Here is a 284,233-nt window from a genome sequence, read left to right on the forward strand (position 1 = left end):
CTGTGAGAATTCTATACCATCCAAGAAAGGCTAGCATAGTAGCCGATGCTTTGAGTCGGCGAGGAGCTTCTATAGCTAGGATGATGGTTCAAGAATGGAAGTTATTGGAGCAATTAAGTGTTTTCTCCATTTTAGCCCGAGATGATTGTTTAGTGATGAGTTGTGCCTATATGAGAATACAACCTGAGTTATTTGATTTACTCAAGAATCAGTAATCAAAAGATGAGAAGTTGGCACAGATTTTAGCAGATATCGAGAAATTTTCTCCTTTGAGATATACTCTATGGAGTGATGGTATACTCCTATTTCAAGGATGTATTTGTATACCCGATGAGAGAAATCTTAAGCAAGAGATTTTGAATGAAGAAAGATATAGCCAAGAAAATATTTCATAGGGTTTAGTATGCCAGCAAGATAAAGTGAAACATCAGAAACTTGTAGGTTTATTAGTTCCATTGCCTATTCCAGAACGGAAATGTGATAATGTTACTATGGATTTTGTGATGGGTTTTACCCAGGATGGCAAGAGGCTATGATGTTATATGGGTGATTGTGGATCAATCGACCAAATCAGCCCATTTTCTACCTATTAAGAAGACTTATCCATTGAATAAGTTTGCAAGAATTTATATTAAGGAGATCATGAAGTGACACGGTGCTCCATTCAGCATTATATCAGATCGAGATCCTCATTTCACTTCTCATTTTTTGGGAGCTTTGCATGAGCCATTGGGATCTCAGTTGAAGTTTATTCAATATTTCATCTATAGACAGTCAGTCAAAGAGGGCTATCAGGACTCTTGAAGACATGTTGAGAGCTTGTGTTCTAGATTTCCAAGGTAGTTGGGATGAGCATCTACCTCTGGTAGAGTTTGCCTACAATAATAGTTTCCATTCAAGTATTGGAATGTCACCGTATGAGGCTTTGTATGGGCGACCATGTCGATCGCCGATATGTTGGAAAGAGATTGGTGATAGGGCTTTATTAGGTCCTGAAATTGTTGAGCAGACGACATAAAAGATTCGAGTTATAAAAGCAAGAATGAAAATAGCCTAAGACAGACAGAAGAGCTATGCAGATAAGTGACGACAAGACCTCGAGTTTTGAGGTAGGTGACCATGTTTGGTTGAAGGTCGTGCCTATTAAAGGAGTTCGCAGATTTGGCGTAACAAGGAAGCTTAGTCCCCGTTACATTGGTCCGTTTGAGATTTTGAGACGGATAGGGACTTTGGCATATGAGTTAGTTTTGCCATCTCAGTTGTCCTACATGTTTCATGTTTCGATGTTGAGAAAGTATATGCCAGATCCTCAGCATGTGATTGATTTTCAGAATCTTGAAGTCAAAGAAGATGTGTCTTATGAAGAGATGCTTACCAGTATTCTAGAGCGAAAAGAAAAGATTTTGAGGAACCGATCAATTCTTCTTGTTAAGGTTAATTGGAAGCGACACATGTCAGAAGAGGTAATGTGAGAATTAGAAGAAGAAATGAGGCGTCTTTACCCCTCGCTGTTGAGTAACCAGGTATGAATTTGGAGGACCAAATTCTTTTAAGGAGGGGAGAAATTGTAATGACCCATTAGAGGGCCCAGTATTTATTCAAAAATTATTTAATTAATTATTGAAGTATTGATTAAGAGATATTGCCAATTAATTATTTAATGTGGCAATTTAGAGATTTTGAAGGAAAAGAATAATATTTATTTCTTTTTAATGTTGGAGTTAAAGGAATTTGCCAAGGTGGCAATTTAGATTTTTAATTGAGAGAATAGAATTTAAATGCAAGGGCATGAAGGTAATTTTGGAGTTTTATTATTATTTGAGAGTTTTAATAATAATTTTTGTATTATTATTAATTAAGTGAGATTATGTATTTAAAGGAGAATGAGAATCCATGTATGAGATGGATTTGGATTGAGAGTCTCCTAGTTAGATTTGGAGAAGGAATCCAAGTTGTAGAAGAAATGTGATCTAGGAATTTATGTCTATATATAGAGCCCATTAGTTTAGCTTTTCTTCATGCCATGTGAAGAACAAAAAGGCCAAGAGATAGCAGAGGCTTGCTAGAATCTTCAGGATCGCTCCAGGGTTCGATCAGAGAGTTCTATCAGGCAAGTATTCTTCCTGTAATCCCTTCCATTACAGGTTCATATCAGTTTTTCAAATTATTCCAGTTCTTCATTGAGTTCTCAGATTTTACATCAATAAGCAGAGACGTATATATATATATATGCGTATAACGGTGAAGTTATGAATAAGTTCTATTAATCCTTATCCATTTTGGATTTCAAGTTCTATTAATCCTTATCCATTTTGGATTGCAAGTTCTATAAATCCTTATCTATTTTGGATTGCAAGTTCTATTAATCCTCATCCATTTTGGATTGTAAGTTCCATTAATCCTTACCCATTTTGGATTACAAGTTCTATAAATCCTTATCCATTTTGGATTGCAAGTTCCATTAATCCTTATCCATTTTGGATTGCAAGTTTCATTAATCCTTATCCATTTTGGATTGCAAGTTCATTAATCCTTATCCATTTTGGATTGCAAGTTCTATTAATCCTCATCCATTTTGGATTGCAAGTTCTATTAATCCTCATCCATTTTGGATTGTAAGTTCCATTAATCCTTACCCATTTTGGATTACAAGTTCTATAAATCCTTATCCATTTTGGATTGCAAGTTCCATTAATCCTTATCCATTTTGGATTGCAAGTTTCATTAATCCTTATCCATTTTGGATTGCAAGTTCTATTAATCCTCATCCATTTTGGATTGCAAGTTCTATTAATCCTCATCCATTTTGGATTGCAAGTTCTATTAATCCCTATCCATTTTGGATTGCAAGTTCTATTAATCCTCATCCATTTTGGATTGTAAGTTCCATTAATCCTTATCCATTTTGGATTACAAGTTCTATAAATCTTTATCCATTTTGGATTGCAAGTTCCATTAATCCTTATCCATTTTGGATTACAAGTTCTATAAATTCTTATCCATTTTGGATTGCAAGTTCAATTAATTCTTATCCATTTTGGATTGCAAGTTCCATTAATCCTTATCCATTTTGGATTGCAAGTTCTATTACTCTAAGTTCTAATATCCGGATACCTTGTATCGTATCCGGATGTATCTAAAGTTCTTCAAGTATGATATCCGGATGGTTTGTTTATACATCTGGAAAGGTCAAGATAATATCTGGATTTCTCGCCTGATATCTGGATGCCTCCCTCAAAAGTTGAATTTTTCATTCGAATAGTCCCTAGTTATATCCGAACGCATCAGTGAGATATCCAAATGACCAGAATCATATTCGGATGTCCTAGTTCATATCCAAATACATCCCAGCATATCCGAATAGTTTTTCCTTTGAATGTCAGTGTATCCGGATGAGCCTTATTCATATCCAAATGTTCTTTCATCATATATGGATATCCTTCATGATATTCGGATGACTTTTCCAGAAATCCAATTTAGCTTCCAGTGAGTCCTAATTCAAGTTTAATTCAATTAATGTATTCAATACCTTCCAACATTGAATTCATAAGCCAGAACATGACAAGTTAATCATACCCATACCATAAATCATAGTTCATAGAATCTTTGTATTCTAATATATAGATGAAGATCATATCATGTTCAGCATTATTTTATTTTGACATGATCAGCATTATTTTGTGAGATTATGTGCATACATTTTGGTATGAGCATTGAGCATGACTTTATATGGAGCACTACATATCGTGTGCCAGCATTTATGTGAGCATTGCATTGCATTATGCGCGCTAGGCGGCTTGTCCGCGGGGATCCCATCAGTTTCAGTTTCAGCTCAGTTTATGAGTTGCTCGCCTAGTGGCAACCAGGGGGCTAGGGGCCTTGCCCACAGTATGTGCTTACAGTTTTTATGTATGCAGGTTTCAGATCAGACAGGTATGTATTATCAGATTATGTGGGCCTATGAGCCAAAGTTGCATACCTGCATTTAATTTACAGTTTATGTGCATTACATTTTTATGAATGCAATTCAGATAGTGAATATACAGTACAAGTTCAGTAAGTTATTTATCAGTATCGATATTCTTCGATTCAGCTTCAGTATTCTTTCCAGCTTATTACTTGCTGAGCTTTTGTAGCTCACCTTGTACTCTTCACCCCTCCAGGTTCTAGCAGGGGAGTATCAGATGTGGGGCCTAGCAGCAGTGATTTATAGTGTGTGTACGTGGAGCCGCTCAAGATAAAAGATGTCTGGGAGTCTGTTGAGTTCTATAGAGTTTTCCTAGATTAGAACTATTTTATATTTCAGTTGAGGGATTGTCCCTTAGATAGAGTTTGTGCTTTTCAGTTTGTATTGACTCGGAGTTTTTATTCTAGTTGATTAAGATGTTTAGTCATGGTATCAGATTTCAGTTTATCAGTTAGTTTATCTTATTTTCCCCGTAGCACCTCTTCTCGGGCAGTTCTAGGAGAGGGGGTGTTACACCTGGCCATAGAGTTCCTAACTTGGACAATTAGTAACTCGCAAAGGCCGACACATCGTCTTTCTCCTTGTTCGGTATAAGATACCGAAAGACAAGATTGGTGGGTCTCGTATCACTTTGTATAAAATACAAAAGGAAGACGAGTGGGTGCTCGTTATAGGATCGAGTTCACTGAAAGGGCTTATTAATATTGAATCACATGGGTTTTATCTCACGGGTTAATGATTTAATATTAACTACGGATTTGCATTAGTCCTTAGACCTGAGATGACATGGATATCTGTGTGTTAGTGGATTAGGATATCTGCGATATTATATGGTTATCCTAATCAGGGATAGACGTACGTATCTATGTGCCTAATTCAATGACACATGAGGTATGTGTGCATCAGACATGAAATTTATCACCTCGAGATATACGAGGAGGATATCCTATGCGATCTAGTGGTCACTTGACGATAAATCCTTGGCCGAGGTAATATGACGACAGAATTTGGATTCTGTAAAGGTTGTGTCATATTAGTCAAGTGTGATTGTTGGATTTGGTTATATGACGAGATCGAAAGATTTGACTTGCTGACTGTGATCTCATATCTCGTCGGGATATAACATGATAGAGGGATTGTATTGCAGGGCACCGTAGTGTAAGGTTCACATTCCCGCTTCACATTAAATTGGGTAATCATGACATATTGCTAGATGTCACTCATATTTTACGATAATTAATAATTGATTACGTGGTCAATTTAATTGTGAACCCGGAAAGTCCCACCCAATAGAAATTGTTTTAAAAGAAAAAAAGGGCAAATTTAGTAATTATGGAATTACTAAATTATAAGTGCAATTATTTAAGAAATAAGAATAATTAAATAAGTAATATGATTATTTATTTAATTATTAATTTTGGATTGGGCTTTTTGCTAGCACCTAAAGCCTGGCCCAATAGCACTTAGGGTTTTAGGGTTTCTTGTCTATAAATATAACATTAAACCCAGAATCTGTTTTAATCAATTAGTTGAATCAAAACGGAAATTTTAGAGAAAATTTTTAAGTCCCTTTTTCTCTCAAGTCTATTGAAGTCTTGACGATTTCGGGTGGACAGACTCGGCATCTCACACGTGGGAGATATCAAGCGGGTTATTGGCTATGAAATTAGATTTCGTTTCGAGGTAATTTTTTGTTTTATGTCTTCGATTTAATCGTAAGATTTGAAAAACGTGATACCAATAAAATCATATTTTATTTTTCGCTGCGTATGATCAGATCATGTTTTCTAACAGTGGTATTAAAGCCATCGTTTTTCCAAACTTATGGTTTTAATTTATTTGTTTGTCGGACATTATTTTGTGTTTTGAATTAAAAATAAATTTATGTATATGAGATATACGTATGTATATGTTGCTGGAAGAACAAAATAAAGATTATTTTATTTAAATTATGTATGTTAGTATTTACGTTGTTTGCTGGGTCAAAACTATATATGTATGTATATATGATATATATATATATAAATATTTGCAGCAAATAAAAAGAAAGAAAAAGGAAGGCCGACGGTCGGCCATGGAAAGAGGGCCGCCGATGGCGGCGACAGAGGCACCGCTGGGTGGTGCCATCACCGCCACCTGAAGCAGCAAGGGAGGCGTCGCTGAGCGATGCCAGATGCAGTGATCGATGTCGCCAGCGACGCCCACGGTCAAGGGCCGCGCTGCTGGGCAGCGCGGCCGCAGTCCCGGTCATTGCTGGCGACAGTGGCCGCTGGGCGGTCACCAGAAAGGGAAGCCACCACCTGGGGCGATGGCGTGCGGGTGCGCAGCGCGAGCATAGCCCACGGCCGCCTAGGGCATAACGCGGGCTGGGCCCGCTTCCCTTTTGCTGGGCCGTGGGCCTGACCCGCGAGCACGGCCTTGGCCGCCTTCATGGGTCGTGCCAAGGGCCCGGCCACATGGCCTGTATGGCCACGTGCCTTGCGCAGGCGGCCACACGTGTGCGCCCATGGTGGGCGTTGCAGCGCGCGGCCACGGTTGCACGCGTGCGTGCGGCCTACCCCTCTTCCCTTTTTCCATTTTTTGTTTTTTAATTTATTTTAAATATTTTCCAGCAAATTAAATTTCAAAAAAAAAAAATTGTTTTCAAAGCACTTAAGGTATAAATTTTATACACATGTCCGACAATCATATAAATTTTATGCTTTTAATTGTTAAATAGCATGTTGTGAATGTCTTGTCGCATATCGATATTGGTCATGGACTTAGGACACTACATATATGATTTATGTGTTGTGTAGATGTATGGATTGTTTTATTTGATGGCCTGTGTGCCGAGATTTTCCGTTTTTGGATAACAGTTGTAAAATTAATTGTTTAATTTTATTTTCGCTTTTATTCCATTGTAAAAGTAGTTTATAGTAAATGTAGAAGTGAGGATTCAATCAATGGAGGCACGACGTGGAATAGAGTCGTCAAAGGTGAAACAATAGAAGAAACGAAGACCCTATGTAAACGGGTTATGCTTGTAATAGTTATAAGCAGTTTTCTTTTTATGCACCCACGTATGCACCCCTTAAGAGTTAAGGCAATTTAATCGGGGCTCTCCATCACGGTAGAGATTAGGGCATTTTGATTCGTATGTTGACCGGCTATGGATACATAGGGGTTGCACACTGATTAAAATGTTTTTAATTTCTATTTATCATTTGATGAGACAGGGATGCACAAATATTGAGACCCAAGAACCTATATTCAACTGTGAGGGGATCGATATTCAACTGTGCAGACTTGTCAGCGTGATGGTATAATTTAACCATGTTCAATTGCCAAGAAATTAAAGAGAATGTCCAAGAGGTAAGGGTTGTTTCCATTGATTAAATTTGAATTCTATTGGTTAGATGAAGGAGTTATTGTCAAGAGGGAGTGAAGGAGATTAGTGTGAGAAAAAGAGGATTGGTTGGGCGATTGAAAGAAGAAGAGAACGGGTGAACCATATTGTGCCTACCAATTGTTCGAAGAAATTCCTAAAGCAACTCCCTAGACCAAACATCCCTCAATTAGCCATGTCTCCGAAACAAAAATGCCCTAAGGTTGTAGGAGAAAGCTCTAGGGCCTCAAAGAGACAGAAAGGAAAAGAACCCACTGTCACCCCCACCATTGATTTGAATCCTCCATATTCAAATGTTAGGTTCATTAGCCCCACTACTGAAAAAAATTATAGTGAGGGATATGCAAAAAGACCAGTGCTTTGTGAGAGGGGAATCATGTTGGAACGTTTTGAAGAGCCCCCGTGTGATTTGTTGTCATTGATAGCCAAGGGATGGCAGTCTTGGGTTAAGTTTCAACACAAAGCCATCGTCCCCCTAGTCAAAGAGTTTTACTCAAATGTAACCAGTGATAGAGATGACTCGGGAAATAGGTGCTTAATTACTGAAGTAAGAAAGGTAAAAATAGAATTAAGACCCTCTGATGTTGCTGAAACCTTCCAAATCCCAAGAGAGGCATCACCGAGGGACCTTGAGGAGGCAAGTGTGGACTTAGGGAAAGAGAACCTAGCTAGGTTTTTGACAGAAAAATATGATGTTGTATGGCTAGGGCCTACCCTCCCAAAGAAGAATCTATCCCCTAAATGCATCACATTACATAGACTTCTTTGCTCCCATTTCATGCCCCACGCATTCATTGGCAGTGTCTCGGTTAAGCAAGCCACATTTTTGGGGAAGATGATCCTAAGAGTATACATAGACTTGGCCAAGCATGCACATGGAGGTGGAGGACTACCCTTTGGAGGGCTAATTACTTACTTTGTGTTGAAGAATGGGGTAAAGGAGAAGGCAACATTTGAAGTTATTAAACTAATGGATAGGATCAGCCCAGCATCTACACGAAGAAGTAGTGGGCAGTTGAAGAGGCTAGAGGCAACAACACCTGAGAAAGGAGAAGAATCAGGTAGGCAGGTTAAAGAGCAAGGAGAACCATCTCAAGAACCACCACTGCAAGAGGCCTAGACAGAGAGACAAGAGGGAGATCATTCACTCAGGGATTTGTTTGAACTAGTTAAGGGGATGCAAGAAAGGCAAGAGAGGCATGAGACCTCAGTAGAACAATCACTGAAGAACTTGCAAGAGAGACACGAGGCTATTTTTTAGGAAATGAAGCTGAGGCATAGAGCTATTTATTCAGGAATAATGAAAATGTACAATCATTACCAAGAGTTGGACGAGAAGGTGGATCCGCTACTAAAACCATCACATGAAGAATCACCTCAATCATCAGGAAATGATGATGAACCCACTGACTTGGACGATGCTGGAAACTGTTTATAGAAGACCGTTGACTTGATCAAAGGTGCATGAGAGAAACCTCTGGCGATAGAGGCTCAACCTCAGCCAGAGCATGCTGCCCCTCCACATTCTGATATTCCATCCACATCCATTGATCCTCCTCCTGCTGAGCCCTTATCAAAGACTCATTTTGGTGACTCCACTAAGGAGAACTCCACTTTTGATGATGCCACTGATGGCACCGAGTAGTCATAGGATTTGATTCTTCATGCTTAACTTCTGTACCTATGAACTACAAAGATTAATTACATTTTACTCTTTCAATGAAAGTTACTTTGCTTACTCGATGCTTCAGATTATTATGCTTGATGCTTTAGATTCACAACTGGTTATTTAAATGATAATCTTTTGTTTGAAAATAGAACTGTATGAGATTTAGAACCAGGACCAAGACTACTTAGGATGCTTTATTTTTGCTCATTTGTTTGGATGGCATATAAAAAATGGTGAATTGGTTAGCAAATTGCCCAAATTCTCAATTTAAGTGGAGATTTGTTACCCAAGTAAGTGTTAGAGCTTCATAACTGTTTATTCTGAGTGAAATGTCACCTACTCATAAAATAAAATGCTTCATTGATTCTCTCATCTTTCAATAGCTTCAAAACAACACTTTGCCTTGAGTGTCTTTAATGATAACAGGTAAACTTAACTGACTCTAAGCTTGGAACCAATTGAATGGATAACACTATTTTATGGAACATCATAGATGGATCATTTTCTTGTCACTTGAGCCAATTGACCTATTTCTTTTCGATCAATTTCCATTTATAGCCCACTGGAGCTTTACATGACCATTTGCATTATTGGCTCCATCCAAACCATTGCCATGAAAAAATTTCTTATCCATTAGTCAGGTCCCGGGAATTATTTTGTAAAAGCTTAGTTTGTTTTTCCATGACAAACTCAAAAAAAAAAAAAAATTTCGTCTGGGAATCTGACTTTAAAAGACCACTTTGCCATTTAAGATAAATGGTTGTCTCTAGGTCTGGGACATTAAAAACACCCCCGAAGCCATTGAGGGTGAAGCAATGGAAGCTTGGTCATTATCAGTTGAAATAACAGTTAGATTTAAGTTCAAATTCGACCATCTGAGTTTAGATATCTTGATATGATTTCAGCTATTGATCCATAAATGCATCACATGTATATATTTATTTCTAGTATCAAAAAAAAAAGAAAAGAAAAGAAAGAGTTCAAAGTTATTTATTTGTTCTTAGCTAAGTTGGAAAATTCCCAAGACCTAAACACCCCCTTTGATTTCCATCATTCCCTTTGCTATCCCACTTCACCATTTGGCCCCATTATCTCCCAGTAAGATCCCCCTTGATTCTATGATTCATGTGATTCCAGGATATAATTTTAGAGCAAGGAAACTTGGTCAATTTTAGATGTTGTTCATTGAGACACTATTCTGATCATGAAGCTATGTCAAGTCCCCTCCATCCTTAATTGTATTCTTGATAATTGATGATACCTTTTTGAACTTGCATTACATCTACTCCAAATTGAGGTACATCCTTTGAGAGCAACTTTGAGTGATCATCTTATTGAAGAGAGACATGTCCAGTGAGGTTTGCAATCAAAGCTTAGAGAATTGAATGTGATATGCTGATTGATTTAACCACATTTCTCTTAAAAATATGCCCTGGACAAAAGTTCAAATAATAAATATTCTTTGAATGTCCAAAGTTCCTATGCTATTGATCATACATTTTTGCTTCACATGCGAGATTTAATCTATCAATGAGTTCGTGAATGATGAAGTTTTTCTTGCATTTGATTTGATTGCTAAGGGACTAGCAATGTTTAAGTTGGGGGGTGTGATTGATGCTCAAAAATGCCAAAAATTTGTTATATTTTTATTACCTCTCAATTCATTTAATCAACTAAAAATATCAAAGATTGCTTGTTGCAACCCAAAGGAAGAAAAAGAGATCAAGGGTTGAATTAATTCTTCAAAGGCATGATTAAAAGAGGAAAAGAAGAATAAGCCAAGAAATGAAGGTGTTCTGATAAAGTCAAACCCATTCGAATGAAGGCTAAGTAATTCGAATGAGTTTTCAGAAGATATTCAAAGATGGAGCAATTCGGATGGAAGCCAGTCAAGATCATTCGAATGAATCATTCAAACATTTGAATATGCAGACCATCAGGAATGTATTCGGATGAGATTGGCCCAATTCGAATAAGAAGCAGCAAATCAGGGAGTCAAGGTAAATCGTCTATATTTGAATGTCTCCTAAGTCATTCGAATGAGCTAAGAATGAGAAGATATTCGGATGAGCATATCGTATGGAAACAATGAAGTCATATCCGAATGAAGACTAAGTCATTCGAATGTAATTGAAGAAGAAAGAAGAGATATTCGAATGAAGGCTGAGTAATTCGAATAAGAAGAAGCAACTCAAGAACTCAAGGTGATTCGTATTTACCAAAGAGCATTCGGATGAAAATAATAGCATTCGAATACTTCCCAAGTCATTCAAATGTTAAGAAGAAGTCAAGAGAAAAACTAGAAATTCATTCGAATGAGAGTATTGTTGCATTCGAATGACAGAAGAAATCACTGTGCAATGAATAGTAAAGTATGAAATTCATTCGAATGAGATTTGCATTCATTCGAATGATCCAAGCAGCCAAGGAAAATCAAGCGTACATTTGAATATCCCTGCTCGCACATTCGAATGAAGATCCGAAATCTCTCTAACATGCACAAATGAACACGGTGGCTCTAAGGTAAAATCAACAAACTTTTTGAACAACTTTACACCAAGTGGTCCCATCTTCCATACGCGACAAGCTTAAAAAGGAACTGACATTCTTTGGAATAGTGGTGGTGTAAAGCACAAAATACTTAGAAAAATACAAAAAAGAATAGGATCATTGGAAAGTTGGGAGTCTTTATCATTCTTTTTGTTTTGTTCTTTTAGTTTCAATTCTTGTCTGTATTTTTGCACTTCAGTTATTGTTTTTTGTACTCCTAGTTCTGAGCTTTGCTCTAGATACATTACAAGTCCATTTATTTACTTTTCAAGTTGTAGTTCATTTCAATAATCAATACAACAGTAGTTTATCTAGTTCTTATTGTCTGTTCCAGTTTATTTTCTCTGTAATCTCGTAATCATCCGTTGAGATTAGTTTTAGTCGTGCACTTCCCATGAAGATGTGTGGCTAATTCAATCCTTGGGTTAAGGCAAGGACGATGTGTAACACCTGGTGTAATCGGTGTTAAGAAAATAGCAAAGGAAGTAAGAAAACTTCCAAAAATGCCCTTGAGAAGGTGATAGATCCTTGAGATTGAGAATGCCCATGAGAAGGGTATTTTGGTAATTTGGATAGAGAAATCCATTAAAGGGTATTTTGATAAATTAAAAATAATTCCTATGTGGAATTAAGTGTGTAAGTGAATAAAATCCCAATTTGGTATTTATGTGGAGATATATGGGATTAATAAATTCACAAAGGGTATTTTGAGAATTTTGGAATTTATTTCCATAGAGAAAATTAATTATGGAAAATAGGGAAAATGGAAAATATGAAATTATTTGAGGAGAATAATTATATTTTCCCTAAGTTGGTGAATTAATGTTGTAATGCCACATGGAGAGATGAGATTAAACTTGGAAGCCAAGATTAGTGTCTTGTTGTGACACTTGGCATTTTGTGGTTCAAGTATAATTGGGTGAATTAATTAAATGCAAAAGAAATGTTAAATGGTCTTTCAAGCATTTAAAGAGAGGCATGATTATATGGATTAAAGAAAATCCAAAAGAAAATGGTAAATGGTCACCATTAATGCCTTGGAAAATATGGAGATTTTATTAAATGAGAAAGAAATTAATTATGTCTCTCAAGTGTGATGGTTATGAAAATAGTCCCATTAATTTAAATGGGAAAGAAATGAGAAATTGGGAGATGGTGGCTAGGGACACATGGCATGATCTTGTGAATCAAGAATAGGCATTTAAAATAAATTTAAATTGGTGAATAAATGGTCTTTCAAGTGTTAAATGCAAGCCATGATGTTGTTGCCTAAAAAGAAAATGCAAAATAAATGGAAATTAGTCACTCATTTATGAGTGAAAATGGGAGGATTTATTTAAATGAGAAATAAATGGAAATTTCAAGAATCCAAGGGATGAGATGAATTCTTGAGAAAGAGAATTAACCCAAGGGTGGAGATTTAAAGAGAGTGAATGGCATGGATTGCCAACATATTTAAGAGTGTGTTTTCTCCAAGAGAGAAATCTTGTTCATTTGAAATGGAGGGTTGAGATTTAGTTTTCCCCTAAGCACATGGATTGTGCTTTTTGTAAGTGGCTAGGATGCATTCTTGAAATATGGGGGAACTAGTATAAAATGGCAAGAAGGGAAGTCTTGATTTCCTTTGGCCATTTGGAGAATGAAATGAAGAATGAAGGAAAGAAAGGGAGATAAGAAAGTCTCCCATGGAAGAAAAATTGAGGAAGAAGAGAATAAATCAAGGTAAGTATATTTCTTCTTCTCTTTAATTAGTGTTCTAGTATGTAAAGGAAATAAATTTCTTTTGGAATGCCATTTTAGATGGGAGAAAATGAAGATGGAAGCTCTCTTGAAATGGAGATTTAATATTCAAGAATGAGGTAAGGGATGGCCCCAAGTGGTGGAGGCCTTGCATTGCATTGTAAGTAGGTTGCATAAATTTTTATGTATCTTTTGCATGCTTTATTTGTTCATGAGACCTATGGCCATGGGGGTTGAGAAAGAAGTGGTGGGTTGATGCCTCAAACCATGTTGGGTTGTGAGGATGGAATAACCTAACCATGCTTGCATGCATTTAAATTACATAGACTTGTTATGCTTGTATTTACTTTGCATATGCACCCTTACTGAGCTTTTGAGCTCATGAGGTTTTATCCTCCCCTTGTAGGTTATTCTTATGTTAAAGAAGAAGAGGGAAAGTGCAAGCTTGTGGTTGGAAACTCTTGGTGTATTTTTCCTTTGTTTGATGTAATTTATGGCTTAAAGAAGCCTAGGCTTGTGGTATTTAATTTGTGGCATTATGGCTTAGGGAAGCCTATTTGTTGTTGTTGATCATGTGTGGTATTTGTATATGAATGTTGTTATGTGAGCAACAATAGGTTGTGTAAGGCTCATGTGTGAAATGGAAGGAAATTTTGATGTATGTTGTGTAATAATCAAAGAGGTGGAGTAAGCCTTAATTATGGAGAAATAGAGGCAAAAATGGAGGGAATGTGAAGCATATTATTAATTTTTATTTCTGGAAAAATTGGGTTAGGAGGCCCAAGAAAAAAATATATATATATTTCTAGAAGCAGCAGTGAGCAGGCAGCAGCCTGCGCACGGGCTGGGCTGCGTGGGCGGCCACGCACGCGCAGGCAAGGCCGCACGCGCGGGCGGGCGCACGCAGGCGGCAGCGGCCGTGCGCGCACAAGGGTAGGGGGCCGCGCCCGCGCACGTAAGCAGGCGCGCGGCAGGCGTGGCCAACGCCTAGCGGGGCCCCGGGCGTGCCAGCGAGCCCCACCGGCCAAATTTTTTTAAAATTTTGGAATTTTGGGAAATTAAGGGCCATTTCTTAATTGATTTTGAGCCCCGGATGAATTTTCAAAATAAAGGGATTTTTCGAACATTTTTGGAGAAATTGCCGAAATTTTGAAAAATTGAAAATTTGAGTTTTTCCTCCAAATTTGGTAATCAATCAATGGATTGATTTAAATGGTGATTTTATGGAGTCCGGTAAAAATTCTTGAATGGGAAAACAATTAAAAATAATTGTGAAAACGGCGATTGGGCATCTGAATGAGATTTTCTTTATAGCCAATGCGGTGTGGCTAAAGCCCAATTCAGCTAGTGAATCCTGGGATTCAGCGAAGGGAAGGATGAGCCTAGTTCCCACCTAGGGCGTTTTGTCTTGAAACATGGTCCACCATTCGCCAAAGGCTGGGCAGGTGGACAGTTCGGGTGATTATTCACGAGTAACACCTGTAAGTGGGAGCGGGCCGTTACACGATGCCTAAAACCACTAATGAACCAAGATAGCAGAACTTCAGATGTTCAAGTAATAGAAGCAAAAATAGTTTGAGAAATGTTCTTAATGAAAATATCAGGCTTGGATTGGTTCGTATGCCTAACTTAGAGTTTCCATGCCATGTATGGGAATTGCTTGACCTGGAAACGTTCTCATACCCAAGCCCCAAGTAATTATTTTGTTAAAACGTTATTTATACACTGATTTATAATAACTGCTTAACATAGAGTCTCCATGCCATGTATGGAGATTGCTTGAACAAAGAGTTATCATCATCTCAGTAGTATATTTAATGATTAAGATCCAAGCTATTTGAACTTTTAGTTACATCAAAGGAAGTTATATGGTGAATCAATTTGGTTTGGCACCAGATTTGTCTTGACCCAAGACCTCTCTATACCCAAATTACAGTTATATTGCACTTAGTTTGATCTAATCTCATTGTCTTATTAATCAAGAGAACTAGTGTGGTTATCTCCTTCCATGAGTAATCTCTTTGTGAATCGACCCGATTTTGTCCGAAAAAATATATAAACTTTCTGCTACAATCACGCTCGTGCACTGGCGAGTCTAAACGCCTCACCCTTTCTGTAAACATAAATAGCTGCTAAATAATTTGAGTTAATCCAAAAAGAATACAAAAAGTGACAAATGCAAGGTGAGTGATGCAGTAATACACGTGCCTCTCATAGCACTCCAACTTAGATCTACCTTTCTTCTCCCCATTAGTACACCATATACCTAGGGGCTATGCAGTGCTCTTCCCATTTCTCACGGCACGAGACGTGGCCTTTCCCACCAAAGAACTTCTAGTGGTGTGTCCCAACTTTGTATCCACTAATTATTCACCACCCATCATGTCCCTCCTTGGCATCTTCATGCACCAAAAATCCACAACTCTTTAGGAATAGGGACATAACTTACCTTCGCCACACCAAACATCGTAAAAATTGTGACCCACCATTACATACTCATCTCTCATAGAGTGAGACTGCCTTAGAGGGTATCAATCCTTTCAGGCTCCAACTGTTATCATCACAATGATCTTCCCCTGCCCATGGGGTTCATCAACCATAGCACAATGCTAAACTTAAGACAATACTAATAGGGAAGTTGCTCTTTGCAAACTGGTTCCACAAGTCTCTAATCCAATCTCCATCTCTGATCTCTCGACCTTTATCCCCTATATTGTGGCAACATCGCAAAAGTGTTAGCATCGGTGGTTCTTTTAGCCACACTGAGAACAAATTGCATCTAATCCAAATTCAGCACATCTAGGCTCCGAGGGTAGCCCTTCCAATTATGCACTGCTCGATCACCAAAATAGTAAACTCCTCTTGAGACCACTTACCCTAACCTTCACTCATTTATGTCGCTTACAATTGCATAAACCATCTACACTATCATGGAGCCATCCCTAATCCGGGTGCTAACCAATGCATATTGGATCTCCACATGTTAGCCTCTCCAAACTTGGGTAGCTTTCTCATCCTTATGACCACTAACTTAAGGGTACTCTAAGCTAAGTAGGTGATCCTTACCTTTTATTGTGCCTCCAATGTGCTCCCTCACACCATCTTAGTCGACCCATAGGTCCTTATACCCTAATCCCTTCAAGGCAATGGTGTCCATTCAAACTCCTTCCAGAACTCAACATAATTTAGCCCCCAACCAACAGACCTCTATGTGAGCTTCTCTCACCATCTTCCCATGTTGCTTCTCAACTCGCTTAATATTCTAACGTACATCCCTAGTAAATTTCCATAGGGCAACAATGCAAATAATGAGGTACTCTTTCCTTGGCCTCAATTTGATGGCCTCTTTACAAGCACTTGTTTACTATATAACCACTTATTTATACTTATCACTTTAATTTAACTTCTCGATTTCAGACTACTAAACATAATCCTAACTCTACCTAACATTCCTATGTGTATAGAGACTCCTCTCGTCCCAACCTTTGCTCTGATACCACATGTAACATCCCGCATCGAGCGATAGGAAGGACTGGAACAACTTACCCTGATGGGCCTACACGAACTTCCTAGGGGGTCACCCATCCTTGAGCTTCCCCAGCTCAAGCACGCTTAATCCAGGAGTTCCTTGCCTATATTCAGCCCAAAAAGTATCCACCGGGGGTTGTTTCCTTCCTTACTTCCTCGATATATACTACCCTTCTCTGGACTCTTGAGGTATTACATTTAAACCTCGTAATTCACTACTAGTATATCTTGTAAATTTGTATACGAAAATAAGAAATTAAATGGAGAAGAGAGAGGAAAATTGAATTTTCATATTTTAAAAAAATGTAATGGTCTTGTGGTCAACAAGTATTTTATATTTAAGATTGTTGTATCGAGTCTGTATCATTTCTAAAAAGTTAGGAATAGGTTTGGGTATTTGTATTTTTCATCAAATAATCAGGTTAGATATCAATTTCAAAATAGTTAATTCAAACAAAATTCAGACCTAATAATTCCAACTCCAACTCGAGTTATTTCCAACCTCAATATATCTACATTGAGCACTACTATATAGATTGAATTATTTATCAATAGATCTTAATAATTTTCCTATACCCATCTAAAAATGACTATTTGTTAAACAAATTTTTTTCTCAAAAATTCCTAAACCTAATTTGAATTACTTTTCATATAAAGTTATTAAAATAACTGTTATAACGGGTTAAGAATTGAACATAATTTTTCTCAATAGACTAACAATATATTGTCGGTAAAATAAACTCGTTGTCCAAAAAAATACCCAAGAAGTGGGTGAATTAGGTTTTTTAAAAATTGATAATTTTAGCTCTTTTGAAAACTCTTAAATTTGTGATCTTAATATGTGGTGATTACAATAGAATTGATAACAGTAAAATCACACAGCCACACAGAACAAGAGAAATTTATAGAGATTCAGCTCTAAAGAACCTAATCCTTTCTCTCAAGACTTAGCTTGAGACTCTCAAGACTTAACTTGAGTTCCACTAGGGAGAATCAACACTAGCTTTTAATTGGAGCTAGAACCAACATACAATCCCTTGCCTAAGCAAGAACCACTAGCACACTACTAACAAATAGAATCCCCTCAAACAACAGATGAGTAAAAATAATAAACTTACAACCAGAGACAATTATAAACAAGTCACCAATAGTTGAGAATTCCACTAGCTAGCATACATCCAACACTTCAAACCTTCTCACTCTTGTTTAAATGCTCTATCAAGTTTGTTCTACCTTGAACCTCCATACTTACCTTATATATATATATCTTCCAAACACACTAGCCATTAAAAAAAAGGTTAATATGAAATTTGAAATTCAAAAAATGTTTAGGTTTTCTCAAACAATAAGAAAACATGTTTCACCTTTAATTCAAAATAAATTTACTTTTCGCATGAGAAATCAAGATTTGAAAATTCAAATATAAGGTTTTGAAACATAAATGATTAAAACAAGAAAATATGTCTAAAAGCAATTCTCATTTAATTCAAAATAAATTTACTTTTGTATGACTAAGAGAAAACATGTCTAAAACTAATTCTCTTTAATTCAAAATAAATTTAATTTTTGTATGAAAAAGAGAAAATATGTCTAAAAGTAATTCTTCTTTAATTCAAAATAAATATACTTTTTTGCATAAGTAAGAATTACATTTATCAAGAAATGAAAATTCAAACATAAAGTTTTGAGACATAAATGATCAAAACAAGGAAACGTGTCTAAAGACAATCCACCTTTAATTCAAAATTAAATTTACTCTTTATACTCACTTTTAATTCAAAATAAATTTATTTTTTGTATGAGAAAGAAATACATTTATATCATAAAAATATTTTTGTTATTAACAAAATCATATTTACTTGCTCTTGAGTTTAACAATCTCCCCCTTTTTGATAATGACAAAAATTTCATGTTTTACCATATATAAACATAACTCCCCCTAAGGATATGCTCCCCTTGATTTTATGCATAAAAAAAAATTTGATAAAATAGTTAACTAATAAAATATTTTCTATAAAAAAAACATATTAAACTTATCAAATATAAGATAATTATATTCATTTTGCATAAGACAGAAAAATATGGGAGTACAAAAGATCAAGACAAAAAATAAAACATGAGGTCCTTTCTTCCCCTTTTTGTCATAATCAAACATTTAGCGGCGGTTTTTTTGCATTTTGCGGCGGTTCACGTAATTTAGCGGCGATTTTGAAAATCGCAGCTAAATCAAGCGTCGTGAAGCATTTAGCCGCAGTTTTCAGCAACTGTTGGAATAACCACCATTAAATGCTATTTTTTGCGGCAGTTTTAAAATATTTAGCGATGGTTTCGAAACCGCCGCAAAAAAATTGCAAAATATTGATTTTTCAAAAAAATTCAAAATATTTGAATTTCGTAAAAAATTCAAAAATTTTGAATTTTAGTGGCGGTTTTAAAACCGCTGCTATTTTTTGCACCAGTGTGGTAAAGCAAGGCTGGGTGCCCCGCCGCTCGCGTGCGCTGGCCCGCACGCTCGCGCCTAGCCCCCATCGCGCGCGCCAAGTGGCCATGCTGGAAATTTAATTTCCAGCCTTTCTTTTTCCTTGATTCGAACCCGCAACCTCTCGTACGCACGCGCGCGCGCGAGACCAATTGATCTGTGAAGCCTCCTTAGTTATTATTCACACATATAATTTATATACTAAATCAATCCCATTTTCCAAAATTATATTCTATATTTTTTAAAATAAATTGAAAAACATAAATTGATGGATTATTTTTTAAAAGGATAATAGAATAAATTTAAAATAAATTGATTAGATTAAATTAAATAAATTAATTGATTAAAAATAAAATAAAGATTTTATATATTCTTAAAATTATTAAAATTTTGCTGCATGTTTTTTTTATTTTTTTAAATTAAAATTTTTAATTATTTTATTTAATTATTTAATTATTTTTTATTTTTAAATAAAAATTTAAATTTTATTTATTTATTTATTATTTTTAAATTATTTAATTATTTTTATTTTTTAAATAAAAATTTTAATTTTTATATAATTATTTAATATTTTTAAATATTTGCGACGATTTTTCAAAACTGTCGCAAATATTAATTAAATTTTATTTAATTATTTAATTTTATTTTAATTTAGCGACGATTTTTCAAAAACTACTGCAAAATTCAATTTTATTTTTTAATTAATTATTTATTTTTTAAATTTAGCGACGATTTTTTGAAAACTGTCGTAAAATAAAATTTTTAATGAATTTTGCGGCGATTTTTTAAAATCGTCACTAAATGTTAAAGAAACCGCCGCAAAAAAATCATCGCGAAAAATCAATTTTTTTATAGTGTATACTCATGAGTCAGTCCTCAACTCGAGTAATCCACCCTCAAATTGCCTATACTTTGGTCGACTGAAGATGTATAGCGAAGTAGCCAAAATAAACTTAAGATAGCTAAACGCATAGATGATAATAAACTTGAAGAACCATATTATTCAGAAAGTTTCAACATTCCTAATAATTTTGTAAAATTGATTCTCTCCTAAGGGTTTTGTAAAAATATCATCCAATTGATCATTTGTGCTTACATATTCTAATTCAATGTCTCCCTTTTTTACATGTTCTCTAATAAAATGATGTCTAATTTCAATGTGCTCTGTCCTAAAGTGAAAAATGGCATTTTTAGTTAATTGAATTGCACTAGTATTGTCACACCTAATGGGAATATGATTGAACTTAATTCCATAATCTTCCATTTGATGCTTTATCTAAAGGATTCGAGCACAACAACTCTCAGTCGCTATATATTCAGCTTCAGCTGTTGAGAGTGCAATTGATATTTGTTTTTTACTAAATCAAGAAATAAGTGAGTTTCCTAAGAATTGGCAAGTCCCACTTGTGCTTTTTCTATCAATCCTACTTCCAGCAAAATCAGCATTTGAATACCCAATTAATTCAAAAGAATATCCTTTTGGATACCAAAGTCCTAGATCTTTTGTTCCTAAAAGATATTTAAAGATTCTTTTTATAGCTGTTAAGTGTGATTCCTTAGGATTAGCTTGAAATCTAGCACATAAACATACACTTAACATTATATCGGGTCTACTAGTTGTTAAATAAAGTAAAGATCCTATCATTCCTCTATATTTCTTTTAATCAACATCCTTCCTATTATCATCCTTGTCTAGCTTAGTTGAAGTACTCATGGGAGTTGGACTTACTTTATTTAATTCAAGCTCAAATTTCTTAAGAAGACCATTAATATATTTGGATTGATTTATAAATATTCCATCTTCTAATTATTTTATTTGAAAACCTAGAAAATAATTTAATTCTCCCATCATACTCATTTCAAATTATTTTTGCATACACTTAGCAAAATCTTTACACAATTTTTCATTTGTGGCTCCAAAAATTATATCATCTACATATATTTGAATTATGAGCATTTCATTTTCTTCATTTTTTATGAATAAAGTTTTATCTATTTTTCCTCTTGAGTAATTATTATCTAGAAGAAACTTACTTAATCTTTTATACCAAACTCTAGGAGCTTGCTTTAATCCATATAAAGCTTTTGACAACCTATAAACATAGTTTGTATATTTGTCATTTTCAAAACCTGGAAGTTGTTCAACATATACTTCTTCATTTAAGTATCCATTTAAAAAATCACTTTTAACATCCATTTGGAAGAGTTTAAAATCTTTATAGTAAGCAAAAGCCAAAAGCATTCTAATAGCTTCAAATCTAGCCACAGGGGCAAATGTTTCATCAAAATCGATTCCTCCTTGTTAATTATACCCTTGAGCAACAAGCCTTGCTTTAATTCTTATTACTATTCCAGTTTCATCCATTTTATTTCTATACACCTATTTTGTTCCAATAACGGGGTAATTTTTAGGTCTAGGAACTAATGACCAAACTTTTTTTCTCTCAAATTGACTTAATTCTTCTTGCATGGCCATCATCCAATTTTCATCATTTTCAGCCTCTTCAAACTTCTTTGGTTCCAATTGAGACACAGATGCTAAATGTTCACATATATTTCTAATCAATGACCTTGTTCTAACTCTTGCATTTGGATTGCCTAAGATTTGATTCTTAGGGTGATTTTGGACAAATTTCCATTCTTTAGGAAGATTACTTAAATCATTTTAAGGGTTTTGAGTTTCTAATGAATTATTTAGTTGAGGTAAAATTTGATTATTATTTTGAGAAACATCATAATCATCTAAATATACTCTAGGTAGAGAAGGTGAAGAGTCATTAAAGACAACGTGCACTAATTCTTCTATAGTTTGAGTTTGTTTATTAAAAATTCTATAGGATTTACTAAACCATGAATATCCCATAAATATTGCTTCATCAGATTTATGATCAAATTTTCCTAGGGCATCTTTGTTATTATTTAATAGAAAACATTTACATCCAAATACATGAAAATGACCGACTTTAGGCTTTCTATTCCTAAGGAATTCATATGGTGTTTTCTTTAAAATTGGTCTTATAAGAGCTCTATTTAAGATATAACAAGCAATGTTTATAGGTTCTGCCCAAAAATATTTTGGTAAATTACTATCACATAGCATGGTCCTAGCCATATCTTCTAGAGTTCTATTCTTATTTTCTACTACCCCATTTTGTTGAGGTGTTCTAGGAGTTGAGAAATTATGATTAATGCCATTTATGTTACAAAAGAGTTCATATCCTGATTATCAAATTCTTTACCTTTATCACTTCTAATACTAATTACTTTGAGATTACTTTTGTTTTGAATTTTTCTACAAAATTCTGAAAAGTAATCATATGTTTCATCTTTTGAGGCTAAGAACATAACCAATGTATATCTAGAGTAATTATCAACAATGACATCATACATCTTTCCTCCCAAGCTAAGTGTCCTAGTTGGGCCAAATAGATCCATGTGAAGTAATTCAAGAGGTTTAGTTGTTGAAATTATATCCATAGATTTAAATGAAATTCTTATTTGTTTACTTTGTTGACATGTATCACACATTTTATCTTTTTCAAACTTTATTTTAGGCAAACCTTCTACTAGATCAAGTCTTACTAATTTTGAGAGTAGATCCATATAACATCCCGCATCGAGCGATAGGAAGGATTGGAACAACTTATCCTGATGGGCCTACACGAACTTCCCAGGGGGTCACCCATCCCTGGATTACCCCAGGTCAAGCACGCTTAACTTGGGAGTTCTTTGCCAACATTCAGCCTAAAAGGTATCCAGCTGGTGTTGTTTCCTTCCTTACTTATTCTCGATATATACTATTCTCCTCTAGGCTCTCGGGGTATTACATTCTCCCCCCCTTGAGCACATAACGTCCTCGTCATGCGACCTTACAACCAGTCCCAGATCTCCCCCCTTGCATGGCCGATGTGGGATTCGCCTAAGGTGTCTACACGCACCCCCCCATAGGGGCCTAGACACACACCCCTCGGGACTAAGCCTCCTCGCTGAGGTTTGCCCCACCACCGCGCTCAGAGGCTCGGGGGTCGGCTCTGATACCACCTGTAATGCCCCGCTCCCACTTACGGGTGTTACTCGTGAACAATTACCCAAATTGTCCACCTCGCCCAGTCTTTGGTGAAGGGCGGACCATGTTTCAAGAAGAAACGCCCTAGGTGGGAACTAGGCTCGTCCTTCCCTTCCCTTAAACCCCAGGATTCCCTAGCAGAATTGGGCTTCAACCACACCGCATTTGGTTGAAAAGAAAACTCATTAAGACGCCTAACCGCCATTTTCTCAATTATTTTCAATTCTTTTCCCATTCAAGAATTTTTACTAGGCTCCATAAAATCACCCTTCAAATCAATCCATTGATTGATTACCAAATTTGGAGGAAAAACTCAAATTTTTAATTTTCCAAAATTTCGGCATTTTCTCAAAAAATGCCCGAAAAATCCATTTATTTTGAAAATTCCTCCGGGGCCCAAAATCAATTTAGAAATGCCCCTTAATTTCTCAAAATTCCAAATTTTTAAAAAAAATTGGGAAGGGAAGGACGAGCCTAGTTCCCACCTAGGGCTTTTCTTCTTGAAACATGGTCCGCCCTTCACCAAAGACCGGGCGAGGTGGACAATTTGGGTAATTGTTCACGAGTAACACTTGTAAGTGGGAGCGGGGCGTTACAGTTTGGTATCAGAGCCGACCCCCGAGCCTCTGAGCGCGGTGGTGGGGCAAACCTCAGCGAGGAGGCTGAGTCCCGAGGGGGGTGTGTGTAGGCCCCTATGGGGGGTGCGTGTAGGCACCTTAGGCGAATCCCACATCGGCCATGCAAGGGGGGAGATCAGGGACTGGTTGTAAGGTCACATGACGAGGACGTCATGTGCTCAAGGGGGGGAGAATGTAATACCTCGAGAGCCCAGAGGAGAATAGTATATATCGAGGATAAGTAAGGAAGGAAACAACACCAGCTGGATACCTTTTGGGCTGAATGTTGGCAAAGAACTCCCAAGTTAAGCGTGCTTGACCTGGGGTAATCCAGGGATGGGTGACCCCCTGGGAAGTTCGTGCAGGCCCATCAGGGGAAGTTGTTCCGGTCCTTCCTATCGCTCGATGCGGGATGTTACAAGTGGTATCAGAGCCAACCCCCGAGCCTCTGAGTGCGCGATGGTGGGGCAAACCTCAGTAAGGAGGCTGAGTCCCGAGAGGGGTGTGTGTAGGCCCATATGGGGGGTGGGTGTAGGAATCTTAGGCGAATCCCACATCGGCCATGCAATGGGGGAGATGGAGAATGTAATACCCCGAGAGCCCAGAAAAGTTAGTATATATCGAGGATAGTGTAAGAAAGGAAACAACACCAGTTGGATACCTTTTGGACTGAATGTTGGCAAAGAACTCCCAAGTTAAGCGTGTTTAACCTGGGGTAATCCAGGGATGGGTGACCCCCCTGGGAAGTTCGTGTAGGCCCATCAAGGTAAGTTGTTCCAGTCCTTCTTATCGCTCGATCGGGTCGTTACAGAGGCTGCGCGCGGCATGCGCAGCCAGCGCCCCGCGCGGGCCCCGAGTGTGCCAGCAGGCCCCGCCGGCCAAATTTTTTTAAAAATTTGGAATTTTGGGAAATTAAGGGGCATTTCTAAATTGATTTTGGGCTCCGGAGGAATTTTCAAAATAAATGGATTTTTCGAGCATTTTTGGAGAAAATGTCAAAATTTTGGAAAATTGAAATTTTGAGTTTTTCCTCCAAATTTGGTAATCAATCAATGGATTGATTTGAAGGGTGATTTTATGGAGCCCGGTAAAAATTCTTGAATGGGAAAAGAATTGAAAATAATTGAGAAAATGGCGGTTGGGCGTCTTAATGAGTTTTCTTTTCAACCGAATGTGGTGTGGTTGAAGCCCAATTCTACTAGGGAATCCTGGGGTTTAAGGGAAGGGAAGGACGAGCCTAGTTCCCACCTAGGGTGTTTCTTCTTGAAACATGGTCCGCCCTTCACCAAAGACCGGGCGAGGTGGACAATTTGGGTAATTGTTCACGAGTAACACCCGTAAGTGGGAGCGGGGCGTTACAATCCATACTAGCATGGCCTAGTTTCTTATGCCAAATCCAACAATCTTCATTAATTACAGATAAACATCTTACATTATTTGCTAAGAGGTCATCTAAATCAACTATATATATATATATATTTTCATGCCTTTGACCAACAAATATGATATTGGACTCATGTTTAACTACGCATTTAGACGATTCAAATACTACAATCCTTTATCACATAGTTGACTTATGCTAAGTAAGTTATGCTTCAATCCATCAACAAGTAACACATTTCAATGATAGTGGAATGAGCATTACATATTTTTCCAGTACCAATTATTTTATCTTTGGCGTTATCCCCAAAAGTTACAAAGCCTCCATCCTTTGGTTTGAGTTCAAGGAAATTGTTAGGATCTACAGTCATATGCCTTGAGTATCCACTATCCAAGAACCATTTTGCACTCCATTGAGACTTTGATTTTTCCTACAAACATTTCAATCACTTGTTTTTGGTACCCAAACTTCCTTGGGTCTGACTTGATTAGAAAATTCCGGAAGCATATTTTTAGGCACCCATACTTTTTTAACTAATTTTCTTTATATGGGCATGGGTAGGCTTTATGCCATTTTTCATAACAAGAAAAACATGTACCAAAGAATAATGATTTTTCTTTGGATTTTTTGTCAAAACGTATTTCTATAGATCTTTTGGTTAGGATTATAAAAAATATTTTTCTTTGTTTTATTATCTTTATTTTGTTTATTTTTGACAAAATTTATTCTCTTTTACTTGATTTTTCAAACTTTCATTTTCTTTTTCGAGACTTTCATTTTCTTTTTCAAGACTTTCATTTTTTAATATTAGAGAAACACTTTCTATTTCAACGTTTTCGATTTTTATTTTCATAGCATCATTTTCTTTTCTTAAAGAAGTCATTTCATTTTTTAAAGTAGAATTTTTTGTAAAAACTTTTTCAAGTTTATCAAAAACATCATAAAATGCATCAAGAGGTTGTTCATATGTTAAATCTAAAGAAGAAGAGTTTGGTTTTACCTCATCCTCAAGAGCCATGAGAACTACACTTGCAATCTTATCTTGAGCCTCATCATCTTGCTCACTTTTTTCACTGTTGGCCAGGTTTCTTGCACTCATAGCAAATAATCGACTTTTTCTTTTGAGACTCCTCCATTTTCTTTTGAGGCTTCTTTTTGAGAAACTTCTTCATCAACATGTTGTATCTTCTTGTGATGAGGGCAAGCTCATCATCCTCATCACTATCATCTCTTTCATCTTTCTCTTCAATGGACTTCAACGCAATAGTTCTTTTCTTTTTTATGTTGTTGTCCTCTTCTTCCTCTTCTTTAAGCTCCATCTCATAGGTAATGAGAGATCCCATTAGCTCATCAAGGGCAAGAGTCTGTAGATTCTTTAACTCTTGAATGGTAGTGTGTAACAACCCGAAGATAAGGTGTTGATATCAATGAATAACACAGTATTATTTTATGACTTGTGGGTAGAATTATTCATTAAATTGGGTTTTGGTAAGGTGTGAGTGTGCATGTAAGTGTTTTGGAAGGTTTAGGATGAGTGGTTAAGTGTTAGAAGGGTTTATGAAGAGGCATCCGAATGTGTGGGGCTTTGGGAGGCTCGATATTCAAATAGGGGAAGCATCATTCGAATGAGAGCAACCCCATTCAAATGGGGTATGAGTCATTCGAATGCCCCATTCGAATGGGGGGCGATCCATTTGAATGGCCTGTTTTGCGGGGGGGTGCTTCTTCATTGTAACCCAATTTCGACTATGTTCTAGCTTGAATATTTCAAAACGTAACACATAAAAGTTGTATATCTTTCTCTTGTAGTTCTATAACATCTTGAATCACCTCAATCAGAGTTTGTATGAGAGACTTATGCCCAAAATACGAAAGGGTGTCAAAGCTATCCAGAATCCATTTGAGCCTTCACATTCGAATGAGTTGCCTTTACATTCGAATGAGTCAGGCGAAAATTGCAACATTCATCCGAATAAGGGCACTGTTGCATTTGAATATTCCTCTTTTTTCTTCAACTTTTCATTCAACTATTCAAAATTCATTCGAATGCTTTGCTGTGGCATTCGAATGTCTTCTCCATTTTATTAATTCTTCTATCAAAAGCCTTAAAACCCATTCGAATGTGCCCAGATCATCCGAATGACTTTCACAAAGCAACCTATATATGTATATATCATCCGAATGCCTTAAATTATATTTGAATGCCTCCCTCAGTGATTCAAAAAAAAATATATATATATATATATCACCCGATACCTCATTAGCTCTGGAAACGAGTAGAAAATTCTAGAACTCGAATATCAAAAAAATATAATAAATATATAGAGAATTTGGGAAATAATTAGATGGATAAAGATGACTTAGGAAGAAAATATAAAAGAGAAATTTGTGAGGAAAATCTCATTGAAACAGAGCACTCTTTTTCTCTTTCTCGTAAACTCTTTGTTCTTCTTCAAACCCTCATTCTTCTTCTTACAGCAAGCTAGATTCTTTCAACCAAGGAGTTCCTAGTGGTTGATAGTTGAAATAAAAGAAAGTTCTATCTTCCTTCCTATTTTCTTTTGGATTTTATTGTGTTATGGGTTGGTTATGGGTCTTCAAAGCATGATTGGGGTTAGGGTATTTAAGCTTGAGGGAAAGTTTCTAACAGCCATATGGGGCTTGTTTCTCCCCAAAAATCCTAAGGAATGGAGTTTTAAGTGGAATTTTGCATGGGAGACTTGTTTCTTCTCCATGCCCTGACTAGCATACCTCGCTGTGATCTTGAAGCTTAAGTAAGAAATCCATATTTCAGTGTTATTGCCTAACTATGTTGAACATGTTTATAAACTGAAAATAACTTTAAATTACTCATATACGTACTGTCATGGCATGTCTTGAAAGAATTGTAATTGTGCATCATGAGCATGTCTCGGCTTGACCTCCTGCATAGCATCTCATGAGTGTGCACGAGCATCAGTTCTTATTTCTAGCACACGTGCAATTTGTATGTGGCCACTTTATGTGTTGCATATGCATTAGAAAAGGCATGGACAGAGATTATTATGCGCGCTGCGGTTGTGTACCGCCGGGATATATCCCCCAAAACCAGTATGTATTAGCCTGAATGGGGTTACGCTATTGCGGTGACGACTGAGGGGTGCACACAGTTGGTGATGACCATGGGTGAGATTATATATATATATATATACATATTTGTGGCTATAGCCTAGTATATGAGATAGGACTTATGGTCCACATGATATCATAGTTTCTCTGGTTATCGGACTCAACTACAGGTTAGTATGTATTATGATGCATTTTATATTGTTATGTGAGGCCATTGGCCAACTATGTGCAGATCGACTTTTATGTGTGTTATGCATGACATTATCATTATGGGTGTGTGTGTAACTCCTAAGTTATAACCTATTATTTTCGTTAATATGCATGTTCACCACACCTGTATCCTATTATTATTTGCCATGCTCTTCCTTCTTATTTCTTATGCTTGCTGAGCTTTGTAGCTCACATTGTAGTCTTCTCCATTTCAGGTAAAGGTAAAGAGGTGGCAGGTGGGGAGTCAAGCAAGAAGGATGGGTAGACATGTGCGCGTGCAGGTCCCCTCTTGATCTAAATGGTCTTGGGAAGCGATGTTTGTAGATGTGTAGACTTTATTTTGTGTGTAATGTAACTTAAAGAAAAGTTGTGCCTGTAACCCTTGGAAGTATTTATTTTGGGTTTGAGTTTGATAGATGTCAGGTGTATATATGCTTGTGGCTAAGTGTTGTTTTGTCTATGTTCCCTAGCAGCCGCTCTTCTAGGTTGCCTTGGAATGGGATAGCTTAGGGGAGGGGGTGTTACAAAGTTGGTATCAAAGCAGTCGAGAGAAGACCCCGCGCACATAGGATGTCGGGTAGAGTTAGGGGTTTGTTAGTCTTTGATATGCGCTTTTTGTGAAACTTGAAAATTGTGAATTGGATTCTAATTCTAGTATGTGTTCAAGGATATGAGTGCTCACCGAGGACGATCACGGACTCGAGGACGTGGACGAGCTGCAGCTATTCCTGATGCAGCATCTGAGGCCGTGCCTGAAGCTTCAGAAGGGTTTAATAGTGATTTACGTCAGGGAATGGCTGCGATGCATGGCATTTTAGCAGGGATTTTGCAAGCTATTAACCGGTTGGCAGATAATCAACCCAGACAGGAGCACAAAGAAGTGGAAGAACTTGTGGTAAATCTTGGAGTGTAAGGAGAAGGAAGTAGTGACGGGGGTCAGCTATTGAAGAACTTCATGGCGCTTCGACCACCAGAATTTATTAGAGGGATGGATGTAATGGTGGTGGAAAACTGGATGCTTTCCATAGAAAAACACCTTCACTCTATGGGTTGTACAGACGCCCAAAAGGTGCAGTTGGGCACATTCCTCCTTATGGATGATGCAAAGAAATGGTGAGAGACAGTCTGTTTGTCTGTTAGAGGTATGGGCCTAGAGATCCCACCTGGGCAAAATTTCAAAATGCATTTAATGAAGCTTATTGCCCAGCATGGTATAAAGAGCAAAAAGTGTATGAATTTATAGAGTTGGTGCAAGGCAGCAAGACAATGGCCTAGTATGAAGCTGAGTTTATAGCCTTAGCCAGGTATGCCCCTTATTTGATTTCTACAGAGGAGAATAAGGCTTCTAAGTTCCAGCGAGGGTTGCACCCCGAGATCCGACATGTATATGGTGGTGTGAGAGTTATAGATTACCCCACAGTGGTGCAAAGAGCTTATGCTATTGAGCGTGACCGTGGGGAGTGGAGAGCAGCCCATGCCTTATTCAGAGGATCCAAAGTTTCCCAAGGGTCTACTAGTAACAAGAAGAGGAGAGAGGAAGCTGGTTCGAGCAGTGAGACTATGAGGTTTCTATCATGTACTCATTGTGGGAAGAAACACTGGGGGCCTTGTCTCTTCGGGCAGTTGGTTTGCTATCTATGTGGCCAGGAAAGGCATGTACGCAGGGATTGTCCACGTAGCTTGGAGGTCTCATCTACCCTCGAGGTGACTTGTTATAGATGTGGGCAGCAGGGGCACATGGCGAATACTTGTTCTAGAGCAATGCCAGGCTGAGGCCAGAGATCAGGAGGGCTGAGTCAGAGGGGTAGTCATAAGCCAGCAGCCTCCAGAGCTTCAGGAGTAGGCCCACAAGGATCTTCACCAGCTACTCAACATTCCGTTGCTATGGAGTGTCCTTAGGTACAGGGCTGAGTGTTTGCTCTCATAGTAGCTGAGGCGAAGAAGGGGACCAGTACCATCCAAGGTATTCTTTCATTATATAATCATGATGTGCGTGCTCTTTTTGACACAGGATCCTCGCATTCATTTATTGCATTACACGCTACGAGTCATGTACCTCATCCATGGATTGTATTTCCTTTCCATTTGATTGTGTCCACCCTGGGAGGTAATCAGTTATGGGGTAGAGAAGTACTTTTTGACTGTGAAATTAAAGTTCATAATAGGAAATTACCAAGAGACTTAGTGATTTTGGATCTTAGAGACTTCGACCTTATACCGGGAATGGATTGGTTGTCAAATCATTATGCTAAGGTTGATTGCCGTCAAAAGATCATTCATTTTGAGACTCCCTTACAACCTACCCTTGTGTATAGAGGCATTCATCCCATGTTAGTGACTCTCATGATTTCAGTGATGAAGGTTGAGAAGTTGATGCGTCAGGGTTGTGAAGCTTATTTGGCATTTGTGACGACCGAAGGCGGGATCAGTACACCACTGATAGAGGTACCGGTTGTATGTGATTTTCTTGATGTATTTTCGGATGAGCTTCCAGGGTTACCACCTTGTAGGGAGGTAGAGTTTTCGGTGGAATTGATGCCAAGTACCCAACCTATTTCCAAGACTCCGTATCGGATGGCGCCTAATGAACTGAAAGAATTGAAGGTCCAATTGCAGGAATTGATGGAGAAGGAATTTATCCACCCTAGTACCTCACCATGGGGTGCCCCAGTCATATTTGTGAGGAAGAAAGATAGATCTTTGAGACTGTGTATAGATTATCGCCAGTTGAATCAGGTAATAGTGACAAATAAATATCCCCTCCCCAGAGTTGATGATTTTCTTGACCAGTTACGTGAAGCAAGGGTTTTCTCCAAGATTGATTTGAGATCGAGGTATCACTAGGTAAGAGTCAAGGATGAGGACATTCAGAAGACAACATTTCAGACCTGCTATGGTCATAATGAATTTGTTGTGATGCCATTCGAATTGACAAATGCCCATGTGGTGTTTATGGACTTGATGAATCGGGTATTTCAGGAGTACCTAGATCGGTTCATGATTGTTTTTATAGATGACATTTTGGTGTATTGTCCCAGTCCTGAGGATCATGCTGTATATCTCTCTATGGTGCTGCAGAAGCTCAGAGAGGAACAGTTATTTGCAAAGTTTAGAAAATATGAATTTTGTCTCCATTAGATAGGGTTCCTGGGTCATATCGTTTCAGGAGATGGCATAGTAGTGGATCCTCAGAAGATTAGAGCTATTGTGGATTGGCCCAGGCCTACTACAGTGACTGAAATTCGGAGCTTCTTGGGATTAGCCAGCTATTATAGGAGGTTCATCAAGGGTTTTGCTAGGTTGTCTTCTCCTATAACGAAGTTAACTCGTAAGGATGCCCGATTTGACTAGGTTGAGGATATGTTGAAGGCATGTGTGCTTGACTTCTATGGTAACTGGGATGACCACTTACCATTGATTGAGTTTGCATATAATAATAATCATCATTCCAATATCAGTATGGCACCTTACGAGGCACTCTATGGGCAACCTTGTCAGTCTCCATTATGTTAGGAGGAAATGGGGGATAAGGCTATTCTCAGACCAGAGATAGTAGAGCAAACAAACGAGAAGATTCGAACTATTAGGGCCAAAATGAAAGCTGCTCAAGACAGGAAAAAAAGCTATGCAGGTGATCGGAGGCGAGCTTTGGAATTTTCTATTGGTGATCATATATTTTTTAAGGTTATGCAAGTACGAGGAATTCGGAGGTTTGGAGTTTTAGGGAAGCTTGGTCCATGCTACGTGGGTCCATTTGAGATTTTGGAGAGTGTTGGAGCCTTAGCGTACCAGCTAGCTTTGCCTCCCCAGTTAGCCAGTGTGCACAATATATTCCACGTCTCCATGTTACGCAAATATGTTCCCGACACTCAACATGTGATTGACTTCCAACCTCTTGAGCTAAGAGAAGATTTAACATATGAATAATTTCCAAGTTGCATCCTCGATCGCAAGGAGAAGGTGTTAAGGAATCGGGTCATTCCCTATGTGAAAGTGCTATAGCAACGACATGACTTTGAAGATGCAACTTGGGAGCTAGAGGATGAAATGCGACGCCTTTATCCCTATTTATTTGAGCAAACAGGTATGTCTAGTTTGGTTTTAAAGATGAAAGGAACTTCGTAATATCTTGGGTTTCCCAGTATGTTGAATAGGGTAAAGTTAACTCTTAAATAGCTTGAATCCAATGGCATTTTGTACTCATTGACAGGAACAGAACCCATATGACAGATTATGATAGGAACAGGGAAAGCAGTGTTATCCAAAATCGGTAAGTGAACTTATATGTTCAGCAAGATTACATTTTTTTAGTGGATCCTATGAGAGTAGGAAGACAACAAGATAATATGTATGTATACCCTTTACCTTTTCAAATTACCAAACCTAAATTTGGAGGACCAAATTCCTTAAGGGGGGGAGGATTTGTAACGACCCGAAGATGGGGTGTTGATATTAATGAATAACACGGTATTATTTTATGACTTGTGGATAGAATTATCCGTTAAATTGGGTTTTGGTAAGGTATGAGTGTGCATGTAAGTGTTTTGGAAGGTTTAGGATGAGTGGTTAAGAGTTAGGAGGGTTTATGAAGAGGCATCCGAATGTGTGGGGCTTTGGGAAGCTAGATATTCAAATGGAGGAAGCATCATTCAAATGAGAGCAACTCCATTCGAATGGGGTGTGAGTCATTCGAATGGGGGGTGATCCATTCGAATGACCTATTTTGCTGGGGGGTGCTTCTTTATTGTAACCCAATTTCGACTATGTTCCAGCTTGAATATTTCAAAATGTAAAACATAAAATTGTATATCTTTCTCTTTTCGTTCTATATCATCTTGAATCACCTCAATCACAGTTCGTATGAGAGAGTTATGTCCAAAATACGAAAGTGTGTCAAAGCTATCAAGAATCCATTTGAGCCTTCACATTCGAATAAGTCATGTGAAATTAAAAAATTCATCTGAATGAGGGCATTATTGCATTCGAATATCCCTATTTTTTCTTCAACTATTCAAAATTCATTCGAATGCTTTGCTGTGGCATTCGAATGTCTTCTCCATTTTATTAATTCTTCTACCAAAAGCCTCAAAACCCATTCGAATGTGCCCAGATCATCCAAATGACTTTCACATAGCAACCTATATATGTATATATCATCCGAACGCCTTAAATTATATTTGAATGCCTCCCTCAGTGATTCAAAAATATATATATATATCACCCAATACCTCATTAGCTCTGGAAACGTGTAGAAAATTCTAGAACTGAAATATCAAAAAAATATAATAAATATATAGAGAATTTGGGAAATAATTAGATGGATAAAGATGACTTAGGAAGAAAATATAAAAGAGAAATTTGTGAGAAAAATCTCACTAGAATAGAGCACTCTTTTTCTCTTTCTCATAAGCTCTCTGTTCTTCTTCAAACCCTCATTCTTCTTCTCACATCAAGTTAGATTCTTTCAACCAAGGAGTTCCTAGTGTTTGATAGGTGAAATAAAAGGAAAGTTATCTCTTCCTTCCTCTTTTCTCTTGGATTTTATTGTGTTATGGGTTGGTTACTTGTCTTGAAAGCATGACAGGGGTTAGGGTATTTAAGCTTGAGGGAAAGTTTCTAACAGCCATGTGGGGCTTGTTTCTCCCCAAAAATCCTAAGGAATGGAGTTTTAAGGGGAATTTTGCATGGGAGACTTGTTTCTTCTCCATGCCCTGACTAGCATACCTCGCTATGATCTTGAAGCTTAAGTAAGAAATCCATATTTCAGTGTTATTGGTTGATTGTGTTAAACATGTTTGTAAACTAAAAATAACTTTAAATTGCTCATATACGTACTATCATGGCATGTCCTGAAAGAATGGTAATTGTGCATCATGAGCATGTCTTGGCTTGACCTCCTGTATAGCATCTCATGAGTGTGCACGAGCATCAGTTCTTATTTCTAGCACACGTGCAATTTGTATGTTGCCATTTTATGTGTTGCATGTGCGTTGGAAAAGGCATGGACAAAGATGATTACGCGCGCTGCGGTTGTGTACTATTGGGATATATCCCCCAAAACTAGTAAGCATTAGCCTAACTGGGGTTACGCTCCTGCGATGATGACTGAGGGGCGCGCCCAGTGGTAACGACCATGGGTGAGATAGGACCTATGGTCCACATGATATCACAGTTTCTCTGGTTGCCGGACTCAGCTACAAGTTGGTATCTATTATGATGCATTTTATATTGTTATGTGAAGCCATTGGCCAGCTATGTGCTGATCAACTTTTATGTGTGCTATGCATGACATTATCATTACGGGTACTGTGTGTGTAACTCCTGAGTTATAACCTATCATTTTCGTCGATATGCATGTTCACCACACCTGTATCCTATTATTATCTACTATGCTCTTCCTTCTTATTTCTTATGCTTGCTGAGCTTTGTAGCTCACATTGTAGTCTCCTCCATTCCAAATAAATGTAAAGAGGTGGCAGGTAGGGAGTCAAGCAAGAAGGATGGGTAGACATGTGCGCGTGCGGGTGCCCTCTTGATCTAAATGGTCTTGAAAAACGATGTTGGTAGATGTGTAGAATTTATTTTGCATGTAATGTAACTTAAAGAAAAGTTGTGCCTGTAACCCTTGGAAGTATTTATTTTGGGTTTGAGTTTGATAGATGTCAGGTGTATGTATGCTTGTGGCAAAGTGTTGTTTTGTCTATGTTCCCTAGCAGCCGCTCTTCCAGGTTGTCTTGGAATGGGATAGCTTAGGGGAGGGGGTGTTACAAAGTTGGTATCAGAGCAGTTGAGAGAAGGCCCTGTGCACGTAGGATGTCGGGTAGAGTTAGGGGTTTGTTAGTCTTTGATATGCGCTTTTTGTGAAACTTGAAAATTGTGAATTGGATTCTAATTCTAGTATGTGTTCAGGTTTTGGAACTACTTCCCATTCTTCTATTTTGGTAGGCATTTCTATATCTTTAGTTATGGATTTCCATGCATCACAATCATTAGCTTGAACATAAATTTTCATTCTAGCTTTCCAATAGGTATAGTTTGTGCCATGAAACAAAGGAGGTCTATTTGTGGACTAACCTTCGGTTGTACCATTACCAATAATGGCTACCATAGTAAAATATAAAAGATAAAGATCACAAGAAAGAGTAATAGAAAACTAGAGTAGATTATATACCTGCTCTGATACCAATTGTTGCCTAGAAAAATACCTAAGAGGGGGGTGAATTGGGTTTTTCAAAAATTAATAATTTTATCTCTTTTTAAAACTCTTAAATTTGTGATCTTAATATGTGGTGATTGCAGTAGGATTGATAATAGTAAAATCATACAACCACACAGAACAAGAGAAATTTATAGAGGTTGGCCTCTAAAAAGCCTAATCTTTTCTCTCAAGATTTAGCTTGAGGTTCCACTAGGGAGAATCAAGACTAGTTTTTAATTGGAGCTAGAACTAATATACAATCCCTTGCCTAAGCAAGAACCACTAGCACACTAGTAGTAAATACAATCCCCTCACACAACAAGTGAGTAAAAATAACAAAGTTAACACGAGAGACAATTACAAACAAGTCACCAACGGTTAAGAATTCCACCAGTTAGCATACTTCGAACCTTCCCACTCTTGTTTGAATGCTCTATCAAGTTTTTTCTATCTTGAGCCTCCATACTTACCCTATATATATATATATATCTTCCAAACACATTAGCCATTAAGAAAAAGGTTAATATGAAATTTGAAATTCAAAAAATATTTAGGCCTTCTAAAACAATAAGAAAATATGTCTCACCTTTAATTCAAAATAAATTTACTTTTTATATGAGAAATCAAGATTTGAAAATTCAAATATAAGCTTTTAAGACATAAATGATTAAAACAAGAAAATATGTCTAAAAACAATTATCCTTTAATTCAAAATAAATTTACTTTTTGTATGAGTAAGAGAAAACATGTCTAAAAATAATTCTCCTTTAATTCAAAATAAATTTATTTTTTGCATGAGTAAGAGAAAACATGTCTAAACCAATTTACTTTAATTCAAAATAAATTTATTTTTTGTATGAGAAACAGAAAACATGTCTAAAAGTAATTCTTCTTTAATTCAAAATAAATATACTTTTTGCATAAGTAAGAAATGCATTTATCAAAAAATAAAAATTCAAACATAAACTTTTGAGACATAAATGATTAAAACAATAAAACATGTCTAAAGATAATCCACCTTTAATTCAAAATTAAATTTACTCTTTGTACCCACTTTTAATTCAAAATAAATTTATTTTTTGTATGAGAAATAAATACATTTATGTCATAAAAATATTTTTGTTATCATCAAAATCGTATTTACTTACCCTTGAGCTTAACAAAACTAATATATGAAAAATATTTTTAGTCTTCCATCCTACAATCCTCTATTTGCAATTTTACATATATAATACATGCGTGGGAGATGGTATATATGTAATATTGTTGTAGCATATCCTCTAGCTAAGAGGGAGTTCTCCCAGAAAAGGAATCAATCCTAGGAGAGGAATTTCTCTTGACGGAGCTCTCTTAGGAGAATAAGTTCTCCTCGAGAGCCTCACAAAATAATATCCCCAACCTAGCTCCATAGGAGAAATATCTTACATGCAATATGCCTAGTCAACCCAATTTCCTAGAGAAAAACATGGGAGACCATTTTCCCATACAATTGTGCCCCATATTGTCCTGTACAATGTAGCCTGCATGGAAGAGGCTCTTTTTCGAGTGCATGGGTAGGAGAGGTAGGGGGTGTTCTCACAAAGGCATTTTTTGAGCTTAACCCCTAGGATATCACAATGCGCAATCAAGACAACACTGCGTCTTACGCTTAAAAGAGTATCGAGTCCCCCGAGCATGAGTATCGCATGTCCCAATAATGGCTAAAGGCTATAAATACACCTATACCCCTCACATGCAGGGACTTTTTCCAACTCCAAGACCTTTTTTCCTTTCTGGGACTTTTGGCTTTCATAGCCTAACTTTTCACATTCCAGACACCCCTCTCAACTCCAGTTCTCCTAGAGAAATCCTTGAACACCTTTTAACCTACTTCTGCCCTGTAGACTACTCCCTCATTAGACAACCTTGCTTTGTGTCAGGCCTTGCTAGCCCTTCACTAAACTTTCTTGAAACTAACAAATTTTAATTGTTGTATTCCAACCACAATTTGGTACAGTCTTTGGCAAATGTGCAAAAGGCCTAACAAAATTGGTAAGAATAGGGGTTGCTTGTGTTAGACCATTATTATAACATAAGCCCCACGACTAGAGCATGTCTTCCCAAACAACTTATTGTGACTTTTGCTAGAGAACACCCTTACACACGTTCTCTGAGATAACCCTTAATTAGCCACACAACTAGTCCTCACAAACAAATATTTGGGGAGCTGGGGGTCAGCTCGTTGGTTTTCTTAGACAACTCCACTTGAACAAGCCCCCCTATTATCCAGCCAAAGAAGACATCCCAAAACACAGTGGTGTCTTTCGAACCATTTTTTGCTTAAGTCCTAACAAGACCTGCCAAAAAAAAAATGTTGTGAAATGTCTCTCTCATGGAATACCAAGAACTTAAAAAGAGTTCTAATGAATAAAAAAGAGCCACATTGAGAGGTTAAGAGTTCTTGAGGACATTTCAGGTTTTCTGCAAGACCCTTTTTGCATTATTAAGTTGTTACCATCTGTAAGATACTTGGCTTCAAGGGGAAAAATATCTTACTCACCCTTAAGGTAATCATGTATGCTACCCTAAATCCATCAAGGTCTACCTCCTCATGTGATTTCCTTTGAAGAAGAATGCATGAGAAGGTGAAGGTAAGTAGGAAAGGTTGTTACCTAAGATGAAAGTTGTTAACTAAGATGAAACAATTGCTCAGGTTGCCTCACAAAGCCCTCAAAGGTCTCAAGTAAGAAAGATCATCAAAGAGATCCTTGAGTGAGAATAAATTCTTTGCTAGCAACCACGCCCATTATAGAAAAATGCCTTTTGCTATAATCTATCAAGGTAACTACTCTCTCTAAAATTTGAACCCCACAGAGTGTGCAAGTAGAGATGCTTGAGGGGTGTAGGTCCTCAAGCGAAAAAGAAAGAAGTAAAAAAGAGAATTCCTTCAATATAAATTCTACTTAGCCTAAAGTAAAGGTTTAGAAATTCGATACAATCACTAAAGTAAAGTTTAAAGTATTCGTGCCCCTCTCAAACTCCCTTACAGAAATAATTTCTAGGGGAACCTATAATACCCTTGATGAGTCATGATAAAATTATCAATTAAGGGAATATTGGTATATGGAAATTTACATAATTTCCCTTGAATTAAAGAGAAGGCACATAATATATAGGATGCCTTAGGAGGGGCAAAACGGTAATTTGGAGTCCCGTCCCATAAAAGGGTAAATTATTTTTGGAGAAATTATTTATATTGGAGAATGGATTTTGGGAGAATTTAATTGTTAAATGCATGGATAATTAGAAATTAAAATGGAAGCCAAGTAGGTTAGATTAATGACACTTGGCAAAATCTCATGGAATGGGATTTAATTAAATTTGAGAATAAGAAATTGTTTGATTAAGTGTAATTGGTGACACTTGGCATGATCTTGTGAAGCAAGAGTGGGATTTAAATAAATTCAAAAAGAAAAGGAAATTAGTCTCTCAAACATTAAATGAGAGTCATTATAGAGAGAATAAAAGAAATTCCATATTAAATGGAAATTAATCATGCATTTATGTGGGAAAATGGTGGATTAAATTAAATGCCAAAGAAAAGGGAATTATGTCTTTCAAGAGCCATTTAAATTTAATCAAAAAGAAAGGATAATAGTCTCCATTAATTGCTTGAAAAGTCATGGAATTTAAATTAAATGAAAAATGGAGAAAATAGTCAATCTTGAAATTAGTCATTATTTATTAATTTTGAAAAATTGGAGAATTATGGGAAATGTAACCTTGATCCAATGGTGGTGATTGAGTCTTGAAATTTGAATAAATCCAATGGTTGGGATTTAAGCCTACCAATGGCATGGATTGCCACATGGGTAGGATAATTTCAAGAAAAGAGATAAGGGAGGGTGAGGATTTAACCTCCAAAGAAAAATCAAGGGATGAGATTTAAAGAGACTAGGTCTCTTGGATTGTGTTTCTCTAGAGACTAGATATGAGTTCTCTTAAAATCAAAGGCTAAGATTGAGTTTAGGAGAAGCACAAGGATTGTGCTTGTATTTAAGGGTTGAGATTGAGTCTCTTGAATTAAACAAAAACCAATGGCTAAGATGTAATCTTGAGTTTTGGCATGGATTGAGTAAGAAATCTCTATAAATAGGGAGTTGAGATTTTAGTTCAAGGTTTTCCCACATGTGAAGAGAAAGAAAGTAAGAAGAAGACTAGGAGAAGGAAGAAGAAAGGCAAGCAAGAGGTAAGCCTTAGTTTAAATATCTTTAAGTGAGTAAGAAAGTCTTCATTCTCCTTTCATTCTTTAGTCTTCAAGATCTCTAATGCTTTAAGAATATTTTTCTCAAGGTGGTTGAAAGCCAAAGAGGGAGTCTTGGCAAGTGATGATTTGAAGCTTCAAGGATAAAGAGGTAAGGGATAACCCCAAGTGGTGTGGTTTGCTTGCATTTGTACATGTTTTGAATGAGTTGCATGTAATGGTCTTATTGCATGTTTTGTGTTATATTGGACCTATGGCCATAAGGCGGACTAGTGATGGGTTGGTTGGTGCCTTAACCTAAGTGGTTATGAGGGCATGGAGGACTACCCATAATATGTATTGCATTTGCATTATATGTTTATATTCTCATGTTACATTTACATTTGCATAGCACCCTTACTAAGCATTGGCTCGTAAAGTCCTTTGACCTCTATGTAGGTGGAGAATCATCTAAAGGAAAGGGAGTGTTGGAAGGTTGAAGGTAATGAAGCAAGAAGAATGTGTGTTGTTGTATGGTTTTGTGTATGGATGATGTATTTATATAGTTAAATATGTATGAATGTTTAATGTGGATGAATAGTGGCAAACTTGAATGTTTTGGAAGCCATTTAAAGTGTAAAAGCATTCTGGAAATTTTGAGTTTAAAAAGAAAAAAAATATTTTTTTTATTAAAAAAGGGTTGAGGCAATATGCTGGCGCCAGGGGCGCGCGCCTAGGCGCGCCTGGGCACAGCCGCGGGCAGCATGCGTGTGCGCGCGTGGGGCTCGCGCGCTGGGTGCAGCTGGCTGCTGCTGCCCGCCCCCCTTGCTGCTGTTGATGTTTTGTATTATTTTATTTTATTTTTTCTATTTATTTAATTATTTCTGATATTCTGGGAAATTCTGAAATAAAGTATGTTTAAATAATTAAATAAATGAGTATTTAAGCCTCCAAATTAATTATTAAATTAATATAAATTTTGAGGCAATTGTGGAAAAATTTCTATATTTTGGGAAAATAAATAATGAAGTATTTTCCTTAAATTTTGAAAAATGGATGAGGATGCTTGAGGTTTGAATTTCAAAAATTAATTTCCTAAGGGTTGGAAATTTGTGGTATTTTGAAATAATTAAAGGGAAAAATCAATGGAGATTTGATAAGGAAAATTTTATTAAATTTTTTCAAAGAAATATTAATCCAAATATTTTCTAAAGGAAATGAAAGTGAGATAAATGGGTTAATAGTTGGGGCAAAGAAAAATAATTTTCTTATAATTAAGGCCTTGTGCCATAATTTATATGAAGCAAGTGAGTTAATTTATTTTTTTCGATCCTGGGAAGTCATCCTTAGCTCTTTATTAAAGAGCTTGAGAAGGGGTGACACTTTGCGAGGTTTCGGGTTTTATTTTCACGGGGTCATTTCGATAATTCCCGGATCCTTGAGTGGAGCGAAGGGAGGGCAAAGCCTAGTTCCCACCTAGGTCATTTCTCATTGAAACGTAGCCGTCTCTTCATCTTTGCCCTAGCGTATGAATAGTAAGCTGACTATTTGTGAGTAACACCCGTAGGTGGGAGCGGGGCGTTACAGAACCACAAGGTTTATTCATTTCCCTCTTCTTGACAAATTATGAGGGGCAACCTGAGTGTTTTATGAAAATTCCATATATGCCCAGCTTATTCAAGAAAGGAATATTGCTCCTGAAGGAATCAACTAGAATATTTGGTTCACTGAGGCAAACTCAATCAGTTTATTCTCTACTATTAGGGACAAACTTAAAAGGAAGAAAAAAAAAGTTATGGACCAACAAAGACAAGCCTTCATGCTCAATCACTATAATTTAAGAAGGTAAGAGGCACCTAAAAACATACTTCTCCTATTATTAAAACTCACATATTACCACGGACATAGGTGAAATGAATCCAAATGGCATTAACAAAAGCATTTACAGATTATCCTCTTCAAAAAACACTTATCTATATGGTATTTTCTAAGAAGCATCTATTCATGAGACATCTTCTTGAATGGATAATCTTCTTAAAAGGCATATAGTTATGGTTCGTCTTCTTGTGAAGCATTTAAGATTTTTTCACTCAGATAGTATCCATTATCTTACTGCAAATGTAGGTAAGATACACCAAACCAAGTTAACAAAAACATTTATTTTTAGATTATCTTATTGCAGGTGTAGGCAAAACCCAAATCGCACAACCAAAACTCTTGTTGTAGGCACATGCGAGATGTGCCAAATTGCGTAAACAAAATTCTAGTGTTCGATGTAATACTCGAGATTTTTTAAACTCAAATATTTGAGGAAACAAGACATTTTAAAGGATTATGGGAGTCTTGAGGCAAAAGCACAGTTTCTGAACTAGGGACAAAAACCATAATTATTAAAGTTCAGGTTAAAGTGTAATTTACCAAAAACTTTGAGAAATGGTGCAAGAGGTCATAACATCAAGGATGCCTAGGAAATATAGAGGGAGACTAAGGACTTAGGAGAAAGGGGTTTAGGGGTGAAAGTGTAAATACTCATAAACCCTGGGTCAAAGCATAATCCTTGAAAATTGATAACTAGATCATTAAAGTAACCAAATGGGATAAATGGGAGTTTGGGGAAAATGATGACTCACAAATCCCAAGGGTGTAGGTGGCGAGACACTTGGAAACCTTGGATGAATGGGAACGCATCCCGATGTGACATGTGGTGATACATGACTCACCAAAGAACTCTATAAATATATGCACTAGGGAGAAGACTTTGTGGGTGAAATCAATGGGGAAAGGTAAGAAGAAATAGGGAAAGATTCTGCAGAAGAAAGGGGGAGAGTTCGAGAAAGAAACGAAGATAAAATGGGTTCGTCAGATTTTTTGGGTTCACTGTAAAACACATTAAAAATTTGCGAGGTAAGTTTGATTTATTTTCATATTCCCATAAAGGGGTGAAAGAGGAACACGTGGAAAAAAATAGAGGTCAAGACGGAGTTAAAATGCGCGAGATATCACAGTTTTAAGAAACTGGTTGCAGGTTCATAACGTCGAAGCCAGAGAAGACGGTCGGCCCGTGCAGTACACGTGGCAGCAAGGCCTACACGTAAAGGCATGTGACCATCCCTTCTAGCGACACGTATGGGCACATCAAGGCTCATCTTTACCTGCAACAAAAAGAAAAATTTTAAAAAATTAAATTTGCTACATTACTATGCAAAAATATTGAGTATATTTCTTATAGAACTTATGATATTTGCAATGAAACCCAAACCCGAAGTGTGAACAACACTAGTAACAGGTAAACAACCAAAGGTGAATGATTTCCTGCATCCTTGTGCCTCATGTTGAACATTTATTAACTAATTGTGGTTGGTTGTGGCCATACTTACATGATTCTTTGTGAAAACATGTCCTACTTTTCCTTTCAACATAACATATGTGGTTTCTAGCAAGTTAGTTGCCATCCTGAGTGATCTTGTGGGATAACATGCTTGTACAATGGGGCTTTGTGTTGAAACATGATGTGCGCGGGGATGATTTCAACATCTTGGCATGGCTTCCACGAATGAGGAGACTGCATATTCTTCATTTCTCATGCATTCGTGTATCTTCTTTGTCTAAAATCACCTCACTTTAATGTAACAATCTAACGAGTGTTTCATACCCTTGGAACATTCAACGTTCTTGGTATATCTAGTGTGCCAGGACTTCAAGTGCAAAAGGGAACAAGGGTCAAGAGGTGGAAAAGATGTAGCTCTATTTTTTCTTTGAAATTGTTGTATATGTTTATAATCCCGATTGTTGTATTGTAAATAGCAATTAGGATACCTCATGTTATATGATGTTAGCTGATGGTTGTACCTTGTGCACTTGCAAAGTCAATACGGCCCGTAGGTTGGTTTTGACATTTTAACGGGTTAGATTACCCTAAACAAATTTTGAAATCCTACCTTAATGTTTCAGGTTCGATCCTATGCTTTAGTTGTCCAGGATTTCCCTAACGCCTTTTAAACTTTATAGTACTTAAATTGGTAAAATTGTATGTAAAGAACGGGGGGTTACAGTTGGTATCAGGGCTAGAATTTATGAGTTAGGATTTGATTCAGGCTAAGCTTGAGGATATTTCCAAGTTAGATTCATGATTTTGATTTGATGAGCTAACTTTGTAGATGCTTGGTCTATGACAGGGATGGATCAAAATATAATAGAAAACCAACGCTAACATGCCATCATGGGATGGTGGACTACGTTGCTAGAAGGACGATACATGCACCCATGGGACACGTTAGGGGATTTTTTGGATCTAGCTACCCCTGTTTTACAACGACTTTCACCCTATGGGATGGTTCCCTATCTCGTTGATCTTTAGATATTGTATTTGAATTCTTTATTGACTCCTAAATGGTAGGATACTAGGAATGATCTTCGCATTATAGGACCCTACGATGATTTTATAACTTTTACTACTCACCTACGTGAGACTGAAGCCTATCTGAATCATGAGGAGGCACCCATAGAAGAAAATGCAAATCTTGAAGATGAACTTGGGGGTATAGTTGAGCTAGGGCTGGAAGAAGGATCCGAGGAACGTGACCTTACACCCCCACCAAGATCCGACACCGAAGAGGAATAATTTTGATCTTTTGAAAAATTGGGATGTGTGTAGAATATGTATGTGTGTAAAAAGGAAGGTAAGATAGTGGGGATGTACAAACATGTAATAAATAGGCTGCTATAAAGTATATACTAAAAGATGAAGGTGAAATAGTAGAAGGAGAAAGGATGTTTACCTAGTACCTTGAAATCCCATGGTCATAGAAGACAAAAACAGTAAAAGAGATGCTTATTTAATGGTACTAATCTTTAAGTTCCTTAGTGACAGGATAGGCCACACGTTGTTTGAGGTACCCCAATAAGGACGATTAGACATGTTGAGTAAGTAGGGATGAGATGGAGACAAATAAGTGTTTAATTATTCAGAACCCTTTGCTACAATTTTGAGTGATTCATTGGATTTCTGGAAGTTCATTAGAAATTACTCCATTCTAAAAGGTTTGGGATTTTTGGAAACTTGAAACTTGAGAATATTTTTATTTGTGGTTCAACAAATGGTGGTTATAGGTATTCGAGGAATTCAGAAGATTTTCAGACGATTAGTTCTTGGGAGAGGGTCTCCATTTTCTAACCATTTGGGAATCTTCAAGTTTGAGGAAACTTATTAAATTGAGGACGTTTTGTAATATTAAGGCTACCAAGAATAATAAAGGCCTAAGAGATTACTTTACTCTGGGATTTAGAAAATTAATAAAATTTTCGGAACCTTTGGAGACTATGGGATGTTGAGAAAAATATTAATTATCTGATATGTTACCAATGTTTGGGTTTTAAATCCTTATTAACAAATGTTTTGCAAAGTTTGATAGACTTGAAGTCTTAAAAATCTTAGAAGATATCAAATGTCTAGGAAGACAAATTTTGTAGTGAGAAACTTTGGAGTCTAAGGAATAATTTTGATTTTACAAGAATAAGGATTGTATATGCATACATAAGATGTTTATATGCACATATATACTCCTATGAATAAATGAGCATGCAATAGTGATATGAAATGACTATGGGATATATGAGATATTGCTCACCCTGGGGATTCTTTGGTGACGGGACATGTTAGGTGGCTACCTATGAATCATAGAGGATTGTCAAACAAAATTTGATAAGGGCTTGACATAAGTGAGCATTTGAGGAGAATAGGCCATGAAATGAAATAATCATATACATGTGGTTCTTAGAATTTCTTTAACAATTGTTTTGCAAGAGTTTGATGAATTTGAAAGTCTCAAGGATTAAATTAGTAGGTGGGATGCTATGGTGATGTTACTAATTTTTTATTGTTTTTAGGCCATGTAATTTTTGAGAGAATTTAAAATTGAGAGATTCATCTCGTAGATCCTCTCTTATTGAATTCTTGTTGTATTTTCCTAGCAAGTGTCTAGAGCTACTTTGATAGTAAGAGATTATAATTTCTAGTCTTACGGACTAAAAGGTCTACTTGCAATCAAGTAAGAGGATTTAGTGAAGTTTTTGAAATTTTTAGTGAGGAGCTAAGGTAGTGGATTAGGCCGATTTGGTTGAACACTTAAAAATTGATTTGTGTCTTCTTTGTTTATTATTTCATTACATTTATCCTATCAAGCAATTTATCAATCAATATTTTTAGCACTAAATCCTCATTGAGGCAAACAAAAATTCAAATTAAGCTAAAGCTCTTAAGCAACCAATTCACCCCCCTTCTTGGGTTGTGATGTCATTACTAGTCATTCTATCAGCATTAAATGACTCAATTGAGTATCAGCTTGTTAAGCTCAAATATCTCTTTGTTACTGTTTAATCAAGTGATAAAAAATGTTTTCAATTATTCAAGTCAGCAATTGAGCGAATCATTTACCTAATCGATTAGAGATAAAATGCTAAAATATTAAATTGATTAAAAGTTTTTTTTCCAATTGACTATTGGATTGGCCATAGGGTGTCAAGTATCTAGATTATTATAGCAATCGACTGAAGAATATACCAAATTGAGTATCTTGATTCATTCAATCGAGTAAACTTAATACCACAGTCAAATACTTAATAAGAACAAAGAGCAAGTTTATGTATCTCTTTCTCCAATCAACTAATAGGAATTTTACACTCAAGTGATAACATATCCAATCGAATACCAAAAATTATTCAATTGATTGTTCTTTTGAAAGCATATTTGCTAATTGATTGTAAGCTATCTAGTGTTTGAATAGTGTTATCTATTCAATCAAGTATGTATTATAACTTAAATCGAGTGAATTAGCTTGAACAAAGAGTTGGTCTCTGTAGTCTAAAAAGAAATCGACTAAGTATTTGTGTAATCGAGTGAACCTTGTGCTCAATTGATTGTGTATTTAGTCTACTCAACATATGCCGAATTCAATTGAGTATTATTATTTTTCACTCAAGTATTTGTGTGAAAAAACTAAAAAATATAATTGTTACATAGAGCGACCAAAGAGGACAGTTTTGCCCATTTAAATTTCTTTCTTTACTTTATTGGATCTAATTGGCTTCTCTTTTAATATAAAGAAAAATATGCTTATATGTTGTGCAAAATAATTTTTCTTTGAATATATGCATATTTTGTTCAACAAAATAGTCAAATCAAAGAAATTATTGAGACGTGCAGGTAACAAGTATTCTACTTCTAGAACTCACAGTTTTTATATAAGGAAAAGTGTTGCAAGAGATAAAGTTGTTGTTGTCAAGCCACTCTAAGTTGCTAATGAATGGGAAAATGATACTTGAATATATGGCTCTTTTGTCAATATTCTCATTTCTCCACAAGTCATCAATACCTAGTTATGCTTCATGAATACCATTTCATCAAAAGAGAAGAGCATTATAACTCTCATTATTTTCACTTCTCTTATATTAATACTCGAGAGCTTTCTTTCATATCATTTTGAGGGATATCTAGTTGTGAGCTTTTCATGTAAATCCTATTACAAGTAGTGATTGTCAAAGGTTCTCCTTCATCCCTTAAAAATGTATGTGTAATATCCTAGTAATTCGGGAACAATTAACGATTATTAATTTGATCGGGAACAGGTAATAATTATTAATTTAATTGGGAGCTGCTGATAATTATTAATTTACATTGGGAGCGGTTGGTAATTAATAATTCTTGTATTTATGGTGACTATTGATTATTTGTGAGTTTAAAGAAAATATTAAATTATTTGGAATTTGGGAAAGAGACAATTAATTATTAAAAATCTTAGGGGTATTTATGGAAGTAAAGAAAGATTAAAATAAAATGATTTGGGTAAATTTTTGAAAATTTGGGGTGTAAGTGGAATAAGTGAAAATGGAAGTTCGGGTGTGTGTAATTAATGGGTATTATGGGTGCTAAAATGTGATTTGTGGAAGTGACCATGAGTCATTTTAAATTTAATAAGGTGTGTATATTATAATGAAGGAGCTGCTAGATGGGATGGCATGTGCGTGGGAGGGGTCATGCCAGGTAGTGGGTTCGATTCACTGGGGGTTCCGTGCGTTGGGGGAAGAAGGAGATTATTTTGGGTAGCAAGGGGCAGCCAAAATAGCACCATTTCGAGGCGTCAGTGCAAGCCAATTGTGCAACCACGTGGTGCGCGCTGGTGCGCCCATGCTGCTGCTCCCATGCCCTCTATTTTACACGATTTTTAAGGCTAAATTGGCCATGCGTTCTGGCCGATTTTTCGTGGGTATTAGATGGTTATTTTAAGCTTCAAATAAAGCTAAATTGGGAGCAAAACAAAGAGCATTCGGGAGAAGGAAGAGGCGCGAAGAAGGGAGAAAATAGAGGAGAAACTTAGAAAAATTCATTTTACTCCATGCAATTGAAGATCTGAAGAGTGAGGTAGGTTAATCAGCTTATATTAAACATGTTCTACAAATTAAATCTTATTTTTAGGCTATATTTTGGCTTATTTTAGTGTTATTATTATTTTACAGTGCGTGGGCATTTAGGGCAAAAAATCTGCGAAATAAGGTAAGCCCTCTTTACTTTCTAATTTTTAGTGACCTCTTATACTCGTAATAGTCTCGATTTTATACCGATTTAAATGGATTATTGGAGATACGCGTATAGGCCTTGTATCGAAGCTTAGTGTGATTAATAAAATTTATTAATTTGTGCAGTAATAGAACAATGAGGTGGGAATCTGCTATTAAAAGGCAAGCTCTAAACCCCCTCTATAAACCCTACAACTTTCGTGTAAGTTCTCGTTGTTTCTTGTACTTTACCCCCTCCCTTACTCCAATTCGGCGCCTAGCATTATTTATTGAGTTATTATTCATTTGGTATAATTTAAATTAAATCCGAGACTTTTAGAATTTTAGTTGTTGAAAGCCTACGGGGGTTTGTACAGCCCCCATTTCTTTCGAAATAATGCTGAACCCAACTTGGGGACTAGATTCCTAGAGGTACGGGTTTGATTATGGATTTCTTGGGTGTGAGTCGACTAGGGCTATCGAGCATTGGGGCAGGGGTCGGCTATGTGGTGACGTTGGAGTAGACTATTATACGGCCCTAAAGTGGACCATCGGGCAGACACTCCTAGTTACTGACTGTTAACCGGTGCCGGACACTACTGACTACCTCTACCATTATGTGATTTACTGCATGATTTGATATGTTGTATTATTGATCATGGTTTGATATGCACATGGGTACAGGATGCATGTTGGGGTATTCATTTATTGAGTATGCTTGGACACGGACATTCTAGCATGGTTAGATTGCATCTGGCACGGGCATATGCATCGCGTGTGGTTTACTATGTGGGCGGAGCATGGCCTGATGCCTGGATGTATGGGCGTCAGTGTATCACGTTGTTGCTCACTATGCCATTGCATTTTTATGCGCATTGCATGATTACCAACAGTTCACAGGTCTCAAACGAGAGGATCGTTCCAAAAGAGCCTACGGCTCGGTTATTCTACAGCTCGGGTGTCGGGAGCACTAACGCGAGCACTCGGGTAACGGGGGCACCAACCCAGAACGGCGCGCACAAGTTTGTTGGAGGTATATGTTGCCATTTAGGGGCAGTGACAGGTTGGTATGGGACTTGGGTGTCGTGTGTCTTATGTGGGCCCTAAGGACTAATATGTGCTTTTATTTACGCTTTTATATTGTGTTGGGTGTCTCATGGCATGTGTGTGCTTGGGGCTTGGTATTCAGGGGAGAGTTTACTGGATATGTTCAGCCTGCAGCCTTTCTTTCTTTATGCTTGCTGAGTCTCTCGACTCACTTTACTTTCTATCATTCCAGGTAGTGGCAGCGTGGGTCAAGGGCAAGGGAGTCAGCATCTAGCGGCATAGTCAGTATGGTGTACAGGCAGTTCTCGTCATTTCCCCTGTCAGCCCTAGTTAACTCTGATGTTTGAGAGGGATTGACTCTCTTATTTTTTACTGTGCCAAGTCATTCCTCGTGTCTCATGTATGTTGGCACAGAAGTCTATATTCATTTAATTATCATGTGACCGTTGTGCTAGCGGAGTACCCATAGTGCATGCATGTGTATAGCTTAGCTTCCGCTGTTTCAATTCTTGTGTATGCATGCCAAAGTAGTTTTTGTCTTGTGTTTCTTTCTTTTTCCTTTCATAGGCGCTCCTGTTCGGGTAGTCCAGGTGGTTGGGATATCCAGGCGGCGGTGCTTACAGTATGTATAGTTGTTGTTTTGTCCTTCATCACTTTCCTCTTGTCGTGTCACCGCCTGTCGTCGCCTTTCCTAACCACTAAAGCCCGTCACTATTGCCTCTTATTGCTAAAGCCTTTGTTGCCAACTTCAAAGACGAAGAGACCTGCCACTGAAGCTCGTCGCCATGCATCTCTTGCCTCTCTCACCATTGCATAGCCTCTTACGCATATCTTGCTGCTTTGGCCTTTGCTTCGCCTCTCGTTGTCGACTGTTGCATCCTCTACTCTCGCTGCTAACCAAGCTTGAGCATGGTGGCGAGCCCGATCTCAAGCCAAGCCCAAGCTAAGATCGAGCTCAGTGAATAAGAATTGAGCTTGAGCTAGAGCTAAGATTTCAAGCTTGACTCGAGATGAGCTCATCGAAGCTCAGCCTAATTACAGCCCTACTTCCCCTTATTCTTGTTGGTGATTTTCATTATTATTCCTCCATTGGTTGCTGCTCCTCAGCCTTAAAGAACTTCTTTCTTGGTTGCATTGTCTTAGACCTTTTTTGGCTCTTGGGTCACCTTGGGCCATCAAGAATAAACCTATCCAATTTTCCTTCCTAAACAAGTTGTTCAATTTGATTTCAGAGGTCACAACAATGTTTTGTTGAGTGACCCAAACACTGGTGAAATTTACAATAGGCAATCAGGTTCTCACCCAACACTTTGATGGAAGGAGGGAAATTAATTAATTCAGTGTTCCCCATAATGAAAAAAAAAAAGAAAAAAGTAATACGAGAGTTTGAGGGAATATATGAACTTCTGAAACTCTGTCTTGGTGGAATTATGGATTTCTTAGGCCTTATCTCTTGCCTACCGGCTTTTCCCCAATGGACTTTTCCTTTTTCTCTTCTCTTTGCCATCGAGCACACCAAAGAGTGTCAAGGATCTCCGTTTGTATAATGAACTGGTTGGTGCAGGTAAAAAGTTCAACCAATGACATTAGTTGCTCAACATAAACTAGACTCAAGTAAAGAAATCACTTGATTGTGACATTACAACAACATATCCAGCATTTATCCCACTATGCGAGGTCGGTTACATAAATTTTAAATTTTTATGTGGGTTATGCCCCAACAAATAGTTTGTCTAAAATTCATATTTGGATTCAACTAAGTTTTACGTTTGCTGTTGGCTACCTAACGCAACCCTCCTCCATCCGAACTTGAAACCAACAGTGAATAACATCCTCTAGCGAAGTAATGATAAAATAAAATTTTAACATCATCTTCATATGGAAAAGTTTCATGATATGGTAGTGAATGAAGATAATTAATATAGTTGCAACATTAAACTTGTAAAATAAAATGAAATTTCTAAATAAAATTTCCATCAATCCAAAATTTATACAATAAAGTTCAACATTAAGTAAATAATAAAAAATAATTTCTAATATTATGTAATTGTTTTTGAATTAATATCAATAAAATAAAACAACAAAAATTTAAATATATATCACTTGTTCCTTTTCTTTGCTAGAGCTTAAACTACCTTGACACTAAAATAAAAATTAAAACAAATTTGTATGTAAAGATGAATGACAAAATGTTATGTTTTCATATATTTAATTATCACTGCATGCTATAAAAGAATTTCACTAAATTATGTCACATTATACAATCATGCGTGAGAGTAATTCTCTTTATCACTTACGATAAATAATTAAATCTACAGTTATTACCAATTCAATTAAAACAAGATTACCATGCATGAACTTGTCACCACATGTAATTATCAACAAAAATAACATAAATGAAAAATATGACAAAATCGTCACAGAGATAATGCATGCATCAATGGTCCCAACATGGCAATAAGTGTAACACCCAAAGACTTTCATTGAATACTGAAAATAAATTCTATTTTTAATTAATTGATTTACAAGACAAGAAATAATTAAATAAAACTCGAGATAAAATGTAACTATTGCTGGTAATAGCAGACTTAAAAAAAATAATAATTTGATTTAGTGAATCATGTACAAATTTAATCTAAGCTGGGAGACAATTAAATTTAACTGAAGTGACCCTCAGGAAGTGGACCATAAGGTTAAAACATTAATGAGGCAATTGGATACCACTTTACAGAATGAAAGCAAACAAATAATAGTAATGTCCCTTTTTTCCACTTGACAGTTCCACCCCAAAGAATATTTAACACCTAAATCCCCATAAGATTTTCAGAGAACATTGAAGAAAGGATGGCTTTGATACGCAAGAGATGGGAGCACAATGCACCATACTGAGCCGAAACAAATTAATATCTACTTGCTCTTTCAATCTTCAGGCACTTCGAAGCTCCTTCCAGATGAGGGGGGAAAGACTAGGATTCATCTTTCTTCGTTGTCACATTCAGAACCCGTCATGTTCAAAGTCATCATCATAGTCATATCCTCCTAAATTTTCATGGTACGAATTGTCGTCATGTGCTTGCTCAATGTCCCCTTCATCCTCGCCGTATTCATCTTCGGGTGCCCCCCATTCACTATCTCTTCTATCATCATGCTTTGACTCAGTACCCTTTTTGGTAATGTGTGGCAGCTCATCATCATCAGAATGTGATGATTCAGTTCTACTTTTCTTGGCTTTTTTTGGAACCTCCTGCTAAGAATTGCATTTAAAGCTCCTTACTACATATCCAGACTATTGATTAATTCAATGCATTATTAGCATGACGCATTTCTATGAATGTAAATGTTAAGGCAAGAGCATAGTGAGAATTTAAAAAAAAAAAGACAAATCTTGAATTATACAGGGAACACACCTTGGTTCTGTCATTTTCTCTTCCATAAAATAAAGAAAACAAAAACAAAGAAAGAAAAAAATAGAGCATTTCATATTAAATATGAAAAGCAAACCAAGAATGATGATAAACATACAGAATCATCAAAAAGTTTCTCCAGTGCATCAAAGTTGATTTTTGAACTGAGTCTCTGCAGAGAACACAGAATCAGTGAATTAGAATCCAGAACAGGAAAGTTATACACATGATCGAAAGAATTCTAGCTGTGAAAATAATTATGACCAAAATTATGCCAAAATGAAAGTTTAATGATAACATCATTCTCAGAATAACACATCCCCAGGTATGCCGTAAAGACTTGGGAGAAGCTTTCGAAGCAAACGTCATCTATTAAAAAATGGGAGCCATTGAAAAAGGACAGTTCAGTCATCAGTCTTCCGCTACAATACTATTCATATTTCTTATTAGGATTATCCACATATATTTAGATACCTTTTTTAGACTAAAAGTGATAATATAAAAGATAAAGTTGCTCCTCTCCATTCTCTCTCTCTCTCAACCTTTAAAATGACTTGGTGGTCAATAATTTAAAATGTACTTATAGAAAGAGGGAGATCTTTCCACGGGAGAATGGATGGACAATGAGCTAAATTATTAAGAAGAATTCGTAGGATGCATGGATAACTATAATAGTCACAAGATCATGCTGAATATCAAAGCTAGGCAAACAATTCAACAATACAAGCCAAACAAAAACCCAAGTAACTTTTTATTTTACAAATTTTCTAGGGTTGGGAATCTCTCATTTATTTTACAAACTCATATGTCAGTTCTAGTTGTGTCTGCATCAATTAAACAAATATCAGGCAATCTACACGTTCAAGACAGCAAGTGAAATATCTAATTACTATATAAGATCAGTGGGAACATATGTAGTCCTTCCATCTCTAACTTTTTATTTGACTTTTGAGTCCAAAACTTTCAATCTTTATCAATAGTAATTCATAGATATTAGAAATTTGTTACCATACTTATTTCCTACAGGTAGAAAGTAAAATATCATTTCTTAGGTGTCATTGATAACCATTTAATTTTTAGTTTTGGATTTCAAAATTTTGAAGATAAGAACAGAAATAACATTTGACTGCCTGTTTAGATTTCCATGAAATCAAAATTTTGGAATTTTTTTTTTTTTTTGGGGGGGGGGGGGGGGGGGAGAACGTGCAAATTTGGGGTGTTATTTTGTCACTGTTTTGTGTGTTCTAGGTCATGCCTATGAATAAAGCAGTACGTTCTCCAAAAGATCAGGCCACAACCCCATTTTTTCCCTTTCCCAATGCCCTATTTCTTCACAATATTCAGTGCTTTATTTCACCTTAATGCAGCAAAAATAAGCAGCGCCTTTCTTTCCAGTATTGAACACTTTCATGTTTCTTCATCGTCACATGTAGCACCGACAATTCGCCAAACTTAAATCTCCGGGTTCAGAACCATACATAAATCTAGATTTGCTGAAACCAGATGCTTCTTCTTCCTCACCTTCTGGCCATTTGGCAAGGCTATTTTTAAGGAGAGCTTTAAGTTGTCTTTGACTTATAGCCCTTCAAAGCTTTAAGTTATAAAACTGCTTTATGCTAATGAAGTGTTTGGATAAAATGTGCTTTAAGCTATTAGTTATAAAGTTATGAATTTGGTAAAAGAAAAGTTTATAAGTTGTGAAAAGTTAAAAAATGACTAAAAAGTACAAAACCCTATTTGTGCAAACAAATTCATCAAAAAACAATTATAATGAAAGAACATAATCAATTATATTTCATAATTATACTTAGTAACAAAAAAATAGGACACATCATTTTTTAAATCTAGGCTTAATTATAAATTTTTGTCTAATTAATAGATTTTTATATATCCAACAATATATTTATATGAATACAAATGTAAATATAATTAAAGGGCAGCCTGATGCACAAAGCTCCCGCCAATGCGGGGTCCCAAGAAAGGGTCAGACCACATTGGGTCTATTGTATGCAGCCTTACCATGCATTTCTTATAAATAAAAAAAGAAACCTTCCATCGACAATTAAATCATCCAGTCATCAGCAGAACGTCAATCAGTTCTAAATCTAGAACCCGAATAGAGAAAGAATGGCAAGGAGACAACAAAGTGAGAAAGGAGATAGCAATTCCAACAAACAGGGCCGAGCGACTTACAACTAGCGAACAAGGAACGACGACAATGGTGAGGAAGGCAAAGGGTCACCGATTGAAATTCTCATATTTGTTAAGAGGGTATATTTGTCCTTTCATTGGTGAACATTAGCTTTTTATGCATAACTTTTAAGCTTCAAAAAAAAGTTTTTCCCCCCATAACTTTTTACAAATGTCAGCATAAAGGCTTTTAAGCTAGCCAGCATTTTGACTATTTAAGCCTAGCCAAATAGGATAACCTTTTTAAAAAAAGTATGTTCATAGATTTAAAATTGGTGTCGACCAGCTTTTAAGCCTAGCCAAGAAGATAGGTTATGTTGTAGGGATTGTAAGGTGATACTGAGAGAGTGTTTGACTACTCAACATAGACTTCTAGTACTTAACGTCCAAGTAAGAAATTGAAAGAGAAAAAATCACATAAAACAAAATCTAAGAATCAGGTGGTGGGATTTAAAAGGGGAGAAATAACTAATTTTCAAAGAAAAATTAAGAGGTAGAAGGGAATGGAATGGAGAAGGACAGACAAACCAAATGTGGAAAGAAATGGCTAATACCCTGAGAAACACGGCAAAGGTAGTCCTTAGAGAGGTAAATGGTAAAGCCCTTAACCTTAAGGAGTCTTGGTGGTGGAATGAAGAGATACAATTGAAAATTAAAAATAAAAAAACTTGCTATAAGGCTGTATATCAATGCAATAATGAAGAAAACTAAAAAAATTATAAAGAAGCAAAAAAGGCAACAAAAAGAGCTGTTAGTGAAGCAAGGTCAAAAGCATATGAGAATCTATATAAATAACTTGATACAAAAGATGGAGAAAGGGATATATATAAATTAACTAAAGCAAGAGATAGAAAAACACGGGATTTAAATCAAGTGAAATGCATAAAAGATGAAAATCAAAATGTATTAGTGAATGTGGGAGCAATTAAGGAGAGATGGAATGAGTATTTCACAAAATTATTCAATGATGGTGGCGACACAAGAGTTAGGTTGGGACATTTTAGTAACTCCGAAGGGAACGTGAGCTATAGATTTTATCGACGCATAAATTCAAATGAAATAAGGCAAACTTTAAAAAAGATGAAAAATCATAAGACGGTGGGACCAGATAATATACCAATAGAAGCATGGAAATGCATGGGAGAAGAGGGTATCTCCTGGCTAACGCAATTATTTAACGCGATCCTTAAATCAAAAAAGATGCCAAATGAGTAGAGGAAGAGTACTTTGGTTCCTATATACAAGAACAAAGGAGATGTTCAAAACTGTGAAAATTACAAAGAAATTAAGTTAATGAGCCATACCATGAAACTCTGGCAGAGAGTAATAGAGCAGAGGCTCAGAAAAGAAACAAAGGTATCGGAAAATCAGTTTGGTTTCATGCCTGATAGGTCAACAATGGAAGCTATATACCTACTGAGGCGCCTAATGGAAAGGTATCGGGATCGTCAGAAGGACCTACATATGGTGTTTATAGATCTAGAAAAGGCCTATGATAGGGTCCCTAGAGAAGTATTATGGAGGGTTTTAGAGAAGAAATGAGTCAGAATAGCCTATATACAAGCATTTAAGGACATGTATCATGGTGCAAAGACAAAGGTCAGAACATGCAAAGGGGATACTAAACCGTTTACAACTACAATAGGACTGCATCAAGGTTCTGCACTAAGTCCATACTTATTTGGTCTAATAATAGATGAATTCACTAAAGATATTTAGACAAAGGTGCCATGGTGTATGCTATTTGCAGACGACATAATGTTGGTGGATGAAACAAAAGGAGGAGTGAACACTAAACTTGAATTGTGGAGAAACAATTTAGAATCTAAGGGATTTAAATTAAGTAGAAAAAAAACATAATATATGAAATGTAAATTTAGTAAGAATGCAAGAGTGGATGATGTTATAATAAAATTAGAAGACCAAATCTTACAAAGAAAATACCATTTTCGATATTTGGGATCAGTGATCCAAAAAGATAGAGAAATTCACGAAGATGTCACACATAAAATTAAGGCAGGTTGGCTAAAATGGAGAAATGCATCGGGGGTGTTATGTGATGGTAAAATCCCATTAAAACTGAAAGAAAAATTCTATAGGACAGCTATAAGACCAGTCTTGCTGTATGGCTCAGAATGTTGAGCAATCAAATACCAACATGAGTAAAAGACGAGTGTAGCGGAGATGAGAATGTTAAGATGGATGTGAGCCCATACAAAAAAAGATAAAATTAAAAATGAAGTTATTCGTAATAAGGTAGGAGTAGATCAATCGAGGAGAAGATGAGAAAGCCTAGACTAAGATGGTTTGGTCATGTGAGAAGGAGACCAAGAGACGCTCATGTGAGGAGAGTTGATGAAATGAAACAATTAGTCAAAAAAAGAGGTAAGAGGCAAACCCAAAAAAACTTTGGGAGAGACATTAAAGTTTGATATGGTGTGTGGATCTAAATGAAGATATGACAAAAGATAGAAATACATGAAAGTCTAGAATTCATGTAGCCGACCCCATATAGTGGGATAAAGGCTGGATATGTTATTGTTGTTGTTGTAAACAACTTCAAAACCTTCTTGCTCTTCTTCTCCACCATCAAACCTTTCTTTGAACAGAAACCACCTGTGAACAAGAATAAAAACACAAAGGAAAAAAATTGGCTGGGTCTAGATTTTCCAGCTGAAACAACATTTATGTTTTCGCCAGCAAACTCAAACCGACCTTCCATTCTTTAAAACTGACAGCCCAGTAGATTTATTGATTAAAAAGGGAAAACAAAGGTTAAAAGTCAAAATTTTTCTTGGTTAAACATTAATACCAACGAATTATAACATAGATTTAATTACCACATAAAATAAAGAATATTCAATTTTAATTTTCAGATATTTAGCCGCATCGGAGGGGGGGGGGGAGACAACAATATCAAACAATAAGTTCAGTTTCATTTGCTCAACACAAAAAATTAAAAATTAAAAAAAAAAAATTAACACATTACAGGGAACGTTTTCAAACGAGCCCGTATTATGTTAGTATAGACAACATATCAAGCCTCTATCTTGATATATGGGATTAGCTGTGAGGTCTTTATAATTCATATCATACTTGAGGCTTCATTTGTTTGGGGGAAAGTGTTTTCATAAGGGAAAATAGTTTTCAAAGAAAACAATTTCCTGTAAAGAATTTTCATGAAATGTATTTCCTATCGTTTCACTATAACATGAGGATTTGGGTGCTTGTCGTGATTGAATAGAGAGAGAGAGAGCAACCAACAATCATGGCAACTCAGGGAGCAACGCAGATGGTGACCCAAACGACAACGACAACAACAACGCAGATGAACAGCAAAGACAAATACAAAAGGAGGCTGATTTAGGAGCTTCAGGGCAAGGGAAGTCAAGAAAGGTGCTTTAGGACAATGGAAAATGATTTCCCTTCTAGCATATGGGAAGTCATTTTCACCAATTTGTGTGTTGTTTTAAGTTCGGTTTTTTGTTGATTTTTTGTGTTTTCCTGCTCCAAAACACGAGAATAGGGAAAACACAAAAAACACTTCCCCCAAGACAAACGTAGCCTAAGTGTAAAGCCCTTATTATTATCATGTACCAATAAAACATATACTTATATAATGATTTCTCTAGGTCCACGTTCTATCTTATCTTTGCTAAAGACTAGCACAATCAGGAAGTCAAATTCATAACAGGAAATACACCAATAGACCAACACAAAGATGTCCTAAAAGCTGTTAAATAAGCAAGTGCACATTGTGACCATAAAGCAAAAGACAAACACCCTGTAAAAGTCATGGGAATACCGAGTATGGCCATTGGTCGCATCCAAACTTCAGATTCATTTGATTTTCATACTCAAAAGACGAGGATACAACAATTTTTTAACTAATTATTTCATTTATTTAATGCAAAACTGTATCTACATATTGCAAGATGAATGATGCATAGAATGAGAGTTCTAAACATGGCTCAATAGAAGATTTCTTGATTAACATATTTACTATAGCCATATCTAATTAACTACAACTACATGTATATCAGATAGCATTGAAGGTATCAAGTGTTTGTTAGGAAACTTCATCAAATTTGGAAGAGTCCATGTAATATGGTTTAAAGTAGTTATAAATCTATCTGATAATCCTGAAATACAGTCAACACCAAGTCTATGATATTAAGCCATCACGATTATGTTAATATCACTTTTATACTATCAATATTTACTTAGTGATATTTTATTTTTTCTGTCCGTGTTTTTTCCCAACTTGGGTTTTCCACATAAATTTATGTGTTTGTGTGTTTGGTTGTTGGTTTGGTTATTGCTTTGTTCGATCCATACTTTTATAACAAAGTGGTATCAGAGTCGTTGGATCAAACTAATCAACCATTGTGATTGTAGTCATTGGATTTGGAGAAAAAAATTATTACCAGCAATAGCAGCAGCTTCATCATCTTCCCTCTTCAGCAAAGGGTTTCAAGCAAGCAGCAAGCTGCCACCACCACTGGCTGACATTGTTACAGGCCTCCGACGCCATTACCTCCGTTGATCGCCACACATCCACCATCAACGCTGATGTGATTTTAGTTGAAGCATCAAACGGTGTAGTGTGGTCTAGCGGATTGGACAACCACGTGCGGCAACAGTAGGCTGCCATGTGGCACCGGCAGGATGGTCACATGCAGCAACCATCCGCTCTGTCCATGAAACACCCGATTACCTTTCTGTTGGAATAAGAGATCATATTGCACGATCTAATCTAAGCCGCTCATCCAACCTTTATGAGGCTTCATCCCAGCCGTTAAAAACTGCTATTTATCTCTCTTCACGGGATATAGAGTGTCAAACGAGTGAAAAAGAAAAAAGAGGGAGAAAAGGAGAGGTTGTCGTCTTCGGGCTAGGGTTTTGGGGGTTCCTTCGTTTGCTCTGTATAGTTTTCTTCTTTGTTCTTTGGTTCTATAGGATTAGCCTCTAATCTGCATTTGTAATTATTGGGGCATTTTGATAGAGAACCATTGATGTATAGAGTGTTTGTGAGTGTTTGAAGGTATAATCTCCATTCTTCATTCATAATGCAGTGAGCTCTTCTCACCGGAGCTCAACGTGGACGTAACCCTATTTTGGGGTTAACCACGGTAAAACCTTAGCCTCTCTTTTTATTCTGTTTTTGGTTTACGATTTATATTTTCTGTGTATATGTTTGTGTAAACTTCCAGCCATGACAGTATGTTTTCTGTGATTGAACTTGTTCTGATTTTTCCCTAGAGTTTTACTTATTTGTTTGTAACAGTGGTATCAGAGCGCAGTTGTTAAGATCGTCTCTTAGGGTTGCGAAGTTCAATCTGAAATTTTTATTCAAATTTAGGGTTTTGTCTGTCTGTGAGGTCTAGGGTTTTCTTAGAGCCCTTGTCAGTGTGTGTTTGTTGTGCGGGTCTCAGTCAGTGTCTAGAGCCCCTTAGGTTACCTTCGTGTAAGGCGAAGATGGCATCTACTCGATTTGAAATTGGAACATTTGATGGCAAAGGCGATTTCAGAAGCTGAAAAATGAAAATGAGAGTGTTTATCTCTCATCATAAAGTGCTAATAGCACTTGAACCAGATGATCGAAAATGGTCCGCAGATCAACTTGCAAGGACCAATGAGATCAGAAAGGAGGCTTTCAATCTGATATTCCTCCATTTGGGTGACAATGTAATCCGAAAGGTAGACGATATGACTAACCCTCTTGACCTTTGGAATAAACTTGATTCTCTGTTTTCTGTTATGATTGTACCTAATTTAGTTTATTTGAAAGGCATGTTGTTTAATTTTAAGAAAAATACCTCTAAATCTATGGATGAAAACATAGATAAATTTACTAGGCTTGCTCTGTTATTAAGAAGTACTATCAAGCACTAGGTGACACTAGTGAAGCTATGATTCTATTGAATTCCTTACTTGATGACTATGATGTTATTAAGCATGCTTTAAGATATACCGGTATTGTACCCAGTTTGGATCTTGTAATTTCTGGCATTAAGGCTAAGGAATTGGAATTAAGCACATATAAAAAAATCGGGAAATAACCTGTTTGTAAAGGGTAAAAATGAGAAAAGACATACTATAGGAAACACCGATCAATTTGGTGGGGGTCAGGGCGAAAGGGTAAAAAGAAAGAAAATAAGGGAAAATATAAATGGAAATATTATCACTGTGGAAAGGAGGGGCATATTAAAAAGTATTGCTATGATTTTATCAAAAAACAAAAATAAGGGGAAAATTTGACCACAATTGTTAATAATTCAAATTGTTTGGCTGAAGTGCTTACTGTTTCTGATTTCTCTATTGATAATGAATGGATTATAAACTCTGGTTGCTCATTTCATATGTGTCCTAACATTGATTGGTTTCAAAATTTTAACAATAGAGAAACTGAAACTGTTTACATAGGTAACAACCAGTGTTCTAAAACGCGTTAGGCGCTAGTCGAACGCAAGACTGAGACCTAGGTGGACTGTTGTCGTTTGTTTTGTTTTTTTTTTTTTTTTTTTAATTTTTGATGTAATTTCATGTTATTTTTAGATAAATCAAAGTTAAAAATAAATGAAACTTATATAAACAGATTAGATGGACTGGTTCGCAAAGAAATTTATATATATATATGTTTATATATATATAAACAATAAACAATATATTTATATATATATATATAAACGGTGCCAAGGTGTTGTTTTGTGTTTTGGCCGCCTAGACCCGATTAATCGGGCCCGGTGCCTAGGATGCCTATTTGCATGTATTCGATGCGGCAAGGGTCCGCCTAACGCCTAGGCATAGGTAACAACCACTCTTATAGTGTTAAAGGCATAGGTAACATATCACTTAAATTGTATGATAACAAAACAAGAACCCTCACTAATGTAAGATATGTACCTGGTTTAAAAAGAAACTTGATCTCACTTGGTACCTTAGATGAGCAAGGTTTTTCTTATAGAGCAAAAAATGGTTCTATGCATGTACTTAAAGGAAATGATTTAATCCTAATTGGTGCTAAGAAAAATGGCTTATCTGTTTTGAATGGTTGTTATTTTCCTTCTATTAACATGCATTCTGCCTACATTGCTAATATTGATAAGACAGAACTATGGCACTTGAGACTTAGTCATATGAGCTTGAAAGGTCTTCAGGCACTCTCAAACTAAGGCAACCTTGTATCAGTGCCTGTTAGGTCCCTTGATTTCTATGAGCCATGTGTTCTGGGCAAGCAACACAGTCTGAGCTTCCATAAAAGAACTCACCTGGCGAAGACATGCCTAGAATACCTACATGGAGACATGTGGGGGCCTTCTCAAGTTCCTACTCACGGTGGTAACAGGTATTTTCTATCTATTATAGATGATTTTACTAGGAAGGTCTTGGTATTTCTATTAAAAACTAAATATCAAACATTAGCAGTGAACTAAAACACGGCCTAAGCGGCCGTTGGCCGCCACGATTATGGCCAAATCAGCCACCTTAGCCACCGGCCCGGCTAATCGGTACCGAGTGGCGCCTAGCCAGCCAAGGCGAACACCTAGCCACGTGAACTGCCTAGCCAATTATGGCCTAATCGATTGCCTGGGCCACGTGAATTGATTTAGTATAAATCTATTAGGGTTTTTGTTTCCCCTTACCCGTTACCCCTTCTCTCTCGCGCGCACCGCCACCGACAATCTATTGCAAAGTCGTCGTCGCCTCTCTCGTGCTCGCACGCCCCACCGTCTCTTGCAATTGCAGAGTCACCTCCAGTTCTTGCAGTTGCAGAGTTGCCTCGTGCTTGCGCACCGCCACCAATTTCCCCTTCTCTCTCTTGCTCGCACACCAGTTGCAGCGTTGCTACTGCTTCTTGTTACGTGTTGCCTCTTTTTGTTTTCTTTTTGTTTTTTTGTTATTTAATTTAGGATTTATGTTAATATTTGATTATTTGTTATTCACTTATTTGAATATTTATTAATTATTATTATTAATGTTTTAAAAAATTTAATATTTGTAACTTGCAAGCAAGCTATGGTTAGATAGTTAGATTCTTCAAGTATGATTTATGTTGCATTATTGTTACTTTTGTCTTATTGAAGTTTGAACCTAGAACTAATCTACAACAATTGTTTTCTCATACTTAATTCTATATTTCACTTGTTATTCCATTATTGTTGTGTTATTGATTTATGTTGCATTGTTGATGCTTTTCAACTTTGATTTAATTGAAAATAACATTAAATTACATCACAAAGTTAAAAAAAAAAAAAAAATAGCAATTTTCCTAAGCCCCAGCCTGGCGCCTGACTAGCGCCTAGCGCCTTTTAGAACACTGGACTTTAGAGAAGTTTAAAACTTAGAAAACCATAGTGGAAAACCAAGCAGACAGAAAAATTAAAATCTTAACAGACAATGGTCTAAGAGTTTTTTAGTATAAAATTTGATAAATTTTGCAATACCCAGAGAATACTTAGGCATGGAACAGTTAGGAATACACCCCATCAAAATGGGGTAGTTAAAAGAATGAATCGAACCCTACTTGTAAAAGTTAGGTGCCTTTTTTTTACCTCCAATATGCCTAAGTCCTTCTGGGGTGAGGCTCTCTCAATTGCTGCCCACCTAGTAAATAGAAGCCCTACAACTGCTTTAAATCTTAAATGCCTTGAAGAAAAATGGACCGGTAGGAAATTAAATCTAAATTACCTAAGAGTGTTTGGCTGTGAAGCTTATGCTCACAAGTTTGAAGGGAAATTAGAACCTAGGTCCACAAAGTGTGTTTGTTAGTTACCAAGAAGGGACCAAAGGCTATAGACTATGGGAAAGACAATCTAGTGAAGTAAAAATTCTTATCAGTACAGATGTCATATTCAATGAAGCCATTTTCCTTTGTAAATCTCTAAATACAGAAAAAACCAACACTCAAAAAAATCCAAATGATTGTCATTTTAGGAGGCTCTCAAGTTGAGGTGGAGCAACCTGTAGGAAACAACAACCTGCTAGTTGCTCCAGCCACATTAGAACCTGACCAAGGAGGAGTTCCCTTGCCTATGTCCAATGAGAATCACACCTCTAATCATGATGATGATCAAGAGGAACAAAAAGATGACCCTAAGATTGAGGTGAAGCATCATGACTCATCTCAAAACCTCAATGACTATCAATTAGCCCATGACAAAAGCAGGAGGGTTATTAAACCTCCTACAAGGTATACCTATTCAGATTTGATTTGTTGTGCTTTAGTTGCAGGGATAGAATTAAGGAGTGGTGAGCCATCCACATATGACGAGGCTGTCAACTCCAAGGAATGCAACAAGTGGCAGCAAGCCATGGATGAGGAAATAACCTCACTTAAGACAAATGGCCCCTGGGGATTGGTTCCTCGACCTCAAAAGCAAAAACTAATCAAGTACAAATGGTTGTACAAACTAAAAAAAGGTATGCCTCTCACTGACCCAATTAGATATAAAACTAGACCAGTGGCTAAGGGGTTTACACAAAGGGAGGAAATAGACTATAATGAAATTTTCTCACTTGTAGTTAAATTTAAAACAATCCACATGATGTTGTTGTTCAATTTGATTTAGAACTAAAACAATTAGATGTTAAAACAACATTCTTACATGGTAACCTAGAAGAGAAGATTTATATGGTTCAACCAACTGGATATATTGACCCTGTTAAGCCTGAGCATGTTTGTTTGTTGAAAAAAATCTTTGTACAGCTTAAAGCAATCCCCAAGACAATGGTATAAAAAAATTTTACAGCTTTGTTCTAGGGATTGGGTTTATTAAAAGCCAATATGATCACTGCTTTTATTTCATGCTCTCGAATGTCCCTGTTTACCTATTGTTATATGTAGATGATATCCTGTTAATTAGCAAGTCTAAGTCAAAGATCAATGAATTAAAAACAATGCTAAATACAAACTTTGATATGAAAAACTTAGAATCTGCTAAGAAAATTGTAGGAATGATAATAGAAAGGGATATAGCCGACCCCACATAGTGTGATAAAGGCTAGACATGTTTTAATAGAAAATGATAGAAGTAAACTCACCTTAAAAATTCATCAGCATAACTATCTAGTGAAAGTTGTTCACAAATTTGGCATGCATAATTGTAAGCTTGAAAGTGTTCTATTAGTTGGACATTTTGTTCTAACTGAATCTCAAAGCCCTACATCTAACTCAAAAATTGTTAAAATGGAAAATATTCCATATGCTAATGCAATTAGAACCATTATGTATGCAATAATTAGTACCAGGCCTGACCTTGCATATGCAATTTCCTCTCTTACTATATTCATGTCAAACCCTGGGAAACCACATTGAGATGCACTAAAATATTTGCTAAGATATATAAATGGTTCTGTAAATATTGGTTTGAGTTACAAGAAGAGATATGATACACTTGATCTTGTGAGGTTCGTAGACTCTAATTTTGCAGGAGAAAGAGACACAAGGAAGTCTACCACTACTATGTTTTTCACCTTGGGTGGAAACTGCATGTAATACCCCAAGAGCCCAGAGAATGGTAGTATAAATCGAGGATAAGTACAGAAGAAAACAACACCAGCTGAATACCTTTTGGGTTGAATTTAGGCAAAGAACTCTCGGATTAAGCGTGTTTGAGCTAGAGAAGCTCAAGGATGGATGACCCCTGGGAAGTTCGGGTAGGCCTATCAAAGTAATTTGTTTTGGTCATTCCTATCGCTCGATGCAGGATGTTACAGGTGGTATCAGAGCTGACCCTTGGAGAAGGAGGTCTGATGAGGGCGAGGAGTGGCCGGGGCGCGAGGGCCTGAACAAAGAGCAACTCCTGGCAGGCTTCTAGGATGGCAGCCTCCAAAGGGGAGAAGATCTGGGACCAGTTGTAAGGTCGCATGACGAGGACGCTATGTGCTTAAGGGGGGGAGAGAATGTAATACCCTAAGAGCCCAAAGAAGGGTAATATATATCGAGGATGAGTAAGGAAGGAAATAACACCAGCTGTATATCTTTTTGGGCAGAATGTAAGCAAAGAACTCCTGGGTTAAGTGTGCTTGAGCTAGGAAAGCTCAAGAATAGGTAACCCCTGAGAAGTTTGCGTAGGCCTATTAGGGTAAGTTGTTTAGGTCCTTCCTATCGCTCGATGCAGGATGTTACACTGCATCAGCTGGAAATCACAGTTACAGCCTCTGGTTGCACTGTCCTCCACTGAGGTGGAATACATAGCTGTGACTGATGCCTTCAAAGAGGCCGTATGGCTTCAAAGCCTTCTAAAGGAGACCCACTTGCTTCAAAGCAAAATAGTGGTATTCTCAAACAGCCAAAGTGCCATTCACCTGTCCAAGAATTCGGTCTACCATGAACAAACAAAACATGTGGATGTCAGGTATCATTATGTAAGAGATTTGGTAGGTAATGGCACTATGAACATTCTGAAGGTGCCTACAGAAAGTAACCCAGCAGATATGGGTAGAAAGGTGCTAACTGTAACCAAGTTCAAGCATTGCTTGGACTTGCTGCATGTAGGAGTTGGCTGATTAAACAACCAACAAGAGCTGTGAAGGTGAGAATTGAAGCATGCTGCATTTTTATGAGAATGAGAGTTCACCTGGGGTTTGATGCTTCAAGGTGGAGATTAATGTGATTTTAGTTGAAGCATTAAACGGTGTAGTGTGGTCTAACGGATTGGACGGCCACGAGCGGCAACCGCAAGCTACCATGTGGCACTTGCAGGATGGTCACACACGACAACCATCCGCTCTGTCCATGAGGAGCCCGATTACCTTTCTGTTGGAAAAAGAGATCGTGTTGCACTATCTGATCTCAGCCGCTCATCCAACCTTTATGAGGTTCCATCCCAACTATCAAAAATTGCTATTTATCTCTCTCCTCGGGACATGGAGCGTCAGACGAGTGAAAAAGAAGAAAGAGGGAGAAAATGAGAGGTTATCGTCTTCGAGCTAGGGTTTTAGGGATTCCTTAGTTTGCTCTGTATAGTTTTTTTATTTGTTCTCTGGTTCTATAGGACTAGCCTCTAATCTGTATTTGTGATTATTGGAGCATTTTGATAGAGAACCATTGATGTGCAGAGAGTGTTTGTGAGTGTTTGAGGGTGTAATCTCCGTTCTTCATTCATAGTGCAGTGAGCACTTCTCACCGGAGCTCAACGTGGACGTAGCCCTATTTTGGGGTGAACTACAGTAAAACCTTGGCCTCTGCTTTTATTCTATTTTTGGTTTACGATTTATATTTTCTATGTGTATGCTTGTGTAAGCTTCCAACCATGACGATATGTTTTCTGTGATTGAACTTGTTCTGGTTTTTCCCTAGAGTTTTACTTATCTGTTTGTAACAAACACCATGCGACCATCCTTGCTACATCGCGACCCTCCTGCCACCGTCAGACCATTCGACCTTCTACAACGCGATTAGCCACCGTCGATCACCGCCACACGCCGCCATCGCCACCATCAACGAAAGCTGCCTATGCTACTGATCCTCCTATTCACGACGGCTCTTCGTGACTACCACTTGCCTCCACTGACAACATGGTCCGCCCACTGAATCTTAGCCTTTGTTCGGTCGTTTTCGAATTTGCCAGTGATGACCCATTCTTCTCTGCCTTGCCTCCTCACTTCACATCAGTTGTCGTTGCTGCCGCCTCTTGACACCACTGTTGCTAACTTTGATGGCCCACGCAAGCTCTGCCACTGTCGTCGTTGTCCAACCACCCCTGTGCGACCACCCCTATTAGATCGTGGTCACTAACGACCTCCCCTTTCATTGCGACAGCTACCTCTGCCACTAGCATCCGTTGTTGCCGTCCACCATTGCTGCCCTTGGCCGTTTGCTTTTACCATCGGCGAGCCTCCATGCCTCTATCAACGCAATTGCCATTAACAAAGGCAACCTCAGCTTGTTGCCCAGACAAGAGAGCAACCTAGATCTCAACTGGATCTAGTTTTGACCCAATTGCCCATAGCCAAATCTAACCCAACAGCCCTCACCCAGATCCGTTAGATTTGTCAGTTTTATTTGAGATCTGACTTTTTCTCAAATTTTGTCCATATTTGGTATTTTTATCCGTTTTTCAGTTGGGTTTCCTATTGCTAATTATTTTATATTGTTTGGGCATATTTAATAGCTTCGTTAAAGTACGATATTCCCTTATCGCATTGGAATATTAGATTCTCACCATGAGAGGTTAAGATATGTGCAATTTCAGCGCAGATGGACTTAAACGATGCAATTCTAGACATTGATAAAATGTCAAAATCATGGAATACTTAAGAAAAAGAGCATAAGGATCGTAAGGTTTTATCTCAAATATATATGCATTTATCGAATCAAATTTTGCAGGATGTTTTGAAAGCAACAATCGTTGCCTCTCTATGATTGAAATTTGAATAGTTGTGTATGACAAAGAGCCCAACGAGTGAGTTGCATCTAAAGGTATGACTATTGAAAGTCATTTAATTGCCTTTAAGGAAATTGTATCTGATTTGGAATTTATAACGGTTAAATATGATGATGAAGATTTGACTTTTATTTTATTACGTTCTCTACTGGCCTCGTATTCAACATTAGACATAATACTTTACAATTGTGACACTCTCACCCTAGAAGAAGTCTATAATTATTTATTTTTGAAAGGAAAAATTGATAAGTAAATATTCGAAAATTCTGAGAATAAAGAAAAGAGTTTGTTGATTAGAGGGAGAACACAAAATAGAAATTCTGGTGGCAAAGGGAAGAGTAGATCCAAGTCTAGGAATAAAGAAAAGATTTATAATTTATTGCAAGAGAAATGACACATTAAGGAGTGTTATAAGCTGCATAATAGACTTAAGAAACAAGAAGCTGAGCAAGAGGGGAAACAACCTGAAACACCAGGGAAACCAATGTTATTGAGGAAAACAGTAGTAACGGGGAACTTTTGGTGGTATCTAATGAGATGATTAAGCCTAGTGAAGATTGGATCCTGGACACAGTATAAACGTTTCATATGTCTCATAATAGGGATTGGTTTACGATATATAAAATTGTGAATTCTGGTGATGTATTGATGGGAAATAATTCTTCTTGTAAAATTGTTAGCATTGGAACAGTTAAAATTAAGATGTTTGATGGTGTTGTTCGAACTTTAACTAATGTCAAACATATTCTTGGTCTTAAATGAAATCCGATTTCATTGAGTACTATTGATTTGAATGGGTACAAGTTCATTGGTGAAGGTAGAATTATCAAGATCAGTAAAGGTGCTCGATTGTAATTGAAGATTTGGAGAATAATTTTCTCTCTCTATTATTTGACTAAAAAACTAACAAATATATAAAAGTAGAACCTTCCAAAAATAGCTAAGGAAACTATACATTTTAGGGAAATATACAACTTAGAATCTACTAAATACATTTTAGGAAGTTACTAAATACAAAAAACAAAATCTATACAAATTAGGAAGATACTAAATGGACAACTAATCACTAATCCCATAAGATCAGCTAATCCGAATCTTTAACTTAGGAAACCATTGGATAGTTGGAATTCTACACTCCCCCTCAAGCTAGGTTATGTATGTCAAGCATACCCAACTTGGATTTCAAATTCCAAAATGTATGTCTCGGGAGAGCTTTTGTTAGAATATCAGCAATTTAAAACATAGTTGGAGTATAAACCAATTTGACAATTCCTCCTTCCACCTTCTCCTTTATGAAATGTCGATCTAATTCTATGTGCTTGGTTCGGTCATGGTGGACTAGATTCTTAGCAATGCTAATAGTGGCCTTTTTTTTCACAAAATAACCTCATAGAAGTGTTGGATTGCATCTTCAATTCCCCAAGTAACCTCATAATCCATATACCTTCACAAATTCCATGGGACATGGCACAAAGTTTTGCTTATGCACTGCTCCTAGCAACCACCCTTTGCTTTTTACTCCTCCGTGATTTTCCCAAACATAGGAACAATACCATGTGGTTGATCGACGATTTGTTACAGACCTGGCCTAATCTGCATCAGTATACACTGCTATATCTCTATTTTCAGTTTTCTTTAAGTAAAGGCCCTCTCCTAGATTCCTTTTGAGATAGTATAGGATACGACAAACAACCTTAAGATAAATTTTTGTGGGATTGTTCATGTTTCTGCTTACCATACCCACTACAAATCCAATATCAAGTTGGGTGTGGGAAAGATAGATAAGTTTTCCCGTAAGCCGATGATATCTTCCTTTGTCTATTAGGGTGTCTCCCTCCTTTTCAACAAATCTATTTGCTACATCCATCGAAGTATTAGCTGGTTTGCATCCAATCATACCTGTCTCTTTTAATAAGTCTAGGACATACTTCCGTTGAGAAACAGAGATTCCCCTTTTTAAGTGAGCTACTTCCATCCCAAGGAAGTATTTGAGGAATCCCAAGTACTTCACTTCAAACTCATCGGCTAGGAGCCTCTTTGCATTATTAATTTCCTCACTATAGTCTCCTATGATGATTATATCATCCACATACACAATGATGATAGCCCTCTTTCCCTCCTTTGACAATTTCACAAATAAGGTATGATCAGATTGATATTGAAGAAAGTCATACCTTTTTAGAACTTTGGTGAGCCGATCAAACCATGCTCTTGAAGACTGCTTGAGCCCATATAGGGATTTTCTAAGTTTGCGAACTTTCCCACTATTACCTTGATTATCAAACCCTGGAGGAATTTCCATATGCACATCCTCTTCCAAGTCACCATTTAAGAAGGCATTCTTGATGTCAAGTTGATGAAGTGGCCAATCCAAGTTAGCTACCAAAGTCAAAAGGAATCGAATTGAATTCAATTTGGCTACGGGAGCAAATGTCTCCTCATGATCTATGTCATAGGATTGGGTGAATCCTTTGGCAACTAGGCGGGCTTTGAACTTGTTTAAGCTCCCATCTACATTATATTTCATCGTAAAAATCCACTTGCACCCAACTAACTGTTTTCCTTTGGGAAGATCAGTGATTACCCATGTTCCATTTTTTTCAAAAGCCGTAATCTCATCTAACACAGCTAACTTCCACTCAGGTTCCTTGAGAGCTTCATGGATACTCTTTGAAATCTGTGCATTGTCCAGTTGAGTAGAAAAAGCACAAAAATTGGGTGTCAACTTTTCATAGGAGACAAATTTAGCAATTGGATATTAGGTACATGTCCTAATTCCTTTCCTTAGGGCTATAGGAACATCTAGATCATTAGGAGGTTCACATAAATGGGTGTTAGGTTCAAATTCAAAAGTGTCGGGAGCAAAAAAGGTCTTACCTATATTAATTTCACGAACCTCGGGAGTAGGAGTTGAGTCCTAGTCAGTGTATGCCTTGAGTACACAAACAGCTCCTTAGGATTAGTTGGTTGAGGTTGAGGGACTGTAGAGATTGATTGAGTAGGTTGAAGAACCAAAAAATGATATTCTTCTAAAGAATGATGCTTCCCATAAATATCATTTTTGGTATAAAAAGGTTGATTCTCAAAGAAAGTAACATCCATGGTGCTGTAAAATTTTCTTGTGGCCGGAGAGTAGCATCTATAACCCCTTTGATTTAAGGGCTTTGGGATCATTTGTAACCAAGGAAGACCCATTTAAGCGATTTGGGATCAAGTTTGCTGCATTGAGGCTAACTGTTATGAACTAATGCAGTACAACCAAAAATTTTCAGAGGAATGAAGGAGAATATTCTGGTTAAAGGGAAGGCTGCATGAAGGGTTTGGTAGGGAGTCTTGAAGTTCAAAATTCGAGAAGGCATTTAGTTTATAAGATAGGTAGCAATAAGGATTGCCTCACCCCAAAAATGTTTAGGAACATTGGATGCAAACATAAGAGATTGAGTAACTTTCAATAGATGTCTCTTTTTTTTTTCGACAACTCCATTTTGTTGTGGGGTGTCAACAAAATATGTTTGGTGAACAATACCATGTTTAGATAAAAAGGTATTAAGGCTAGAATGGAAATATTCTCCTCCAGTATCAGTTTTGAGGACTTGAATTGTTGCATGAAATTGAGTAATAATCATGATGTGAAAGAATTCAAAGATTGTCCCTACTTCTGATTTTTCTTTCATTAGAAACACCCAAGAGAGTCTAATATGGTCATCAATGAAAGTGACAAACCATTTAGAACCAGTGATATTAGAAACTCTAGAGGGTCCCCATATATCACTATGTATCATGCAAAAAGGGTGAGAAGACTTGTAAGGATAGGGTATGAGGCACAAGTGTGTTTGGAGAGTTGACAAACCTCACAGTGAAAAATTTCAGCTTTCACATTGAATAATGATGGAAATAATTTTCTGAGATACACAAAATTTGAATGTCCTAATTGATAATACCACAACATGGCTGGACTAAGAGTATTAAGGCTGGAGTTTAGGGCAATACATGGTCTTTGAACTGTTTCTGACTAGCTGACATCTTCAACTTGAAGTAGGTAGAGTCCTCCACACAACCTAGCACTGCCAATCTTCTTCTCCGAGCCTGACTCCTGAAATTCACACAAGTTGGGAGAAAATTTAGTGATGCATCTTCTCTCTTTTGTAAGTTTGCTCACTGAAAGAAGGTTACAATTGAGATTAGGGACATAAAGGACTGATTCAAGGTTAATATCTCCAGAAACCAAAACAGAACCTGTGCCTTTCACTTGAGAGATAGATCCATCAGTTATACGAATTGTATAATTACCATGACAAGGGCTGTAACGGTTAAACAAGGATATATCTCCTGTCATATGGTTCGTTGCCCCAGAGTCAACTATCCAAGACTTTGGATTTTCTCGTTCGACACTTAGAGCATGTAAGAAGTTACCTTTAAAGGCTAGAGAACCAGATCCCATGGAGGTAAGCAGTATTTTGGAGAGTTTGCTGCAACATTTTTTGAAGGGCTTCAAGTTGTTCCTTGCTGAACAGGTTAGCCTCAAAAGAAGTTTGAGATTCAACAACATTCCAACGACCTTCTCTTTCTCAGGCTGGCTTCCAGTTAGCTGGTTTGCCATATAGTTTCCAGCATGTATCCTTCGTATGCCCAACCTTCCTACAGTGTTCACACACTGGTTTATTCCTTTGTTGCTTTTCTCGATTGGGATAAGTTCCTTCGACTGCTAGAGCAGAAATTTTAGTAGAAGGAAAAGAATGCTGAGATCCTAGCGTCACTTTCTTCCAACTTTCTTCCCGACGAACTTCTAAGAAGGCTTCCCTAACATTTGGAAGAGGTTTGATACTTAGGGTTCTTCCTCTCACATCATCTAGATCCTTGTTGAGTCCAAGGAGAAATTGGTAGACCTCTTTTTCAACAATCTTCTTGTATTGTTGGCCATCTTCCAGGCACTTCCAAACTTTTTCTTCAAGAATATCCAACTGCTACCATTGACGAGTCAAGGCATTGAAATAGCCTGTTACGAACATATCTCGTTGCCTTACTCGTGCAGCACATTTTTTATTCCAAATATTTCCAAAGTGTTGTCAACATTGGAATGAGTCTCCTTAACTGCATCCCATATTTATTTTGCAGTTTTGTAATACACAAAGTTCTCACCTGTGTCATTTGTCATGGAATTTATCAGTCATGACATGACCAAACTATTCTCTACCTTCCAGATCTTGTAGGTAGGATCAATGTCTTGTGGTTGAACAGAAAGTCCAGTGAGATAATTCTCCTTACCTCTTCCACAAACGAACAACATGACGGATCGTGACCATTGGATGAAATTCTGGCCGTTCAATTTGTGTCCAGTAATCTGAAGAATGGACCTTTAGGAATGCTAGAAATTGGAGCAGTCGTTCCTCTAGAACCCAACGTCACCTCAGACAACGAGATCTCGCCTCCACTTGCCATGATGGCTTACTCGAGAAACAATCAATGGATCAGACTCAACTGCTCTGATACCATGAAGATTTGGAGAATAATTTTCTCTCTATTATTTGACTGAAAAACTTACAAATATATAAAAGTAGGACCTTCCAAAAACAGCCAAGGAAACTATACATTTTAGGGAACTAAACAACTTATAATCTAACTTAACACATTTTAGGAAGTTACTAAATACAAAAAACAGAATCTACACAAATTAGGAAGGTACTAGATGGACAACTAATCACCAAGATCAACTAATCAGAATCTTTGATTTAGGAAACTCTCAGATAGCTAGAATTCTACAGTAATGAAAGACACAAAACAATAAGGTCGATTATATGTTCTGCAAGGCTCTACTATTACAAGTGATGCTTCTGTTTCTACCTCTTCATTATTTAATACTGTTTTAGCACTATGCAGCACAGGTTGCTGACTTCGTGAAAATTTTATCCTTAATAATAGTTTTGGAATTGCATTAATTTTTTAAGTAAGTCTGATGCGGTCACCAATCAAGACCAGGCACAAAGCTGACCCGACCATGCCGGAACAATATTTTAATACTTCTTAAATTTTTAAAATTCTACTTAATTTAGGATTTTATTTCATGTTTCTACTTGATTTAGGATTTTCCTTCATGTTTGAATAGGATTTATTTATATTAGGATTCTAGTTGGATTTTGTTTTCCAAATATTAGATGGATTTAGATTAGCCAAATACTATAAATATGCCTAGGATCTAGAGTTTGTAATCAAGTTTTAATCAATCAAATTTCAGCAACCTATTTGAGTTTTCTTAGCAAAACAATCTTGTTTTTGCGTCTTCTTGAAAGCCAAACTTCGGCCATTGAAGTTTGCTCTTTCAAGGGTTTATTTTGGTGTGTTTTTTCACACACGCGCTACACGCTGCGTCAGGTGGTATTAGAGCAATTAATCAACCAATCAGATGGCCAATCTTGAAGGTAACGGTAGCAACCAGCCTCGTGATGGTGATCAGGGGTTGTCCGCAGTTTGGAGAGTAATCGAAGAACAGCGGGAAGTAATTCGTACTATTCAGCAGCGATTGGAGCAACTTAGCAACCAATTGAGCACCTTACTACGAGTTAATAATGACAGGAACCTGAATAATGGGGTGAATCAAGCCGGAGCGGGAAGACCACACATTAATCATGTCCTTGTTAATCCTAGAAGACCAGTGATTGAAGATAGCGATGAAGATGATGATTTTGGTCGAGCAATAGCTAACCCTAGTGGTAGAGGGGTTAGGAGGAATGCGCATCAGCACAACCATTGGGGCAACAATGAGTATAAACTAAAAGTTGATATTCCTACCTTTAGCGGAGATCTTGATATTGAGGGGTTCCTGGATTGGATCACTGAGGTTGACCGTTATTTCGAATACATGGAAATCCCAGATGAACGACAAGTAAAATTAGTGGCTTACAGGTTGAAGGGCGGTGCATCTGTTTGGTGGGAGCGATTAAGAGAAACGAGATTGAGGGAAGGCTGACAGCCAGTTCAGACATGGAGACGAATGAAGCAGCTGTTAAGGGGTAGGTTTTTACCCCCTGACTATGAACAATATATGTTTGAAGCTTATTAAAAATGTGCACAGGAAATAAAGAGTGTGAATGAATATACCTTTGAGTTTTTGCGATTGGCAGAGAGAAACCAATTGTCAAAAAGTGACAATCAACAAGCAACTCATTACTTGAATGGATTGAAGCCTGCTATTTGTGATAAAATTGGGGTTCAGATGGTTTTGAGTGTGCAAGAAGCAAGAAACTTAGCTTTAAAGGCTAAGTTAATGTTGAGTGAGAGAGCTCGTAATGACAACTATCGTCGGTATAGTGGGAATGAAAATAAACAAGCAGCTTTTGATAAAGGCAAGTCAGTTTAGGGAGCACAACCCTCCAATCCACCCCTTACAGTCAACCCTAATAAGGCTACCAACGGGGGGAAACATTCGAGGTACTACTTCTAATCTTCCAAAATCCCCTAATCCTTATGCAAAGCCTATTCTTTTAAAATGTTTCGAGTGCAATGAGGTTGGGCATCGATCTAGTGATTGTCCAAGGAGGAAAACAGTTAACATTGTAGAAAAGGAAGAGGAAGATGTTGCTGAAGAGGAAGTATATTGCGGGCCTGATGGGGAGGATGACGAAGAAGATTATGGACATGAGCAATATACCTGTGTAGTGAGGAAGTTAAAGATATCTCAAAAGAATGAAGATACTACTCAACGGCATAAGCTTTTTCGCACGAGATGTGCGGTGAAAGGAAAAATCTTTGAGTTGATTATTGATAGTGGAAGTCGGGAGAACATCATAGGAAGAGACGTGGTGGCAAAGATGCAGTTAACTCCTGAAAAACATCCAAGCCCTTACATGATTGGATGGATCAAAGAAGTTGGTGGCATACATGTGGATGAACGTTGCAGGGTGTCTTTCTCTATTGGTAAGTACTCCGACGAAATCTATTGTGATATTGTTGATATAGATGCTTGCCATATTTTATTTGGGAGGCCTTGGCAATTTGATGTGGATGCTAAGCACTCGGGTAGGAAGAACACATATCAGCTTGAGAAAAAAGGTGTGCGTTATACTTTGTTACCCATAGTGGAAAAGAATCAAACCAAAGCTTCTAAAGTGGAGGGGCGAAATTTTCTTACCATTACACATAAACACACTGAGTTTGTGAGGGAATGTAAAGATACTCGAGAGGTTTACTTATTGGTTATCAAGGGAGAGAGTGTGAGTGAGCCACTGAAGGTGAATCAAATTCCAGTGGAGGTGCAGGGATTGTTGGAGGAATTTCATGATGTGGTTTCTGAGGAGCTACCTAATGAGCTACCTCCTATGAGAGATATTCAACACCACATTGACTTGGTTCCTGGTGCTAGTTTACCTAACCTACCACACTACAGGATGAGTCCTAGGGAGAATGAGATTTTGCGTGGACTGGTAGAGGAATTGTTGAGAAAAGGGCACATTCAGACTAGCATGAGTCCATGTGCAGTGCCAGCATTATTGACACCAAAGAAAGATGGGAGTTGGAGGATGTGTGTTGACAGTAGAGCCATCAACAAAATTACTATTGGGTATAAATTTCCAATTCCTAGGCTCGACGACATGCTTGATCAACTTGATGGGGTTGTGATTTTTACCAAAATTGATCTTAGAAGTGGTTATCATCAAATTAGAATTCGACCTGGAGATGAGTGGAAGACAGCTTTCAAGACGAGACATGGGTTGTTTGAGTGGTTAGTCATGCCCTTTGGACTAACCAATGCACCAAGCACTTTCATGAGACTAATGAACCAAGTATTACTCCCTTTCATTGGTAAATTCGTTGTGGTGTATTTTGATGATATTTTGATATACAATAAGTCTATTAATGAGTATGAGGGGCATATTCGGGAGGTGTTGAGTGTGTTGAGAGAAAATAAACTTTATGCTAATTTGAAGAAGTGTACTTTTATGAGTGAGAGCTTGTTGTTCTTGGGCTTTGTTATAAGCAAAGAGGGTGTAAAGGTAGATGAGGAAAAAGTGCGAGCTATTAGAGAGTGGTCAACCCCTAAAAATGTCAGTGATGTGCGAAGTTTCCATGGGTTAACAACTTTCTATAGGCGGTTTATCAAACACTTTAGTAGTATTGTGGCTCCAATTACTGAGTGTTTAAAGAAAGGAAAGTTCCATTGGGGTGAAGAACAAGAGCAAAGTTTCACCTTGATAAAAGAGAAATTATGTACCGCTCTTATCTTAGCTTTGCCAAGCTTTGACAAATTGTTTGAGGTTGAGTGTGATGCAAGTGGAGTGGGTATAGGTGCTGTGTTGTCCCAAGAGAAGAGACCAATTGCATTTTTCAATGAGAAGTTGTGTGAAACCAGAAGAAAGTGGTCTACTTATGATAAGGAGTTTTATGCAGTAATGAGGGCTCTTAAGATATGGGAACATTACTTGATTGCCAAAGAATTTGTTCTTTACACGGATCACCAAGCTCTTAAGTACTTGGGTAGCCAAAGGCAATTGAAGAGTGATATGCATACTAGATGGTCTGCTTTTATTAATAAATTTCCATATAAAATTGTGCATAAATCAGGACAGCATAATCGAGTGGCAGACGCTTTGAGTAGGCGTGTGGATTTAATCAAGACTCTTAGTGTTGAGATTGTTGGATTTGAGTGCTTGAAAGAATTATATGCGACAAACGAGGATTTCAAACATGTGTGGGAACAATGCATGTCTCAGCAACCATCAGGAGATTTCTATGTGCATGATGGATTTCTCATGAAGGGAAATCAGTTGTGCATCCCTTGCTCATCTCTTTGTGAGAAAATTATTCGAGATTTGCATGGTGGTGGCTTAGCAGGGCATCTTGGCAGAGACAAAACTATTGAAGCTGTTATGGGAAGGTATTATTGGCCAAGAGCAAGGAGAGATGTTTATATTATTGTGGCGAGGTGTTATATATGTCAAACAGCTAAGGGGCACTCTTCTAACGCCGGTCTCTACATGTCATTGCCTGTTCCCAATGCTATTTGGGAAGATTTGCCTATGGACTTCGTGTTGGGTCTACCGCGAACCCAACGAGGTATGGATTCTATTTTTGTAGTGGTTGACAGGTTTTCCAAGATGGCGCACTTTCTCCCATGCAAGAAGACGGCAGATGCAGTAGCTATAGCCAAACTGTTTTTCAAGGAGATTGTTAGACTACATGGAGTCCCTAAAACTATTACTTCGGATCGTGATACAAGGTTTTTGAGTCACTTCTAGATTACCTTGTGGAGAATGTTCGATTCATCTTTGAATTTCAGCAACACAGCACATCCCCAGACTGATGGACAGACAGAGGTGGTGAATCGTACCTTAGGAAATCTGATTCGAAGTGTTTGCAAAGACAAGCCAAGACAATGGGACTTAGTCATAGCTCAAGCGGAATTTGCCTACAACAACGCCGTGCATAGCTCAACGGGAAGATCACAATTCTCTATCGTATACATGAAAGTTCCTAATCATGCATTGGATTTGGTAAAATTGCCAAAGGTACCAGGTTTCAGTGTTGCAGCTAGTGACTTAGCCGAACACGTTCAAGCAGTTCAGGAAGATGTCAAGCAAAAGTTGCACAAGGCGAATAAGAAGTACAAGGCAGCAGCTAACAAGCATAGGAAGCACAAGGTATTTGCGGTTGGAAATGAAGTCATGATAATCTTGAAGAAGGAACGGATTCCTACAGGACAACAGAACAAGCTCAAGCCAAAGAAGTATGGTCCTTACAAGATTACGAAGAAGATCAATGATAATGCTTATGTTGTGGATTTGCCAAATCATATGGGTATTTCCAAAACATTCAATGTTGCTGATCTTTCTTTGTGTTTGCCAGACGTTGAGTTGTCATACCCAAATCATAATTCGAGGACAAATTCTTCTCAAGTGAAGGTGAATGATGCGATCACCAATCAAGACCCGGCACAAAACCAACCCGACCATGCCGGAACAATATTTTAATACTTCTTAAGTTTTTAAAATTCTACTTAATTTAGGATTTTATTTCATACTTCTACTTGATTTAGAATTCTACTTCATGTTTGATTAGGATTTACTTCTATTAGGATTCTAGTTGGATTTTATTTTCCAAATATTAGATGGATTTGGATTAGCCAAATACTATAAATATGCCTAGGATCTAGAGTTTGTAATCAAGTTTTAATCAATCAAATTTCAGCAACCTATTTGGGTTTTCTTAGCAAAACAATCTTGTTTTTGCGTCTTTTTGAAAGCCAAGATTCGACCATTTAAGTTTGCTCTTTCAAGGGTTTATTTTGGTGTGTTTTTTCACACACACGCTACATGCTGCGTCAAAGTCCTAAGTCCTCCTCAACTATTTATAGAATTAATGTACCTTCTTAGTTAACATTTGGCGGGTGGCTTCCGCAGCAGTTTGAGCAGGACCCAAATTCCTGGCTTCTGTAGCTCGTTTCTGTTGCCGCTCCTACAAAACAAGATGCGTAGGAAATAGATTAAACAGCAGGTAACAGCCAAGTCCAAAAAGACAAATGATATGTCTGAACAAGAAGGGCAAACACAGTTGATAAGTTAGCGTAGGAGGAACTTAACAAACAGTAAGAATCTAAAGACTTTAATGTCAGGCACATGCTAAATATAGTTAAAGAGTAACAACTACCAGAGTCAAAATATAAAAAGGTATTAAAAAGTCGAATAAGCCATAATAAACACTGTATTATGATCAGCCAAAAATATCCAAATGATAATCGTAAAACCTACTTCAAAACCATAATAAACAACCAAATAGGCCAGGCTTCTGTAGAACAGCCACTTAAAATATTGGAAATACTGTTACATAAACAAATAGGACAAACAAGAGGAACATAAACAGTGAACATGATAATCTCCAGGTATTACTCAACAAAAAAAAAAAAAAATATGATAATCTCCAGGTATTTTAAACAGGCTGAGGTTCAATAACTCCATATAAAGTCTAGTGCGTGAAATTGGAGTTGCTTTTGAGAAGACATTCATACCAGATGAAAGACATTTCCATGGTCTTTACATGAGTCACGCATAAACATGCAGCATTGTGCCTGAGGATATGAAAAAAGAATGGTGTTGTTTTGAGGTGACAGACTAGCTTAAGTTCACTTTGATAACGATTGTTTATGTGTAGGGGTGAAAGTCAACCAACAGTAGACTGAATGGATCAACAGTTAGAAGGATTGAAGAGATAGAGCCACCAGAGGGGACAGTCAATTGTTGGATTGACCATTGAAGTAGCAGCACTCAAGTAAAAGGTTGACATTCAGCTTAAATTTGGGGGATTATATTGTTGCATTTTGGAGAATTTTTTAATTTAAAACTATTTACAAAAAAATTACAAAATAAAACTTAAAACTAAAATTATTCTCACTAAAACTCTCCCCACTTCACTCATTCCACGTTGAAAAACACAAGCATGGTTTTTTGGGGGAAAAGAAAAAAAGGGCATAACCACATTGCAGTTAATCCTTTGTATGCATGGGGGGAAAAAAAAAAAAAGAACATAAATTGCATTGGCAGTTTATGTTTTGCCTTCCAAAGCATAAATTGTATTTGCATTTAGACCATTCTTTGAAAAATACACGTGTTCTGTATTTCTTTCTTTCACTCTTTTCCAGATAAAAGTCACTGAGTTAGGTGATTGAGATTTTTAGTGTGGGAATAAATTCTGTGAGTTTTATTTTGTAGAAGTTTCTTGGTGATAGTTTTAAATTTTAAAAAAGAAAAGCTCAAATTTTTAGATATGTTAACTCATTCGACTTGTTTGTAGCAACAATCAAGTAGTGGACATTAACACTAAAGGATTACAACAAGCAGCCTTCATTTTTTACTAGGTTTCACAAGATGTTCATAAATTCATAACTTGTACCGTTTTGGTCGAGAATTGTCGAAGTTGGAATTAAGGATCCACAAGTTTGTGAGAATTCTGTAGCATTTTGGAAAAATGATGCCTTAACATGGTGAGTTGAAGCAAGTTGTTATGTGTTGAATGTTAGAGAAAACAAATGCTCATAGTGCTGATAGCTTCACTGTATTGCTATAAGATAGCTGCTATGTTATGTTAATGTGTTATGTTACGTTCTGTTATGTCTTCTGTTACGATGATGTATTTGTTCAGTAGTTAGTTAGATGGTTATTCTGTTTTTTTGATCAGTAAGGTAAAAGTGTATTGATCAAAATGAACTGTACAAAAAACACTGGGCATACCCAAGCAAAACCAAAAAGCGAGTAAACTTGCCGAAAGGCCAAACTCACATAGTGAGTTAAAACATAAGGATATAAAGAGAAAATTACTCTGTATACATATGTTTTAACCTTACTAACAGTGAAATCAATGGAAGGAGATTGACCCTCAAAAACATGACGATTTCTGGCAGACCATAGAAAATAAACGGTGCTTGCAAGCCCAAGCTTCTTTGCTTTACATTGCCAAGACGAGCCTCCTAAATAGTGCCTGCTCCATTTTCAAGCTCTGCCTAATGTTGGCAGCCTTCTAGAGATGCCAAGCCATGATCTAATATGATCCCAAACAGCTGCACTAACTCGGCAATGGAAAAATAAGTGCCTATGAGATTCCTCATGAGACCCACCTAGGCCACAATTGCGCTCAATATCAGTGAAGAGAATTCTGTCCCTCGTAAGCAATTTACCTTGAGCACACATCCACAAAATAAAAGCATGCTTTGGAGTAATGAGGGAATTCCAAATAGCAGTTGCCCAGACCTTCTTTACACCTTTCAGCTTAAAGAAATCATAAACCTTGGCAGTGCTAAAAACTGCCTCATTGGCCCACAAAGTAAGTAACCTGATTGCTGCCTCCTCAGATCCTTGAGAGTTACACAGGATATCTCTAATACACAGGATCCTTTTCAAAATTGGGGAATCATCTTTCTTGGCCTGCTTTCTCCAGATTGAATCAGAGCGCAAATAAACATCATGAATCCATTGGATCCAAGGAGACTCCTTTCTGCAGTGAATGTTCCACATAAGCTTATAGATAAGGGCATAATTCCACCCTTTTAGATCCTTGAATCCCAGGCCACCTTCCATCTTCGATAAACGGATGTTTTTCCAAGATATATGTGGCTGCTTTGAGCTCCACAGAAATTGTCTACAAAGCCGATAAATATTATCTATAACAGCAGCTGGGATTGGCAGCACCGACAACCAGAAACACTCTATTCCCTGCAACACAGCACGAATAAGTTCTGCCTTGCCAGCATAAGACAAGGTAGCCTGAGGACCAAGAATTAATAGAAGCAGCAATTTTATCTGTGGGGGCCAAATAATGTATAACTTTCAATTTCTCAGCTGCCAGTGGAATACCGAGATACCGAATGGGCATTTGCCCTTGCGGGAAAGAGGATAGGCCTTGAATGATATCCAGATCCTGGTCTTAAATTCCAGCAGAGAACATCATTGATTTGTCTATATTAATAGCAGTGTTCAAAAACGCACTAGGCGCTAGTCAGGTGGCAGGCTGGCGCCTAGCGCCTAGGGCGCCTAGGCGACGACTAGATCAACAGCAAGCTTGCTGCTGCAGCAAGGAGCAACCAGCAAGTTGCTGCAGCAAGCAGCTACAGCATGCAGCAAGGAGCAGCAAGCAGTAACGCAACAGACGAGATCGATGAGATCGGAGGAAGATGGATACATACCAGAGGAAGATGAGATCGGTGACGAGAGATGACAGCCAACAGATGTGATCGACAGCGACGAGAGAGAACGGCCAACAGACGAGATCGATGGCGGTGACGAACGACCAAGAGACGAGATCGGCAGCGAGAGAGAGAGAGAGACGACCCACGATGAACGACCAGAGACAGAAAGGGAAGGGGGTAATAGGTTTGCCCAGGACGTGCACGACCTAGGCGACCCTGGCCGCGTGCGACCCAGGCGGTTTGGCACCACCTGGGCGGCCTAGGCGCCGCCATGGCCCTATTAATCGGGCCTGGCGACTAGGGGTGCCGAGCAGCCCTTAATTGCCGCTGCCAGTGTCCACCTAACACCTAGGCGGCGCCTAGGCCGAATTTTCGAACATTGATTAATAGAGAGACTCGACACTGCACCAAAGCTAGCTAAACACTCCATAGCAATCTAAACTGAGGGAACATCCCCTCTAGCAAAGATCATAAGATCATCCGCAAAAGCAAGATGTGTGATCTTTGAACTCGCAGACTTCGGGTGGAAATTATAATCCAAATCCGTAGTAGCTATACTCAAGGCCCTCGAAAAATATTCCAAACATAAGACAAATAGGAAAGGAGATAAGGGATCACCTTGGCGCAACCCTCTTTTCCCTTGGAAGAAACCACACAGCCCACCGTTAATAGCAATCGAATATGATGGGGTGGAAACACACAGCATAATCCAGCGAATGAAGGAGGCCGAAAATCCCAGCCCCTCAAGCACTTGCTGAAGAAAGTTCCACGAAATGGAATCATATGCTTTCTTCAAGTCCACTTTGGCCAGCCATCTAGGAGACACTCTCTTCCTGTTATACTCTCAATAACTCTTGGGCAAACTGAATATTATCCACAATGCTCCTGCCCTTGACAAAAGCTGACTGCGCATGGTCAATGATGGAAGGCAAAACTGAGGCCATACGAGCTGCTAAAATCTTAGCTATCACCTTATAGGTAACATTGCAACATGCAATGGGCCTAAAATCATGAACTAAGAATGAATGTGCAGATTTCAGAATTAAAGTAAGGGCAGTGTGATTCATCTGCTTCAAGATAGCGTTTGATTGAAAGAACTCCTCAATAGCCTCACAAAAAAGATCCCCCACAACAGGCCACGCACTCTGGTAAAAACCAGCCGAGAACCCATCTGGTCCGGGCGCTTTGTCCACACCAATATCAAAGAGGGCCTCTCTAATTTCCTGTCTCAAAATGGCCCTCGCCATATGTTGGCTCTGATCATATGGAATCTGCTTCCCTGCTAGCAGCACCGAGAAATCAATAGTTTGCGTGGCAGCATCAGACCCAAGAAGCCCTTGATAAAAAGCAATAAACTCATCTGCAACCTGCTGCTGAGATACAGTATGGCTACCATCAGCCTTAGAGATGGCAGCTATAAAATTCCTCTTCCCATTTCTTTTGACAAGGTCATGAAAGAACTTAGAGCAGGTGTAGCTCTTAAGAGTATATGCCGTCTTGGCCAGCTGAGAATAGAAGCTTCTTTCAGCTTCCGCCAAACGTCTAGCATCCAATCTTAACCTGGCCACATTTTGCTGGAGATCAGAATTTGCAGGACTGTCATGAAGCTCCATCAGAGCTGATGATAGATCTGATTCAGCCCTTTTAGCCCTCTCTGAATTATGTGAATAACACAATCTGTTAAGCCTCTTCAAGTGCCCCTTGAGAGCCTTCAAATTTCTACAATGACTAAACTGTCTAGAGCCTCGGATTGAAGGGTCCCAGATCTCCCCCACCATATTCAAGAAGTTATCATGCTGTGACCTTAAATTCAAAAAACGAAATGGCTTCCTGAAATGATGCTGCAAAGCGTCTATGGAAACAATCATTGGAGAACGATCAGACAGGCATCCCGGTGGGAGGAAATTAGCAAACCCATAGGGATACCAGAGCAGCCAATCTTGATTAATAAGAACCCGATCAATCTTGCTCCACACCGTATTGTTCGTCCATGTAAAAAAGCATCCAACCGATTGTAAATCTGTTAGGCCCAAATCTTCGCAACATTCAGCAAACTCACGAAACTCATATGGGGAAATATCAGACCCATTACATCGTTCACCATTCTTAAGGACAGAATTGAAGTCCCCAAGCAACGCTCTCGGCCCCAGCCTGTGAGCAACAGAATCCCTAATGGATTGCCAAAGAGGCCTTCTTCCTACAATGGAATTAAAACCATAGATAAAAGAAACATGGAAAGAAATCATGGAGGACTTACAAAAGATCGAATAGTGAATGACTTGGGCCGAGCAGTCAAGAACATCCACTCTAACCTTTGAAGGATTCCACAGGATGAGAATCCTTCCAGCTGGGTGCGTGTGGAAATTATTAAACTCCTCCCAATCCCAAAACTTGGTGCGCATAATCCATCCAAGCTTCTCTTGATTAATCTTGGTTTCCAAAATATCGAACACATCTATGGAGTGCTTCCTCATGAGGTGTCTGACCCCATTGTGTTTTAGGGGTAACATAAAGCCCCTAATATTCCAGCAAGCGCAAATCATGATGATAACCGAAGGGCATTGCCCTTCTTATTATCACTAATCTTCATCTTGGCCCCATTCGGTTTCTCTGCAAGGATGACTATATCCCTCTGACCCTTTGCCTCATAATGAACTTCAGATGCCTTCTCACTTATCTGTGGTTGATGCTCCACCTCCTGGACTGATTGCTGGGTCTCTTTCCTCTTCTTCTTCTTGTCTTTTTCATATGGGGCCTCCCTCGCATACTGCAGGCAAACCTCACCTTTTTTATCCTTTACCTTCTGAGCCAACATAGACGATGAAGGATTTGACACAGGATCTTTCTCCTGGGCTACTGAAGGACACCCTTTGGTTGGTCCAAGTGATGAGCCTCACCCCCATCCTTCCCCTTGGGATGGGTCTCCCGAACAGCAGGCAAAGAATCTGGACCCTTTGGAATAGCAGTTGCATTATGAACCGGAGGACCCTCTGAATGCTCCAAATGATGCTTCTTAATACCATCGTCCCTCTTGAGATTAGCTTCCGGACCAACACGCAAGGCTGTGGGATCCTTCAACTGCTCTCCCAGGGGCTTTGCTAACGCACGCGCCTTTGGGTCAAAAGTGCCATCCACATGATGAGAATTATCTCCACCATCCCTAGCCTTGGAGCCTTCATGCTTCTCTGCCGTAGGATCTGGGCCCAGTGACATCTGACTTTTGGACTTGCACCCAGTTGTGGAATGACCAAAAGCTTTACATTCCAAGCAAAATTTCGATTCAAACTCATAAGCTACCTGTTGTTCTCTGACCTATCTAGATGGAATTTCGATCTTCACTTTTTTAATTAGGTCCTTGGATGCATCTACTTCCACCAGAATGCGGGCGTAAGCGACCCGTTCCATAGTAGCAGTGAGTTGATCGGTCGATATTGGTCTTCCAATTTTGGATGCGATTTTCATTAAGGCATTCCTATGCCAACAATCAAGAGGGAGCCTCGGGAATTTAATCCACACTGGCATCCATAAATCCCCAAAATCATCAAAACTAGAAACATGCATGTTGAAACCGAGACTATAATCTCTCAAGAATCACTCAAGAACCTTACCGAATTCAAACAATATTGAAGACTACAAGTAGATAATGAAAAACAGAATTAAAAGTAGAGAAAACCAAACCAAATTGCAGCACACAAGATATACCCTGGTTCATGCCATTTACATGGCACTACATCCAGCAATCCAAGAAGTAATCAATCCACTAGAAACGAATGAGAAACCAGTACAAGAATACCCCTCTTTCACCCCACCTTGCCTCTCGAATACAATACTCTAACGAAGACAACAAGAACTATAACTGCACAGCTCTTACTCTCGCCTCTCACTGTATCCGAACACAAGGAATGAAAGATATGAATGTTTTGATGATCTTGGCTAACCTCCGCACTCTTCTATTTATAGACTAGAGGGGCGGAACTGTCAAAGGGAAAATAACTAACTCATAAAAGTCAAATCTACCCTTAATAAAGCAATTAGTTACATTTATGTCCTATTAACAAACTGCAGCCAAATCATCTTTATTTCTTCCTGATTTCTTCATAAAATCCAGCATTCAATTACTTTAGGCAAAACAGTAACAATGCAGGTATCACTTTAAGCATCAAGGGCCTTCCAAAAGCAGCATAAGGACCTCTCCTGAGAACCTGGACACAATCATGCTCACTTGAAAATCGGAAGATGAGCCAGCCACTAGGGTGGGAAAAGAATCTAAACCGAATGTTCCAGGAGTTACACAACTGCATCACGGCTGACTTACCCGAGAATTTTCCAGCGAAATAACCCACAAAACTAAAGCCCCAAGCTTTCCCAACATTGTACACATCCTAGGCCCCAAGAGAGATCACCTCCCCCTAGATGTCAAATGATTCTAGGGCCATCCCATTCTCCAAATTTTTGTTTTTCTTGAAAAGGCCCACCCATGGTGCAGCCTTGGCTTTATCATCATTCTCAGCTTTTTTGGAAGACTTTGGCTGCTCCTACACATCCCTAGATGCAGAATCTAAAATCTCCAGAGGAGAGGAACTCACATGGTGAATATCCTACCCTTCACTCGGAGGATGTGGGACCGATTTCAATGGCGCCTTCGACTTTTCCTCAACTTGCACAGAAACCTGGCCCTTTGGAATTTCCTGGCCATTAGGAAGAGGGATAGGGCTCAGGATAACCTGCTGGTTCGACTTCTCCTCCACTGGTTCAGAACTTTGTCCTTCAGATCTAATTTTGTCGCAGACGGGGGTCGAATCTTTAATCGGTAAGACATCTAAGGGTTTAACCCCAAATGCTTTAAAAACCTCCTCAACTGAAGGTCCCACTGGCTTTACAACTCCATTAATCTTCTTTCCACCCATCACAGAGTGGATGGGTAGCAACAAAAATCCCAATCAAGGCTGAAATAAATGAAGAGCCCTACTGATGGCCGACAGCACCTTCACAGGTCCGACAGAAATGGCCCTCAGCTCCAGAAAGGTTCACAAACTCAATCGGGTCCCTGAATCAATGCCTCAGTCCATAGACAGGGACCTCAGCCGCGAAGGCCCACACCGCACTAAGCTCCAAGAACGAATAGCAAACACCGATTATCCACTGTTCGCTGAAATCTGCGATTGAAATTTCAAAATCCGCAAGCGGGAAATTTAAAATTCAAAAAACACGGACCCAGCTTCAGCACGATTCACCTCACTAGCCCCCTTAGTCTTCATCCCACGCCTCCTCCAGAAAGTTTCCCCCCTTGGAGTTGAGAGCTTCTCTCTCTACACATGGGATGCTGGTTATTCTGTTGTTAGTAGAAGAGGCAGTTGTTCAAATGTAAGAGGACAGGCTCATATAAATAACTGAGTTGTCCTATTATTCATTAATCAATTAATCGAGGCATTATCCAGAAACTTTCTCTCGCATTTGTTGTCTCTTTTCTTTTCTAAAACCCTAATTACATCGGATCAGAGCCACGACCAACGCCCATGGCTTCTAACCGTGATTACACTGCTCCTTCTTCTTCTTTACCTCAATCAAATTGTTCCTCCGATTCACAAATTAACTTTCCATCAGTCGCAAAATCGTTGAATTTCATTCCAATTAAACTTGACACCAGCAACTATATGTTCTGGAAAGCACAAATCTTAGCTACCATTCGGGCATTTGACTTGATTCAATTCATAAACAAGTCTTTACCTCCTAAATATATTTCAAATTCAAACACAGACGATTCTGATCCTAGTTCGTCAATTCTAAATCCAGCATATATGATGTGGATTCGTCCCGATCAACTTCTTCCCGACAGGTTGTTTTCGACAATGGATAGAGAAGTATTTGCTCATGTCATACATAGTGAATCTTCTCAGATGAGGTATGGTCTTCTCTAGAAACCTTATACTTGCAACAGGCGATTGCAAAATCTTTTCAATTGAAACAGCAGTTTCGGTCAGTTAAGAAACATTCTCTTTCTTTCAATGATTACATTTTGACAATTAAAACCATTGCTCATGCTCTAGTTGTCATTGGAGAACATAACCCCTAGGTGACAAGGATCTATTGTTAGCTATTTTAAACAACCTTGATCATGATTATAAAACTATAGTGAGCCTAATTACATATTAGATGGATGAACTCACTAAACACATTCAGACAAAGGTGCCATGATGTATGCTATTTGTAGATGCCCGTATGAAGAATTTGGAATCCCAACTATAACATACCAACTCAGTCATGACCGAATGCCAAAATCGGATCGACCAGCTGGAGTTAGGAGCTACTCGGAGCCATGAAGCTATCATAGCATTGGATCGTCGAGTGGAGAGCACAATAGATGGATTGGAGCAGAGGCTGGAAGGGTCTATCGAGAGGGTGTGAGATGAACTGGGTACCCAAATGCAATTGTTCATGGTTATGTTTGCTCGCCAAAACCTGGTAAGGATGTCTCCCAATTTTCCACTTAGAGAGCGTGCAGAACCAATCATGCAAAGGAATAGGACTAACAAGGGACGAGGAACTTCGAAGATTGAGGTGGACCTGGAGGAGGAGTCGGCTGGATTGATGGATAGGGGTCGGGAAGGTCTTGTAAATCACCAGCACCTGGGACTTCCAATGCCTCGGATGGAGATTCCCACCTCCGAGGGAGTCAATCCTCGATGGTGGCTGAGGAAATGTGAGAGAATGTTTGGGTGGTATGGTGTTCTTGAGGGGCAATAAGTACCCCTGGCTACAGCCTATTTCAATGAGGTGGTTGACGCCTGGTACCAAGGAAGCCTTAGATAGGGGAGGATTTACACTTGGGAGGAATTCTCTGAGAAGGTGTGTGAAAGGTTTGGGGAAAGGAGAATAGTGGACATTGTAGAGGAATTTAACAAACTGAGGCAAACCGGTAGTGTAGAAAGCTACCAAAAATGCTTTGAGGAGTTGAGATCTCTCATGATCCAACATAATTCTCACCTCTCAAATACCTACTTCGTGTTGAGTTATCTAAGTGGCCTTAATGACGAGCTCAGACCAATGGTAAAGGTGTTGACACCTCAGTCAGTGGAGCAAGTCTCAAAGAATGCCAAGCTGCAAGAGTTAGTGGTGGAAGCCTTAATGAGGAAGCAAAGGCACCAGACGAAAGGAGTGGTAGTAGGCTCATCTAATGCTGTGAGAAGACATCCCAATCGGGATCAAATAAAAGGAAGTAATGGGGTGAGAGGGGTGATAGGCCCTAACCCAGCTCCTTTGGGAGAGCAACTGCAGGAGCAGAGAAGACTGGCAGGATTGTGCTTTCAATGTGGAAAGAAGTACCATATGGGGCATCAGTGTAAGAGGCAGATACTACTACTGGAAGGGAATAAGGAGCCTAACCAAGAGGTAACAGAAGAAGAAGATGAGGAATGGGCCGAGGACGACAATGGGGAAATATCAATTCATGCCTTGAAGGGCGTAACCAACAACAAAATAATAAAGGTAGAGGGGCAGCTTAAAGGAAAAGGCCTAATGGTCTTAATTGACAGTGGGAGTACCCACAGCTTTCTAGAAGAAGGCATGGCCAAGAGGCTAAAATGTCAACTCATGGGTACCCCACCCTGATGAGGAGTCAATTTTTCTAAGTTTTAATTAATTATATCCCTATTTTTTTATCTTATATTAATGTTTAATTTGAATAATTATGCACATTATGTACTATTGTCAGGATTATATGAAGAAATTGACATTTGCCAAGTAATTGAAGATGTTAAAGAGTCAATCGGATGACCAACGTTACTACTCAAAATCTAATGCAATTGGGTCAACTATTAAATAGAGTCCAACCAAAGAAGGCCCAAGCATTTTAATTCCAAAAAAGGTCCAAGCATTTTAATTCCAAGGAAGGCCCAAATCCAACATAAAGAAGACCCAAAACCCAACTTGTAAAAATCTATTTTTTTATTTTTATATTTTTAAATATTTATTTTATGAGTGCTTCTTTAGGTGTGTCTTTTAACTAAAATCCATTTAACTTTAGGAGTGTATTTTAGCTAAAATCCATTTAACTTTAGGTGTGTGAGTGCCCATTAAATATAATTATGTCTAGTTGAATAATTGAAATTATGTGATTTGTATTGCATCTTGTGGGCTATAAATAGCTCACTTGGTTGCACTTGTAAGGATGATTATTATTCTTGAATCAAAACTTAATTATTTTCTTAGAGTTTCTCTTTGAGAATTGCTCTTGTTCTCTCTTCTTTTTTTTCTCTTGTATTCTCCTGTAATCTTACTTCTTTTCGTTCTTCTCTTGAATTCTCATGTTATTTATTATTACTTTATTATCCACCGCCTAAATGGCCGGTTAATTTCTGTTGTTTTAATTCTTGTCATTTAAATTATATCATTTAAATTACGCCATTTAAATTCCTGTCAATTAACTTTCCAATGAAAATGAGTAGCTAAATCCAATCTTGGGTTAAGGTAAGGACAGTATCCAACGCCAATAATTCCCAAAGAAAGCTGCACTTTACATGAGTGACATTAATTTAAATTTCAGTATAAGTGTGTATTAACTTAGAGCTTTCATGCCACGTATGGGAGTTACTAGAAATGGAAACGCTATCATACTCAAACCCGGATGATTAATTTAGTTATTTTGTGTATTAATTGCAATCGGATTTATGGTAGTTGCTTAAACTAAAATCTCGCATATCATGTATGGAATTGCTTAAACTAGAACTATCATCAACTCTAATTGCATTTATTAGCATACCCTCATATCTGAAATTAAATTAATATTGCTAATCTTTTCTGCTAAAAATTGGGAATTAACGGGTTGGTGCTGAAATTGTCTTAACTCAAGTGTTATTCAATTCTATATTCTCACATTTAGTGTTTATTTTAATTTCTGCTTTGTTTTATTTCCTAGCATCCGCTATCTGAAAATCCACAAAAAAATCGTGTCACCAATTCATCCAGATGTGTGTGTGCATGACATTCTTTTTCTTTTGCCATAAATAAATCTCTCAGTGGACGACTTGGACTTATCCAAAAAACAAATTAAATTTGGTCTACAACTGCACTCGAACATTGGCGAGTATAAACCTCTCACCAAAAAAAAAAAATAAAAAATCTAATATAAATTTTGTTGTATTTTAATTGCAGGGTGAGAATGCAACCACACCCTTGAGTGTGACTATGACTAATGGCCAACGGGTGTTGAGTACCTCGGCTTGCAATGGGTTCTGCTGGGAGATGCAGGGTGAAAAATTTGAGGCAGACCTAAGATTGTTACAATTGGGGGGATGTGACGTAGGTTGTTACAATCATCGAAAGGCTGCCTAAGTCAGAAGGAAAGGATTGTATAATGGTTATGGCAAACCGGTTCACAAAATTTACTCATTTCATAGGATTGGCCCATTCGTATATTGCTCAAGAAGTGGCTCGAATCTTCATAGATCAGGTGGCAGCTCTGCATGGGATTCCCAAGACAATTACCTTCGATCGAGACAAGATTTTTACAAGCACCCTATGGAAGGAGCTTATGAAGGCATTGGGCACTAAGTTGAATATGTCGCCAACCCATCATCCCCAAACAGATGGTAATACTGAGCGAGTAAACCAAGGCTTAAAAAGTTATTTGAGGTGTATTTGCATCTTGCAGCCCAAGAGCTGGCATAGATGGCTATCCCTAGCCCAGTTGTCGTACAACTCCAACCACCACTCTTCCTTAAAAATGTCTCCTTTTGAAGCTCTCTTTGGATACAAGCCTTCTTTATTACCGGCTACAAGAGGACAGTCCACTACAACCTCAGTAGAGTACTTGCAGTAGAGAAGGGTGGCATTGCAACAACTCAAACAAGAATTGGCTACAGCACAAAATACGATGAAGCAGGCTGCAGATAAGAAAAGAAGTGACAGGGAATTTAAAGCAAGGGAAAAGGTATACCTAAGATTGAGGAAATCCCACCTGAAGGCTATTACTCAAAGACCGGTCTCAAAGCTTGCTCCTAAGTATTATGGTATGTTCCTCATATTGGAGAGGGTATGGAAGGTGGCTTACCGACTACAGCTTCCTAAGGGAAGCCAAATCCACCCAGTTTTCCATGTCTCCCTATTAAAGGAAATAGTAGGATCTGAGCAAGTGAACCCTGCAATGCCCACCATGCCCAAAGAGAAGGATAGTATGGACGAACAGGAGGCAATTTTGGATAGGCGAGTAATTCACAACCAAGGGGTTCCACTCATCCAAGTACTGGTGAAGTGGCAGGATGGGGCAATAGGGAGCAACACTTGGGAGTACCTGCCTAATTTACTCAAATGATTCCCTAGAGCTGCCAGCCTCCTCAACATTTCTTAAGGACAAGAAAGGTGTAAGGGAGGGGGAATTGTCACGGAAAGAAGACCTGGAACTGATAACCCAAGTAGCTATAAGTATTAGTTTGTTTTTTTCTCATTAGTGTAATTTGCTTACTACTGTAATTTTGCTGTTTACTGCTACTCCACTAGAGATGTTAGTTAGCTAGGCTGGCAAATTCCCCACGTGGAGAGGGGTAGAATAGGACAAAAAGGCGGTTATAACCGCATGGAGAAAGGATCTGTTGTGGTAGCCTCCCACCGATCGGTTGTATAAATATTCCCAAGCTTGCTGGGAAGATGATCATTGAATGGAATATCTAAACCAATTCTTCCTCCTAACGCTCTAATTTCTCTCTTCATTCTCTCACTCTCTTCTCTCTCCTTCTCTCCCTCCCTCCCTCCCTATGTTTTGTTCTGTTTGGTAGAAATCATCTCCTAATCCATACCGGGCTAGGAGAGTTCTAAATTCACGGACGTGCCGTGACAGTCTGATTCTGAAAAAACAACTAAAGAGGATTGAACAGAAGACCAAATTGCAGTAGGATAACCAAATCTTGAGAGTTAATAGAGTTCCCCTTTGACCTTAGCATTGCCAATCATCTTCCCCGATGATATGTCCTTAAAAAACACAAGAGGATTAAGAGAATGTTAGTGTACAGCCACCATCTTCTGTCAATTTGCTTACAAACAACAAATTACATGTTAAATCAGGGACATAAATAACTGATTTCAACACTAATGCAGCTATGTAAGCAGTTCCTTTACCCTTGGCTCGAGAGATAGTACCATCAGCCATAAACACATCAACCCCTGAATTTTGGTGAACCTGTCATATGGTCTGTTGTTCCCGTGTCTATGATCCAAACATTTGGAGAAAGCTTTTGAGATAGTAGAGAGTAGCTTATGTTACCCTGCTTTGCTATAGATGCCACAGGGGTTATACTTTATGTATTTTCTGGTTTCTGCACTTTGGTTTGGTTAAGAAATTGCTGCAAAGCCTCTAGTTGATCAGCAGTTAGGGAGACACCAGTTGGACCTCCTTTTTCAACCTCTACCATCTATGCGGATTGCCCCCCTCTCCTCTAATTTCTTGGCTTCACACCTGCTGGCTTTCCATGAATTTTCCAGCAAGTGTCCTTAGTATGGTAAGGTTTGTTATAGTGATCACACCACTACCTATCCTTCTGGGATTCACCTTTAGTTGCAGTAAGTTTCATTCGAGAAGTGATGCGGTCACCAATCAAGATTCAGCCCAAGGTCGACCCAACCAAACCGGAATAGTATTACCAAAATAGTAGTGTCATAATGTTATTTTAATATTTCTTAAGTTTTAGAATTCTACCTGATTTAGGATTCTACTTTATATTTTTACTTGATTTAGGATTCTATTTCATGTTTCTACTTGATTTAGGATTCTACTTCATATTTGATTAGGGTTTTATTTTTATTAGGATTCTAGTTGACTTTTATTTAGGATTTATTTCTATTAGAATTCTAGTTGGATTTTGTTTACAAATATTAGATGGATTTGGATTAGCCAAATACTATAAATATGCCTAAGATCTAGAGTTTGTAATCAAGTTTTAATCAATCAAATTTCAGCAACCTATTTGGTTTTTCTTAGCAAAACAGTCTTGTTTTTGCATCTTCTTGAAAGCCAAGCTTCGGCCATTGAAGTTTTCTCTTTCAAGGGTTTATTTTTGTGTGTTTTTTTTCACACACGCGCTACACGCTGCGTCAATAAGTGTTTTAAGGCTGAATGTTGGGTATTTACCTCAGTACTGAGAATCCAAATGCTGATAACATAACCCTTCTTCAGCTCCCTTCACGCCTCACTTCAGCAAAGACTTCTCGCAATGATGGAAATGGTTTTGTCCCAAGCAATCTGCCCCTTACCTCATCTAATTTGGGATTTAGACCATGAAGGAAATCGAACACTCACTCTTTCTCCACCATCTTGTTAAACTTTCTGCCATACTCTGAACATTCCCACTCGATCTCATAAAAGAGATCCATCTCCTGCCATAGTGCTGTTAGGACATTAAAGTATTCTATAACTGAGTTGGTACCTTGCCTTGTGTGAATATTGGACTGGATTTGGAAGCTTTGGGCAGTGTTCTCTAAGTCGGAGTAAATCTCCAGAACAGCTTGCCAAATCTCGCTAGCTGAATTGTAGAACAAATAAGTCCGCCCAATTTTTGGCTCCATGGAGTTAATTAACCATGCCATGACAGTGGCATTTTTGACCTCCCACACACCAGAATTTGCTGCATCAGGGCTTGGCTTTGGGATATCTCCTGTCAGGTAACCTTCTCTTCCCTTTCCTCGAATGACCAGCAACACGGATTATGAGAGTCAGACATGAATTAGAAGTCAAACTTTTGGAAGCCACAAGCATCGAGCTCTGAAACCATGGAAGAATGGTATAGAATGATGAAAAACATTCAACCGCGAATGTATTCATTGAATGTTGGAAAATATATACAAAAAAACTCCCTAAAAATTCTCCAAGAAATTCTCCTATCTCCCTCCTATTTTCTGGGAAAAGATTATACACTAATCTCCTACTTTATAGGAGTGGAAATTTACAACATTCAAAAGACTAATTTATAGATTAAACTTATCTCGAATTAGGTTAATCTCATGGCTGGATTTATCCTTGTCGTCTTTAAGATAAATACCAGCTGCTAGGCTTTTATCTTCTTCTTTGAGAATTATCTCCTTCCAACACTATCAATTCAGCTCCTTCCTCCTCTTCAATGCCTCTGAATTCTTCTTCTTCCAGTCATCATGCCTGCTAGCCTTCACAACCTCCACAAACTCGTGTTCCTAAACACAAGCTTCCTCTCAAGCCATCTATACATCCTGTGATTACTCGATCAAAGTCTCAACCTCCTATCATTACTTCTCCTCATATTTTATTGGCTACCCTGGAACCTAGGTCAATGCATAAGGCCCTTTTGGATCCCCACTGGACTAATGCTATGCAAGAGGAATACACTGCATTACAGTCCAATGGCACATGGGATTTGGTTCCATTATCTGCTGATGTGAATCTGATTGGGTGTAAGTGGGTGCTTCGTGTCTAAGTACCGATCTGATGGCTCAATTCTTAAGTATAAAGCTCGTTTGGTAGCTAGGGGCTTCTTACAAACACCCAGCATAGACTATGGAGAAACTTTTAGTCCAGTTGTAATGGCTCCCACAACTAGGGTTCTTTTCTTTTTGGCCGTTAAGTTTGGATGGGACATACAACAACTGGACATTAATAATGCTTTGCTAAATGGAGAATTGACAAAAGATGTTTATATGGCTCAGCTTGATGGCTTTATTGATTCTCGATTTCCTTCCTTTGTGTGCAAATTGGAAAAGTCTCTATGGACTCAAACAAGCTCCAAGAGCTTGGTATACTAAACTTCGCATGGCTTTACAAAGTTGGGGTTTTGTGCATCCAGTTTCTGATGCATCTTTGTTTATTAAACGCACCTCTCCGGCTGTCTTATTTCTTTTGATGTATGTTGATGATATCCTTGTCACGAGGTCTAATGCTTTTGCTCTTAAGGCTTGTATACATGATTTGGACACTCATTTCACTCTCAAAACCTTAGGTTCAGTTAATTATTTCCTAGGTTTTGAGACATAGAGATACTACTGGTATGTACTGTCATAATCCTAGGGTTTAGCCTATGATTAGATTGGAAATCGGATGAATCCGATTTAATTGGGTTAAGAACAGAAGGAATTAGGGGGGGAAATTGAATGGAAATGGGGGAGAATTTAGAGAGGAATGGGGGAGAGATGCAGAGAAAAGTGAGAGGGGGATTGGAGAGAAATCTAGAGAGACAAAATAGAGAATTCTTTCAATATCAACTCATGCATTTCCATCCAGCCCACTACTACGTTCTACTGCAAAACTACCAGCAACATCCTGAAAATGCAGCAATGGCGAATTGTAAACTTGCCTTTGACATTCAAACCAAAGCTGTCCGTGTGCATTAGAATTAGGAATTGCTGCAACTTCCATCCAAGCCAATGGTTCCTCAGTGGCTGCAATATGGCCTCCATCAAGTCCACCTTCCCTAGCATGATTTACAGCTTGCTCAATGACTAAATCCTCAGCTTTATCATCCAATCCTTCAGTCCATGCACTAGCCACAGGGGTTAACGCGTTGGCCTTGGCTTCCTCGGTCACTTCTTAAAATGCTGCCCCAGTTTCCTCTTCTAGCCTTTCAATAGGTGCATTCTAAGGTATTGCTTCTTCTAATTTCTCAATCGCAGCAGGAGGATTTTTCTCCAATTCCAAAAACTTCTTGATGCCTCTTGTTATCTCTATCATACAACTAGCTGCAGCATTCAACTCTAGTTTTGATCTTACATGAGTAGCATTTGGAACATCCTCATCAGGAACTCCTTGCCTCAATGAACTGGTGTGTTCCTTTAATTCTCCTTTTGCCCACACACCTTGTACCAAACCTTCAAAATTACTGTTGTTGCTGCCAATGCTGTCATTACAGTCGCCTCCCTTGTCAATTTCACCTAAACTAGTAGACTTCTTCCACTCCACATTGGAGGTAGGCAGTAGATCAGCTTTCTATCATCTTAACTTCTCCTTTGGCTGCTCGATTCCAAGGAATTCCTCTTTATTAAAATTTCCGTAATAATCATCGAAGTATTCAAAGGGAAAGTTGTAATGGTACTTCTTAATCAGTATCATTGCAAACTCCTGTAGCTTTCTTGCAGAACGTACAGTCAAATTCCTTGCTTGTATCATGTACCCCATTACTTGCTCCCTTGTCCCGTTGGTTGATCTCATTTTCAAACTTCTTTTCCCATGTTTGAGGCTTATGGTTAACTAAAAATGCAGCATTTTGCGGCCGCCATTGAAGCTTCGATTGTCTCATGTGCGCACTATTCCCCGTGGTCGACTTCTCACGAACAGGACACTTTTAAGACCAAGGAGGAGTTCTATACATTCTTCTGTTTTGCCTGTTATAACAATTCCTATACTCGCCTCATGCAAGTCAATAGCCGAGGCACCCTCTCTTCTTTGCCTTTCCACTTCGAACCAATTTGACCGAAATTCACAACCGAAATCTACCTCTTGCTTCCCCTTACTCACCGCCTAGAGCACCAACAATCAATGAGCAGGATAAGTTGGAAGAATCTGTTTCTCAAACGGAATCCACCTCTGATTTTTTTTTTTTTTTCTATATTTCTGTTTCACAGCTTCCCCCTCTTGGTACTGCTTACTGTTTCGTAATTGGCTACTCCGAACTCGCCTCCTATATTGATCGACTCCAATGCAATTGCTACAATTTTTCGAATTCAGGCCGAAAATCGCCTTGCTGAATCGCACCCACTGTCTAGTTCACTGGCAATCATTTGTCTCGCTTTCACTTTCAATTTAGACCACCTTACTCGCAGCTTCCAAAGTCACCAGAGCTTTGACAGTGAATCCGCTTCTATAAACGCCAATTGCAACTGTGTTCAACTTTAGCTTTTCCTCCACAATTTAAAGCGAGACTCCTGTTTTGAGAATTATCACGTTGGAAAGCAATAGCCTAGAATCAGTCCAAACTCACCTGTCTAGATCTCCGCCGAGTTCCTCCTTCCAAACTCCATCAAATCTGCTTCGTTCTCAAAACTTAATCCGAAATCAGATCCGAAGGACAGTTCGCCCATTCCGAATACACTAATCAGTTCCAAGTCCCTCTTTCTTCCAGTCGATTCGGAACTCACTGTATCACCTTAAACATCCCAATCTAGACCTTAAACATAGGAGCTGAATTCCCTGCCTGAAACTTAAATCAAAGCTCAACCAAGAAACAGCTACTGCCCAGATTTGCCTCACCTCACCTCAAACCCTTCTAGCCTAATCACTAAGCATAATTTTACAACGACCGCAACACCAAATCCATCCTATCTTTCTATCATTAATCTCTGCCCGCAATGGGTATGACCACAACACCACGCCTAGTCCAAAAAACAACTACCCAATCAACGTCCGTTTGGGTTGGAATCTCTGACTAGCCAAAGCGGCAAGACCAGCAACGCACCTGATTGATAGATTCACTGCCTCGTCCATAGTTCTAAAAGGCGAGAGGCGCAGCGATGCGCAAGGGGTCCTGGAGCCTGAGGCACACGAGGCGAGGTGCGCCATTGCGAAGTGAGGCGCGCCTTTTAGAAAAAAAAAAAAACTCAAAATCTTATAAAATCATAAAAAAACTATCAAATTATCAATAATAACACATGCATATCATTAATGATTCATTATCTTCAAATTCTAAACTAACATCATCAAAGTTGATTCATTCATCATGCAAATTTTAAACTAGAAACATCATCAAAATTCAAACTTAAAGTCTCAAATTCAAACAAGCATCAATCATCATGCAAAGTTTTAAACAAACATATAAACACTATAAGTCCACAATCAAGAAAATGTTTTCATTTTGAAAAATGATATTTTTCTAAGTCTAGAAGATTAGCGCATTATAAGGAGATATAAAAAAATGTTTTCATTTTGAAAAACTATCTCTCGGTATTTTGATAACTAATATTCATTGTTGTTAAAATGATTTTAATAAATTTTTCAAGAAATAGTAAGTATGTATTTTGAGGGTGGTAAAATCACTAAATCTCGAGTTTGTACTAAAACCAAAATTCTATTTTCTTATTATTATGGATTTTGATTTTTTAGATATTTTTATTGAATTCAAATGGAGGGTATTTTCTTATTTACATTTTTGTATTAAAGTAAATGAAAGGTAAAATATAAATAAAAGAAAATGTGGATATTTACTTAAAACCTAAGTTTCAAGCTGTAAATATGTTGTAATGTATACATGCTGGAACCGAGAAGAGGGGAGGAATTGGGCTGCCCAGGTTTTAATTAAAACATAAGTTTCATTAAGTTTCATGAGGCACACCTAGGCTCACCTCGGCAACTCACCGTGCAAGGCGAGGGCCTCGCTGAAATCGCCTCGCCTCGACCTAGGCGAGGCGCTGAACTGGCGCCTTAAGGAGCCTTGCGCCTAAGCGGGCCTTTAACAACTATGGCCTCGTCCACGTCGTCAACTACAACGGAGCTCCCGCAACCTATCTTTTGCTTCCGTCGCAAGTGCCTGGGCCGTCCGCTTTAACCTCCATCGGACTCACCACCATTTGAAATGTCTGCTGCAATCATGGATGCTTGGTGGTTCGTTTAACTCTCCGACAAACTGTCGCTCCTCATGAATGTCATTCCTTCGCGTCACCCCACCGTCCACTACTAACGAGCAATGGTTGTCTGCTTCTCTAGCTTGCTCGCTGGTCACAAGACCACCAGCTCTAGGTCGGAATCACCTTCAGATCTACTTTGCTCAATCAATCCTACTAAGAATCGTTGGAATCGATTACCAAAATCGCACAACCAACAGCCGAAGAGCGACTACTCTGATACCAATTTATCATTCTAGTCCTAAGCTAAACCCTAGGACTATGACGTGTACCTCCCTTAGTCCAAATACACATATGATTTGTTAAGGAAGGTCGGGATGCAAGATTGCAAGCCTTGTGAAACACCAATGAATTTGGGTGTTGCATTGCTGATGAAGGAGATAGTTTCTCAGATCCATCTCTCTATAGAATGATTATAGGTTCTCTTCAATATCTAACCTGTACACCCTTACATTGTTTTTGTGGTAAACAAATTGAGCCAGCTTGCATATGCCCCTAAAGCACAACATTGGATAGCTCGTATGCGCTTACTTCAGTATTTGAAGGGTACTATTGGTCTAGGGTTGAAGTTTACACCTACAGCCACTAATTGAGTCTAATGGTCTTTACCAATGCAAACTATGCAAGATGCAAAGTAACAAGAAGGTCTACCAGTGACATATGTGTTTTTCTTGATTCAAATTTGTTGATTTGAAGTTCTAAAAAGCAATCAGTAGTAGCCCAATTTGTGAGAGAAGCAGAGTATAGGTTGTGGCTCAAGGTGTTACAGAAATCAGGTGGCTCAAGTCTTTGTTCACTAAGTTGGGTTACTCTTTATCTCATGTTCTAGTTTTGTTGTGTGACAATCTTGTAGCTAAGAGTATAGTAGAGAATCTCGTTTTCCATTCTCGTACAAAGGATATTGAAATAGACGTTCACTTTGTTAGAGAGAAGGTAGAGAACGGAGAAGTTGAGATTCAGTATCTCCCTACACTACATCAAATGCTAACATCTTTACTAAAGGGCCACCAAGGGATAGTTTCTCTTTTCTATGTGACAAGCTTGGACTCAAGTTTTCTCCTATTTCTCCTATTCATCCTCATCTGACAGCACCCTCAGATTTAGATAAGACTAAGCTACCAAGTTCTACCAGTACAAGGGGGTCCAAACTAAGGGGGAATGTTAGAGAAAACAAATGCTCATAGTGCTGATATGTTCGTTGTATTGCTAAACGATAGCTACTATTTTATGTTAATGTGTTATGTTACGTTTCGTTATGTGTTCTGTTATGATGATATATTTGTTCAGTAGTTAGTTAGATGGTTATTCTATTGTTAGTAGAAGAGGCGGTTGTTCAGTTGTAAGAGGGCAGACTCGTATAAATAACTGAACTGTCCTATTATTTATTAATCAGTTGATCGAGGCATTATTCAGAAACTCTCTCTTGCATTTACTCTTTGTTTTCTTTCCTGAAACCCTAATTACATTGAAGAAGGAAAAGTGACCCCAAAATAGGAGTAGGTGGCTGAAAAAGGCATGGCCAGTTAGCAAGTTGCTTCACTAACTTGTCAATCACCTTGATTTGCTTACAAAATAGGCCCTATAGGCACTTGCTCCAAAACAACTTACTTGTAGATTGAGGAGCTCTATGGTATAAGGTGAGAAAGTGAGAGAAGTGCTAGAAAAAAGAAAGCAGAAGTGAGGGATACCAAGGAAGGGAGAACATGGAGAACGTGTTCCTAGAAGACTTGAAGAGTTGAGGCTTTGAGTGAGGTAAGTACATTATTATGGCAACATTATGCATACATGACTTTATGGCAACCTGAGGAAGGCCATCCTGCGTAAAATTTTTCACTTGTAGTTTTGCAAGGATTTATATTGTCCATGTGACTTTTAAAAGTTAACCAGCATCATAAATGTTGCATCACAGCCTTAACTTGGTCAAGATAAGGTGTACTTAATGATGATTAATGGCTCACTTTAATGAAAGTACTAAACACAAAGTACTGAATAAGTTACAAAGTGCACCAAATACAAGCCATGGAAGGGTATTCAAGATTTGTGCCACAAGACAATCCAAGGGCTGTGGTAGGCAACACATCCCAGGTAAGGCATTTAGGACGGGAATGCTCTGGGACACAAAAGAACCTTACCACCCCACTAAGGCCAGTTCCCAAAAACAACATTTAGGTGTAAAGAAAATGTAAACCAAGTCAAGCAGTCTATTAGAATAAGAAAATTTTGAAGTACAAATGCAAAACTAGTAAAGCTTCGCACCAGCATCAAGAAGCCTGTAACAAAATAACAAGAAGTTATAATAATGCCGTGAAACCTGAGTGAAATTACCTTTCTAGATTTTGCCACAGCTGCAGCTGCAGCTGCGGCAAGCTCCTGAGCAGCTTGCATTTCCTCTGGACAGTTGTGAAAATTTGCCTCATAAGCTTTCTTGGCAGCTGCTGCAGCTGCTTCCTTAGCAGCTTGCTCCTGTTCACAGTCAAGAGAAAAAAAATAGTTCTTGCACACATTACATTCAGTCCAAATAGTCTACACCCACCAAACACAATAGGCATAACAATATATTGATAACAACTAAAAGGACTCATGACAGATGCCAGCCAGATTTAAGGGTTTCAGTGCAACATAAGGAAATTAATAACTATTTCATTATTGCTGTTGTCTACTGTAAATTAGCAATAAGGCTTCTTATGGAAGCTTACTCATTATGAGTCAAAAAAATACCCTCTAAAATGGTTAATAAATAATACAACGTCACTTGTATTCACACTATGACAATAGTCAATAATCAATTGCAATACACAATTAGATCACCTCCAGGTACTCCTCGTTCAGTTTTGTCCATATCATCTCTTTGTATTGTTTCTCCTGCTCGTTGAGAAGGTAGCTATCAACCTACAACAACCAAACAACAAACTACTAATGAACAAAGAACCACTATGTGCACCTGGCTGAAAGCACACAATGCGACATTAAAGCAGTCATCTTCATCTAGGAAATCATCATATAAATTGAAAATTACATGATCAGAGAATACAAAATAGGAGCAGTGTGAAAACTATATTTTTTCAATTTCATAATCAGATTATGTGCAAAGATTTCAACAGTTCATAGCACCCTTAAATTGATTGTATATACGACTTGGGTACAAGTATCAGATATTGGTATGTATCTAGAGGTCAGACTTGTCAATTTTATGAATTTCAGGATACGCAATATGCATCCGAACATAAGACATGATACAGGAATGCAAACATAGAGAACAATAAATCTCGCTAACCTACCCCTACACTTATTAGTTCTATAACTAAAAATTAAGGTTATGGATTAATTAGGATTCATTAATTGTTAACTATTATGTGTATTTTTAAAAATTGAATTCATTTTACATTTGAAATTTAAATTGTAGTGGATTAATATTTTTTTAATTATAAAAGTTACATATATTCTCTTCTAAATCACAAAAAGAAATTTTTTTTTTTTCCTGTTAAGTTTCATTGTCTTTGAAAGCCCAAATGAAAGTCCACTCTGTCTGCAATAAGAAAGATGATTTATTAGTTATCTATAACTTATTTCTTTCTAATGTTCATGACATTAGAGATGAGTTAAGTGTTTCAAGAATGGGACCAGAGGTGGTAGTTGCTTAAAGCTGAGAAGCTTGCCAAGAAGATCTTGTTGTCAGAGGTAATCACCAGGAAGCATCACCAAACATGTTCGTTGAAGGCCAAGAACTTGTTCAGAGCAAGGTAGCTGCGATCAGAGCCAACACAGGGCACAAACTAGGTAAGTACAGTTCTCACGTCACAGCCCAGATCTGGCTTGTACAAACCCACATCTTGGTTTGCAAAAACTGAGATCTGGGTTTTTCTTTTGAGATAAGTCGAGTGGAGCGAGGTTTGCTGATTGGAGAGATGCTGGCTCTGACGCATATTCTGTACCAGCACCAGTGTCTTCCCATGTTGACACTGGTACAATGCCTAATAGTTGAAGTCGATGTAACATAGCCCAATAGGACAACTAGCAGGCACAACATCTAATCACCGCCAACACATTAAAAAAAAAAAAAACTTTTAAGAAAAATTATTTTAAAGGATTTGAATTCATACCTCATTATCATCAATATCAGAAAAATTTTCCTGTTCATCATCAGCAATATTACTCATGCCATCAACTCCATTGAATTTATCACAAGTATCCTCATTAATAGCTACGTTATCAGTAGCAGGGCCTGAAACCATTCATTATGAGTTACAAAATTTAAGCATTTCATTGCCTTGAGGGTATATGTGATACTTCTTCCACAGACAAGAGAAAAGAGCTCACCTTTGCTAGCAGACCTGGAAAAAGGCTCCTCTTTGTTTCCATTCTCTGGTGTATCCAAGTCCTTCTCAACAAACAAAGAGATAATTAGATAGATGTAAAAAATTAAATAGAACAATATAGCAACACAAATTAATAAATAAACCTAGTTAACAGGTGCAATAAAGCAGCACAAAGCTAGAAAAGAGAGAGAGAGAGAGAGAGAGAGAGAGAGAGAGAGAGATACAAATAAAAAGATTGAATAATTTAGTAAATTCACAATAAGTTTTGGTAAATATTAAAGAATATTAAAGAGAAAGCCACAGGGAAAAAAAATTATGTTTTTGGTAAATAATAGAAAACAAAAAAAACTAGGCCTAATTACAGTACCCACAAAACATTTACTTTTCCCAATCTATGAATGGAATAAAAATCATATTCTCAACATTTTTATTTAATTAAATCATCTGTTGGACTAATGCTATATTTCCAATATACAATACACTATCATTATCATCATCAACTGTGCGAAATGAGAAAAAGAGGCAAGCTAGGGTTTTAGGTAGAGAGAAAACGAGGCACGTCTAATTGAAACAAAATTCAAAAATGAACAACCTAAACAGAATCTAGCGGAAAAGTTGTTTATATAGGCACAGCATAACCGCCTTACATAGATATAAAAATAACAAACAGCAACATATAACTAACAGTTAACAGTAATAAAACATAACACGTGACACTATAAGATATAAACAAAAGCAGCATAAAATCACGTGATATGTTCTTCCACAATCCCCCACAAATTAGACTCCCTTCTTCTTGAGTTTTCCTTGACTGATCCATTAGTGATTGCCGTTTGAGTAGGTGACTTCTGCAAACAAATCTTCACGTAGCCATTGAAATCTTCCTTTAGGTAAACTCTTAGTAAAAAAAATCAGCAAGCTGACTAGCTTTAGGAACGTAGTGAACCTCTACTTCTCCCTTCTCCACTTTTTCTAGCACAAAATGGACATCCAATTCAATATGGTTTGTGTGAGAATGAAACACTGAATTCTCTGACTTACTCTTGGCAGCAATGTTATCAGTCCATACTATAGGTGTGCTCACTTTTATAGCCCAACTCCGTAAAGAGAGAGTTTAACAATAGTAATTCAGTCACCCTAACGCAGCATGTGAAAAAACACACCAAAATAAACCCCTGAAAGAGCAAACTTCAATGGCCGAAACTTGGCTTTCAAGAAGACGCAAAAACAAGACCGTTTTACTAAGAAAATCCAAATAGGTTGCTGAAATTTGATTAAGAAAAACTTGATTACAAACTCTAGATCCTAGCCATATTTATAGTATTTGGCTAATCCAAATCCATTTAATATTTATAAACAAAATCCAACTAGAATTCTAATAGAAATAAATCATAAATAAAAGTCAACTAGAATCCTAATAAAAATAAACCCTAATCAAACATGAAGTAGAATCCTAAATCAAGTCGAAATATGAAATTGAATCCTAAATCAAGTAGAAATATAAAGTAGAATCCTAAATCAAGTAGAATTCTAAAACTTAAGAAATATTAAAATAACATTATGGCACTACTATTTTGCTGATACTGTTCTGATTTGGTTAGATCGACCTTGGGCCGAATCTTAATTGGTGACTGCATCATTCACCTTCACTTGAGAAAAATTCGACCTCGAATTTTGATCCTGTTTGGACAAATCCACATCCGATAAGTACAAAGAGAGATTAGCCACATTGAATGTTTGGAAATACCCATATGATTAGGCAAATCCACAACATAAGCATTATCATTTATCTTCTTTATAATCTTGTAAGGATCATACTTCTTTGTAGAGGAGTTCATGGTGTGGTTTGGGCGATTTAGGGTATTTTCAATATGCCAAACCGCACGGTTTGGTTTAGTCCGCGAAAACCGCACCAGACTGTACCGCAATTTGCGGTGCGGTCTGGTGCGGTTTCCACAATCTGATGCAATATTGATCAAAATATAGCAACAACCACATATATAAACCAAACCCATACCTGAAACTCAAAACTCAATAGTAAAGAAGAGAACTTACAGTGATAATGAGCGAGAGCGGGTGCGAGAAAGAGACAGGGGCGTTGGGCAGCCTGCACAATAGCGACCGCCAGCCACCGAGCGAGATGCAATGAGTTAGTGACCATTGGCTACATCGTTGTGGATGGCGATAGTAGGGGGCGGTGGAGCTTGCAGCAATGGGAGGTAGTGGCAGTGATCGAAGAAAGGCTATGGGAGCAGAGAGTAAGAAAGAGAGAAATGAGAAATGGGGGTCACTTGTGCAAGGCAGAGAAAGTGAGAGAGAGAATGGTGGGACGCAGAGGCGGTGGGAGCAGAGAGAGAGAAATGGGGGCGTCATTTTCAAAGAGAGAGAGAGAGAAAATGGTGGGGTTGCGTGAGTCTGTCAATTCAAAATGTGGCATTGGCATTGGCATCAACATTTATTTAATGCAAAGGACATGTTTAATGGCATTGGCACCTGTGCATGCAGCTTTAATTAATGCAAAGTAGATGTTTTAATGGCATTGGCAGCCGCGCATAATACCTTTAATTAATGCAAAGGATGATTTTTTATTAATTTAATAATAATTTATATAATTATAATTTTATTATTTCCAAAGAGTCGGGCGGTTTGGTTTGAAACCGAACCGCTGAAGGCCCAAACCATGTAAACCGCGATTTGGGTATATTGCAAACCATTTCCGACCGCTTTGATGAAAAAACCGACCGGTTCAGTGCGGTCTGGTTCGGTCCGGCCGGTTTTCGCGGTGTGTTGGTTTTTTTGCACACCCTTACTTCTTTGACTTGAGCTTGTTCTGTTGTCCTGTTGGAATCCGTTCCTTCTTCAAGAATATTATGACTTCATCTCTAATCTCAAATACCTTGTGTTTTCTATACTTGTCAGCTATCGCCTTGTACTTCTTATTTGTGCAACCTTTGCTTGACACCTTCCTGAGCTGCTTGAACTTTTCTGTTAAAGGAACATGAGCAAAGACATTCCTCCCCTTCTTAGCCATATCTGCATTGGCATGGGTCCAACAATTGGTATGTTTGTTGCCCTCTACCTCCATTGTATTATTACTGTTAGATTGAGGATGTTGAACATTCCATCTTGAGCGCTTCTCTAATTTGGTAGATCTTATCACAAGTCTTTCTCCTCTCATTAGCTTTCTTGATTTTAACTCCTCAACGGCTTCTGAATTCATTCGTAGATTTTTCTTGCCAAGAGAAGCATTCTTTTGCAAATGTTTCGAATAAAAGCTTATTCCATGACTACCAACAGTCTCTCCATCACTTAAAATATTAATGCTTGAATCCTCTTTTGGTCCAAGCACTTGATCAGCTATAGCAGTAGTTGAGTTAACTAGCCTAGGAGATCCATCCAACACCCCTATCCACAAAGAGACCCATGTGACCATCTTGCTTTTGCAATTGCGAAGGTGAATATGTTCTTATTGCCTTAGATTCAACCATGCCAGAGCTTAAATAAACTGTAGAAGAATTTGCTACCATAACATCCATCTCCTTTACAGTCACAAGTCGATCAGAAGAAACGCCTCCATCATTAGGTTGCAAAGCAATGCCTGAGCTCTCGAGACTGGAAAATACCCCAGTATGAGTCAATAACCTTGGAGTTTCTATCATGTTAGCAGCATAAATCAGACCTGAATTTGTAGACGTTGACGTTGCTGGGACAACATAATCTTCGAAATCAAGCTCCAAACTCATCGAAAAGCCATTCTTTAGTTTATACTCATCGTTTCCCCAATGGTTGTGTTGTTGCGCATTCCTCCTAACCCCTCTACCACTAGGGTTGGCTATCATACGACCAAGATCATCCTCATCGTCGCTATCATCCATCATTGGTCTTCTAGGATTAATGAGAACAGGATTAATGGTTGGTCTTCCCAGTTTATCATAGCCGGCTTGATTCATGCCATTAGTCCGGTTCCGATTATCCTTAACTCGTTGTAAAATGCCCAATTGGTTGCGGATTCGCTCCAATTGCTGCTCCATTGTACGAGTTATTTCTCGTTGTTCTTCGATTGCTCTCCAAATCGTGGGCAGCCCCCGATCACCGTCACGAGGCTGGTTGCTACCGTTACCTTCAAAATTGGCCATCTGATTGGTTAATGAACCGCTCTGATACCACTTGACGCAACGTGTAGCGCGCGTGTGAAAAAACACACCAAAATAAACCCTTGAAAGGGCAAACTTCAATGGCCGAAGCTTGGCTTTCAAGAAGACGCAAAAACAAGATTGTTTTTCTAAGAAAACCCAAATAGATTGCTAAAATTTGATTAAGAAAAACTTGATTACAAACTCCAGATCCTAGCCATATTTATAGTATTTGGCTAATTCAAATCCATCTAATATTTGTAAACAAAATCTAACTAGAATTCTAATAGAAATAAATCCTAAATAAAAGTCAACTAATCCTAATAAAAATAAACCCTAATCAAACATGAAGTAGAATCCTAAATCAAGTAAAAACATGAAATAAAATCCTAAATCAAGTAGAAATATAAAGTAGAATCCTAAATCAAGTAGAATTCTAAAGCTTAAGAAGTATTAAAAAAACATTATGGCACTACTATTTTGGTGATACTGTTCCGGTTTGGTTGGGTCGGCCTTGGGCCGAGTCTTGATTAGTGACCGCATCACACCCCTTGAGCGATGGCTCGATATTCAACTTCCCCTACTGATCAAGCAACAACATCTTGCTTCCGAGAACTCCACACAATCAAGTTATTTCAAGAACACAAACCCCACTTGTGAAGCATCTAGTGATTCGACAACCAGCATGGTCAGAGTCTGTATAAACCACCAGAGGAAGGTTAGTAGATGCTGGAGCAAACAATAAGCCCAATTCGATAGTACCTTTAAGATATCTAAGGAGTCTCTTACAGGGCAACCAGTGTTGCTGAAAATTTTCTTTGGTCTCCCTCTTTCGCTACAAATTTCCTTTCATTTTATCCACTAGCCTCGAAGGAGCTTATATTGGCTTTCTACTACCATGCCCAAATGATCTTACTCTTGCATGTTCAATAGGCGCCACTCTTTTAAGTATTATTTTTGTCTCCTTATTTTTTAAAATCATATATTATGTCTATGCTTATTTTACTTTTCCATATTCAGTTGAATGCTTCTTAGCAGCTAGCTAACCCTATCATGATGCTATAACAACCAGAGAGATCTTACTGTACTTGAAGTTGGCAATCCCTAAAATATGGTAATATTTCCTTTCACTTCAAGACAAGAACATTATTACTCAATCTGATCCAAGAAACAGTGTTTCAGAATAAGCGCCCCTTTCAGTCAATAGAATCTGTATATATAATTATATATATATATGTATGTATGTATGTATGCATACTAAAAGTGGCATCAAGATTACTCAACTATACTCTGGGAGGTCCAAAACTTCATCCAGAGATGTGAAAAAATCAGGAGATGGGTGAGAGACTGCAAGTCGTCCATAAGCAGGCAGCAATAGACATAGATCAGCCTCCTCCTAATCAGATCTTAAAGCATGAGATTCTTACCATTAACTGATACCCACATAACAAATATATAACTAGAAAGAGTCTCAAAGACACTATTTCCAGAATGCCTAACCCAGCAAGAGAAACTAAAGCTTTGTAACAAGATTTCAGCTCAAGAAAGTCCAAATTTTTATTTTATGCATAGTTCTGAAAGGCGCGAGGCGCAGCGAGGCGCAAAAGGTCCTGGAGCCTGAGGCGCGAGGCGCACGAGGCGAGGCGCGCCTTTGCGAAGCGAGGCGCACCTTTTAGGAAAAAAACTCAAAATCTTGTAAAATCATAAACAATTATCAAATTATCAATAATAACACATTCATATCATTCATGATTCATTATCTTCAAATTCTATAAACTAACAACATCAAAGTTAATTCATTCATCATGCAAATTCTAAACTAGAAACATCATCAAAGTTCAAACTTAAAGTCTTAAACTTTACCAAGTAGTAAGTACCAATTATAATGCAAAGTTTTAAACAAACACATAAACATTACAAGTCCACAATCAATATAAAAAAGTTTTTTAATCAATCATCATCAAGGAGATCATCAACATCAAGGTCAATATCTTCATCATCCCCTTCAATCACCCCTTCATCTTCTTCTTCATCTCTCAATTCTTCTCCCTCTTCCAAGTCTTCATCATCTTCGGTCCCTGCCTCACTTTCCTCCTCTTCAATCTCTTGAGTTACTCGCCGCTTTGAAGTCGAAGCCGAAGTTGATCCCAATTGTGATCGAGTTTGTTTAGTTCTAAATTGATAACTAGGCTCTCCAACTCCTGCAGCCGCAGCAACATTACTCCATGTCAACCCATCCCCAATGTCATCTGGAAAAATAGTTTCATCATCTTTATCATTCTCCTCATCAAGTTTTCCAGTCAACCATTCATTGCTTTCATCAATGTCGGTCAATATGATAGGGTCAATGGTATCACGCATTTGATATCGACGCCTCAATGCTCTATTGTATTTCACAAACACCAAGTCGTTTAAACGAAGTTGATCAAGCCTGTTTCTCCGTTTAGTATGAAGCTGCAACAATTTATGCAAAAACATACTAAGAATAAGTTACATGAAACAAACCAACTACTAATAAAAATTGTAAGTGTATATGTACAATGCACTTACATTTTCAAACACACTCCAATTACGTTCACACCCAGATGAACTACAAGTCAAGCTAAGAATTTTAATTGCAAATTTTTGCAACGTAGGTGTTGACATTCCATATGAAGCCCACCATTCAGCTGTCCAATAAAATTCATGGGTTAGTTATTATCTATTATCTAGAATGATTATATATATAATGTAATATATATATATATGTACCTGGTGATTTCTCAGCTCTCTTTCTAATAGCCATATAGTTTCCAAAGAACCCATCTGCATTGTTATACATCGAGAGCTCAGCATCAATTTGGTCTTGAACCTTTATATCTGGATTTAACTTTCTAATGCATTCATATAAGCCATTCATGATCTCTGTATCTATATGTTCAGCCTTGTAGAAATATTCTGGGTTCAAGTACCAACCAGCTGCGTGCAAGGGGCGATGAAGCTGAACATCCCATCGATTATCAATAATCTGAAAAATGGGTGCATACTTCTTTTCATCCCCATTAAAAGAGTTAGCAATCGCTTCTTTGGCCCTATCCATGGCCTCATATATGTATCCCATAGCAGGCTTCTTCTCACCATCCACTAAGCGCAATACACGCACCAATGGACCAGCCACCTTTAAAGCAAATACAACATTGTTCCAAAATGAAGGCATCAAAATCACTTCTACAACCTTTTTAGCCCCCGCTTCTTTTACCCACTTGCTTGTCATCCACTCCTCGGAGGTAAACATCCTTCTAAGGTTGCTTTTCAGACTATGCATCCTGCCCAAAGTGATAAAGGCAGTTGCAAACCGTGTTTTTGCAGGCCTCAACAACTCTTTCTTGTCAGTAAACCTTCTAAGCATGTTTACTAGACCCGAACGAGTATAGATATAGCTATTCACCATAACAGCTCTCTCAAATGTCTTCTTCATATTAGGCAACTTGAAAATATCTTCCAACATTAAATCCAAACAGTGCGCTGCACATGGTGTCCAAAACAACGTAGGATATTTTGCCTCCAAAAATCTTCCTGTTATTATTTAGAGTGAAATTAACAAGATATTAGTAAATAATAAATATCTAATGAATATTCAAATTGTTCTATTTATAAACATAATACAAATTACAAAAATGAATTTCATACCTGCTAAAACATTGTTTGAAGCACTATCGGTGACCACTTGCACCACATTTCTTACTCCAATCTTTTCCACACATTTACTTAATAATTGAAACATCTTTTCCCCAGTCTTTGAATAGCTAGAACCATCAACAGACTCCAAGAACATACTTCCTTTAGGAGAATTGACTAAAAAGTTAATCAATGTCCTTTCCCTCTTGTCTTTCCAGCCATCTGACAAAATGGAACATCCATATTTGGCCCACGCCTCTTCATGATCTTTCATCATTTCACGAGTGGCTTCCACCTCTTGTTTGAGAAGAGGAACCCTGACTTCATGGTAACTAGGCGGCTTCACACCCGGACCATACTGACCAACTGCTTCTATAAATACTTTAAAACTGTCATATGTCACTGCATTGAATGGAATGCCTGCATCATACATCCATCGTGCAAAGCTTCTACAAACTCGAGCTCTTAACTCTTTTTTTGCAAAATCATGCTCACCCAACCTTGTTTGCTTTCCTTTGCCCTTGCTTTTCAACACATTAACTTCTGGGTCTTTAAGAAAAACATCAAGTGGACCTTTTTGTGTTGGTCCTTTAACACTACCAATACTACCAGTACCGCTTCCACTTCCGGTAGATACATTGGGTCTTTTTCTACTTTGAGGCAGCGGCTCATCATCATCATCATCATACCCTTCACCAAATTGAATATCATCATCTAACGATGCTATATTTCGCTCATCCCTGTTATTTTTCTTCTTTTGCATGTACTCTCCAATCTCTTCTTTTACTGATGGAGGACATTTTGGACAAGCTTTAGTATTCCTAAAACCGCCCACAAGATGTTGTTTCGCCCGAAATATACCACCTTTTGTTACTTTACGACAAAATTTACATGTGGTGGTATTTCTATCATTAGGATCAGCTTCAAAATAATTCCATGCCGGGTCCGTTTTGGAAGTGGTTGACGACATTTATTGGGCTGTTGCAACACAGTTCCAATTTCATCAAAATTCTCCTAATTATAGAAATAAATTATAAAGACTTAAAAACAAATTTCAGCAACCAGCAGCCAGCAAAATAAATTAAGCAAAAATGCAAGAAATAAACAAATAAAATACAACTAAAGAACTTACAATATGAAATTATGAATATAGGAGAAGATGTGGGCAGCGGCGGCGGCAGCTTTAGGCCCTTAGCAGCTTCAACTTGAAGAGCTCAAGAGCAGATGAGAAGAGGCGAGGAAGAGAGGAGAAGACCGTGGCGTGGGCAGACTCAGTAGAGGAGAATAGAAGAAAGGGTGCGACTGGAGACTGGAGAGGAAGATTGAGCAAGCAGCGAGCTGGAGAGGAGAGGAAGAGAGGAGGCAGGCGCGGCAGAGAGGAAGAGGAGGATCGGGCTGGGGCTGGAGAGAAAGAGAGGAGGGGGTCGCAGCTGGAGAGGAGAGGAAGAAGAAGATCGGGCGAGGGCGAGCTGGAGAGAAGAGGAAGAGAGGAGGCAGGCGAGGCCGCGCGGCTAGGGCTAGAGAGGAAGAGGAAGAATGGAAGATCGGGCGAGGGCGAGCGAGCAGGGAGGGCGAGCGAGCAGCGAGTTGGGAGGAGAGGCAAGCACGGTAGATGCTATAGTCGGGAGGAGTGAGGAGCGAGCAGCGAGCTGGAGAGGAGAGGCAAGCGCGGCTGGATGCAGTCGGGAGGAGAGGCAAGCGCGATTGGGCTGCAAGATTTAAGTAGAAAACCTCAGTTTCATGAGGCACGCCTAGGCGCGCCTCACGCCCCAGCGCCTAGGCGCGCAAGGCGAGGGCCTCGCCAAAACCGCCTCGCCTTGGCCAAGGCGAGGCGCCAAACTGGCGCCTTAAGGCGCCTCGCGCCTAGGCGCGCGCCTAGGCGCGCCTTTGATAACTATGATTTTATGTACCAAACAACATTATCAGTCCCTCTTATAAGGCATACATAGCCATCAAACATATTGATAGCATTGTTGTAGTATAATGTACAGCCTTTGTTTCTGACTGGAGGACCCCATCCATCTCTAGGGTGTTAGATGGTCTCCATCCTTTGATAATTCATGAGGGAGTGCTCCTCCCTATTGGTCCCAAGCTCAGATAAAGGCGGGTCGTGTTAAGTAGCCGATAGCCAACGTAAAACCTAGTCGGATCCAAACATGAATTCTAGACAAGCTATAAAAAACCGTTAGAACGTAACCCTTCATAGTAGCGCACTACACGACCCGCGTGTAGTGTCAAATGAGCTAGGGTCACTGCATCGGCGCTCGGATGTAGTGACAAATGAGCAGGGGTCCTCGCATTTGGTTGGATGGATGCAGATAAATAAGTTAGTCCAAAATCAAAATCAAAATCATAAATTAAGGATTGGATCATAGAACATAGAAACATTAACAGGCAAAATTATGGAAGTGATAGATATGATGATTAGGAGAAAGATTAATATTATATGCCTTCAAGAGACGAAATGGGTAGGAAAAAAGCAAAAACTTCATCAAAATCTATATATAAAATACAGTACACAGGAACTAATCGAGCGAAAAATGGAGTGGGGATTATTATGGATAAAAGCTTAGTAGATGAGCTAGTGGATGTAAAGAGAATAGGGAATAGGATTATTATGATGAATGTTAGTCTAGGAAGAATAACTATGAATATCTTTAGTACATATGCATCACAGGCGGGGTTAGGTGAGGAGATAAAAACAAAATTCTGGGTGGAAATGATACCAAGAGGAGAGAAAGTTATTATAGGAAGTGCCTCAAATGGTCACGTAGGTAGAGACGGAAACGGCTATAAAGAGGTACATGGAAGGAATGGATTCGGGGAAATCAATAATGAGGGTAAGTCTATTCTAGATTTTGCTATGGCATATGTGCTCATCATAACCAATACTAGGTTTAGAAAACAAGACGAACACTAAATCACATATAAAAATGTCACATCAAGCACCCAAATAGACTACCTCCACATGAGACAAGAGGATCGGTTATGATATAGGGATTGTAAGGTGATAAAGGGGAAGTGTCTAAATACTCAACATAGACTTTTGGTACTTGACATCCATGTAAGAAAATGGAAGAGAAAAAATCGTATAAAAGAAAATCCAAGAATTAGGTGGTGGGATTTAAAAATGGAGAAATAATTAATCTTCAAAGAAAAATTAAGGGGAAAAAGGGAATGGAATGAACAAGGTAAGGCAAGCCAAATGTGGAGGGAAATGGCTAAGACCCTAAGAAGCATGACAAAGGTAGTCCTTGGAGAGACAAACGGTAGAGCCCCAAACCTCAAGGAGTCTTGATGGTGGAATGAAGAGGTACAATTGAAAATTAGAGATAAGAAAACTTGTGCATCAGTGTAACAATGAAGAAAATTTTAAAAATTATAAAAAAGCAAAAAAGGCAGAAAAAAAAAGTTGCTAGTGAAGCAAGATTAAAAGCATATGAGAATCTATATAAACGACTTGAGACAAAAAATGGAGAAAGAGATATATATAAATTAGCTAAAGAAAGAGAAAGAAAAACAAGGGATCTAAGCCAAGTGAAATACATAAAAGATGAAAACCAAAATGTATTAGTGAATGAGGGAGCAATTAAGGAGAGATGAAAGGAGTATTTCACAAAATTATTCAATAATGGTGGTGACACCAGAGTTAGGCTTGGACATCTTAGTAGCTCCAAAAAAAACATGAACTATACATTTTATCGACACACAAGTTTAAAAGAGATAAGATAAGCATTAAAAAAGATGAAAAATTATAAGGTTGTGGAACCGGATCATATATCAATAGAAGCATGGAAATGCATTGAAGAAAAGGGCATTTCTTAGCTAACGAAACGTAATCCTTAAATCAAAAAAGATGCCAAATGAGTGGAGAAAGGGTATTTTGGTTCTTACATACAAGAACAAGGGAGATGTTCAAAACTTGAAAATTACAGAGAAATTAAGTTAATGAGCCATACCATGAAACTCGGGGAGAAAGTAATAAAGCAAAGACTCAGAAAAGAAACAGATGTATCTGAAAACCAATTTGGTTTCATGCCTAATAGGTTAACAAAGGAAGCTATATACCTATTGAGGTGACTAATAGAAAGATATCGAGCTCATCAGAAGGACATGCATATGATACTTATAGATTTTGAAAAGACTTATGATAGGGTTCCTTCAAAAGTATTATGGAGCATTTTAGAGAAGAAAGAAGGCCGAATAGCTTATATACAAGTCATTAAGGACATGTATCATAATGCAAATACAAAAGTCAAAACATAGCGGAGGGGATATTGAACCTTTAAAAATTACAATGGGATTGCATCAAGAATCTGCACTAAATCCATACTTATTGGCTTTAGTGATAGATGAACTCACTAAACACATTCAAACAGAGGTGTCATGGTATATGTTATTTGCAGATGACGTAGTATTGGTGGATGAAACAAAAGAGAGAGTGAACATTAAGCTTGAGATGTCAAGAAAAAATTTAAAGATTTAAATTAAGTAGAAGGAAAACATAATATAGGAATGTAGATTTAATAAGAATGCAAGAGTGGATGATGTTATAATAAACTTGGAAGATCAAATCATATAAAAAAAAGACCATTTTCGATATTTGGGATTAGTGATCCAAAAGGATGGAAAAATTTACAAGGATGTCACACATAGAATTAAGACAGATTGGCTAAAATTGATAAATGCATCGGGAGTGTTATATGATAATAAAATCCCATTAAAATTAAAATCCCATTAAAACTAAAAGGAAAATTCAATAGGACAACTATATGACCAATTTTACCATATAGCTCAGAATGTTAGGCAATAAAATACCAACATGAGCATGCGTCAAGCATAGCAGAGACGAGGACGCTAAGATGGATGTACATACATACAAGAACAGATAAAATTAGAAATAAGATTATTCGTAATAAGGTAGGAGTAGTGCCAATCAAGGCACAGATGAGGAAGACTAGACTAAGATGGTTTGGGCATGTGAGAAGAAGACAAATAGACACCCTAGTGAGGAGAGTTGATGAAATGGAACAAGTAGTTAACAAAAGAGGCAGAGACAGGCCCAAGAAGACTTTGGGAGAGATTAAAATTTGATATAAAGTGTATGGGACTAAACAAAGATGTGACGAAAGATAAAGATACATGAAAATCTAAAATTCATATAGCCAACCCCACATAGTGGGATGAAAGCTTGATACATTGTTGTTGTTGTTGTTCTTTATTTTTTGCTTTATCTCCAAGGTCATTAACTATAAAATCAGGTAGCAACAAGTACAGAAAGAAAATCAAGCATACCACTCTGTCTTTCAGACCTTCAATTGGAACATCGACATTTTCTTGGGCAGCCTCCTCCATCATTCTCTCCCACTCAGCATGCTGAAAAGCTGGAGGATCTAATCCTCCATCAAGCCCTCCAGAAAGTTTTATGAACTATGAGAAAAAGTAACAACAAGAATCATAACGTTCAAAGCTAATCATCTCATAGACATAGTTGGAAGGAGCAAGGAGTTACATCATTATAGCAACATTCACAAAGCCCAAGAGCAAAAGGGGCTTTCCCACTGCCCTTATGTTCACAAAGCAATTCATTTGTCCCACACAATTTAAACGCAATATCTGGATGTTTGGTTGAGCCACAATATCTTTCAAGCTCCTCTGCCTTTGTGTTGAACTCCTCAATCTACACAGAAAGGAGCGATTAAGAATCATGAACAAGATGTGGAAAGAAAAAACTTTACATCAAATCCAAATATGGAAAAGATCTAAATTAAGTACTTCCCAGAAAATCAATGACCTTATAAACAATAATTAAATATTTCCCAAGAATGTTCCAATACTGCTTGCTTGGTAACAAACATTTAAACAAAAATCAGCATACAAGGGTGTCATTTTGAAGAGTGGCTCTAAGAACACTCAAATCACTTTGCTTCATTTATCCATTTCAAGTGCCCCAAAAGATGATTGGGTTGATGGCTTCCCCATGGTTTAAATAACTCTAGGTGTAGTTAACATCCTAAGATTCACTAGCAAAAACAAAAAAGATCCTACAAGACTCCGGCTGGTAGCAAACTTATAAAGATGGTAGATATTGCATTTGTCAACCTTTTTTTTTATGCAAAAAGCATTTAATGAAAGCGAATACGAGTGTAAGTACGTTGAATCCATTGATTCCCACACAAATTATCAAAAATCATTTCTTGTTTAATCAGTGACTTCAAAGAATACCCTAGACTAATACAACAATTATGAATATGATTGCATAAGAGTGCTCAAGCTGGGAATAAGAGGTTTGCTGCAAAGCGCCATAGCAATTTAACATGGTATCACAACTCTAATTTAAAAGGTCTCATATTCAACTCTTCTTACATGTGTTGATCCATTGTTCACCGATATTGGTCTTTGTTTCCATTATTCATATTTGTCATTACACTCTTGTTCTTGTACATAGTGTGTCACAAATGAAGAATGTGGATGTCCGATTTAATTTTTCATGCTCTGTTATTATTCCAACTGTGATAATTAGTTTCATTTCCGTATTTCATTTCAGCATTTACCTTTTCAGATTGTATTTCAATTTCAATAAAGAGGTATTATTAGATAGGCCTAGAAGGCCCACGTGTATGGGCCTAGGAAAAAGACAAATTAGTTGGTTATAACCTCCTAAAGGGAGTAATCTACTGTGCACGCCTCCAACGAAGGCCACATATATATATTCTCTAAAGGCGAGCTGTAAAGGACATCGAGAATCATTCACCAGAATTATGATTCCTTTCGTCCTCTCTATTCTCTCTCTCACTCTGTTCTCTCTTTTCTCTATCTCTTTTCTCTCTTCTTTCTCTCTTCTCTCTATCATTCTAGCTTTGCATCCCTGCCATCTCTTGAATTCTCACTGAATCAAGAGAGTAACTCTTGTCTTTGCCTCAAGCAACGACAATTTGGTATTAATGCACTAGTCTTGGCCGTAGTTCATCGAGGCGACCACCATAGCAGACAGTACCCACATGAAAATTTTCAAAGGACAGTTACAGCAATTCAGCTCGTCCTTGTCCAACTTCCAAGGTCATGTGAACCAACTAGAGCTAGGGAATGAAAGGAACCATAAGGCGGCCTTGATTGTGGATCGTAAGGTGGAGAGTTCGATCGGGGGACTAGAGAGAAGGTTGGAAGGCACGCTCTCATTAATGTGTGAAGAAGTAACGCAAATGAGAGAGGAGATGGGATCCCAACTCCGACGCTTCATGGTCACATTTACCGGCCAAAACACGTTAAGAAAGGCTCCGAACTTCCCTCATAGGGATAGAACAGAGCCCATAATTCCAGATTTTAGGAGAAACAGAGCACCAAAAAATGCAAGGATTGAAACCGAACAAGAAGGGGTAGTGGTGATAAGAAATAGGGGTCAAAAAGAGCAGAATCAACCCCAACCCCTGGGGTTTCCTATGCCTCGGATGGAAATCCCAGTGTATGAGGATGCTAAAGGAATAATATTTTCAAATAGTTGATTGTCATATTCCTTTATTATAATTATTTAGTTGTATGTTGTTCTTATGAGGCAGTGATGCCATTGTCAGTCATGAGCTACTAATATATAAAGTAGCTCATATCATTTCTTTGTAAGATTTTTCTTGATTGCAATTCAGTAAAATTTCCAATGTGCATGTTTCCTTCATCCTTATTGACCCTAGGGTTTTCCAATTAACATGGTATCAGAGCCGACATCTCTGATGGCGTCAACTCATGAAAATTCCTCCTCCTCCACCTCTCCTCTAACTCAATCAATGTCAAGTATGTCCTCGGTTTGCCAAACTAACTTTGCAATAGCCACAAAGGCTTTCAGTTTTATCTTGCTAAAGCTGGACCCAAAGAATTACTTGTTCTGGAAGGCTCAAATCTTAGCTATGGTCCGAGCATTTGATCTAGTATCGTTTTTGAATAAATCATCTGCTTCTCCTCCGAAATTTATGACTAATCAGAGTAGCAGTGAGTCTACTATTAATCCTAATTACATGACTTGGCTGAGAACAAATCAGTTACTTCTAGGCTGGCTATTTTCAACAATTACAAAGGACGTTCTAGCACAAGTGGTTCATTTAGGGTCATCTGCAGAGGTATGGAACTATCTAGATAATTTGTATGCAAGACAAACTATAGCCAAGTCTTTCCAACTGAAACAACAACTTGGATCAGTTAGGAAGGAGAATATGTCAATTAACGACTATGTTTTGAAGATCAAAACTATAGGTCACTCACTTGCGGCTATAGGAGAGCCTTTGAGTGATAATGAATTGTTGCTCGCTATCCTTATTGGTCTAGATCAAGAATATGACACGGTTGTGAGTTTGATTACATATCAAATGGAGGAGATAGATCTAGAGAAGATGTAGTATTTACTTTTAATGCATGAACAGCACTTAGCTGTTAATAATAATTTGCCACATACTACACAACATTTTGATTCACTATTGTCTTCCATGCAAGTTAATGTGGCTACACATCAGTCTCAATCTTTCTAGAATAATGTTGGATATAATAGAGGAGGTTTTTCACAACGAGGAGGAGGTGGAGATTCTGGTTTTAGAGGAAACAGAGGCCGTGGTAGGTCTTCAAACAGGAGAAATTACTGCCAATTATGTGGAAAACCAGGGCATCTAGTGCATAAGTGTTACTATCGATTTGATAGAACTTTTAATCGATTAGCTAATCAAGGAACTGTTCGAATGAATGGATGTTTTAACACTGGAAATCAGTTTGATACACGAGCTTATATGGCTACCTATAGTGATTCTAATGTTTCAGTGCAAGCTTCATCCTCTGGGAGTATTTCTAAACCTTTTTCTTCCTCTGAAAATTTTGCTAACCAGTCTTTTCATGATCCAGCCTGGTTTGTTAACTCTGGAGTAACAAACCACATCACTTCAAGCCTCAACAATTTGTCATTACATAAGCCGTATCATGGAGAAGACAAAGTTACCATATGAAATGGTAAGCAATTGCCTATTACACATATTGGAACTAGTGTTTTGAGTACACAGCTTCCCTGTAATTCTTTTCTTTCCATATCAAATATTCTTCATGTTCCAAGTATAGAAAAGAACCTACTCAGTGTTTCAGAATTAACTCGAGATCACAACGTGATGATTGAATTCCATTCTATTGTTTGTTTTGAAAAGGACAAACTTACAGGGAAGGTACTACTTCGAGGACGCCTTAAGGATGGGCTTTATCGGCTAGAGCCAGCAATTTGTTCTGCTGAAGTCAGCATTCCAGCCCGATCCCTTGAACCTATTTCTGTTCATTCAGCTAACTACAAGTGATTCATGTACTGGTTTATAAAATCGTAATAGACAGCTTTCATTTGTTCATGATCTGTCCAAGAATGTTCTTATGACCCACAATAACAATGTTTGCCAAGATTGGCACAATAAGTTGGGCCATCCTTCCTTGAATGTCTTACAAATTGTTTTGAATAAAATTGGAATCTCTTGTTTAGCTTCCAAATTGTTATTTTGTGACTCATGTAAGATTGGAAAATTAACTCAACTTCCATTTTCTACTCATGGGGTCACTGCTACTCAACCATTGCAATTAGTGTATTCAAATCTATGGGGTCCAGCACCAATTCTGTCTATGGAAGGGTTTAGATATTATATCATTTTTGTGGATGCATGCACTCGATATACTTGGCTATATCCATTGAAGTTCAAATCAGAAGCTCTAACTATTTTCACTACCTTTCAAAAACTAGTTGAAAATCAGTACCAAAACCAAGTTGCAAGCCTTACAAACTGATAATGGGAGGGGGGGAATTTCGAGCATTTTTACCTTATCTCTATGCTAATGGTATTCAACCAAGATTTATATGCCCTCACACCCATCAACAAAATGGTGTGGCTGAGAGAAAGCATAGGCACATTAAAGAAATGGGTTTGACCTTGCTGGTACATGCCAAAATGCCTCTCAAATTCTGGTTGGAAGCACTTCAAACTGCTGGTCATTTGATTAACTTGCTGCCTACATCATCTATCAAATTTCATACCCCTTTTGAATTGTTTTATCATAAGCCCCCTAACTATCACTTGCTTCAACCATTTGGTTGTGTTTGTTTTCCTTTCCTTCGACCCTACAACAACCACAAACTTGAATTCAACCAAGTGTATTTTCCTTGGTTATAGTCAAAACCAAGCTGGGTATTGGTGCTTGCATCCATCTGGGAAGGTGTATGTGTCAAAGCATGTTCAGTTCAATATTCATGATTTTCCATATTCTGTTATCTTTTCTGGTTCATCTACTAAGATTACTGTAATGCCTTCAAATTCAGATTTCAGTAGTCAATCCATTGCTTTTGTTCATCCTACTATTTCTTCTTTTCATCATTTTTCAAGGGGTCCTCAAGTAGTTCACTCTCCAAGTGACTCTCGGCAGTCTAGTCCTGCAACTTCAACCTCAATTGTTCCAGATGTCTCATCACCTCCTCAACCTAAATTACCCAAACACAAACAACCTCCAGCACTTTCAATCCATCATATGCTTACTAGACTTAAAGATAAAAACCTTGTGACCACTTCTCCCTATGCTTTGGTGAGTTCACTTGAACCAAGTTCAGTTCATGAGGCTCTATTAGACACTTGATGGGTTAAAGCCACATAAGAAGAATATTCAGCTTTACAAAGAAATAATACATGGGAGCTGGTTCCATATATAGATTATATGAATCTAATAGATAGTAAATGGATTTTCCGAGTAAAGTATAATCCTGATAGGTATGATTAAAGTACAAAGCCAGGTTAGTGGCTAAAGGGTTTTTACAAAATCCTGGTGTTGGCTTTGCTGAAACATTTAGCCCTGTTATTAAAGCGCCAACTATTCAATTACTCTTTACACTAGCTATTTCATTTGGCTGGGAAATACAACAAGTTGATGTTAACAATGCGTTTCTGAATAAAGATTTGCTTGAGAGTGTGTATATGGTTCAACCGGAAGGGTTTGTGAGTGCAGAAAACCCTAGGCATGTATGCAAGATGAAGAAGTCACTCTATGGGTTAAAACAAGCACCTAGAGCCTGGTATAGGTATACCAAACTGAAAGATGCTTTGAAGAGCTGGGGTTTTGTGAGAGCTATGTCTGATGCCTCACTATTCATAAAAAGGACTGTTGAATATGTGATATTTGTTTTGGTGTATATAGATGACATACTAATTACAGGCTCAAATTCTGATGCCTTAAAGGCATGTATTCTTGATCTAGATCAGCAGTTTGCTCTAAAAACCTTGGGATCTGTTAACTACTCCCTTGGTTTTGAAGCCTATCGAAATAGTAATGGACTGTACCTTACTCAAGTGAAATATGCGATGGATCTACTGAAAAAAGGCTGCAATGGAGGATAGCCAGCCTTGTGACACTCCCATGACAGTAAGGATTTCTCTTACTGATGAAGGAGAACTGTTTGGCAAGCCAAGTGTTTATCGAACTATAGTGGGATCATTACAATATTTGACTTACACAAGACCTGACATATCAGCTGTTGTGAACAGGTTAAGTCAATTTTCAGCTAATCCTAAGCAACAGCATTGGTTGGCATGCGAGAGACTGCTAAGATACATTAAAGGAATAGTTGATAAAGGACTGCTCTTTTTAGCTACTCCAGGTGCTTTGTCTTTAGAGGTGTTTACAGATGCAGACCATGCTGGCTACAAGATGACTCAAAGGTTAACAAGTGGGTTTTGTGTGTATCTTGGAAGTAATCTAATCGTTTGGGGCTCTGAAAAGCAGTCTATGGTTGCACACTCAGTTGGAGAAGCAGAGTATAAAGTCATTGCATTGGGAGTAACCGAGTTGCTATGGCTTAGATCATTATTTACAGAATTGGGCTATCCATGTGCTGCTACTCCTATAGTTTGGTGTGATAATCTAGCTGCCAAGAGCATGGCTAAAAATCCCGTGTTTCATTCCTGGACTAAACATGTTGGCGTGGATGTGCATTTTATTCGGGAGAAAGTAGAAAATAGAGAAGTGGAAATTCGACATGTTGCTACTGAAGAACAGGTTGCTGATATCTTCACTAAAAGCTTGCCCAGAGAGAGGTTTCAGTTGTTGTGTCACAAGCTAGGATTAATGTGGAATCCTGTGTGTGCTGGTAGCAGAGAACATACAACCAAAGAGGAAGCCTACAGAAATCACTCATCTACATAGTCTGGAGCCTGATTTGAAGGGGGGTATTAGAGGAATAATATTTTCAGATAGCTGACTGTCATATTCCTTCATTATAATTATTTAGTTGTATGTTGTTCTTATGAGGCAGTGATGCTATTAGAATTATTAGTATAATTAGATATATTGCATATTGTTGTATGTGTTTTTATTTATTTATTTGTTGTAACTATATGTAATTAGGATAAACCCGTAGGTTATTAGGCCCGTTGTGCCTATTATAAATAACACACAAAGAAACTAATCTCTTAGGTTTTTCTCTCAAATTATTTTCTCACATGGTATCAGAGCCACCGGTGAGAAAAACCCTAGCCACCGCTATGCATCTTTTTCTAGCGACCTTCAAACCCTAGTTTTCTCTCTTCACCGTAACTGTTCACGCCAGAACATCACAGTTCGGCCATTGTTTGCTAGAACCAACCCCACCTTAGGGTTCACCACCTTCAGGCCGAGTTGCCACCAAAAAATCACAGCCGCTGGAGCTCCCACGGGCCGACGCGTGAAGGCGCATCCGCCGACCGTTTTCTCTCAGCTTCTCCAAATCAGCTTGCCTCCCTTCCCTAGTCTTATTCCCGGTGTCAAATCCTCGCTATGTCTGACCTCAGTGATGCAGTTTCTGTTGGTGCTACTCCTGCAACCACACCTATTGCCCCTGCTGCTTCTCATTCCTTTACTATCTCCAATATGAAAACAGCCAATATCACCACTGTCAAGTTGATAGGGTCTACCAATTATCTCTCATGGGTAGCCTCTATCAAAATGTGGTTCAAAGGGCAAGGCCAAGCCGATCATCATACCACAAAGGTTGAAAGTGTGACGGAAGCCAATTGGGCTAGATGAGAACAAGTTGATGACAAGTTATGCAGCCTCCTATGGCAGTCTACTGATCCATCCATCATGCAGCTCTTTCGCCCATTTGAAACTTGTGTTGACGTGTGGAAGGAAGCTGAAGAATGTTATACGAATGACATCCAGCATTTGTACACTATGGTCTCTAATATCAAGAATCAGAAGCAAGAGTCGTCCATGGAATCTTATTTGAGACATGTTCGGGCTCTCATGCAAGAATTTGGTGCTCTTCTTCCCATTACTACGACCAAGACCAAACAGGTTGCTCAAAGAGAGAAGTTTTTTATGGTTGTTGCTCTTTTTGGCCTAAAACCAGAAGTTGACGCCATCAAGCATCAAATCTTGACCAGCTCCACTAATCCTACCACGAAGGACTGAACATGAACGATGCACATGGTATGTCCTCTTCTTCTCATGTTGTTCCTCCAGCCGAATCTCCAGCCCTTGTATCTCGGGCTTCTCACTCAGGAGGAAATAGAGGCCGTAATAATAATCGGTCACGTCCACAGTATACCTTTTGTAAGAAATTGGGTCATCTTAAGAACAAGTGTTGGAAGAAACATGGTCGGCCAGTTGCTCCACCTACATCATCTACCAGTGCAGCTCATGCATTCCAAAGTGATCCTAGTTCTGCCCAATCTGCACTGGGTTCACAGTTGGTACCTATGTTTGCAGCTGAGTATGATATCTTTTTGAAATTTCAGGCCACCCAGTAGTCTCATCCTGGTAATCTCATTGCTTGCGTTGCTAAAAGCCCATCTCTTGGTCCTTGGATTATAGATTCTAGCGCCACTAATCATATGTGTGGTAATGAACTTCTTTTCTCTTCACTTACTTATTCTAATACCTTGCCTACAGTTACCCTGGCTGATAGCACCAAAACTGCAGTTAAAATGATAGGCCAAACCACACCCACTTCGTCTTTATCTTTAAATTCGGTTTTACATGTCCATGGCAGTCCTTTCAATTTGATTTCAGTTAGCCAGCTTACTAAAACCCTTAACTGCTCAGTCATTTTCACTCCTACCTCTATTTGTGTACAGGGTACGGGCAGACGATTGGCGTCAGGCGTGAGTCACAGGGTCACTATCATCTTGTTGTGCCGATGGCTTGAACCAGTGCTGCTTCCCCAGATCTTCTGCACTCTCGTCTTGGTCATCCCAGCCTCTCCAAATTGAAGAAATTAGTTCCTAGTTTGTCATCATTGTCTATTTTTTATTGTGAGTCATGTCAGCGTGGTAAGCACGCACGTAGTTCTTTTTCCAGTCGTGTCAATAATAGGGCTGAGAGAAGGCCGAGCTACCGAGCTGATGGAAGGCCGAGCTAATGGAGGGCCAAGTTGCTGAGCTACTAAGCTCGTTATCAGCTGATTTATCTTCTGTGATTTATCTTGATTTATATTGCTATTATATTTTATCTTTTCTTTTTATTAGATTTGTTTGTATTTAAGGTTGTTATAATCTAATCCTACAAAGTAGGAATCTAATCTCTAAAATCTAGCAGAATTCTTAGGATCCATTGTGTATATATTTGTGGCATTCCCAAGGGAATAATATAAAGCGGATTATTCTTCCAAAAGGAGGATTTCTACATGGTATCAGAGCCTGCTCTTCGATCCTAAAGCAGCCTCTATTCTATTTTTCTATCCACACCTTGCTTCATATATCAGTTTTATTTGTTTCTTCCATCTACACCCTATTTCATCAATGGCGGATACTCAACATAATCCCACACTAGCCGAGACTTCTACCACAAGTTCTCCGATCAATCTGTCTATTCCGCCTTCGAGTTCTGCAACAAATCTTTCCAGTAACTCAATTGATCATCTTCCTATACAGATTACTCACCATAAGTTGAATGGGAGTAACTTTAGGGAATGGTTTAAGTCAGTTATGTTGGTTATCAAGGGAAAAGGCAAGGCTGGTTACTTATCAGGCTCTACTCCTTCTCCACCGAGCACAGCAGCCACATATGGTACCTGGAAAGCCGAGAATTCCATCATAATGGCCTGGCTGATCAATTTGATGGAGCCTAGAATAGGAAGAACTTACCTATTCTATAAAACCGCAAAGGAGATATGAGATTCGGTCTAAGACATGTACTCAGATTTGAGAACTCATCTCAATGCTTTGAGATCAGATCTGCCATTAGGATCACATGACAAGGTAATCTAAATGTTACTGATTACTTTAATGTCTTGGTTGAACTTTGGTATGAGATGGATCTATTTTACGCTATTAATTGGGAATGTTTTGCGAATAGTACAAAATATAGTAAGAACGTAAGATAATTGAGAAGAATCGGGTGTTTGATTTCTTACATAGCCTCAACCATGATTTGAATGAAGTAAGAGGCAGAATCTTGGGTACAAAATCTCTACCTTCACTTCGAGAAGTTTTCGTTGAGGTTCAAAGGGAGAAAAGCCGAAGAAAGGTAATGCTACATCAACAAGGTGAGTCCCCTTTAACTCACCAAAATTCTGTTTTAGCAAGTTTTAAACAAGAAAAGAGTCAACCAAAGAATCTAGGACGGGGGAAGTAGTGGTGTGACCACTGTAAAAGGCCATATCATACCAAAGAAACATGTTGGAAAATTCATGGAAAACCGGCTAACTGGAAACCAAGAGGAAAAAAAGAGGGTGGAAGGACTGCCTACATAGTTGATGCACCAAAAGAAGCAGGAAGCAGTACCAGCCTTCACCTATCAGAGGAGAAAATTCAAAACTTGTATAAGTTGTTGAATCAAGGTATATCCTCTCCAAGTCCTCCTATGGTAGCTACTGCTTTACAAGGTAATCCCCATTACTCTCTAAATCCCAACAAACTCTCTAAGAATACATGGATAGTAAATACGGGTGCTTCCGACCATATGGCTTGTTCAATTACAGAATACACCCTGTGTGACAACTCTATAAACATTTCAATGGCTGATGGTAGCACCTCTCCAGCCAAAGGACATGGAACAGTTTGTATTTCTGGTTTAAAACTTAAATCAGTTTTACATTTTCTTGGTTTAAGATGCAATTTACTGTCAATCCATAAGATTACTCAAGATATGAATTGTTATGTGACCTTCTTTCCTTCATACTGCTTATTTCAGGACCAAGTACTGGGGAGGACGATTAGCAATGCTAAAGGTAAGGATGGGCTTTATTATTTGACAAAGGATAGGATTTTTTTCTTCTATAAATAAGGTTGTTTTGACAACCACAACCGATGCCAAGATTTTGTTGTGGCATAATCGTTTAGGTCACTCAAGTTTTCCTTATCTTAAATTCTTGTATCCGCATTTTGTCATTAACAAAAATCAAACTTTCTCGTGCAAACAATGTACCATTGCCAAACAATCTCATTCTTCTCATCCAATTCAATCCTATAAACCATCTAAACCATTCCATTTAGTTCATAGTGACATTTGGGACCATCTAAAACCCCTAATATTTCTAGTTCTAAGTGGTTTATAACCTTTATTGATGATCATTCTAGGACATGTTAGGTGTACCTTATGAGGGAAAAATCAGAAACTTGCAACATTTTTAAGAAATTTCACAAACTCATTTTAAATATGTTTCAAACTTCCATCCAAATTCTTCGTACTGATAATGGTCGAGAATATTTCTCTCATTACCTTACCAACTATCTATCCGAACATGTCATTCTACATCAAAGCTCTTGTCCATACACACGACAACAAAATGGTGTGGCGGAAAAAAAAAGCTGCCATCTTCTATAAATGGCTCACGCTATGATGTTCACCACCCATGTCCCAAATTTTTATTGGGGAGAAGCAGTCCTTACAGCTGCATATTTAATCAATAGACTTCTCTCAAAGACCCTAAAATTTCAGACCCCTCTTATTGTCCTTTGTTCTCTCTACCCAACTGTTAGCCACTTACATTCTCTTCCTCCAAAAAATTTTCAGCTGCACTATGTATGTTCACAATAATCAACTTAACCATACAAAGTTGGACCCTAAGGCCCTTAAACGTATCTTTATTGCATATTCTCCCTCCCAAAAAGGTTATAAATGCTATAACCCTCTCAAAAGACAAGTCTTGGTCTCCACAGATGTCACATTCTATGAAGACCAATCATTTTACCCCTCACCAATTTCTGTTGCTGCATCTCCATCCCTCCCGGATCCTACTCCTATTTCCTTTCCTTCCCTTGATGCTCCTCTGCCCTTATGCTCTCAAGGGGGAGAATTTCTGGCCTCTCTGCTTGTTAGGCCTTCAAGTTCCGATAGCATAAGGGCAAATCTTTCAAGCTCTTCTCCTATTTCTCCTAATCCATCTTCTCAGCCAGAAACTACAGTTGAACCTCATGTTCCAACTCCATATTTAGATGCTAAAAATCCTCTACAAGTGTATTCTAGACATTCAAAGACCCATCCTGAGGGACAACAAAACCAATCATCACATCCAGATGTTGGTCTATTAGAAAACAGCACTGAGAATGAGTTTACCAGCAATGATAATTTGGATTGAACTATGCCTATTGCTCTAAGGAAAGGGGTGAGATCTTGTGTCAAGTATCCCATGTCTAATCACTTGACTTATGCTAAGTTATCCCCTCAATACAAGGGATTTGTTGCAAGTATTGATAGCATTGTCGTTCCAAGGAATATTCAAGAGGCTATGAGTGATCCTAAGTGGAAAGTTGCAGCTATGGAGGAGATGAGTGCCTTGGTGAAAAATAACACATGGGAGATTGTTAAACTACCGTCAAATAAAAGGGTGGTTGGATGTAGATGGGTTTTCACAATAAAGCATAATGCAGATAGAAGTGTTGAAAGATACAAGACAAGATTGGTTGCACAAGAGTTTACTCAAAGATATGGGAACTTTTGCTCCTATGGCCAAACTCAACTCAATTCAAATATTAATTTCTCTTGTCGTTAATCTTGATTGGCCTCTACTTCAATTTGATATTAAAAATGCTTTTTTGAATGGTGACTTAGATGAGGAGATATATATGAGAATACCCCCAGGATTTGAACAGGAAATTGGCAGTGGAAATGTGTGCAAATTAAAGAAATCACTATGGATTAAAGCAGTCTCCAAGGGCTTAGTTCAAGAAATTTAGCATGACTCTCAATCGCTTGGGATATAAGCAAGGGCAAGCTGACCATACCCTGTTTATAAAGTCTACAGTAGAAGGTAAAAATGACATGTTAATTATTTATATTGATGACATTATTGTGACAAGTGATGATTTACAGGAAATTGAAAATTTGAAGAAGCAATTAAAAACTAAATTTGAAGTGAAAGACCTAAGAGTCATGAGATATTTCCTGGGAATGGAGGTGGCTCGGAGTAAAGAAGGGCTATTCATCTCTCAAAGGAAGTACACACTTGATTTGTTAAAGGAAACTGGGATGTTAGCATTCAGACCGGCTGGTACTCCTCTAGAAAAGGGTTGGAATGTCGAAGAAAAAGAAGACACTCCTGTTGAAAAATAAAAGTACCAAAGGTTGGTTGGTAGACTAATTTATTTATCACTTACAAGGTCAAACATAGCCTAAGTAGTAAGTGTCATAAGTCAATACATGCATTCTCCTACTCAAAAACATATGAATGCAGTGTTCCATGTTCTAAGATACCTTAAGGGAACAACTAGGAAAGGGTTGATGTTCAGGAAAACTAATGATAGAAGAATTGAATGTTTTGTGGATGCTGATTGAGTTGGTTCACGTGAGGATAACAGGTCAACTTCAAGTTATTGCACTAAGTTATGGGGTAATGTGGTTACTTGGAGGAGCAAAAAACAATCTGTAGTGGCTCAAAGTAGTGTCAATGCCGAATTTCGTGCTATTGCTCTAGGGATATGTGAAGTTATTTGACTGGAAAGGATGATGGTATACTTGGGGATATCCTTATCTCAACCAACAAAAGTTTATAGTGATAGCAAGTCTGCTATCAATATTGTGAAGAATCCGATTCAGCATGACCGAATGAAACATGTAAAAATTGACAGAAGTTTTATAAAAAGGGAAATTGAAGATAGAGGAATCAGCTTATCCTACATTCCAACTACTAATCAAATGGCTGATATTTTCACAAAAACTGTTGCAAGGCCAGGCTTCGAGTTACTAATTGGCAAGCTGGGAATGACTTGTATCTATTCCTCAGCTTGAGGGGGAGTGTTGGGAGCTGATGGGACGCAGAGTTGCCAAGCTGATAGAAGGCCGAACTGTTGAGCTGATGGAAGGCAAAGCTGTCGAGCTAATGGAGGGTCGAGCTGCCGAGCTGATGGAGAGCCAAGCTGCCAAGCTACTAAGCTCATTATCAACTGATTTATCTTCACTTAGAAATCAGACCCATAAAATTTCTTGATTCATATCAATGAATGTGTAAAACATCCTCTTTTAAGGAGAGGATTATTAGCAACACAGGAAGGAAATAATTGACAACATCCTACAATTATTATCTTTCTATATTTACATATTATTTACATAATTCACTGATCCTAGAATATTGTAGGATCAAGATTAGCATAATTCCAGCATCTTCTGTGATTTATCTTGATTTATATTGTTGTTATATTTTATCTTTCCTTTTTATTAGATTTGTTTGTGTTTAAGATTGTTGTAATCTATTCCTACAAAATAAGAATCTGATCTCTAAAATCTAACATAATTCTTAGGATCCATTGTGTATATATTTGTGGCATTCCCAAGGAAATAATATATAGCGGATTATTCTTCCAAAAGGAGGATTTCCACAAATGTAGGAGAACGACCCCAAAGGTCTGAATAAACCAATTCAAGAGGTTTAGTTGTTATTTCACAATCAGAAAACGGGAGTTGATGAAGCTTCCCAATTTTGCAGGCATCATAGAATAATAGAAAGGATGAAGAAGAACAAGGAACATTGATTTTATTTAGCACCAAGCGCAGCACATTGAATGGAAGATGTCCAAGCTAGAGCAGCTAGAGAGTGTCCAATTGTTTTGATCTTTAAAATGTAGTCATTAACAGACATTGATTCCTTCTTAATTAACCATAGTTGTTGTTTCAATTGAAAGGATTTAGCAATAGTTTGCCTTGAATATAAACTCTCTAGGGAAGCCCATACCTCGGCAGATGATTCGCAATGAATCACTTGCGCCAACACCTTCTTATCAATTGTAGAAAAGAGCCAGCTGAGAATAAGCTGATCAGACCGAAGCCAGTTCAAATACTCCTTGTTTAGCACCTTATCTTCAGAATTCGGTGTAGTTAGATTAGCAACGTACTTTGGCGGTGGCGAATCTTTGTTAAAAAATGGAATCAAATCAAATGCTCGAATCATTGTCAATACTTGAGCCTTCCAAAATATGTAGTTTCTAGAATCCAATTTAATTAGAATGAAATTAAGGCTTTTGCAATTGCACCGAAATCAAATTGTGAAGATAATGAGAACGATGAGGATGAACGAAATGGCAAGGACGAGGAGGCACTTAGATCGGAAATTGATGTCATGACTTTCGTCAGAGACTCTGATACCATGAAACGATACACAAGAGCGATAGGAACCAGGACACAATTCAAAGAGGAAGAGAACGAGAATACTTGTGATCTAGATTGAATAACCTCAAGTTCATTAAACGGAATGAAAACTTCAATTACAGCCTCAGCTGAGTTTATATTTATACACAGCGAGAAACAAAGAGATAACTAACTGCCTACCAAACAAACACAAAGCATAAAATACATAACAAAGATGTTAGAATGTTGTCTCAAGTAGATCCAGATTTTAAAGCAGTCAAATGAGTCGGTTTAATGGGTTTAGTCAGGCGGTTACTCAGCTTTGTAATTAGTTTTAAGTTTGAGGGTAAAATCGGGAATGTCTAATCCTATTTCAAGCCTTAGAGATTATTGCCTATTATTCTATAAATAGGGCAGGGGTCTAGGCTTATGTTATGTTGCTCATTTTCTCACGCTTAAGTTCAGGAGAAAAGGCTGTGTGTTCAAGAAATAGTCTTTGTAATCTTGGAGAGACTTGCAATCATGAGGTGAGTTTGTACTGCTATCATTCTGAATTAAAGAGGCTGCTATCAGGAGGCTTTAAGAGGCTGGATGTACGATTGTCCTAAGGGCAATCCGAACCAGGATAAATTGCTTGTGTTCTTCTTGTGGATTGGTTTTATTTTCTGTCATTTACATTCTATTTTCATTATCATTCATTTTGTTTCTGTTATCATTGAAATCTGAGTGTGTGCGCAAGGGTGAGGTTGAGAATTCCGTCCAAGAAATCTAACTCTAAGTACTCCTAAGTTAACAACTTGGTATCAGAGCCAGTCTTTAGGATCAAGAAAGCTCAAGATTCTCATTGTTTAAAGTTTCTATCATAGGAATAGTGTCAAGAATGTCGACCACTAGATATGACATTGAAAAGTTTGATGGCCAAAATGATTTTGGCCTCTGGAAAATGAAAATGAGAGCTTTACTAGGGAACTTAGGATTGGAAGAAGCCTTAGACGATGAATCAAAAATGCCTAAGTCATTCTCGGAGGAACAAAAAGAGGAGATTGTCAAGAAAGCCTATAATACCTTGATATTGAGTCTAGGGGATAAGGTGTTGCGAGAAGTATCAAAGATGAAAAATGCAGCTGAGATTTGGCTTAAGTTAGAAAACCTTTATATGACCAAGACCCTATCAAGTCAATTGTATTTAAAGGCTAAGTTCTTTACTTTTAAAACGAATGAAGGACAGAAGCTTTAAGATCATATTGACAGTTTTAATAAGCTATGCCTAGATCTGGAAAATATAGAAGTAAAATATGATGATGAGGACAAGGCATTAGTCTTGTCACACTCTCTTCCAAAATCATATGAGACCTTTGTAGATATATTAAAGCATGGCAGGGATACCCTAACCCTAGATGATGTAATAGGGGCATTAAATTCAAAGGAATTGCAACATAGGGTAGATGGGAAGAGCACAGCTGGGGATGTTTTAACAGTCAGATCCAGATCTGATAAAAAGGATTCTAAGCAAAAGGGAAGATCTAGGTCTAAATCCAAGAATGGTAGGAAAACTATAAAATGTTATAACTGCCCTGAGGAAGGGCATATTAAGAGAAATTGTCCTAAGAAAAAGAAGGATTTTCTAGATAAACCTAAGACTGAAAATTCCTCATCTGTTTGTGAATATGACTATGATAGTGCTGATGCACTTGTAATATCGGGAAATACAGATAAATCTGTATGAGAATTAAATTCCAGGTGCTCTTTCCACATGTCACCCCATAAGCAATGGTTCTTGAATTTTAAAGAAATAGAAGGAGGTAAGGTGTTGTTAGGAAATAATCATGAATGTAGGATTAAAGGTATAAGAGATATAAAGATCAACCTGCATGATGATTCTATCAAAACATTAAATTCTATAAGATATGTTCCAGAACTGAAAAGAAACCTAAGTATGAGAGCAGTCCTAAATAATGGCATTTATGTTCTGCAAGCCTCCACAGTATGTGGAGAAGTTTCTGCCACTGAATTAAAAGCCTGTGATAAGACAAGGCTTTGGCATTATAGGATAGCCCACATTAGCAAGCAAGGCCTTAGGGAACTATCTAAGCAAGGGATACTAGGGAAACTTACAGATTTAGATAAATGTGAGTCATGCATATTTGGGAAATCAACCAAGGTAAAATTCTCCAAAACTGCCATACATTCATCTAAAGCACCTTTATACTATATTCATTCTGATTTGTGGGGTCCTGCCCAAACATTAACTCATGGTGGAGCTAGATATTTTCTATCAATAATAGATGATTTTTCTAGGATGGTTTGGGTGTATGTTCTTAAGGCAAAAGACCACACTTTTGAAGCCTTTAAAAGCTGGAAAACCATTATAGAAAACCAAAAAGGTAGCAAAATTAAAATCATTAGGACTGATAATGATTTGGAATTTTGTTACAAAGAATTTTGTAACAAAGAATTTGTAAATACAGCAGCCTATATAATAAACCTATCCCCCTCAGCTGCTATAGGTTTTAAGACTCCATATGAAATGTGGACTGGACATAAACCTAGTGTAGATCACTTAAGAGTGTTTGGATGTTTAGCACATGTCCATGTTAAGCAAGGGAAGCTTGAACCAAGGGCTCAACGATGTATATTCATAGGGTATCCTTCTGGTGTAAAAGGGTACAAATTGTGGAGTCTAGAATCAGGAATTCCTAATACAATAGTATCTAGGGATGTAACTTTTGATGAAAATTTCACTATAAAAGACATAAACTTAGATATATCTAAGGGAAATGAAGGGAAATCTAAAGCTGTGGAAGTTGAACAGAAGTTAGAAAATTCAGAAAATGTCTTAGATAACTCGATGAATTTAAATCCAGAAGAAGAGATGCCAGGGGACTCTCCAGACAGTTCTCTAGGACAGGATTCAGACTATAGTAGAAAGATTGAAGAGCCATCTAGTATAAAAAGTGAGCTAGACCATGAGAGGTATAATGTTGCAAGAGATAGGCAAAGAAGAACCGTAAGGCCTCCAGTTAGGTATGGATACTCGGATCTGGTTTCCTATGCACTTTCAAGTGCAATGGAAGAAGCTGGTGATGAGCCTCTCACTTTTGAAGAGGCCATGCACTCAAAATACTGCAAGAAATGGCAAGCTGCCATGAAATCTGAGATGGAGTCCCTTATAAAAAATGAGACTTGGACTTTAGTAGATAAACCCTTAGGGAAAAGGGTAGTGGGCTGTAAGTGCCTATACAAGATTAAGGAAGGCGCTGGGAAAGAAGATAAGCCTAGGTATAAGGCTAGGTTAGTGGCTAGGGGCTTTACTCAAGTGCCCGGTATAGACTTTAATGAAGTATTCTCACCGGTTGTAAGGCATACTTCAATTAGGATCTTATTAGCCATAACAGCACACTTAGACTTAATGCTTGATCAAATGGATGTCACAACAACTTTTCTTCATGGAGAGTTGGAAGAAAATATTCTTATGGAGCAGCCAAAGGGATTTGAGATTAGAGGGAATAGAGAGCAAGTGTGTTTGCTTAGGAAGTCTCTCTATGGATTAAAGCAATCCCCTAGGCAATGGTATAAGAAATTTGACTCTTTTATGATTATCCAAGGTTTCAAAAGGAGTGCATATGATAGCTGTGTATATTTCAAACATATGTCTAATGAGATATCTATATATCTTCTCCTATATGTAGATGATATGCTGATTGCAAGCCAATCAGCCATAGAAATCCAAAATTTAAAGCTGAGATTAAGGTCAGCCTTTGAAATGAAAGAATTAGGAGAAGCTAGGAAGATATTAGGCACAGAAATTAAGAGAAATAGACAGCATCGACAACTCAGTTTATCCCAAAAGTCATACCTTAGTAAGCTGATTAGGAAGTTTAATATGCTGGATGCAAAAGAGGTTTCTATCCCCTTTGCACAACACTTTAAACTTTCGCATGAGCAATCTCCAAACAACGAGTCAAGCATGAAAGAAATGAGTAAGATTCCTTATTCAAATGTAGTGGGCAGTTTAATGTACAGCATGGTCTGTACAAGACCTGATTTGGCTCACTCTATGAGTGTATCTAGTAGATTTATGGCCAAACCAGGGAGAGCTCATTGGGATGCTGTAAAATGGACTTTGAGATATGTAAAAGGAACATTAGATATGTCATTGGTTTATGGTGGAGCAAAGCTAAGAGAAGAACCTTGCATTTTAGGTTTTTCGGATGCTGATTATGCAGCCGATCTAGATAAAAGGAGATCATCAACTGGATATGTTTTCCAGCTATGGAATTCTACCATAAGCTGGAAGACCAACCTGCAGCCTGTGGCGGCTTTATCCACCACTGAGGCAGAATATATTGTTGTCACTGAAGCAATAAAGGAAGGTCTTTGGTTAAAAGGAATTGTGGGTGAACTCCTAGGAAGAAATGTCAAGGTAGAGTTAAGGTGTGATAGCCAAAGCGCAATCCATTTGGCTAAGAATCAATCCCATCATGAAAGAACCAAACATATTGATGTTAGGTATCATTTTATTAGGGAGATTCTTGAGAAAGGAGAGGTAAACCTAGTTAAAGTTGCAGGAGAACATAATGCGGCTGATATGTTTACAAAACCGGTTCCTTTGTCCAGATTACAACATTGTTTGAATATTCTTAATGTTTGTTTGTGTTGGTGATCAGGTACATATTGTGTTAAAGCCAGGAAGGAGAGCAGGTTAAAGCTTTGATGATTGAAGAATGGAGTGGATCTTACTCAAGACAATGGTGGAGACTTGTTAGAATGTTGTCTCAAGTAGATCCAGATTTTAAAACAGTCAAATGAGTCGGTTTAATGGGTTTAGTCAGGCCATTACTCAGCTTTGTAATTAGTTTTAAATTTGAGGGTAAAATCGGGAATGTCTAATCCTATTTCAAGCCTTAGAGATTATCGCCTATTATTCTATAAATAGGGCAGGGGTCTAGGCTTATGTTATGTTGCTCATTTTCTCACGAGTAAGTTCAGGAGAAAAGGCTATGTTCAAGAAATAGTTTTTGTAATCTTGGAGAGACTTGTAATCGTGAGGCGAGTTTGTACTGCAATCATTTTGAATTAAAGAGGCTACTATCAGGAGGCTTTAAGAGGCTGGATGTACAATTGTCCTAAGGGCAATCTGAACCAGGATAAACTGCTTGTGTTCTTCTTGTGGTTTGGTTTTATTTTCTGTCATTTACATTCTGTTTTCATTATCATTCATTTTGTTTTTGTTATCATTGAAATCCGAGTGTGTGCGCAAGGGTGAGGTTGAGAATTCCGTCCAAGAAATCTAACTCTAAGTACTCCTAAGTTAACAAAAGAAATAACAGCAGCAACTAACAGAACACAAAGAAACTGAAAATACAGAAAAAATACCTCCTTCTACCAGAATTCAATCTAAAGGCGAGCTGTAAAGGACATCGAGAATCATTTACCAGAACTCTGATTCCTTTCATCCTCTCTATTCTCTCTCTCACTCTGTTCTCTCTTCTCTCTATCTCTTCTCTCTTCTTTCTCTCTTCTCTCTATCATTCTAGCTTTGCATCCCTGCCACTTTTGAATTTTCACTGAATCAAGAGAGTAACTCTTGTCTCTGCCTCAAGCAGTGACGTGGTGCACCTTAGTTTAGTCTGCCCACGCCCAAAAATGCAGTTGAATGTGAAGGGGAATGTACGAAATCTTGACTCATTTTTAGACTATTTCAAGCTTATGGAACTAGTGTTCTCTTCACAAGATCATACTCACAAAATTTTTATTTGATCAACTTCCAAAACTATGTTTGTGCAGCTCTTTTATCAGATAGGCTTGAACCAAATTAGAATACAAATATTTATCACTAAGAAAGTCACCAAAACAAGTGATAAATGAGAAAAAACAATAATGCAGACTACAAAAATCAAGACAAATATATATCTTTGATAGGATCGCAGCCAAATATATGTTACCGTTAGGTGGCAATTAAGAATGACAGAGACTATGTTCACTTCTATAAGATATGATGTCGTGCCATATTGAAGTACGGCATACCGTCAAGCCTCCTGACTCCGTATTTTCAAATTCCATCAACCGCTTTGTCAATGTTGCTTCACAAATATGAACAAGTCGTACCTGATGACAACTTCAATTGCATATCAGGAGGCAAAGATTGTTGATTCACCAAAATTCAACTTCTTAAAAGAAAAAGTGAGTATTGTGATAAATTTGTCAGCAGAGGGAAACCTATATAAACTACAAAATTGAATCATTTGAACTCATTAGTCTGTTAAAAGCAAAGGTTCAATCCAACATTTTGAGGAAAAAAAGCATAATTTCTTCTGCAATAAAGTTGACCATATGTATTATAAACCACACAGTTCAGAATTGCAAAGAGCAACATTAAATCATAATATTTCGATATTACAGACCTCAGTAGATTAAAGACAACATCCATGAATCTTGAAAGATTTGACATAAGAAATTGCCCAATAATTTGTTGATCATTTAGGAATGAATGCAAAAGGCAATAATGAGTTTCCATGGAACCACAACACTAAAGATGAAAGCAAAAATATATGATTTTATTTGGCCAAAAAAGGGGAAAAAAACAAAGCAATGAGAAGAGAACACAGAATGCATCCATCATGTCCTGATTTACCATGTGATGAAAATGAAGCTGTCCACAGATCAAATATAGTAAGTAGCCAATGGTTTTAGTCAGTTTAGGAAGACTGGAAGGATTAGGTAAATATAGTGTCAGACAGAACATTAAAGGTAAGAAAAGAAAATAATGAAAAGACATTGGAGCTATCATGGCCATATCAGGATGTTATCGTTATCTTACTCTAGCTGCTTTTTCAAGATACTCATGGACTCTGAAATTATAGATATGGTGAAGGGCATTTTAAGTTCTATTTGGCAGTAATGCTAATGATATATAACTATGACTTTGTGCCTAATATGGCATCTTGTGCCTAATATGGCATCTGGACCAGTAAATTAGAAAATTCACTACTACATTTTAGCCATCAAAAATTCTAAAATCAAACCAAAACATAAGCCTCTATCTCATCATCAAGCACCAAATTGTTATGAATCAACCAGCTATGATGAAATGAGAAAGGTTTCCAAGAAATAAACAAAACCATACATTTAATATTTGAACAACAAAAATGAAATCACAAACAAAAAACTTACAATCTCTAATTTGGTGCACTTGAGACCATGAAAAAGTGCAGATACGTATAATGCTACCCCACATAAACCACCAGGTTTTCTCCCCGTCTGAAAGCTTTAAAAATCAGTAATAGAACCCAAAAAAAAATCACATATCATACAGAATGTTCTATGTATACAACACATCCATGGCACCTGCATCCAATCTCGCTTCATGCTAGCTATAATGCGAAGTGCAGTCTTGGAAACTGCCATGTAACCATCCCCAAATAATCCTGCAATATACAATGAAATAAACAACAGGCTGCACTGGGAATGAAAGAGTATCAATAAATAATTAACAAATAAGAATCACATGTGGAGATATATTCTTTTTTTGGGAAAAGGTAAATCTACAAGGAAAGAGATGGAAAAATAAAAAAATAAAAAATTCTTCTTTTGCAAAATACATACATATCATGAAAGCGGCAAAGCCAACAGGTAGAGTGCTAGGAGAACTCAAACCAAAGTCCTAGAGAAAAGAAACTCCAAAGAAGACCTAATAAAACTAAACCTAAAACATAGACGAACAGAAGAGAGCCCCAAAAGCATTACATGACACTCTGATCAGCCAAAGGCTCCAAAACCCCAACAACCAGCAAGAACCTAAATCCATGCAAGCATTATACTACTACCAACAAGGCTCCGACAAAAGAAAACACAAAATGAAACACAAGTCAAAAGCAGAGCATCAAATTACCAAGCAAAGCAAGAAAATCCAAATCCTTTACTAACTCTTCCTCAAAGAAATGCCATCATGCTCTTCTTTGACCTTGTATATCCGCTTGTTCTGCAATGTTTTATTTCCTTCTGACAATTTTGTTAGTGTCCATGTTTTATTCTTCTCAGAAGAATTCATCTCGTCTTTCATGGTTAACTCCCACTTAACTCAATCTTTCATCTGCATTGCTTCATCAAAGTGCTCCAATTTTCCAGCATCAATCAAAAGCAAATTGTATAATGAAGGAGAGTCTGTCGTGGAGGTATAGACACTTTGCTAGATCTTCTTACTTAAGGTTCAAGATCAACCTGTTCTGGTTCTCTGTTTTCAAGATTCTCCATAAACCTTCTAGTCACGTTACTCTCCAAGATCTTCCATCTTTTTCATGTTTTTCTATTTGTTTCCCTACACTATCAGATTCTACTCTAAGCCTGTCATTATACATCACATTTTCATTAAAAGTGACATTCTTGTGCCTTATGATCTTCCTAGTTGTCAGCTCCCAAGGATCTTACCGTTGTGCTCGATCGTTGGTCTGATCGAGGAAAAGATAAGAGAGGGAAAGAAGGCGAGAGAGTGAAGGGGACAGAGAGAAGATGCAATAACCAGAGAATATTCATTGGATTGTCATAACCGAATGATTGGGTCGCTTATATAGCTAATGTGATTCCCATCATAGGCATAACCGTTTGCATGAGTTGGAATGTACCAGCCCCTCAAGCGATAACCACCCAAGTACAACCTCTGCTGCTGCCTCACTAATTTACTACAATCTATTACTACTTCTACCATAAGTATTTGAGAATTACAGTAGTACCCCCTGAAATAACCTAGGACATAACAGTTACCCTCCCCTTCAAAATATTCTTATCCTCAAGAATGATTGAGAAGTCCTGTTGTCTTTGGAAACTGCTTGAGAATATCTAAGAGATATTCTCAAGTATTGTTGTTGGGATGAAGGTCAAACCACTGGACTAAGACTTGCATAATTAGGGCCCCGTGCTTATAGATAACTCTCTTGTCCAGTATAGCTATTGGTTCCCTCACCCCTTGATCACCGTGTGGCAGTGTAGGCAGCGTAGAGCTGACTGGCTGTGATCCCGCTGCCTTCTTGAGGAGTGATCTATGAAAGACCGGGTGTATGTTAGAATCTTCAAGTAGTTGCAGTCGTTAAGCCACACTTCCCACCTTAGCTACAACTTTAAATGGCCCGTAGAACCGAGGGTTGAGCTTGGAGCTGGGTTTCTTCAGTAAAGCTTTAAGGTGACCCGATTTGAGTTTTAAGTAAACCAAGTCGTCAACCTGAAATTCCCTTTCACTCCTCCTCCTATCAGCAAATTGTTTCATCCGGTTCTTAGAATTGGCTAACTCTTCCCTCAGTACCTGGAAGCCTATTGCCTTTGCTGTAAGTAGGCGTCTAGAGCTGCTTCTGTGGAAGAATTTCCCAGTTCTGGAAGTAGGGAGGCTTGTACCCATATAGGGTTTCAAAGGGAGATCTCTTAATGGCACTATGGTGGTTAGAATTGTACCACCATTGTGCCAAAGCCAACCACTTATGCCACGACTTTTGCTATAAGAAGCACGTGCATCATAGGCAAGTCTCCAAGCACTGGTATACTCTTTCTGTTTGCTCGTCAAATTCCGAGTGATAAGCTGTTGACATATGAAGTTTGACCCCTAATAGGTTCATCAGCTCCTTCCATAGTAGACTAGTAAAGATCTTGTCTCTATCCGACACGATAGTCTTTGGAACCCCATGTAATTTCACCACCTTATCTAAAAACTCCCTAGCTATCTCTTGAGCAGTGTAAGGGTGGGTCAAGTCTACGAAATGAGCATACTTTGTGAACCGGTCAACTATCACCATGATGCAGTCTCTTCCTTCTAATTTAGGTAGTCCCTCAATAAAGTCCATGGAACCACAGTAGGAGTTTATTAGGTAGTCCCATTAGTTAGAGTATACCTCAACTTGGACATAGGATCTACCACCAGTTGTTGTAGGAGTTTCTTAATACCTGCGTCTGAGTCATAACTTACTGCCACCTCTTGGTACCAATCAGGAACCACAATAGTAACAGATGCCACACTCCCCTCTTCATGACATCTAGACAAGGCATCCATAGCTAAATTCTCCTTCCCCTTCCAGTATTAGATCACATAGTCCAATCCCATCAATTTTGTCATTCTGTTGCATTGTAATTGAGCATGTAGTTTTTGCAGGAGCAAGAATTTCAAGCTTTCATGATTAGTTTTGATCATAAATTTACCTCCCTCCAAATAATGCCTCCACTTGTCTACTGCCATCAACACTGCCAACAGCTCCTTCTCATAGATGCTCAACCCGAGGTGTCTTGGGGCCAATGCCTGGCTGAGAAAAGCTAGGGGCCGGCCTTCTTGAACCAGCACTGCTCCCACTCCTCGTGCACTTGCATATGTCTCCGACTCTCCAAAACAAATGGTTTATCGAAATCTGGAAATCCCAGTGTTAGCACCTCACTCATAGCTTTTTTCAACTTGTAGAAAGCCTCCTCTGCCTTATCATTCCATAGAAATCCGTCCTTCTTCAACAATTCCGTCAATGGTTGGCTTATTATCCCATAATCTTTGACAAACCAACGGTAATACTTGGTCAATCCCAAAAATCCCCTTAACTCCTTGGGGTCTAGGCCAATTTGCCATAGCAGCCACCCTGCTGGGGTCAGTGCTCACCCCTGCATTAGATATAATGTGGCCCAGATATTCCACTTGACTTTGTGCTAAGGAACACTTGGACTCCTTAATATACAATTTATTGAGTCTAAGGACCTTGAAAGTGGTTCTCAAATGGTCTAAATGTTTGGTAAATGTGGGGTTGTAAATCAAGATGTCATCAAAAAATACTAGAATAAGCTTACGCAAGTAAGGTTCAAAGATTTTGTTCATCAATGCCCGAAAAGTGGCTAGAGCGTCGGTCAGTTCAAAAGGCATTACTTTGAATTCATAATGCCCTTGATGAATTTTAAAAGTTGTTTTGAGAATGTCTTGAGGTTTCATGTGAATTTGATGGTAACCTGATCAGAGGTCCAGCTTAGTGAAAACTGAAGCATGCTCGAGTTCATCTAGTAAGTCTTCAACAATAGGTATAGGAAACTTGTCCTTAATGGTTATGGAGTGACGATAGTTAACATAAAACCTCCATGAACCATCCTTTTTTTTTTTTACAAGCAAGACCGGTGAAGCAAACGAGCTAGGGCTAGGTTGGATGATGGACTATTCTAGCATGCTTTTGATTTGTTTTTCAATTTCAATTTTCTGTCTAGGAGGATATCGATAGGATCTTACATTAATTGGTTCCAAATTTGGTTTAAGGTTAATGGAGTGGTCAAATGGTCTCACTGGAGGAAGGGACGTAGGTTCAGAGAAAAGGTCCTTAAACTCAATTAAAAGTAAATTAAGTGAATTAGCCTCATGTACCTTCCATGGGTCATGTGGGTGGCTGCTCACTGTCATCGCTAGCCCTCCTTCTTGTTCCTAACTTCTGTCCATTATCTCTCGAGCAAACAACTGTGCTACTTGAGAGAATTTGTTCTTGAGGATGCACTGTAGCCTTTTCCCAAATATCATCTTACATGCTCCTAACTCTTGGCTGCCAATGAGGGTTTTTCTTTTCCTGTCCTTCTCAAATGTCACTTCCATTTTATTGAAATCAAAGATTATAGGGCTTACCACTTTCATCCAATCTACACCAAGCACCACATCACATCCCTCTAATTTCAGCAGCCTCAAATCTGCCACAAATTCCTCCCCATTCATTTCCCAACAAAATCCTTGGCAAGTGGACTGACTAAGAACCTTATGCCCATTTGCTACAGTCACTGATAGACAGGGTGAATTAGAGACCTCACACCCTAGATTCTTAGCCATGGCTTCATCCAATAAGTTATGGGTATTCCCACTATCAATGAGTACCATTAAAGGGGAGTCATGGACTCTTCCTTCCACCTTATTGATTTTGCTATGGTTCAACCCTTTTAGGGTGTGGATGGAGATTTCTCCTATGTCCCCTCCTTCGTCCATTGAATTCTCCTTAATCTCCTCTTCTTCCTCATCTTCCCCTTCCAATAAAAGAAGTTGGCACCTACATCTGTGTCCCAGAAAGTACCTGTCGCCACACTTATAACATGAGGCAGCCTGTCGCCTTGTCTCTAACTCTTTTCCACCATCAGGGGGCTTGGAAACTGCTGGTGGAAGTGCTAGGACTCCTTTACCCAGGTTTCCAACCTCCTTTCCCACTGCTCTGTTCTCGAGCTACCAACCCCTTGTAATCACTCCCTTTACCTAATTCTTTTGCTTCCTTAATGGTGCTTCGATGGTCATTTCCTGCAATCTAGCACTCTCTGCTGCTTGTTTAACTGTCCCAGGCTACATCATTTTAACCATGGGTCTCACTTCATCTCCTAGACCACTAATGAAGCTTGAAACAAAGTATTCTTCGAACAAGTGGGGTTATGCACCATCATCAGGGACCTAAGCTCCTCAAACTTGAGCCGGTAGGCTTGTACACTACCATTTTGTTTGAGTTTATTAAGTTCTTCGACTACATCTCTCATACTCCTATCTCCAAATCTCTCACATAGGTCATTGGCAAACACATTCCATGGACTGTCCCCCTTCACTGCCAACCATCCCTGAAACCAAGCATCACCCAGGTCATTTAGGTAAGTAGAGGGTAGTGTAACTGTTGAGGAGATATATCCAAAAGTAAAGGAGAAAATCTGATAAAGCTCAATCCGAAATGGAGGAAAATCTGATGAAGTTATTCCCTAAATATTAGGAGGAGATAAAGTTGTATCTATTACTAAAGATTAGGAGAAAACTTAGGAGAAATCTTCTCCCAAAATTTCTCCACTTATCTGTTGTTGTAATTTGTATTTCAAGTTCCTAGATTTTAGGATAGTTCTGTCTATTTAAACACATTATGTATCATAGGTGGGTGTGGAACTGATTTGGTTCACCCGATTCCCTAAAGCTTAGTATTTATCCCTAGTTTATCTAAGCTTGTTCATGGTATCAGAACCACCGGTTCTGAAACCCTAATCTACCCATATTCTTACCTCAACGGTATCTAGATGGTCGCCTCTTCTCCAACCAGTGAATCATCGACAATCTGGCCTACAAGCTCAAAGTCCCTGATTCCAGTGGTTGCTTCGAATTCCCTAGACAGTCATAATCTCCAAATCACAGAACATCGACTCAATGCGACCAACTTCCGAGAGTGGTCTCAATTCGTTATGTTGGTGATGAAGGGAAAAGGCAAGGTGAGATATCTCACTAGAGGAACTCCAAAACCAAACACTAAAGCTGAAAACTATGAAGCTTGGGATGCTGAAAACTCCCTGGTTATGGCGTGGCTCATTAACTCCATGGAGCCAAAGGTAGGAAAAACCTATCTCTTTTATAAGACAGCGACTGAAGTATGGGAGGTTGTCCAAAGCTTGTATTCTGATATGGAGAATAAAGCTCAATGTTTTGAAGTGAGATCAGCTATCCAAAATACTCGTCAAGGTAACCATTCAGTCATAGATTATTTTAATATGTTGTGTGAGCTTTGGCAGGAGATGGATATGTTTTATGACCTTAGTTGGGAGTGCACAAAGGATGGAGTAAAATATTCAAAAATGGTAGAGAAGGAGAGGGTTTTTGATTTTCTGTATGGCATAAACTCTGACTTAGACGAAGTTAGAGGAAGGTTGCTAGGAGCAAAACCTTTCCCATCTATCCAAGAAGTTTTTTCAGAAGTTAGAAGGGAGGAGAGCCAAAAGAAGGTGATGCTTAGTGCATCACCTGAGGTCACTAATCAGAACAATTTGTAGAAGATAAAGAAGAATTCAAAAAGAGGACTGCCGTGAAGACTCCTAAATTATAGGAGATAAGATTTATAAAGATAAGATTATCTAGTTCTAATTATTCTCCTAAATTTTAGAGATAATTTTTTTGTATTTTAGATAACATAAATATCTTGTAAAGTAGATTAGATTAGACTCCTACATCATGTAGATGTCTTGTGTATATATTGATATCATATCCAAGGGAAATAATATACGATTTTATTCTCTCTAGGGTTAATTTTCTGCATGGTATTAGAGCGGAATTCTCTTCTTCTTTCTCCCTGTTAATCCTAGCCAATTTCCGCCGATTCACTAAGGCATTTCTATCCGATTTGTTCCCTTTCATAGCTGTCGGACTTGATCAACTTGCGTCATGGCCAAAGTGAGCAGCCAACCCTCTGAGATTGTCCCTTTCCAAACCACCAATTCTGTGAACATGGACAACAACAATCCATTCACAATCACTGGTCATAAACTGAATGGCCAAAATTTCATTAAGTGGTCACAATCCGTTATGATGTTCATATGCGGTAAAGGGAAGGAAGATTACCTCACTAGAGCAGTCAACAAACCGAAGGAGGATGAAGCACAATACCGGATTTGGAAGGCCGAAAACAACATGGTGATGTCTTGGCTGATTAACTCAATGAACAATGAGATAGGTGAGAATTTCTTGTTATACAATACAGCCTAAGAAATTTGGGAGGTTGTTAAGGAAGCTTACTCCCACGTTGAGAATACTTCCGAGTTGTTTGAGATAGAAAGTGTTCTCAACGATTTAAGGCAAGGTGAGTCCCAAGTCACTCAATATTTCAATTCTTTGAATAAGTTTTGGCTTCAATTGGATAAGTGTGATATTATCCAATGGAAGTGCACTGAAGATTCAGCCAAATACAAAGAAATAGTGGAGAAGAAACAGCTGTATAAATTCTTGATTGATTTAAATAAAAACCTAGATGGTGTGAGAGGTAGGATTCTTGGCACAAAACCTCTACCAAGCCTCAGGGAGGCGTTTGCTGAGGTTCGCAGAGAAGAAAGTAGGCTGAAACTAATGTTGAAGCCCTCAAATTCAGGCCTGGAACATTCTGCCCTATTTACCTGAGGAGGCAACCTATCAAATCCCAAGCAGAAGAAGGGCCTTCCTTGGTGTGATCATTGCCACAAACCTGGTCACACAAAGGATACATGCTAGGATATCCATGGCAAGCCCCTGGATTGGAAACCAGCACATGAAAGGAAGAGTAAGGGTAATTTTACAGCAACCGAAGAGACAACTTCTGCCTCAAACTCAAGCTTATTTAGCAAAGAGCAGATGGAGTGGCTGCAGCATAATTTTGGGAAAACCCAGTTGCAGGGTTCTACAGTGGCAGCAGGTTTTATAGCCCACAAAGGTAATCCTCTACATGCTTTTATTGCTAATAGTAAGCTATCTATCCTATGGATTGTTGACTCGGGATCTTCCGATCACATGACTAGTAATGGTGGACTGTTAACAAATATTCAGCCATGTGACAAAGAGTGGAAGGTAAGGATTGCTGATGGATCATTAGCAAAAGTAGCAGGAATTGGATCAGTTGTTCTCTCCACTGGTTTGACACTAAAAGATGTCCTATTTGTGCTTAATCTGGACTGCAACCTTTTATCTGTTAGTAAGCTCACTATTGATATGGAGTGTGTTGCAAAATTCTCAAAAGATGTATGTGAATTTCAGGATCGGATTTCGGGGAAGATGATTGGCAATGTTGAAGCATGTGCGGGACTCTACATTCTTCAAGGGACTGACTCCAAAAAAACTGAAGTAAAATCCAGCTATTGTCATTCCACTTCACCTCTTTGTTTCTCTAGTTTTCATTCCAATAATAGTGCAATTATGTTGTGGCACTATAGATTAGAACATCCAAACTTTGCTTATCTTCAGAAATTGTTTCCTTCTTTGTTCAAGAATTCAGATTTACACATGTTTCAATATGAAATTTGTCAATATTCCAAGCATGTTCGGACTCATTATCCTAGTCTCAAGTATACTCCATCCTATCCGTTTTCTTTTATTCATAGTGATGTGTGGGGGCCTTCTAGAGTCAAAAATATTACTAGGGCTCGTTGGTTTATTTCTTTCATTGATGACCATACCCGTCTTACTTGGGTTTTCCTCATGAAAGAGAAATCAAAAGCTAGCCACATTTTTCAAACCTTCCATACCATGGTGAAAAGACAATTCAATGCTAACATTCAAGTTCTTAGAACAGATAATGCTAAAGAATATTTCAATTCAATTCTAGGCACTTATCTATCCCAATAAGGAATCATTCATCAAAGTTCTTGTGTTGATACACCCCAACAAAACGGGATTGCAGAACGCAAGAATAGACACCTATTGGAAGTGACCTGATCCTTATTATTTTCTACTCATGCTCCTAAACATTTTTGGGGTGAAGCTATCCTTACGGCTACCTACCTTATCAATAGAATGCCCTCACGCATCCTCAAATTTCAAACTCCTAGTCAGCCTCTTCTTGCCTCTTTTCCTCACACCCGGGTGCTTTCTCACCTTCCTCTCAAGATTTTTGACTGCACCTCATTTGTTCACATTCACTCTCAATTTCGGAGTAAACTTGACCCAAAATCCATCAAGTGTATATTCATTGGCTATTCTCCACACCAACGAGATTACAAATGTTATTCTCCCAGCCTTAAACGGTTTTTTACATCCATGGATATAACCTTTTTTGAAACACAACCTTATTATCCCAAAACCGATATTCGGGGGGAGAATACTCCAAATCCTCAAGAATATCAGTTTTGGGATTCTTTTTGGGATCCTCAGCCTAACCACCAACAATCAGAACCTGGAATTTCTTTATCTAACCAACAACAACAGCCTAAAAATCAGCCATTGACACATGTAAACCCTATAAATCCGTCTCCCTCTTCTCATGAACTTCAAGTTTATTCTAGAAAAAGGTCTAAACAGAAAGAATGTGGGGAACCAACATGTTCTGAGGCTGACAAAAATTTTGATCCAGATCTGGAACTGTTGGAAAAAGGGAAGACTATGTCTGCTGGACAAAATTCTGAAATATCAGAAAATTCAGCCTTGGATGAGGATTTACGTTGGCCTATAGCATTGAGAAAGGGAGTACGATCATGCACTCAACACCCCATTCACAACTACATTTCCTACAAAGGTCTCTCACCTAATTTCAGTATTTTTATATCAAATATCAGTAAAGTGCAGGTTCCTAGAACAGTTCAGGAGGTTATTCAACATCCTAAGTGGAAGGAGGCAGTTCTTGAGGAAATGAAGGCTTTGAAGAGAAATGGGACTTGGGTAATTACTGAATTACCTTTCGGAAAACATCTTATAGGCTGCAAGTGGGTATTTACAATTAAATACCAAGAAAATGGAGAAATTGACAGGTATAAAACTCGTCTAGTGGCAAAAGGATTCACTCAATCTTATGATATAGATTACCAAGAGACTTTTGCTCCAGTAGCAAAATTGAATACAATCAAAGTCTTACTATCCCTAGCTGTAAACCTGGATTGGCCACTCTACCAATTGGATGTGAAGAATGTTTTTTTTAAATGGAGACCTCGAAGAAGAGGTATATATGGAAATCCCTCATGGATTTGAAACTAATCTCATAAGGAACAAGGTATGCAAACTAAAGAAATCACTGTATGGGCACAAACAGTCTCCTAGAGCCTGGTTCGAGAAATTTTCAAAGGCAGTCAACAAATATGGATATGTTTAATGCCAAGCAGACCACACCTTATTCATCAAAAACTCCTTGGGAGGTAAAATATCCATACTTATTGTATATGTTGATGATATAATTGTTACAGGAGACAATATTTCTGAAATCAAGAAGCTTAAGGAAGTGTTGGCAAAAGAATTTGAAATCAAAGATCTTGGAAGCCTAAGGTATTTCTTAGGTATGGAAGTTGCAAGGTCCAAAGAAGGAATATCAGCTTCTCAACGAAAGTATATCCTAGATCTTCTTACTGAAATAGGAATGTTGGGATGCAAACCAGCTGATACACCCATGGAAACCACTTTAAAGCTGGATGAGGGCAAAGAAAGTGCTCCAGTGGACAAAGGAAGATATCAAAGATTAGTGGAAAAGCTTATATACTTGTCTCATACAAGACCAGATATAGGCTTTCCTGTGAGTTTAGTAAGCCAATTCATGAATTATCCTAGAGAAGGACATTTGGAAGCTGTATATCGGATTCTGAGATATCTTAAGATGACACCAGGCAAAGGGCTAATGTTCAGGAAAACTGCTAACCGAGGGGTGAAGATTTACAGTGATGCTGATTGGGCAGGATCAATTTGTGATAGAAGGTCAATCTCCGGATATTGCTCATTTGTTTGGGGAAATTTAGTTACTTGGCGCAGTAAGAAGCAATCTGTGGTATCTAGGACATGGTTATTAAAGGCACGCCTAGGGGCAAGGCCCCTCGCCTAGGCTAAGGTGAGGCAGTTTCTGCAAGGCGCTCGCCTTGCAAGGTGAGGCGCTGAGGCGAGAGGCGCGCCTCATGAAACCCGCGCCTGCATCCTGCCTGCATCCTTTCTTTCTCTCCTCTCCAGCATCCCCTCTTCTCAATTTCAACATGTATACATCACTACTTATTTACATTTTTAGTAAATGTCCACATTTTCTTTTATTCATATTTTACCTTCCATTTACTTTAATACATAAATGTAAATAAGAAAGTACCCCCATTTGGATTCAATAAAAATATCTAAAAAATCAAAATCCATAACAATAAGAAAATCGAATTTTGATTTTAGTACAAACTCAGGATTTAACGATTTTACCACCCCCAAAATACAAATCTACTATTTCTTGATACATTAATGAGTTTTTTTTCTAAAAGGTGCGCCTCGCTTCGCAAAGGCGTGCCTCGCCTCGTGCGCCTCGCACCTCAGGCTCCAGGACCCTTTGCACCTCGCTGCGCCTCGCGCCTTTCAGAACTATGATCTAGGAGCAGCGCAGAGGCTGAATTTAGGGCCATGGCCCATGGGTTCTATGAGGGTATATGGATAAAACGATTGCTACAAGAGTTAAAGGTATCTATAACACAACCAATACAAGTATTATGTGACAAACAATCGGCTATCAGTATTGCCAAAAACCCAGTCCACCATGACCAAACAAAACATGTCGAAATTGATAGGCACTTCATTAAAGAGGAGTTAGAAGGAGTTTTTCAACTGAACTATACTTCCACAAATAGCCAGGTTGCAGATATTCTAACTAAGCCACTACCAAGAAGAGTGTTTGATGAGCTAAATACCAAGCTTGGCCTGAATAATATATTCAGCCCAGCTTGAGGGGAGTGTAGAAGATAAAGAAGAATTCAAAAAGAGGACTGCCGTGAAGACTCCTAAATTATAGGAGATAAGATTATCTAGTTCTAATTATTCTCCTAAATTTTAGAGATAAATTTTTTGTATTTTAGATAACATAAATATCTTGTAAAATAGATTAGATTAGACTCCTACATCATGTAGATGTCTTGTGTATATATTGATATCATATCCAAGGGAAATAATATACGATTTTATTCTCTCTAGGATTAATTTTCTGCACAGTTCATCCCTAGCTGCTTCCAATCCAAAAACAGCACCTACCCAGTGGGAATCTCAAAAGGAAAAGCAATGGTGTGACCATTGTCACAAGCCCTATCACACAAGAGATACATGCTGGAAAATACATGGGAAGCCAACCAATTGGAAGGGGAAAATTCAAAGGAGACAGCAAGCGGCATATGCTGTAGACACTGCCGGAGAAGGAAGAAAAGCTGCACCTTTTACTCTTAACTCCAGAGCAACTGGAGTTCTTGCAACAGTTTTGTAATAAAACCAGCATTACAAAACAGTCAAATTTAGAGGAAGTATCAAACCCTACAACCTCTCTTGCCAAACAAGGTAATTTTCCTAAATGTCATCTTTCTCAATTGGTAAATATGGATGAATGGATTGTGGATACTAGAGCCTTTGATCATATGACCGGCTCACAAAATGGATTAGTGGATTACAAACAAAGTGATAGAGGAGTGAAGGTAACCATGGCAGATGGTACCATCTCTTATGCTCAAGGAGAAGGCTCAGTTTCATTGCTGGTTTGTGTTTAAAATCAGTTCTTTTTGTGCCTAAGTTGAAATGTAATCCGTAATCAGCAAGATTACTAAAAACCTGAATTGTCAAGTAATTTTCTCTCCAAATGACTCTGTGTATTTCAGGACCTAACTTCAAGGAAGATGATTGGCAATGCTGAGGGACGAGATGGTCTATATTATATGAAGAAGGCTGCTGGTACTCCTAATTTGCTTAAGTTTCATACACCTTTTTTGCCCTCTACTGTTTCAGATTCTAGCATTTTGTTATGGCACAACCGTTTGGGCCATCCAAGCTTTAGATACTTAAAAATCTTGTATCCCCATTTGTTTATCAATAAATGGGATAAGTTGTTTCATTCTGAACAATGTATCTTAGCTAAACAAACAGTCACTTCTCATCCTATTCAATCCTATCAACCCACTAAACCATTCTATTTAGTGCATAGTGATGTATGAGGACCAATAAAAATACCAAATCTCACTAATATCCGATGGTTTGTCACATTTATTGATGATCATACTAGGGTATGTTGGGTGTTCTTGTTAAAAGAAAAATCTGAAGTTCTCAAAAGTATTCCAAAAATTCTACCAAATGGTTCTTAATGTTTTTCAAACCTCAATCCATATCCTTTGATCAAATAATGGAAGGGAGTATTTTTCAAGAGACTTTGAAGCCTATTTGAATGAGAAGGGTATCATCCATCAAAGTACTTGCCCCTACACTCTTCAACAAAACGGAGTGGCCGAACGAAAGAACTGACACTTACTTGAAACTGCTAGGACATTGATATTTACTTGCCAAGTTCCTACTTCCTTTTGGGGGGGAAGCCATTCTAACGGCTGCCTACCTAATCAATAGACTTCCAACTCGGGTTCTCAATTTTAGAACTCCCTTGAGCACTCTTCTTGACTCCTATCCTCTTCTCACTCGCATGCTTAATTCTTTGTCCCCAAAAATCTTTGGCTGCACAGCCTTTGTCCATCATTATCACTCCAAATTGCATCCCAAATCTCTGAAATGCGTATTTGTTGGATATTCTCCTACTCAGCTCAGTTATAAGTGTTATTGCCTAGCACTAACAAATTTTTTGTGTCATATGATGTCTACTTCCTCGAGCATCAGTTCTACTACACTACTCTGCAGGGGGAGAATCCTAGTGCAGAGTTAGGTAGAAACAGTGACAATGCTAGCATTTTCTTGCCTGAGACAGTTATTCCTTTGACTCCAATTCATGAAACTAATCAAGGGGGAGATGATTCAGACCAGTTCATGCCTAAGCCACCACTTCAGGTGTATTCCAGGAGAAAGACCCTAGAATCTAAGCAAAGCCATGCATTAACCCCGGAGGAAGGCTCTAGTCCTAGAGAGAATGACAGGTCTGGAATTCTAATGCCTGAAACGGTGGAGGAAGACAGAAAACACAGCAGGAAATGAGGAACACAGAACAGAAACTGATCTACATGATTTGGACATTCCAATTGCTTGGAGGAAGGGGGTAAGATCAAGCACTAAGTATCCTATTTCTAATCATGTGACATGTGCACATTTATCTCCAGATTTCAGGGCTTTCACTGCTATGGTGGATGAAGTGTACATTCCGAGGAGTATTAATGAGCCATTACAAATACCAAGCTGAAAAATGGCTGTGATGGAAGAAATGGAATCATTGAAAAAGAATGGCACATGGGAAGTGGTAAGCCTACCCAAACACAAAAAGGTAGTAGGAAGCAAATGGGTTTTCTTAGTAAAACATGAATCTAATGGCGCCATTGAGAGGTATAAGGCCAGGTTAGTGACCCAAGGTTTTACTCAAACACAAGGTATAGACTATGAAGAAACTTTTGCACCGATTGCAAAACTTAATTCTATACGAGTATTGTTATCTCTTGCAGCAAATTTAGACTGGGAATTGCATCAGTTAGACATTAAAAATGCTTTCCTCAATGGAAGCGTAGAAGAAGAGATTTATATGAAAATACCTCCAGGTTTTGAAGAAGATGGGAAAGTTTGCAGGTTAAAGAAATCATTATATGGGCTGAAACAATCCCCTAGAGCATGGTTTAAAAGGTTTAGTACAACCTTAAATCAGCTAGGATATCAACAAGGACAATATGATCATACACTATTCACCAAACATGCAACTAATGGTCTAAAGACTATTCTAATTGAGTTCGTGGATGATATTATTATTATTATTAGTTAACTTAGTTATTCTATTATGAGGGATGTATATTAGTCTTTTGTATAGGCTAAGTAGTTAGCCTTGTAATTACCGCCCCTATAGTTTATAAATAGGTGGCGAGAGGCTGAAAGTTGGATATAACAAATCATTCTACTGTTTTCTCTTAATACTAGTGAGGCTGTCGAGAGAGAGAAAGGCTTAGAGGGAAAGTTTGTCTTGATCTTCTCTTGTATAGAAGGCAGAGAACTTGTGTGAAAGAGAGAAGGAAGGTTCTTGTACTCTTGTTCAAGCGGTTTCTAGTGGATTTGTCTCTCGAGAAAAGGCTGGATGTAGGATTGCCTTTTGCAGTCCGAACCAGGATAATTCTGCACCTCTTGTTTGGTTTGATTGCTCTTTTACTTATATATTCTGTTGTGGATTTGATTTCCAGGTGAGGAGTTAAGAGAGATTAGCAAACTTAAGTATTGAATCAGTTTCTAAGAGCTCCTAATCATAACATCGGGAAACTAAGGTATTTCCTAGGGATGGAAGTAGCAAGGAGTAAGGAGGGTATTCTTATCTCTCAAAGGAAGTACACGTAGGAATTCTTAAGGAGACCGGAAAGCTCGGGTGCAAGCCAGCCAATACTCCTCTAGAACCTAATTGGAAAATGAAGGAAGATGGGACAGAGAAGGCAATAGAGAAGGGAAGATACCAGAGGTTAGTGGACAGGTTAATTTATTTATCCCTTACATGACTTGACATTACCCATGCAGTGAGTGTAGTGAGCCAATACATGCATATACCCACTAAGAAACATCTAAATGTTGTTTATCACATTCTAAGATATCTTAAAGGGTCTCCCAGTAAGGGCACCTTATTCAAAAAGAATGAAGATCGAAGAATTCAAGGGTTCATAGATGTTGATTAGGCAGGCTCATTAGAAGACAGCAAATCAACTTCCGATTATTACACAAAACTACGGGGAAATCTTGTGACATGGAGAAGCAAGAAACAAAGTGTAGTAGCAAGAAGCAGTGTTGCAGCAGAGTATCGAGCTATAGCTCAAGGTATATGTGAGATAATATGGTTGGAAAAATTCATGAAAGACTTAAAGATATCAAAAACCAAAACCTACAAGGCTATATTGTGATAGCAAGTCCGCCATTAGTATAGTAAACAACTCAGTTCAACATGACCGGATGAAGCACGTAAGAATTGACAAGCACTTTATAAAGCAAGAGATTGAAAGTGGTGGCATTAATCTGGTGCATATTCCTACAAGTCTACAAGAGGTAGATATTCTCACAAAAGCAATGAACAAACAAGGCTTTGAGGCAATCAGAGGCAAGCTGGGAATGAAAAACATTTATTCACCAACTTGAGGGGGAGTGTTGAGGAGATATATCCAAAAGTAAAGGAGAAAATCTGATAACGCTCAATCCGAAAAGGAGGAAAATCTGCTAAAGTTATTCCCTAAATATTAGGAGGAGATAAAGTTGTATCTATTACTAAAGATTAGGAGAAAACTTAGGAGAAATCTTCTCCCAAAATTTCTCCACTTATCTGTTGTTGTAATTTGTATTTCAAGTTCCTAGATTTTAGGATAGTTCTGTCTCTTTAAACACATTATGTATCATAGCTAGGTGTGGAACTGATTTGATTCACCTGATTCCCTAAAGCTTAGTATTTATCCCTAGTTTATCTAAGCTTGTTCAGTAACCTTCTGTTGTTCTTGTATTTGGTAAAATGCAAACATCCTTTCACAACGTCTTATCCACCACCTTGGGTTCTCCCTTTCGAAGAGCAGAATCTCCAACTTAGGAGCAGGAAAATTCGCTTGCAATTGGTTAACTAGTATACCATGCCTCCTATCTCACGCGTTATCTACCACTCCTTCCGTGTTAGAGTTTTGCATAGAGTCAAATTGGATCTAGAAGAAATGATGCATGCAATCCCGTGAAGGAGCTCGCCCGAGAGACTGAGTAATGTAGGATGTTTTTTCTTATGTTCATTATAAGGGGCATTTTAGACTTTTGTATAGGTTTAAAATAAACCCTCTTAGCCAGCGCCCCAAACCTCTATAAATAGAGGAGAAAGGCACCAGTTCGGATATCCAATTCATTCTAATTATTGAGAATCCCTTGAGTGCTTGAATGCAGAGAAAAGGAGAGAGATTGTGAGAGTTGATCTTGGAGCAATCTTGTGTAATCTCTTGGGAAGGTTGTACTTGGGAGCGCTAGAAAGAGGGATTGTTGGGACTGTGTACTGCATTTGATTTGCTGGTTTCTAGTGGATTGTTGTGCGCCTAGGGCAACTGGATGTAGGGCCAAATATTGGCCTGAACCAGTATAATTCTTAGTCTTCTTGTGCGGTGTGTTTGTTCCTTTTACATTCTGTTAATTTTTGTTTCTGTTGTTTATTTTTTGTTCTTATATTTCCATTGCATTCGTAAGTGTTGGAGAGGGCATATGAGAGGGTTTTTCTTGCTTAAGGGTATAATCTAAGAGTCCTAAAGTTAACATTCCACCTCGAACTCAAATTCTGATGCTCCCCCTGGTGCATGCTCCACACCCGCACCCGAGAGAATGGGTTTCGTCCTCTCCCTCGGGGGAAATCCCAGCGAGAGCCATATCGGATGTGGGAACGCGAACACCCTCATGATTTGCTGCATTTGCTCCATCATCTGTTCCCGAAGCAGAGCTCCTTGCTCTCAACTCTCAACCCACCATCTCTCCATCGCCTGCTCAATCCGAGCGTTTATGCCTGCTTCAATGGAGGATTCTAGATTATCCATTCTTCCCTACATCTCCGTCATCATCGCTGATACTTGCTGTAGCTGGGTCTCTATTTGTTTCATTCTCGTTTTGCCGGCCATGTTATTGCTATCTCCTAACTCAACTACACCCAAGAACACCGCTCTGATACCAAAGTGTCAGCTCCCAAGGATCTGATTGTTATGCTCGATCATTGCTCTGATCGAGAAAAAGATAAGAGAGAGAGAAAGAAGATGCAATAATCAGAGAACATTCATTAGATTGTCATAACCGAATGATTAGGTCGCTTATATAGCTGATGCAATTCCCATCATGGGCATAACTGTTTGAACGAGATGGAATGTACTAGCCCCTCAAGCAATAACCACTTGAGTACAACCTCTGCCACTACCTCACTAATTTAACACAATCTATTACTTCTTCTACCATAAGTATTTGAGAATTACAATAGTATCCCCTTAAGTAACCTAGGACATAACACTAGTCTGATCATCTCAGAGTTAATAACCAAAATAGTCAAAACCAATAAAGAAACACTTTCTAGCCTTTAGGATCAAACTTATCTTTGTCGTCAAAAGTTACGAACACATATGAAACACAACCAAAGGTTCTCAGATGTGAAAAGTTTACCTCCTTTCTAGTCCATGCCTCTTCAGGTATCTCGAAGTCCAATGGAATTGAAGGTCCTCAATTTATGGGTAAGTTGTTGTGTCAATTACATCTACCCAAAATGCTTTCGGCAATCCAAAATGTATTCTCGTGCTCCTTGCTCGCTCGTTCAAGGTTCTATTCATCCACTTAGTGTCACTATTTTGTTTTAGTGTTCCAGGAACCGTCTTGATCATTTTGATCTCATTTTCTGAACAAAATGACTTGAACTCTTGGCTATTGTACTCCCCACCATTGTCCAACCTCAAACATTTGATCTTCAGACCATTCTAATTCTCGACTTCAACTTTCTACCTTTTAAAAGTACCAAAACATATCAGATTTATTTTTCAGAAAATAAACCCATACCTTTTCTACTAGAATCATAAATAAAGGTGACATAATAGCATGAGCCTCCAAGGGAATTCACAAGGGTTGGTCCCTATACATTTACATGCACTAATTCCAGTTTTCCCATCTTTGATGTCCTTCCAGCCTTTAAGACATTAACTCTTTTATGTTTCCCATAGATCAAGTCAACAAACTTTTAAGCAGATTGCTTCCCTTTTCACTCATGTGCCCAAGCCTTCAGCTCTATAGCATCAAACCACCACAGTTAGTCATTACTATTGTGTCCTTACTTTCTGCAGTCATGTACAGAGTTCCCACCTTACTACCTCATGCCACAACAATATTTCCCTTCGTTATCGCCAATGATTTACTTACAAATACTATTGTGCATCTATCATCATCTATTTGAATCATGGAGATCAAATTCCTCTTGAGACGTGGAACGTATCTAACATTCTGCAATTTCCATTGCATTCCGTGGGCAGTCTTTACGCAAAGTTCACCTTTCCCCTCAATGTCCAAAGGTTCATTATATACAAGATAGAGCTTTTCAAATAGACCTTTTTGAAATTCCCAACAATGCAGTCATATCATAACTCTTAGTGTGGAGTAGAGTGAAACAACAAACATGAGTCTAGAATCCAAGATTCAATAGGACTGTCCACAAAACAAATTAGGGCATCAGCGATTTCTTCAAAGGTTATATTTGTTGACTCGTCATACTGGTTTTGATTTTTCTTTTTCTTCTTCAGTGCCCTACACTGACTCATGAAGTGGCCCTTCTTATAGCAATTCCAGCAAGTGATATCTCTACGATTTTTATACTAACCCTTTCCCTTTGATTTTGATTGCCATGGCCCTGATTATGACCTCATTGATGGCTCCTTTCTCTGCTTTCAATACTCAAAGCAGAACCAGAAAGTTCACCTAACTCTATTCAGCAAATATCCTCACTAAGAATCAAATTTCGAACATCATCTAGATTTAACTCAATACTCCTCGACAAACTGCTCACTGCAGTCACTGTTGCAAACTAACTTTCTAATAGAGACAATAATAGAATTAATGCTTTGACTTCATCATCAACTGTGATTCACCAAACTCAATTGAGTCATAATTACATTGAACTTGTTGATGTGATTTGTAACTAATTCACCTTCCCCCACCATCAGATTGAATAATCAGCGCATCAAATAAACTTTGTTTGACACAGATGGCTTCTCATACATAATTAATAACGCCTTCATCAAATCTGCTATGGTCTTCTCGTTCACAATGTTGAATGCTACATTTTGTTCCAATGTCAACCAAATGACACCAAGTGCTTGGCAATCTAACAGAGTCCACTCCTCTAGCTTCATCCCTTCTAGTTTCTTTCCCAGCAAGGGTTGCTGTAACTTCTTCTAGTACAAATAATCTTCAATCTAAATCTTCTAGAACCCGAAATGTCTGCCATCAAAATTCTCAATCTTAACTTTCCCTTTTTCTGACACCATTGCTCCCATTGTTCTTTCCTAACGAGGCTCTAATACTAGTTGTTAGGGAAAGCATCAAGCGTCAGCGATAAAGAAAACTTGGAACAAAATCGCATGGCACAAAAGAAAAAATTTAAGTGGTTAGGTAAAGAACGCATACGTCCACAGCCGCATTAGGGTTTCTTTCACTATCTTTGAGAAGGTTACAATTACAAGCGGGACCCCGTGCCAGCTCAAAGTTGGTGTCATAAATCACATCAGGCTACACATCTCTAACATAAGGGGAGGGTTTAAGAAAGAGAGCAAGGTTAGGGTTTAAAAAGGAAGGGAGTCTACCTACTAGAAATAAAGAGTGCATGGGCTATGGATAGAGTCAAACAAGAAGGGGAAATAGAGATGCAAAAATGATCAAAGGCTAGAACAATGGGTGAATCACTGCAGAGGGGTGGGAAAGAAAAAAGGAGGGAGAGAGCAGGGGAGGATGGGACAAAGGTGACAGCTAACAACAGACTGATCAGAACACCAACAAATATGAAGAGCCAATTTGAAGTCAATGCTGGCAAAGGAACCCCTCCCATGAAATCCTAGAGAAAATATCCCAATTGGATTTTAAAGAGATGGAAGATGTTAAATCCCTTATGAGACAAAAGAACAATGCAAAATAATAAACATGGAATACAAAAGAATGCATCAAAAATAGCTAAATTTAGGCGAAAATATTTTCATTACTGCTTCTCTTCATATTTCTCATTTCTTGTACCCTTTCTACTTTTTCAATGAACTTTTTTTCCTTTTCTAGATTGTAATGAATTTTTTAAATTCAAATATATTATCAAGGATTCTCTAATCTAATGAATATATCTTCATATGTTGGAAGTAAACAACCTTCATTTTGCTTCTATGAATGAAATTTACTCGTAAATATGGTATACTATCAGACATGAGGAAAATATGCCTCGTGGGCATCCATTTGACAATCAAATATAAGAGCTATGTGACTCTCCCAGCAAGTACTTACGGTTTGCAAATCTATGAATGAAAAGGCTAGGGTCTACAGGTTTTTGAACAATGGGGTGCTCCTCAAGGCTTAGCAATTTGCATAGTTGTAAGAATGTGCCACCTAGAACGTATCTGCAACACAATTTGGATAAAATTTAGCAAATGTTCATTAGAATGAAGATTGGAAGAGGAAAGGTAAACTATAAATGTTAACCAAAAAGAATGATAACTTAGACAAAACAAACAATGAGAAGTTAATCACAAATTAAAGTTTCTTACACATTTATTTTCAAGAAGTCAGAGAAATCAATAAGAAGAAATGGCTTTTTATTTTCCCTGCACAAAATGATCCAAATTTAGTATAATCACAATTTTTTTTTAAGAGTAAACAGTAAGCAGCAGACAGTAGAAGCACTTGAAAGATTCAACTGATAGAAAAATGCTAAATTGATCAACAAGATATTCATCCATATAAATTAGCAACAACAACAACATATCCAGCCTTTATCCCACTATGTGGGATCGGCTACATGAATTCTAGATTTCCATGTATTTCTGTCTTTTGTCATATCCTCATTTAGATCAATATATTTCATATCAAATTTTAATGTCTCTCCCAAAGTTTTCTTGGGTCTACCTCTACCTCTTTTTGTGACTAATTGTTCCATTTCATCAACTCTCCTCACAGGAGCGTCTCTTAGTCTCCTTCTCACATGACCAAACCATCTTAGTCTAGTCTCTCTCATCTTCTCCTCGATTGGCACTACTCCTACCTTATTACGAATAACTTCATTTCTAATTTTATCCTTTCTTGTATGTCCGCACATCCATCTTAACATCCTCATCTCCGCTACACTCATCTTTTGCTCATGCTGGTATTTGACTGCCCAACATTCTGAGCCATACAACAAGACTGGTCTTATAGCTATCCTATAAAATTTTCCTTTCAATTTTAATGGGATTTTACCATCAGATAACACCCACGATGCATTTCTCCATTTTAGCCAACCTGCCTTAATTCTATGTGCGACATCCTCGTGGATTTCTCCATCTTTTTGAATCACTGATCCCAAATATCGAAAATGGTCTTTTCTTTGTAAGATTTGGTCTTCTAATTTTATTATAACATCATCCACTCTTACATTTTTACTAAATTTGCATTCCATATATTCTGTTTTCTTTCTACTTAATTTAAATCCCTTAGATTCTAAATTGTTTCTCCACAACTCAAGCTTAGTGTTCACTCCTTCTTTTGTTTCATCCACCAACACTATGTCGTCTGCAAATAGCATACACCATGGCACATCTGTCTGAATATCTTTAGTGAGTTCATCCATTACTAGGGCAAATAAGTATGGACTTAGTGCAGAACCTTGATGCAGTCCTATTGTAGTTGTAAATGGTTCAGTATCCCCTCCGCATGTTCTGACCCTTGTCTCTACACCATGATACATGTCCTTAAGTGCTTGTATATAGGCTATTTTGACTCCTTTCTTCTCTAAAACTCTCCATAATACTTCTCTAGGGACCCTATCATAGGCCTTTTCTAGATCTATAAACACCATATGTAGGTCCTTCTGATGATCTCGATACCTTTCCATTAGACACCTCAGTAAATATATAGCTTCCATTGTTGACCTACCAGGCATGAAACCAAACTGATTTTCTGACACCTTTGTTTCCTTTCTGAGCCTCTGCTCTATTACTCTCTCCCAGAGTTTCATGGTATGACTCATTAACTTAATTCCTCTATAATTTTCACAGTTTTGAACATCTCCTTTATTCTTGTATATAGGAACCAAAGTACTCTTCCTCCACTCATTTGGCATCTTTTTTGATTTAAGGATAGCGTTAAATAGTTGCGTTAGCCAGGAGATGCCCTCTTCTCCCATGCATTTCCATGCTTCTATTGGTATATTATCTGGTCCCACTACCTTATGATTTTTCATCTTTTTTAATGCTTGCCTTATTTCATTTGAACTTATGCGTCGATAGAATGTGTAGCTCACATTCCCTTCGGAGTTACTAAGATGTCCCAACCTAACTCTTGTGTCACCACCATCATTGAATAATTTTGTGAAATACTCATTCCATCTCTCCTTAATCGCTCCCTCATTTACTAAAACATTTTGATTGTCATCTTTTATGCATTTCACTTGATTTAAATCCCGTGTTTTTCTTTCTCTTGCTTTACCTAATTTATATATATCCCTTTCTCCATCTTTTGCATCAAGTCGTTTATATAAATTCTCATATGCTTTTGACCTTGCTTCACTAACAGCTCTTTTTGCTGTCTTTTTTGTTTCTTTATAATTTTTTTGATTTTCTTCATTGTTGCATTGATATACTGCCTTATAGCAAGTTTTCTTATTTTTAATTTTCAATTGTACCTCTTCATTCCACCACCAAGACTCCTTAAGGTTAGGGGCTCTACCATTTATCTCTCCAAGGACTACCTTTGCTGTGCTTCGCAGAGCATTAACCATTTCTTTCCACATTTGATTTGTCTGTCTTTCTCCATTCCATTCCCTTCTACCCCTTAATTTTTCTTTGAAGATTAGTTGTTTCTCCCCTTTTAAATTCCACCACCTGATTCTTGGATTTTGTTTTATGTGATTTTTTCTCTTCCAATTTCTTACTTGGACGTCAAGTACTAGAAGTCTATGTTGAGTAGTCAAACACTCTCTCGGTATCACCTTACAATCCCTACAACATAACCGATCCTCTTGTCTCATGAGGAAGTAATCTATTTGGGTGCTTGAGGTGATATTTTTATATGTGATTAAGTGTTCGTCCCCTTTTTTGAACCTAGTATTGGTTATAATGAGCCCATATGCCATAGCAAAATCTAGGATAGATTTACCCTCATTATTAATTTCCCCGAATCCATACCCTCCATGTACCTCTCTATATCCGTTTCCGTCTCTACCCACGTGCCCATTTAAGTCACCTCCTATAATCACTTTCTCTCCTCTTGATATCATTTGTATGAGTCCCTCTAGGTCCTCCCAGAATTTTACTTTTATCTCATCACCTAACCCCGCTTGTGGTGCATATGTACTAAAAATATTCATAGTCATTCTTCCTAGACTAATCTTCACCATAATAATCATATCCCCTATTCTCTTGACATCCACTACCTCATCTATTAAGCTTTTATCCATAATAATCCCCACTCCATTTTTCGCTCGATCAGTTCCTGTGTACCATATTTTATATCTCGCTTCTGATAAAGTTTTTGCTTTTTTCCCTACCCATCCCGTCTCTTGAAGGCACATAATATTAATTTTTCTCCTAATCATCACATCCACCACTTCCATAGCTTTGCCTGTTAATGTTCCTATGTTCCATGACCCAATCCTTAATCTATAATTTTGTTTTTAGCCTTGACTTTAGATTTGATTTTGTTTTTGGCCTTGACTTTGAATTTGATTTTGTTTTTAGTTTTGATTTTGATTTTGGTTTTGATTTTGATTTTGATTTTGATTTTGATTTTGGACTAACTTCTTTACCCACATCCGTCCAAGTAAATGCGGGAACCCTTGCTCATTTATCACTACATCCGGGCGCCGATGCAGCGGCCCTAGCTCACTTGTCACTACACAGGGGCAGTGTAGCGCGTCGCTATGAAGGGTTACGCCCACGCCCAAACGATTTTTCATAATTTGTCTAGAGTTCATGTTTTGGATCCGACTAAGTTTTACGTTGGCTGTCGGCTACCTAACACAACCCTCCTCCTTTATCCGGGCTTGGGACCGGCAGTGGATAAATTAGCAAATCAAACATAATGGCTTGGCATTAATAACATTTTTCACATTAACAAGAATTTATTGCTTTAAAAGATTTCAAGAAATTCATATGACACTAGTAATTCAGCAAGGTAAGCCCTTGCATGCCACACCCAAAAATTCACCTATAGTAACTTAGCAAGGTAAGCCCTTGCTTGCCACAACCAGAAATTCACTTAAGAACAAAATTTTTGACTCGCCTAATGAACTTCCTATAGGAGGCTGAGACTTCCCCACATTTATGATGGAGTTATTACCTACTGCATATGGTCCCCAACAAACGAAACTGACAAAAGAAGTCACTCGCAATGCAAGTGATTTATTAAAATGTTTAGGTTACAGATTTGACAAAAATGGGATTTAGCCATGCCAAAATCTGCATAAGCGTATAATTGCAACATAAGCAATTCAGCGAAGAATATTCCTTTCAAACTTATCTATGGACACCACACAATCCATGTTGTCAACTCTTTACTGATCCTTGTCCTAGCTAACACAGTTCCAGTGTCAAAAACATTTTTCCATATGCAAAGTAACAATGCCAAATATGGAGAAGCAGGCAAATCAACACGGAGGTGATCATAATCTAATTCTCCGATATGTATTGATCACAATATTTTCATGTTTCAATAGATATTAGCCCTGCCACAACTTGGTGACCTTAGTTAGCCGGTCAACAACATATCAAGCCCGAATCCCACTGTTTAGCAGGTACTTTGATAAAATATTATGCGAGGCAACAGATGTGGAAGGGATTTAAATACTTTGGCAATGCCATGCTGGGAAAAAAAAAATCTATTCAATAAGATTAATTCTAATCTTCAAGCCGTATGGTTGTCAATTCATTATTGGATTTCATTATCCTTAGAATACTCTCATATGGAATTCATTTATATTTTATTATCATCATCAAAAAGCTTTATCTTGCACAATGCCACACTGAATAAAGTTTTCCCAAGCAAATATAATATAATTTCATCACTTGTGTTTTTCAACAAAAGCTTTACTCACAGCTAACTTCATTTTCGTCTCCATGCCTCTTATCTATTTACTGTCTGTTGGCTCACTTAAATCAGTTTTTATGTTTTTCAAATCTCAACTAACATTAAGCCCAATTCATCCATCTTCACAATCCGGTTGATTTTTGATAGGCGCATTTTGTTCAAATGGTCATTTTTCATGCAAACCTAATTATCAAAATTGTCTTGTAATCCTTCAATGTCAACTCTATTTACTTATTGGTAAGATCTTTATCCTTTGGTAAGTAGAATTGACTTGAAAACAATTGTTCTTTACTTTATTAATTTGCATGGCAACTTGTCCTAGAATGGACATTATGACTACGAAATAATACAAGCTTTGTTGTTCAAGGATTACTTGGCCTAGTGCTTAGTATTCTTTTGGGGCCATGTGGTAGTCAGGATTCTCATTCTAGGTCATGAGAAAAGTTCATTTCCAAACATGTTCAAAATATGAGCGTAATAAAGAAGGATTTAAGACAAATATATAATCATACAAGAAAAGATAAAATTAGAAATTAGATTCTAAATAAGGTGAGGGTGGCTCCTATTGAAAATAAGACGCTTGAGACACGATTAAGACAATTTTATCATGTGAGAAGAAGACCAATAGAGGCTCACATAAAGAGAGTGGATGGAAAGGAACAACTCTTTTAACAAAATAAAGTATTAAGAAACATGGTAGGAGACTATTATGTATGATAAGGTTGTAGATAAACTAGTGGAACTAAAGCTTGATATGCTGTTGATTTTTTTTTTCTTCTTCCTATTTATTTTGGCTAGATAACAAGAAATATTACACTAGGATATTTAAATTTATTTAAATGGTATGGTAACTTACCACCTATCTTACTTTAAATAATCTCTAAAAACCATAAATAATTAAAATAAAATTAAAAAAAAAATCTGAAGAGGCACTGAGCACAACTTCCTAAACTGTTTCCCCTATTTTTTGTTCAATGTTGTACACTTATTACCATAAATGCTAATTGTTACTAGGTTGTCATTTTCTTGTGATTTCAAGTTGTATCTTCTATACAAATTAATTGCCTTTTAACACTGGCTATAAGTCAGGTTAATTCTTTTTTGCATTCACATGAAACCACCCTTTAAACTGCTTTTGTCTTCATTCACATGAAACCACCCTTTAAACTGCTTTTGTCTTGAAGAAGGTCCACTGCCTTTTCACAATTTATGTTCATAGTTACAAATTCCAGTGAATTGCAATTTCTGTTTTGTATCAATTTCTTTTGTTTTTTCAACATAAAATTTATACACTAGCCTACAAAATTTTTTCTCCATTATCAAATAAGATCCCTTACCGACAAGCGATGTAAAGGCAAGTAGCCTCAACTAGCTCCCTCCTGCGCCCCCTAGTGAAATTTCGTTCAAGTGCAATCTTCAAAATGTATAGTGAATTCAGAAATCAGGCACTTGATAGAAATTGCATATATGTTAATGATAGAGCTACTCAAATGTGAAGCATCACACCGTATAGAAGGCTACAGCTGGACGAAGAACAATGTCGGCGTCATCCATTTCCAAGCCTCTTGCCAAGTTGTTTATATCATCATAAGCTACAATAAAAATGAGTTTCACAGTGGAAACAGTATGTAAATGTCAAACTACACCAGTTTTTTATGTATACAACTAATTCAAAGGCTCCAAGTTAAGCATATTGAAAATCAAACATATAGAATGTAAGTTTAGTAAAGTATTAGGTTTAAATGATGTTGCGATGGAACTTGAAGATCATGTTATTCCTATAGATATCTTAGGATGTCACTCACATAAATAGTGAAAAAGTTCATCAAGCATTTTATGCAATCATAAAACTTTTTTGGAAGTAAAAGAAAATTTCCATTGAAAGGCTATAAGACAATCTTTGTTGTATGGTGTCAAATATTTGGCAATTAGGTACTAATATGTGCAAAATATGAGTGGCTATAAGACTATCTTTTTTCTAGTATTAAATGACTTTTGAATCTGTTTCATTAAGTGGAATTTTGTGCAAGATCTATTTGTTTGAATATTCTAAAAGAAGTTGTATTTTAGACGTCTTACAGATCATGTGATTTATCTTTTTCATGTTAAATATGTTTATTATTTGTCACAACCCTAGGATTTGATTAAGGATAGAAAGGGAAGTGAGAAGAGTTCACGAGAGAGAGAGAGAGTAGAATTTGGAGGGAGAGATTGAATAGAATTAGGGAGAGAAGGGAGGGAATAGTGCAGAGAGAAGGAATGAGAGAGAAATTGGAATTTCAATTATCATTCAACGAGAATCCCATCCGTTTACAGCAGCCTTATATAGGCATATTTGTCTCCTATCAGCCTTGCACATACACCTATGTGCTCCTAACTAATTGTTAAAATATCCAAAACAAACTATTCTACCCTATTACAATAATACCCCTTTATTGCTCATAGGGTCATGAAAATTCCCCCCTCCCTTAAGAGAGTTCTTATCCCCAAGAACTTGCCGCAAGTAGCCATTGCTCTTCATCCAATTCCAACCTTCTCTATGCGGATCATCCTCCTTTCTTTCTTTCTACTTCTAGGCCTTTTCTTCTCCCTCGTTCCTGAGTGTCCAAGATCAATCTCTAGGGCAATCTGATAGAGTTCAAGTTCAGTACCAGCAGTAGTTGTTCCTACACCTCCATGGTGCACCACAATTGCACATTGAAAGAATAACCAGTCATGAGGGCTATTATCCACCAATAGTAATTTTGTTGATGGATCTACTATCAACACACATCCTCCAACTCCTATCTTTCTTTGGTGTCAATAATGCTGGCACTGCACATGGACTCATGCTAGTTTGAATGTGCCTTTTTCTCAACAATTCCTCTACCTGCTCACGCAAAATCTCATTCTCCCTAGGACTCATCCTGTAGTGTGGTAGGTTAGGCAAGCTAGCACCAGGAACCAAGTCAATGTGGTGTTGAATATCTCTCATAAGAGGTAACTCATTAGGCAACTCCTCAGGAACCACATCATGAAATTCCTCCAACAATCCCTGCACCTCCACTGGAATTTGATTCACCTTTAGTAGCTCACTCACACTCTCTCCCTTAATAACCAATAAGTGAACCTCTCGAGTATCCTTACACTCCCTCACAAACCCAGTGTGTTTATGTGCAATGGTAAGAAAATTTCGCCCTTCCATTTTAGAAGCTTTGGTTTGATTCTTTTCCACTTTGGGTAACAAAGTATAACGCACACCTTCTTTCTCAAGCTAATATGTGTTCTTCCTACCCGAGTGCTTAGCATCCACATCAAATTGCCAAGGCCTCCCAAATAAAATATAGCAAGCATTCATATCAACAATATCACAATAGACTTCGTCAGAGTACTTACCAATAGAGAAAGGCACCCTGCAACGTTCATCCACATGTATGCCACCAACTTCTTTGATCCATCCAATCATGTAAGGGCTTGGATGTTTTTCAGGAGTTAACTGCATCTTTGTCACCACGTCTCTTCCTATGATGTTCTCCTGACTTCCACTATCAATAATCAACTCAAAGATTTTTCCTTTCACCATACACCTCGTGCGAAAAAGCTTATGCCATTGAGTAGTATCTTCATTCTTTTGAGATAGCATTAACTTCCTCACTACACAGGTATATTGCCCATGTCCATAATCTTCTTCGACATCCTCCCCATCAGGCCCGCAATATACTTCCTCTTCAGCAACATCGTCCTCTTCCTTTTCTACAATGTTAACTGTTTTCCTCCTTGGACAATCACTAGATCGATGCCCAACCTCATTGCACTTGAAACATTTTAAAAGAATAGGTTTTGCATAAGGATTAGGGGATTTTGGAAGATTAGAAGTAGTACCTCAAATGTTTCCCCCCGTTGTAGCCTTATTAGGGTTGACTGTATGGGGTGGATTGGAGGGTTACGCTCCTTGAACTGACTTGCCTTTATCAAAAGCTGGTTATTTATTTTCACTCCCACTATACCGACGATAGTTGTCATTACGAGATCTCTCACTCAACATTAACTCAGCCTTTAAAGCTAAGTTCCTTGCTTCTTGCACACTCAGAACCATCTGAACCCCAATTTTATCACGAATAGCAGGCTTCAATCCATTCAAGTAACGAGCTGCTTGTTGATTGTCACTTTCTAACAATTGGTTTCTCTCCGCTATTCGTAAAAACTCAGAGGTATATTCATTCACACTCTTCATTCCTTGTGCACATCTTTGATAAGCTTCAAACATATATTGTTCATAGTCAGGGGGCAAAAACCTACCTCTTAACAGTTGTTTCATTCGTCTCCATGTCTGAACTGGCTGTCGGCCTTCCCTCAATCTCGTTTCTCTTAATCGCTCCCACCAAACAGATGGTGCACCGCCCTTCAACCTGTAAACCACTAACTTTACTTGTCGTTCATCTGGGATCTCCATGTATTCGAAAAAACGGTCAACCTCAGTGATCCAATCCAGGAACCCCTCAATATCAAGATCTCCACTAAAGGTGGGAATATCAACTTTTAGTTTATACTCATCGTTGCCCCAGTGGTTGTGCTGATGCACATTCCTCCTAACCCCTCTACCACCAGGGTTAGCTATTACTCGACCAAAATCATCCTCTTCATCGCTATCTTCAATCACTGGTCTTCTAGGATTAACAAGGACATGATTAATGGGTGGTCTTCCCGCTCCGGCTTGATTCACCCCATTATTCAGGTTCCTGTCATCATCAACTCGTAGTAAAGTACCCAATTGGTTGCTATGTTGCTCCAATCGTTACTGGATAGTACGAGTTACTTCCCGCTGTTCTTCGATTGCTCTTCAAACTGCGGACAACCCCTGATCACCGTCACGAGGCTGGTTGCTACCGTTACCTTCAAGATTTGCCATCTGATTGGTTGATTAACCACTCTGATACCACCTGACGCAGCGTGTAGCGCGAGTGTGAAGAAAACACACCAAAATAAACCCTTGAAAGAGCAAACTTCAATGGTCGAAACTTGGCTTTCAAGAAGACGCAAAAACAAGACTGTTTTGCTAAGAAAACCCAAATAGGTTGCTGAAATTTGATTAAGAAAAACTTGATTACAAACTCTAGATCCTAGCCATATTTATAATATTTGCCTAATCCAAATCCATCTAATATTTGGAAAACAAAATCCAACTAGAATTCTAATAGAAATAAATCATAATCCAACATGAATGAGAATCCTAAATCAAGTAGAAATATGAAATTGAATCCTAAATCAAGTAGAATTCTAAAAACTTAAGAAGTATTAAAATATTATTCCGGCGTGGTCGGGTTGGCTTTGGGCCGGGTCTTGATTGGTGATCGCATCAGAATCAGAGTGTTCCTCTAACTCTCTTTTTGCCTTTGCTGCCCTATCAACCTGTTCATTACAGATTCCCTTTGGATAATGCCATTCACCTTTAATATCATTTCTAATGTTGCACTTCTCTTCCAGGTGCTCCATTTTTAAGAATTCTTCTTTGTTAAAACTCATGCGATAATCATCGAAGTATTCAACAGGGAAGTTGTATTGTTATTGCTCGATCAGTATCATCGCAAACTCCTGCAGCTTCTCGCAGAACATACAGCCAAATTCCTCGCACTCTTCATGAATCCCACTACTTGCTTCCTTACGCCTTAGATTGAACTAATTATCCATTTTCTTTTCCCGTGTTTGATTCTTCTGGCTACACTACTCCTCATCCCCGTTGCTGCCACCTGAAAATGTAGCCATCTTTGGCTACCATTGGGGCTCCATTCCAACTAAAAATAAAGCATTCTTCTGCTGCAATTGAGGCTCCAATGGTCTCCTATGTGCACTGCTCCCCTTAGCTGATTTTTCACAATCAACGTACTTTGAAGACCAAGGAGTTATATACATACTGCTCTTCTTCACCTCTCCAATTCAAACAAAGTTAACCAATTCAAAATTGAAATTACCCTTTGTTTACCTTACTAACACAACCTAGGATTTGATTGGAATTACCGCCGGAATTCCTCTTCACTGATTCGCTGCTCAATCCCTTCACCGGAGCCACAAACAAGACGCCTTAAGCCTTCTCAATCTGGGCCAGAACTGTTCGTCCACCTCCTACCACCCAATCAGTCTTGCAATCTTGGACTTTAGCCTATTATAATTAGCCGAGACCCCACAGAATTTAGTGGCAATAAGAGGGATTGGAAGCTGGGCAGTGGTCGAGATCCATTGCTAAGGAGAAACAGCAAAGATCGCCTAGGTTTGCTTGCCTCTATCACGCACACACAGCAACTTGGATCCAGTCGGTGCCACTCGACACTTTGCACGACTCTGATGCAACTCACGCTTCCTGAATTTCGCGACTGAGAGTCATGGTGAACTTGCAATCTTGAATGAATGCTGCTACTGCTGCTTTGTCATTTTAATTGTTACTGATTGTCGTTTTGCTTAGTAATGCTTAGATGTGTTTCTATTTTGTTGTTCAGTTAGTTAGAAGCTGTTGTATTTTTGTTTCTTACATTCTTTAAGAGTGTCTGCTGGTTTGTATATATATATCCAGCAATACCTCGTTTCTGATTATTGGAGAAGTTATTTTCATTCGAGATCTTTGTCTCTTTTGTTTCCTCCTATTGCTCCTCTGCTTTTCTTTCAATATTACCTGAAGATTCCTCTTCAGTAGGAGAGTGGTCCCCTCACCAATCTTACATCAAGTCATTTGTATGTTACAATATACTCAACCAACGCCATACTTCAAGTAAAAACAGTTGTAGTGCATTGACTAATCAAACTAAATGAGAAGAAATAGCCTAAATTCGATAGTTGCATTATAGTTTAGCGGTTTACATGCCATGTAAAACAACATACCAATCCTCAATATCCTTTCCCGCGAAGCTGAATAGTCACTTTGGACAGTCTTTACAAAATTTCCTGCCAATTGGCTCTGGAAATAATCAGAAGTTAGGACATCGAGGCAGTAAAAAGTCCATAAAGCAAAAGAAACAATATCAAGCAAATAATATGCTTATTTCTTGCAACTTCAGTAAGTGTGTAATATTGAACCAATATTCTATACTATTCACCTTTGAAAATTCTGTCAAACAAACCTATTCACGATGACTGAATACTTTTAAGCACGTATGGCAACCAAATGCTCAACAGCATCATGTGAATGTCTTTAGTAACTCTTACAGGAGATGTTTTGACATTCTATGGTAATCAAAAGATGTACAATGTAAAACTTAAAAACAAAAAGTGCCCACCTGTCCAGCAGCATTTTTAACAAATGTTGGTTCATTTGAAAAATTGTACTGATCAAAAACTCTTCCACATCCAGGACACCATCTGAGAAAAAGGAATAAGTACCAGTAATCAGCTCCAATGTTTGTCTGCCACACCCAAGTGCTATAAAACTAGAGGAGATAAAGTTTTCTAAATGTGCATTAATCAACGAGAAGAACTGAAAAATAAAATAACTAGTTTGTTAAGGTACTCACGTGTAATTTTCATCCGATTCGGGCCTCTCAAAATTTTTGGCACAGCTAGTACACCACACCATTCTAGAATAGCATAACCTAGCAACAAGAACTAAAATGATTTGAATTTTCTTGACAATAAGGAAAACAAAATGTCTAATTTGAATCATAGAAAATGAGATCTAACACACAAGTGACACAGATGTGCAACTGAACTCTGAAGTTTAAACCAAAAACAACTCAATAAAACGAAATTATTCTATTAGCTATTCAATTCAAATTAGTACACCAATAACAGAAAGAAACAGAACCAGCAAGTCATGTACAACTTCTCATTCTCTGGTAAATATTCCCTCTGTCAAACACAAGTGCCACCACACACTCTACAAACTGCAGTACAGCAATGCCATCCACTGCCACGAACAACCACCGCAAAGCCACCATTGCCACCAAGCTCCACCATCATACACGACAACCACCTCAGCCGCCTCTGATATCTCCAAATATTGATGCCATCAAGGCTTCGGTCCCTTTGATAAGGCTTCTAGGGACCAGCTGTTTGGTATACATTATGCCTTTCACAGTTGTGGCAACTAACAATAACATTATACAAGCATATACCTAATTATTAGATGAAAATCCTAGCATTAACCCCATGCTTTTGGCTTCAAATTGACATTGCCTCCTAAATTGAAATAATTTAATTTATTTCTACATCTAAGTGACAAACACAAACACACCCACAATATTTATTAATATTTGATCAAAAAAATCGATGCAAGAGCGGAGGGAGGAAACAGAAAGTTCGACCTTCCAATTCATTGCAGTAAGGGGGAAAAGAACCGAAACAGAGGAGTGAAGAAAGAAATAGCAAACACAAACACATTCTTAAGCATTACAGATTTACATAAAAATATAGAATGGAAGTTAGATTTAGATTTAGGTAATTGAGCATCAATCAGACCAATAATAAACCAAGTCAGAAACCCTAATTTGTGAGTTGCCGAGAGAGAGAGAGAGAGAGAGAGAGAGAGAGAGAGAGAGACCTTGCTGTCGGCGTACAGAGATAAATTGCAAAAGGGAATTCGAGTATGATGCTCAGAAAACGAAGGTCCGACTCCCGACTCGCCTGGTCGACGCTTCTTGTGTTTCGATTTTTGCTCTTCCCAAATCCCTCCCGTCAAAACCGTATTTGTATTGCAGAGGCGGCGAGCAAGGGCGAGGGGGAGCGAGCGAGAGTGAGAGGTAGTGGGAGAGAGCGAGATAGGCAGCGAGAAAGAGCGAGGGCGAGCAACAGAACGGATCCAGCGAGAGGGGGAGCGGGAGAAGGGTCTGCTGCTGTTTGCAGAAAGGGGCGGAGGGAGGAGGGTTTGCAGAGGTTAGCGGGAAACTTGGAAAAATAGGACTTTCGGTACTAAAATATGAAAAAAAAAAAAAAATAATAGGACATTTTTAAGGGAAATTTTACTTCCAACCAGTGTTTTTACTCTTCGCAGCAAGCAGCGTCTAACAAAAAAATTACAAATTTCATATTTAGGCATGCGGTTTGACTGCTTATAAGCTATTAATATAGCGTATAAGCTAGTGAACTTATTTTTTTATCTGATTAGAATTACTAATAACTTAAAAGTTATATAATTTAAACGTTAGTGATTAAGGTTTAAGAAAAGCTCTGGAACAGTAGCTGCCGTGTTCTCTTTATATTTTAATTTTAAATTTTAAATTTATTTTTAAATTTCAATTTTAATAATTTATTTTTAAAAAATTAAAAATACATTCTTTTTATTATTTTAAAAAATTACTTTTTAAAATATAAAACTAGAAAACATGTTCTGTTTGAAATTTTATGAATAATTTTTTAATGACATTTAATTTAATAAATTTTATTATTTAGTAAATTATAATTATTTAATCTTAATATATTATTAAAAATTATACATTTTAATGTTGATAAATCTTATAACATTTTTTTTAGTTACAAAAATAAAATACCAATAAATAAATAAATTAACTTGAAAAAAATATAAAAATAAAAATTAAAAATGTGAACTGATAATTATGTAATGTGATTATGAATGATAAGATTGCACCAAATAATTCAATATAAGTGATATATAATTACAAATTTTAATATAAATATTAAAAATAAATATAATTTAAAAATTAAAATAATAAAATAAAATTACAAACTCATGACCATTGTTTTAAAAATCGGACCGGATCAGCAAAATCAGGAACCGGTGGCCTATCTGGTCCGGTTTGACATAAAAAACTAAATCTTCTTCAATCCAGTCAAAATCGGTCAAAATCCGATCGAACCAGTGAACCGAGAACCGGATTGACCCTGATTTTTTTCACCCTCACACTTATTTTTAAATTTTTAATTCTTAATTAATTTTTTAACAACATATATAACAATTATATATAAAATATTAATTGTATATTAGTTAATAATAGCATTTCTCACACTTATTTTTAAATTTTTAATTCTTAATTAATTTTTTAACAAAATATATAACAATTATATATAAAATATTAGTTGTATATTAGTTAATAATAATATTTCTCATAATAATATATAGAATATTAGTATTTTAAATATATATATTATTTAATTATAAAATATATATATGACATCATCTGGTCGGACCACTCCGATCTAACCGGTCGGACCAACTGACCCGTGACCCAATTAATAGGCCGGTTCGCTCTCCGGTCCGATTTTTAAAACATTGTTCATGACTTGCACAACTTGATTTTTTATGATAAATAAATAAAACTAAAGATATCTATTATTTAATATATCTATTATTAAATAGAAAAATAACACAAAAATATATTTTTTATAAATATATTACTTAATATATAGACACACACATACATATCCGCCCCCCTCTGCATCTTTCTTTTCTTTCCTAAACCTAAGAAGCTCACTCACTGTGTGTGTATATGTATATATGTATGTTATTGCTGTACGTTATCGTTGTCATTGTTGCACCTTGTTGCTGAAGCCCATCACCATCATTTCTTGCCATTGAAGCCTCTCGGCATTGGCTTAAAAGACAAAAAGACTCGTTGCTAAACAGTGAATCTGTGTTGCTAGTTGCTGGTCGAAGGGAACGACCAAAACAAAGAGAATAAATGAATAAGAGAGATGAAAGTTGATAATGGTCGTGGCGTTGGCAATGGTGGTAATGGTCACAGCCTTAAAGAGAAAAGAATATAGAAGAATAGTCGAATGGACGTAATGATGGAGGTCGTTTTCTGGGTTTTGAATTTGGGAAACTATTTTGGTTTAAAATAGCCAAAACGAGTTTTACACATTATGAGTTTTGTGAATAAATTTATTTTGTGGTTTGGAAAATGTATTTTTAAAAATAAATAAGTAAACGTATTTTTGAGTGTTTTAGAAAATTGAAAATTAAAAATGTGTTGAAAACAAGAAAAAGAACGACACGTAAACTTTTGGAGTTGACTAATGAAATGACAATTTTGCCCTCAGTTAATTTCAATATTTACACTTCATATCCCTATACATTCTCGAGCCTCATTTTCTCCTTCAACGAAACCTTCTTCTCCTACAATATTAATTTGTGCCTTTGCCATTACTGTCATCGTCGGATCTCCTCCCACAACAGTCACCGTCACCACCTATCGCCACCCATAACTACCATCATCACCTATTGCTGCTCAGTGCTGCCTATCACTACTATCGCCTCCAGCGTCGCAAGCTGCCATCGCCGCCTCATACTTCCAGATCAATCGTCATCATTGTCGTCGTCTGGGTCTCATTTTTGGCCACATCTGTTGTCACCTTCTGTTTTCCAGATCTACCTTTGTCATTGTCATTGTTATTGCCTTCATTGCTGATCGAGTATATCTCTACACTGCTCATTTTTATAATTTTTTTTTTCATGTTTACCAACACTATTATGTTTCTGTAATATTATTTGCAATTTTAACTATGAAACACATAAATAATAATTGAATAGGAACATAAATTGAATGCTCATATAAAAATGTTCATTGCTACTTGCAATTCAAAATGGACTGGGTATAAGAAAGATAAGGAAAAAGGAAAAGGGATAATCCATAAAGTACAGAAGAGCCTGAAACCAATTACTTCAAACTCATATATGCAGAAAATTATTTCAAAAGAAAAACAAAATGCTTGAATATTCATAGCAGAAGAAAGACATCACTTTGGGATAGGTTACTTAATTCCATTAATATATGCAAACTGTATTATCATTATAATAAGAAGAAATTTCCTAAATGAGATTGAGAAAAACCTTAGTATTGTAGACGATCTTGCAAACCTTCACCAGCAGGAGGTCCAAGATCAAGATGATCAAATTTATTGGTTTGTCTTTTGTGAATGTGTGATTATTTTGTGAAATTAATTTTTGTGTAAAATTACATATTTTGTGAATAATAGTATATTCTAATTTTTGGATGTCTCACATGGTGTTGATTGGTTAGGAATACAAATACTATATTGGAATGTTTTTATTGATTGATTAGCGATACAAATATTATATTGAAATGTTTCTGCATCTTTCAGATTTCACCTCTCCAAGACCCTTGTTGATCTCAATTTATACTACTCAAGCTACCTAGTGCTGGCGCCCAATACGGCACCGTTTTGGCGCCTTCCTAGCTGGGAAAATCCCAGCCTTTCCCACGCTGCTGTGCCTGCGTTTCGATCCCCCAACTGGCCACAATCGTAGCCGCGCCAACAACCTCCACCATTGTTTATGATACTGCCATATCTGTTATTTATTTAAATTCTTGCCCACTTGATTGAGGAATAAAAATCTGCATTTTCCGTTGGAGAGATTCGAACCCGTGATGTAGCCTTCACTCGCACGCTGCCCACTCGTTTGCTAGCGCCTTCGACAATTAAAGGTATCACATTAGTTTTCTGTTATTACTTTGGCCATCACATTACTAAACCCAATTTCAGCATTTGCATTGGCTCCGAGCCAACCTCTCAGCGACATGCCTTAGCCCCCACCCCCCCCCCCCCCCCAAAATTCCACAAATAAACATAATTTTTTCCTTTAAATTTGACATGCATAAAATAACTTAAACCTACCTTTCAAATAATTTCCCCAAAACCACCAATTTTCGCGCCATGACATCATTTCCCAATTTAGCATGTACCGAGTCAAAATAAAATACTGTAACAGATTTACTAAAGCATTTACCTGCCTTGCCTAATATTTTCCATTAATTATATCCAGCCCACAAATATTTAATAAATTGCCATAAGCACAAAATTCAATTAATTAATTAATTTTAAATTATTTTTATTTTTATCCTTCAAAATTCCGGAACCTTGCATTGCATCTCTTTTCGAGGCTTATTTGTTTTTGAAAGAACTTGTAACAAAGGGTGTAAACTCTAAATTTGTACTATTCTCAATTTCTTTTTATTTCTTAATTGTTGCTAGAAGGCCTACATCTTCAGTAAGAGATTTGTACTTTCTTAGCAATTTTGCTAGAGGGCCTCTCACGAAGACATGAGGTTTATCCATATAGTGAATTGGTTTTCAAAAATCCTTAATAAACAACTAAGGTAGTGGATTAAGTTTAAATAAGCCGAATCACTATATATAGTTGTGTTAATGTCTATTGTTTTATTTCTTGCAATTTCATTGTATTTGTCTACTTGATAAATTAGTTTCTTCAGTTTCTACTACATTCTTGAAATCAAAAGATTTTTTAATTCCAATAAACTTTTTTAAAAATACCAATTCATCCATCCTCTTTGATATGTGCCTTAATATTAATTCTATCAATTGATATCAGAACCAAATTCCAATTGTTTTTCAAAGGTTAAATCACCTAGGGATAAAGATCTTTACATGGCACACTTTGCATCTTCTTCTCAATTTGAGGGTCAAAGTATCACTCGTCTACCTTATTTTGATGGCACTAATTATAATTATTGGAAGAAAAGAATGTTTATTTTTTTGATGCATGATTCTAGCATCATGCAAGCTATAAAGAAAGAAATGAAGTTGGTTGAAGAAGAAAAGATGGACACTTGGACAGTTGAAGAAATGAGGGACATGGAGATAAGTGCTAAAGTTATGAACACTCTCATATGTGCTATCTCTCCTAAAGAATTCAACTGAGTCTCCACCTATAAAACTACAATTGAAATATGGGATAAACTCTAAGTAACTCATGAAGGGACAAGTCAGGTAAAGGAAACCAAAATAAATTTGCTTATCAATGAGTATGAATTATTTTCAATGAAGGAGAATGAAACTATTAAAGATATGTATACTAGATCCAATGATATAGTATTTGCACTAGAATCTCTAGGAAAGACTCACACCACTAGTGAAAAGATAGAGAAAGATATTTAAAAGTTTACTTAGGTCTTGGGATCCTAAAGTTGTAGCCATAACTAAAGCTAAGGACTTAGAAACACTGTTATTTGAAAATTTAAATTTGTTAGGATCATTGATGACACATGAGATTATGATGAAGAGAAATGATGTAGATGAATTTAGGAAAAGTAAGAATGTAGCATTTAAGACAGAAAATGAAGAGAGGGAATCTCAAGATAGTGAGGAAGATGATTTTGATTTGTTAGCTAGAAGGTTTAGCAAATTTATAAAAAAAGGAAGATTCAATTAAAGGAGAAAATTTAAAAAGGACAAAGACCAAAAAGATTCAAATGCTTCTAATGAAATTCATTGTTTTGAATGTAAAAGGTTAGGACACATAAGGACAGAACGTCCAATGCTGAAAAGGAAGGAAAACAAAGAAAGGAAGAAGAAGATAGTTATTTGGAGTGAAGGTGAGCTGTCTTCAAGTGATGATTCACAAGAAGATAGTCTCATGGCTAACTTTGAGGAAGAGGTAACCTCTCAACATTCCACTTCTACTTCTAATTTTACTTTTGAAGAATTGCATGAAGCTTTCAATGCATTGATGAGTGAATTTGAATAGATAAATCTGAAGAACAATGACTTGAAAAATAAAATTAGCTCATTAGAAATAGAAACTGGTGAATTAAAATCTAAAAAGGAATTATGGAACAATGAGAAAAAGGTTTTGATGGACAATAAAGAAACTTACTTAAATAAAATAAAGATATGAAAGATTAATTGGAAAAACAAGTATAAGGTAAAAAGAAATTGAAAATGATTTTAGAAACATAAAGAAATTTTGGAAATAAACAAGGAATTGGATTTGATTAATTCTAAGCTAGCTCAAGTAAAACAGTGTTCATAAATAAGGCTGGCAATAAGTCGAGCTAGGCCTAGCTCGACCTCAAATCGGTTGATTTTAGCTTGGCTCATAGCTCGACTCGAACTCGATATAAGCTGATTTTTTTAGCTCGAGGTCAACTCGATGACAACTACGAGTTGGCTCGGCTCAGCTTGAAACTGGCTATCACCTTACTTTTATGTGTATATATATATTTAGATAATATATTTATAAAATTATTAAGTAATAAATATTTTTTATTTATAAAATTTATAAAATTAATATATATAAGTATATCGAGCTGACTCGTAAGCCAAATGAGTCAAGTTAATGGTAGCTCAAGCTCGGCTCATTTAGTAAATGAGTCAAATATTTGAGCTCAAACTTGGCTCATTTGTATCACAAGCTAGCTTATTGAGCCAATTATCGAGTCAAGTTTTGAGCTAGTTCACAAGTAGCTTAGCTTATTGCCAACCCTATTCATAAAAGCCTCAAATCAGAAATATATTCCAAGGAAACAGTTTCATAAGTCAAATTTTTCAAAAAGAAGAATTTCTTGTCATTATTATAGAAAGGTTGGTCACTCAATAAACAAATGCTTCATAAGAAACAACCCCTATAAATTTAGGCAAGTTTGGGTTCCAAAAGATGTGATTTACTCTAACATAAATAGACCCAAAAAGATTTGGAAACCAAATGGAGCAACTTGATTGTTCTTTTTGTAGGTTGTTCATTTTCAAAAAGCAAATGGTTTCTGGATAATTGGTGCTCAAGTCACATGACAGGAGACCAATGGCTCCTTAACAACATCATCTTCAAAGAAGGAGACAAGGTATGTTATGGTGACAACTCACAAGGTAAGATTATTGGTTTGGGTTCTATTAAATTTGAAAATCTTGTTCTAGATAATGTTTTTCTTGTTTGCGGTCTTAAACATAATTTAATTAGTATTAGTCAACTATATGACATAAATTTTAAGGTGTGCTTTGATTCTAATTGTTGTGAAGTTATTTGTAATAAGACAAATGAAGTAAAACTAAAAGGAAAAAGGATAAGAAATATATACATGATCTTACATGAATCATCTCTATTAGAAGACTGTTTTGTGTCTCATGTTTCTCAAAACTCTTGGTTGTGGCATAATAGACTAATTCATACTCGTATAAATCTAATCCATAAACTTGTTAAGCATGATCTTGAAAATGGACTGCCCAAGCTAAAATATGAAAGAGACTACATTTGTGGTGCATGCATGAAAGGTAAGCAAATCAGTGTATCCTTTAAACCAACAAATGAAATATCCACATCTAGACCACTAACACTATTACATCTAGATCTATTTGGTCTTATGAGAACCTTAAGCATAGGAGGAAAACAATATGTGTTAGTCATTGTAGATGATTATTCTAGATACACTTGGGTAATTTTTCTTGCCTCAAAAGATGAAACTTTAAAATCATTTGAAATTTTTTGCAAAAGAGTCCAAAAAGAAAAATGCTTTTGTATTTCTCTGATTAGGAGTGATCATAGAGGAGAATTTGAAAACGAATCATTCAAATGTTTTTGTGAGGAAAGTGGTGTAGATCACAACTTTCATGCGCTAAGACTCCTCAACAAAATGGAGCAGTGGAGAGAAAGAATAGCTCTCCACAAGAAATGGCTAGAACTATGTTATGTGACAAAAATTTATGTAAGTACTTTTCGGCTGAAACTGTCAACACTGCATGCCATGTCTTAAATAGAGTTTCCATAAGGTTAATCCTAAAGAAAACCCCCTATGAACTTTATAAGGGTAGGAAACCAAACGTTGGACACTTTTATGTTTTTGGTAACACATGTTACATATTAAATAAAGGAAAATACTCACTAGGGAAGTTTGATGCTAAAAGTGATGAGAGAATTTTTCTAGGATATTCATCCCAAAGTAAAGGCTATTGAGTCTTCAATAAAAGAAATTTAGTTGTAGAAGAAACAATCCAAGTTATAGTTGATGATTTAAGCATTGAAACCCCAAAGCATAAAAAAGATGGTGAAAATGATCTTAATCAAAATATGGAAAAAGTTTCTTTAAATAAAAAAAAAATAACTACATTAGAAAAAGACCCATTGAATGAATAAAATGCAATGCATCAAGAGAAAGAACCAATATTTCCAAGAGAAAGGAAATATGTTAAAGAAAGTGAAATCATTGGAGATCCATCCAACAGAATTAAAACTAGGTCATCTATATGAAATGAATGTTAATATGCTGCTTTCTTGTCACAAATAGAACCCAAAACCATTAATGAAGCCTTAGAAGATGAAAGTTGGATTATTGCAATGTAGGAAGAATTGAACCAACTTGAAAAAAATGAAATATGGAAGCTAGTCCCTAGACCTAAAGATTACCTAACTATAGGAACAAAATGGGTATTTAGAAACAAAATGGATGAAAGGGGTATCCCAAACTTTATCTGATTTTCATAGTGCCATCTCATGTTCGAAGCAGTAATCGTTGAAGCATAGATTCTTTGTAATCTTGGTATGAGGGGCAAATACCACATTCTCTTAAAAGAAATTTCTTTAAATTTTCTCGTGTCACTCCTTGCTAGTTTAAAATAAGGAAGAATGCAAAACTTACAATTCGTCTCAAATTGATCATCCTTATAATACAATATACAACTATTTGGACAACAATTGATCTTCTGATAACCAAGTCCAAGCTTAGAAACCAACTTCTTAGTATGATAAAAGTCATCAGACACATGATTACCAATTGGCATTGTATGTTGCATAAACTACATGATTTCATTATAACAGCCTTCGGGCATATTGTTATCGGATTTAATGCTCAACATCATAACTGCAACAGAAAGTTCACTCTCTGCGTCATAGCCCGGGTATAATGGGGATTGTGTAGCAGATAACATATCATAAAATGCTTTTATATTTCAATTAGGTGGTTCTTCAATATTGTACGATTGATGACCACTTCCGCTAAACGTTTCTTACATTATAGTAGGCCCATGTGATGGCCCTATCGCATCCATTACCATTTGCTCATACGTATTGAATTGATCTCTAAAATTATCTTCTTTATAATATTTATTTACAATAACATTTGGAGGCATTACTAGCATGTCTTCCCCATGGTTCGTCCAGTAATATTACCCTTTCATGAACCAATTGTAACACCCTGTGTTATTGGTGTTAAAAAAATAAATAAATAAATAAAATTCCAACAGTGCTCTTTGAGAGAGAGGCGGAAAATGAAATCATGGGCCTTGGGGAGGGGTATTTTGGTAATTTGGCTAATAAGCAGTCCGACGGGTCCTAAGGTCAGTTTCGAGAAATGAATTAGCAAATTACCAAATCGACGACAGGGAATACCTTAAGACTTGGATGTCCAGGAAATGGGGCAAGAGATTGTCGAGCATTTCGAAATAAGACTAATGATGTTGAAAGAAATCAGATTGGGAATAGTTTCCGGTATAGCTGTTGTATAAGCTTAAATAATTGGTTGAACCGAATGTTTGTGAGGGGCAACCCAGAAATTACCGGTAAGTCAGAGGGGCCCGAAGGGTGGCCCGGTTTTATAAATAAGTTAACCCTACAGTATTTTCAGGTTGAGATAAGGTCCTGTGAAGGCACAGGTATAAGATTGATCTTAACGAGTAATAGCTTATTATTATTTTGAATAAATCAAAATTCTGTGTAGCTTGATATAATTAATTAAGATCTTGGAAGGTCTAAGTGTGATTATTAAAAATCCCTAAATGGAATTAATGAAGTGGCAGTGGGGTTAAGGTGTAATTATTAAATAATTATATATTTTATAGTGTAATTAAATGTATATATTATGTGTAATATATATATACATATATAAATATATATATATATGCGCATTGGATGCGCTGGAGCAAGCCGTGGCTTTTCTTGGATTTGAAACAGGGGAGAGTGAGAGATCGCGAGAGAGAGCATGAGAGCTTGGGTGAGAGCTTGAGAGGGATCGAGATCGAGAAAGAACTGGGATCGTGGTGGTTGGCCGATGAGTAGCAGCGGGAGGCAGCGGCGTCGGTCGCGGCTGTTGTAGGGATGGCGGCCATGGCCGACGCAAGCAGACCAGCAGTGGCTTGGAGCAATGATCGGTGGAGGCTGCCAATGCGGTTGTACACAGTAGCGACGGCGGCGCTGTGCACAGCTGATGGCGACCGGAGATGGCTGGAAAGTGAAGCAGCGTCGGCCATGGCAGCATCACGGGTGAGAGAGGCCGGCGTTGGTAGTGGGCTCGCGGCGTTGTGGTGCGGTCGAGGGGCGGTCGGGGAGTAGCCGATGACGGCGGGGGCTAGCTGATGAAGGCTGGACAGCGGCAAGCAGCGGCGTGTGGCCAACTGCTGGTGCACACAATGGACGTGTGAAAAAGGAGATGAACATGGAGGAGAAGAGAAAAATAAAAAGAAAAGAAAAATAAAGAAAAGAAGAAAATTTGGAAAAAGGAGAAAATAAGGAAAAAAAATATATCAGAAAATGTCAGAAAAATGGGAGAAAATTATGAAAATTAATTTGGGGATCGAGGAGCGTGCCGGAAGCTCGAAAATGAGGTTTTGAGCGCAAGGTGACGTCTCATGAGGCGACGCCGGTGTGAGCGTTCGATCGACTTTCTCCTCCAGATTTGATGAGATAAAATAATTAATATTTTCTTTCCAAATTAATTTGCATTAAACGAGTTAATGTAGTATAATTATTGGTTGGATTAAACCCTCGGTTGGGATTTATTGGAAATTATTGATGGGTGATTTTGCGGTGTATAGCAAAAACATAAACCCTCATTTAATTTTTATTGTTGGGTTTGTGATTGCATTTAGGGTTGACCGAGGAGGTGGTGATCCTAGAAGAGTTCAAAGTTCGGGCTAGCGTTCTCGCCTGTGGTAGAGATAAGGCTTCGAGCCAGGTAAGGGACGACCCCAATGGTGGCGTTCATGCGAATGTTTGGTAATATGGTTAAATATATGTTGTGTGCAGTAGTGTGTTGTGCATGCTCTATAGGTAGTCTAGTGGAGTCCTGTGACCATCGAGGAGACTAAATGCATGCTAGGGGTAATATGTGAGGTAAGTGCCTCGAACAAGTAGGTTCGGAGAGTAGTGATGCCTCATCATTCATGCACATTTACTTGTCATTGCATTGCATATATTATCTTATTTACATTCATTTGCACCCTTACTGAGTCTTTATGACTCATGAGGTTTTACCTTGTGTTGTAGATGTTGCAAGTCCAAATGCAAGTAGGGATTATGTCGGGAGGTTGAAGTGGTGACTAGCATTGTTGCCGCATTGTAAATTATATTATCTTCTGCATGTATTCACGTCGTGGTATGTATATATATATATCCGTGTAGATGAATGTGTATGTTATTGGGCACTGGATTGTATCCAGTTTGTTGAAATCGTGATATAGAACAGTGTCGTGAACAGTGCGTCGGTGAACAGTACGATGAACAGTGCCGTGAACAGTGTCGTGAACAGTACAATGAACAGTGCACAGGGACAGAATAGTAATTACAGCATAATTCTATTTTAGATTATGTCTATTTTAGTCTTTTTTCATGTTAGGGTTTGCTATTATGATTACTTGTTGCTAAGGTAGTATTTAAAGTTTTTTTCTTTTCTCTTAGTAGCAGTTTTTTCTAATAGAATTCTGGAAATTTCTTTAAACTTTCTGGTGGAATCCAGTTCCCTTTGATTTCTTAGAGATTTTGCTTGAAATCTTTTCTTCTTGCTGCGTCAAGTGGTATTAGAGCACGGTTTATCCGTCTCCATATCGTTGACTGCTATCTTTCTCCATCAAATCGACCATGGGTGATGAGATTGCTGCCATGAAGGCTGAAATTAATGCCCAAAACCAACGGATTGACAATTTGTCCACACAACTTGGAGAGATTTTCCAATTGCTGTTGCAGGTTGTTGGAAATAGCGGAGGAAACGACGTTGGAAACCCTCCACCAGCCAACATTGGCAATCTGCAGCGTCCTAACCAAAGGAATCATCGCGATATAAATGCCCATGGTGAGAGACAACAAGGAAACAACAGGCGGCCTGCAATTGAAGACAGTGAATCAGATTCCGGAGAGGATTTTGAGGATCCGCCTCAATACCACAATCGTCAACACCAACACCGAGGCACCTGTGACGACTATAGGATTAAGGCGGATATCCCTCCTTTCTCGGGAAACTTAAGGATTGAAGAGTTCCTAGACTGGATGGTGGAAGTTGAGCGATTTGTGGAGATTATGGAGGTCCCTGAGGAGAAAATCATTAAGATGGTAGCTTTTCGTTTGAAATCTGCAGCTGCTATTTGGTGGGATCAGTTGCAGAAAACTCGCCAGAGACAGGGAAAGAATAGGGTTCGAACCTGGAGGAAGATGAAACAACTTATTATGGATCGATTTTTACCCGCTGACTATGAGCAGATTTTATATCGCATGTATTTGGGATGCACACAGGGCAACCGATCAGTGTTGGACTACACCCATGAGTTCATGAAACTAGCCGAGCACAACAATTTGACTGAATCTAAAAATCAGAAAGTAGCCAGGTATATTAATGGACTAAAAATTGCTTTATAAGATAAAATTGGGTTGCAGAATCTTTGGACTTTACAGGAAGCCATTAACATGGCATTAAAGGCTGAGATGATTGGAGTTGAGAGAGCGGCGACCAACTATCGTAGGGCTGCCACACCTATTGAACAACCACTAAACAGTGCTATTGACAAAGGAAAAACGACCGCTAGCTCATCTAGTTCCCAGAACAAGGCTAATATAGAAGGAGGCAACACCAAATTTGCTAATAGAGGAACAGGGCGAGTTCCATCTCAAAGGGAGAATCCGTATGGCAGACCTTCAGTTGATATTTGCTATAAGTGTAAAAAATCTGGACATCGCTCCAATAATTGTCCAGAACGAAGACAAGCTAACTTGGTGGAGCGTGAGGCGTTTTCAGAGGTAGAAGAAGAAGTGGCGGATGAAGGTGATTATGATGGAGTAGAGTTTGCTGTTGAGGAAGGATTGGAGAGACTAAACTTGGTGCTGCAACGAGTCCTCTTGTCACCAAAAGAAGAGGGACAGAGACATAACATATTCCGTTCGCTTTGTTCCATTAAGAATAAAGTGTGCGGAGTGATTGTGGATAATGAAAGCTGTGAGAACTTTGTGTCAAAGAAATTAGTAAGTATGTTACAACTACCAACTGAGAACCATCCCAATCCATATTCCCTTGGCTGGGTGAAGAGGGGGCCTTCTGTTCAGGTTACTGAGACGTGTAAAGTACCGCTCTCCATTGGAAAACGTTATAAGGATGAGGTGATATGTGATGTCATTGACATGGATGCATGCCATATTCTTTTGGGTCGCCCTTGGCAGTTTGATGTTGACTCTACTTTCCGGGGACGTGACAATGTGGTGTTATTTATGTGGGATAGCTATAAGATCGCTATGGCTCCTCTCAAATGGACGGGAGGTGCGAACAAACAAAGGTCAGAAAGTTTTCTTACTCTCACAAGCAGCGAACAAGAAATTGTGAATTTTGCAAGGCATTCTGACTGCATTTGCCCAATAGTGGTAAAAGGGCTTATGGTGGTTGGGAAGGAAGGAGACATGGTTCTAGTCGAAGTACAACAAATATTAAATGATTTTTAGGTTTTGATTTCAGATGAGCTCCTAAATGAATTGCCTTCTATACGAGATATCCAGCACCAGATTGACCTCATGCCAGGAGTAAGCCTTCCAAATTTGCCTCACTACAGAATGAATCCGAAAGAGAACGAAATTTTGAGAGAGCAGATTGAAAACTTATTGAAGAAGGGGTTTATCAGAGAGAGCATGAGTCCGCAGTCCCCGTTTTGTTGGTGCCTAAGAAAGGAGGGACTTGACGCATGTGTGTTGATAGTCGCGCCATCAATAAAATAACTGTGAAGTACAGGTTTCCTATTCCACGACTTGAAGACATGCTGGATGTACTTTCGGGGTCTAGTATGTTTACAAAGATAGACCTTCGTAGCGGCTACCACCAAATTCGAATCAAGCCCGGGGACGAGTGGAAGACTGCATTCAAAAGTAAGGAGGGGCTCTATGAATGGTTGGTAATGCCCTTTGGGTTGACCAAAGCTCCTAGCACCTTCATGAGATAAATGAACCAGATACTTAGACCTTTCATTAGCTCTTTTGTTGTTGTGTATTTCGACGATATTCTCATTTACAGCAAGAACAAAGGAGAGCATCTCACCCATTTGAGACAAGTCCTGGACGTGTTGAAAGAAAATCAGCTTTACATCAACTTGAATAAGTGCACGTTCTGCACCAATAAACTCCTATTCTTGGGCTATGTGGTTGGTGAGAATGGTATACATGTGGATGAGGAGAAGACAAAAGCAATCCGAGATTGGCCGACTCCAAAATCAGTGTCCGATGTGAGAAGCTTCCATGGCTTAGCCACTTTCTATAGGCGATTTGTACGACATTTCAGCACCATAGTGGCACCACTCACTGAATGTCTGAAGAAAGGAAGATTCAGTTGGGGAGAGGACCAAGATAAGAGCTTCGCCCTCATTAAGGAAAAGTTGTGCACTACCCCAGTACTAGCCTTGCCAAGTTTTGACAAGGTATTCGAGATTGAATGTGATGCCAGTGGTGTAGGTGTTGGAGCAGTACTCTCTCAAGAAAAGAGACTTGTGGCTTTCTTTTCTGAAAAATTGAGTGAGGCCAGACAAAAATGGAGCACTTATGATTAAGAATTCTATGCAATTGTGAGAGCCTTGAAGCAATGGGAACACTACCTTGTGCAGAAGGAATTTGTGTTGTTCACTGATCACCAAGCCTTAAAGTTTATTAACAGCCAGAAGCATGTCAATAAGATGCATGCTAGGTGGGTAGCTTTTCTACAGAAATTTCCTTTTATGCTCAAACACAAATCTGGGAGTTCGAATCAAGTTGCTGATGCCCTTAGCCGAAGAGCCTCTCTATTAATCACACTTTCCTAGGAAATTGTGGGATTTGAATGCTTAATGGAGTTGTATAGAGGTGATGATCATTTTGGGCAGATTTGGAGCAAGTGTGTGAATCACGAGCCTATGGCAGATTTCCATATCAACGATGGGTATTTGTTTAAGGGCAATCAACTTTGTATTCCTACCTCTTCCTTGCGTGAGAAGTTGATTCGGGACCTACATGGTGGAGGTTTGAGCGGACATTTGGGGCATGACAAAACCATAGCTACTTTGGAGGAATGATATTACTGGCCTCAGTTGAAGAGGGATGTTGGCAGCATAGTCCGAAAATGTTATACGTGCCAAACGGCGAAGGGTCAGGCCCAAAATACAGGATTGTACATGCCACTTCCCGTTCCTTAAGGCATATGACAAGATCTCGCAATGGATTTCGTGTTGGGATTACCACGGACTCAAAGAGGAGTTGACTCAGTATTTGTGATAGTCGATAGATTTTCCAAGATGGCTCACTTCATCGCTTGTCGAAAAACTTCTGATGCCTCGAATGTAGCCAAACTATTTTTCAGGGAGGTTGTTTGCTTGCATGGGGTTCCCAAATCCATTACTTCTGACAGAGATACAAAGTTTTTGGGGCACTTTTGGATTACATTATGGAAATTGTTTGGGACGAAATTAAATAGAAGTAGCACTGCCATCCTCAAACAGATGGACAGACAGAGGTCACAAATCGTACACTTGGGAATATGATTCGAAGTGTGTGTGGAGGCAAACCAAAACAGTGGGATTATGCATTAGCTCAAATTGAGTTCGCGTATAACAGTGTAGTTCACACAGCTACAAGTAGATCTCCATTTGCTATCGTGTATACCGAAGTTCCCCTTCATGTTGTTGATTTGGCAAAGCTACCTAAGGGTAAGAGTATGAATAAAGCTGCTGAACAGTTGGCTGAAGAAGTGGTTTCTATTTGTGATGAGGTAAGACAAAAGCTGGAAAAGACTAATACAAAGTATAAGACAGCGACCGATTCTCACCGTCGAAATAAGCAGTTTCAGGAGGGCGATTCAGTGATGGTGTTCTTGAGGAAAGAGAGGTTTCCCGCTGGTACCTACAACAAGCTGAAGCCTCGAAAATATGGTCCTTTCAAGGTGCTTAAGCGGATTAACAACAATGCCTATATCCTTGATTTACCAGCCTCCATGGGAATTTCTAGTACCTTCAATGTGGCAGACTTGTATGAGTACCATGAAGATTCCGAACCCCTCTATCCAGAATATAACTCGGGGTCGAGTTCCTCGGAGGTGGAAGGGACTAATATAGAACAGTGTCGTGAATAGTGCGTCGGTGAACAGTACGATGAACAGTGCCGTGAACAGTAGCGGTGAACAGTGTCGTGAACAGTACAATGAACATTGCATAGGGACAGAACAGTAATTACAGCATAATTCTATTTTAGATTATGTCTATTTTAGTCTTTTTTCATGTTAGGGTTTGCTATTATGATTGCTTGTTGCTAGAGTAGTATTTAAAGTCTTTTTCTTTTCTCTTAGTGGCAGTTTTTTCTAATAGAATTCTGGAAATTTCTTTAAACTTTTTGGTGGAATCCAGTTCCCTTTGATTTCTTAGAGATTTCGCTTGAAATCTTTTCTTCTTGCTATGTCAAATCGGTATAATGTAGTATACGATTGTATAGACTTCTGGATGTTAGTGGTTTGTTGGGTGGAGCCAAATTTATGAACAGGTAAGGATCAAGGCGGTGCTTCCCATAAATCCCCAATACTCAGTAGATATTTGTGCGCTAGTTTTGTGCCTGGGTCACATTTGGCTTGTGGTGAGACAAGCTGAAGAAAGGTGAAGCTCACTCGAGTTTCGGGTCCCATCCGCTGTGTTCCTTTTTTTATGTTTTGGGACCCACTCCTCGAGTGGAGCGGAGGGAAGGATGAAGCCTAGCCCCACCTAGGACGTTTCCGATGAAACATAGTCCATCTCTTCATTGGTTTGGCATTGCGTGTGAGTAATCTGGTTGATTATTCATTGGTAACGCCCGTAGGTGGGAGCGAGCCGTTACACCAATGTTTACAAAAATCTCTTTTCACCTCATTGATTGATTTGAACTTCAAATACTCACATTTCATACAAGAACACTTCAACACTCCTAGTCTTATGAAACTTTCTTGAGAAGATGCAAACTAAATGAACTCATCGACACTAGCATAAAATTTAGGAGTGATCCCATCCCTTCTTGGCATACACCTATTATCAATCCACCGACAATGCAATGAGACTTCTATTTTCAATTCAAAATTGTATAACCAACACATGCTAATTCTTAATAGATAATTTATCCTGAAAACTATTCAAATTATATTTCATCACATCAGACTCTCATAGGCAACTGATAAATATGAATAAAAAATAAATATAATAATAAATAATTTATTATTCTCATAAATTTTATTTATTTAATGTGTATTTTTTATTTATAGGCAACTTTTGATCTTTTTAAAATATTATATATTTCTAAATTAAATTAAATTTTATAAATAGGCTTGTCTGAACTAAATATTCAAAATATTTTCCGTATTACTTAATTCTGCATATTTTAATTGAATTTTTCTTGAATACTTATTTAAATTATTATTTCCTTTAATACTTAAACATCTATTAAAGTTTTTATTTTTACATTTTTTTATTTTGATTGAGTTATTAAGAATATTATGGTTAAAATAGTGTCTAATTTATTTTTTATGTTAGTTGTAAATGTCTCACGTTGAAATTTTATTTTTTATTTTTATTATTTGATTTTAAATAAAAATATTAAAATCTATTAGTGTGCTTATTTCATTTTATAACAATAAATTATATTTTTTCATTAATAGTTTTTTAATTTTTAATATTTCATTCCTTATATATTTGAATTTAAATATTTATCTAATTTATTTCTTATATTACTTTTTAATATTTGAATTGAAATTTTATTTCTTATTTTCCATGTTTTATTTTAAATAAAAATCTTAAAAATCTATTAGTGTGATTATTTCATTTTATATGAAGGAAATATATATTTTCATGAATAATATTTTTATTTTTAATATTTCATTTCTATATATTTGAATTTAATAATTTATCTAATTTATTTCTTATGTTACAAATATTAAAATTGAAATTTTATTTTTAATTTTTAGTGTTTTATTTTAAATAAAAATCTTAAAATATATATTTTTTAATTTTTAAGATAATTATCTAATTTATTTCGTTGAATTTTTTTTTATTATTTTTAATGTTTTATGTTAAATAGATTTTTTTTATTTTTTAATGAGTGTTTTTATTTTATAACAACAAAATATATGTTTCTTTAAATATTATGTTAATTTTTAATATTTTATTTCCTACGTATTTTATTTAAAATTACAGTATTTTGTCCCAAAAAGTCTGTTTTAATTTAAAAGCAAAAAAATAAACATTATTTATTAATACAATTACATAACAAAATAACTAACGAATTAATTTCTAAACAATTAATAAAGTTCACATTTTAATTTTTAAACAATAACAAATAATATAAATAATTCAACTAAAACTAAACTAATTAATATAAAATAATTATTAAACTCAACTAACACAAAATAACTATAACTAAACTAACATAAAATATCTATTAAACTGAACTAATACAAAATAATTACAACTAAACTAACACAAAATAACTAACTTTCAAAGTTTTAAACTATAACTAAACAACATAAAACTAAAACTAACTAAAACTAAAACTAAAACTAAAACTAAGTAATACAAAATAATTACCTCAGTAATTAAAAGAGTGGCAACAATGGCACCGAAGACAATAACAATGTTGAGAGGTAGCAGCCACAAAAACAGAGAGAAAAAGAAAAATTGTGAGAGACTGTGGGTAAAAATGGTGTGAGAACAGAGGGAGGGAGGGAAGGCGCTCGAGAGTGGGGAAGGAGGGGAGAGGAGGGGAACTTTATTCCAAAATTAGCGATGGGATTGATGAGTCCTGTCACTAATTTTGCAACGGGACGGTCAGTGCCATCGCGAAACTGCAACGAGGCTGACTGTCCCGTTGTTGTTTTGAGATGGGATTACTGTCCCGTTGCACTTTAGTGATGGGAGACTTCATCCTATCACTGTTTTGCAACCAGACAACCCATCCCGTTGTTGATTTGCAATAGGATTGATGGTTGCGTCGCAAATCAGCGACGGGATAGCCTATCCCATCGTAATTTTGTGGCGGAAACTCCAACCCGTCACTAAAATATTTTAGTGACGGATTTCCATCCCTAAACCCTTCACAAATTAGTGACGGGTGTGCCCTCATCACAAAACTCGTCACTAATTTACAATTTTCTTGTATTGATATCACATCTGCCCATAATCTCTTAATGCAATGCAGCACATAGATAAATGCATGACTTTTATAGCACAAACATGATGACAAGGCCCATATAAATTAAGCATCAAGCCCTACTACGCCCACATAAGAATACACACTTGCAAATCCTCTAATGCATATGCTCGCCTAAGGTACGCTAGTTGGTGTACATCGGCCACCTCCGTTGTGTCAATGCTCATGCTCCCATCACATAAAGATCATGATCCCCCAGTGAATGCAAACCCAACCAATGCACACCAATATCATGCGCAATGCCATATAATATAGAAGATAGGTGACTGGTGGTACCCGCTTCCCTAGCTCATTTGTGGTTAGTCACTACAACTGATAGTTGGGCCCATATCACCAACGATCGACTGTTAGGACTTAATGGTCGATGACTAGTAGGGTTGTACCCTGCACCCTTTACACTCTAGACAATTTCCTTGCAAGGAGACACAAATCCCAACACATCAATTCTCAAGAAAAGGAGACTCATACACCCCACCAAATACTAAGAACCTAGTCTCACATTGGGTTCGACATTATTCCTCAAAGAGGTTGTAGGGAGATACAATTCCCTACTTAAACACAGAGTACAGGGTGTACGAAGTAGGTTAGGGGTTTCCCTAGTCACACACCGAGGTCACTTCTGAACACCCCCACTAGTACACTACATCTACTAGCTTTTCCCCATGGTTGAGAGAGAGAAGTTTAGATAGTGCTATCCTTAACATGTCATACCCTAGATAATCTCTGGGCGAACCTCGCATGGTAGCTACAACTAGCAACCAAAATGTTTGTATTAAGACTTAAATCCCTTAAGTTCACATAGCCCTTTTTCTATCACAGCTCAACAGATGCACTTGAAGCTACTCTTCTCTTTTTAAAGCAACCACCTGTACTTAGTCACGAGGGAATTTAGCCACTAGCAAGCCTTTCTAATATGAAGGTAGTTACTGTTAAACCAACTTGTATTATTATATTTATTTTTTTAAGATTTTGTTAATTAACAAAAAGATCAATTTTGATTTGTATACAAATCATTAACCCTTAAATTTTATTTTCTAATATTTTGTATGGCTCTAATTCAAATAAAGCATGTTTTACTTATACAAATCATTTTGCAAACATATTAATGGAGAAAACTTATTTTCAGCATTTTTAGTTCATTAGTCGACTATCCATATAGCATTGTCGAATAAGTAGAGAGCAACTCTACATATATGTTTTCTCTTTTGTAGCATTAGCTGATTGGACCAAAAAGTGATTTTTCATTAGTCGACTAAAGATTCCACAATAGTCTACTAAAAGTTTTTATTAGTCGACTATTCGAGTCTAACAAGCAAAAAAGTTTAAAAGAAAAACATGTCGCCTTAAGGAGTATAAAATCTCCTTAAGCTCAGTTTGAAGCCTTTTTTAATCACGTTCAAGCACTCCAAGAGCCATCAACAAGAAGTTCTAAAATCCCTTACTCTTTCATTCAAGATTCAAAAAGCTTCTGTGCTCGATTGCTCAATCAACATCAAGGTCAAGGCAATTGAAAGTTGAAGCGTTGAAAAAAGATCTAATTTCTACTCCATCAACTGATGGTATAATTAGTTTATTCTCTTATTACCTTGTAATATTTTTATGTAATTTATTTGTGTCCTTGTGAGGACGATCTTTGTAATCGTTAAACTTTTGTGTGGTCTGTTTTGGTTTCCTAGATCCGTTGAAAATCTAGGTGTTTGTGTGTAGTTCCTAAGGTAAGCTAAGGGAAAACCTTGGCGTTGATTGGATTAGTGGAACCCCAAGAGTGGTTGAGATCTTGGGAGAGTGGAGTAGGTGTTTAAGATACACCGAACCATTATATATCCTTGTGTTTATTTCTTGTTTTTTGTTGCTTTCATATCTGCATCGTTATTTGTCATAAAATAGATATATTTCAATACATGGTGAATAATCATCTAAAAAATTGAATAAGCAAAAAGTTTTATTTAACCACTCCATTCACCCCTCCCCTCTTGAGTGACCATTACCTAAGGGACCAACAGTTACAGCCTCAAACCTCAAAGTGGTTTTAGGGTTCCCAAAGAAGGTCCACTTGTTCTAACTATTCCAACACGAGGCCACTTCGTCCAACTCAGTAACAACACTAAGGGTCAAGGCCACCATAATAAGGCATCAAGTTACCAACACAACTGCATAATGAACAATCACCAAAATAGCAAGCTATTACCCACGTGTTACACCCCCAGCCCAAGTCACCTAAACAATTTATATACTTCCCTAAAACAATAGCAAACTTATAAACCAAAACTAGGCATAGCAAAACCCGTGGTAGACCACAACTTACCACTACAGTCTTGTACATGATAGAAACAAAGAATTAATCCCCATAGGTTGTACCAATAGCTCAAAGCATGAACTCACGGATTGGGGTAAATCCACGGAAAAGGAAAAGATAGGAACTAACGGCAAGAGAAACATGGAGAAGGAACTTGCTGAACAACGTAGACAATCAAGGGAACTTGAAGCATCTATAACAGAAACAGTAGAACTCGAACAGTGAGTTCGCAACCCACAACTAGTTACAGCAAGAGAAATTATAAAGGCTTGCAAAGGAGACGTGTAAAAAGAACGAGGATGTTGCCTGAAGTCCAAAGACGAACGTAGTCCGGACCTCCCCCTTCTTCTTCTTCTCTATCTTTGCTGCTCTCGACCAAATGTCCTAGAAGAATCCTCTTCTCTTCTCACACTCAGCTTATATATACAAGGAACAAAGGGGCATGGGGCTTGGACGCATGGCATGACCCCCTTGGAGATTACCACCACCTCCTCACGACCAAAATGGTCAGATAATAGCCTTTGAATTCAAGTTTAAGGGAGCCATCCAAATGCATTGGAGACTATTCGGATCCAAGCTTTTAAAGGTTGTGAAAGCCATTTGAATAGAAAATGGGGCATCCGAATGCAAAAACTAATGTTTGAGAGTGGTATCCGGATGTCTTGGCTCCCACATCCGAATGCAAGACACATTCAAGGTGAGGCATATCCGGATGTCCCCTATTTCATCTGAATGCCAGACACAAGAACAGAACAAAACACTACCATATCTGAATACTAAGGAGGCTATCTAAATGCAACATTTATACACGCAAAAGACATCTGAATGGCGAATACCCTATCTGGATATCACCACCACTCAAGCCCATATCCGAATGCCTTAAGATTTCTAGCCACATCCAAATGCCCCGACCCTTATTTGAATGCCTTGACTCATTTTCAAATATCTTCACTTCTAAAGTCCTATCTCATTCGGATATCCCCTCAAAGATAGTCTATACCCTCAAACAACATCACCTAAATTCCAAATCAAAATATACACATATGCTATGAAAAACCATGACAACTAAACATGCCATCCAAGCCTCGAGACACGCTAATGGTAACCCGCTACTCGATAACCCTGACCCCTCCTAATATCGAGTCATTACAAATCAACTGGGTCAAGGCCTGTTGAGCCGAGGAAAAAAGAATCGCTCAAGAGCTGTCTTAATGAAACTAAGAGGGAAGTTGTGGAGGTTCAAAGGGCTTTGGTGTGTTAACAAATGAACAAACAGACATTAAGAATATGTTGAATTTGATAGAATTAATATTAAGGCACACACCTAAGAGGGGGTTGAATTGGGTACTTCTAAAATTTTTGATTTGAATGTAAAGTCTTTTAATTTCAAGAATGTAGTAGAAACTAAAGAAGCTAATTCATAAAATGGACAAATACCATGAAATTGCAAAAAATAAAACAATAGAAATGAACACAACTATTTATATTGGTTCGGCTTATTTAAGCCTAATTCATTACCTTAGTTTCTCACTAAGGATTTTTGAAAATCAATCCACTATGGATAAACCTCGTATCTTCAAGATAGGCCCTCTAGCAAAATTGCTAGGAAAGTACAATCCTCCCGTTGAAGATGTGGGCCCTCTAGCAACTATTAGGAAATAAAAAGAAATTGAGAATAGTACAAATTGAGGGTTTACACCCTTTGTTACAAGTTCTCTCAAAAACAAATAAGGCTTGGAAATAGATACAATAGGTATACAACAAGCCTTTACATTTAATGTAGAGAAAAAAGAATAAAAGCACAAAACTAGCTTTAAACTCTTGTGGACTTGGTAGTTAGATTGTTATAAGAGCTTTAAATGAAGTCCTCAATCACTTATTTATACTTGATGGTGCTAACTTCAAAAAATCTGATTGTGTTGAGGGAGTTATTGCTCATTAAATACGGAAAAACTAGCTGTTATTTGAAATTTACGAAAAAATCAGTCAACCGATGAAAAGTATTTATCGATCGATTAAGGATATAATTAAAAAAAATAGGTGACAAATAGAAATGGTTAGACGATAGATTAGATATACAATGAAGTGAATAATACATGTATACATAGTGTTAGGCGACAAATGAAGATAATTAGTCTCCCAATACAAGTTATACATCCAAGATTCAAAAGATGCATGCAATCTATCAGGCGACAAATGAAAATTATTAATCAACTAACTCAAGCATTGATTTAAAACTATAAAGCACACATTTACTGTCAAGTGACAGATAGAAATCTAATAGATGACTTACACACACAAAGCATAACATTATATGCCTAACCAAGATGAATTAGTCAACTGACTTAAGATTAACATACCAACCAATTGACGAATGAAAGCTGCAAACATTTTGTTAAGCGCCTGATCGAAGATGATTAGTTAATTGACAGAAACTACAATATATCATTAGACGATCGATCTTAAGGTCTAGACAACTATTACTCTTTCAATCTTTAGAAATTCATTTTACTTAATCCCTCAAACACCTTAAAAAATGTTTTTTAACTACCAAAACTATAAGATACTTGACATTTTCTTTACCATACGCCCTTAAACTTCATTTGATCATTTAATCTTACTTTGATTTTTATTTGAAATTGATTTAAACTTGAAAGATATCCTTTCAACTTGTATATATATATATATATATATTAACGAATTCCGTTTTTCATCATCAAAAGTTTTTATTTTATAATGAGAAACCATTTGAAACCAATATCAATATATCAATCTCCCCCTTTTTGATGATGACAAAACTATTTTTAGATAAAAATCAATTTCAAACTCCATTCTCTCCCTTTTGTCATTTTCAAAAAGGTAGTGGTTTTCTTAAAAAGAATAAAAATTATACTAAATTTCAATTAGGAATTCTCAAAAGATACTAGAATATTTTACAATGAAGGCTTTGGCCTAAACTCCCCCTTAAGCTAACACACTTGAAAATTGGGGAAAACATGAAGCAGTTAACCAATATCAATATTCAATATCACAAGAGATTGGAATTTAAACTTATAAAATACAATGTTATTTCATAAGATACTGATTATTGCAGGTAGAACTATATGTCTAAAATTGCATTTAAAAATTACATTCATTCTCAAAATTAGATAACAAGGTAGTACCAAGAATCATTATTCATGTTTAACACACATCAAGGGTTAGATATATTCAACATATGCAAGTTGAATATCAAAAACAGAAACCTAGCCATTCACATAAGTCACACTATTACAAACTAGATATCAAAAAGCAATCAAATTTAAAATGTTTGATACAAATAGAGATTTAGAGTTAATCAGATGATGAGGGAAAGGCTATTGAGGGACGAGAGTAGATAGCATCAAGCAGCTCTTCATGACAGCAATGGAGCTCACTAAATTCACCACAAACTTCATCAAAAAAGGAAAAATTAAACTTCAAATCAACCTGGCCAAGCACTAGGTCATCAATCGTTGGAGAGGATGGAGGTGCAGAAGAAGAGGGTGGAACATTTTCAGGATTTTCATTTGCCCTTATTTTCTTGTTGCTTACCCTAACCCAAACACCATCTTAAAGCTTAAAGCCCATTCTAATAGCAAAGTATGCATTAATATGTTGAGCTTGACTAAGCTACACACGTCTAGCACTACTCAGATTATTCGCCTTCTTCACCAACGAAGCACTCAAAGCCATTCCATATGGCAAAGACCTATTTTTGCCACTAAAGGACTCAATCATTTTGTTTATCATTACTATGCACATGTTAGGTTTTCTTTTAGCCATAATACATTACATCATCCATAAATCCGCCTTAGTAATGGTTGAAAAACTGCCACGACGAGGGTCCAGCATATGACAGCAAATGAGATGCAATATTCTAGTGTTTAAAGACGTATCACTAGTGTCCATAATTTGAGTTTCTATAGAGTCATCCTCCATAACCTCATGGCTAGCTTGAACAAAATTTTGGATACATTCAGTATAGTTTTCTCATCCTAGAGGAATTCCAAAGGTATTACGAATCAGGTTTATTGTGATTTGTAAGTGGGTTTGGCTAATGTTTGTCTTGAATCGTGCATGAGTCCTTCCAGTATTTATAAGGTTGCTAGCATTTAAATAAAGACCCCTAACCATATCTTCCAGAATGGTTTTATGAATAGATAAAAACTCCCACCAAATGAAGTCCTTAAATATTTAAATATGAGGAAACATTATATATTTTTAAAAATTCTTTATCTAGATATCTACCATAAAGGACTTCCCTAGCCTCAAAGAGGTTTGAATAACTTTCTTGTTGGCGAGGATTCTCAAAAAGGTGAAGCTTGGGTTGAACAAGAACCACCAGAGACTGGGTCGAGGATGATGCCTTCTCCTTTCCCTTAAAGGCGTTCTTTATTCTTAGCATGATGAGGTTTAGAGGCCAAATTGACTGAATAAGAGAGATACCCATAAGATTTTGTTCAAGAAGAGAGGGTTTTGGATAGAGAATGAAAGAGAAATGGAGAGTTGGAATGAAATAGGGCATAAGGAATATTGATGGTCACCCAATTTTTATAAAACTCGATAAAATTGGTTGATAGATCAATTTGATCAGTTAACAGATGGGGGAATAATGGTTCTATTGGTCGACAGATAGGAATGCATTGGTCGACTGACAGTATTGTGCCATTATTCAATTTCGGCCCAATGGAATAGTTGATGATGGATTTTTCCATGTTCTGCGTCAGTCGATAGTTCCAAACATTTTCAGTTAGTTAACAATTCTAATTTCATCAATCAACTGATTGAAATTAAGCCCTTTTAGAATCCCAACAAATGAATTTCAAACACATCATATTGACTTTACTCAATGCCTCATGTTGAGCCAACTTAGTGTATTAGCATAATTTATATTTGATTTTGATGATTTACAAAAAATGTGTTTGTTTGATATTCAAATTAAGACCCATAAACTATATTAAAAAATAATTTGCATATATTTCTATTATAAAAATGTAATATACTTTATATAATAATTGTTGAAAGTGATTTTGTATAAGTTAAAGTAATTTTTCAGTATTTTGGGCCATAAGTCGACTTAATTTAATATTAGTCGACTTAACAGAGAGCTTGTATTAGTAGGATTTTGGCTAAGTCGACTTAGCAAAGACGTGATTCTGGCTAAGTTGACTTAATTTAAATTAAGTCGACTTGTTTCAAAATAAGTCAACGTAGGCCAAAAATAAGTCGAGTCGTTGAGAAGCTAAGTCGATTTAAATGGTTTTGGGCCAAACAAATTTTAACGTTATGCAGGTCGTCCTAGCCTATATATATTCATCGTCTGCACGTCTAGAGAACCAATTTTGTATCGTTCTGAATACTCAAAGCATCTAGAAAAGCTCTCTCTTTGTCTATCATTGTTCAAGGCTCATATGCTTAGTTCCGAATCAATCAAAGAGTCTAACGTTACTGGAGACTGAAGTGTTGAATGTTTATCTACCCAATTTTAGAGATCTGAGTGTATAACCATTGCATTCAATATTGTGTTGTAATCTTTATTTCTCATTGATTGTTTTGTGTCCAAGTGTGGACCAATCTTTTATCCATTAAATTTGTTTTGAGACTTGTATTTGTTACCTAGATCTGAACTCAGATCTAGGAGTGTTTGTGTATGGTTTTAGTTTCCAATGTAAACTAAGAGAAAATCTTAGCGTTGATTGGATTTTAGTGGAACCCCAAGGGTGGTTGGACATTGGGAGAGTGGATTAGATGTTTGTTACACACAGAACCACTATATATTATCGTGTTTAATCTCTTTTCTTGCGCTTATTGTGTTTATATCTTCATCATATGATTGTATAATCAAGTTGATTGTTTTATCTTAAGGGTGAATAAATAAGTTTGAAACTTGATCTAATTAATAAAGATTGTATAAAATTGATTGATAAGAATTTATGTAAAAATGAAATAAAAATTGGCAAGAACCATAAAATAGAAAAATTTTCAATCACTTAATTCACCTCTCCTTTTGAGTGAGCATTTATTAAGGGACCAACACCTTAGGCGTGAAATTACACTAAAATTTGCATTGGAACACTATAAATAATAATCATACCTAATTCACATCTAAAATACTCAAATTTGGTTTTATCTAATGGTTTTGTGAATATGTCTGCAATATGATGATTTCTATCGATAAATTCTAGATCAATGTCTCCTTTTTGAACATGATCTCATATAAAATTATGCTTAACCTTAATATGCTCAATCCTAGCATGAAAAATTGGATTTTTGGTCAATGTTATGGCACTAGTGTTATCACATTTAATAGAAATATTTTGAAGTTTAACGCCATAGTCTTCTAGTTGATCTTTTATCAATAGAACTTGAACATGTACAACAACTTCCGGCTGACACATTGTTTTGCTTTCTACTAGGCCAAGGGATAAGACAACTTCTTAGAAATTAACATGAACCACAAGTGTTTTTTCTATCATTGCATCCATCATAATCTGCATTAGCATATGCTACAAGCTCAAAGTCATTTAAGATATCTAAATATTCTTTTAACAACTTTAAGATAGGACTCTTTTGGATTAGATTAAGACCTAGCAAATAGGCAAACACTGAACATTATATATGGCCTACTTACTGTCAAATTTAACAATGATCCAATCATACTTCTATATAGCTTATTATCCACTGATTGACCTAACTCATCTTTGTCTAAACTCAAAGAACTGCTTTAGGGTTGGCCATAGGGTAAAAAATCTTGAATATTGAATTTCTTAAGAAGATTTTTAATGTACTTCTATTAAGATATGAAAATTCCTTCATTTTCTTGCCTAATTTGCAATTATAGAATGTATTTTAGTTCCCTTTTCATACTCATTTCAAATTCTCCTTCCATTAGATTTGCAAATTGTTCACATAGAGATTTATTTGTAGATCGAAATATGATATCGTCTACATATATTTGAACTAGTAGAATATCCTTGACTTGAGATCTAATGAATAATGTTGTGTCTATTTGACCTATTTTAAATCCTTTTTCAATTAAAAATTTACTTAGTCTTTCATATCATGCCCTAGGAGCTTGCTTTAGACCATATAAGGCTTTAGTGAGTTTGAATACATGGCTTTCAAGATTTGGATTCTCAAAACCTAGAGGCTGCTCAACATATACTTCATCATTAATGTAACCATTTAAGAATGCACTTTTAACATTTATTTGATAAAGCTTGAAGTTTTTATGATACGCAAAGGGTAGTAACATTCTTATGACTTCTAATCTAACAATGGGTGCATATGTTTCATCATAATCTATCCCTTTCTTCTTGACTATAACCTTGAGCTACTAATCTTGCTTTGTTTCTTATCACAATATTGTCTCAGCCGTCTAACAGTGAAGCATGGAAATATTTTGATTGGACACATCCTGATTTCTCTGCAAGTCCTAGAAATGTGAGGCTTGGTTTGTGTACAGATAGTTTAATTCCATATGGTCAATCGGGTTTGTAATGCCCCTTTTTTTCGTATATTAAATAACTTAGGAATTTTGAAAATATTTTTTTTAATATAAATCATTTCCCGACAATCCTGTTTTACCTTTTCAGCATACCAGAATAAGAATCAATAAGCTAGGACATGTAATAATCTCAAATGCAGAAGCTTAAAATCGAAACCTAATATGGTACATTATCGAATTTGCTTTAATCATAACATAAAAATCTGTACCATCGTATCATCAAATACTTAAATACATGGAGACTTATCATCAAGAGATAACAATTGAGCACCTTAGATACAATCTGACGATTCCTCAAAAATACATTAAATCGTAACAATTATACATGATCTTCAATATAATATAATCTTCTAACTATGACTAAAAACATATCCTGAATCCTCATGAATGAGCATATATCGGAATGACTCATTGGCCACGTCATTAATCATCCATTTGCCATAGCTGCAAATCCTAACTGGAAAGTTTGAATGTTCCAGGGGCATAACCCAAATAGAAGATGAATCTTCTAGTGAGAGTTTAGAAACTTGAATACATGATACATTAACATAAATAATCATATGCCCTAGTGTAGCTTCCTTGGCCCACCAACTCGGCACGGAACTCTAGGCAGAATCCCGACCTATTTTTAGGATAATCTTAACGTTGTTCCATCATTTTCTCTTGAAGAATTACGGCTACACTATCAGAGCGACATCCCAATCCCATACACGAGTATCAATATGCCAATAATATCGTGTCATGCAAAAATCGCGTCTTTCTATGCAATATGACAAAATGTTTATAACTTCAATAAATATCATGTATAATGAAGCAAACATGTCATATATAGGTTCTCGGGACAAAACCACTCACCTTAGCACGAAGTTCGGAATACCTCAAAAAATGCGCATTGCCTCGATTTGCGTGTCAACCTAAAAAATAATGTAAATCGTCAAGATCCTTGGCCAAATCACTTCTTGGCGAATAATTTCCAAGGAAAAATCAATCATCTAATTTTTCTAGACTTTTTCTTATTTTTTCCCTATTTTTCTTCTATTTTTCATAGTCATAATTTCTTCCAAAATTCAAAATAAATACCTAATAAAGTAATTTCTTAAATTTTTATTCCTAAAAATTCCTAAAATAACATTTCTACTCTCCAAAGATTTTCTGGGAATTTTTCAAGATCTCTTCTTATTTATTTTTAATTAAGTTTGCTTTCAAAAATTCAAAATAATTATTTTCTCATATTTTTACTTTGTTTTCTTTTATTTTCAGTATTTAAAAATAATAAAAATTATCTCTAATCATCTTCTCCTGCGCTGAAAAATCAAACTAACTATACCAGAAGATATCCCACCTTAAGTGGGTCAATTTGGCTAAATTTGAGCTTGAAATAACACCTAGAAGACTTTTATTCGAGCAAAAATAAGTTCGGCTCCGGTAAGATTTGATTTTTCCAGCGAAACTCCGATCACCCCTCAAATGAACTTCAAAATTTCTCAAAATTTTCAAAAATGATCCTCACCTCATAAGCAACAAAAGCCCCATGATTTGGTGTCTCAATTTGTTAAAAAATGAGATCAATTTGAAGCTCAAATCTTGTAAAACCCCCAGCCACCATATCCTCTATTTATAGCCAAATTCGAACCCCAAAACGATAGATCTTGAGCAACCCAAGGCCTCTGATGTCTCCTTTTCCCTTAATGAGCCCCAAACCCACCGAAAGTTGCCTCAAAAATCAATTTACAGTGGGTAAAAAGTTGGTTTCTTTCGGCTGAAAGTTTGGCTGTTTTCAACCAAGCCAAGGCTGATTGCTAGTCTACGCTCAACCCAATAGCATCCTTGACTACTTTCCTCAAGTATTTCACCACCGAATTCGGTGATGGGAGGTGGTGGAGGAAGCTTGGTTGGCAATGGCAGAATTGCTCTTTGTGCAATTTTGCAAAATTGCCCTTTGATCCCAGCTTCTTCGCATTTTGAACTTTTGGTCATTTTCTTGATGCCCCTGAGCTTCCCAATAGTGCTATTGCGACCTACAAGTTCTCTAATTTCCATTGCATCCCCAAAGATTTTGAAAAAAATGTCATTTTGACCTCCCTCTGGCAAAATTAAAAAATTTTACTTAGGCCCGAATCTTCATTTTGGCCGTAAACCCTTTTGTTTCTTCCTGAAATCATGGAAGAGTTATTCTACATACTAAATATGAACCTCCTTAGGGTTCTGTTGACCTCTTGAAAGTCTCTTACAATAATTCGATTTTGCAACCTAAATGACAGTTGTGTTTTAGCTATATCGAAAACTATTCCTGATCCGATTTCTTTCGATACCATAAATCCTATCTCAGGATGCTTGACAATGCCACATTATTTTCCTTTGGCATCTTAGCTTCAGGGCACTCCCTGCAGTTGATTCTGTCAATTTTTTGGGCTATTTAGATACCAATCTTACCCCAAATTTTATTTTTCTAATAAAACACTAATTCTCAATTAATCCCAATTTCTTGGGTATTGCCCGTACTCTTGTTGGCTAGTCATTGTGACCCTATATAACTTGCCGCCTGGATTATGTTTGAAAAGAGAGTTTATGTTTCTAACTGTTATTATTCCAGATCCATAAAATCCAAAAAGTAAGATAGACGTATTTTTACAACCTTTAATTGATGAACTAAAATCGCTATGGCACAAAGGATTGTTGACTTATGACATATCAACAAAGTTAAACTTTATGATGAAAGTAGCTCTGTTATGGACCGTCAATGACTTTCTTGCATATGGAATGTTATCTGGTTGGATGATATCAGGTAAATTAGCATGCCCGTATTGTATGGAAAACACAAAAGCTTTTAATCTCAAGTACAGTGGAAAGACATCATTTTTTGACTGTCACTGACAATTCTTGCCATTAGATCACCCTTTTCGGAGGAATACAACTTCATTTCGAAAAAATAAAGTTGATAATTCTTGTCCACCCCCTCACTTAAGTGAAGAAAACGTATTTGGTAAAGTATGTAATGTTCCGTCTATCTTACAACAATAAGATTGTGTTATGACTGGATATGGTGTGCAACACAACTGGACAAAAAAAAAAGTATTTTTTGGGACTTGCCATATTGAAAAGATAATCTTATCCGACACAACTTGGATGTCATGCACATCGAGAAGAATATTTTTGAAAATCTGTTCAATACAATCATGGACGTGAAAGGTAAAACTAAAGATAATAACAAAGCTAGAATGGATCTGAAGAAATATTGCAAGCATAAGGAGTTAGAATTAGTAGAACATAGTAGGGGTAAATATTGGAAACCTAAGGCTCAATATACTTTCATGAGGGAACAAAAGTTAAGTGTTTTGAAATAGATAAAAGAACTTAAACTCCCTGACAGATATGCATCTAGATTGGGCAGATGTGTTGATATGAAGAACATGGAGTTGTTTGGCTTAAAGAGTCATGATTGTTATGTTCTCATGAAGCAGTTACTTCCAACTAGATTTTTAGGATTATTAGATCGGATTTGGAGTCCAATAACTGAGTTATGTCAATTTTTCAAAGAAATATGCTCATCAACGTTAAGAATTGAGCATTTGGAAGTCATGGGACAAAATATCCCAATCATTTTATGCAAAATGGAGCGTGCATTTCCGCCTGGATGGTTTAACGCAATGGAGCATCTCCCAGTACACTTAGTTTATGAAGCAAAGGTCGGGGACCTAATCCAATACAGATGGATGTATTCATTTGAACGGTAATAATAATTTTAATTCATATAATTTATTGATTTTATCGTATAGTTTATTATATATATATTTTTTTCTAAATTGAGGAGACTTTTAAATGACTTAGGTTCCTTAACACTTTAAAGAAGAAGGTCTGAAATAACCATCGCGTAGAAGGATCTATCTGTGAGACATATTTAATTGAGGCGACAGGCACATTTAGTTCATATTATTTTCAATCAAAGAGGACGAGAGCCCCTCGAAATGATAACGGAGGAGAATCTCTGCATGCACAAATTTCTATCTTTAATTATCCGGGCCGTGGAATTGGTCTAATGAAAAGGAGTTCCAAATATCAAAGTTGTATGTCATGCTAAATACGTTAGAAGTCGAACCTTATATTGAGCAAGAACCTAAACTTATATTAATATATTTATGAGTTAATATTAATATTTTTTTCATATTAGGTTGAAATATAACTTTAATATTTCAGCATGTACACAAACATGTTACGTGAATTGTCACTAGTAATCAGTGACGAACAATTAGACAAACAAATTGAGGAATATTTTTGTGTTTCGTTCCATAATTATGTAAGTTTGCAAAATTTAGGGTATTTCTTAATTTAATGTTAATTATGTATACATAAAGTGACACAAATGATTTGATTAGGTGAATTTGAGTGATGAAGTTATTATAGACCCACTAATTCTGAGCATAGGGTGAGGGCCAACTCCCAATGTGAGACAATGACCAATGTATTTCGTCAATGGATACAAATTTCATACTGTTGAAAGGAGTTAGAATAGGTTGACCGAAAACTATGGTGTTTGCGTGTCTACGTCAGGGGGTGGAGCTCCACATATGAATTATTATGGAAAAATTATGGACATAATTGAGTTGGAATATGCATGCTTATTAATAAAAATGGTGATTATATTCAAATGTGAATGGTACGATCCAAGTCCACGAGGAACTAAAATTCATGATAAGTATGGAATTTTATACATTCGATCATCAAGAAGCAACATGAAATATGATGCATTCATATTTGTTCAACAAATTGAACAAGTATATTACGCGCTTACCCTAACTACTGTCGTGATAAAAATGGTTGGATAGTTGTAATTAAAACAAAGGCACAAGGTATAATGAATGCTCCTGAAGCTAACATGGAAGAACTTTTCCAAGAGGATGAAATATTGCAACTGCCTGTAATCGATGTAAATGTTGACCTTGGAAGCACGTTACAAGACGATAATGGGCCAGTAGAGGAAGTTGATGTCTCCAATATCGTTGAGGAAGAAGAAGATGATGTGGAGGAAGAATCTCTTTCAGAAGAAGATGAGGAAGATATATTGTCTGATGACAGAGATAGTGACCAGAAAGACATTGATGAATATATAGAAGAAGATGACTTATAGTTTTTTTTTTTGTTTTTTTGTGTGCATGTTAATTAATAACCTTTGTATTTTTAAAGTATGATATCAATAACATGTGTACATGTATTTTTTGTGTGATGACCTTGATATTTATATATTTTTGTTTTTCATATATGTAATTGTCAAAATAGATGTCGGAATATTCAACACCAGGTAGGGGAAGGGTAGAATTAAAACATCTTATAGGACCACACTTTTACCAGATGTCAATTCTAGTTCTCAACATTCTTCCCCCGACTCCACACCTGCTGTGCCTGCCACACAATTCAATCTCTAGTCACCACCCCCACAACCTTTTGCTCCCATGGCTCAGTTTCCATATCTTGGAACCATGATGTCATGGGGTTATTACGGTGTTCCACCCGCTTCCTACCCACCAGATGCTATACCACCGACTGACCAATATCTTGGGGGAACTTTTCATATGCTAGACAAGTTTTCCCCATACACATTTATGCCGACACCGCAAAGACCCGAATCATCGTCTGTTTCTGCAAAACACTCCGAGCTCAGTCCAATTGAATCGGTTGGTACTAGTCAAGGAGATGGTCAAAAACGCTTATCTTACATTGAACAATGTAATCAGTGAGTATCGTATTTATTATTTTGAATTTATTACTTGCAATTATTTTACATTCAAATTAATATATATATATCTTGAACCGTGGATTCATTGGGATGAGGTGCCAAAAATAATACGGAGGATGTGGCTTGAAGAATTTAGTGTAAGTCTATTTATAATTCTTTATTAGTACAAGTTTGTATTTAAATTCTTAAATATATATATATATTTCTTAACTTAATCTAGAAGACGTATTTCTAGCAACCCAAGGATAATGATTGCATATGTCTCACATGGAATAAGTCGGGTAGATGAAATTTTAGGAGCCATATGCATCAAATTAAAAGCGGGGATGATCAAACAATGTGGATGGACCCCGAGGTGCGTAAGACACTTGATGCAAAGTGGGCAGAAGAAAACAATAAAAAAATTACCACGCAAAATAAAAAAAATCATGCCTTTAAGACCAGTGGGTCACTCCACATTGGCGGGTACATTCCATTCTCTTTGACTCGAAGAAGGCTGGTAATTACTTATGCTAAGTTGTATTTTTCTAATTTACTTAAATTATATAATAACTTTAGTTTCATTAATTTTACTATATTATGTATTAATTTCTTATGTAGGCAACTAAATTGAATTGTGAGCCCAATGAGTTTGAATTCTTCAGGAGAACCCACACGAGGAAAGATGCTCAAGGACAAGAAGTGTGGGTCGATGACAGATCTAGGGGCGTCGCTATAAGTGTATTTATATATTAAATTAAAATTTTTATTTTAAAATATTTTATGAATTTACACGAATATTTTAATTTTATAGGAAAAATATGACAGATTGAGTGTGAAGGCATTTTCATCATTCGTAAGTACCAGAGAGTACTCATCGCCTATAATTAATGAATACAACCTCTTCTATCAAGCTATCAGTGGTTGAAATAAAAAAGGTTGTATATATGGCCTGGGCTCCCAAGCTAATATGCTATATCCAACTACGTTTGCCAACCAATCCAGCCAATCTTGTTCAAATATGTCACAAGAGTTTAAACAAAGGAGACTCAGAGTCACCCAATTAAATGAAGAGTTGATTCAATCCTGGGCTGAGAATCAACAACTACGACAATGACAAGAACAAATGACGGCGTGACAGTCAGAAATGAATACAGTAGTACAACGATAGACTAAACAATTTACTGCAGATGCTAGACTGTTGACTGTTCCGGATGAATCTGACCTAGTAGCCGATCAAGATGAGGGTGACAATGAGGAAGATGTAAATGAGGATAATAATGACAATTGAATGTAATTGAATATTATAAACATTGACTTTAAATTTTCATTTGAATATTTTCAAATGAAATTTTCTTTACTTATTAATATTAATTTTCTTTTGAATGTTAATTTTGTGTTATTTTTAATGTAAGCATTGATAATATTAATATTTTTCTTTCTAATTTATTTTTTAATATTATATTTTTTTAATTTAAAAATTTAATTTATTATTTTTTATTATTATAAAACAAAATATTAATTTTTAAAATTATTTTAATATTAATATTAAATATTTTAAAATTAAAAAATAAAATTTATTATTTTTAATATTATTTTTTAATTTTATAAATTTTAAAATTAAAAACATATTTTAATTTCATTCGGATATTTTAATAAATAATATTATTGATTTAAAATATTAACATTAATTTTAATATATTTTTATTTCAAAATTTATTTTAATTTTTTATTTATTATTTAAAAATATCTGCGACGGGAATGCCCGTCACAGATTTGTGACAAGTAAATTACCTGTCACAAATCTATGATGGGACAGCTTGCTCATCGCAGATCTGTGACGGGATGGCTTGCCCGTCATGAATCTGCGACTGGATTGCCCAACCCCGTCATTGAAATTCTGTGACGTCCTTTTTTGTGACAGATTTTTACCCCGTCACTTAAAATTTAGTGACAGATTTTTTCGTCACTAAAATTCATTTTTCTTGTAGTGTATGTGGAGTTGTATCTCTTTTTTTATGGGATAAGCCTACTACCAGAGGAAGAGGAAGGCTCGAGTGTGGCTACTCCATTGGCATTGTGCGATGATGACCGATTGGTATTTATGATGTTGATTTAGTGGCCTAGTTGAGGTTGCTTACAAGTTTGTATACAAGGACCTGGGAGCTATTATGCATTTGTTACGTGGGCCCCAGGGACCATATGTGCACTATTCATTTTATGTATACACAGTTACTGATCATGTGGTGTGGTGTTGATGATGCATATGGGGTGCATATGATTTTGGGGATGTTCTATTCTTACCCCTTGCCATTTTTTCCATATACTTGCTGATTCTTGCAACTCACTTTGCTTTACATCATTCCAGGTGAGAAGAGTTCCTGTGGTCGTGGGCTCGTTTAGCGATGCTTAAATCCGGTTCTTAGGGGTTAGTAGGGCGTACAGAGCTTCCCTGAAGAAAAAGGTCTTAGGCTTCTATTTTGTCAAGATATGTAACTTTTACATTTGGCCAACTATTGTGTGTTTGGTGGTCATGGGCCATGGTTTGTTTATATTGTGAATTAAAGTTTTGATGTGTGTAGCCTGTGTTTTGGCTAGTGTGTAGGAAGGTAATGGGCCTTACTATGTTGTAAGTCTTTTGTAGGTTGTAGGGGATGCATTTTAATTTTAATGTGTGGGTCTGAGTTCTTCTATATCATACTATTGACAACCCTTTCACGAATCTTCTATGCTAGCGGGGGCTTCGGGAGGTGGGTCATTACATGATTCCACATCCATTACTTTTTCCCCTTTTCCTTCCCAAGGACCTTCTTTTTCTTCTTCTTCTACCATCAAACCATATGCCTTAATAAAATAATCTTATTTCCTCTCTTCTTCTGTTGACACAATGGGGATAACATTCCCTTTATTCTCATCCTCATCAAAAATTCCCATGAACAAAATAGAATCTTAGGTGATGAATGGATAAAAAATTCTCCATTTCTTTATTCTTGGGATTTGCAGCACTTCTTCAATTCTTTGAACAATTTAGTGGTGAACCGAATTAGGCATGACCTCAAACTTAAAAATCTGCATATCAGTGAAAACAAATAATAGATAAGATGGATAATGATTTAAATTAGACATATCAATTATTTATCTATGTTCAAATAACATATGTTGGTTAATAAAATCAGTCAAATACCAATATGAAATAATCGATATCATTCCCAATGAAACATATCAGTTATTCCACATCAATGCTCCACTGATATATATATATATATTAACCTATATAATTATATATAAAATGATACCTGTACGGTAATTAGGCAACCTCTAAGGGAATATGTCTTATTGTGGTGAGGCTGTTGGCACGCATTCAGAATGCTTCTTCTAGCACCCTCTATTATAGACATAAATGAGTTGTTTGTCCAAGGGAACTTGTTCATTTTTTCCCAATGACGAGCCAAGTGAAAATATAAGTTATCCACCTTCGTGGAATGACCCTTGGAATTGATTTCATTGATGATCATCAGATATGACATAGAAAGCAGATCATCATCCGAACATTTAGCCTTACCATTTGCAAACTCTATCCGAAAGACATATCTTGACCTAGGCCCTACAACCGCTTTACTGTCAGGGAAAAACTTAGCTAACAATGAATGAGTCCCCGCAAATTTGATTTTTCTCTTGGGTGCAGTGCTGTTGCCAAACTTCAAACACATTAATAGTGCAAACTCTTCCCTTCCAAATTTAATCCCTTTTCTAAAGAGACTGAAGTACAAGGAGCATTCCTTGTCTTTGTCAGCCCTTTTTAACAAACTTAACAGCAGACCGTGAACTAGCTGAATGCTTCACGATAATCCCTCTACATCATAAACAAGTTGGCCAAAAGCAGACAGCTTAAACTTATTCTCTAGGTGTGGTCTCTTTTTCAATGCCTTCCTAATGCTTTCAATAGTGGATTCAAAATGGTTAAGTCTAGTTATTCTGGCATGGAAAAATTTCTGGATCTCCAAGTTAACATCTAAGTGTTGTATAAAATAAAGAAAACAATCAATTGTAAACAAGCAATACAAATAATCAGTCAAGAACCGATATTGATACTCCATCGATGAAGAACGATATAGAGTAACCGATATGTTAAGAACATTGTATCGATATGTTATAAGTCATTTTCTCTGTATATTCGAATAACCGATACGGAGTAACCAATGTGGATAAAGATAAAGATAGAGATAAAGATAATCAATGCTAATAGGTTTATAACATATCGATTGATAGCATATCGGTTTATGACATTTGGTCATTTCTTTATCGTCTTCAAGTTCGACCACTCAGTTATTGGTTTTTGTTCAATACATGAAAAATAACGTATAAATGTTCTAACCGTCTTTACCATCTTCTTCATGCTCTTGTTTATCCCCACCTTCGTCATCTTCTTCTTTGTGTTCTTCTCAAACAACACATGACCTGAGTAAGCCATTTTAAGTATGCAAAAAATTTGAAAGAAGCAAACAAGATAACAAGAGCAATGAGACCAAGTTTTAGGCAATGAGAAGTGTAAGAGCAGCTAAGAATTTTGAAGAATGAACCGAATGATGAAAATGTACGAACATAGTGGGCAAGAAGGGCATTTTTGTCCATTAGTCTACGAAACGTCTTATCTGTGCAGCCATTGGAAACTACAAGAGAAAAAATTTAAACGAAGAACATGTATCATTTCAAATATCAATCTAGATATATTGATTTAAAACCGATATAAGGGAATCAATATTTCCGTTTAGTTTCTATTTACATTGCAATTTATATAGAGATGTTGGTTAAATCTATCGATTTACAATTGATACAAAATAATTGAGAAGTAGTTGGACAATATGAAGTTTCTGTTACATTGCAATTTTACACATATCTGTTATATAAATGACGTAAGTTGATGATAGCAAAGGATATCAGTTAATATATATTGGTTAATAAACGACACAAAATAACTAATATGCATTTTGTCAATACGAAGTTACTGTTACCTAGCAATTTACATAGAAATATCGGTTATATAAACAAAGTTTGTATCTAACCCAATGATAGCAGATACAAAGGATATCGGTCAAAATCTATTGGTTTACAACCGATACAAAATAACCAATATGCATTTTCTCAATATGAAGTTACTATTACATTGCAATTTATACAGATATATCGATTATATAAACGAAGTATATGTCTAAGCCAATGATAGCAGATACAAAGGATATCGGTCAAAATCTATTGATTTACAACCGATACAAAATAACTGATATGCATTTTGTCAATATGAAGTTAATGTGTATGTAATTTTACACATATCTGTTATATAAACATAGTATGAAAAGAAATGGAAACTGATTAAAATGATATCGATTTTATTATTATGGTAATATTACACTAGTCGATAATTGATAGAATAAAATCGATGTTACATTTTTCTTCTCGTCTTTTATATATTCTCTATCTTTCTCATCTTCGATATCTTTTCCTGCACGTATTTCTCCACGTTCTTTATCATTCGCTACTTTTGCTGCAATAAAATAATTCAACCTTTTTCACCTCTTTAACCCCATAACCACATGTTTTTGACCCATCTTATGAACATTTAACAATTTCATCACTTAAAAAAAATAAAAAAAACAATTTCATCTTTCATGTTCCAACTTGACACAACTATCACCATAAACTAAACTTCTGACGTCCAACCTCCTACGAGTTCCTATTCTTCACATCTAACTCCACACACATTACCCTACCATCTTTATCGGTCACGCATTTATATTTTTTCGCATCAACATTATATTGCCACATACCTCCATATATCATAGGTACAAAAATAGGTCTTGAAGCTTCCATTCCTACAATATAAATTGAAATAATTTATAAATTAAATTAAAACATATTGATTATGTAATTATAAAAGTATATCGGTTGTTTAATGTTATGGCATGCTATTAATATCAGTTGTGTAAGGATATATCGGTTTACATAAGACCTCAACTGATAACATGCTTTCGATATATTAGTTGAGAAAGGATGACCGTACATACGTATTTCATGACTAATATAGTAACTGGTGTAACCTATATCAGATGAAATATATCATGATTTAACCTATATATCAACTGATATTGTGAAACCCCCACTCGGATACCCCAGCCATATCGGTGCACCCGAGTAAAAGTCCACGGAAAGAAAGGAAACACCACCTTAAAAGAGATGCCCTGACCTGTCAAGCATGCATAATTAAGATCACATACATACTTCTCAACACTGAAAACAGTAATAGAAGCATAACCAAATATCAGACCCCATAAGGTTACATAGTATATATATATATATACAATCCTATGCTAAAATCTCAAAAAACATACAACATGGCACTACACAAACTAGATATACTCCCAACCAGGACTAGCTAAGATTGCCCTGTACACCATCTACTAGTCCTCGTCAAGTACTACTAGACTCGCCTCCAACCTTTGTCTCACCTTTACATGGAATGAAGAGAGGCAAGAGTGAGTCACAAAACTTATCAAGTATATAAAAAAGAAAAGGCTAACAAAAATATGGAATCTAAGAATAATTGAATAAGATAGATATGCACATATCGGTCATTGGGGCCCACATAAGGAAACAACGACACCCAAGTCCCTATCAAAAACCTGTCATGCCTTGAAAGGAAATATGGAGCAAGAATCTTTAATATTGTGATGGCACTATCGTCGCCTGTAAAAGAAACCCAGCCTGCGCTAACTGTGCCAAATAACCATAACCTTTGCATGGCGAACCTGCCTGAGAAGCTGCGACACACTAGAACGACACCAAGAATAATGCAATGCACATAAAGAATGCAACAACATAATAAGCATAAATGTGATACATAGACCCCTTAAGCCATGCATCAGGCCACACTTACCCACATAGGAAAGCCAATATGATGCAATGCTCATGTCTAGGAATGCAGTGACACAATGAGCATAAACATGATACATAGCCCCCATAAACCATGCATTAGGCCATGTTCGCCCACATAGCCTAGGTATGAAAAGCAACTAATATGCTCGTGTCCAAGAACGCAAGTCAGATGATCACCCACATGCATAAACCCTAACCCCTAGCATTCAGTTAACATGCATTTGACAATCTTATGTGACCACACCAACACGACAGCAACCCAGTACCCATTAGCTAGGACCTACCCACGCATAACCTAGCTTCATTCCACAAAGAAATAGGAGAGGGAGCTAACTCTCGAAAACACTGAGGGTAAGACCCACTAAGAGACCATGACAAGCAAATACATCTACCTTAACAAGACCATATGCTCATAAGACTCATGAATAAGGTATTCTGACCTTAACATATGAAAGGCACAGACTTGTCAAGGGGTTAGGATAATTCGGTACCATCTAGGTGACTAGGGACCAACAAGGGCACAAAGCACCCCACACCTGAAAGCAAACTCCACACAACTAGGCCCCCAAAGGCATTGACACATCCTATACTTCCAATAATGACTCATGACCTGCAACTGAGAGTAAGTTTCTTAGGAGCCTAACCACATATATGTGTTTATTTCCACTAATAATGTCACAAAAAATCGTATATGCACGGCCTACACTCATCTCTTGTTATGGATAACAATCGGTTCCAGGGTCTAGTCTAAGGGTTCAATGCGTCAGAGTTCCTAAACTCTAAACCACTTTCTCAAACCCAACCTTTATCCCCATCCGTAACCTCAACCATCAACTACTCAACCTTGGAAGATAGGCCAGACAACGATTTGCAAGAAACACTATAGAGTACACGTTTTAACACCCCAAATTTTTCGAGCGTGTTTTATAACTTAGGATTTTTAGGAATATATTTTTTTCACATCACATCCACTAATGTACAACATACAATTCCAAAAAGAATCCCAAGTTCACCTTCTTATCCTATCAAACCCAATAATCAAATAGCTAAGACGAGTGATATTATTACAAACGAAAGCTAGATCGAACCTGATATGGTACAAAACCATAATGCTTTATTTAACATAAAGAAATCGTTCAAGACGTCTACAAAACGTATTACATGGATATCATCTGTCAAAAGCGATAACCGAACGCCTCAAACATAAACAAAACGTACTAAAGTTCGCATCAACTGAATTTCCCATACATACTTAAAGATATGCTAAAACACGCTACAAACAGCAAAACGAGCTTATTCTTTAGATATATCTTTTCCCTTAGATCCGCTTGTTGAACCTGGAACGTTTGAATATTCTAGGGACATAGTCCAATTAGAACATGAACCTTCTAGTGAAAACTCCAAAACAGTTTATATAAATGCATGAACATGTATAAAACGTATGAGGAAATAACGAGGACTATTCTGAAGTGACTCGTGAACATGTCAGCCTTCTCCAACCAGAGCTTTCTTAATGGTGCATGCACAACGCCTCTCAGGAGGTCCCTAACCATGTCACTCTGGTCTGACCTCATAGAACTCATGGAAACACCACATTCGTTGTCCCTTAGACTCATGGTCTTCCCCATGAGAGCTTTCTCGATGGCGCACGCATATTGCCTCTCGGGGGATATCCAGACTTTTTCCCTCGGGTAACAACAGATAGGTACAACATTATGGCTACACGGATTTTATAAATTCAATAGTTGAAAACCAACGATATATGTTTCCATTAAAACACATTTCAAATATGCAAAATGATTTCAAGTAAAAGAACAATAGGATTTTGCGTGCACGAACTTTACACAAAACACGTGTCATGCATAAGAGATTTACACAAAAATAGGAGTTTTGAATATCAGAGTCTCACCTTGAACTTAATTTAGGATTCCTCAAAATTCATGCAAATCCTTAAGTCTTTTGACCAAACCACCTCTTTACATGCCCTTAAGCGCTGCCTAAGTGCTCTGCGCGTGTAATGCCTCGCATATGCTTTAAAAACCCTTTATCCACTAAACCCGAAGCACTCTTGTCTAGCACGAATTTATCACAACTTTGAATGAGAAAACCTTTAGCCATGAACACCCTATTTATAGGCTTTGAAACTTGGCCACCAAGTAAGTCACATTATATTATAATATTTCTTAATCATTTCAAATCTTTTTCGAATCTTTCAAGATATTCCAATCATTTCAAATCTTCTAAAATTTTCTACAATCATTTTTATCCAAATCAAATCATATCCAATCAAATCTTATCAAAGTCAGATCTTATCAAATCTTATCCAAATCTTATCCTTAAAGTCATGATGAGGTTTCATCTTTATCTCTAAAGTCATCATGAGCCTTTGAACTTGGTCCCTAGGCCATTTTTAATTGCACTTATGCCCATGGAGAAATGATTAATTACGCTAATACCCCTGATTTTTAGGTAAATTACATTTTTATCCGAACTTTAATATTTACAATTTTGCCTCTATCTCAAAAACTAAACTTCTCTTTCAAGACCTTCATAACCCTTTTAAATGTCCTATTTCCTTAAATATTTATGTCCTAGGGTACTTTCTTCCATTGATTCAACAATTTATTTTGCTATCAAGTCATTTTTTTGGTATTTTAAACTCACTTAAAATACGTGGCAACCTTATGAAAATATGGGATATTACACACGTGCCAGATTAAGAATCAAAAATCAAGAAGGCAAAGAAAGGAAGGAAGCTTACCTGAAGAGTCCTAAATACAACTGAGCTTCTTTCTTCTTCTTTGAGAAATAATCCTCTCTTCATCTTACTCTCGAATATATGCTAAGGACAATTGGAAGTAGGGTTAGGACACGTGGGATCGCTGGTTGAGAAGCTTCCACTGTTATCTAAACTTGGTATAGCCGAGAAGTGGCTTAGGAGTTCGAGTTTAAGATAACATATTCGAATGAGTTAAGGGATATTTGAATGTCTAAGGCATATCCGAATGCACCCTAGGAAGAAACAAAGCCTATCTGAATGGATGAAAAGGCATATTCGAATGCCTTGAGGACCTATTCGAATATCAAACACAAGGAAAAGGTAAGAAAAGCAAGCATATCTAGATATATTCTCATGCCATTTCAATAGAAGACACATAAAGCTAAAAAAGTCATATCCGAATAACCAAGCCCCTAATCCAAATACCACAATCCCATGCTCATATCCGAATAAGACACCCTATATTCGAATACTTCTACCCCCATCCTAATGCCAAAGCCTAACACACACACACACACATGTACACACACACCTATTCGGATATCACCATTCTAACACTTCTTTAGACCTTATGCAATAACACCTATGCCCCAAGTCAAAACACAAACACACACATAAGAACCATGACAATGAAACATGCAATTGAATAATCCCGTCCCCTAATATCGGGCCATTACAGATATTTATTCAAACCAGCAAATAAAAATAATCCACTAAATCCATATGCTGAATGAAGAACCAAAGCCAAGTTCATCTACAAACCCATTATTCATTTATTTAAAAAAATGCAGAGAATAGTATGAATACATGCTTAGTATGGAGATAACCAACTAGATCTGCAAACTGCGTAAAAGTTCGAGTCAAAGTGAATACATGTTTGGTATGAATACATGCCTGGTATGAAAATAAGATATTAACAACAAGCATCTCCATCGACATAACAGTTCACATGTTAGACCAAAGATCCAGTGGCGATGTAAACTTTTTGGGTCTCGTAGCCTTTCGTTTTGGACATCACGAAATGATTTCGTTAACAAGTTCCTTCCATTCCATTGCAGTGATGATTGGTGATGGTGTGAAGGAATTAGGATTAAAAATGGAAGAATACGATGAATTAATGAGGAATACAAGGACAAGGGCATTTTTGTCCAGTAAAATCTCGAAAGTCCTAGTTTTGTAAAGATTAAAAGTGTCATATTTTTCATTATTCTCTTGACAAAAGTCCTATTTTTCCAAATTGCTCGAGGTTAGACGGCACTTGGGGGTGGAATTTAATTAAAATTTTAAGTAAGCAATATTTATATTAATAATTAATTAAAAAATAATAATTTTAGCCCACCAAAAGAAATTTGATATAACTTTTGAATTATAAAAATAATCAATGTAATTTTTAAAAAATAATTAATTTTCTCTATCTATTTATACAATACACTAAGGAGATTGCGTATAATTTATTCTATATATTATTATAATCGAATAACATTGTTACTCGCACAATAATTATAAAAAAAACATAAAATTTATAGCTTGCTTTTATTTTAATACACTTTAGTCCACAATCGATTTATACAATGTTAATGTAGGTGCTCTAAACCCAATTAGATTGGGTGTTTTGTACACTGATAATTACAGTCATATTTATAGTTCAATAATAAGTTATTCAATTTCACAAGAAGTTGTTTTATTAATTTCTTGTTATTATTGTAATAACCCAATGATACTACATGGAAGTCCATATAATGTATAGTGTGACTAATCTATAAAGATGTGAGATGATACATCATAGTTTGTAGACATCATTAAATGTCTTAAGTCATAACAATGTTAAAAATGGACATTGACAATTGCAATAAGACTTATATGTGTTATGTCTATGCTATTTGATGGCATTAGGGGTCTCACACCCATAGGTATGTGGATGCCTAGACAACTGTATATGGAACCAATTTTGAAGAATAAGTTACTAGACATGACTCGCTATAAGAATTTATTTTGGTTATATGTTAGTGGAATTCTCATACGAGATGGGTGTAACTAATCCTTGGACCTGAGATTGTCACATTCATCTCATAAGAAGACCGGTATGCTTTGATATCATTTCGATGGTCCTAGATAAAGGCTGCACGTGGGCGATCGTTAGATATATCATGAGGCTTATGGAGATGGGTGCATAACCAAGATGAGACTCATCTGTCCCTTCGTAGAGGATGATGTATCTAAGTCACATTCAGTGGATATTCACTTTAAATCCATGACCATGGTGAAAGAGATCAATAACGAGTTATTGATTAAATAAGGATATCTAGAGGATCGAAGAGAACTCATGTGATCATAATCAAGTGACATATCGCCAAACTTGAGATCACTTAGGATACATTGATGAGAGGATCGAATTACATAGTAATCATGCTCGTGAAAGGTTGTTAAAGGGTTATGAGTTCTTTTGAATAATTGGGTAGGCATGATGCCTTGCTAGAGGCCATATTGTCTTATGTGTTCATATCAACACATTGACAACATATTCAGAAGTCTAATGAGTCATATGCAATAACTACAATCCTTGGCTTAAATTAGGAGAGCAGACATATGGTTAAGTAGGACATTTTGACAAGCAGTTGTGCCATTGTAGGTTCTCACGAAAAAGAAGAACAAATAAACGTAATGATATCTATATTATTAGAGATCATCATATAGGAAAGAGTTTCCTAAATTGTCAATTGATTAAATTCGAAAGGAGTTTCTAATTTAATAACTTCTTATATTTGTTGGAGTGACAAATACAAAATAATATATATATATATATTTTAGCTTAAATTAATATTTAGACTGAATAGAGTATTTGGGTCACATATTAAATTAAATATTATATTTGGGTCAAATGAGATTTGGACCAAATATTTTATTTAAACTCATATTTGGATTTGGGCTTAAAATAATATATGGCTAAATATTAAATTTAATATTATATTTGGGTCAAATTAGATTTGGATCAAATATTTTTATTTAGATTTAGATCTAGATTTTGATAATTTAATTAAGCTCCTAATTGGACTAGGATAAATGGGTCATCCTATATCCATTAGGCTTAACAGGCTTTCTTCCTCTGTAAATACATTTTTAAGGGTTGCCCAACTAAGAGATTTTATTTTGTTGTTCTTATTTGTTAAGAGTTGAGAAAAATTGCTTCCTTTTTTTTTAGCATCAATTAAACGAGGAGGTTCTTCTTTTTGTTTATACACAAGCCAAAGAGGAGAAAGAGCTAGCACTCTCATTCTACTCTCCTAGACAAATGACGCGTGTTACGTATCACGAGTTAGAGGCCAAACTCTTGGAGAGCTTGAATCCGAGACGACTTTGAAATAAAAAAGTTAGATTTATTTTATTATGTATGTGATTGTTTTGATCTCAACATTGATTCGATTGGCAAGATCGGGATAAGGTTCAAAATTTTGAACTACGCTGCTTGTCCTGTAGTGATCTTACTTTACTTTCAAACAATACATTAAGGAGCTTGCTTTTGATATATTGTTGTTCTTAATTCAACAAGCTATTACAAAATCAATATTTCTATTCTAAGTGCCAATTGAGGGGAAAGAAAAACATATTTATGTTATGGTAAAAATAAATCAAACGAGTAATTAATTATAATCATATTATGATCAAAATAATCTTTTATGATGAATCATATAATTTTTCATTTCATTGACTCATAAAATTATTAAATGTCTTAAACAATCAAAATTGTCACAAAAGAAAAAAACAATGAGTACAATATCAATAGTAAATTATTATACATTTAATATATATTTTAATTTATTTTTTTTACACGTAGTTTATATTTATATATATTTAACTAGAAATTCAAATATAATACCATTAATTGCAGTCATGTTTGAGTGAAAAACTATGTTTTTTGACACTTAACTTCTATAGCTATTCCACATCTAAAATGATTGCGCTTAATTAATATTAATTCTTACTATGAAACAGAAGTGATCATGCTTTCATATAACGCTTCATTAACATAACATTACTTTGTCATGCTTAATTTATCTGCCAAAAGAATAGAGTCCTACTTATAAACACTAAACCATTGACCAATTCTCTCTGTTACATGTATATTGACATCCCTGTTACATGAATTGGATTTTGTATTTATGTATTATTTATTTATAACCTATAACCTTATAAATTATTTATAGAATTATTTAAAAACAAATTATGTATTATTTATTTGTAACAAATATTGTATTAAACTCATGCATATGTTGATTAATATTAAATCATAACAAAAGATTTTATCAACACATTCTATTAATGAAATATTTTTCAATTTCATTTACTCATAAGATTAATAAATGAATTGCAAAATTGCAAAAACACAATGCATATAAAAATAAATTAATAAAATTTAATTATTAATTAATTTTTTAATTATTAAATTAAAATTTTAATTTAATTTAACTTATAATTAAAATTAAAATTAAAATTAAAATTTTAATTATTAAATTAATAAAACTTAATTATATTAATTTTTAAAATTTAATTTTTTATTTATTAAATTAGTAACCTTTTTGTGACAGTTCTTAACCGCTGCAAATACTAATTTAATTTAATTTTTTAATTATTGAATTATTTTATAATTTTTACGATAATTTTTTAAAAATTATCGTAAAATTTAATTTTAAAATTTTAAATTTTGCTACAATTTTTTAAAACTGCCCCTAAATGTTGAAGAAACTGTTAAAAAAATCAATTTTGCAACAATTTATAAGCTGTCGCAAAAAAATTGCCATAAAATAACCATTTTTTTTTATAGTGAGTGCTACAAGCAAGAGTTTTCTTGCCTTTTCATCTTCCATTTACCTCTTGCATTTTCTTCCCTTTCCTATGCTTTTTTTTTTTTTTTTTCAGGGGAGTTATCGAGATAAATGCCCAAGACTCTGCCAAGTCATTTGTTTGGAGCGAGATTGGGCATTAGTTGTTGTTCCTCAAACTAAAAATTTCTTCCCCTTTTTTCCTTACTTTACTTCTTTTTCTTGTAGACCTTTTATAGGAAAGAAAGCTTGTATTTAGTATCTTGTTCTAAGTGTTTGATACTCGATCCATCATGTTCGATCATTCATTCATCCTTGTACTACTCCTTTCATAGGTATGTCTAATTTTATTTATTCACAAAATCAAACACTTAGTGCTAGTATAAGCTAGGTGATAATCCAAGCATTTGAGGAGTCCATCTTGAGTAGTCATTCTAGTAATGGCATAGAGTCAGTTAAAGATAGTCTCGTGTAGAGATTATGGAGGAATCTCCTGTCCTACTAAGCATAAGGGTAAGGGAGACTAAAAAGGGTGAGATTGATGATCTTCCTAATGATTTGACTAACGACGACTTGATTCTCGACAGTGAATAATTGAGTTTTTGGTTAGGAAGTTCAACATCTCCTTTAACGGTCACAAATACATTGTCCCTAGTCAACTCCTAACCTATTAAACCCTTACAAAGAGTTGGGTTTCTTAAGAGCATGCCTTGGAAGGTGGCTCACATCTACCCTTAACCGATCTCAGTTGTACTAATTTTGATGATGATAATTGGGTTCATAAAACTTTAATGCAACACTCATTTTAGAGTCAAAATTGTCAATCGATTCTTAAAAACTGTCGATTGTCCATTTTACATGTTCTTGGTAATTTATTGCCTACAACTAGTACATTATTTCTAGTCAAAGTTCTAAGAACTGTCAATTAATTTATAAGAAATGTTGACCATTCTCTATATACTACCAATTAATTTCCAGGAAATGTCAACTAGTCTCTATATATTGTCGACTAACCCATTTAATTGTTTGAGAATCAATCAGTCGGTTACTAAAAATAGTCTTGGTTTTGTCGCAAAAATTCCATCAATTAACTATACTTGATATGCTGCAAATTAGATTTCTGGATTCTTTTGTCTCTAACAGCTATATCTTCAAGAAGAGATGATGAAGCTTGTATATAGAAGTTGTTTTGAAGCTCGAAAGAAGAGATTGCAAGTTGGGCTTACAAGTTTTATATCATTCATTCTCAAGTTTTCTTGTACTTCATTTTTCACTCTCATTTTTCTATCAAGGCTGTTTTTATTCATTGTAAAGATTTCTTCAAGTCTTGTTCTAAGTAGATTTTAAAGAGAGTGTTGAGAGATTTGACTCTCTCATATTGTATCTTTCTAAGTGGGTTGTGCCAGAAGAACTAACTTAGTAGCTAGTCGATTTAATAGGTGATGGTTTACAATCTGAAAATTGTTTGGTGGATTTCAAAATCTCTAGTAAGGAGTTAGAGTAGTGGATGTAGGCTAAGTTGAGCTGAACCACTCTAAATTCTTCACGTCATTTGGCATAATCTGGTTTATATTTTCTTGCTTATGACTCGCCATTTTCTTATTTATCTTGTAAAACTTTACAAACTTTTAATAATAATAAACACCCAATTCACCTACTACTCTTGGGTGTGTGGAGCCATTAGATTACACATATCCTAAGAATCTCATCATTATTATCTTCAAGTCTCTCAACCTAAGCCCTTCTCAAGTCATGCTAGTTGTCGATCAAAGTCTATCCTCCTTTTTGCTCAACTCTTTTCTAGGGTGTTTAGGGTGTCAACATTTGATAAGAATGAGACTCAGTACAAGATTATATGTTAAGTAATACGATAGGTTTTAAATTGATGAGAATCAAGGAGAACATCTGTCAATAATTATGATCAAACTAGTGTGCTAAAAATGGTAATATGTTAGTGAAATAATCAAGAAATGTATGGATATCAATCAAATAAATTAGTCTTCTTAATTGAGTACAAATCATTTATGAATTCAATCTTTTATTTGAGTAATTTTTTTTTATACTCGAGTAATGTTCTCTTCGGATAAGTCTTAAAACAATATAAAATAAGGTATGTCATGTTAATCAAGTAAATCTTATTTGTAATCGAGTAAGCAAACATTTTTCTAAAGATAATTGATTACAAATTATATTTTATTCAAGTAAAGATTAAATAGGTTATATACTTAAGTAGTTAATGAAAGTTTCTAGCTAAACAAAATTAATGTAGTATTTAAATTTTGTAATCGAGTATATATATCATCAAGATATGTGTTAAGTCTCAGGACTCTTAGTATAATCAAGTACTTGAAATATTAATTGAGTAAAATTTTTTAGTATATTCGAGTAAATAAAGTTTTTCAATCAAGTAAAGTTTACAATTTTTTGTCTCAAAAATTTATTCAAATAAAAACAAATTTGTAATCGAGTAAGTTAGAAAAATAGTCAATTCCAAAACATCTATACTTAAGTAAGGATAAAACTTAATCGATTAAATAACACTTTGTATTTGAGTAATATTTGATAGAATTTGAAATTTCTAGCCGTTACAGCATATAAAATGCAACATATCTCTACTTTTCAAAATATTAAATATTGATATAAATTTGTCAGACAAATTGTACATGAAATTTGATGTTCTAACTGCTTTTGTAAGATGTTGTAGAGATAAAAAATGGTAGTTAAGACACAAAGAACAATTTTTTTTTCTTTCAAGATAGTTCAACAAAAGCTTTAAAGAATAGAATACCATATAAGGAGTTGGATGTTTGAAGAAGAATAGAATGCTGTGAATTTCAAAAAGAAAAAAACCTCTAGAATTCTAAAGTTTTCAAGAGTGCCTTACTGTTTACATTCCTTAAAAAGAGAAGAGAGATTGAGCCTATATTTTTCCATCATTCTATCTCTTTATAAACCCTAGAGAAGAGTCTGTAATCTTGTATCATCTTATACTTTTTTTTGCATTCATTATTCATTTCTTTGTAATATTGTAAAGGTTAAATCTTATTCTAGTAAAAGGCATTGGTTGTGTCTATCCTATTTGTAAAGGTTTGTAGCTGAGTTTATTTTAAAAACTACCCAAATAAGTTGGTTTGACTAAATTCTTAGTGAAGAGACAAGGTAGCGGAATAGACATAGAAAAACTACTATATGTCCTAGTGTGCTGCTATATTTCAGTTTGTTTTTAGTTTCAGTTTTAAATTTTTGAAAATAATTTTAAGGCTAAAAGCTTAATTCACCCCATCTTATTCTAACAAAATTTACATTATTGAAGCTCCTCGTAATCATCGTCAACAATCTTTCTTCAATCAAGAGATAGAAGGAAAGGCATTATTTCATGTGAAAAGTGATTCCCTTATTTGACTAGGTGGTCCTTAAGTAAGATTTATGTTGTTGTTGCCAAAAAGAAAACAATTAGAATTTGTTAAGCGAGAATGCTGGAGCAGCAGTAGAGTGAGGTAGATAGCTGGCAAGTGTCTTCTTGTGGAAATGTATGTTGGGTAGATTCGATCTTCGATATTCTAGCTGGGGTCTCGAACAAGCCCTCAGGGGCATTTTCAGTAGTGGATTAATCCCTCCTAAAGTAGTTGCTAATGTACTCGGGGTATAACTGCGCTCACAAGAACAAGTTAGAAGGCACGTAGGGATTCTTCACCCGTATATGTCCTCCAATGCTTAACTCAGTACATGTAGGAAAATTGTTATAATAAATGGCATATGTAATTAATAAATATAAAGATGTACTTTTTCTAGTAAGAGAGGGCTAATCATAGTACTTTTACCATGTATCAGGGATAAACATCCATGTTAGGATCACTCAGATAGGCTTAAGAGAAAACCCCTCCTGGAGGATCGAGAAACCTAAGGAGTCTTCCGGGAGAAGGCGAGTCTTTCGATGAGTTGCCAAAGTAGGTTCTTGGCTCCTAAATGGCCAATCCGAGCAATATCCCGAGTTATTAAAGAATGCCTCTTAGCGTTGTCTATTAAGACCTTCATTAAGAAATCTAAACACTCATTCTTATATATAAATATATATTAATTGAAGGGATATGAACAAAAATATGACCATAGAATATAAAAAAATATTTTATTATATTTGTAAGATTTACATCATTAGTCCCATAATACAATAGTTAGATGCCATCCAAATCTAGCATTAAGGCACTAATACTAACACAATTGTTAGGTGTACTTCCTACTTTAAGACTTCTGCGTGCTAATGCATGGGGATGTGTATGTGATATGTTATGCACGCATGGGAGTGTAAGTTATAAAACAAGAAAGTTGTCAATCCATAAACGTAATGTAGAACAATAGAACCTATATACTAGTGAGATAGCATGTCAGGGCCGGCTCCCGGATTACCCGCTAGCATAGAAAATCCGTGAAAAGGTCCATACAAGATGGATACAGATACAAACATCACTTAACAATTGCCAAACATTTTTTTCATTTCCATAGTTGCTCACTATCAATAGGAGCCAAAAATAACATTATACATCATTCTTTACATCATAAACTTGGGTTTACAACCCATACATTTTAAAAATTAAAGGGCATCAAGGCTTTAAATACAAATTGAAACCCTCTAATCATGCCCTCAACTACACCCATGGATCTTCGAGATTGAGACATCTCTGTACACATCTAACCATAACTCGCTCCACTTACTTATCTTCCATTTACCTGGAATGACAAAAAGAACAAGGGTGAGCCACAAGGCTCAGCAAACATATAATAACAGGGAAGTATCAACAGGATAATATCTGAAGGTATGAACCATTTAGAGCCAAGGAAAGATCACAATCCCCACAAGTAAACCTCACTTGAATCCATGCCTTCTACACTTGACAACATCATCTCCCAAGAATTTATAATTCATTACATTTCATCAAAACTCATTTTTCAAAGTGAGCCCTAAGGCTCGGCAAGTGTATAAACCAACGAAAACTGGGTATGATCAGACTTCCCTGAACATCATTCATAACATTTCACATATGGACACACACCAGCTCTCAAAGCATAGGTGATACACAATCAATCCCATATAGTTATATCACACGTTACCCAGCCATAACATCAATGCATGGATGCACATATAATGCACACATATGGTCCTTGGGGCCCATATAAGAAAATACACATAATGGCGCCCAAGACCCTGTATACAAACCTGTTGTAGCCAATGACAGGCTACCAAAATAAGAACATGAGCCCAAGGCTCTCATCTCACATCCATCACCATCGTCATCATGTGCCACAGAACCCAAAATCTCATCAAGGTCATAAGCTGTTGTGGGCCTCCACCCACAGTCTTATGCATCACAAGATCCAACTGCTGTGAGCCTCCACCCATAGTCTTACGCACCACAAGCACAAGCTCATTTCCACCACCATCACCACCACGCGCAAAGGAACCATGCAATGCAACATATAAGGAATGCAATGGCTGTTGTAGCATTAATGTGATGACTAGGCCTCCATAAGCCAAGCATCAGGCCATGCTATGCTCACCTAAGAATCCACACACACGAATGCCCTAATGCATATGCTCGCCTAACATACACAAGTCAGCACTCACCGGCCATTCGTGTTATGCCAATGCTCACGCTCCCATCACATACAAAGCATGACCCCCCAATGAATGCAACCCATGATCCAACATCACAAAGTGAGGCAATAAAAAAAAAACACAATGCCATGCAACACAACTACTAACAATGGTATGATTAATGGAATTCATACATCCTCATTTGATTTCCCATTAGAGCTCTTGGCTCTTCCACACATTTCATATTGATTAAGGGCAATTATTCATATAACGATAGCCATGCATCAAGCATGAGTTACTTAGACATGCCAACCAAGAACACTTCTGATAAACTTCCCAAAGGATTATCATTATACTTCCTTATGCAACTCAATTACATTCTTATCTTATGAACCCCATGAATATACATATAGGTGTCTTCCACCACATTTTATCATTTTAGAGGATTGAGGGATACTAAAGAAAGCATTTAAAAACACTTTACATTAGCCATTTTACTTGAGTTGGATTAAAAAGAGACTTAACCCATTCATATCATAACCAAAATATATGATATTGCATATCAAATCGAAGCCCTCGAAGTTTAGTTTATGACGCTTCAAACGGATCACAAATCCGAGCTCTACATCAAAAGTTATGGCCGAAAAAGAGAAACATGCGCAAAGTAGTCAAAACCGCGGTTGAGTCGATTCGGAGCAAAATCGAGTCGACTTGGCCCGAGTCAACTCGCCCAAAACCGAGTCGACTTGACCTCCTGGGCTAGTCGACTTGGCCGAGAACGACGGAAAAAGGCTAAAAACCCCCCAAAACCCTCAAAATGGACACCAAACACTCCAAAACTTCCATTCTAGCTTCCTAACCCCATCAAAGTCATTCCTTAAGGGAAGAATGGGGTGATCGAACTCCATCGAAACCATCAACAAGACTCAACGAAGGCTTGACACAACTTGAGATTTGAATGAAAATGAAAATAATATCTTCCCTTAATATGAAAAATCATTTTAACATCAAGGATGCAATACCAAGATATTTCTTTGACAATACAACCAAAACCGATAAAGAACTTGCACAAGATGGGAAAAAATAGTGCAAGAGGAACTTGCCTTGTTGAAGAAAACCGAAGAGAAGAAAATCCTTTCGATGAAGCCAACCTCCCCATTTCTTGAAGCTCCAAACATGGAGATAAATGGAAGAAGAAAAATGAGAATAGAAGAAGAAGGAGGAAGAAGATGGAAAATGAAAAAGGATCCGCCGGGAGAAGGAGAAAATGAAAAAGGAGCATGAAGCCAACCACTCTTCCAATAGAAATTACCAAAACGCCCTCATATACACACACAAATCACAAAATATCTCATGCCCCTTTTGGACTTTTGCCATATTCTATTTTTCTTTCCCATTTTCTTTATTCCATCCCAGTATGAAACTCTCTAATTACCCTCACCTTTTTCAATAAAGGACCATTTGGTCACTTTGCATTTTACATTTTCTTTCTTCTTTTTTTTTAATCCACATATTACACAAAATATATATATAATTCTATTTTTTTAAAAACAACCATTATGCACATGGGCCTAAGCCCAAATCAATAGCTCAACACATTCTCAGGCCCAATGAGCATTCTTTCAACTTGAGACACAACTCATTCCATTTCAATTCAATTAAACATATCACAACACATGGGCTTAGACTCAATTAAATAAAATTACCCACTTCCATTTTAGGCCCATGGGTTTTCTCTAACCCACCACTTTCATTGGCCTTCAACATATGACCCAAGCCCACTTTCATTTACTTAAACACATCACAAAACATGAGGCTTAGGCCCAATCAAATCCTTCTCATTTAATTAAAACATAACTCACTAATACATGGGCTTAGGCCCAAATGGGCAACCCAAACCATTAATTTAATTACATACAATTTAACATATAAGAATATTTCCCAACATTTAATTTAATAGGGCACATTTTCAAATTCTCATAATTAAAATATTAATAAACTTCTAGACCTATTAACAGGTCGTTACATAGCATGCCCCAACAAGTCAACATATTAGATGTTGTGGTGTGGTGTTGACACGCATGACCATTGTACTGATTCCTTACAACTTGTACATTTAACAATGCAAAAGGCAGAAGCAAGAATATGGTTGTCTCATATTACATACTTGGGCAGGGGTTGCCAAGGAGCTACACTTTTGTTCATGTGGCTTGAGGAATTTTGCTTTACGTTTGTTGAAGAGGAAAATTCAATCACCAATTTGTAAACAATATCTAGAATTGGCAATCCCACGACACCACGAATGTTAGAAACTTAGGGGCAAAGGCTCATGACATGGTCCTTAGCTAGGTCTCGGTCTTAAATACAACCATCACTTGGCATCGAAGCGGCCTTGCCTACCTTGACCTGCCAAATCGAGGTTAACAAATATTGTTAATGGAGACCTACGCAAGCCCCTGGTGGCTGACCCTTGACCCCGACCAACAAGGTAGGGAACGAGACATTTTTAGTGAGTAAAGCATATGAGTAAAAGGGGTATAGGGTAATATCACATGGTTGCCCCTTGATAAGGACATGCCAAAGCGATCAGAGCACACAAAATTACCTCAAGATGAAAATAGGTAAGGCTGAGCTGGGTGAAAAAGCCCTATGCACGAGGGACTAATTAGTCCATGCTCCAGGCAGAGGCTGAATCCTGCTAACTAGGCTGTGCTAGACAAGTTAATAGCAAGAGATGAATCTGGAAATGGATTCAAAATTCCAAATCTAATAGTCTTTCTAATGGATTGGTTTGCTATTATAGTAATCCAAGAAATAATGGAGCAAGATAGGAGCAAAAGGGAATAAGGATTCAAGGCTCTAGAATGAGGAAAAACACAAAACACACTCATCGAGATAGAAAAATGCAACTAGGCAATGTGCCAAGGCTTTAGCCATTTTCTTTTTCATTCTTTTATATATATACCAAGCCTCAAAACCATAAAATGCTCCAATTTAGACAAACGACTAGGAGAGAGGGAATGGGCAAATGAGAGAAAAGTTAAAGGTGTGTTAAATGCATGTCGTCTTATCCTCGTTCTTTCTTGCCACACGTTGTTTGAATATGTTACCAAAACAACAAAGCTATCGTGCGGACACGACCCTTGCTGCCAGAAACGATTGGCAGATTCTAAAAAATGGTGGACCTATTTTACATCAGACAAGTCGACCGGTTTCTTAAACTGTCGACCAGTTTTGTCCCTTCGTTCTAAGTTTCTACAAATTGTATCTAGGCTGCCATTAATACTTAACGGTCCTTTTATCATCTCATAACGAAACTATGACCCCTATTAACTCTCTTAATAGTATGCTTGTCAACACTTGTCAACTCTTGACAATTGCTTTAATTAATTTGAATCTTATCCGTTAACTAATAACAGTGTCATCATTAACTCTTAATGATGATTACAGCTTGCATTGCTTAGTCAACCACCGCGCTTGAATATGCATGTGACCTTCTAGATTTACTAATAATTAGCAATTAATACATGTCAACCACTTTGACGCCAATCAAACATTTTGGTCTAGAATGAGGATTTTTCTATCTCCTCAATGTACCCTAAAAAACCCTAAGTGACAATTAGCATTATGTCAAGGGGATCTTACTAGTAACGAAGTCTTACTTCAAACAGAACCTATTTGGGCATTCTATTCTCGTACACTATAATCCCTCCATCGACTAACATCCCGATCGAGTAAGAGTCATGGACTGATCAAACTCATTAACTCGACAACTATGCTAATATCAATGTGGTGTGATTGAGATGACACATTGAAACTCCTTTTGACATTAGAACACTTTCCAATCAAGTGTACCATAGTCAAGGGTTTCTTCAAACAAAACCACCGCTGATCGCATAGGATGTTCACCTTATACCGAAAGTTAACAAATCACATTAGTAATCATCTATCTCCACGCACCATTGCATAGAGACCATACAGTGCATCTCCCACCTGAAAATTGGATGGTTTTAACAATGACAAATACCTATCACTGACATATAAGGTAATTGTGTTGCTTTCGGTTTAAGGATTAGTAACACAATCGAAGCCTATGATAGATCATAGATCTTCTTAGTCATATGACCTATCTAGTGCTTCGCATTTAGCAGATGTTCAACTGACATCTACCCACATGTCTACTATATCCATCTCATGAATTATGGAATGTGACTCACCATTCATTATCATTATCATTTCATACTAATCAAAGATAGTATCTCATGTGCTAGTCCATAATTGATTACTCATAGCCATTTTCTGAGAAATCTAAGGACCAAGAATCTTATTAAGAAATCCTTAATCCAAAAGTCATTGCTACGTATTCTTAACACTTTACGAATAAGATTTTCATTAAGAAATCTAACAGCTCATTCATATATAACGATTAGAAAGTTATAAATGAAGATATGACCATAAAACATGAATTCATATTTTATTATATTTGCAAGAATTACATCATTACTCCCATAATTACACTAATGTTAACACAGTGTTATCTAAATCTAGTATTATGCACTAATGTTAACATAGGGTCTTCATGATGTGGGTCTAGAAGAGCTGGGTATGTCCTTAAGACAAGAAACAATTTGAAGTGTCTTCAAAATCTTGTAACTGCGAAAAAGTTCACCTAGAAGGAGTCTTCGAGTCTTCCGACTTGTAAGACAAAGGATAGTTAGAAAGTAGGCGGGGACCTCTTCCGTGCGGGCCCTTCGTTGCCTAAGTCAACTATATTCATGAGGTAGGATGTTGATGTAAGATGACGTGTTGTAGTAATTGTTCAGAAAGGTAAGGACTCTTCAGAAGATGTGTGTTTTTTGTGGGTCTTGGAAGAGGTTACACTCGAAGGGGCATCAAGTGTGTTTCGTGTACAAATAAGTATGGTGTAAGTCTTTGGCTTTTAGTCTTTGTCCCCAAAGGTGTGGGTCCAAGGGGTATTTACAGGCATTGAAGGATTAGGACACGTGGCACAAAGGGCACGTGGTATGCGTACCCAAAAGCATCCAGAAAAACCTTTCAGGTGTGAGTGTCCCAAGTTAGGATCGAAAGGCTAGAAGGTGTTGGAAGGGTCGTCTTCAGTTGTAAGAAGCCCCGGAAGGGAGGGTTCAACAAGTCTTCTGTAAAGAAGGACTTGGGTTAGGCCATGGGAAGATTTCTTCCAATGGCCCCCAAAGGAGTGAGTAACTCGGAGGCTACCATGTATGGCAAACTAGGCCTTCGGGTTGGATGAGCCTCCGTAGATGGATCTTCAAGGTCATCAAAGTCTTTTCCATGGGCATGGTGCCTCCGGAGAAGCTACCCTATCGAAAGGCCTTCACAAAGGCTTTGCCATAACAGACATAAAGTTAAGAACAATAATTGTCACTTGCACAATTGAATCAATAAAACTCAATTAAGTTGAGGGTGAATTTTATAATATTTGAAATTAAAAGGTGACTCCATAATTTCGTCCAAGTTGAAGCAAACGTTTACTGGATCGAGGATAATTTTCCCTTCATACACAATGTTTTAAGCCCATCTTTTTTTGAATTAATGCCCATTTCCTCCATATTCTCTCTTCAAGAAGATAGGGTTTCAAAATCTCAAGAGCACGAAGAAGGGCAATTGAATGATCTAAGTTGCGAACAGAAGAATTAAAAAAATTTGGAGTCATCTATCGCTTTAAAATCCTTGCATAAAAGCTAGCCACATTTTCCTTATCAATGTCGTTGGAATCATGAACTTCTTGGATCCATCGACGACACTTATTGTTGCTACCGGTGGTGACATCGTCAAGCTCTTCAACGTCTCCGTTGAGCCTGGCGATCCTTGCACACTGAGCTACACTCCTTTAACCAGTTGAATCGTCAGCCATGGTGTTGTCCGTGACCAGTTGAATTGTTCGACCTCGTGTCGTCAACCATGGTAAGGAAGATGGAGTGGCCAATAGTGATTAGATGAAGAGAGAGGTAAAAGGAGGCAGTCGATGGCGATGAAGGAGGAAGACGACTACACAACGCATGGATGATGAAACAAACCCTATGTGATTTTGGGGAAGAATGTGGGTTAACCCATTAAGTTATTGGGTCGACCCATTGGGTCAGATCTGGACCGATTTGATCCAATCCATTTATAGATTAATGAGTGGATCTAGATCAGTAGATCCATGATATGACCCAAAAACGATGTTGTTTTATTGACATGTCCATTATTGGACATGTTAACACGCTACATCAGTTGCCACGTAAGATGGAACACACATTTACTGGATCAAGAATAAAATTGAAACAAAAGTGAAAGTTCAATAACCAAATTAAAGCAAAGGTCAAAACTGGATAAAATTGAAAATTGACCCTAAGTTCAGGATATATTAATTTATTCAACCTAATAAATTTGTCTTTTAAAGGAAAAAATTAATAAATGTCTCTACCTATTCAATTATGTGTCTCAAAGTTATTTAATATGTCTCTATAATTGTCACTAAAGATATAATTAAAGATATAAACAAATATATTTCATTGGACATTTTTAGCTACTCAATTTTGGCATTTATCATCATCATACATTAAGAGTCTATACAAATCTCTTTCTAAAATTCAATGCTTTCAGAAGTTCTGCCCTTTTGTGCCTAGAAAGATTGCTCGGCCTTTGGACCGTACTAACCCTACTGGACTCAACCCAAATGGAAGGCCCATAGCTAGACACCAGGCCCAACTCTTGGGCTCGATCTCGACCCATCACCAGCTTATCAACATCACTATTCCATCAACGCACAACGAGATCTTTGCGCCTATAAAAGGCCTCATCTACTCTAAGTATCTTGGTCCCTACTCTTTATCATTACAAGATATCTCGACCTTCTATCCACCTGCAACGACTGACGACAAGCAAGGGGGTTTCCTCATTTTCTTCTATAGTTACTAGCCTAATCATCGATCAAGGTATGGTCAATTTATCCTTACTAAAACCCTACCCCATTAAATATTTGCTTACTTAAGTGTCCAAACGTTTGCAAATGCCATCCACCTCCATCATGCACATCGTCATACCACAATCCTCCTCAAGGCCTCTACCTGATCAACCCCTTTTGGGCCAAAAGAAACAACCCCAAAGTTCAAACACTCAAAAATTTTCATTACATAAAAGCTCAAATCCCCTTGTCAACTCTTAACTAAGGCATTTAGACCAATTAGTCAGTTGCCCATTTTACAAGTTTTTTTTTTTTTTTTCATTTCTTTCATAGTTCTTCCGATGCATAAATAAATTATTAAAATGACTTTAGCATGTTAATGACCTCAATTGGATAATATACTAGTTAGATGTTGAAACAGCCAACTAACACCCCCCCCCCCCCCCAAAAAAAAAAAACAAAAAAAAACAGTTACCCTTTTTACAATTTTTTTTTTTCATTTCTTTCATAGTTCTTCAAATTTCACACATAAGTCATCCGATGCATAAATAAATTATTAAAATGACTCCAAATACTCTCTTTAGCATCTTAATGACCTCAATTGGATAATATACTAGTTAGACATTGAAACAGCCAACAACAACAACACCACGACCCCCCCCCCCCGCGCCGCGGGGGCGCCCGACGGCCATGTTTTATGTATACACTTGTCAAGTAACGAACTCTCCAAGCAAAACTCTTATTGATGCTGAAACTTAACTCATACATAAGGAAGCAACACGCTAATAAGCATATATATACACATATCTTGGTAGCACATATTCACTTCAATTAAGAACCAAATGCAAAAACAAGACCTCTTCCATGCTTCTCCTACTACTTTCTCTTAACTACTACTACTTTTCTGTTTTTTTACAGAAGATACCTAGTTAACGATTCCTAGTAGACCAGACCTGACAAAACAAGGTGAGGTTTACCAGGAGTGAGTGAGTGAGTAAGTGAATTACAAAATGAGCAACCAAAACGAAGGGTTGGAACTACAAGACTCCTGGCCCTGCATAAATCATCAGATAGAAGAGATGGATGAATGTACATCATCAGTCTGTCTTGGACAAACATTAACATTAATCATGACCGGGCTAACTTAGGCTGTCTAATCTGTGTTTGTTACTGCACAGAAATTCCCAATATTTGTTTAGCATGTGATCTGTTGGCCTCACGCGCTCCCACTTCCCGGTACAGAATATTGCATACCCATCCGCTGCATACCTGCCCAGTGGAAATCAAGTCTTCATCTCTTCGCTACTTAATCACAATTCACACAAAAACAAGAAACATATCTATTCTCGCCTTGCACCAGAAAGAAAGATTTAACAGAAAAACAGAACCATGCGTCCCTATTAGCTTACTTGCCAACACCATGCAGTTGAGTCACATGAGTCCAGCTTTGACCCAAATATTCCTGAGAGAACTGTTGAATCATTACAGACCTCTTTTTCTGTAAACCTAAGGTTTTTATGACTTTTTCTATCTCCTCAGGAGCAACCTCTGTAGCAGCCTTTGCATTTGGGCATAAACTGAAGAGCTCAGATATAACTTTTCTGGCCTGCAAGCAGCCATCCCACATTCATCTTAAATGACTGGGTTGGTCAAGTCCATTCAAAGAAAACAATTATTGTCTTCTCTAAAATATCTGTAAATTTAATATTTATACCCAAATTGACAAGTATATAAGGGTTTAGCCAACCCAACAGTAAAAGGTATTTATTTAACCAATTTTCTGCGCAGCAAAACAAAAAAGTGAGAGCCAGTCAAAAACTTAGGGCAATATGTTTACCCAGTGATGGAGGAAATTAAAAACTCCATATCACTCAGTTGTCATTGAAAATCATTATCACCAATATACCTAAACATCAAAGGAACTATACTTCTACAGAATAATAATCTCAATGCTGCAAGATTAATTTTAAAAAATTGCCTTCATTAATAAGTGTCAGGCTGACCAAATCAAATCATGTATTTTTAAATGGCATTGATGCAAACTAAGCAAAGATATGGACATAAAACCAAAATAATAATAATAATAATAATATTCCATGCATTTCTTTTTTAGCAATGGTTTTATGAACATAATAATCAAGAATATTGAAAAAGCAACACTGATCCAATATAAGGATACCAACCAATCCATAGTAATATATATAACAAATTTATTAAAAAAAAACAGCTAATCTAACATAAAGATATCTATAAATGCATACAAGTTATATAAGAACGTAAACATCTTTCAATATTATAAACTATTTTTCTAGAATTGTAATTAGGCTCAATATTGTCCTTTATTCCACATACAAGTTAATATTATTTGCAAACTTACCTCCAACAAAGTTTAAAAGAATATTAAAAAGCCCGTCTGTGATGCATATGCAAACTATTTTTGATGCTACGTACATGGGACCAAGACTTTGTGAAGCCCAACAGCTTGGTCTTAAAGCCCATCAGGCCCTGAGGAGTTTAATAGCCATGGGAGGGATGCTGCCTGGTGCCCATGAGGGTACCCAATTGTGCAAAATGGTTTTGATTCATTGGCATGTCCTGTGTGAGCATGTGATTTTTCTGAGCTCCTACAGTTCACTCTTGAATGATTTACATTACATAGACAACTTAAGTGCTAGAGAACAAACCCAGGATGCTTAGAGGCTCACCATATGTGAAGGTGTACAGAGCATACAGTGATATTGTGCTTTGATGTACTGTAATTGATATAGTATGTTGTATATTGGGAATGAGTTGTAGCATTGACTTTGGTTATGTAATATACATTTGGCTCATGGAGTATGTAAAGGCCCATGAGAATTCTCTCTCTCTTTATCTCTATTATTCTCTCCCTCTCGATCATTCCCTCTGTCTTGCATCTTCCTATTCTTCTCTCGCTTACTTCTCTTAAATTCTCACTATTATCTTCCCTAACTCTCACCATTTTCAGCCCTGATTCCTGCCAATGGCTGAGAATTCATACATTCAGATCTGAGGATCATGATCAATGGTATCATAGCAGTTCCTTGGCCTTTGACTTCTCATGCTCGTGAGATTTCTGCCATGGCTGACAGCATGCAAATGACAAAAATTGAGTCACAACTGCAGCAGAATAATGCTACAGTTTCAGTTGGACAGCAGAAATCATGAGGCTATCAGCTGGAATTATGAGACATTGGATTGGAAGTTGGAGAACTCTATGGACAGAGTTCACAGAAAACTGGATAGCCTATCAAAGAAGTTTGATGAATTTTTTATGAGTTTTCTAAGAAGTATCAGGTTATTCAAGATCCACTGCAGAACCAATTCCAGCTCCTGCTGGAATCCTACCTAAGACATCCAATCCACAAGAAGTTGCTGAATTACCTACACTGGATCAGATAATTCTGACTGAAAATTCAATCATTTGTGAGGAAATGGTGCTGGATTCCTGAAGTCCGTCCTCAGAATTCTGACTTACAGGAAACTGACGAATAATCTGAATTGGAAAAACAAAATATTAATTCATTAGGAAAAATAACTGTGATACCGGTGCAGGATAAATTTGTTGAAGAAGAACAATTGGTGTTCGTTAGCAAGCAGGAAACAACAGATGCTTTTAAAGCACTGTTGGATTCTGAAAATGTTACATCCAGCTGGACCTGGGAGCAGGAAAAAGCTGAGGAGGAGCAGAGGACACAATTGAAGCAAGATGAATGGAAGAAACATGAAGAGTTTCAGAAGATGGTGAGGAGGTTTTTGCTGTTTTGCTTGTTCATATTCTAGTTGGTGAGCTGCAGTATCAAATCAGGTCTTGGCTTGCAGAGAACTTTAAAGTTCCTTTCTATTACTGGAAATGATATGATTGGAGGTATGACAGGTCAATGGGAACTACTTTCAAATGCAATAAGAAATAGGTGGATGGCTAGAGTTGGTGTTGCAACAAATCATAGTACTGTTGTTTTTGGACAGTTTCTGTCCAAGTACTAGAAGCGAGTCTACATATCTCAATTGCTACATCTGCAGGATACTGTAGATATATCGGCAGTTGACCTGATTATAGCAAAGGTAACTGAAACCGTTCTTCAAGAAAGCCTAAAATACTTGCCAAACAAAGAGATGTTTCCTCTTTCATCCATAAGATAAAGCCAAGAAGGAGAAAGAAAAAGACGCAAAAGAAAAGAGAAAGGAACAAGAAAAGGAGAAGGATGAAGAAACAACGGCACGATTGCTAAAATTTCTTGGGGATAAGAAATCTCTCAAGAAGGGGGGAATAGTCGTGACCTCAAGGATATATTAGTACATGTAATAGTTGTTGAGATTTGTGATATTTTTCTTTAATTAGAGTTGGTTTAATTTTCTGTCTTTCATTTATGTCTCCATTGTTATATTCTTCATTTGTAACTGATGTTAGGCATGCAAAACATCCTGCATTTAAAGTTTTATTTCTAGCTTTTCAATTTTATTTGATGGATGTTATAAGTCCTGTACAAATAGGACTTGATTCCTATCTTTGGAGTGTGTGAACTTTATCGTGAGCTTTCAATTCAACAAGAAGTTATCTTTCTTCAAGTTCTAGTCTTCTTCTTCTCACATTTTCTTTTTTATTTCTGTCTCTTTGTTTAATAAACATTTGAGGTTTTACTTTTGTTTTTGCAATACCTTGTTTTATTATCATTTTCTCTAACACTGGTATTAGAGCTCAAAGGTTTAAAGGGCTGTGATTTTGAGATGAGAATTCCAGTTTTATACTCTGCAACATGTCTTCTAATTTTGGTGTTTCCACTCCCCCACAATTTAATAGCGACAACTACCAGTTTTGGGTTGTTAAAATGCAATCCTATCTCAAAGCACTTGGCCTTTGGGAATCCATTTTGACTGATGACAATCCTCCACCATCGAGAGCAAATCCAACCTTGAATCAAATTAGACAGCATGAGGAGGAGAAGTCAAAAAAGCCCAAGGCTTTATCTTGTATTCATGCTGCTTTATCAGATCCTATTTTTGCTAGGATTATTGAGTGTGACACAGCCAACAAAGATTGGGATAAGTTGAAAGAGGAGTTTGAAGGAAGCACAAGGGTGAAGGCTGTTAAATTAATAACTCTCAAAAGAGAGTTTGAAATGCTGAAGATGAAGGATTCAGATTCTGTGAAGGAGTACACTACCAAAGTGATGACTATTGTAAACCAAATCAGATTAGCTAGTAAAGATTTTCCAGATCAAAGGGTTGTGGAAAAAATAATGATAAGTGTCCCTGACAGATTTGAGTCGAAGATCTCAGCCATAGAGGAGTCTTGTGACTTGACTAGTCTCTCTATAGCTGAATTAATCAGCTAATTACAAGCCCAAGAGCAAAGGGTTGCAATCCCTAATGAGGAGCATGTCGAAGGTGCCTTTAATGCCAAATTCAAAGGCAACAAACCTGTTGCAAGGGATGATTGAAAGGCAACCGAAGATCAAGGGAGCAAGGGAAAAGGAGGTGCATCAAGGAGGGGAAAATTTGCTCCTTGCCGTTTTTGCAAAAAGACCAACCATGTGAGAAAAATTGATGGTCTAAAAATAAGCAAGTCTACCATTGTGATTATTGTGATAAGGTTGGTCATATTGAAAGGTTTTGTCATGTCAAGCAAAACCAAACATCCAAACAGCCCCCGCAGCAAGAAAATCTTGCAGATGATCAAAAGCAAGAAACAGATTTCTCGTTTATGGCTTCTCATGTTGTTGATACAGATTTAAACTCATGGCTTATTGACAATGGTTGTACCACCCACATGGCTAAAGATATCAGTCTTTTTAGCCAGATTGACATATCTGTAAGGACAAAGGTGGTCCTTGGACATGGAGAGATGGTACAAGCTGAAGGTAAAGGTAATGTCATCATGCATACTAAGCAAGGTGAAAAGAAAATCTCTAATGTTTTATTTGCTCAATTGATGCACAGCAAAATTTCTGTGTTTCTCAAAGATTATATTTGTACTATTTATGACCCACAAGGAGCAGAGATTGCAAGGGTCAATATGGTTGACAACACATTCTTTTTGAATGACAACTCTCTATGTCATCATGCTCTAAATGCCAAATTTGAAGAAAGCAAAAAGTGGCATCAACGCTTTGGCCACTATAACGACAAAGTTTTGAAAATTGTGTTCTTCTAACATGGTTGAAGATTTTCCTGGTTTTGATTCCTTTGGTCAGATTTGTGAAAGTTGCCAAGAACGGAAGATGCACAAGCTACGTTTTCCAAAAGGTAGTGGTTTGAGAGCTAAGGAGAAGCTTGAATTGGTGCACATTGATGTTTGTGGGCCTATGCATACCACTTCTTTTGGCAACAGTAAATATTTCATCCTTTTTACTTTCATCATTTTTACTGATGATTTGACAAGGATGACTTGGGTATATTTTTTGAGTGAAAAACTAAGGTTGCGTTCTCTTTACTGTTTTCAAATCATTTTTAGTTTTCAATTTTCTAAAATAATGAAAACGCGTTCTCTTTGCTGTTTTTAAAAATGCATTTTTGAAAACAAAAACTAATTTGTAAAGAAAACTCAAAACAACAAAAAGTTGTTTTGAGTGTTTTCATCCAAAACAAACTCAAAACTCAAAATACATTTATTTATTTATTTATTCATATTTTATTATTGTAATGGAAAAAAATATTATAAAATTCATTAACTTTAAAATGTATAATTTTTTTAATAATATATTAACATTAAATATTTTTAATTTATTAAATAATCAAATTTATTGAATAACATATATTTAAAAAATTATTTTTAAATTTCAAAGAGAACATGTTTTCTAATTTTTTGTTTTGAGGAATAGTTTTTTAAAATGACAAAGAGAACGCGTTTTCAATTTTTTAAAAGCAGACTACCAAAACAGAAAACTGAAAATGAATTCAAAACTCAAAATTGAAAATTGAAAAGCAAAGAGAACACAGCCTAAAGCTTTTGACTTCTTCAAGAAGTTTGTGAATTTAGTTGAAACTCAAAGTGGTTGCAAGGTCAAAATTTTGAGATCTGATAATGGGAAGGAATATACTTCCAAGCAGTTTGACAAGTTTTTTGAAGATTTAGGGATTCAACACCAACTATCCATTGTCTACACACCACAACAAAATGCTGTCTCTAAAAGGAAGAATAGAATTGTGATGGAAATGCAAGATGTTTACTCTTCGGGAAGAAATTGCCAAAGAATTTCTAAGCAAAAGTTGTTTGTACTGCTATTTACTTGCTCAACAAACTACCTACTAAGGCAGTAGAGGGGAAGAGTCCTTATGAATCTTGGACAGGTATAAAACCTTCTGTTAAAAACCTGAAGATTTTTTGATCTATTTTCTATTCTTTTGTTCCTTCTGTGAAGAGGTCCAAACTTGATGAGAAGGTGATCAAAGGAATCTTTATTGGTTATGCTCCTAATTCCAAGGGGTATAGAATTTTTTATATGAAAACTGAGGAAGTTATCTTACATCGTGATGTCATCATTGATGAAGACTCTTATTGAGATTTTTAGCAAAAAGTTGTGAGAAACTCCCCACCAACATTGAAGGTTTGAAATTAGCTGAGTCTTCTTCTGACTCCATTGATTCTGATGGTTTTAGTACCCAAGATCCTTCCTTGGATGATGACGCCTTAGTTGAAGCTACAGGAGATGGTCCAAATTATAAGGTAAAATCAATTGCTAATGTATATGAAAGATGCAACCTTCTTGTTGTTGAACCGAACAGCTATTGTGAAGCTTCACAATCTGCCAAATGGGTTGCTGCTATGAAAGCTGAAATGGAGATGATTAATAACAATGATACATGGGAGCTTGTAGAGCAACCTTAAGGCAAGAACATCATTGACGTGAAATGGGTTTTCAGGGTGAAGTATAATTCTAATGGCTCTATCAATAAATACAAAGCAAGATTGGTGGTAGAAGGCTATGCACAACAACCTAGAGTTGATTATGGAGACACATTTGCACCGGTTGCACGGCATGACACCATAAGATTGATTATTGCTTTAGCTACGTAGTTAGGGTGGAAAATATTCCACTTGGATGTTAAATCAGCTTTTTTGAATGGTGACCTTAGGGAGGAGATCTATGTAAGCAAACTTGAAGGGTTCGTAGAAGAAAGCAAAGGAGACAAAGTGTATCATCTAAAATAAAGCTCTCTATGGATTGAAGCAAGCACTACAAGCTTAGTACAACAAAATTGATTCCTACTTGATTCATCAAGGATTCAAGAGGAGTATGAGCCAAACTACTCTCTAAGTGAAGATTAGTGATAATTCTAAGCAACTCATTCTTTCTCTTCATGTTGATGATATGCTTGTAACTGGAAATGATCATCAAATGCTACAAAATTTTAAAGTTGAGATGAAAAAGATGTTTGAGATGTCAGATCTCGATTACATGCATTATTTTCTTGGCAAGGAGATTCATCAAGAAGAAAAGGGTATATTCATTTTTTAGGAGAAGTATGCCCAAGACATTTTGAAGAAATTCAAGGTGGACACACGCAAAGCAGTTTCCACTCCTCTAGCTATGAATTTAAAAGTCTCAAAGAATGATAGTAAGAAGCTCTCCAATCTTACAAATTTTAGAAGTTTGGTAGGAAGTTTGATGTATTTGATAGCATCTAGGCCGGATTTAATGTTTGTTGCAAGTATGCTCTCAAGATATATGAATTCTCCTAGTGAAGTTCATTATGGTATTGCTAAAAGGGTGTTTATACACTTAAAGGGTACCCTTGATTTTGGTTTGAGTCCATTGGTGACTTGAAATTGATTGGGTATGCTAATAGTGATTGGGCTAGTTGTGTTGATGATTCTAAGAGCACTTCTAGTTATATTTCTTCTCTTGGCAATGGGGTTTTCTCCTGGAACTCAAAGGAACAGGAAGTTGTGGCTCAATCCATGGCAGAGGCTGAATATATTTCAGCAGCAGGTGCGGCAAATCAAGCAATATGGCTTCGCAAATTGCTTGGTGATTTAGGATATGAACAAGAGGAGCCTACATAATTGTTTGTTGATAACAAGTCTGCTATTGCTATTGCCTCAAATCAAATATAGCATGGAAAAACAAAACACATTAAAGTCAAGTTTCATTTATTGAGGGAAGCAGAGAGAAGATGAGATCAAGCTCACTCATTGTAATTTAGAATTTCAACTTGCTGAAATCCTTACAAAGGCTCTACCATGTGGACAATTTGAATTTTTACGCAACAAGTTAGGTTCGACAAAGAAAAATCTCAAGGAGAAGTGTTGAAATTCATGATATTTTTCTTTAATTAGAGTTGGTTTAATTTTCTATCTTTCATTTATGTCTCCAGTGTTATATTCTTCATTTGTAACTGATGTTAGGCACACAAAACATCCTGCATTTAAAGTTTTATTTATAGCTTTTTAATTTTATTTGATGGATGTTGGTTACAACCCCCATTAGTCAAACATATCAAAGGCATAAAAGGAGAGGGATCAGCTTCGACAGATCATAAGGGAAATTCAGGCAGACCCTTCTAGCAATCCTAATTATGCTTGGGTAGATGACCATTTACTATTCAAGAGGAGGCTAATTCTTCCTAAGGGATCAGCTTTGATTCCGTGGATATTGGAGGACGAGAACGATGGGAAGGTTGGCGATCATTCTAGGTTTCTCAAGACCTATAAGAGATAGCCGCCAATGTCTATTGGGTGGGGATGAAACGAGATATTCGACAATATGTCCAATAGTGTACAATGTGCCAACGGAGTAAATATGAAGCTCACCTGGTGGGTTGCTGTAGCCACTCCCAATTCCCAGCCAAGTGTGGGAGGATGTGTCCATGGACTTCATTGAAGGGTTAACCAAGTCAGCCGGGATGGACACTATTTTAGTGAAGGAGAATGTATGGCTACATGGGATACCATGTTCTATGGTTTTAGATAGGGATAAAATTATTGTTAGCTATTTTTGAGAAGAACTATTCCGACTGCATGACACCCATTTGAACAAGAGCACAACCTACCATCCACAGTCTGATGGCCAAACAGAGGTTGTGAATCGCACCTTGGAGACTTATCTCCGTTGTTTCTCCTCCTCCAAACCTAAAGCGTGGTGTAGCTGGCTACCATGGGCAGAATATTGGTATAATATATCCTTCCATGCCTCCTCAAGGTTGGCTCCGTTCCAGATAGTCTATGGACGTGCACCTCTGCCATTGTTGAGATTTGAGAAAGGCACCACTACAATTTCTATACTTGAACAACAGCTTTTGGACAGGGATGCTATTTTGGAAGAGTTGAAATCTCAATTGTTGAGGGCACAAGTAAGAATGAAGGAGATAACAAATAAAAGGAGGAGAGAAATCCAATTTGAGGAGCGTGATGTCATGTACTAAGGGTAATTAGAAAGGCAATAATGTAATTAGTTATATTAATTTGTTAGGAGCACATGGGTGCTGTTAGAAATTAGTTAGGGAGCTAGCTGAGGCCTATAAAAAGGCCAATTGTAAGAAGAGAGGGTATGCTGAAATTGATTAAAGAAAATCTGATTCTCTCTCTCTCCAATTCTCCCTCTCATTTCTCTCCATTTTGCTCTCCCTCATTTCTCTTAACTTTCTCCCTAATTCTCTTCAATCTCCCCCTTCATTTCTTCTTTGTTCTTCCCCAATTCCTCTTCTAACACATCACGAACCCTAGGTTCGGGACAAATGGTATCAGAGCAGTCCATCCTTGGCTGTGGTTTTGATTCGAGTTCCGACGGTGATTATCGGTGAGTTCCGATGGTGATTATAGGCTGCTAATTTCCGATCGAAGGAGAACAAGCAGTTTCGACTCGAAACTGTACGCGAATTCCGTTCGAAGAGACGGATTCCTCCGACTTCTTTGCTGGTGAGTTCCGACACCCTAGGCTGCTAATTTCCAAGTTGGAAGGCGTTTGAGGCGAGAATATGAGGCTTGGCAGCAGGCGAGCCAGGAAGTCGCGACTGGTGTAGGAGTTCCAAGAGATCGCGGTTGTGTAGCGGGGTTCGGCTGGAAGGCAACGAAGGAAGGGTGGTCTACAACCACTAAAGTGCGACTGTTGAGGCGAGCGGGAGTTCGTTGAGGTGAAGAGGATGACCCATTGTAGTTGCTACTAGATTTCGGAAATACCAGAGGCGAGCGCAATTGGGCTGGGAGCCTGTGGACAGTGATTGGGTGGCGACCGGTGCAAGAAGGAATTGGGCTTCAATTGATCGAACAGCAATTCCGATCGAAGCTGCTAAAGTCAAGGTGATTTAGCACATCTAACTCCAACGAGCTAGGTGATTGTCGGTGCTTTGGGGTGATCCAGGAAGAGGACCCAAATCGGAGGCGCCGAAATTCAGATCTAGGAGAGTGCTGTTAGGGTTGCCGCTTTGATCGGAAGGCACTGTGTGTGCTACGGTTTGGGGTTGCCTTCTGAACCGTGTTGGTGACCCGTGCTTTCCTCCTTGATCGGAAGGAGATTCCGACCATTCTGGAAAGCCAACTCAGAGCATAACCGAGGGAAGTAAGCTTGATGCATCACTGGCCATAAGCTGAAGCGGATTCGAGGCCAAGCGATTGTTGAATCTATAGCAATTGCGAGCAGCGGCAGCAAAGAGTCAGAGACGGTGGTGTCCGACAGTGCCTTCGGTGAGCAAGGAAGGCTGTTGATTAAGAATCAGCTGCAAGTGGAGAAGCTGAGCAGAGTTTGGAGCAGCTGGGAGTGGATTTTTGAAGGTGAATTTGGATGGGTGATTCTTGGCTGTGAATTCCGGCACTCTTTTTGGCGGTAGTTCCAATCAAATCCTAGGCTGCTAGTAAGGTAAACAAAGGTAAATTTTGGCTTGAATTTTGGGATAATTTGTTTGAAGAAGAGCAGTATGTATATAGCTCCTTGGTCTTCAAAGTATGCTGATTGTGAAAAATCAGCTAAGGGGAGCAGTGCATGTAGGAGAGCATGGGAGCCTCAATTGCAGCAGAAAAATCCTTCATTTTCAGTTGAAATGGGGTTTCAATTGCAGCCGAAGGATGCTGCATTTTCAATGGAATGTCCTGCTCGTGAAGCCTTGGGAAGTAGCGCACGAAGGAGTCCAATGGAGTCTCAATCGCAGCAGAAGGGTGCTGTATTTTCAGGGGGACGACCTGATCATAAGGCCATTGGTAGCAGTGCATACATGGAGCAGATGGGCCCTATATTGCAGCAAAATAATGCTTCATTTTCAGCTGGAATGGAGCTTCAATGGCAGCCAAAGAATGCTGCATTTTCAGTTGACCAGAAGCATCAAACATGGGGAAAGGATTTTGAGAAGGAGATTAGCCAAGTTGACAAGGAAACAAGAAGTGTAATACAAGAAGAGTGCAAGGAATTCGGTCGAATGTTTCGCGAGAAACTGCAAGAGTTTGCAATGATACTAATTAAGAAGTATCATTACAATTTTCCGGTGGAATATTTTGATGATTATCATGGAAGTTTTAACAAGGAGGAATTCCTTGGAGCGGAGCAGCCGAAGGAGGAGACAAGATTACGAACATCCAATTCATTGCCTACTCTAGACTTTGGGCAGAAAAAGAAGCATTCTGATAGGGCAGCAGATCAAAAGGAGCCTTTAGATCTTTTTGAAGAAGAAATAATATCCCAAGATGCATCTACTAAAAGGCTGCAAGGAAATTTTAGGGAAGCAATTGATGAAGTGATAGAGGAGGCCAAAGCCAACACATTACCCCCAATAGCTAGTGCAGGGGCGGAAGGGTTTGGGATTGCTCCAGATCAGAAGTTTGTGGAAAATGGGACAGCATTGGATCAGACAAATAAGACTAAAGAACCAGCCATCGGTGTGGATGATGATGCTGAAGCCTTTCCTCAGATTTTAGACTTATCGAAATTTGAGGAACAATCACATTCGGAACAAAATATGGATTTGACTTGGGTTAAAATAGGCAACGAGAAGGTGAAGACAGCACTAGCTGGAGGAAAACTAAGGGATATAGCGGAAGGAATCGAAGAGTTTGCTGAAGAAAACAAAACTATCGCTATTGTGTTGGTTTTTGCTCCTACTAGAAAATCCAAGTTGCTGTCTAACATATGGAAGGATGATTTGTTGGCTGAAATTGAAGTTGCACCAGCTCCTAAGGCTAATGCTCACAAGCAGCCTTGGTATGAGTGTCCAAGGCAAATCTGCAATCTTCCATTGCTGCATTTCGAGGATGCTGATGATATCTTTCAATTTGCAGCTGTGGTGCACCGTGGAGGTGTAGGAACAACTGCTGCTGGTATTGAACTTGAACTCTATCAACTTGCTCCTATTGAAGTTCTAGGCCGAATTACGACAGGGATTGATCTTGGATACTTGAGAACGAGGAAGAAGAAAAGGCCTAGAAGGACAAGAAAAGAAAGAAAGAAAAATCAGATAGAGAAGGCGGGCATTGGATAAAGAAGCAATGGTTAGGTGGTAATAAGTTTCTTGGGGACAAGAAACATTTCAAGGAGGGGAAATTGTCATGTACTAAGGGTAATTAGAAGGGCAATAATGTAATTAGTTATATTAGTTTGTTAGGAGATATTTGGGTGTTTGTTAGGAGCACATGGGTGCTGTTAGAAATTAGTTAGGGAGCTAGTTGAGGCCTATAAAAAGGCCAATTGTAAGAAGAGAGGGTATGCTGAAATTGATTAAAGAAAATCTGATTCTCTCTCTCTCCAATTCTCCCTCTCATTTCTCTCCATTTTGCTCTCCCTCATTTCTCTTAACTTTCTCCCTAATTCTCTTCAATCTCCCCCTTCATTTCTTCTTTGTTCTTCCCCAATTCCTCTTCTAACACATCACGAACCCTAGGTTCGGGACAGGTGATCGGGTTTATGTTAAAATTCGCCCCTACAAACATAAAACATTGGCTACTCGAGTGAACGAGAAGCTGTCACCTAAGTTCTACAGGCCTTTTTTAGTGGAGAAAAAAGGTTGGGAAGGTGGCTTACAAGCTATTCTTACCACCCCTGTGTGCGATTCACCTAGTATTCCATGTATCTCAACTTCGCAAGGCAAATGGAGCGGTGTAAGAAGCATCGGAATTTCCTGAACAGCTAACAGAGGAATTGGAAATGAAGGTGAAATCGGAATACTTATTGGGAATGAGGCCGGGCAAGGAAAAAAATTGAAAGAGCCTTGAGGTCCTTATCCAATGGAAGGGGTTGCCACCCCTAGAAGCCACTTGGGAGCCTTATCATCAGATTCTGCATCAATTTCCTAAACTTCACCTTGAGGACAAGGTGAAACTTATGGGCGGGAGTAATGTTAGACCCCCATTAGTCAAAAATATCAAAGGCATAAAAGGGGAGGGGCAAAAAAGGAAATTGGGCTAGGGGCACAAGAGTCAGAAGTTAGTTAGGGAGAATATTCATCTCCACGTGACTGAACGGAAGGAGGGAGGAGGTATAAAAGGAGAGGGCAGAAGAGAGGGGATTTGGAGAATTTGGAAGAAGTTTTGGGAGAAAAGGCCCTCTCGAATAGACCTATACTGTTTCTTTTTTTTTTGTTCTTAGCTTGTAATAAGAGATTATTAACATGATTCTGAAATTTTATCAATTTCTTGTGAGGATCCTATCAATGTTATGTATTTAAGTCCTGTATAAATAGGACTTGATTCCTATCTTTGAGCTTTCAATTCAACAAGGAGTTATCTTTCTTCAAGTTCTAGTCTTCTTCTTCTCACATTTTCTTTTTAAATTTCTCTCTCTTTGTTTAATAAACATTGAGGTTTTACTTTTGTTTCTGCAATACCTTCTTTTATTATCCTTTTCTCTAACAATAGTAACCATAGTTTAATGCATTTACTGTATTGTACTCTAGGTGGTCATTCATGATTGTACCTTTCAATTACAAACTTAAACTGAAAGATAGGAGCCTATAAATAGATTAACAGTTGGAGGATTGAGGGATTATTGAATAACGTTACTGAATTTCAGTTTCTGAATCCTCTCTCCCATTCACTCTCCTGATCTTTCTCTCCTGAAATTCTCTGTTTCTCTCTCTCATTCTCTCTGTATTGCATCTTGCTATTATTCTCTCTCTTAATTCTCCTCTTAAATTCTCTCTATTATGTGCCCTAACTCTACCACTTTCAGCCCTAATTGGCTTACAATTCATACATTCAGATATGAGGATCATGACAAAAATTGTCACGACCCCAAAAGATCACCAAGGATATAATAGTACTTATGTATTATATGTATCCTCTTTTGGTTGTATATTGCTGTTGTGGCAGTGGTACCTTTTAGTTGTAATGTAGCAGTTGTATTGTACGACCTATAAATAGGTTAGGATAGTTAAAGAATAAGATAGATGAATGATAAGTGAATTCAGATTTCCCTCTCTGTTGTGATTTAGGATTCCAGATTGATTACAATAGCCGAATATCTCCTCTCTCAACCTTACAATCACTCTCAGATAACCAGTGAATGATAAGAATAACAGAAACAAATTAACAGAAAGTAAAGAACAGTAAAATGAAAGATCAAACCAGACAAGGAAGCCGAGTTTTATCCTGATTCAGAATGTCCTTGGACAATCCTACATCCAGCCACCAAACACCCACTAGAACAGCACTTTATTTCCAGAAGAAAATTAGAGTACAGCCCTCACATACACAGCCTATTCCCACCCAAGTACAGCACCTGTTCTCTCAAGAAAACCCAAGACTACAAACCTAATCTCTTTCTCGAGAACACTTGCACTCGGAAATAGAAACAAAGAGAGAGCTCGGAGTAGAGATTACAGAGAATTGAAACTGAAAAGATATGAAGACTTGACTGCACCTTGCCCTCTATTTTTAGAAGAGGCGCACACCCCTAAGTAACTAACCCACTTAGGAAAAATTACAGTTAGGCCCCAAAGCTTTGGAATAATACACTTTGATACAAATACACCCTAACTGTCTAAGAGTATTCAGCCAATCACCATTCTCATCTCTACTTCTGTTTTCTCCTGATTTCCTATCTCTAGACTCAGGAAAACACCAACACTCTCAAATGTTCTAATCTCTCGTGACTTCTGATTCTCTCTCTTTTTCTACTCTCTCTGCACATTCTCTCTCAGTTCTACTGATTTGTCCCTCCATTTTCATTTTGTATCTCTCGGTTCCTTCCAGATTTCCTATTAAAACCCTAGACAACCCTAGGATCATGAGAAATGATAGTCTCAGCTGAGAATCTGGAAATTCTTAGCAATTGATCATCAGTCGCTGCATAGTGAGAAGGGAAAATTCCGATGATCTCAGCAGCAAAGCAGAGTCAGGCAAATGCTAACAATCTAAGCTGTGATGCAACATCCAGGCGAACTCTCAAGAAGCTGCTTCAAAGGTAAATTCAGAGCTAACTTAGGCTCAGAATTAAAGGCAAAGCAGAGCAAAGAAACTCTAGGTTGCAAAATTGAGGTTGAGGCAAAAAGGAAGGCGCGGTCAGAAGCAGATCTTGAGCAATTGCTGAACAACAGCGAATGCGATTGTCGACAATCAATTACAATTGATACCAGGCGATACTTACAGTTGAATTGAGGCAATAATTCTCAAGTAAATTACTAGAGGATCAGACTAAAACTAAGTCGGTTGATTCTCAACTGTTTGACCTAGGCAATGATTAGCTGTAAGCCAAAGAAGCCAATTATGGGTTGCCGACTTGGAGGCGATCAATTATCAGTAGGTCTAGGCAGATTTTGTTTTGAGGCTGAATAAGTTTTTGTAAGATCTAGGCGACTTTGTGAAGCAGTGGTTGAGGTGGATCCTGTTAGTCATTAGGTGAACTCTTGTAACCAAATGTAACCGCTAGTAATTAAGTAGTTAGAATAGTACAACATCTAGTGGTTAAATAGTTAGAACAATACTTCTTAAGTTGACAGTTAACAACCTAACTAAAAAGGAAGGTTGTTGTAGAAGAGTTTGACAGTCTCTGGAATAACAGAATTCCTTCACCCTCTTTCCTCTCGATCTCTCTCTAATTTTCTTCCCGTTCTATCTTTCTCTCTCATTCTATCTATTTCTTCCTCAACTCCTATCCTCTTTCTTGAGATTCCACCCAAATTCCCAGATTGGCTAGCACTCAACTTGAGGGTGTGTTAATTTGGTATCAGAGCCAGTGATCCCCAGCAGCTTCAAGGCGCAACTCGAAGGCAAGGGCAGAGATTTGGCAGACAGCAGCAGATTCGAGCAAGGCAGATGACCAAAAGGAGGTTTTCAATTAGACCAAAGAATGGTTGAAGGGACCCACCTGAAGCAATTGGAGAAGTGGAAGGAGGTGCTGGAATTTGGCATGTCCCAACTCAAGAGGCTATGATCTAGAGTAAGAAGAGTTGGGAGGATATAACGACTATCAAGGAAAGCGTACAAGAATTGGAGAAGGGCGAGGAGACAGTGGAGTAGCATGGTCAAAAGATCAACAGCATGTTCAACATGCTGGCAGCATTGCCCCAACTCCGTCTACCACCAAATTTTCCCCTAAGAGAGAGTCCTGACCAAATGGTCAGATATGGCAGCCCTTCCAGACCTGATGAAGGGTTGGAAGTGGGAGATTGGCCTGCGTTGGAGCATGGTAATCAGGTAAAGGGAACTTCTTCCCAATTTACTATTCGTACGCCTATGCCTCGACTTGAAATTCCAATATTTGAGGGTATGAAACCAAAGTGGTGGATCTACCGTTGTGAAACATTCTTTGAATTCTACCGTATTAATGAGAAGCAGAAGATAACCTTGGCAGCAGGCTATCTCAACGATACGATGGACTCATGGTATCAAGGTTGGAGACAAGCCAAGTATGGTGAGACTAGTTGGGCTGAATATTCGGAGGAGTTATGTGACTAGTTTTGAGAAAAGAGTATGGTGAACGCAGTTGAAGAATTTAACAAGTTAAGGCAAGAGGGTTTGGTGATAGAGTACCAAATCAAGTTTGAAGAATTAAGCACGTTACTATGGATATCTCAACCTGGCCTAGCGGAACCATACTTCGTGTCTAGTTTCATTAGTGGATCGAGGGATGCACTGAGGCCTATGGTTAAGATGATGATGCCAACATCGGTGAACCAAGTAGTAGCGAAAGCCAGGTTGCAAGAACTGACTTTGGAGGCAATATTCAAGAATAATAAGGTCTGGATGAGGCCTAACCTGACCCCAAACCAACAGCTAGGAGGTAACTTCAAAGCTGCAGCGTCGGGTCCAAGTCAAGGAGGGGTCAAGATTCCATCTAATCAAGGGGCAACTAAGAATCAGACCATAAATAGCAGAGACAACTGGGATTATATTTTAAATGTGGGAAGAAATACAGTCCAGGGCATCAATGTAGGAGGCAATTGTTGAATATGGAAGAGTTTGATGAAGAGAATGAAGAAGAAGACGGAATGGTAGAGGAAGTACCCGAAGACACCATTGAGGAGGCACAAGGGGATGAAGGAGGAGAGATTTCTTTCCATGTGTTGAAGGGAGGCCAAACTGGAAAAATCATTAAGGTAAAGGGCAGTGGGGAAAAAGAGATTAATAGTGTTGATAAATAGTGGCAGCACTCATAGTTTCTTGAATAAGACCACTGCTACAGGTCTTAAATGTGAGTTGACAGAAGCAAATCCCCTCTCGGTGACTCTAGCAAATGGGAATAGGATGTACATCCATTACAAGTGCAATGACTTCAAGCGGCAAATGCAAGGGGTGTAGTTTATAGCCAATTTATAGGTTGTTCAATTGGAAGTAAAGTCTAAAAACAGCACCTATGTGCACTATAATAGAACTAACAGCATTTTCTAACTAACACTTGTAACTACTTACAATAATACCCCCCCTAATTCCCCTTGGGTCGTGACACAACCCTAGCCTTCACACAGGACAGAAAACCAAATCCAAATGAGAAAAGAAAAAGTAATTGTATGGATAATTAAAATAAGGAAATGATTGTTTATTAATTAGGTTAATTTGCTTGGATGCACATCTAGCAATTGCACTTTTGAAACTAGGTAGGCCACAAGATAAAGCATGATAAGATGAAAATGTGCAAGTCCATTATGCACATGAAAGTAGGGCCACACTAATCAAATTTCTATAAAATTCAGGTCTTCATGCATGTTTTATGTATAAACAATCAGCATGTCCACTATCCAGATGATAGGAAAATTTAAGTCATGGTTAAATTCAAATTGTTAAGGATTTGTTTCAACATGCACTCAATATATATTCTAGAAGTTCAGGTTCTGAATGTAAATTGAAGATTTAATGGTCATATAAATAGTCCTATATTTTATATGAAGTTCCCCCTAGCCTATTGCCTTCCATCAAACCGAAGTCAGGTAGCATGCAGAGAGAATTCAATGGATGCTGCCACAAGTGGTCCCCTGTTGTGATGCACCAGTGCCCCCCAAGGGATGCAGGCATTTAGGGACCATCAGCTGAGCCTAGCACCAAAAACCTTAAGAAGGTATGCCAAGTAGAAGGCGGGCATAAGCTTGCCATGTGAAGGAGGGACACGTCTACAAGAAGGTGGTTACTTTGAGTGGAATGCAGGTCATGTGGGAGAGTAAAGCAGGAAATTTTCTTGTAATTTTTTATATGAGAAAGAATTCCAGGTATCCTTTCTCCCTCCTCTCTTCTTCTAACCGCATGTTCATCGGCTCAAATTCAGAGATATTTTGAAGTATCAACCTTCCTTCTGGTCCAAAACCAATCAACTTTGAATTTCTTTCTTTCTAATTTTACGTACGTCTACAGTTTCTTATATTCCCAGTAGCCAATTTCTTATAAATATCCAATATTGTTTTGATACAATGGGTCAGGTCTACTGAATTAAGAATTGTATCATTGGTGCAAACAAACTCTAAAGGACTATGAGCATACATACCTGCAGACCAGTTGTCCGATTAAGAAGCATACATATCACCAAGACCCTCCAAGGACTGAGCATACATACCTGCAGACCCGTTGTCCGATTAAGAAGCATACATATCACCAAGACCCTCCAAGGATCATAGGCATGATCCTCTTGGAGGAGATTGAAATCAGAGCGTGGTGGCTTCCATGTGTTATCTGGTGTTCTTCTTTTATAAGCCTCATCTAGCCTCTGGTGAGCAGAAAGTACAGGCCTAACTAATGCTTCTCTTTGGGCCCTTGTTGGCAATACAACGTACTCAATGCCACCTTCCAAAGAGTCAGAAACTGCATTGCCTTCCTCAAGTGATTCCCTGTGAAAGTAGGGGGAAACCCTTAATTTTTTGGGACAACACTCCATTCTTTGTTTGGACTGTTTGCTTTTTATGTTATTCTCTTGACATGGCGCTATTACTTCACCTTTAGAAGTATTGAAGTAACCAGAAACCACAACTTGTCGACGACAATTCTTCTGACCCCTCATATCTTTTCTTACTTCCCCTTTAGAAGTATTGAAGTAACCAGAAACCACAACTTGTCGACGACAATTCTTCTGACCCCTCATATCTTTTCTTGTTTTCTTGGATGAGACCTTTTCACCTGTTTTCGCATTCACTTTTTCCTTACCCCTTTCCGGCTTTTCATAAATGCTTTGTGAAATGAAAGTTGCATTCCCAACTGCATTTGCTGCAGTTTGATCATTGTCAGGAGAAATGGATGTATAGATCTTCTGCTTAGCAACAATGAGAGACTCTGCTCTCTTCTGCCTATTGTCCTCCATGTCCCTGTTTTCTCTAATTGCAGTCCTTTCAGTGCAAGGACGGAGAACCTGTGACTTGAAAAGATTCTTGTCTTGCCCATTGGGATGGCTGCTACCGGTGAATATAAATTGCGAGAGTACATCCTCAAACAGAGGCCTCTTGAAGGCAACATCAATGGGTGGATTATCAGTAATAGTGTTTCCTGCAGCTGGAGAAGTGGGTAGGCCAGCCTTCTCCTCCATAGCATTTGCCAGTCCCACTGGGGAATTAAAGTCTCCAATGTCCATTCTTGGCTTCATCTTGCCATGATCATCATGCAATCAGAGCAAAGAGGCATTAGATTCAATATGATTGGAAGGAATGGGAGATACAAGTTGTTCCAATTCCAATAGAAGAATTGCAAATTATTGTCTTTACCCTAAACTTTCTTGGACTCTCTTGTTCATCTTCACGTACATTGGAGCTGAAGGCCCCCCCGGAGGGTGTGTGTTTTGGGATTAGTGGATTTTGCTCGTCATGCTTGGGAGTCGGTTTCTTCTTCAGTTGAATGCTCCTCCTTTTCCTCTTCCTCGATGAAGATCCTTCTCCTTCCTGAAAAGTTGAGGTGGTAAAATCATTTATTAATTCAAAGGAGGGTACGGAGGATAGAGTTTCTTTTGGCTGGCTGTTTTCATCATCATCATTTTCTTCTTCTTCTTCTTGCTACTCTTGTTTTCGTGTTGGAGAGTATGGCGAAGAAGAAGAAAATTCGCTCACCGACAAGCCAAGAAAACCCTCGCTCTTCTTCTTCCTCTTCTTTTTTTAATTTTTATTTCTGATCTTCTTCTACTGTTCCTCCTCCTTAATCTGAGGTTGCCATTTAGAGGAGGAATTGAGTTTTGTTGTGCAGTAGTTCCCTTGCGCAGCATCGTACAATGCAGAAACAGGAACCTCCTGCTGCTGCTCTTGCTCCTCGTAATCAGTCTTCTTGCCATTACAATGCTCAATCTTATTAGGTTTTTGAGATGGCTTCGGCCGTGGCAATAATGGTTCTTCAAGTGCTTATCATCATCTGCAATGGAGCCCTTCAGCCCTAACATTAGCCTTTCTCATCCACCATCATTAGCATCAATATTTGTAGATGAATCCAACAACAACGATGATGATGCAAGAATGCGATTCTCTCTTCTCCTCTTTTTTCTTCCCCTTCTATGTCATCTTATCTTTTCCAACACCATGGCTGCCACAAACAACCCAAGCCTTTCTCCCAAACTCCTCCTATTCTACTGTATTTACGTTCTCAATTGCCTCTTCTACATTTGCCTAAAATACTATATACTTTTGCTTTTCATCAAATTAGCATTTCTACTTTATTTAAATTATTATTTAGAGACTCCTTCCATCAATAATTTTGGCAATTAAATGAGATTAAAATAAAAAAAAATTAAAAATATAAAATGAACAAATCATTGTCTCAACTCACTTGAGTTTTATAGCCAAAACCCTCGTTGAGTTTTCATGTTGGAACTCAATGTGTGTTCTGCCCACTAGGTTCTAATCATCATTGGAACCCACGTGAAGAGAAGAAATGAATGAAATATGTGATAGCAAAAACAAGGAAGGCCATGTTCCTTTTGCGTTTTAATTTTTAATTTTGAGTTTTGAATTCATTTTCAGTTTTCTATTTTGGAAGTCTATTTTCAAAAAAACTAAAAATGTGTTCTTTTTGTCATTCTGGAAAAACTGTTTCTCAAGACAAAAATTTAAAAAAAACATGTTCTCTTTAAAATTTTGAGAGTAATTTTTTGATAACATTTTATTCAATAAATTTAATTATTTAATAAATTAAAACTATTTAATACTAATATATTACTAAAAAATATATACATTTTAAAGTTGGTAAATCTTATAATATTTTTTTCAGTTACAAGAATAAAATATAAATAAATAAATTTAAAAAATAAAAATATACATATAATATATTAAATATATATGTTACAAATATGTTGTTTAACATATATACATATTTATTATTATATTATTTATTAAATTATATTACTATTAATTCTAGACACGACTTTTCTCTCCCCTCTCTAATCATCTTTCTGCCCAAGGAAACCCCCCAACCCATTTCTTCCTCTCTCTCCCCCCCCCCCTCCCTTCTTTGCTAGGGTTTTTGATTTTTTTAGTTAAAAACACCCAAAACAACATTTTTTTGTTTTAGATTTTTTTACAATTTTTTTATTTCGAAAATTCATTTTGAAAGATAGCAAAGAGAATGGGTTCTCATTATTTTAGAAAATTAAAAACTAAAAATGGCCTAAAAATAACAAAGAGAACGCAGCTGAAGATTTTTAGTACAAGTGTAATGCAACAAAAAATTAAGGTTGCATTTTCTTTATTATTTTCAGTCCATTTTTAATTTAAAATTTTTTAAAACAGTGAAAATACGTTTACTTTATTGTTTTAAAAAATACATTTTTCAAAAAAAAAAAAAAATTGTAAAGGGGATTCAAAACAACAAAAAATTATTTAAGTTGTTTCAACCAAAACATGCTGGAAAATTCAAACGCGAAAAATGGACAACCTCCCCCCCTCTTTGTCTCTCTATGCACTCATCGCCTACTCCACCATCTCCTCGTCCTCTTCGTTCTCCAAGCGGCCAACCACCGTCACTAGCATCAATGACCAAGGTCTTTTCGATTATCACATCTATCTCACCATCGCCACCTCATAACCACCACTGAGATCTGACCACCACCTCCTTCGCCACTACACTCAGACACTCTGAAGCGCCATAACCACTGCATCTCCACCTCTTTTGTGATTTTCAGTTGCTGCCTCTTCATCTTTTTTTCCCTTTTTGTCTAGGCCTACCCTCTCTCTTTGACCTATATTGGGTTTCTTTCACCACGACCATGCTCCCCAGTGGCCATGCCGGAAAAAGAAGAAGAGGAACGGGCAACTGGTGAAGGGATGGGGAGATGAAAGGAAAATAGGAGGAAAAAAGAAATGGTTTCGTGGGAGCGAAGGCAATGGGGGGGAAAATGGTGCCACAGTAGCGACAGTTTCGGTCTCTAGCCAAAATGGATCCCTACGACATTTGTTGGTTCAACGTACTCATCGCAAGATTCGAGACTCGGTAAAAAGGCAATTTTCTCTCTAGATCTTCTGTTGCGTTCTCTTTGTTGTTTTTAAGCCATTTTTAGTTTTCAGTTTTCTAAAATAATGAAAACACGTTCTATTTGCTATTTTCAAAAATACATTTATTAAAACAAACAAAAAATATTGTAAAGAAAACTCAAAACAACAAAATATTATTTTGGGTGTTTTCAACTAAAAAAATCACAAACCCCAAAACACTGAAAATAAAATCCATTTTTTGTCTTTTCAGCAAGGAAGGGAGGGGGGGAAGGAAGAAATGGGTTTTTTTTTTTGGGGGGGGGGGGGGGTCCTTGGGCAGAGAGTTGATTAAAGAGGGGAGAGAAAAGTTGGGGGTAGAATTAATAATAATATATATAATATATAATTTAATAAATAATATAATAATAAATATGTATATATATGTTAAATAATATATTTATAAAATATCTATTTAATATATTATTATCTAGTATATATTTTTTATTTTTTTTAAATTCATTTATTTATTTATTTGTATTTTATTCTTGAAACGAAAAGAAATATTGCAAGATTTACCAACTTTAAAATGCATATATTTTTTAATAATATATTAGTATTAAATAGTTTTAATTTATTAAATTTATTGAATAAAATATCATTAAAAAATTACTCTCACAATTTGAAAGAGAACGTGTTTTCTAAATTTATGTTTTGAAAAATAATTTTTCAAAATAACAAAGAGAACGTGTTTTTAGTTTTTTTATAACAAACTTCTAAAATAGAAAACTGAAAATGAATTCAAAATTAAAAATTAAAAATTAAAACGCAAAAACAACGCAACCTTGTTTTTGCTATCACATATTTCATTCATTTTTTCTCTTCACCTGGGTTCCAATGATGGTTAGAATCTAGTGGGCAGAACACACCTCGAGTTCTAACATGAAAACTCAACGAGGGTTCTAGCCACAAAACTCAGTAAGTTGAGACAATGATTTGTTCATTTTCTATTTTATATTTTTTTATTTTAATCTCATGTAATTGCTAAAATTATTGATGGAAGGAGTTTCTAAATAAGAATTTAAATAAAGTAAAAAAGCTAATTTGATGAAAAAAAAGTATATAATATCTTAGGCAAGTGTAGAAGAGGCAATCGAGAACATAAATATAGTAGAATAGAAGAAGTTTGGGGGAAAGCCTTGGGTTGTTTGCGGTAGCCATGGTGTTTGGAAAAGAGAAGACGGCACAGAAGGGAAAGAAAAAAAAAAAAAGAAGAAGAGAGAATCACAATCTTGCATCACTATCGTTGTCGCTGGATTCATCTACAAAGATTGATGCTAATGATGGTGGACGAGAAAGGTCAATGCTAAGGCTAAAGGGCTCCATTGCAGAAGATGATCTTGAAGAACCATTATTGCCACGGTTGAAGCCATCTCGAAAACCCTAATAAGATTGAGCATTGTAATGGCAAGAAGACTGATTACGAGAAGCAAGAGCAGTAGCAGGAGGTTCCTGTTTCTGCACCATACGATAATGCACAGTGGAACTACTGCTCAACAAAACTCAATTCCTTCTCCAAATGGCAACATCAAATTAAGGAGGATGAACATAAGAAGAAGATCAGAAAGAAAAAAAAAAAAGAGGAAGAAGAACGACGAGGGTTTTCTTAGCTTGTCAGTGAGCAGATTTTCTTCTTCTTCGCCATACTCTCCAACACGAGAACAACAGCAGCAAGAAGAAGAAGAAGAAAATGATGATGAAAACACTAAACATAGGAAGTCAACCCATTGTCCTCCCTAGACATATAAAATCCACCTATTACAAGAAACACCAAACATAGGAAATCAACATAGAATATACCATAATGCATAAATATAAACATTAACCGAAACATAAAAGTAGAATTTTGTAATTCTACTTTATAATTTTCTTAGTTGTCACTTTTATGGGTTCCTCAACTTTATTCGAACATCCATCCACCCCACTGTCCTCCCTTGTGGCCGTGTGACATGTTATTTTTGTTATGCTCAAATATGTTAAAATAGTAATATTAATTAATGAACAATAGTGATATTTCATTACTCACATGAATTATATATTATTGAGGGCAGATTCTAATCACAGAGAATTGTCGCCAGCGAAGTTCATGATCACCTGCCGCCGATCGAGCAAGTCTCCGATTCTTCAAATTGAACCAATCCAAAAGAATTGGTCCTAAATGGGTGGTGGGGCATTTAATTAAAATTTCTGAAAAGTTGCCAAAGTAGAGCATATAAACACATTCTTCAAATTGAACAAGAAAAGAAAAATGAACACTAAGGGCAGACACTGATCGTATCATTTTACCAAAAGAAAATGCTGGTGCTCTTGCCATGACTTTAGATGGCCAAATACTTTTTGAACACATAATAAAGATTTAATAAAGCTTGATTTTCTTAGAATGCAGGAGAATTGTGTGGAGGAAAATGAGTTAATGTTTCTCTTAAGGGTTGAAGAAATAATAGATGGGCCCTAATAAAGGGCACTGACTCAAAAAGGGCAGTTTTCCCCTATTTTGGTGCATCAAGAGTCATAGATCACGAGGAGGAAACTTCTTGCAAATTAGTGAAACTTACTGATGTCATAGACGTTAGAAAAAATTTATTTTTTTGTCTTTGCTGAATAAGTCTATTCTGTTTTCAAGTGTTCCATTTATTTAGGAAGTGGACTGTGTCTTTCTCTTTTTTAGGAGTTAGTGGTCTTCAAGCAAGTAAACACATTGGTGTTGGTGGAGATATTTGAGGATAGTTTTTAGTATTTATGGAGTCCGTAATCAATATGTATTTTCCCAATCTTTCTTTCATTTATTCATCTGAGTAATAAAATTTCTTCCACTCCTCTGTCTTTGGTCTGGCTACTTGTTTTGTTTCTCAGTTTTGTTACAGAAACTCTCTGCTTTTTCAGTCCTCCAGCACTGTAAACTGAGCCAAACAAATGGTTCTGACTTCTGAGTAGGCTATGCATTTTCAATATCTCTAAAGACAAATGTAGTATTGTAAACTATTACTAGCTGAAAGTCTCAAACTTGTCTACTTGTCTGTGTCTGGTGAGTCTACGTGCAGAGAGAAGGTAATTTTGTGCCATATTCACGTTTGTTGGTGGTAGTTGGGGGGGGGGGGCAGCTCATGAACAGTGAAAGAGGTGGTGGTCTTTTCCTTTCTTCTTTTGACAAAGTGATGATTTAAATATGGATTCTGTAGGGTTTTGGTGTAAATGGTTGGCTTTTCAATCATTACTAGCATGCTCCAATTATCCCGAGAGAGAGTAAAATTCCTCTTCTAGGTGCTTGACCTGAAAGACTTTTGCCAACTTTGAGAGAAGAACCCTAGGTGGACCTTAATTATGAACAACTGCCCAAATAAACCTTTAAACAACTAATTGGTGTGCATTAATATGTTTACTTAAATTGCAAAAACTACTCTCAGTAATCAATATTTGTACAATTGCATGTATGAGTACTTAATTGGATCCGATGCTAAAAACATCAAAAGCCAGATGATCCAAAACTTAAGAACATGGGCAGGTTAAAAAGCATGAAAAAAGCAGAGTTGGAAGATTAAAAAATTCACTAAATTATTATGAGTAAATAGTACCTCCGTACCATATTTTCCTTTGTCCATTTTCTTTCCCATATTTCCCTAATTCCCTAGCTAGCCAGCAGAAGCACCACCCTAATTTTGGTTATTATATAAAGCAGTGCTTTCTGGGTATTATAATATACAACGAAAGTCATACCTAAGCTATAAAATAAATCTGCAGAAAAACAAAATTTCTGCAATGGCATGAATATAGAACAAGTATTCTAGTACTTTCAGCGCGTTATTTTAGCTTAAAAATCATTGTCATAACTCATACAGTGAACGTAGAGCAAAGGGAATAGACGAAAAGCTCTCACGATCTGAAATCGAAAGATACAAAGAGAACTTGCCTGATGAAGGATCCCAAAAGAAATCCAAAGAAGAACCTCGACTTTTCTCCCTCTGCAGAAGCTTCGCTCGACCAGAAAGGAAATACAGAAGCAGGGGCGGATTTAGGGGGGGGCAGGCACGGGCTGCAGCCCCCCCCAAGATTCAGCCCTCCCCCAGATTTGCAAGGGAGGAGGGCTGAAATGGGTTATGGATCTGGGGGCCAGCCCTCCCCCAGATCTACTCCTAGATCCGCCCCTGTACAGAAGAGAACAGAAGAAGAACAAAAGAATAGAGGAACAAGAAGAAGACGAAGAAGATGAAGGGAAAACGTCGTGATCGATTGATAGATAGATAGATAGATTGATGCGTGCAAGTGATTGAAGAAAAAAAACAGGCGTGGAGTGGCCTGCTCACCGGCCACCACCTGCCCACTTGCAAATTGACGATATTGCCCCTCTACACAACACTTATAAATTTTCAAAGTGAGCCCATTCTAGTCATTTGCCATAATCCTAATTTCTTTTCCCTTTTTCTTATTCCACCAAAAACATCAGCATATATATACTTTGGATAATCCTATTCGACCCAAAATGGTGCCCCAAGAAGTGTCGGCCCATAGATATCACAAAATTACTTCTAAAATATCGTGATATTTTAAATGAAGAGAGGATAGCCAAAATTTCAAATTCTTTTCTCTCTCTCATATTCTCTTCTTGACCCATTTTCCTCTCATTATAGCCTTCTCTTTCACTCACTTTCTCATGCTCCCCTTCAAATAGGCTTGTTCCTCCTTCCTTCTCGTTAAGGCCATTTCTCTCTCTCTTTTTTTTCTGTGCATCTGACCAAACCTCCAGCTTTCATTGGGCTCTTTCCAGCCATCCCTTTCTCACCAGCCCCCTATGACAGTGTCTCCAACATCCCTTGGCTCGATCCTAGTCTGATCTACAATGAGATATGTCTCTAGTTTTACAAAAAATAATTTTCAGCAAATGTATATGCGAGTGTTGGATTTGGCCGAAGGTTTAAGCTTAGATTTATGGAGATTTGCCCATTGGATCTTGTTGATTTTTGGGTATGTTGGTCAATGGGCATAAAGGTGTTGGGTGGTTGCCTCGGATTACCAGAAACCACCAGCTACGGTGGCAGGTGGCGACTGACAGTGTGTTTAAATGGGTTTTAGGTTTGGCCGAAACTTTAAACTTAGATCTATGGAGTTTCAGCCGTTTGATCTTGCTTATTTTTGGGTATGTTGGTTGATGGGCCCTTGGGTATCGGGTGGTTATCTCTGATCGCCGGAAACCACCAGCTACCGTGGCCAGTGGTGGCTGGCAGTGTATTTTTAAGTTTGACCGAAAATTAAAACTCATATCTACTAAAATCTAACCGTTAAATTTGTCTCATTTTTTTGTATGTTAACTCTCTTGACTTAGTGTTTCTAATGGTAGGCTTTGATTGTGGGAAGTTTCGATCGACGGTGGTCGTCGGAGGCATTGGTGGCGATTGTTACATATATACATATATTTATATATTCTCTTTTCTCTTTTGTAATTATTTTAATTTATATTGTAAATGTTAATATTTAATTATAAATTTGTATTAAAAATGTTGAAGTTAATATTGAATTTGTATTGAATTGGTGGTATTTGAATATTGTGAAGGTTAAAATTAAATTGAATTGGATGAAATTTAAATGTGAATAAATTAAATTAGTTTGTATTTGTTTTGTGAATTTTTAAATTAAAATTATTAAGTTTAGTTAAGAATTGAATGGTAAGTGGTTATTGTTAATTTTATTTGAATTTAGATATTTATTAATGTTTATATATATATTAAATTTATATTAAATAAAATTTAAAAAAATAATCAAATTATTTCGTGTGATGCATAGAGATTGAGTTGTACCTTTTTAATTTTTTTTAACCAAATGGAGAAACACCACGAGAAGTACTAATTGTTCAAAAATTTGTTCATTTGAGTTTAGTTTTATTTTAATTTATCAAACAAATTATGCATTTCTCTTAATTAAAATTTTTATTCTTTTAAAATTTTTATTTAGTGCTAAGATCCATAAATTATATACATATATACATAGTGAGTATTATTAAATCATAAAAAATATAAAATAAAAGACACTTTTTGTAAATAATGGACTTACCAAGTCATTCCCCACCTTGACGGTAGAGTAAATGAAAAAAATACTGCTTACAAATACTTCTTGTGTTTTGGTAAATAAAAAAAAATTAATTAAAAACATTTTTTCCTTAATTAAAATAATTATTTTTAAAATGAAAAAAAAAAAGATGAATCCAATTGGTGGATGTGAATATGAATTGAGCCATGTTAAGTGACTTTTTTTTTTTTGTACGAGTAAAGAATTTTCTTTTTAATAAAATGTATAATACATTAAGTGTTTATTTACTATATATTATTACATCATTTACAAAAAAAATCGTTTCTACTGTTAATTTTCAGATTAATAAAAATTTAAATTTAACTTCATACACATTAATAAATATAAATTTAAATTTGATATTGAGCTAATTTTAAAATATATATACACATTAATAAATATTTAAATTTAAATAAAATTAACAATAACTACATAGCATTCAATTCTTAAATAAACTTAATAATTTCAATTCAAATATTCACAAAACAAATACAAACCAATTGAATTTATTAACATTTAAATTTAAACCAATTCAATTTAATTTTAACCTTCACAATATTTAAATATCACCAATTCAATATTAACTTCAACATCTTCAATACAAATTTATAATTAAATATTAACATTTACAATATAAATTAAAATAATTACAAAAGAGAAAAGAGAATATATAAATATATATAATATATGTATATATATAATCGCCACCACCAATGCCTCCGACGACCATCGTTGGCCGAAACTTCCCACGATCAGAGCCTATCATCAGAAATACTAAGTCAAGAGAGTTAACATACAAAAAAATGGGACAAATTTAACAGTTAGATTTTAGTAGATCTGAGTTTTAATTTTCGACCAAACTTAAAAATACACTGTCAGCCACCACCCGCCATCGTAGCTGGTGGTTTCCGGCGATCAGAGATAACCAGCTGATACCCAAGGGCCCATCAACCAACATACCCAAAAACCAGCAAGATCAAACGCCCGAAACTTCGTAGATCTAAGCTTAAAGTTTCGGCCAAACCCAAAACCTATTTAAACACACTGGCAATTACCACCGGCAACCGTGGCCGGTGGTTTCCAATGATCCAAGGCAACCACCCAACACCCTTATTCTCATTGAAAAATATACCCAAAAACCAACAAGATCCAACGACCGAATCTCCATAGATCTAAGCTTAAATCTTCGGCCAAACCTAACACTCACATATACCTTTGCTGAAAATCATTTTTTGTAAAACTAGAGACATACCTCATTGTAGATCAGACAAGGATCTAGCCAAGGGATGCTGGAGACACTGTAGTAGGGGGTTGGAGAAAGAGAGATGGCTGGAACGAGCCCAAGGGAGACCGGAGGCTCGGTCGGACGCGCATGAGAGAGAGAGAGAGAGAGAGAGAGAGAGAGAGATGGCCTTAACAAGAGGAAGGAAGGAACAAGTCTCTTCGAAGGAGAGCATGGGTCAGGCAGAGAATATGAGAGAGAGAGAGAGAGAGAAAGGGGGTTGTGAGAAAGAGAAAAAAAAGAATGAGAAAAGAGTGAGAGATTGAGCCAGATAGGGAAGGTTGAATGGGGTCATTTCTGTAAATTGAACAATGGGTAAAATGGTAATTCCATCTTAGGTGGCATTTCTTCGGGCACCACTTCGGGCCGAATAGCATTATCCATATATTTTTATATTTAACCATTCTTGTCGAAAGCCTAAGCCCAATGACACTTACTATCAAATTAAATTTGGCCCAACCCAAATCTCCATTCACTTAGTTGCTTACGCCCAATTCACAGTAATCCCTTTAATTTAATTCATCCTTAAAAGATTTTTTTTATATATACTACCAAAAATTAAAGTCATCAATTAAACATAAAACTATTTTAAATATTTTAACCCATGAAGGGGGCGTTATATTGAGTGCATCAATCCACATCCAACGTCAAGCCTAAGGCAGTTGGAGAACCAAGAATTCAATCATCTTCATCTCCATTAATTTGAGAGTATATTTAATATTCATTTATTATTGCTATGTAATATTTATTGTGTTATTCTTGTTCAAAGTGTGGATAATATTTGTAAACATTAAATACCTGTTGGTTTGTAATGATTGCCTATATTTGGTTTAAAATCTAGGGGCATTTATGTGTAATTTTTAAGGTAAGCTAAGAAAAAAACCTTGATGTTGATTGATTTTGTGAAATCCCAAGAGTGGTCAAGATTTTGAGAGAGTGGATTAGGTGTTTGTGATATACTGAACCATTATATATCGCTATGTTCATTGCTTATTCTTTATTGCTTTTATATTTATCTTGTTGATTGTAGTAACATAGATAAAACAAAAGATTGATAGAATAATAATATACTTGATAATATAAGCAAATCTTTTACAAAAACAAAAAATCTTATATTTATTAAAATTAAATAAGTTTTCTTATTATATTCATTCATAGAGACTTCTTGTTAACCCATTTTGTGGCTATATGTGAAGACTTGATGTTCATATGGTCTTACTAGTTTCATTATTTTTTTGTTGGTATTATTTTTTGTGTGTCACGTTTATGTTCTGCACATGTTGCTCCAAAAATAGTCGACTATCGTCATCCTTCAGTTGACTTTCCATAATCATGTCCGCTTCTCGTAAGTGATGCCGAACCACCACCTCATCACGACAACCTTCTCCTCCTCCACAACAAGCAATTCAACCGTTGTATTTTTTGAATTCAAACCTAGAGGCCCATTTCTACCAAGCGTTTCATGCCCGTACTGTTATTCATGGAAAGAATATCTATCGCGAATACTTTGATACTTGCCAATTAAATTTTTGCACATGGTTTTTCGAACATTGTTTATGGAAAGTTCTTCTTAACCAAAGTTATCGTGCATACCTGTTTTTGGTCTATACCTTCTATAGTAACCTTGACGATCTATGTCATATATACATTAAGGGAGTGGACAATAATGTGACTTGGTAATTCTTATCAGATGCTTTTAGCATTCCCTTCATCCTTAACTAATATGAAATTCCCTACACTGAAATACCATGGGAAACAATAATCCTTGACATAACTTGTAATCGTAACCTTATTCTTAAAAACAATTACTAGGTTACCTACCTCAAAACACTTGACCTTCGATTGGATTACAATGTCCTAACCCATATGCTTCTTCCCCGTCAAGGGACCCATAACAGCTTCACTCTTTTTGAGGCTCATCTCCTATGGGCCCTATTGAACAATCGACCCATAGATATCATGTCCTTTATTGTTGAACGCATTCGAAATATTGCGAGCTATAAAACTTCTCCACTTTCATACGGTCGTCTCCTTACTCACCTTTTCACTCACCTTTAAATAGATTTAAGTGATGAAAAATTCGAGCCACCTTATGTTACAGGCATTTTTTGGACCATTTTGGGCTATTTTCTAGACTGCTTTAGGCTGAAAATAGTCCAGTGATTTGGCACAACCTCCTGGAACCCAATTAACCTAAGGCCAAAGACATCTCAGCTAGGTTGCATAATTGTTGAAGCACGAGCTCTGACTGTGATAGTAAGCGAGCTCCCAGCAATGCCTCTAGCTCGCTGGCCAACCTGATCAGCTCGCAAAACAAACTAAAAAGCAAGATAATCAAAGATGATGTCCACATGTCTTAACTGTAGCAAACCAGGTCCCTAATGGTGCAGAACCTTTTCTCCAGATTTTGTGGGGCTGATAAGGACATATTATCCTTATAATAATTACCCTTCCATAATTGGAAGTCATCAAAAGAAAATTGTAAACATCCTTCACTATAAATGGGGGGGTCAAAAACCATTGTACAGGCATGAAAAAATGCATACTGTTACTCTACCAAAATTATCAGAGGACAGTCATGAACTAGACATCATTCTGGCTGAACCACGTAAAAACTCTCGTGTATTGTTTGTTGTTTGTGATGTTGTTTCTTCTCCTCATGTTTGTAATCATTCTATCAGTGCAGGCCGACAAATCACGGTCGACCAATTTTGAACGTTGACATTTTGGCGCTAGAAGAAGGGCCCTGATCAATGTCAATGGCAAGAGAGAGAAACACGAGAAGTTTTGAAGTGGTGGTCAATCAACCTGAAGACCATGTTAGTCGACCGCCGAAAATTCCACCCGTAGGGGGCACAGTCGTGACCGCTGCAACTGCTTTTGTTCCCCTATTGGTTAAAGCCACCTTAGGAATCCCCTCATGGGTTCCTTATCAGTCTATGACCCCTGTTCTAGGGATAGAGACGGTTCAGGCATGGTAGCAACGTCAGGAGGCATTGGAGAATACAGCTAGGCAGCTCGCGGATGCAATTAGGGAGTTGGTGCAAACGTAGGTTCAGGTCGTCCAAAATCGAGTGGAGGTCGCACCACCTAGAGGTGTCTTATAGCCTCGGGATGAAAGACCCATTCTGGATGAAAGGGAAGGTAGATGAACATCATAATGGGTTGGATCTGTGCATTCCTCAAACTTGTGGTCTAGGAGATCGGAAGAACGGCGATCTCGGGGAAAGGAACTAGAGGCGCAGCCCACAAATCTGAGAATGAGAGCGAATCGTTATAGAGATCGCCGTGACGAGGTTCATGAAGGGAGTTGACGACGTAGGGATTTGTGTCTGGGGGAGAGCTGTTAGATATAAGCCCTTAAGATCAGTTCTAGTGACACAATAGGGCTTGATCTTTTAATTCTTTAAACCTTATTTAATGGCAAGTTTTATGTTTAATTTAAAATTGCAATATGATTTGAATTGAACATACAAATATCCTTTAGTATAATAAGGAGTGGATACCATTCTTAATTGTTAAGAATAATTGAGACGGATAATCCATAATACGTTATACTATAAATATGTTCCTGGCCATAGAGTTTCTAATCTGGATAATTAGTAACTCGCAAAGGCCGGCACATCGTCTTCCTCCTTGTTCGGTATAAGATACCGAAAGACAAGATTGGTGGGTCTCGTACCACTTTGTATAAGATACAGAAGGAAGACGAGTGGGTGCTCGTTATAGGAACGAGTTCACTGAACGGGACTGTTAATATTGAATCACATGGGTTTTATCTCACGGGTCAATGATTCAATATTAACTACGGATTTGCATTAGTCCTTAAACCTGAGATGACATGGATATATGTGTGTTAGTGGATTAGGATATCAACGATATTATATGGTTGTCCTAATCAGGGATAGCCGTACGGATCTATGTGCCTGGTTTAGTGACACACGAGGTATGTGTGCATCAGACATGGAATCTATCACCTCGAGATATACGAGGAGGATATCCTATACGATCTAGTGGTCACTTGACGATAAATCCTTGGCCGAGGTAATATGACGATGGAATTTGGATTCCGTAGAGGTTGTGTCATATTAGTCAAGTGTGATTGTTGGATTTGGTCATATGACGAGATCGAGAGATTTGACTTGCTGACCATGATCTCATATCTCGTTGGGATATAGCATGATAGGATTGTATTGCAGGGCACCGTAGTGTAAGGTTCACATTCCCACTTCACATTAAATTGGGTAATCAGGACATATTGCTAGATGTCACTCATGATTTACAAGAATTAATAATTGATTAATTCTCTTTCCCAATTTAATTGTGAACCTAGAAAGTCCCACCCAATAGAAATCGTTTTAAAAGAAAAAGGGGCAAATTTAGTAATTATGGAATTACTAAATTATAAGTGCAATTATTTATTAAAGAAATAAGAATAATTAAATAAGTAATATAATTATTTATTTAATTATTAATTTGGATTGAGCTTTTTGCTAGCACCTAAAGCCTGGCCCAATAGCACTTAGGGTTTTAGGGTTTTTTGTCTATAAATATAGCATTAAACCCAGAATCCAAATGATCAATCTGTTGAATCAAAAATGAAAATTTTAGAGAAAATTTTTGTGTCCCTTTTTCTCTCAAGTCTATTGAAGTCTTGATGATTTCGAGTGGATCAACTCGGCATCTCATGCGTGAGAGATATCAGGCGGGTTATCGGCTACGAAATCAGATTTTGTTTCGAGGTAACTTTTCGTTTTGTGTCTTTGATTTAACCGTAAGATTTGAAAAACGTGATACCAATAAAATCATATTTTATTTTTCGCTACGTATGATCAGATTATGTTTTCTAACAAGAGCTCATCCAGGATCAGTCCAAGTCGCACCACTTATTGCAACTCGAGAGATCCTAGGAATAGGAGACGACATCAGCCGCGAGGTCACTATTCGCCCGAACAAGGTAGCGGATGGGAACAACGATCTCCCCCCGGACGATCTTTGGACTAAAACCCAACAGTGGAGGAATTACTGTAAAGGGTCTGACAATTGGAGGTGCGACATGGAGCTCATAATCAAAAGGGAGACCGCGATGAAATGACCCCATTCTCAAGGGAAGTCGAACTGGAACCTTTTCCTCGCAGATTCAAGGTCCCGAACATCCCTCAGTACAATGGGGATGGTGACCTGTATGACTATCTGGATGTCTTCAACGTCCAAATGGACCTGCAGACCTCTATCTTGCTAGTTAAATGCTGAGTATTTCTTGCGACATTGGGGGACATATCTCGGACATGGTTAAGAAGTCTTCGTCCCCGTAGTATCTGCAGCTGGGAAGAGTGCCAGAGGAGGTTCATTAACCAATACAGATCATTCCGGAGGTAGCTCGCCCCAACATGTCACCTAGCTATGATTTTCCAGCAATCCAGTGAATCCTTAAAGGACTACATAGAGAGGTTCAGGTGCGAGGTCAATAATGTTGAGAGCCCCTCAGACAAGAGTATTCCGACCTCGATATCTGCAGGACTTCGAAAAGATGGGAAGCTTTATGAGAGCATCTCTAAGTCCCCTGTAAGGGACCTGGGTGAGTTCTATGAGCGAGCAACGAAGGAGATCAGATGGGAGGACACTTTTGGCTTGAAGAATCCTAGTAACCAAAATGATGGAGGTGAAAGCACTAACCAGAGAAAGAAGTGGGGCAATGGCGAGAATGATAAAGGAGGCCAGGGGTGAAATTAATCTAATTTTCAGGTTGCTAAGAATGTAAGGAATGAGCAGGGAAGTGAGCGACCTCCACGCTAAGGTCACTATGAGAACTATAGTATCCTCTCTAACACATAGGATAGGAATTTCGTTACTGAGAAGGGAAAGGAAAATGGAGGCTTAATCCCACATGGACTCCCAACAGATTTAGAAATAATGACAAGTTTTGTGCCTACTACAATGAGGCAGGACACAACACCTCTGAGTGTTGGGCCTTGAAGGATGTGATTGAAGAATTGATCAGGAAAGGTCGCTTACGTGATTATGTGGTGTGGCCGGGAGATTAGCAGCCTCAGTATCCAATTCAACCAGAACCTCGTCAAGCTCCTGAGCAGGATCGAGCACCTGCGATAAGAACTATTTTCACTATTCACGGTGAGTCTCATATTGTAGGAACCTCTAATAGGTCACACGAGCATTATGTACGGGAGGCCGGTCACCTTTTGCTTGCCGGGTATGGCAAATAGAGAACATCGTCAAAGAAATCCAGAACGACTCCCGGTGACATCATTTTTACAGAAGAAGATACAAGAAAGGTGCACTGGCCCCATAACGATGCTCTTGTGGTCCGAGCTTAAATTGAAAATGTTGAAGTGCGAAGAATTATGGTAGACACAGGCAGCTCGGTGAATGTAATGTATAGAGGATGCTTTGACCAAATGGGCCTAGGGTCGGATCAGTTAACGACTTTCCCATAGCCCCTTTATGGTTTCACTAGAAATGCGGTAACGCCAACGGGACTCATCAGGCTCCCACTCATGATTGGGGACTCGGATCGCTAAGCTACGGTGATGACGGACTTCTTGATCATTGACTACCCTTTAGCATATAACATCGTCATGGGGATGCCCGCAATGAATGACTTGAATTTGGTCATCTCAACCAGACCTATGGCCATCAAATTCCCAACTCCGAATAGGACTGAGTGCATGAGAGGCAAGCACTATTCCACAAGACATTGCTATGAAGAGGCGATGAAAATGGGGCTTAAAGGAAAGAAAGTCAATGTTTTCTCAGGAGGGAGGCCACCCGTTATCAGTAAAAGGGGAGTCAGTCACGATATAGATTCGCGTAAGGTGGACTGTGACCGAGCTACCGGCCCGATAGGTGAACTAGAAGACATTGTGGTTAGCGACACAGAAGTTGAGAGGTGTCTCAAGTTGGGCGGGTACCTCGCCCTAGAGGTAGAAGCCTAATTGATTGAATTTCTAAAGGCAAATCTAGACGTGTTCGCCTGGAATCATGAGGACATGGTGGGAATAGATCCGAATGTGATGCTACATCGACTCAATATAGACTCAAGTCATAAGCCAATTCCCCAGAAGAGGAGGCCCATGACTGCAAAGTGTTATGCGACCTTAAAAGAAGAGGTGGATAAGTTGTTAGTGAGCAAATTTATCAGAGAAGCTCATTACCCGGTCTGGGTAGCCAATCCAGTCCTCGTAAAGAAGAAGAACGGGAAGTTAAGGACTTGCATTGACTTCACGAACTTGAATAAGGTGTGCCTAAAAGATAGCTTCCCTCTACTAAGGATAGACCAGCTCGTGGATGCAACGGCTGGTCACCAGCTCCTCAGTTTCATGGATGCTTATTCGAGGTACAACTGGATTCTTATGAAACTCGAAGACGAGGAGCACACCTCATTTGTTACAGATCGAGGGTTATACTGCTACAGAGTGATGTCTTTCGGGCTAAAGAACACCGGGGTGACCTATCAGTGTTTAGTTAATATGATGTTTGAGGATCTGATTGGGAAAATCATGGAAGTATATGGTGTCGGTAGTACTCATCCTAATTCTTCCCTATAGGTCTATCCACATTTTTTGGAAGTTTGATTAGGCCTGATCCTTTTATGCATGGCTGCCAATGTGGTACACTGATGTTGGGTGCGCCGAGTATATTGATTGAATTGGGGCCTAACATCATCTAGTCTTCGGGCCCTCTCTTGTCACCAATTAAGGTCTTCTTCAATATCTCGCTCCTTTGTTTTCTGCTCCATATCTTCATCCATTGCCACAATTCTCATTATTTCTGTATGGTGTATATATTTATTAGCCTTGATGAACAAATCTGCCAAGGATTTTGGCGGGTCTAGAGATAGGGATTCTTGGAAAGAAGTTAGTCACGTCCCTTGGAACATAGTGGACATTGCCATCTCAATCGATAGGTTGGGAATCTCAAGCGTAGCATTCTAGAATCTATCTACATAATGGCGTAGGGTCTCTTTGCTTCTTTGTCGAATGCTAAGGAGGTATGTCGCGTCTTTCTTCCTCTGGTTGTTAATAATGAATGCTTTGATAAATTCTGCCTTTAGCTGCTTAAACGAGAAAATGGATGCTTCAGGTAAACCATTAAACCAAGCTTGAGCATGTTCAACTAGGTTTAACGGGAAGGCCCTACACATTATCTCCTCATCCCATCTATGGAGCATCTTCAAAGATTCGTAGTTCTGCATGTGATCGTAAGGATCATCCTTTCTAGAGTAAGGAGTTATTTGGGGCATCTTAAATTTCCTGGGTAAGGGCTTTTTCATTACTTCTACCACAAATGGAAGCCTCCCTCGTGATTGCTTTTCTTAAATTGGTAATAACTTATTTTGCTACAACACCTGCTCAATCATTTTCTTCATATCCGCCGTCTCCCGGGCACTAAAGGTTATAGGGTTGTCATTAGGCTCATCATTCTAACTTGACACTGGTTTAGAAGAATTTCGTTCTCCTTTCATGGGGGTACTGCCCACTGTCTTAAAGTATCTTTCCTTATGAGTGCTTCACCTACCTGTCTTTTGATGTTCGGACCTTCCTTGATTTTCTTGACAGGGAGAAGTTCGGGTAGGAGACCTTGGTCGGTTATTTTGAGAAGGGGTAGATTGAGCATGAGAGTCGGGAGTAGCCTCTTGATAGGAGCTGTTTCCTGGCAACTCTTAACGTGTCCCATTTGATAGAGCTATTTTTGGTATAAACTTCCTTAAGGTAGCTGGCATTGAGGCTCGAGGAACCAAATCTTGCAATATCCCTATCATTTCATGAAGGGCTTGCATCCCCTCAATATGTTGTTATCATAGTGCTTCATACTTAGCCTGAGGAACCATGGGTGGGGCTGGTACACTTAAGCCAATGTAAGTGGGAAAATAGGGTCCTGGAAGGGCGTGTGAGTTGATAAGTAGTGAAGCTTGGAACTAAATCTCCAACGGATGTGAATGTCCTAGGAAGGGCGATTGCTGAGTGAGGAGTGGATGACCCTCGTGTAGGGAGTGATGGGTGAGGGGTGGCTGGCTTTCACGAGAGGACTGATGGATGAGGGGGACTTAGCCCTCACGAGTTGACTGATGGGTGAGGGGAAGCTAGCCCTCACGAGCAATTTGATGTTGATCTTCCACAAGGGAGAGAATCTCTCGTTGAGGTGACTGTGCACCACTGGAAATGGTCTGTCGGCTGCTTCGAGTTTGTGTCATGGTAAATTAGGGTTTCTTGGCTTTTTGTTGGTTCCCACAGACGACGCCAATTGTTGTTGCACGTTTACAATAATAAATTTATAGATGGAAAACTGTCTTAAAATGACTCACATGTGGCTTGCTTGAGTGATGGGTGACTTACTCGGGGGATGGATGACTCATTCCAGCGATGGGTGACGTGTGGATTATCCGAACGATGGGTGACTATCGGGAGAGATGGATGACTCTCTCGGGGTGGAGCGATAGAGATGGATGAGTCTCCCAAGGGTAGTGACAGCTATGGGTGAGTCTCCCGGGGGTGGCCACAATGATGGATGACTCTTCCAGGGGTAGCAATAGTGATAGATGAGTCCCTCGACTAGGTTGAGAGCGATGGATGACCTATTCAAGAAAGAAAATCGGTTAGGGGTGCGGGCGAGAATCCCCGTGTGGACCCTCCTGTGCTTAAGTCAAACTCTCGTAGAAGTGAAATGCTTGAAGACAAAGAGTAAGTACGAGTATGAGAGTTTGCGTACCGAATAAGGGTAACAGACCTCCTATTTATAGCAATGGGAGGGGTAGCCATGTGTTGGGTGGCCCGATCTCTTCGGTAAGAATCTGGGAGGGGTTTTGAACGAGTCCTGCGGGAGTAGTTTTGATCGATTCTCTCGGAGGTGTTGGCGTGGGCATGCGTAAGCAGACAAAGGGGGCTACCGAGCACACACGCGAGCGTACGTGGGCGCGCGCGTAGAGGCGGGCATTAGGCACCCCCGAATGATGTCCCTTGGGGGTGTGTAGTACCCCTAAGAAAGGTCTCTCGAGAGTGGAAGCCCCCCATTTTCCTTGGCCACGTTACCATGTGGCAGCATGGGGAAGCGGCCATTGTGGCCGCTTCCATGCAGTGTAGGGGCCCTTTCTTGGCTACACAAAGCAGCCATGCATAGGTCCCTCTTCCTGGCTGCTTCGTGTGGCCAGGTGGGCTAATGGCCTCCCACGTGGCAGTTCTTGGGGCTGTCATATGATATTTCTTCTTCTTGGACTTATTATTATTTTTGATTATTTTGACAGGCATAATGAGTTCCTTTCTTATTTTTTAAATATTATTATTTTATTTACTAACATGCCCCATTTCTTAAATATTAATATTTTATAAACTCTCACACTCTTGTCTTCATCCAATTGTCATGCATACCACCCAATTTCGACTTCTTTTAACTTTTCTATATGTAATATACATATCAACTTAATACAATATGATATTAATATAATACCTATTAATCTAAAATATTATATGTGATGAATATGTTATGCACGACCCCTCCTATTTCCAAACTAAGATCACCTGCCTCACTTAATTATTTTATTTCATATATATTTCTTGTTACACAATAAGTATCGCATTAATATTTTACCTACCTTAAACACTTAATAGTAACTTAGTCCTCAAAAATTTCACAAACTAACACTTATTTCTTTTTCATAAGTATAGTAATTTTAATTGTCCTTTATTAAATTTCTCAAACCACAATCTCTAATAAATCATCAACAAACCACCTTAAATCCGTATATTAGTTTACCATTTTTTTTTTTTTAAAACCTATGTCATTACAATATTTGTTTTATGTGTGGTGTATGATCTAATGCTTATCCCTAATAGAAGGCAAATATCTTATGTCCTGTTAACATTAATTATATGATCATACGATATTATGTTCTTCGAATATTGATTGGATCTTATTTGCTCATTACAAAGTTATTCAAATGGAAAATATCACCATACTTGAGTTTATTGCACTTGACATATTCAGCAAGAACTACTTGTCATGGATTCTTGATGCTAAGATTCATCCATTCTCAATGGGCCTGGGGGAGACAATAAAATAAGGAAACACTCAATCCCAGTAAGATCGTGCAAAAGCACTTATTTTCCTTCGTCACCATCTTCATGATGGATTGAAAATTGAGTACCTCAGTGAAAGATTCATAAGTGCTTTGGAAAAATTTGAAAGAAAGATTTGATCATCAAAAGATCGTGGTCCTTCCTAGAGCTCGTTATGAATGGATGAATTGCTGTGATATCTATCTAGTTGATAGTGTAACTACTCATACCAATCTTCAAGACAAAAAATACTTTTTGCAATTAACATTAGCAGAAAATAATGTTAATACAATATCAGGTGCATCAAATATTATTGAAGGCTCTGGAAGAGCTTGTATTATTTTTCCAAATAATACAAAATTACATATAAATGATGCACTTTACTTTAGCAAATTCAGAAGAAATTTGCTTAGTTTTAAGGATATCCGCCGTAGATGGTGCAAGAAAATAATATTGAATATCTTTATATTAATTCCTTTGTATCTGGCCAGAAGCTAATACAAGAAAAATTTCCAGCACTTCCATTCGGGATGTATTACACATTCATATAAACAATTGAATCAAATAGTGTCACAAACCCGAAGTTTGTTAACCCCAAAAGCTTTATGCTTTGGTATGATCGACTTGGACATCCTGGGGCAATAATGATGTGTCGAATAATTAAAAATTCACATGAGCATCCTTTAAAGAACCAACATATTCTTTTACCTAATGATGTTCCATGTATTACTTGTTCACAAGGCAAGTTAGTCATTAAACCTTCTTTTACGAAGGTTAATATTGAATCTCCAATTTTTTTGAAAAGAATTCATGGTGATATATGTGAGCCGATACACCCACCATGTGGACCATTTCGTTACTTTATGGTTTTAATTGATGTTTTTAGTAGATGGTCTCGTGTTTGCTTACTTTTAACGAGAAATGCAGCATTTGCTAGACTACTTGCTCAAATAATAAAATTACGAGCTCATTTCCTTGATTACTCAATCAAGACAATTCGTCTTGATAATGCTAGTGAATTTAGATCCCAAGCATTTGATGATTATTTTATATCAATTGGGATTGAAGTTGAACATTCAGTTGCTCATGTCCACGCACAAAATGGTTTAGCAGAGTCATTTATTAAACGTCTTCAATTAATTGCTAAACCATTAATTATGAAATCAAAACTCCCAACTTTTGTTTGGGGTCATGCCATATTACATGTTGTGACATTGGTTCGTATAAGACCAACTGCTTATCATCAGTTCTCACTGTTGCAGTTAGCATTTGGTCAAGAACCTAATATTTATCATTTATGAGTATTTGGTTGTGTTGTTCAAGTATCAATTTCACTCCCACAACGTACCAAAATGGGTCCCCAACGAAGACTTGGAATTTATGTTGGGTTTGACTCACCGTCTATTATTCGATATCTCAAACATTTAACGGGTGACTTATTTATTGTATGCTTTGCAGATTTTCATTTTGACGAAATGACTTTCCTAACTTTATAAGGGACAAAACTACATCCTGAAAAGCAACATGAAATTTCTTGGAATGAGACAACCCTATCTCACTTTGATCCCCGAGTAATCAATGTGAGCATGAGGTTAGAAAAATTATTCACCTCCAAAGAGTTTCAAATTAACTCCCTGATACATTTATTGATACCAAGAAAGTGACAAAGTCACACATACCAGTAGAAAATATTCTAGTAAAGATTGATGTCCCTGTAGGACAATCTGCTACAACAAATAAATATAAAGTACGTTAGAAGTGTCATCGATTGATTGGTGCAAAATACTCTGTACCTCGAAAGACAAAGGTATAAGAGAAAAATCAACTATCAATGTTAGAAGAAATAATAGAAAAGATTGATCAATTAAATGAAAATATTGTAGTTCTTGAAGAATTACAAGTGTCCGAAAATAATGAGATTTCAATAAATTATTCATTTTCTCACAAATTATGGGAATGAAACAATATTGTCATAGACAATATTTTCTCCTTTAATGTGGCTCTTGATGTCATGTAAAATGAGGATCCTGAACCACAGTCTATTAAAGACTGTCAAAATAGGGATGATTGGCCAAAAATGGAAAGAAGCCATATAGATAGAATTGGTTTCCTTAGAAAAACGTAAAGTGTTTGGATCTGTAGTTTGAATACCAAAAAATGTTATTCTTGTAGGATATAAGTGGGTCTTTGTTAGGAAAAAAATAAAAATAATGAAATTATAAGATATAAAGCCCGGCTTGTAGCCCAAGGCTTTTCACAAAGACCTGAGATAGATTATGAGAAAACATATTCTCTCGTAATGGACACTATCACATTTAAATTTTTAATAAGTTTGGTTGTGTCACCAAGGCTCGACATGCACCTTATGGATGTAGTAATTGTTTATCTATATGGTTCACTTGATAGTGATATATACATGAAAATCCCAGAAGGATTTAAAGTACCTGCAGCAAATAACACACGTCCTAGAAATATGTTCTCAATTAAATTGCAAATGTCACTATACAGATTGAAACAATCCGGATGAATGTGGTATAATCATCTTAGAGAATATCAGTTGAAAGAGGGCTATAAAAATAATGATGTCTACCCTTGTGTTTTCATAAAGAAAACAAATATTGGATTTGTAATTGTAGCATTTTATGTCCATGATTTAAATCTAATTGGAACTCCTGAAGAGCTCAACAAAACTGCAGATTATTTGAAAAATGAATTTGAGATGAAAGATTTGGGAAAAACCAAATTCTGTCTTGGTTTACAAATTGAACATTTCCCTGAAATATTATTTCTTCATTAAGCTTCATATATAGAAAAAGTTTTAAAACACTTTTATATGGATAAAGCATATCCATTGGCATCTCCTATGGTTGTTCGATCACTCGATGTAAAAAAAGATCCATTTCGCCCACTTAAAGATGGGGTAGATCTTCTTGGTCCTGAAGTACCATATCTTAGTGCAATTGGAGCATTAACTTATCTAGCAAATTGCACTCGACAAACATAACTTTTTTGTGTAAATCTCCTTGCAAGATATAGCTCTGCACCCACTAAAAGACATTGAAATGGTGTTAAGCACATTCTTTGATATTTGAAAGATACCAATGATATGTGATTATTTTATTCAGAAAAATTTGTATCTTCTTTAGTGGGATATGCAGATGCAGGTTATCTTTCAAATCCATATAAAGCTAAATCACAAACAGGATATGTGTTTACGCGTGAAGGAACAACCATATCTTGGAGATCTGTGAAGAAAACCTTGATAGCAATATTTTCAAATCATTATGAAATTATTGTAATCCATGAAGCAAGTCGAGATGGTTGAGGAACATGGCTTATCATATTCAAGCGTCCTATGGATTAACTTTGACAAAAAAACAACCCAACAATATTGTATGTAGATAATGCAACTTATATTACATAACTCAAAGGAGACTATATCAAAGGGGATATGACAAAACATATTTTTCCAAAGTTCTTCTATACACACGAGCTTCAAAAAAATGGCAACATCGATGTTCAACAAATTCGATCAAGTGACAATGTGGCTGATTTATTCACAAAGGCATTGCCAACATCTACATTTAAGAAATTGGTCCATGGGATTGGAATGCGTCGACTCAAAGATCTTTAATGATCAACATTAGGGGGAGTAGCTGTACTCTTTTTCCTTCGCTTAGGTTTTGTCCCACTAGGTTTTCCTGGCAAGGTTTTGATGAGGTAGCGCATTGACACTCCAAATTTTTTTACAACTTATCTGTACTCTTTTCCTTAGTTTGGTAGTTTTTTTCCCATCGGGTTTTTTTTTTCCAAACAATGTTTTTAATGAGGAAGTTGTTGTATAAAATAGTCATTCGAGGGGGAATGTGTAAATCATTAATATTTGGTAAATGACTATTGTACCCCTATAGCCTTATTTTCTCTCTATAAATATAAGACTTTGGTTCTTAATAAAGAAGACTCTTTTTAAGCAATATTATATTAATCTCTTCTTTGTGATCTCTCTCTCTTTAGACTGGTCTTACCATTGGATTGTTAGTGTTGATTTGGCTTTAATCCAGGTATGATTATATTCAACTATTTTCTTTTCTATCTATTTTATAATTTTTTTTCCAACACGTCATCTCATTTTAATTGCACGGGATAAATATTTATTTTGTCCATCAAGTAAATTTTTGCCTTAACATTTGATTCATTAATATATGTTTTCACTGCATTAGTGATTCTTGATTTTCCATTTCGATTAATTAACTTTTGAATCAGATTTTGTCTTCTCTTGAGCTTAAGATCCACACCAATATCTTGAAAATATTTCCCATTGCTCGTGGTTGCAATATGATAAGGCTTTGTTTTTCTTCTTAAATTAGATGTTATATGGACTTTACATTATTTGAATCTTTTTCTTTTTATAGGAAGCATGCAAAAGAATTAAATTTAAAAATTTGGATGTAAAAAAATATATTGTAAATTAATATTATAATATAATTAAAATATAAATAAATATTATAAATAATTAATATTATAATATAATTAGAATTATACCACATATTGTACATATTATATTATTTAAATCAAAAGGGGAATTGGAGAGAAGCGACAGCTTCGGGCGTGGAGGAAATTGGAGCGACACACGAAAATACACTAGAGAGGAAGCGGCGGGAGGAGAATTGAAGACAGGAGTAATAATT

General features: G+C 37.3%; 5 protein-coding genes and 1 non-coding gene across 15 annotated transcripts; 2 read left to right on the top strand and 4 right to left on the bottom strand.

Annotated features, from left to right (window-relative positions):
- Positions 1–52,308: 52,308 nt before the first annotated feature.
- Positions 52,309–175,478, bottom strand: LOC127803852 (transcription factor IIIB 60 kDa subunit-like). 6 transcript variants are annotated; one of them, XM_052340427.1, is made up of 20 exons: positions 175,177–175,475; positions 174,152–174,229; positions 173,918–173,999; positions 173,523–173,598; positions 168,180–168,265; positions 168,011–168,087; positions 162,161–162,217; positions 161,901–162,013; positions 140,909–140,988; positions 140,735–140,821; positions 139,589–139,669; positions 118,551–118,718; positions 118,334–118,468; positions 105,250–105,310; positions 105,033–105,154; positions 103,741–103,821; positions 103,258–103,395; positions 80,061–80,150; positions 53,243–53,296; positions 52,309–52,964 (listed from the first exon to the last, which is right to left on the bottom strand). In XM_052340427.1, the coding sequence occupies exons 2-20, from the start codon at positions 174,211–174,213 to the stop codon at positions 52,716–52,718; spliced, it is 1,899 nt and encodes a 632-aa protein (XP_052196387.1). In that variant the 5' UTR covers positions 174,214–174,229; positions 175,177–175,475; the 3' UTR covers positions 52,309–52,715. The 6 variants fall into 6 exon arrangements, with proteins under 6 accessions (XP_052196387.1, XP_052196385.1, XP_052196386.1 ...); XM_052340425.1 differs by having other exon boundaries at positions 52,309–52,967; XM_052340426.1 differs by having other exon boundaries at positions 52,309–52,967; positions 174,152–174,242.
- LOC127803855 (protein bfr2-like) lies at positions 111,332–111,859 on the bottom strand. Its single transcript, XM_052340433.1, has one exon. It carries the CDS (start codon positions 111,857–111,859, stop codon positions 111,332–111,334), a length of 528 nt encoding a protein of 175 aa, XP_052196393.1.
- On the bottom strand, positions 112,071–114,312 carry LOC127803854 (uncharacterized). Its single transcript, XM_052340432.1, has 2 exons — positions 113,051–114,312; positions 112,071–112,936 (listed from the first exon to the last, which is right to left on the bottom strand). The coding sequence occupies exons 1-2, from the start codon at positions 114,006–114,008 to the stop codon at positions 112,086–112,088; spliced, it is 1,809 nt and encodes a 602-aa protein (XP_052196392.1). The 5' UTR covers positions 114,009–114,312; the 3' UTR covers positions 112,071–112,085.
- Positions 121,305–121,394, top strand: LOC127805419 (small nucleolar RNA Z247). The gene has a single exon (XR_008024145.1). It is a non-coding gene; the product is annotated as a small nucleolar RNA Z247 (small nucleolar RNA).
- Positions 175,479–189,269: 13,791 nt separating the features above from the next.
- LOC127804579 (uncharacterized mitochondrial protein AtMg00860-like) lies at positions 189,270–190,124 on the top strand. Its single transcript, XM_052341452.1, has 2 exons — positions 189,270–189,472; positions 189,596–190,124. Exons 1-2 carry the CDS (start codon positions 189,270–189,272, stop codon positions 190,122–190,124), a joined length of 732 nt encoding a protein of 243 aa, XP_052197412.1.
- Positions 190,125–229,321: 39,197 nt separating this feature from the next.
- Positions 229,322–263,322, bottom strand: LOC127804090 (methyl-CpG-binding domain protein 4-like protein). 5 transcript variants are annotated; one of them, XM_052340819.1, is made up of 5 exons: positions 263,164–263,322; positions 258,396–258,569; positions 257,261–258,277; positions 238,751–238,947; positions 238,105–238,610 (listed from the first exon to the last, which is right to left on the bottom strand). In XM_052340819.1, exons 3-5 carry the CDS (start codon positions 258,275–258,277, stop codon positions 238,481–238,483), a joined length of 1,344 nt encoding a protein of 447 aa, XP_052196779.1. In that variant the 5' UTR covers positions 258,396–258,569; positions 263,164–263,322; the 3' UTR covers positions 238,105–238,480. The 5 variants fall into 5 exon arrangements, with proteins under 5 accessions (XP_052196781.1, XP_052196779.1, XP_052196776.1 ...); XM_052340816.1 differs by having other exon boundaries at positions 257,192–258,277; XM_052340821.1 differs by lacking the exons at positions 238,105–238,610; positions 238,751–238,947 and adding an exon at positions 229,322–229,548 and having other exon boundaries at positions 257,192–258,277.
- Between the last annotated feature and the right edge of the window lie 20,911 nt (positions 263,323–284,233).

The sequence above is a fragment of the Diospyros lotus genome, chromosome 6 (assembly GCF_014633365.1).
Source record: "Diospyros lotus cultivar Yz01 chromosome 6, ASM1463336v1, whole genome shotgun sequence".
Classification (NCBI taxonomy): Eukaryota; Viridiplantae; Streptophyta; class Magnoliopsida; order Ericales; family Ebenaceae; genus Diospyros; species Diospyros lotus.

What these genes read in the sequence shown, in the direction of transcription:
- LOC127803854 (XM_052340432.1), bottom strand. Translation starts at nt 114,008, where the DNA reads ATGTCGTCAACCACTTCCAAAACGGACCCGGCATGGAATTATTTTGAA. An exon ending in TTCAAACAATGTTTTAGCAG is followed by an intron (nt 112,937 to 113,050) that starts GTATGAAATTCA and finishes AAATAATAACAG; the next exon opens with GAAGATTTTTGGAGGCAAAA.
- LOC127804579 (XM_052341452.1), top strand. Translation starts at nt 189,270, where the DNA reads ATGTGTGTTGATAGTCGCGCCATCAATAAAATAACTGTGAAGTACAGG. An exon ending in AAGGAGGGGCTCTATGAATG is followed by an intron (nt 189,473 to 189,595) that starts GTTGGTAATGCC and finishes TCTCATTTACAG; the next exon opens with CAAGAACAAAGGAGAGCATC.
- LOC127804090 (XM_052340816.1), bottom strand. Translation starts at nt 258,277, where the DNA reads ATGAAGCCAAGAATGGACATTGGAGACTTTAATTCCCCAGTGGGACTG. An exon ending in ATCGGACAACTGGTCTGCAG is followed by an intron (nt 238,948 to 257,191) that starts GTATGTATGCTC and finishes GGCTGCTTGCAG; the next exon opens with GCCAGAAAAGTTATATCTGA. An exon ending in CAACTGCATGGTGTTGGCAA is followed by an intron (nt 238,611 to 238,750) that starts GTAAGCTAATAG and finishes TCCACTGGGCAG; the next exon opens with GTATGCAGCGGATGGGTATG.
- LOC127803852 (XM_052340425.1), bottom strand. Translation starts at nt 174,213, where the DNA reads ATGGTGTGGTGTACTAGCTGTGCCAAAAATTTTGAGAGGCCCGAATCG. An exon ending in GAATCGGATGAAAATTACAC is followed by an intron (nt 174,000 to 174,151) that starts GTGAGTACCTTA and finishes CCTTTTTCTCAG; the next exon opens with ATGGTGTCCTGGATGTGGAA. An exon ending in GCCAAATGTTAACTAAGAAG is followed by an intron (nt 53,297 to 80,060) that starts GTACATTAATTC and finishes TGTTCTCTGCAG; the next exon opens with AGACTCAGTTCAAAAATCAA.
- LOC127803855 (XM_052340433.1), bottom strand. Translation starts at nt 111,859, where the DNA reads ATGTTTTTGCATAAATTGTTGCAGCTTCATACTAAACGGAGAAACAGG.